Here is a 255,633-nt window from a genome sequence, read left to right as displayed (position 1 = left end):
ACGCAGTGGGACTGCTAACCAATCACAATACATTTGGTTTTTCGGAAGGTGGACCTTCATCAAACCTGGAACTAATCGAGCCATTTGTGCCAGCCTGTGGAGAAAGCTATTGTAATAATGTAAATTATGTGAAAAATAATGTGTTTTTCGAACCACCAAACATTAGAGCCTATTCTAGTACACCCCAAAACAAAATAAAGACTTTGTAAAAGAGCATAATAGGACCCCTTTAATGACTTGGAGAGTATCTGCTAAGAGGAGTGGGACAAAATCCCTCCTAAAATGTATGCAAACCTGGTGACCAACTACAAGAAACGTCTAACCTCTGTGACTGCCACCAAGTACTAAGTCATGTTTTGCGAAGGGGTCAAATACTTATTTCACTCATTAAAATGCAAATCAATTTACAACTTTTTTTGAATGCATTTTTCTAGATTTTTTGTTGTTATTCTGTCTCTCGCTGTACAAATAATCCTACCATTGAAATTAGAGAATGATCATTTTTTGTCAGTGGGCAAACATACGAAAAACATCCCTCACTGTATATGTACACCTATATATCTAGCAAACTATTGTACTGTAATAAAAGAAAAAAAAAGATAAAATAAAAAAAAGCTACAATTAATAATAGAAATATATATTACAGTAATGAGAATTTTGGAGGTCTTTTAGCAAGTTTCTTGTTCTCTTTTTTGATTTTGTAACTAAATATACTTTGTTTTGTGTGATTTTGCTGTCTGTGTGTTTCTCTGAACGTGTCAGGTCAGTTTAGCATACGCTTACGAGACGAAAGAGGCTCTGTGCCTGGTGCTGACGCTGATGAACGGAGGAGACCTGAGGTTTCATATCTACAACATGGGCACAGAGGGGCTCAACAAAGAGAGAGTACAGTTTTATGCTGCTGAGATCCTGTGCGGCTTAAGCCATCTCCATGAAAAGTCCATCGTTTATAGGTAGGTCATAAAACAAAAGAGGTGTCGTGCCACTCTTAATGGGCTGGACACAGTTGACATAGTTTCCACAAAACTACCTGTGAGAAAAAGGCAAGCCGGTCTCATAATTGCGTGTTGTGTTTCATTTCTATCAGGGATTTAAAGCCAGAAAACATTCTGCTGGATGATAATGGTACGTGAAACTTCCCCATAGAAACAAAAGACGTTAACTGCCCTTACAAGCTTTGTAACATTCCCTTTAGGATCTAAAATTTCCCTGAACTTTCTATTTTTGGCATAATCAACCAGGAAACATTTCTCCAAAATGACTTTCATTATCACAAATGAGGAAATTAAAGTCCTTCAGGGCATGTCAGTGTCAACGTGTGGTGCGTTTGACGAAATTATGCTCTTACATTAAAGTTACAAATATAAAAAATGTTGTTGCATGTGATCAAGTGTGTGTTTCTGTGATTAAATGCTGAAGGATCTTTGTCAAATGTTTTGTCAAAAGTCTGTTATATATATAACACTGTACAAAAAAACTTAAAATATTAAGTTGTACTATAATTTTAAGTTCAGTCAACTTAAAATATTAAGTTGTACTGAGTGTTAGTTGAATTGATTCAAATAAAAAAAAAAATTTATTCTGCTGACTTAAAATTTTAAGTTGAATCAATTCAACTAACACTCAGTACAACTTAATATTTTAAGTTGACTGAACTTAAAATTATAAGGCAGCCAGGTAACCAATTATATAAATATATATATAGTTTTTGTTTGTTTGTTTGTTTGTTTGCAAGAAATGTGTCTGATGAATCCAAATACATTTTAGGGCCACTCTATTCAATTTTCTTACATTTGAAGGTTTAGAAAAGAAGGTACAAATGCTGTGACTGGGGTAGTATCTTTACAAAAGATAACCTTTGTACCTCATTTACCTCTAAGGTGCATATTATTACCTTAATGGAACATATTATCTAAATGCTACATACAATTGTACTCAAAAGCTTACATACACCTCGCAGAATCTGCAAAATGTTAATTATTTGACCAGAATAAGAGGGATCATTCAAAATGCAAGGTATTTTTTATTTAGTACTGGCCTGAATAAGATATTTCACATAAAATATGTTTACATATAGTCCACAAGAGAAAATATTAGGTGAATTCATAAAAATGACCCTGTTCAAAAGTACACACACTTGATTCTTAATACTGTGTTGTTACCTGAATGATCCACAGCTGCGTTTTTTTTTTTTTTTTTTGTTTAGTGAAAGAGTCCCTTGTTTATCCTGAAAAGTTTAAATGGCCCGCTGTTCTTCAGAAAAATATTTTTCCAGCATTTTTGTGTATTTGAACCCCTTCCAACAATGACTGTATGATTCTGAGATCCATCTTTTCACACTGAGGACAACTGAGGGACTCATATGCAACTATTACAGAAGGTGCAAACACTCACTGATGCTCCAGAAGGAAACATGATGCATTAAGAGCCGGGGGTGAAAACTTTTGAACGGATTGGAGATATGTACATTTTTCTTATTTTGCCTAAATATCATCTTTTTTTCATTTAGAACTGCCCTTCAGAGGCTACAGAAGATACTTGTTTCCCAGAAGACAAAATAAGTTAAATTAAGGCTCTTAATGCATGTTTTTTTCTTCTGGAGCATCAGTGAGTGTTTGAACCTTCTGTAATAGTTGCGTATGGGTCCCTCAGTTGTCCTCAGTGTGAAAAGATGGATCTCAAAATCATACAGTCATTGTTAGAAAGGGTTCAAATACACACAAAAGCTGGAAAACTAAAGAATTTGTGGGACCTGAAGGATTTTTCTGAAGAACAGCAGGCAGTTTAACTGTTCAGGACAAACAAGAGACCACTAAACTAAAAAAAACACAGCTGTGGATCATTCAGGTAACACAGTATTAAGAATCAAGTGTGTGTAAACTTTTGAACAGGGTCATTTTTATACATTTAACTATTATTTTCTCTTGTGGACTATATGTAAACGTCAGGTCAGTACTAAATAAAAAATAACCTAGATTTTGTATGATCCCTCTTATTTTGGTCAAATAATTAACATTTGTAAGTAAACTTTTGAGTTCAACTGCCCCAGTGAAGGTTTTAGTACCTTCTGAGAGCATATAAAAAGCTGTTTCCTTACAGGTATTCAGTACAGAAGCCTGGATCAGCTAAACAGTTCTCAGCCTGAAATCGTTCCTCTTACTTTTTCTGTTAGATGATGTGATGCAAATCATAATTTTGCCGTCGGTCCCTGTTTTCTGACAGGTCACATTCGGATCTCTGATTTGGGACTAGCCGTGATTTTGCCAGAAGAAGGATCTGTAAAGGGCCGAGTGGGAACAGTGGGTTATATGGGTAAGACAATGATTATAGTAAATAGCATTTTGCATTTATTTGATAAAAATACAGTAAAAACGGTAAAATTGTGATTTCTATTAAACTTTCAAATAGCTGTTTTCTGTGTGAATATATTTTAAAATGTAATTTATTTCTGTGATCAAAGCTGAATTTTCAGCATCATTACTCCAGTCTTCAGTGTCACCTGATCCTTCAGAAATCATTCTAATATGCTGATTTGCTGCTCAAGAAACATTTCTGATTATTATCAATATTATAAAGTTGTGCTGCCCAATATATTTGTGGATATAAATAAAAATATACATTTCTATAGTTGCCCAAATAAAGAAAAAAAAAAACAACAAATTATAACTTTTAAATGGTATAGCGTATAATGTTACAAAAGCTTTTTATTTTAGATAAATGCTGATCTTTCAATCTTTCTGTTCATCAAAGAATCAAATATTGATAATATATGTTTCTTGAGCAGCAAATCTGAATATTAGACACTGAAGACTGGAGTAATGATGCTGAAAATTCAGCTTTGATCATAGGAATACATTACATTTTACAGTGTATTCAAATAGAAAGCAGTTATTTTAAATAGTAAAAATATTTCAAAATTTGACAGATTTTACTGTTTGAAAACGATGCATTTTTTTCACATACTTAGCACCAGAAGTGATCACAAACACCTACTATAGTGTAAGTGCGGACTGGTGGGGACTCGGTTGTCTAATCTACGAAATGACGGATGGAAATCCTCCTTTCCGCAATCACAAGGAGCGACTGCCGAGGCAGGAGACCGAAAGAAGAGTTCTGGAGATGATCGAGAATTATGGGAAGAAGTTCGACGAGGACACCAAATCCATCTGCAAAAGCGTAAGTCTGCATTTTATGCACGGTTGAATCAGCACAATTGTCCTCCACTGATACGATCTAATCACTAGGTCTGATTACGCCTTACTTTATATTTAAAAACAATACTATAAATATTTCAAATTGTTTTATGGTTTAGCTCCTGGCTAAAAACCCAAAGGAGAGACTGGGCTGCAAATTCAAACGCGGATCAGAGGTCATTAAAGCTCACCCGTTCTTTGAGGACATCAACTTTACGAGACTTGAGGCAGGAGTGCTGAAGCCACCCTTTGTTCCTGATGTGAGTGAGGTTTCTGATTCATATTTTCTGTGCTGCTTCACATTTTTGTTGAAATTGTGATACATTTTATTTTTCAGGATTCTTTGATGAATGAAAAGTTCAAAAGAACATCGTTTATTTGAAGTAGAAATCTTTTGTAACATTATAAATATCTTCACTGTCACTTTTTTTTATCAATATAATGCATCCTCTGTAAATAAAAGTATTATTTTATCTCGAACAGCAGTGTATATATGTGACCCTGGACCACAAAACCAGTCTTAAGTCGCTGGGTTATATTTGTAGCAATAGCCAAAAATACATTGCATGGGTCAAAATTATTGATTTTTCTTTTATGCCAAAAATCATTAGGAAATTAAGTAAAGATCATGTTCCATGAAGATTTTTTGTAAAATTCCTACTGTAAACATATCAAAATGTAATTTTTGATTAGTAATATGCATTGTTAAGAACCTAATTTGGACAACTTTAAAGGTGATTTTCTCAGTATTTAGATTTTTTTGCACCCTCAGATTCCAGATTTTCAAATAGATGTATCTCGGCCAAATATTGTCCTATCCTAACAAACCATACATCAATGGAAAGCTTATTTATTGAGCTTTCATGTGATGTATATATCTCAGTTTTGTAAAATTTAACCTTATGACTGGTTTTGTGGTCCAGGGTCACATATATTAAAGAAAATTATGCCTATTTTAGAGCTAATAAAATGTGACCCTGGACCACAAAACCAGTCATAAGGTTAAATGTTACAAAACTGAGATATATACATAAATAAACTTTCTATTGATGTATGGTTTGTTAGGATAGGACAATATTTGGCTGAGATACATCTATTTGAAAATCTGGAATCTAAGGGTGCAAAAAATCTAAATACTGAGAAAATCACCTGTAAAGTTGTCCAAATTAGGTTCTTAGCAATGCATATTACTAATCAGAAATTACATTTTGATAGGTTTACAGTAGGAATTTTACAAAAAATCTTCATGGAACATGATCTTTACTTAATTTCCTAATGATTTTTGACATAAAAGAAAAATCAATAATTTTGACCCATACAATGTATTTTTGGCTATTGCTACAAATATACCCCAGCGACTTAAGACTGGTTTTGTGGTCCAGGGTCACAAATTAACCACCATGTTGTGTTTTAAGGATTGTCTTTTTTCCCCAAAATGATATTTAATGTGTTAACATTTTTTTATCAGCGTGTTTTCTTTCAATTAGCACAGGTTTTTATTTCAGGGTTTGTACAGATATTAAAATTCCAGGACTTTCAAGGACTTTTCAAGCACTACTTTTTGATTTTTAAGGACTTCAAATCAGATCTCTCTTATCAAACAATGGCTTCTCTTTTAAATGCTAAAAAAGATAAGTAGATAAATATAAATTTGAAGTGTGAAAATAAAGTGAAGCACATGCAAAGAATGCAATGATGTGAACTTTAAGAACAAAAAGAGAAAGAGAAATAACATTAGCACATAACATTTAAAATGGACAGTTAACAGACATACATTTAATTGTTTGACCAAAAATATTGCTACAGGGACAATTTAGTAGTCATTGGATATCGGTAGGGATGTCATAGTGTCTCTATTAAATTCAATGCCCAATATGAAAAGTTTAAATTACAGATTTTTTTTTTTTTTACATAACTGCACTGCCCTAATGGATTTTTTTTCTACTGTTTAATAAAAAAAAATAGAAAAAAAGATTTGCGAAACCGCTTGAAAATCCTGATCTGAGTCAAATGATTCGCAATCCTCATTTCAAAGTCCAGATCTGAATTTGCGAACCATCATTTCAGATCAGGTCTTGAAACACGGATCATGAATCATTCAATTTGCGAAATGATTCACAAACCCGCTTCAAAGTTCCGATCAAATGATTCTTAATTTGCACTCCAAAGTCCAGATCTAAATGATTCGTGAACCATCATTTCAGATCAGGAATTGAATCGCGAATCATTCAGTTCACGAAATGATTCACAAATGCACTCCGAAGTTCCGATCAAATGATTCGCGAACCATCATTTTACATCAGGATTTGAATCGCGAATCATTCAGTTCCCGAAATGATTCACAAATGCGCTCCGAAGTTCCGATCAAATGATTCTTAATTTGCGCTTCAAAGTCCAGAACTAAATGATTCGTGAACCATCTTTTCAGATCAGGATTTGAATCGCGAATCATTCAGTTCACGAAATGATTCACAAATGCACTCCGAAGTTCCGATCAAATGATTCGCGAACCATCATTTTACATCAGGATTTGAATCGCGAATCATTCAGTTCCCGAAATGATTCACAAATGCGCTCCGAAGTTCCGATCAAATGATTCTTAATTTGCGCTTCAAAGTCCAGAACTAAATGATTCGTGAACCATCTTTTCAGATCAGGATTTGAATCGCGAATCATTCAGTTCACGAAATGATTCACAAATGCACTCCGAAGTTCCGATCAAATGATTCGCGAACCATCATTTTACATCAGGATTTGAATCGCGAATCATTCAGTTCCCGAAATGATTCACAAATGCGCTCCGAAGTTCCGATCAAATGATTCTTAATTTGCGCTTCAAAGTCCAGATCTAAATGATTCGTGAACCATCATTTCAGATCAGGAATTGAATCGCGAATCATTCAGTTCACGAAATGATTCACAAATGCACTCCGAAGTTCCGATCAAATGATTCGTGAACCATCATTTCAGATCAGGATTTGAATCGCGAATCATTCAGTTCCCGAAATGATTCACAAATGCGCTCCGAAGTTCCGATCAAATGATTCTTAATTTGCGCTCCAAAGTCCAGATCTAAATGATTCGCGAACCATCATTTTACATCAGAATTTGAATCGCGAATCATTCAGTTCCCGAAATGATTCACAAATGCGCTCCGAAGTTCCGATCAAATGATTCTTAATTTGCGCTTCAAAGTCCAGAACTAAATGATTCGTGAACCATCTTTTCAGATCAGGATTTGAATCGCGAATCATTCAGTTCACGAAATGATTCACAAATGCGCTCCGAAGTTCCGATCAAATGATTCTTAATTTGCGCTTCAAAGTCCAGAACTAAATGATTCGTGAACCATCTTTTCAGATCAGGATTTGAATCGCGAATCATTCAGTTCACGAAATGATTCACAAATGCACTCCGAAGTTCCGATCAAATGATTCGCGAACCATCATTTTACATCAAGATTTGAATCGCGAATCATTCAGTTCACGAAATGATTCACAAATGCGCTCCGAAGTTCCGATCAAATGATTCTTAATTTGCGCTCCAAAGTCCAGAACTAAATGATTCGTGAACCATCTTTTCAGATCAGGATTTGAATCGCGAATCATTCAGTTCACGAAATGATTCACAAATGCGCTCCGAAGTTCCGATCAAATGATTCTTAATTTGCGCTCCAAAGTCCAGATCTAAATGATTCGCGAACCATCATTTCACATCAGGATTTGAATCGCGAATCATTCAGTTCACGAAATGATTCACAAATGCGCTCCGAAGTTCCGATCAAATGATTCTTAATTTGCGCTCCAAAGTCCAGAACTAAATGATTCGTGAACCATCTTTTCAGATCAGGATTTGAATCGCGAATCATTCAGTTCATGAAATGATTCACAAATGCGCTCCGAAGTTCCGATCAAATGATTCTTAATTTGCGCTCCAAAGTCCAGATCTAAATGATTCGCGAACCATCATTTTACATCAGGATTTGAATCGCGAATCATTCAGTTCCCGAAATGATTCACAAATGCGCTCCGAAGTTCCGATCAAATGATTCTTAATTTGCGCTTCAAAGTCCAGAACTAAATGATTCGTGAACCATCTTTTCAGATCAGGATTTGAATCGCGAATCATTCAGTTCACGAAATGATTCACAAACCCGCTTCAAAGTTCCGATCAAATGATTCTTAATTTGCGCTTCAAAGTCCAGAACTAAATGATTCGTGAACCATCTTTTCAGATCAGGATTTGAATCGCGAATCATTCAGTTCACGAAATGATTCACAAACCCGCTTCAAAGTTCCGATCAAATGATTCTTAATTTGCGCCCCCAAGTCCAGATCTAAATGCTTCGCGAACCATCATTTCAGATCAGGATTTGAATCGCGAATCATTCAGTTCACGAAATGATTTACAAATGCGCTTCGAAGTTCCGATCAAATGATTTGCGAACCATCATTTCACATCAGAATTTGAATCGCGAATCACTCAGTTCACGAAATGATTCACAAATGTGCTCCAAAGTTCCGATCAAATGATTCTTAATTTGCGCTCCAAAGTCCAGATCTAAATGCTTCGCGAACCATTATTTCAGATCAGGATTTGAATCGCATGAAATGATTCACAAACATGCTCTGAATTTCCGATTTGCGATTTTAAGTCCCAACCTAAATGATTTGTGAACCCGCACAGAAGTCCGGATCTGAATCAAAGATTCGCGATCCGCCCTCCGAAATCCCGATCTGAATAATGATTTGCGAACCATCATTTCAGATCAGGTCTCGAAACACGGATCGAGAATCATTCAATTTGCGAAATGATTCACAAACCCGCTTCAAAGTTCCGATCAAATGATTCTGAATTTGCGCTCCAAATCAGATCAGAATTTGAATCGCGAATCATTCAGTTCACGAACCCCCCCACTGAAGTCCAGATCTGCAACAAATGATTCGCGATCCGCCCGCCAAAGTCCCGATCTGAATAATGATTCGCGAACCATCATATCAGATCAGGACTCGAAATTTGATTTGAAGTCCCGATCTGAAACAAATGATTGGTGAAACCGCACTGAAGTCTAAACTGAATCAAATTATTCAGAATTATCATTTCAGATCAGGACTCAAAAGCAGATCACGAATCATTCAGTTCGCGAAACGATTCACGAAACCATTCCGAAGTTCATATTAAATGATTTGCGAAACTAATTTTTAAAATACGGATCTGAATAATGATTTGCGAACCATCATTTCAGATCAAGACTCGAAACACAGATTGTGAATCATTCAATTTGTGAAATAATTCGCAATCCTCCTCCGAAGTTCCTATCAAATGACTCGCGAACTAAATCTGAAATCTGTTTAATTTGTTAATCTGTTTTTTTTCGTTTTGTTTTTGCTAGCTCAGATCAATCAATGTGGCCTAGGATCAAATCAATTCCCAAATAAAAAATTGAAGTAAAAAATACAAAATACCAAACCTGTGCTAATTGAAAGAAAACTAGTTAACAAAAAGATGGAATCCAAGATTTGGTGATAATACATTTTATTGGTTTGACGCTGGCACCTTTTCCTTCTGATGTGAATGCTGTTTTTTCACCTGAAAAACAATCCTGTGATGTTCTTCTCTCCACCAGCCAAGAGCCGTTTACTGCGCGGACGTCCTGGACATCGATCAGTTCTCTACGGTCAAAGGAGTGGACCTCGATCAGAGCGATGTACATTTCTACGGCAAGTTTAACACGGGAAGCGTGCCTGTGCCCTGGCAGAATGAGGTAAGAAAGAAACAAAGTAAGAAGAACAATTTATGCTGCGTTATATTAATATATGCATTTATAAAATTCATTTAGATGATTGAGACAGAGTGTTTCAAGGACCTGAATGTGTTCGGGCCGCAAGGAACAAGAACACCGGATCTGGACCGCAGCATTTTCATCCCGCAGAGCCAGACTCAGGTCATCAGTCGGAGTCCTACTGAATTCGGCCGGCACCGGCTGCTGAACCGATTCTTCAAGAGACGAGTAAGGAGCTTTATTACACACAAACTAGCTATTTTGCAGATTCTGAAAGAGGAATGTAAACTTTTGACCTCAACTGTAAACTCACAACAGCAAAAAAATGACACAATTGTAAGATATAAACTCTCAATTGCAAGAAAAAAAGGCAGAAAAGATGCGATTAATGAAAATTGTGTAACAGTGCTTTGATTATATAGAATATTCAAGGTAATTTACAAATTAATGACACAATTCTGACTTTTTTTCCTCACAATTACAAGTTTATAACTTGCAATTTGAATTATGAGGGAAAAAAACCTGAACTGTGAGATAAAAAGTCAATGCATTAAGAGCACACATGCACACAAATGTTTGGTTAGTAATCAGGTTAAAAAGACTTCATGTAAACACCTTAATTTGTCCGACTAAACAAAATTTTGATCAGATTGAAAGGAAAAACTGTTGAACAAATTTCATTAATTGCAACTTTTCAGCTTTTTTTCCCTTGCAATTGAGAGTTTATATCTTACAGTTCTGTCTTTTTTGCAGTTGCGTGTTTACAGTTGAGGTCAAACGTTTACATCCACCTTTCAGAATCTGCAAAATGTTAATTATTTGACCAAAATACAAAATGCATGTTATTGTTTATTTAGTACTGACCTGAATCAGATATTTCACATCAAAGATGTTTACATATAGTCCACAAGAGAAAATAATAGTTGAATTTATTAAATCTTTCAGGTCCCACAAATTCTTTGGTTTTCCAGCTTTTTTGTGCATTTGAACCCTTTCCAACAATGACTGTATGATTTTGAGATCCATCTTTTCACACTGAGGACAACTGAGGGACTCATATGCAACTATTACAGAAGGTGCAAACTCTCACTGATGCTCCAGAAGGAAAAACAATGCATTAAGAGCCGGGGGTGAAAACTTTAAAAAAAAATCGAAGATCAGGGTAAATTTAACTTATTTTGTCTTCTTAAAAACATGTATCTTTTGTAGCTTCTAAAGCACAGTACCAAATGAAAGAATATATAGATTTACGAAAAATAAGAAAAATGTACACATTTCCATTCTGTTCAAAAGTTTTCACCCCCAGCTCTGCATTATTTTTCCTTCTGGAGCATCAGTGAGTGTTTGAACCTTCTGTAATAGTTGCATATGAGTCCCTCAGTTGTCCTCAGTGTGAAAAGATGGATCTCAAAATCATACAGTCATTGTTGGAAAGGGTTCAAATACACACAAAAGCTGAAAAACCAAAGAATTTGTGGCACCTGAAAGATTTAAAAAAAAAATTCAATCTTTCAATCAAATTATTTTCTCTTGTGGACTATATGTCAACATCTTTTATGTAAAATATCTTATTCAGGTCATTACTAAATAAACAATAACATGCATTTTCTATGATCCCTCTCATTTTGCTAAAATAATTACCATTTTGCAGATTCTGAAAGAGGAATGTAAACTTTTGACCTCAACTGTAAACTCACAACAGCAAAAAAAATGACACAATTGTAAGATATAAACTCTCAATTGCAAGAAAAAAAGGCAGAAAAGATGCGATTAATGAAAATTGTGTAACAGTGCTTTGATTATATAGAATATTCAAGGTAATTTACAAATTAATGACACAATTCTGACTTTTTTTCCTCACAATTACAAGTTTATATCTTGCAATTTGAATTATGAGAAAAAAAACCTGAACTGTGAGATAAAAAGTCACAAGTTAGAATAATGTAATATAAAATCACAATTGTGAGAAAAAGTCAAAATTTGTAAGATAAAAAGCTGCTACATTTTTTAAAATTAATTCTAAGATTAAATTCTGAGTTGATATCTTACAATTCTGACTTTGCAAGAAATTGTAAGATAAAAAGTCACAATTAATGAAAATGAATGCTTTGATTAACCGAATATTCTAGGTTATTTACAATTTAATGATTAATTTAATTGTTTTTTTAATTTAAAATGATATTTATAACTCCACAGATAGCTCTTAAAATGAATGACACGGCAAATGTTGAAGATTCGCAGCTATGCTGTTGATTTATGTGCCGTATTTTATCCACATTACACGTATTTAAGCTTGTAAGCTTGATTAAAAGAATAGTTTATCCAAAAATCTAAATTCTATCATCATTTACTAACCATCAAGTTGTTCCAAACCTGACTTTGTTTCTTCTACTGAATGCAAAAGGTGAAATTTTGAAGTATGTGGTTAACCAAACAGTTTTTGGTCCGCACTTTTTTTCTTTTGACATAGTATTTTTGTTACAGATTATTTCCTGTTTATAGATCAGTGCTGGTGATCCACATTCTTATTTAGGAAACTCATACAGGTTTGGAACAACTTGAGGGTCAACTTCAGCAAGCTTTCATTTTCCATTCAACTATTCCTTTAAGGCCCAGAGCTCTGACTGTTTACATGTGCTATGAACTGAATTCATTGAGGAACTTCATATTTTACCGTCGATTAAGTACTGAAATGTAAATACATTCCTAAATATCCGACATTCATCATTTTGACAGTACTTTAAATAACCAGTGATGTGCCAACAACCGCCAAAATACTCCATTTCAGTTTTGTTTTTTGTTATAAGTGTGTCTGTGTTAATGCCAACTGAATAAATTTTGGCTCAGGTGTTTATTTTTATTGAAATTTTAATATTTCACCCTCATTTTCTTCAAAAAAAAAATAAAAATAAAATTGTACCCTCCGTACAAAAATACTAATACTCAGGACCTTAAGAACAAAAATGTAATTTTTAACCCAGGGCCATTTGACTATAAAATGAAGCAGTATTCGCTAATAGGCATTTATTCTATCAGCAAGGCTTCAAATTTTACATTTTTACCATTTTTCACTAGATTGTGCCATTTTTTTAAATTTGGCATATAAATTTTTTTTAATCTAATACTACATAACAAATATAAATGGCTCAAAATGAATGTTTTTGTTCTTCACTGACACCCAAGAATGTAATAAGCAAAGAAAAAAATAATCTGCTTATCATTTAGTATATGGAAATTACTGCTATTTGTCATTTTTTCATAAAAAAAAAACACTTGAGGCATTATGTAAACAAACCAGCATTTAAAGGGTTACAATTCTGAAAATTAATGAACGTTTGGTATCTATGGATAGAACAGATGCTGGTTAAAAAAATCAACTTCAGTGAAAGTGGGAAAAAAATATTAATAAATCATATTTTTTAAGACATGGACATTTGTTTTGTTTATTTTGCACCTATGTGTAACTTATTTTTTTGAACGCACAAAAGTTAAACGTGTATTATCAACGGTCTACAGTACTTACAAAAGATCCTCCTATGATCAGATTTCTGTTTCTAAACGCGGTGAATCGTGAAAAGTTGCAGAAAAAAATCGCCCTGAAGCGAAATTCTCCAATCGCGTCGATTTCGATCTACACAAGTTGATTTCGCCCGCGAAAATTTGCCTAAGCTTCTCCAAAAAACACAAAAGGAGTCCGCGAGTTGAATTTGAGATCAATTCGATTCGCGAATGAATCTTGTGAACCGAATCGAGCGATTCATTTGAAAGATCCGATTCAAAAGGAACGGTTTATTTACGAATCAAATCAAATCTCGCTACTTACCTCACAAATGCGCCAGGAAAGGCAATAAATGTCAATTTGAGTTATTACTGTGGAATTTTAATGTCATTTACAGATATAATTCACAAAGTAAATAATAACAAAGGAACGGTTTATTTACAAATCTAATCGAATCTGGCTACCTCACAAACGAGCCAAAGAGAGCAATCAATCAATGTCATATTTAGTTTTAAACCTGGAATATTAATGTCATTTACAGATATAATTCACAAAGTAAATAATAATAAAGGAATGGTTTATTTACGAATCAAATCAAATCTCGTTACTTTCATCAGAAATGCCAGGGAGAGCAATACATGTCATTTTTAGTTATTAATATGAAATAATAATGTCATTTACAGATAAAATTCGTAAATTATAATAAAGGAACGGTTTATTTACGGATTGAATCTTGCTACTTTCCTCACAAATGCGCCAGGGAGAGCAATGGGTATTTTCAGTTATTATTATTTATTATTAACGTAATTTACAGATAAAATTCACAAAGTAAATGATAATAAAGGAATGGTTTATTTACAAGTCGAATCGAATCTTGCTACTTACCTCACAAATGTGCCTGGGAGAGAAAAGAATGTCATTTTTAGTTAATAACGTAGAATATTCATGTCATTAAAATCACATAAAATTCATAAATTAAATAATAATAAAGGAACAGTTTATTAGTAATGGAATGGAATCTTGCTACGTAACTCACAAACGCGCCAGGAAGAGAAATAAATGTCATTTTCAGTTATTAATGTGGAATATTAAAGTCATTTACAGATTAAATTCACAAAGTAAAAAATTAATAAAGGAATGGTTTATTTACAAATCTAATCGAATCTCGTTACTTACCTCACAAACGCGCCTGGGAGAGGAAAAAATGTAATTTTCAGTTATTAACGTGGAATATTCATGTCATTTATAGATAAAATTCACAAAATAAATAATAACAAAGGAACTGTTTATTTACAAATCAAATCGAATCTGGCTACTTAGCTAACTTACCTCACAAACGAGCCAAAGAGAGCAATGAATGTCATATTTAGTTTTAAACCTGGAATATTAATGTCATTTACAGATAAAATGCATAAAGTAAATAATAATAAAGGAACAGTTTATTTACGAATGGAATCGAATCTACTTAACTCACAAACGCGCCAGGAATAGAAATAAATGTCATTTTTCAGTTATTAATGTGGAATGTTAATGTCATTTACAGATTAAATTCACAAGGTAAAAATTGAATAAAGGAATGGTTTATTTATTAATCAAATCGAATCTGGCTACTTACCTCACAAACGCACCAGAAGCAATAAATAATAATGTTATTTACAGATTAAATTAACAAAGGAATGATAATAAAGGAATGCTTTATTTACAGATCGAATCGAATCTTGCTATACCTCACAAACGCGCCTGGGAGAGCAACGGATGTCATTTTCAGTTATTAGTAGGCTATCGAATATCAATGTCATTTACAGATTTAATTCACAAAGTAAATAATACTTTTCTTTTGTATCTCAACTGTTGTAGCACAGAGGATCGTCAGCTGAACCCATATGTCGCTCCTCATCTGGTCAAGGTTCTGACTGACTTCTGCAGAAGAGGAGTTGGACTAAAAACACTTCCACCACTTTTTTATCCTTATGATTTTGGATTGATGTACAAGACACGATGGATTCCGCACTGGAGAGGTTGTTTAAAGTGGCAGTTTTTTTTTTTTTATTGTATTACAATCCCTTTATGCTTTCATGTTACAAAAAAAAAAAAAAAAAAAAAAAAAACGTTTTATATGTTCAATTTGTAAATAAAAAACAAAATCAGTGTGCATTATGGTGTCTTTTCATGCTTTCAAATTGTAAAAACAAATTTGTGATGTTTATATGTTCGGTTTCTACATAAAACAGTGTGGAAATTTTTTTGAAATTAATTGCACATATAATATTTAATAACGATTTGGTAAAGCGGATCGCGAATCATTAATTTGGCTAAATGATTCACGAACCAGCTCCGAAGCTCCGGCCAAATGATTCAAATTCCCCATCTGAACCAAATAATTCACGATCCGCACTCTAAAGGCCCGATCTGAATAATAATTTGCAAACCATCATTTCAGATTAGGACTCGAAACACAGACGGTGAATCATTCAATTGGCAAAATGATTCACGAACCCGCTCCGAAGTTCCGATCAATTCGCGATCTGTGGTCAAAAGTCCAGATCTGAATCAAATGATTCGCGATTCGATTGGCAAAATGATTAACAAACCAGCTCCGAAGTTCCGACTAAATGATTCGTGATACGCTATTTTAATTTATCTGAATCAAATGATTCGCAAACCCGCAACGAAGTCTGATCTGAATCCAATGATTTGCGATTCGATTGGCAAAATGATTCACGAACCATCTCTGAAGTTCCGACCAAATGATTTGCAATACGCAATTTAAATTCCCCATCTGAATCAAATGATTCGTGATACCAAACACGGTCCGAAGCCTCAATCTATATCAAATGATTCGCAAAACCGCACTGAAATCTGAATCTGAATCAAATGATTTGTGATCCGCGCTCTAAAGTCCCAATCTTTCCCAAAAGAAACCATGGTTGCAAGTTCCGTCGTTACCAATAGAGTTCAATGGAACTACCGATCATAGTTAGCTAACGATGCTTTTGGGAAACGTACCCCTGAATGATGATTTGTGAACCATCATTTCAGATTTGGACTGGAAATGCGGATCGCGAATCATTCAATTGGGAAAATGATTCACGAACAAGCTCCGAAGTACCGATAAAAATATTCGCGAAATTTGAAATTCCCTATTCGCGAATTTGATCAAATGATTCGCAATACCAAACCCAAATGAATTGAATTGCACATATAATATGTAATAATGATTTGCAAACCATCATTTCAGATTAGGACTGGTAAAGTGGATCGCAAATCATTAATTTGGCAAAATGATTCATGAACCAGCTCCGAAGCTCTGATCAAATGATTCAAATTCCCCATCTGAACCAAATGATTCACGAATCCGCACTCGAAACGCAATTGAAATCATTCAATTGGCGAAATGATTCACAAACCCACTCCAAAGTTCCAATCAATTCGCAATCCGTGGTCCGAAGTCCAGATCTGAATCAAATTATTTGCGATTCGATTGGCAAAATGATTCACGAACCATCTCTGAAGTTCCGACCAAATGATTTGCAATACGCAATTTAAATTCCCCATCTGAATCAAATGATTTGCGATACCAAACGCGGTCCAAAGTCTTGATCTGAATCAAATGATTTGTGATTCCAAACGTGGTCCGAAATCTCGATCTGTATCAAATGATTCGCAAAATCGCACTGAAGTCTGAATCTGAATCAAATGATTCACGATCCGCACTCTAAAGTCCCGATCTGAAAAATAATTTGCAAACCATCATTTCAAATTAGGACTCGAAACACGGACGGTGAATCATTCTATTGGCAAAATGATTCACGAACCCGCTCCGAAGTTCCGCTCAATTCGCGATCCGAAGTCCAGATCTGAATCAAATAATTTGTGATAACAAACGCTGTCCGAAGTCTTGATCTGAATCAAATGATTAACAAACCAGCTCTGAAGTTCCGACCAAATGATTCACGATACGCAATTTGAATTCCCCATCTGAATCAAATGATTCGTGAACCCACACCGAAGTCTGACCTGAATCAAATGATTTGTGATACCAAACGTGGTCCGAAGTCTCGATCTATATCAAATGATTCACAAAACCGCACTGAAGTCTGAATCAAATGATTTGTGATCCACGCTCTAAAGTCCCAATCTGAATAATGATTTGTGAACCATCATTTCAGATTAGGACTGGTAATGTGGATCGCGAATCATTAATTTGGCAAAATGATTCATGAACCAGCTCCGAAGCTCTGACCAAATGATTCAAATTCCCCATCTGAACCAAATGATTCACGAATCCGCACCAAAGTCCGCAACTGAATCAAATGATTCGCGATCCGCACCAAAGTTCGCAACTGAATCAAATGATTCGCGATCTGCACTCTAAAGTCCCGATCTGAATAATAATTTGCAAACCATCACTTCAGATTAGGACTTGAAACGCGCATCGTGAATCATTCAATTGGCGAAATGATTCACAAACCCGCTCCGAAGTTCTGATCAATTTGTGATCTGCAGTCCGAAGTCCAGATCTGAATCAAATGATTCACAAACATTCTCTGAAGTTCCGACCAAATGATTTGTGATACGCAATATGAATTCTCCATTTGAATCAAATGATTTGGAACCCGCACCAAAATCTGATCTGAATCAAATGATTTGCGATACCAAACGCAGTCCGAAGTCTTGATCTGAATCAAATGATTCGCGATACCAAACGCAGTCCGAAGTCTTGATCTGAATCAAATGATTCGCGATACCAAACGCAGTCCGAAGTCTTGATCTCAATCAAATGATTCGCGATACCAAACGCAGTCCGAAGTCTTGATCTGAATCAAATGATTCGCGATACCAAACGCAGTCCGAAGTCTTGATCTGAATCAAATGATTCACGATACCAAACGCAGTCCGAAGTCTTGATCTGAATCAAATGATTCGCGATACCAAACGCAGTCCGAAGTCTTGATCTGAATCAAATGATTCACGATACCAAACGCAGTCCGAAGTCTTGATCTGAATCAAATGATTCGCGATACCAAACGCAGTCCGAAGTCTTGATCTGAATCAAATGATTCGCGATACCAAACGCAGTCCGAAGTCTTGATCTCAATCAAATGATTCGCGATACCAAACGCAGTCCGAAGTCTTGATCTGAATCAAATGATTCGCGATACCAAACGCAGTCCGAAGTCTTGATCTGAATCAAATGATTCACGATACCAAACGCAGTCCGAAGTCTTGATCTGAATCAAATGATTCGCGATACCAAACGCAGTCCGAAGTCTTGATCTGAATCAAATGATTCGCGATACCAAACGCAGTCCGAAGTCTTGATCTGAATCAAATGATTCGCGATACCAAACGCAGTCCGAAGTCTTGATCTGAATCAAATGATTCGCGATACCAAACGCAGTCCGAAGTCTTGATCTGAATCAAATGACTCGCGATACCAAACGCAGTCCCAAGTCTTGATCTGAATCAAATGATTCGCGATACCAAACGCAGTCCCAAGTCTTGATCTGAATCAAATGATTCGCGATACCAAACGCAGTCCCAAGTCTTGATCTGAATCAAATGATTCGCGATACCAAACGCAGTCCCAAGTCTTGATCTGAATCAAATGATTCGCGATACCAAACGCAGTTCGAAGTCTTGATCTGAATCAAATGATTCGCGATACCAAACGGAGTCCGAAGTCTTGATCTGAATCAAATGATTCGCGATACCAAACGCAGTCCGAAGTCTTGATCTGAATCAAATGATTCGCGATACCAAACGCAGTCCGAAGTCTTGATCTGAATCAAATGATTCGCGATACCAAACGCAGTTCGAAGTCTTGATCTGAATCAAATGATTCGCGATACCAAACGCAGTCCCAAGTCTTGATCTGAATCAAATGATTCGCGATACCAAACGCAGTCCCAAGTCTTGATCTGAATCAAATGATTCGCGATACCAAACGCAGTCCGAAGTCTTGATCTGAATCAAATGATTCGCGATACCAAACGCAGTCCGAAGTCTTGATCTGAATCAAATGATTCGCGATACCAAACGCAGTCCCAAGTCTTGATTTGAATCAAATGATTCGCGATACCAAACGCAGTTCGAAGTCTTGATCTGAATCAAATGATTCGCGATACCAAACGGAGTCCGAAGTCTTGATCTGAATCAAATGATTCGCGATACCAAACGCAGTTCGAAGTCTTGATCTGAATCAAATGATTCGCGATACCAAACGCAGTTCGAAGTCTTGATCTGAATCAAATGATTCGCGATACCAAACGCAGTTCGAAGTCTTGATCTGAATCAAATGATTCGCGATACCAAACGCAGTTCGAAGTCTTGATCTGAATCAAATGATTCGCGATACCAAACGCAGTCCGAAGTCTTGATCTGAATCAAATGATTCGCGATAACAAACGCAGTCCGAAGTCTTGATCTGAATCAAATGATTCGTGATCTGAATAACGATTTGTAAAGGACTTTAGGACGCGAAATGTGGACGGCGAACATTCAATTGGCAAAATGATTCACAAACTTGCTCCGAAGTTCCAATCAAATGATTTGCGATTTGAAGTCCCGATCTGAATCAAATGATTCGCGATATGCGATTCAATTGGAGCGATTCGAACCAGTGCAGACTCAGTTTCACCCATCACTAAGTGCTTTTTAAAACAGTTACAAGCGATGTCGACACTTGAAACTGAATGGCTATTTTCCTTTAATGTGTTTTTTTTTTTTTTTGCAAGTGAAACGCTTGAAATTAATGATTGAAGCCACGAGTTTGAATCAATTGGAGCGGTTCCAGCATAAACGACTCACACATTTGATTTGGTTAATCTGTTCCTCTTTTTGCATCTTCAGCCATGTTGCTGGTTTTATGACATTACCTGAAATTAGATAAAAAGTATGATGTTTTTGTTTTAAATTGCATGAATTGTGTGTGAAAAGATATTAAAGATACACAAAAAAATTCTGCACTTACTTTTCAAGTACCTCTTCAGGTATATTGCTATTTCAAGGGTTTTCCAGGCCTTAAATTTCAAAAAGTCAAACCCAAGTACTTTAAACATCTTGTACAAACTCTGATAGCAACATTGCAGAAATCACTAAACATACATGCATGCATATAAAAACAAAAACTGCATTTATAGTCCTTTAGATTACTTTATTAAAACAAGTTTGTGTATAAAACATGGTTTACAAAAAAAAGATCATATTTTACATCTATCCGAGTGACTACAAACCAATTAACAAATAAACAACTGATAAAAACCATGAAGGGAAACGCACACCACATCACACACAACTGAACATCAGACTTGAACTGGTTAACATCCAGTCGAATCAAACAGGACTTGAGCACTTACAAAGATTCGCCGTATGAAGGAAATTATTAAATCGTATGACTGATACTAAAATGAACCTGCAGTATGAGGAAATGTAATGTGATACCATTAATATGAGCTTACATAAAAGATAAACCATCCCAAACCTGAAATCCAAAATTTTTCTAGACGGATTCATCCATTGACATCACTATCTAAAATGAGAAGTGAAATATGAGAAATGCAAGCTGACTCCTGCATGGAAAACAAGGGCAGAATAAAACTGTAACCAAATGATTTAATAACATATAACAAAAAATGCTGTGTGCTGTTGAGAGTGGGACATGGAAAGCATGTTTTCAGCCGTATGGGTGGTGGATTTGGCATGGATTTTTAACCCTCCCACGGTGGGCTCCGTCGGCCATCTACTTCTGTCTCCACGTGGTACAGCATATCGGCCAGCGTGTGTTCAATCACAGCACCCCAACCCATGTCACTCATCTGATAATATTCGACAAAAATATGAATTATGAAATACTAAAATACTAAAAATATTTCACTTTTTTTCTGTTTTTGTTGTAATTTGGATCATATAAACGCTTGCCTGGTGAGTAGAACTTTTAGACTTCTTTAAAAAAATATATTAAAAATCAAACTTTTGACAGTAGTGTGGATAAAATATGATATTTCAAAATGAAATTGAAAAAAGGTATGTATTTGTACTCAAATGGCCTATAAAGGGTGACACTTTTTAAATTCAACAGTCATTGCGGCCTAATAAATCTAAAATTTGAAGAAAAAGAAAGTACAAATTTAGTTTATAATATCAATGCATATTTTCCTACACTACTTTTCAATAAATAAACAAAATGCAAAATCACATTTAATTATTTTCATTTAAATGCACATTTATACAGGGTTATCATAGTTAACAAAAACTAAAACCATTTAAAAAAAAAGAAAAATTAAATAAATTACATCATTTTGTTTTAGGTAGTTGCCAAAGCAACATTTCTTATTTTCATTTAGTTTAACTTGATTTATTAAAATTAATGAAACTTAAATGAAAGTGAATTAAAATGTATATAGCAATTTAAATGACAAATAACAAGTATATATAAAAAAAAACATTTTAGGTAAATGCCAAAGCGACACTACTAATTTAAATTTAGTTTAGCTTTATTTACTAAACTAACAAAAACTAAAATTAAAAATTAATTAGTATTTTAAAAATTACATTATTTTATTTCAGCAACATTTCTCATTTTCATTTAGTTTAACTTGATTTACTAAAATTACAATCTTAATAAACTAAATAAAATAAACTATATAGATATTTAAAAAAAAACAAATTCAACAACTAATAATTTCAAAAAACAAATTCAGTTTTACATAGTTTTAATTACTTTTTAGCGTTTTATTTAGATTTTTTTTTTAATTTCATGATTATTTTTCAGGTTTTACATTTTCTTATTGAATTACTTAAAGGTGTTTTATTTAGATTTATTTTAAAATTATTTTTCAGTTTTACACTTTTATGGTTTAATTGCTTCTTATAAAAACAAGTTATTATAAAAGTTTAGCATTTCTATGGTTTAATTATTAGTGTTGTGTGTATATAACAAATTACTTTTTTTTTAATAAAATAAAACAGAAAACACAAAAGTAAAAACTAATTCTAGATTTAAAAAATATTTAAATCTCAATGACTGCATATATCATGACAAATAGTAATCCACAGCATTTTATTCTTTTACAAAAAGATTTAAGCAAACCAAACCAAGGCCCTTCCCAGACTGTTCCAATAAAGTCTGAAGCCCTAAACTCTAAAATCTCATTGTATGCATTAATACTACGTCACACACAGCATTAACATCTGTCTCCTCTGTGATTAAAGGGCCAAGCCAAAGCTGTTAATAATAAGGTGGAGTACAGGTAATTTTCCTTTCTGCCTTAGTATAAAATAAAGCATCCAAGTGTAAAAAAAAAAAATACTCACTGGCTGAAACTTGATGTCTTTTGGCGGGTATTTAAAGTGTGGTCCAAAATTAACAGACACCTAGAGACAGGAAACAAGTGATGATTTCAGCTCAAATGTGTCATCATACTGAGCCATCTAGTGTATACACAGAGTAATTGATTAAAAGTGACAGTAAATATATTTATAATGTAACAAAAGACTAAAATTCTGTTCTTTTGAACTTTCTATTCATCTGTGAATCACTCAAATATGAAGCAGCAAAACTGACAATATATAGAAAGGTTTCTTAAGCAGCAAATCGGCATATTAGAATGATTTCTGAAGCATCGTGTCACACTAAAGACTGGAGCAATGATGCTGAAAATTCAGCTTTTCGTCAGTTACATCTGTTTAAATATTTGGTTTGCCTAGAATTACTACCACAACAGAGAAAATTAAACTTTACGGCAGTTTTGACGTACCGTGCAGCTCTTGTAGAGGGAAATGGCGGGGTAGTACATGCCCTCGAACAAATCTTCATAGGCCACACCTTGATTCACTCCGTTCTTGTAAAATATCATCTGATACAAAAATAATCACACAATAGTGATGCCATTACACTCATAACCAAATGTGACCCTGGACCACAAAACCAGTCATAAGGGTCAGTGACAGCGGGTTGATCCAAAATGAGCGGTTACCTGCGGTTACGAGTCATCCAAAAATATTTTTAATGATATTCGGGTCGCGGTTGGTCGGGTCGTTTGAAATAAAGATGCCAATTAAACCTTTGTAATTTATAAAGTACTAGACAATTTTCTATGAAATGCACAGACCTACATTTTATTGGCTGAATAATATTTACCTTTTGAATGTTAAGTGTTATTAAAGGAGAACTCCGGTGTGATATTGACCTAAAGTGTATTGAATCATGATACCGAGTGTGAACGTACCTTGCATATCTCATCTCGGTTTGTGTCCAGCTGTCCGAAATCTGGGGTCAGTTAGCCGATGCTCACAACAGGCTGTCTATGAGAGTGAACAGGGCATCGGAAAAGCCATGTAAATAAATCACTGTTTTACGCCATTTACGAGGCACAAAGTAGCTCCACACTTCATCGGTAGACTTCCTAGGGCCCTGACATTTAAAACGAGACATTGAGAACTCAGAAAAAGCACCGGTAGTTTATTTACAAGAAGATTTATACAGACAGTACCTGGGAAAGAAAATCCGGTAGCCGCCATCCTGAACTTAGTCACGATAAGTCGAGTGTCGAGCCCCAATGAATTTATCAGGTTATCAACGTATCAGGTTGTAGTTTCCTTCGTGCTCGACACTCGACTTATCGTGACTACATTTAAGATGGCGGCCACCGCTCTGTTCCTGGTGGAAGATGTCTGTAGAAATCTTCTTGTAAATAAACTACCGGTGCTTTTTCTGAGTTCTCAGTGTCGCGTTTTAAATGTCAGGGCCCTAGGAAGTCTACCGATGAAGTGTGGAGCTACTTTGTGCCTCGTAAATGGCGTAAAACAGTGATTTATTTACATGGCTTTTCCGATGCCCTGTTCACTCTCATAGACAGCCTGTCGTGAGCATCGGCTAACTGACCCCAGATTTCGGACAGCTGGACACAAACCGAGATGAAATATGCAAGGTACGTTCACACTCGGTATCATGATTCAATACACTTTAGGTCAATATCACACCGGAGTTCTCCTTTAACTGTTGAATAAATGCTGATGGGACAAAATGCCTGATTTCCCAACATGCTGAACTGAGCAATGCCATCGTACCATTTTAATAGGCTACTTCTAAACGCATATAGCTCAGTAATGTCAGTTTTATGTATTTCCTGAGAGGGGGTGGGATTTTTGTTGGGAAAGTCGCACACTTCGATTAGACTGGATAAACACATGCAGCATCTTCATTGTTAAGAAAATGGTATTCCTAATAAATGTCTCAAATATTATGATTATATCCAATGCTTCTCTTTCTTTTTGGAATTATTAGACACATTTTACTATGTCTTTTCAAATGCCGAAGTCTGTCTAATTTCCTTAATTATAACATTTCTAGCACTGTTTTTAAATGTTTATTCAAGCAATACAGTGTTGTTTTTGACAACCATCTTAGATTTAGTCTTAGTCTTTTGGACTAAAATGCTTATTAGTTTTAGTCAAATTTTAGTCACTTCTATATGTGATAGTTTTAGTCCAATTTTAGTCGACGAAAAGTCAAAAAGGTTTTAGTCTAGTTTTAGTCAAAAAAGGGGAAAAAGTAGTCTTTTAACAAATTAATGTAGGTCAGTAAGTATTTTGCTGTTGGGTAGTGTCACTTAAGTTCTGAAAATAGCAGATCTATAGTTCAACAATGTGAGCTTCCGGATCAACTATTTTCACCAATAATTACAATAATGAAGGAATGTTTTAAAACATAAAACACAAACAAGGATGGAATGCTAAAACGGCTTGCCATACAATAATGGCAAAGAGTATTTAATGCTAAAACGGCTTGCCATAGCGGCAGATACGTTTTAGGTTTTAATTGGCATGCACAATAAGCAGAAATGTCATGCATTTTAAACGTCTGACGGACCACCCACTAACATTTTCGTCTATTCTCGTCTCGTCAACGAAAACTCACACACGTCTCGTCATGTTTTAGTCATCAACGAGCCATTTTTATCTCGTCATCGTCTCGTTATCACATGAAAAAAAGTGGCGTCAACGAAATGCTTTCGTCATCGTCATCGTTGACGAAAACAACACTGAAGCAATAATATATAAATGATCGCATGTATATGCTTGTTTAAAACCAGGGATTAAAAACAAATTCCAAGTCAAAACAGTATTTTTTCTTTACATTTCCAGAGAGCAAAACGAACGAAATTAAACATTACTCAATAAATTCAAGGCACTAGAATTTCATTATTCATTTGATACAACTATTATAGCTATACAATTCAGGGCTCGAAATTGCGACCATTTTGGTCACATATGCTCCCAAAATTTAATCTGCGCGACCTCAAATTATATTTGGGAGCATTTGTGCCAGTGTGAGTAACTGAGTAGCTGATGCAGTGACAGGTTCACCATTCTCTCCTTTGATTGTGGACAATTAGAAGGTCTCCACAATCTGTGGGCTATAATAAGCTGTATTGTGTCTATAGTTCTGTATCAGAAAAATTTGGTCATTTGCACTTTGAATATTGAAAGAGTGGCCTAGTTTGATCATGCCTGCATTTATTATCTACACGACTAATGGTGCGTTCACACCGCACACTTTGTCTGCGTCAGGCAACGCACCTAACGCATCTAGTTTGACGCATGTACGTTGAAGCTGGCAACGCTTGCTTTTTGGTGCGTTCACACCGCACACGTCAGGCAACGCTCCCAACGCATCTAGTTTTCTGCACACTTCCCCTGAATAAACCATGGCAAACTATTGGGACTGGACATTTTGGAATCCTCTCATGAACATGTTTCGCTAGCTAACGAAATGGGAAATAATTACGTTGAGAAAAGATTTGACAACCCGATCTCTTCAGCGATCTTCATCCAAGCAAGTTCCTTTACATTCCTGTCTTTATACAACAACGAGGACGGATCATACAATTCTCTGCGATTGCAGACGGCTAGAATAAGTTTGTAGCCGTCTTCAATCGCAGAGAATTGTATGTTGTTGTTTTTTCTGCTCCCGCTTCATTCAAAATACGTGTGGTGACGTCGCTACAGTGAGACACTCTGATTGGTTGACGCACTGCGTCAAGTGCGTTAAGTCCGTCAAAAGTTCAACTAGCTGAACTTCTGCGTTGCTTGCGTTGGCTGCGTTGACGCTTGAAACGCAGGTAACGCTTGAAAAGTTGACGGATCCAACGGACACAACGCAACGCAGAGCCTCTGACGGACCTCTGACGGACTCAACCATTGACTTTACATGTAATCTTGCCGCAACTGACGCATGACGGTTTGGGCGGTGTGAACGCAGCATTAGAAAGAAGTGTCGTTTATTTTTTGTTGTTTATACTGTAGATTGTTTAAAAATGCAGTGGTTGCCTCTAAATGGCTTTAACTCTTTATCTTTAACCTCTTTAAATGGCTGTAACTATAATAGAGAAAATAAACCTTCTTCATGTACTCATATTTTCATTCGTTCTTGTCCCTTGCTTAAGGCGTAAAATAAATATATATAAAAAAGGCTTTCAGAATCAGCCCATTTGCTCGTAAAACATCTGCTTTAAAAATTGACCATGAAGAATCAAGATCGGCGCATTACTAAAACGAAATTAGGTGCTCCTAAAAATTGTTTTGGTGCTCCTAACTTTTTGAAGTTGGGAGCACCAGTGCTACCAAGTAAAAAAAGTTAATTTCGAGCCCTGCAATTAATATAATATTATTTTGTCATATTTTTGATTCCTGAATTTATATATGAAAACTTCGTTTTGAAGTGCATACGTTATGTTTGTATAAGAAAATTCGTTAATCTAGCCTATTAAGTTGATTTAATATTCTTGATAATTTTTAGAAGAAGTTAAAAGTTAAGAAAAAAGGAATAGCTTGTAGTCCATATACATTTAAGGCTATAGGCTAATATTTTTCTTAACTTTTATTCCACTGTAGATCGAAATAAAATTATTCTTGATCATATATATAAATATCAGAGAATCACTGACAGAGTACTTCGAAAACGAAACTATTTAAATCTGTATAAAGGAAAGACAAAATAAATCACAACAAGAACAATCTGTATTTTTCTTGTAATCAAGAACATTTCTTTTGACAAAATTATCTAATTAATGCCGAACGATGTTTGACAGTGAACGCATCTCCACCGCATATAATCGCCGGTGTCAGTCGCAAATATTAAACATGCGGGTCAGGAAGCGGGTCGGGTACAATATATATATATATATATATATATTTTTTTTTTTTTCACTGATAAGGGTCAGTTTTTTAACACTGAGATTTATAAATTATCTGAAAGCTGAATAAATAAGCTTTCCATTGATGTATGGTTTGTTAGGATGACAATATTTGACCGAGACACAACTATTTGAAAATGTGGAATCTGAGGGTGCAAAAAAATCTAAATATTGAGAAAATCACCTTTAAAGGGGTCATCCGATGCCCATTTTCCACAAGTGAATGATGCTTTAGGGTCCTAATGAAAAGTTTTTAATACAGTTTGATTAAAAATTGTCTATGGTAGTGTAAAAAAAACACTAATTTTACCTGGTAAAAAATGCCTCTGTTCTCAGAAAGCGATAGACAAGACAAGCATTTGAGGTTAAAAAGTATATAAATTGTCTTTTTTTTTTTTAAATAACCGATTGTTTCGCTAGATAAGACCCTTCTTCCTCTGCTGGGATCGTTTAGAGCCCTTTGAAGCTGCATTTAAACTGTGTTTTGGAAGTTGGGGGCACCATATATATCTATTATATGGAGAAAAATCATCTAAGATGTCAATCTTGGTTTTTCTTTCTCCAGTCGTAAAGAAATCGTTTTTTGAAATTTTGAATATTGAAATTTCTTTACGACTGGAGAAAGAAAAACCAAGATTGACATCTTAGATGACAAGGGGGTGAGTACATTATCTGTACATTTTTGTTCTGGATGTGAACTACTCCTTTAAGACTCTTTTAAGCTTTTCTAGTCCAGGGTCACAAATACCACATGAACACATGAATATTATGTAGTGAAACACTCACTCTGCTGGAACTGGTGGGTTTTAAACTCTTCTCAGCTTTGTCCACGTAATCTTTCTCTTCGAAGTATAAGTAGCTTTTGAATTTGATCAGCGCCTTCAGAAAAAAATGTTATGTTTCCAATTACATATTCATGTTTCTACTCTAATTTTCTGTTGAAATATAAACATTTAAATGGTGTTGTAATAAAATAAACTCATTGTGTTAGACGTACACTGCCAGTCAAAAGTTTTCAAACAGTAAGGTCTTTTATGTTTTTTTAAAGGCGTGTCTTCTGCTCACCAAACCTGCATTTATTTGATCCAAAGTACAGCAAAAACAGTAACATTTTGAAATATTTTATTCAACTGTTTGAATATATTTCAACATGTAATTTATTCCTGGGATCAAAGCTAAATTTTCAGCATCATTACTCTAGTCTTCAGTGCCACAAGATCCTTCAGAAATGATTCCAATGTGCTGATTTGCTGTTCAAGAAACATTTATTATTATCAATACTTAAAGCAGTTGAGTACCTTTTTTTCTTAGGATTCTTCGATGAATAGAAAAATCCAAAGATTAGCATTCATGTGAAATAAAAAGCTTTTGTAACATTATACACTATACCATTCAAAAGCTTGGAGTCAGTATAATTATTATTTTACATTTTTGTGGAAAGACATTATAGAAATTAATTATTTTATTTAGCAAGGATGCTTTAAAATGGATCAAAAGTGATGATAAAAGACATTTATAATGTCACAAAAAATGTCAATTTCAGATAAATGCTGTTCATCAAAGAAACCTGAGCTGTTTTCAACAAAAATAATTCATGTTTTTTGAGCAGCAAATCAGAATATTAGAATGATTTCTGAAGGTTAATGTAACTGGAGTAATAATGCTAAGAATTCAGTTTTAAAATCATAGGAATAAATGACTTTTAAAAATATATTCAAATAGTAAACAGGTATTTTAAAAAGTAAAAATATTTCAGCATTTTACTGTTTTTGCTGTACTTTGGTTCAAATAAATACAGGCTTGGTGAGCAGAAGAGACTTCTTTAAAACATTAAAAATGTTACTTTTCAAAAACTTTTGATGACTAGTGTAGATGTGTTTCTTCATCAGATTTGTAGGAATATGTCATTCCATCACTTGCTCACCAATGGATCCGCTGCAGTGAATGGGTGCCGTCAGAGTCTAAACAGCTGATTAAAACACAATCCACAAGTAATCTTGAGAAGCCAAAAGCTGCGTGTATGTAGGAAACAAATCCATCAAAGACATTTATATCTTCAAACCACCATTTCAGGCTAAAATATGAGTCCATAATCCATAAGTCCATCTCCTGTTGTCTCTCACATCAAAATCCACCCACATATTTGTTTTTGACTGTTTTGGCTTGTAAACAGTGTTTGATTTGTGCAGATTTCGCACCACTTTTTCACTGGCTAAATCAATATTACGGATAGAGGAATAGTATTTTAGCTGGAAGAAACAGTAAAAATGTCTTAAAGATGCATTCACTTCTTACAAACACTCAGCTTTTGGCTTCTCAAGATGTTAACTGGTGCACTGGAGTGGTGTGGATTACTGTGATGCTTTTATCAGCTGTTTGGACTCTCATTCTGACGGCACCCATTCACTGCAGAGGATGAAATGCAACATTTCTTCAAATCTGCTGAAGAAACAAACTCATCTACATCTCAAGTGAATGTCAAATAAATAACAAGCTATTTCATATCGTCATACTTTGTCCTTGTATGTGTCAGGCAGAGCCTTGGCGGTTTCGGTCTCGTCTGGAAGCTCGATGTAGAAGCCCAAAATATCGCCCTGCCCGTATCCGTCAGAGTAATGCTTTCCTATGGACTGATGGAAGCGTGTTCCTTTCTTACTGCGCCACGAGTAGCTGAACTTATCGTAACCCAGAGGAGCTTGTAGGTTTCCTGAGACGAAAGACACATGATAGACACTGTAAATACACGGACGCTGTATCTGTTAGCAGTGCTGTTACAGTAATAATGGCACACCTAATGGCTGCGACCAGCCTAGTCGAGCCGCGGTGTCCGGTGGCATCTCATCCACAGTCACCTCAAAATACCACGCGCCCTTTCTGATCCCATGAGACGCCCGGACCATCGAGTAGCCCTTCTCTCCAGTCACCGTCAGACGATCATCTGAAATCTTTAGCTGGGGAGCTGAAATAGAGGTAAATGATAATAAGCAATTGAGCAGGAGGTTTATTTTGGACTAATGTTGTGGATGACACGTGTACCTCTGTCATGCAGCGCCAGCAGCACTCTCTCATACAGACAAGCGCGGTACAGGTCTCCAGGGATGGGCTTCCCAGCCCAGCAGTCCAGCTCCAGTTTTTCTGGGTCGGGAGCGTGGGGATCCGGCTCGGCGAGGATGTAACGGTAACCGTCTTTGTTAAAGGGGTGCTCGAGAGGGTAACCATGAGGCGGCAAGCGCTGCGCTGAGAACAGCGGGTCACTAAAACAAAGAGTTAAACACAATCAGATCTGTGACCCTGGACCACAAAACCAGGGTTTCTGCAGATATGAACAAGTGAAATTTAAGACTTTTTAAGACCTTTTTAATACCACCTTATATGAAATTTAAGACCTAAACCTGTAATGGAAATAGATATTATATTACATGCATACATGTAATATTTAATGTGTTTAATGTAAAAAGTAAAAAAAAAATTCATGGCTGTCATAAATTAAATTTATTACTACGATATACAGTGAACTTTTCATATCAGCAGATACTATTCCACACAAAATATCCCCATAAAAGTACCACTAGAAATATCTGATGTAAAAAAAAAAAAAAAAAAAAAAAAAAAAATGCGATCCTTGTTTGCAACTATTTTCGTTGGTGAAACAGAACAAAACAGTGGAAATATTTTGTCTAATATGTAAGTAACTACTTGACTAACTACTTGTTTATTGAGCTAAAATTAATGTAACATTTGTAATTGTGAGAATTTTCAGCAAAAAGCTCACTTGGTAAATTACTGAACTATATCATGTTATAAATAAACTATACATTTTAAATTTTTACCTCATTTTGTTTCTCACAAATAGACCAGAAATACACTATCCATTATCAATTTCTGTTTACGTTGAATGTATTAAAATAGGAATCTTTCTTGCCTTTCGATGCTTCGCTAGTTGTTTTTGTCACTTCAGTTTTAATCAGGCGGTTTGTTCGGTCGGGCAAGAAAAAAAAAAAACATTTTAAAAGTATCTCGAAGGCTGGCGGTCAGCTAGCTCGACCTATATTTATTATTATTATTGAGAACATTATATACAGAAAAAGGTAGTTTGACCTGTATTCTGCTACTGCGATTCTGTCTGAAGACGCAGTAACTTCCACAGAGAAAAAAAATCTACAGTTGTTAGCAACTGGCCTTAGCCAAGCCCTATATTCATTTTTTTTTCAAGCCAAGTATCGCTAAACTTGCATTCCTCATAGCTAAAAAGTTAAATCCATTTTACTTCTGCGGTACAATCCGAGAGAGACTCGCGCCAATAACAGAAAGCTGATTGGCTATTGCATGTTGGTCTCATTTGTAGTTTAAATACAGCAAATTATATTTGGAATAGTGAAATAAAGAACTACAACACCACGGAAACAACAAAAAGAGAATTTAAATGAGCATTAGAGGTAGCGTTACATGGACATCGGAAAAATAAGACCTGTGTAAAATTATTTAAGACCTAGAACAGCGAATTTAAGACTTTTTAAGGCCTTAAATTGTGATTTTTAAATTTTAGACTTTTTAAGACCCCGCGGGAACCCTGAAAACCAGTCATAAGGGTTGATTTTTTTTTCTTTCTCAAAAATCTGGAATCTGAAGGTGCAAAAAAATCTAAATATTGAGAGAATCGCCTTTAAAGTTGTCCAAATGAAGTTCTCAGCGATGCATATTACTAATCAAAAATGAGGTTTTAATGTACAGTGCCATCCACTAATATTGACAATTGGTAAATATGAGCAAAGGAGGCTGTGAAAATATATCTGCATCATTTATCCTTTTGATCTTTCATTCCAAAAAAAAAAAAAAAAAAAAAAAAAAATTCTAACCTGTCATTGAAGTAAAACAATAGAAACTAGGGGGGGGGGGGGGGGGGGAAATCTTAGGGCTGGGCGATAAAACGATAACGATATATATCGCGATAGACAAGAGATCGATATCAATAAAAAATGTGTTCGATAAAACGTTCGATATTTTGTATACTTCGTCGGCCTGCCCAGCCCCCCTTTAACGTTCAGTTCATAGCGCCAGATCACAATAGAAGGTTAAGGTTATCTTTCCTACAGAACGGGTCCATGTTGTTGTATTAAACAAACCAAATAGCCTTATGTTATTTATCTTATTTACACGACGGCATGTGATTTCTGTCTCTACATGATCGCGCGTTTACAATGTCTCCTCACAGACGGGATCGCGGACTTCATTCATAAAAACGGACTTTACTATAGGGCGGAATGCCGCGGAATTCGTCGATTTTTGGACCAATAAATCAAAAGTTGGTCTGTTAATTAATTCCGATCGCGATATGGACTAGTGTCTGTGAAAACTGAAATGCAAAAAGACCGTTTCAATAAGAATCCTGCATGTTCCGTTTGTATGAATGGAGGAGACGCGTTTTATTTTCACTACACGCATACTGCACACGTGACGCTCCCGCTAATGTTTGGCCTTTGCATCTCACATGAACAGACAAACTCCAATAAATACATCTCCAAAGCTGCTGTGAGTGTCACTTTTTGTCAATTTTACCGTTTCATTAGTGAAACTAGCATCATTCATACTGTATACACACTGAAACTTCACAGCAACCTGTCAAAATAAAAGTAAGGTTTAACATGTAACAGAACAATATTAGTCTTGTATTACTGTACAGTATAATGTAGGTGTTTATATGTTCAAATTTAAATAATTTACATAAAACAATATATATGATAAAAAAATAAAATAAAGAGTCACCACTTAATTGTTGAAAAAATACTATTATTATTAAACCTTTTTTTAACTGAATATAATTTTTCTTCTATGTATTAATTTTAACAGTAAAGCTCCGTTTATTTTTATTTTTAAAAATAAATCAGTGATTTTGCTTTCATTTGATTATCAGAAAAATTAAAACAAGAATTTCTGGAAAAAAAAAAAAAAAAGATTGTAAGGCCCTATTGTTCAAAATGTTGAAAGTTTTGGACTTATTTTTTCACTTAAATAAATATTTTTGTTATTACACAAAGTATAGGCTAAAGTACCAGGAAAGAAGTAATGTTGGCTACTGGCAACCAGCAATCTGTGCAGAAATAAATATTATCAGCCAAGTACTTTGCAAAAGCCTCTGACCTGTGGTCAAGCCGTACTTCTGGGCCATACATTAGCTTGACCATTCACTTCATCGACAATGAATGGGGTTTGAATTGAGGATTAAGAGATAATTAAGTGTATATTGTGACTTTAGACTTATGTTTACTTTTTAATTATTTGAGTTTTCCATGGTTGTTGACATTTCTGTCTTAATAACGGAGGGGATTATGATCAGAGGAAGGTTAAGTTTAAAATAAAAATGCTTTAGTGTAATATATTTTTCTCCTGGTCCTTATTTTAAATGGGTCATAAAAATATCAATAATTATCGATATCGACCGATATGAAACACTGATATCGTGATATAGTTTTCAGCCATATCGCCCAGCCCTAGGGAATCTCATTATAAAATTTTTTTTTTCTCTAGTTCAGGTTGGCCACTATTATTGGTACCCAATTATTGCAAAGTCCTTTTCCCAAGATAACCGTTCTGAGTTTTCTCCAACAATGTCTAATAAGTTTGGAGAACACATGACAAGAGATCAGAGGCCATTCCTTCAGACAGAATCTCTCTAGATTCTCCAGAATCTCTCTCTTCCCAGCTTCATGTTGGTGCTTCTTCTCTTCAGTTTCTATACAGGGTTCAGGTCAGGGAACTGAGACGGCAATGGTAGAAGCTTCATTCTGTGCTCAGTGACACAATTTTGTGTTGATTTTGATGTTTGTTTTGGATCATCGTCCTGCTGGAAGATGCAACTATAAAGCCATGTATCTAAACAAGATGTCCAGGACCTCCAGCAGAAAAATAGGTCCACAACATTAAAGACCCAGCAGATATTTTAACCGTGGGTATGGGGTACTTTTTTTTACCCTGTTTGCACCAAAACCATCTGGAGGGTTGCCAAAAAGCTCATTTTTAGTTTCATCTGAACATAGAAGCCAGTCCTGTTTGAAGTTCTGATCATGTCTGACAAGTGAATATGCTGGAGTTTGTTTTTGTGTGAGCCAGGAGGATTTTTCTTGAAACCCTCTGGAACAACATGTGGTGATGTAGGGGCTGCTTGATCATTTTATTTTAGGCTTTCTGACCCCAAGACTCATCTAATCTCTGCAATTCTCCAGCTGTGAGTCTTTGGCCACTCAAACTCTCCTTATCATGCATTAGGACGATATAAACACACGTCATCTTCCAAGCAGATTTTTAACATTTTTAGTTGATTGGAACTTCTTAATTATTGCCCTGATGGTGGGAATGGGGATTTTCAATGCGTCAGCTCTTTTCTTACAGCCAATTTTATTTTGTGAAGCTCAACAAACTTGTTCTGCACATCAGAACTACATTCTTTGGTTTTACTCCTTGTGATGGAGATGATTAAGGGGATTTGGCCTTTGTATTAACATACTAAACCTTAATGTTAAGTGTTACCATAATAAAAAGTAATAATAATAATTCTGATTATAAAATATTTACTAATTTACACAAAAATCCTAATTTGCATGTTGTCACAAAATATATGTACATTTTTAAAATGCTTTAAAAAAGGCTTTAAATATTTGTACAATATTTTAAATACTTCAATAAAATATTATTAACAGATACATCTTTGATTTCAACAACGTATAAATGTCGAAATTAATATCACCTAATATTAATAAAAATATTTTTCATTTTCAACTTATGTTAACTAATAAATTAACTAATGTTAACATATGAAACTTTAATGTTAAGTGTTACCATAATAAAAAAAAACTAATCTGATCATATTATAGAAGAATGCTTTAAAAAAGGCTTTAAATATTAAAAAATTTTATTACAATATTTTAAAGTTTTTAAATACTTAATTTGATACTTTTTTTCAATCTAATAACCTTTTAATTAGCAGGTCAGCATTTATTAAATATTTTTAACATTTAAAAAATTAATGTATATATTTAATGTATTTTTATTTTTTTAAGTTCTACCTATTTAATAAGTTTTTACATTCTAGAAAAATTTAATTACTATGTTAGCATGTAAAAAAAAAATATATATATATTTTAAAATGCTTTAAAAAAGGCTTTAAATATTTGAGCGATATTTTAAATACTTGAACGATATTTTAAATACTTCAATAAAATATTATTAACAGATAACGTATAAATGTCGAAATTAATATCACCTAATATTAATAAAAATATTTTTCATTTTCATCTTATGTTAACTAATAAATTAACTAATGTTAACATATGAAACTTTAATGTTAAGTGTTACCATAATAAAAAACAAAAAACAAACCTGATCATATTATAGAACAATGCTTTAAAAAAGGCTTTAAATATTAAAAATTTTTATTACAATATTTTAAAGTTTTGAAATACTTAATTTGATACTTTTTTCAATCTAATAACCTTTTAATTAGCAGGTCAGCATTTATTAAATATTTTAACATTTAAAAAAATTAATGTATATATTTAATGTATTTTTATTTTTTTAAATTCTACCAATTTAATAAGTTTTTACATTCTAGAAAAATTTAATTACTATGTTAGCATGTAAAAAAAAAGAAAAAAATATTTTAAAATGCTTTAAAAAAGGCTTTAAATATTTGTACAATTTTATTTTTACGTTTTTAAATACTTAATTCGATACTTCTTTTCACATTCTAATAAGATATTAATTAGCAGGTCATCATGTAAAACAATGAGTAAAACAAAATCAGATTTTCATTTCATGTCAACTTTAAGATGTGTGTTTTGTCGTACCTGCGTGTCCTCTTGGCCGCTCCAGCCGCGGCTCCGTCCTGTTGCTGCTGTTGTTTGCGCTTGGCTCCTCTGCCTTTTCCTGTCGCAGCTGGAGGAAGCCCACCTGTGACAGAAACACAGTCTCAGACACAAATTCAACCTCAACTCTGATCATCCAACATAAACTTAAGGCCCAAACGCTTGCAGCAGAGCAGCCCAGGGATCGAGTTCAATCTAAACGCCACAGGATTTGACAAACACAACGATTAAGCGGGAAAGCAATATGCTTCAGTCCATTCATATTTGCCAAAAGCCATGACGGTTAGATTTCAGTGTCCGAAAGGGAAGAGAGGGGGCGTAAGCACACAGAAACATGAATTAGTGCCGCAGATCGAGGAGACGAACCCAAGCAAGTCAATCAAGAGATCAATGCAAAGCGAAAGCAGATAAAACGCTCCATATTCACCTGAAAAAGTCGATCCACCTGGAATACAACGCACAGCTTTAAAGAAACTCCCTCAGCACTGATCATTAAATATGCAACTTTAATTATTTCTAGAGCTTAGATGTGAGGTTTTACCGTTCAATCCTCCAGCACCCGTGACGGACGTCATCTGCTTCTGGTTGTCATACGACGGTCCAATAGTGGCCAGATCCTGAGTGAAAACACGCACAGAACATACATATATATATATATATATATATATATATATATATATATATAAGTTGTTAAACTATGTTACTTATAAAATCATCAGAGTTTGTCAGCCAATCAGCCAATTCAGATTTAATTATTTTACTAATAAAATTCCATTTCAATCTTTTTATTTTATAATTTCACATTTAATTAAATGTATTTATTGCAAACCAGTGTTAATTTTGAAAGCAAATTTTGACTAAAGTCTTCTGACTAAAATACCATTTAGTTTTAGTCATATTTTACTCATCTGAATTGGTTTAGTTTTAGTGTAGTAAATTTAAATCTACAGCAGATTTAGTCATCTAATATCTAATGGGTTTAGTTAAGAGTGTAATGCATGTTAAGCATTTCTCTAAAATGACCAAACTCATTGTACAGGTTTAATATTAAGGTTTTATCACGATAGACACAGATTTAACAGCTGTGACACGCAATATGCTTTTATATTGTATTAATTAAATGAAACCACTTCTCATTAAGAAACAAGAACATTGTCTTCTTTTCAATGAAATGCCAGTGGTTATATAGGCTAATTATGCATTCTTGATAACAACTTTACTACATTCTTCATTCTCTCAAGCCAACATATTTAATTTTATGAATAAATTTAGATTAAAAATTATTAGGGCTACTAAAGTGATTCAGTCAAAAGCAGTGAGTGTCTTTTCTGTCTTTCTTTTGTTGCTTGATTAACATCAATTCCACAGACAATAGCAACTAAATTAGGCTTTAAAAGAGTGCGTTTATGTGAATAAACTGACAATTCCACCTTATTTTGTGTATATTTCTCAGTTCATGAGATGTAAAAGAGTACTAGTGTGCTGCGTGAGAGGCACTGCTTTTGTATTTGCGTTTAGAAAACCAGACCGCTTTAAATTATCTTTTACGTTGTCAAATCTATCCATGTCTGCTCTCCTCTTACTCCCAGATAATGACATTTTTTTTACCTTTTATGACAGGGGTCTTCAACGTTTTTCCGGTCAAGGACCCCTTTGGTAATAGAGACATGGGGCAGGGACCCCCTGATATAAAATGTGTGAAACAAAGCCTCTGATATTAATTATATTATGCTAGTTATATTATTTTAAGACAGAACTTTGTTGTTGTTGTACATGCCTCATTGTCTACAGTTTATTAAGTTGTTCACAGTTGTCTTAATTATTTATAATTTCATGCATTTTCCCTATACAGTTAGGAGGACTATTATACAATTACATGAATTTCAGCTGTAATTAAGTCAGGTGGACAATTATACATTTACATGAACTTCAGCCTTAATTTTAATAGAACTTTTCATTTAATATTACTGTGAGGTAGAGCTGCACGATTCTGAATAAAATGAGAATGTCGATTTTTTTGCTTAGAATAAAGATCACGATTCTGCAGAACTTTTTTATTTTAAAGATTTACCCCTGAACATTATATCAAACAGCAGTAAAAAAGCAGTAAAATAAGACATAATGCACTTTGCTTTAAATTTAAATAAATGTACACTGCAAAAAATGTTTTTTTTTTAACAAGTCAAAATTAAGTGTGTTTTTGCTTGAAACAAGCAAAATAATCTGCCAATGGGTAAGAAAAATAATGTTGTTTTCTGTTTGACATAAGACTTTTTTTCTTACCCCATTGGCAGATTATTAAACTTGTTCTAATCAAAAATAACTTAATTTTGGTCTGTTTTTTCTGAAAACAAGAAAATAATTTTTACTCGTCTGGAAAATCCTTCTAGATTTAAGAATTTTACATATTTTGGCTGGAAACAAGACAAAAATTTAAGTAAGAAAAACATTTTTGCAGTGTAATGAAAATGGAAATAATGTAATATGTTTGCATGAGTTTTTTAAATCCGTCTTTTGCAACAGTGGTCACGGGAAACACGATTGCGTCCGTTATTTCTTCGTGTCTCAGGGAGGTTGTTGAGAACTGTGTGGCATTGAAAAATGTTGCTCAAACTGACGTTTGCTTTGTCTGGCTGCAAGTACTTTCTACAGAATTAATAACAAAAAATAAATGACATAGTTCTTTCTTAGTCGTGTAGAGAAAAAAATGCAGACATGATCAAAGTAGGCTACTCTTTCAAAATTCAAAGTGCAATTCAAAGATACAGAGCTATAGACATCTGCACAACTTATTATAGCCCACATAATAATAACAGCCTAGCTATTTTATGTAGCCTAATCATAACTGACGAGAATGCCAGAATGTAGAACGTACGTTGATGTATTTTAAATCTACGTGAATGCACATGGATGCAAGGGTTTTATTAAAACTGTTAATGTAATAATTATAATAATTTAAATTTTTTATATTTTATCTTTGATGTTTTTACTTTTTTTAACAAACAATTATTTTTACTAAAAATTATTAATGATCCAACATTAATTAGCGGACCCCTGCAGTACCGCCGCGGACCCCCGGTTGAAGACCCATGTTTTATGAGATGTGCAGCAAATGTAGACTAAAATACATTGGTCAACCCCTAATGAGTAGATTCCTAAGTGAACTTAAACCAGCACAGTTTAATAAATTATGCAGAGTAATGTATAATAGCGGTCGACCGATTATCGGCACCGATATTAAGCACATTTATGGTTAGTGGTCATTTTCAAAACAGATTTTGCTATATATCAATTCAAAATATCGGTTATCGGTCTACTTGATATGTAATTATCGTATCAGGCCTGAAAAATGCATCAGTCAACCCCTAATGAATAGTTTCCTAAGTAAACTTAAACCTGCACAATTTAATAAAATATGTGTAATGAGTAATGTATAATAGGGGTTGACCGATTATCGGCACGGACATTAAGCATATTTATGGTTATTGGTCATTTTCAAAACTGATTAGCAGATAAAATAATTTCAAAACATTTAAAGAAAGTGTTTGTCAGAGCCCTTGTTATTTACATTAATTTTCATTTTTACACCAGACATACAGTATATATCGGCTCAAAATATCTGTTATCGGTCTACTTGATATTTAATTATTGGCATTGGCTCTGAAAAATACATATCGGTCAAACCCTAATGAATCATTTTCTAAGTGAACTTAAACCAGCACAATTTAATAAAATACTCAGAGTAATCTATTAAAGGGGTCGCCCAATTATCGGCACCGATATTAAGCTTTTTTTATGCTCACCGGTATCGGTCATTTTCAAAACAGATTTGGAAATTAAATAATTTAAAAGCATTTTAAAAAGCTTTCGTCAGAGCCATTATTATTCTTAATTTTGACATTCATTTTATTTTTACACCAGGCATATATAGTAACTCAAAATATGTGACCCTGGACCACAAAACCAGTCTTAAGTCGCTGGGGTATATTTGTAGCAATAGCCAAAAATACATTGTATGGGTCAAAATTATTGATTTTTCTTTTATGTCAAAAATCATTAGGAAATTAAGTAAAGATCATGTTCCATGAAGATTTTTTGTAAAATTCCTACTGTAAACCTATCAAAATGTAATTTTTGATTAGTAATATGCATTGTTAAGAACTTAATCTGGACAACTTTAAAGGTGATTTTCTCAGTATTTAGATTTTTTGCACCCTCAGATTCCAGATTTTCAAATAGATGTATCTCGGCCAAATATTGTCCTATCCTAACAAACCATACATCAATAGAAAGCTTATTTATTGAGCTTCCATGTGATGTATATATCTCAGTTTTGTAAAATTTAACCTTATGACTGGTTTTGTGGTCCAGGGTCACATATTGGTTATTGGTCTACTTGATACAGAGCTCTTGTTATTTTTAATTCTAACATTCATTTTCATTTTAACACCAAGCATATAAATTAGTTTAAAATTTCAGTTATCGGTATACTTTAGTCTAATTATCGGTATTAGCCCTGAAAAACACATATCGTTCAATCCCTAATGAAACATTTCTTAAGTGAACTAAAACCAGCACAATTCAATAAAATATGCAGAGTAATGTATAAAAGGGGTTGTCCAATTATCGGCCAATTATTATCAGCAATTTTATGGTTATCGGTATTGGTCAATAAAATAATTTAAAAGCATTTTTAAAAAGTTTTTGTCAGAGCCCTTGTTATTCTTAATTTTGACATTTATTTATTTTAATTTTTACACCAGCCATATATATCACTTCAAAATATTAGTTATCAGTCTACTTTGGTCTAATTATCGGTATTATCTGTACAATTTAATAAAATATGTTTAAGGGATAGTGGACTTTAGCATGATAAGCATTTCAGTGAATCTTAATTGGACAGTAAGAACTTGTGTGTGGTCCTAAAGTGCCCTATTCTGCATTGTGTTTATATGATCTGATGTCTATAAAGTCGCACCTGATCCAGCAAGCCAAACTTGGGATAGTCCTCTTCAGGGTCTTTACTGCCGGGGTCAGGATGTTCTTTCACCAGGAAAACATCCCGCTCTTTACTCTGAGTCCAAACAACACAAGTCAGCCTTTATAAAGCTCAAAGTGGAGAATCAAATGATTTTACATCTGTCAAACATCTCAATTACCTACCATAGTCTTGACAATATTATTTGGCCATGTGAGTTTGCCGGGCCTCTGACGAGTCGTCATGCACTCCCAGTATTTGTCAATAAAAGGTATGATGTCCTTCACAAGAGACCAAATGACATCACTGAAACCATAACATGAAACACATGGCACTGTATTCACTTAACTACAGCTGAAAGCGTACCTTATCTTTAGAGAACATTGTCTTGGGATGCTCCTCTTGAGTTCTGGACCTCCACGTCAGATTTGCCAAAGCGGTGAGACACATCTCCTTGAGATCTGTGGGTAAAACCATTAAATGATTAAGAATCAATGCACTGAATGTAATAAGGATGTATTTTTTAATGCATGGTGGAGCTGTACGATCTAAATAAAACTGAAATCGTTTAATGCAAAAAATAAATAAATGAATAAAAATTAAATGCAAAAGTAGTATTTCTTATGTTTTTAATTAGTAATTTTTATATTTAAGAACCTACAACTATAATCAATAATAATAATAATGGTTTGGTTTAACGAAAATAAAGAAATTAAGATGGATGGAAATATTAGTGTTGTACTTTTACAGTTTTAAAACAAACTAAAATTACTGCAGGTAGTAATGTCAATATTTAAGTAATTATAACAATCATAATAATAACCATTAAATTTAATTAAGAAATAATAAAAAAATATTAATAGTACAACTGTTCAGTTGTAATGTTAACTAAAATTATTGTATTTTGTATCGTAAAAGTTAAATTTCTTTTTTTTTTTTTTTTTATAATTTTCAAATTTCATTAAGTATTATAATAACAATATTAATAATATTTATTATTATTATTAAATATTATTTATTATTAATATTATTAAATTTAATTATTAATTAAATACATAATTTTACAGCTGTAATGTAAACTAAAATAAATATTATTTGAATTATACGGTTTTAGCGCAAAAGTAATATTTATTTTGTTGTTCAGTTATTTTTACATTTTACAAATTATAACAATGTTACTACAGATATAAATTTTACAGTTAGTATTACTATTATTAGTTGTAATTATAATGTAATCATAATAATTATTATTAATATTTAATGTGTTGTTTATTGTTTAAAAAATGAAAAAATTAAGACATAAATATTAGTAGTGTAACTGTTCAGTTATGTTACCTAAAGTTATTATATTTTTAATTTTATATTATTATATTTTTTATCTTTATTTTGAATTTCTTTAATTACTATTTTTAATTAAACATTTTTTATTAATATTATTTACCATTAGTATTATTAATTATTTAATACAAATTTAATGTTTAAAAAAATAAAGAAATTAGGACAGATTTAAATGTCAATTCTAATTTTACAGTTGTAATGTATTTGTAAAATTAATGTTATCATTACATAGTTTTTTATTGCAAAGTAATATTTATTTTGTCGTTCAGTCATTTTTGCATTTCACTCAGTAATTCGAACATTATTAGTACAGATATAAATATTAGTATTTAAATTTTACAGCTCTAATGTTAACTAAAATGATATTATGTTATTTTATCATATTATGTTACGTCATAAAAAATATTTGTTTTTGTTTTTATTTAGTATTTAATTATATTTTTATGAATTACAATGATATTAACATTATCATATTTTTATACAGCCATATAGGCATATAATCAGTTTAATTCATTTTTTTTTAATTAAAAAAAAAGGACTGCAATTAGATTTTTTTTTTCCTCCAAATTGTGCAGCCCTAGTATATAATGTACAATACCTACATAATGATTCAAACAGCAGCATGCAAAAGTGTTCACTAATTCATCAAGTGAAACTGATCCACTCACTTGCTTGTTTCCTCAAAAAGTATGTGTTTCCGCTGTGGTGACACACATTGCAGTGAAACACATAATTGGTCATGAACGGCAGGCAGGTTCTGCAGGTACAAGGAAACAGACAGCATAAGTACATGCATGTGAGACACCCATCTATCTGCATCAGAAGACAAACGTACGCTGTGTCAATGCTGAACGTGTCCGCCGTAAACCACTTCATGCACAGCGCACACTGCAGCTCTACTTCCCCCAGCTGACGGCCGTTCTCATCGTCTCCAGATCCTGTCTGTGCGTCCGCCGCCTCAGAACTGTCACCTGCTGTGTCCTAAGAAACAATGTTATATTACACTGAAAGTCAACACCAAACAGTATATTCTCAAGCCATTCGACTGTAATGAGACATACAGTACAGACCAAAAGTTTGGACACACTTTCTCATTCAGGTGTGTCCAAACTTTTGGTCTGTACTGTAGATATGAATTCAACTGAAAATATCTTTCAGGTGGTCAAATAGCAAATAGTGGAGCTCTGCAGCCACCTACTGGTAAAAGTTATTTGTAGTGTTTTTTTTTTTTAACTTTTAAAACTGGATTTTCCAAAAAGATGGGCAAAAATCTTACACTAAACCATGTGAAATTATCCATGTTATCCCCATGAATTAAAGTTGGGTCTTTTATAAAGTGAATTTTACATAAAAAGCCGTTTTTGTATAAAAATCCATTTAAAAAATATTTATTTATTAATTTATATATATTTAAAAAATATCACTAACCCACTGAAAACTGCACAAATGTAGAGTAAAAACTTTAATAAACAGAAAAAATATACAGTACAGACCAAAAATTTGGACACACCATCTCATTCGTTCATTTGAATGAGAAGGTGTGTCCAAACTTTTGGTCTGTACTGTATTTCCAAGTGATGCAGGATATTCAATAGAAAATATTAGGACTTTCTATCCACAAAATGTTATTGAACAGTAAGTCTCTTCTGCTCACCAAGCCTGCATTTATTTGATCCAAAGTACAGCAAAAACGGTACAATTCTGAAACATTTTTAATATTTAAAATAGCTGTTTTCTATTTGAATATATTTTAAAAAGTAATTTATTCCTGTGATTTAAAAGCAGAATTTATTGCATCATTACTCCAGTCACATGATGCTTCAGAAATCATTCTAATATTTTGATTTGCTGCTAAAAAAACATTTATTATTATTATAATGTTGAAAACTGTTTCTCTGATGAATAGAAAGTTCAGAAAAACAGAATTTATGTGAAACAGAAATTTTTTGTAACATTACAAATGTCTTAAGCACCTTTGCTAAATAAAAGATAAAAGCATTCATTTCTAGAATATCCTTCTCCCCAAAAAATATAAATATACTGTTATAGTGTATAATATTCTAAAAGCTTTTTAATTCAGATAAACGCTGAACTTTGGATCTTTCTGTTCATCGAAGACTCCTGAAAAACATTTAATCAACCGTTTTAAATATTGATAACAAATTACAATAATAAAAATGTTTCTTAAACAGCAAATCAGCACATTAGAATGATTTCTGAAGGATCATGAGACACTAAAGACTGGAGCAATGATGCTGAAAATTTTGCTTTGATCACACGAATAAATTACATTTGAAAATATATTCAAATAAGAAACAGCTATTATAAATAGTAAAAATATTTCCAAATTTGGATCAAATAAATGCAGGCTTGGTGAGCAGAAAATAATTCTTACTGTTCAAAAACTTTAGACTGGTAGTGTATATACAGGGAATTGATTTTGATAAAAGATTAAGAAGCAGCATTGTTATAACTAAAAACAAACTAAATAAAACTATTTAATTAACTGAAAAAGTGATTAAACAAAATAAAATAAATATTAGATAAAAAAAAGACCTTTTGCTTTGGTAACTAATTGAAATGTGTTTAAATATGTTACATTTGTTTAAGTTAACCACTAAAATTATTAATAATAAAACTGAAATGAAACTCATAGTCATAGAGGAAAAAAAAAAAGAAAAAAAAAGGCTAATTTGACAAATATTACTTATTATCATAATTATACTAAATCATTATATTATTGTTATATAATAATGATTTAATATGTAGTTACCATAATTTATTTTAATAACATTTTATTATTATACAACAAGCAGTAGAGTGATTATATTACATATAAATAAAATAAATCCTTCGGAATAATGCCCACTTATAAATCACTTACAATAAGAGCAGTAATGTTTGTTAATAAAGTAAACCAGATATTTTGACTTTGATGTGTCTAATGTCATACCATTGTCTCTTTTCCACTGGACGACTCAGTTTCCATATTTGTGGTCAGATCTCCAAATGATGCATCTCTGCAAAAACACACGTGACAATATGAGACATAATGATCAGTATATATATGTGACCCTGGACAACAAATCAAATAAATAAATAATAAATAAGCTTTCCATTGATGAATGGTTTGTTAGGATAGGGCAATATTTGGCTGTGATTCAACCACTAGAAAATCCGAGGGTGCAAAAAAAATCAAAATATTAAGAAAATCGCCTTTTGATATATTCACAGTAGGAAATGTACAACATACCTTCATGGAACATGATCTTATGTCTTTATGTATTTTTGGCAATTGCTACAAACATACCGGTGCTACTTAAGTATACATATACACACATATACATACTTGTACAAAATTATGAACACAAATATGGCACTTTTATACTTAAATCATTATGAAACCAAGCACACAACCATAAAGAGAGCAGAATGAAATGTAACTCATATTCAGACTAAGGAATTGTTTTTGTTTTGTCAAGGTAAATAAGGTAACCATGTTCAAATACATTAAACAATCTCAGTATGTTCAGTGTATAAACATCAAATCAAGCAGCACATAAATAAGAGAGTAACGTTAAACAGACAGAGATCGTGCAAACAACAGCACTTCATTCTAACATTGGACATGATTGTGGCGTTGTGTTTATGCGCTAAATAACGCTATTAATATCACAGATGTGCGATGTAGATCTGATCATATCTCTATCACTTAAGGTTAGTGTTTTCATTGATTAAAGCGTGTTTTTATTGATTCTCACCCTTCTGCTGTGTCTCTCTCAGGTGCAGATCCCGCCTCTGCCGCCATCTTTGAAATAACGACAACGCAACGGTTGAAATCTCGCGATGACACGGCGGCTTCCGTGATTGACACAGTGCTCAGACACACTGACATCTACCGGAAAACTGTGTGTTTATTTTTTATTTATTTAATTTATTCATTCATTTTTTTTACGTTTACTTTCCTTTTTCTTGATTAATACATATTTAAACTACAAAACGTACTTTTTCAATGTTAATAATAGTTTGTCGTACACAAAACCATCACTGCAGCAGCCCTCAACCATTTCAGATTTATTTGTTTATTTATTTGTTAGTTTGCTTGTTTACTGTCAAACCTATTTGTTTTAAAACAAACACTTAATAATTTTAATATTTTTTTAGTTCACAAATATTAACACAAGACCATAACTTTGAGAGTTTATTTATTCATTTTTTTAATTAATTGATTTTTTTTATGTTTTGTTTTATTTTTTATAATTTTATTAAGCAAAATTTTGAAGTGTAAATTAAAAACATAGGCCTATATATATATATATATATATATATATAATATTTATATATTATTTTTTTTCACTGCAGCAGCCTTCATTTCAGATTGATTTATTTATTAGTTTGTTTGTTTACTGCAGGCAACCCTATTTGTTTTAAAACAAACACTTAATATAATAAGCAAAGTTTTGTAGTGTAAATTAAAAACATAGGCCTATTTATATAATATATTAATATTTTTTTTTTTCACTGCAGCCGACTTCATTTCAGATTGATTTATTTATTTATTTGTTTACTGCAGGCAACCCTATTTGTTTTAAAATAAACACACTTAATAATTTTAACAATTTTTTTAGTTCACTAGTAAGACCATCACTTTAAGAGGTATTCATTTATTTATTATTTAATTAATTTTTTTTTACGTTTAGTTTCATTTTTATTATTTTATTAAGCAAAGTTTTGTAGTTTAAATTAACAACATAGGCCTATATTTTTTATCTGCTAAGAATTAAGAATTTAATCATACGTTGTTTGTTATCACTAATAATTTCAATAATAATTTGTCTTACACAAGGAACCTTTCAACCATTTCAGATTTGTTTTTTTGTTTTTGTTTTTTACTGCAGGCAACCCTATTTGTTTTAAAACAAACAAACTTAATATTTTAAATAATTTTTTAGTTCACTAATAATAATTGACACAAAACCATCACTTTGAGAGGTATTTATTTATTTATACGTTGTTTATCTTTAATAGTTTTATTAAGCAAAGTTTTGTAGTGTAAATTAAAAACATAGGCCTATATATATATATATATATATATATATATATATATATATATATATATATATATATATATATACACACATACATATATATATTTTTTTTCACTGCAGCAGCCTTCAACCATTTCAGATTTATTTATTTATTTATTTATTTATTAGTTTGTTTGTTTACTGCAGGCAACCCTATTTGTTTTAAAACAAACACTTAATAATTTTAATATTTTTTTTTAGTTCACAAAAATTAACACAAGACCATAACTTTAAGTTTTTTTTATTTATTCATTTAAATGTTAATAAAAAATGATTTTTTTAATGTTTTTAATTTTTTTAGAATTTTATTAAGCAAAGCTTTTTAGTGTAAATTAAAAACATAGGCCTATATATTTTTATTTTATTTTTTTCACTGCAGCAGCCTTCAACCATTTTAGATTGATTTATTTATTTGTTTGTTTGTTTACTGCAGGCAACCCTATTTGTTTTAAAATAAACACACTTAATAATTTTAACATTTTTTTTAGTTCACTAATAATAATTGTCAAGACCATCACTTTGAGAGGTATTTATTTATTTACGCAATTTTTATTTTTAATAATTTTATTAAGCAAAGTTTTGTAGTGTAAATTAAAAACATAGGCCTATATTTATATATATATATATATATATATATATATATATATATATATATATATATATATATATATATATATATTAGTGGTGGGCCGTTATCGGCGTTAACGTGCTGCGTTAACGTGAAACTCTTATCGCGCGATAAAAAAAATATCGCCGTTAATCTATTCTCAAATTTGGGTTGGGAGCTGGGTCTAAACTACGCAAGCTATGATGACTTTCACCTTGATAGTTTAACGCGGATGTATACCGAAGACTGTAGAATATATGATCGCGCGTTTAAGTCTCCTCCGCCAAAACACAGACGGGATCGCGTCGTCCTCCATTCATAAAAACCGAATCTACTATAGCGAAATGCCACGTAAATTCGTCGTTTTTTGGATTCATAAATCAAATGTTGGTCAGTCACTTAATTCAAATCGCGATATGGACTAGTGTATGTGTTTTTGGATTCATAAATCAAATGTTGGTCAGTCACTTAATTCAAATCGCGATATGGACTAGTGTATGTGAAAACTGAAATGCATAAAGACCGTTTTAATATGAATCCGGTATGTTCCGTTTGCCTAGCTGTATGTATGCATTGCGGAGACGAGCTTTTACTACACGCATACTGAAACACACGTGACGCTCCCGGTAATTTTTGGCATTTGCATCTCACATGAACAGATAAACTCAATCTCCCAAACTGCTGTGAGTGTCACTTTTACCGTTTCATTTGAGAAAACTAGCATCATATCATACTGTATGACACAGAAACTTCACGGCAACCTGTCAAAATAAAAGTACGGTGTAACATGTAATGGGTTGGGTAGGTGTTGACGTTAAAAAAACACAATCTAATAGGTAGAAAAAATAATTTCATTGTTAGTTAGTTAGTAAACACAAGTACATCTAATTGAACATTAATTTATTTTCATCAACAAATTATCATAGAACAGCTTTATGAGCTTTATGATCCATTCTCAAAGACTTTAATTCATTATTTGGGTAGCACACATATTCTGAATGCCTTCAGCAGAATTCAAATTAGCCATTTTAATCTAGATTAATCTAGATTAATTCCAAGATTTAATCTAGATTAATCTAGATTAAAAAAATTAATCTATGCCCACCCCTAATATATATATATATATATATATATATACCTATATGTTTTATAGTTTTTACATTATTTATTTATTTTAAATGTGTATTTAACTATCTAGATGTTTTTTTATATCTGAAACATGTAGTTGTAATTGATAAAACGAAAATAAATAAATAGATAAAAGAACCTCACTTTCAAACTGGTGTATTAAATTGTTTATAGAGTTATGATGGGATTCATATTGCATCAGTTTGAAGGGTAAAAAATGTAAGGAAAAGCAAAAATCTCCAGCAGGCGGTGATATGCATGTGTGTCACCAATACATTTAAACTAACGAAGAAGAAGGAGAACCGGAAGTAGAACGGGTCAGACAGACAAAGCGCAAGTAAAGATGTCTCCGCCGTCTCACTTCGACTTCATTGAAGCCAGGGATAAATTTACGGTAAATTATCGTTCCAACCATTTACTGATACACGTGTTTTGGCATTAGCAGACGGTTTTAAGATGAAAGTGTTTTAAGTCGCTTGTTTTCCAAATCTCTCCTCCAAAGTAATATGTAGCGGTGGATATTATTATCATAATAAATATTTATCATCCAGTAGACCTATTAAACTAGACATGTGTGCAGAATAATTTGTTAATGAATGCATTAAAATAGATTAATGGTGTTTGTGGAGGACACAATGTTGAACTGTGATGGAATCACATGCTAATATCGTGTTATTAAATGAAAAATATAACATTACTATGCTACATGAGCAGAAATAACAATTTCTAACTGTATTCTGGTGTTATTATGTCTGGAAAACACGTAATATCATATTACGTTTAGTGTTTTAATCATAAATGCTCTAACCACTATACTTCATTTATTCAACTTATGTCAATCTAACTTTTTGTTTGCAGACTGCCACTAAAAGTGCTGTAGATATCAAGAACTGTAAACCTCTGACCAACGCTTTCAGCCACCTGCCTGGAAAGTAATCATTGCTTTTTATTAAGATTTTTAATGGTTTTAGAGTCATTTTTATTTGAATGGATAAATGTATTGCTGTTGAGATTATATCATGTATTTCTTCACAGTGAAACTGAGAAGAAAGCCACTCTTGATCAAGCCCTGCGTGGAGTTCTTGAAGAGCAGATCGTGAGTCCATGGCTTCTTCTTTGACCATTGTTTAATATTATGTTTATATTAGAGCACTTCTAGAACTAAAGACATTCTTGTAATTAGTTTGCATATGAGTTATTATAGTGTGTGATTATTTTATTTTATTTTGCAGGTTAAGCAGATAGTGAACGTTGAAGATTTCCTTTCTTTGATTTACATCAGTATAGACGGCGTGACTGAAGGTATGTGTGCCGTACCAGCTTTTTACATACATATTATAGTATAAAATGTATGTTTTTCATTGATTTATGATGTTTTCCTGAAGGCATCTGCTCTGCTACCACTCCTTTTCTTCTGCTGGGAGATGTTCTTGACTGTCTTCCTCTGGACCAGTGTGACAAAATCTTCACCTTTGTTGAAGAAAATGTCTCCACATGGAAATCTGTAAGTTTGGAACTTGTAGTTTGTAGTGTTCAGTTGTAGTTATGAATTGAATAAATATGAAGGACCAGAGGAGTGTAGGCAATGTATTGTAATCGTTTTTGTTCTTACTATTTTACTTTCATCTTTGAAGTCTATGGCAACACAAAGTTATGAAATCACCAACAGCTCAAATTTTCACAAATACCAGTCAAACGTTTTGAGATTATAATGTTTTTAAACAAGTCTCTTCTGCTTACCAAGCCTGCATTTATTTGATAAAAAAAGATTACAGCAAAAACAGAAAGTTTTCTATTTGAATATTTTAAAATGTAATTTGTTCCTGTGATTTCAAAGCTGATTTTTTTAGCATCATTATTCCAGTCACATGAACCTTCAGAAATCATTCTGATTTGCTGCTCAAAATAATTTTTATTATTGATGTTATGTTGAAAACAGCATTGTCACCATCTGAGTAGAATTTTTCAGGTTTCTTAAATAAATAGAAATCTTTTATCTGAAATAGAAATCTTTTGTACCATTATAAATTACTTTTATCATCACTTTTGATCAATTTTAAGCATCATTGCTGAATAAGTGTTAATGTCCATCATTTTTTCCCCCTCCCCAAAAAATTATATTTATTCTATGCTTTTTTTTTAGTAGATAAATGCTGATCTTTAGATCTTTCTAATTATCAACGAATCCTGAAATACATATATATATATTGATAATTATTATAAAAAATGTTTCTTGAACAGTAAATCAGCATATTAGACTGATTTCCGAAGGATCGTGTGACATTGAAGACTGGAGTAATGATGCTGAAAATTTAGATTTAAATAGTAAAAATATTTCAAAATTGTAATGTTTTGCTGTACTTTGAATCAAATAAATGCAGACTTGGTGAACAGAAGAGAATTATTTAAAACAAAAAAATCTTACTGTTCAAACACTTTTGACTGGTAGTGTATTTTTGCTAATAATTTAAGAACACAGTTGTTTGTCTCTGATTCTGTTTCTAGCAGTGTTGCTGAGTGAAAAACATATTATTGTTATGCTTCATGAATCATGACCAAAATAACATTTCCACTGTAAATATTAAAAAATGGTACTACTTTGGTGTTATTATTGTCTAGACACCATTTAATATTGTGCTACATTTAGTGTTTGAAGTTTCCATAAAAACCTACTTTTTCAAACTTGTTCTAGACAGTTCAGGCTGTCTTTACAATATACGTTTTTAAATGGATATAGCTATGATAAACAGAATGAGATATTTACAACATGTTTAACATTTCATTTAATTAATGGATTTTAAATCAGCTGTCTAAAATCATCATCAAAATCCAGAATGGTTTGTTCGATCAGCTTTGTTAACATTAGTGTGTTTGAACCCTTGAAGTGCTGTTTGCAGCTGTATTCTTAAAGTTTGCTTTTTTTTTACAGAACACATTTTACTCTGCTGGAAAGAATTACTTGTTACGAATGTGCAATGGTGAGTTTCAAGTTATGTATGTCTTTTCTGTTGGATTTATCTTAAAATGCTACAATATGTAATCTGTATATTAAATTATTGTTTATTGCAAAAGTGCTGGAGTTGCATAACATTACCACTGTATTTTCTTACAGACCTACTCAGGAGACTCTCTAAGTCTCAGAACACAGTGTTTTGTGGACGAATCCAGCTGTTTTTAGCACGTCTCTTTCCATTGTCAGAAAAATCAGGTATGCTTTTTAACATTTCTTGTTTTGCTTGGTTCTTTGTTCGGTGGTTACTTTTTACCTTGTTGCTGATGTTTTGCATCATATTACAGGCTTAAACTTACAGAGTCAATTCAACCTTGATAACATCACAGTGTTCAATAAAAATGAGCAGGACAGCACACTTGGACTGCAGGTAAAGTCATGCTGACAAATGTTGGGTTTGATTTACTTAGTTTTATTCACAAATTCTGCTTACATGACTGATTTTATGGATTTTACGTTAGATGACAGACATGTTTCATTTTTTCCCCAAGCACACAGAGGTTAAGGAGGACGGGATGGAGGTGGAGGAGGGAGAGATGGGCGATGAAGATGCACCTGCTCCCTGGTAACACACATTTGTATTTTCACAACCTCTAAGTTACAAATCAGTGTCTTTCTTTTGCTATATATAGTCTGTTAGTAAACACTGATTTATTGGCATCTAATTCAGAGAGCTTTTGTTTTGTAGCTCCATTCCTATTGACTACAACTTGTACAGAAAATTCTGGACCCTGCAGGACTATTTCAGAAACCCTGTACAGTGCTACGACAAGTTCTCATGGATGACTTTTCTAAAGGTATTTGATCATTTAACTGATGGATGGATCTGATGGATTTATCCAGATCAAAATCTTCCTCCAAGGCAGTCCTTTTGGATCCATTTGAGGTTAAATATATTTATTAAGGGCAAACCTGTGGTGGTTCATGAATCAACCCTTAAAGATTTTTCACTTTTTAGTTACCAGCCCAGATATTAAAAAGTAAGAAGTAAAAAGTAGGGATGCACCCAATGTTCGGCAACCGAAATTATATACAGAATAACAAAAAGGCTGTATAAATTATAGCGAACAATGACGTGATGCGATCAAATAGAGGTGCGCACTAATGCAGCAAACATGTCTGCAGTGTGGAAGCATTTAAAACTATCCGAGAAAGACAAGAAATGGCCTTAAACCATTACTAAATAAACTACAGAACGTTATTTTGTGTAATACAAGCACAAATTGCATTTATTCAGACAGCGCTGCACAAGCTCCGTAGCCAGGGTTCAAAGTCCAAATCGCGAGGGAAATCTGCCTGATGAGACTCATTCATAAATCTGCTGCTGTCAGCAAAAAGTAGTACTAAGGTCGTCTTGTGTGTTTCCGCCAAAATAAAAGTCAGCATTCATAAATGTTGTAAATGTAATTTTACTGTTGTTCTTTACAATAAAATAAAAAAGTAAGACAAAAATAGTGATGATAATCATTATAACAGCTATATAAATTTATTATACTTTCCACTTTGCTCAGCAAGGCTGCATTTATTTGTACATTAAAAACACATGTCTGATTCAAGAAGGGGGTGTTAAAAATGGCCAAAGAATATTATATTACTAACTTAATAATTTTAAGTTAAAGGATAACTATTGCCAAAATGCAACCTGGGCTGTTTTTTTTACTGTAAACGAGACAAACTTATATCTAAAAGCATAATTACGACACTTCTTGACTGGCAAGACGGCCGCGAGCGGAAACTCAAACAGTGAAAGTGAGTTGTTCAAAACCTTTCTTTTTAGTAAACTCTGTGTACACAATGTTCTCAATGCTGGAGTTCATGTGTAGAGACCCAGGCGATACTTTGAGCAAAGTTTCATGGTGTGTCGAGCCTTCTTAGTGTTGTAAAAATATCGATATTGATGCGCTCAAAGTTATGCCCTTAGTATTCCCATTCACCGGCCATTGACCACAAAACGAAATCATGGTCAATCTCAAAAACGGCTCGTTTGTCGTAATTATGCTTTTAGGTATAAGTTTGTCTCGTTTACAGTAAAAAAAAAAAAAAAAAAAGAGCCCAGGTTGCATTTTGGCAACAGTTATCCTTTAAATTGTGCTTTGTTGGTAGGCTATAATGTACTAGAATGATACAAATGTTCAGTGTTAAGTATTTTTAAAATTGTTGTTGCAATTGATTTTTGTTCTTTGAAAAGCAAGACAAACATGTAAAAAGCAAATATTTGCTATTTAATTTGTGCAATGATGGGAAAAAATGGCAAAAAAAACAATGGGGAAAATCACGAAAAACCATGTTTGGTAATCGGCCTTCGTCCCAATTTTTTTGGTCCATCCCTAGTGAAAAGCATTTAATCAAGCTTCTTATATAAAAAGTAACTACAAGTACAGTTTAAGTCTTAAATGATAAAAATTACTCTAAATGTAGGCAAAGTATATGCACACTTTGTGGTTGACCATAGTTTACATGTGATGAACTACAGATGGCCGCCTGTGTGAACTAGAAAAGATCCGACTAGAATTAAAAAGTAAAACTGACATGATTGGTCCACCTGTATCTTGTTATAATGTCCCTTCAATTGTGTTCCCTGTGCAGTATTCAGATGAAACACTAGCTGTGTTCAAGAGCTTCAAACTGGATGACATGCAGGCGTCGAAGAGAAAGCTGGAGGAGATGAGGACTGCTGCTGGAGACCATGTCTACTTCGCCAAGTTCCTCACCAGTGAGAAGGTTCTTCCAGTCTTTTTTAACCAACTTCAATAAAACACGCTAGCCATTACTACTACACTTTAATTGTTGATCTGTTAACACAAGGCACATTTCCCATCTTTCTGCAGTTGATGGACCTTCAGTTGAGTGACAGCAATTTCAGACGACACATTCTGCTTCAATATCTCATCCTCTTCCAGTATCTCAAGGGCCAGGTCAAATTCAAGAGGTCAGGGGAAACAGCAAGCATATTTAGCATCCTTTTAGTCATAATGCAGACTTCTCAAGCTGTTTTTGTCAAATATATTTAACTGCAATTTCTCTAACCTTGGCAGTTCTAGCTGTGTTTTGAACGACGATCAGTCTTTGTGGATTGAGGACACAACCAAACTAGTCTATCAGGTTTGTTTTAATCTTAATTACTGATTGGAGGTGTGTGGTATATATTCATTATACTGTTATCTCATGTTTTATTACCTTTCTTACATTTAAGTTACTGAGAGAAACCCCTCCAGATGGGGACAAGTTTGCATCTATGGTTGAGGTAAGTCGTATCCCCAAAGCATACACTCATATGGGTGAATGGATTTTAGCTTTCTCTCTCATCTTGTGATGAATATATAATGAAACTGCAGCCTAGTGCTCCCAAAGCATTGTTTCATCTTAATTTATTCATTGTCTCTCCAACAGCACATCCTGAACACAGAAGAAAACTGGAACTCTTGGAAAAATGAAGGCTGTCCAAGCTTTGTGAAAGAAAGGTAATAAATATGAACTGCACAAGAATCTGTATTTACATAAATTGGTATTAAAACATTTAGTAATGTAGTTGTAATGAACTGATTCTGAAGAAGCATGCACAGTTTAGAGAAGAATACACATGTAGATGTGTAAACACATATACTTAACCAAATACACTCAAGTGTTGTAGAATCTATTGTTCTTTATGTATTTTATGGTGCTAATAAGGTTTTAAACAATTCACATCTTAACTATGCATAATATATATGCTTATTACATAATATATGTGACCCTGGACCACAAAACCATTCATGAGTATCTTTTTTGTTTTTATATGAGATGTATACATATTCTAAAAACATTGGTGTATGGTTTGTTAGGAGAGGACAATATTTGGCTGAGATAGTATTATTTGAAAAATATTGAGAAAATCACCTTTGAAGTTGTCCAAATTATGTTCTTAGCATGCATATTACTAATCAAAAATTAAGTTTTGATGTATTTATGGTAGAAAATGTACTAAATATCTTCATGGAACATGATCTTTACTTAATATCCTAATGATTTTTGACATAATAGAAAAATCAATGATTTTCACATTTTTACAATGTATTGTTGGCTATTGCTACAAATGTACCAGTGCTACTGGTTTTGTGGTCCAGGGTCACATATAATGATTTAAATTTATAATTATTATGGTTTATAATCATTAAATTTATAATTATTATACTCTCGAATCTGGCACAGCTTGAAAGTGCTGGAAACATGCTTGAATTTCACTCTTAAAAAATCAGTATGAGCCTGCAAATAACATCTTTTTAAGAAAAGCTACTGAAATTTATCATTTTGGACTGCATTGATCCAAAAAGTCAATGTGTCATTTGCAAAATCAGAACCAAGCCAGTGTAGAAACTGGTGTAGAGGCTCCAAATCTGTAATAATCAAACAAATAATATATATACATTTCATGATGGTACATCAAAACATTAAAAATGGACAAAACCACTTGACATGAATATCTATAACTGTATAAACAAACATTTCACTCTGAAAAATCTGCAAATTTCATCTTAGTTTTTGAGAAAAGCTACTGTTTGCATATTGGGCTGCGTTAAACCAAAATGCTTAATTCGTCTAAATTAATTTCTAACATTTTCATTTCAAGTTTATGAATGGATATGTGAATAAAATGTTGTTTCTCTCAGACCAGCAGAGACTAAACCCATCCGTCCCAGTAGAAAGAGACAAGCACCAGAGGACTTTTTGGGGAAGGGACCTGATCGCAAGATCCTCATGGGAAAGTAAGATGATAATTGATTACCTTGTATAACAAAGCTTAAGTCTTCGATTCAGATCTGATTTTGCATTTCTGACCATCAACAGTGATGAACTCACGAGGCTCTGGAATCTAAACCCTGACAATATGGAGGCCTGCAAGTCAGACAACAGGTTTGTGTTTGCTAAACTTTTTTTTTTTATACTTACCTTACCTTGAGAAATGTTGCATTAACACATGTCTCTGTTTAAAGGGAGTTCATGCCATTGCTGGAGGAGTTTTTTGAAGAAGCTATCGAACAGGCTGATCCTACAAACATGGTTGAAGACGAATACAAGTACAGAGATTTACTAATTCAGTCTCACAACTGAACAGATGATGCATCAAATACATCGGAATTAATTATTGGAGTAAATGAGTCCTTTGTTGTCTTCCTTCAGAGTTGTGCGTAACTCCAACTATGGCTGGCGAGCCTTGCGATTACTCTCCAGAAGGAGTCCTCACTTCTTCCAGCCCACCAACCAGCAGTTCAAGAGTCTGGCAGACTATCTGGAAAACATGGTCATCAAACTGGCCAAAGAGCTTCCTGTGAGTGGACATACACACTGTCAAACACTAGAGAGTTTCCTAGTATGTACATAACATTCAAACTAGTGCTTCACCAGTATAGGCTTTTCAGTGGCTGATATATACAGTGCTGTCAACAAATATTGGCATGTTTGGTAAATATAAGCAGAACAGGCAATCGAAAAACTCTTTTGGTCTTTCAATGAAAATATTCACAAAAATCTAATTATTAAAATAACTGAAGTGTATTGTTTTTTCTGAAATGTATCCATTCCACAGTTACTGGCACCACACTCTTAAAAATAAAGGTTGCAAAAGGGGCTTGCAACGATGCAGTAGAACCCTTTTGGGTTCCACAAGGAACCTTTAAGTTCTTGAAAGAGCCATTTTGTTTAAAGAACTAAAGAACTGCAGAGAACTAATTGTGTAATGGAAAAGTTCCATGGATGTTACAGGTTCTTCATGAAACCATAGATGCCAATACTGCCCTCCAAAGGCACAGTGCAGTAACTACGCCAACACTGAAACTGAGAAAAATGGCGTTAAAAGTTTTTACGCCAGCTAGTCAAACATGTTGACACTCTTGTTTCTCTGAAACACTCTCGTTTCTCTGGGACAAAATTAAACCAGGAGACTTTGCCACAAGACAAAACAGTTGTCACAAAGTCCATTTTAAGCCTTAACTCACTTTTGACCAAATGCGTAGTTACTGCGCTTTGCCTTTGGAGGGCAGAATAAAGAGCTGTTATTTTTAAGAGTGCATGAGTGTCAGGCATGCTCAAGTATATGTAGTAGACAAAATGTGGAATAACAAAGTTTACCAATATTGTAAAAAAAAAAAATAATAATAATAAATATGGATATTAATTTATCAGCCAATCCTAGTTTAAACAGAGAGCTGATAGTAGAGAGCATAATACATGAATCCTTTAGTGAGCAAGTCAGAAGCGACTGTGGCAATAAACCAAAAGCTGCTTTTTTTTTTTTTTTTTTTACTTTAACCTTTAGCATTTGTAACTGTGCCAATCATTTTGCCGCATATTTTGGAGAAAAACATAATGTATTCCCCTTTTTGTGTGTAATTTAGATTTATTTTACTTTGAATGAAAAAGGGGAAAACAACAAAACGGTTGTTCATAATCCATTTTGCTCACATTTAGCAAGGGTGGCAATATTAGTGGAGAATAGTGTACAATATCATTTAAAGTTCACCTAAAAATGAAAATTCTGTCATTAATTACTCACTCTCATGTCTTCTAAACACAAGTGAAGATATTTTTGATGAAATCCAAGAGCTTTTCCATAGACGGGAAGGGTTCTTCCAGGTTCAAGGCCAGTGGTTCTCGTAGCTTCATAAAATTATGGTTGAACCACTAATGTCACATGGACTATTTTCTGGGCTTTGAACGTGGAAGAACCCTTGCTGTCTTTCGAGGGTCAGAGAGCTTTCGGATTTCATCAAAAAGAAGATGAACAAAGGTCTTATGGGTTTAGAATGACATAAGGGTGAGTAATTAATGACAGAATTTTCATTTTTGGGTGAACTAACGCTTTAAATGACAATTCGCTCAAATATTCTGCTCATTATTTTACTCAAATTTTCAATATTGTAGGTTTAAAATCTCTCTTTAAAAAAAGTCTTTTTTTTTTCCTTTTTTTTTACAGAAAGACCTTCCTTCTGAGGAGATAAAAACAGGAGAGGATGATGATGAGAATGGAGATAACCTGTTAAAAGACAGCAATGACAGTGAGTTTATCTTTTTTTTTTTTTCAAACGCTGTTTTTATTATTGTTGTCCGTTCACACTGTATTTTTTTTGGATCAGAATGGCAGTATGTTTGCCTCAAAGTGGCTGCAGTTGTTATGAAACGGCTCCTTGGGAGTTGTGTTGCTCGCCTCACTTTGCACTTTTGCTTTTGTTTCCAAAGCGCCATCTCAGAATTGCACCTTCATCTATCTGCCATCAATCTAGAATAAAAGTTTTGAGGCGAGCAGGGCAAATGAGGGGAAAAAAGTACCACAGTGTAGAGCAGCTGCAGCCACATAGCACATACAGAGGTAGTCCGTAGTGGATGGTAACTATTTTGGGACATGTTGTTAGAGAGCTAGACAAAACAAGGGATTTAAGCCAAATTAAATGTTTCCCAACCTTTTGTATGTCTCTCTAATCAAAGACGCTTGATTCAGCTCATGTAGCATGAAGACCTGAAGTGAGTGTGTCAATTAAAGGGATAGTTCACTCAAAGGTGAAAATTACTCCATGATTTACTCAACCTCAAGACATCCTAGGTGACTTTCTTCTTTCAGTTGAATACAATTAAGAGTTATATTAAAAAATGTCCTGGCTTTTCCAAGCTACGTGATAGCAGTGAATGGGTGCTGAGATTTCGAAGTCTAATAAAGTGCATAAATCCATCATAAAGCTCCAGGGTTATAATAAAGGCCTTCTGAAGTGAATCAGTGCTTTTGTGTAAGAAAAATATCCATATTTACAACTTCATAAACGGTAGTCTCTATCCTCTAAGTGTTGTACACGCAATCATGAGAGAGTGGTGTTCCAAGCTCGTTTTGCAATAACCAAGTTTTGTTTACAGCAAAGGAAAACTAGTCTCCTCTTGGCTTATATGAAAGTCCTCCAACATTCTTTACAAATCCTCATTTTGTACTTAATTTGTGACCGTTCGTCAATTCTGTGTTTGTCTACTGCGTTTCGCCTACATCTTACGTCATCCACTGGAACACCACTCTTTTGTGACAGTTAGCAGAAGCTAGAGATTAGAGTTTATAAAGTTTTAAATATGGATATTTTTCTCACACAAATGTATCGCTTCAGAAGTTCTTTATTAACCCTCCAGAGCCATGTGGAGTACTTTTTATGATGGTTGGATGCACTTTATTGGACTTCAACATCTCAACATCCATTCGCTGCCATTATAAAGCTTGGAAAAGCCAGGACATCTTTTAATATAACTCCAATTGTTTTAGTTTGATAGAAGAAAGACATATACACCTAGGATGGCTTGAGGGTGAATAAATTATAATTGTTATTTTGGGCTGCTCGATTATAGCAGAAATCATTGTCACGGTTATTTTGGTCAACATTGTAATGGCGATTATTTAACACGATTATGAGTGGGTCCGAAACTGTATATGATTGATTAAAGTTAGCAATACAATAAAAAAAAAGATACAAATGAAACAGTTTTCACTTTAAGAATTACACATGCTTTGTTTCTTAAAAACTACAAAAGTCCCTTCATCAAGAGCAGTGAGTGATTTTGTCGTTGTCTTTTGTCGTTTGGTTAACATTTAACATTACAGAGACGGCAGAAGGAATTTTACTTGTGGCCACTTTAAGAGTGGCATGGATCCAATATACTGACACCTATTTTCATTCTCAGCTGTTTGTTCATTTGAGACACAACCGTCGAAGGTTTACACGAATAATCACCAAACGCCGCATTTTGACATGACGAAAAGCACATACACAGAACTCGTGCTTTTAAAAACTTAATTAACATTGATAAATCAAGCACGTCCCATTTTATGCATGTCACGTTACATGATTTTACTGCTTTGCATCTGAATTTGGGCTTTTATAGAGTAACGAAAGCACACAAAGGGGGCGGAATCGGAAGTAATAATCGTTTTATCTCGATTGTATTTTCATAATCGTTCAAAGCCGAAATCAAACCTGAATTTCGATTAATTGCACAGCCCTATTGTCATTTTTTTGTTGAACTATCCTTCAGACATGGGCTGCATCTGAAATCTCAAAAAACATTAAGAACGATGTGTAAGCTTGTGGTGTCCCTGATGTCCATTTGGGCTGAGGACTTCTTTCAGTAGATTGTGATGAAATCCAATTACAACTGGTCACAGGAGATGCATGTTGAAGAAGTTCACTTCCAGAACAAAAATTTACGAATGACCATGTCCATGTCTGTCTTCAGTCGTAAAGAAATTTAAAAAAAAAACAATTGACAATTTAAATACTTTTTAACGTCAAATGCTTATCTTGTCAAGCTCTGCGATGCATGTGTACTCCAGTTCAATACAGTTAGGGTATGTCAAAAAAACTCCCATCTCATTTTCTTCAACTTCAAAATCATACTACATCGCTGCAGAAGTACCGATCAAGTGTTTACAAAGTGAATGTGCAAAATAGGTCAAACGCCCAAACAGCGATGTAGGGCATTTTGGAGTTGGAGGAGAAAATGAGATGGGAGTTTTTCGACATACCCTGTCTTGAACCAGAGTTCAAGCATGTGCATCGCAGAGCTAGACGAGTATTTACTGTTAAAAAGTATATAAATTGACCTTCCCTTTTTTTTTTTTTTTTTTTTTTTTTTTGTAGAAAATAACTGATCGTTTCGCTAAATAAGACCCTTCTTCCTTGGCTGGGGTTGTTTAGAGTCCTTTGAAGCTGCATTTTAACTGTTTAACTGAAGTTCAAACTGGCGGGCACCATAGAAGTCCACTGTATGGAGAGAAATTCTGAAATGTTTTCCTCAAACTAGGGCATTCAATTTTGATTTCGATTTCGATTTCGGCTTCAAACGATCATGAAAATACAGTAATCGAGAAAACGATTATTGAAAAATCATTAATTGCTCTTGAATGAAGGACTTACAGTGCATTCAATTTCTGTAGTATTGTTAGACTACTTTAGACTTGTATAAAAGTATTCAGTATCTTTTTTCTGTTGTATTGCTATCTTTAAATTAATCACTAATATAAAGTTTTGGATCCAGTCATAAACGTGTTAAATAATCGCAATTACAATATTGACCGAAATAATCGTGATTATGATTTTTGCCAAAATCGAGCTGCCCTACCTCAAACATAATTTCTTTATGACTGAAAAAAGACATGAACGTTTTGGATGATATATGTAAGGGGGTGAGGAAATTTGAATTTTTTTGTTTTGGAAGTGAACTAATCCAGTATTGGGTGCCTTACAATTGTCAATGTTTGCAACACTGGATTTTAGATCTGAGCGTGTCAAAGCTTGTTTGATGACTAAATGCGAACTCTCTTTTCCCAGGTCCCAGCATTCAGAGCAAGGCAGTGACCAACAGTCAGATGGACGAGATCGCAGCCAAGCTCGGGTCCAAGTGGAAGACGCTGGCGGACCATCTGGAGATGAGCGACAAGGAGATCCGTGTGATAGAGTCTGACAGCGAGGATGCAGAACTACAGGCCAAGATGTTGCTGGTGGCCTGGCAGGACCGAGAAGGCACTCAAGCTACAATGGAGAGCCTGGTCGCGGCTCTGAACTCGGCTGGTTTCAGTAACATCTCAGAAGGTCTCAGCGAAACATAACTCCACATCAGCAAAACTTTGGTTTTAAATTTTTGACTGTATATCAATGAAATGCATTCTTTACATTTTTGAAATAAATGTTCACTTGAAATGGATCCGATAGACACGAGAGTGTCAATGGCATGTTTATTTCACCGTTTATGAAAAGCCAGTAGTCAATAACTTATTACAGAGCTCAAGTTCTCTTACTCTGATTGTATTTGAGTATTAAGGACAGATGAGTTTACAGTGGCATTTGTTGCATGGTAGCTAAAGACAGAAGCAGTAATTGAGCATAAAGACATCCTTTCAAAGTGCTTTGATATGAAATCCACCTTTGATAAGTTTCAGTTCACTCACACACACATTAACATCCTTGTAAACTATTTGCATTTTTTGGGGGTGAGATCCCAGTATCATACAACCTCTTCTTGATGCATTTGTAAGTCTGAAACTTGTGGCCAAGAACATCTTTATAAACCAAGTCACTACTTCTCCTGCGGCGGGATGCTGTCTATTGAACGTGAACACCTTTTCACAGGCTTAAAAAAAAAATATTCAATGCATATAGAAAACATTTATAAAACCATTGCTCCAAGTCCAAACAAGGATCGGGTCCAGCAATCTATCATCCAAAAAAGGAGAGGAAAAAAAAAAACACCCTCAAACATGCCGCTTGTGTTGATGCATGAAGAGTTCAGGAAATATTAAGGTCATGTTTTGTAAAGACACAAATTTATTTGCACATCTATACAGACAGTGCTCTGAAATGGCAATTATGGTTTAAGTTTCCTGTGTGAACCGCTGTTACTCCAGTATCTCCAGACGTCGAGGGCCGTACAGAAGGACGTATGCTATATGCCAATCACCGCCACCAGACAGCTTCAAGATGTCCTCAGGGGTCACAACACTGACCTTGTCGTCATCAAACTTCACCCATTCATCTGTTCAGAGAAAGAGAGAAAAAATAAATACCTGCTAGGACATTAAAGCACTTTATAGCAGGGGTGTCCAATCCTACTTAACAGTTCAGCTCCAATCCTAAATAAAACATAAAAGAGCTAAGGTCTGCAGGATTAGTAGAAACTTCCACATCGTTTGCATCCAAACTGTTCAAAAGTACTGGCTTACTAACCAAATACCGCTATAAGTTTGATTAAAACATTTACCCCCGGTTTCACAGACATGGTCCTAAACTAAATTGTAAGTTTGAGCGGTTTCAACTGAAAGAAACTTGCACTGATCTTAAAATATATCAGTGCCTTTGTTTTGTCTCAAGATGCACACCAGTGATGTTTTTTTCTAAGGCAAGTTTAGAAAAATTACTTAAATGTCTTAATTGAACTATGGCTTAAACCCTGTCTATGAAACCAGGCCATAATCACTGCCGTTAATAGCATTAACCGTTTGTTTGAATACATTCCATTAACTAACTGCATTTTTACTGATAAGCTCCTCCGAAATATAATGTAGAAACTTTAATTTTCTGTAAAGCTGTTTTGCTATACAAATCAACTTTGATTTGAATTGAACAAAAACCCATCGTGATACCAGGTATAGACCGGGTCTAAAAGAGTGCGAGAGAGCCACGGCCAGCTGAGAAGAATGCAAAAGTTACAAATGCTTAGTGATGCATTGCTTCTAAAATTAATGCTACTGTAATGTCACCAGTAAAAATCCCACATTACTCATCCAAGCATGCAATCAAGATGCATTTATAGCAACAAATGCAAAAAAAAAAAACTATGCATTTTACAAATGATCAGTCTTGGGCTAATTACTCAAAGAATGTAATATAATACACATTACTAGTTACTACTTTCAAAAGTAATATTGTTACTTTAATTATTATCAGTCTTGGGGAGTTACTTTTAAAAGTAATGCATTACAATATTGAGTTACTCCCTAAAAAAGTAACTAATTATGTTACTTAGTTACTTTTTATGGAAAGTAATGCGTTTTAAATCTGGGCAGGGCTTGCTTGTTTTTTGTTTTATATAAAAAGTTCTATTTTTTTGCAACTGTAAAAGCCTTTTCACACCAAAAGCCTCAGGCTTAGAGAAAGGTAAATTGACGTCTGTACAGTAGACCGCTGAAGAAAAAAATGTCAACTCTTTAGCAGTAAAAAAAGAAAAAAAATTTGATTATCTTGTGTAATTTTTGCTTATTAGTTATGGATGAATTGGATCACGGAAGGTCGGCAGCAAAGACATCGGTTACTAAAATGAAATAAATACATAAAGGATATTTGTATTATTTAACATTTAATTGCAGGTTTGGATTGAATTTCAGTTTTTATTCATTTTGAGGAACATTGTATCAGTTTTAGTGAGTGAGATGAATTAATGCATGTTCACATTTATTCTAGAACAAAGGTAACATCTTACGATTTCTCTCAACATGGGGAGAGCTTTTAATCAATAAATGACTGGCGTTACTTCTTTGAAAAAGTAACTCACATATTTTCTTGTCAATTAAAAAGTAATGTGTTACTTTACTAGTTACTTGGAAAAAGTAATATTATTACGTAACTTGCGTTACTTGTAACGCATTACCCCCAACTCTGCTTATTACTTTCTGGCAACAGTAATTAATTACACTACTAGTTACATTACGTTTTCTTCACGCCCCACAGAAGTTGTAACTGTGTATCTTCAACATAAAATTATTCTAGAATGTTACTAGCAACATATTTCTACTTCATCATTTGACCAAAATCCACACTGGATCTCAGTCAGAAGTTATTAGAAACACTCAATAGTGATTAATAGTGACATTCAAGCAGAAGTGTTGTATTATTCTCTTTAATTGTCATGTGTAGCTTGAAGTAATTTCTCCGTTACCCATATACGATTATATTTTGTTGTATTTTATCGAGTCACGTACATTTGTAAGAAACTAATTTTCCAAGCAGATTTTTAATCTAATGTGCTACAACATGCTGATCAGAGGGATCTGGGTGAGATGTAATGCCAAAGTAAAGCCACAACTTACACAACAGCGTTTAGATCAGGAGCGCTCAAACCTGTTCCTGGAGATCTACCTTCCTGCAGAGTTCAGCTCCAACCCTGATCAAATACACCTGAACCAACTAATTAGGATCTGAAGGAGCACTTGATAATTACAGACAAGTGTGTTTGATCAGGGTTGGAACTAAACTCAGCATGAAAGTAGATCTCCAGAAACAGGGTTGGGCACCCCTGGTCTAGACCATCTTTTCTGCTGACAAAATCAATATAATGCAATATTTCTATCTGCTGAATGCAAGCTGCACTGGGGACATCACATGCATGTGCGAGTCGTAAAAATTATGAAAATAAAGAATTATTTGATTGTTGGATTTAAAATCAGCGGTTTTGAGGCATCAAAAGTAACTAAGTGACTAAGCTGTTTTATGGATGGTTACTGTAAAATTATTACTGAAATCTTATTAGTAATTAATTACTGCAAAAAGTAGAATTATTACAGTAACTAAGTTACTAGTAACTAGTTACCGCAAATGATGCATGCAAAAACTTGCTCTTATTTAATGCATGAGGTCTATGAACTAGGGATGCTCATAGAGCTGGGCGATGTGGCAAAAAAAAAAAAAAAAAAAAATCACGGTCGATATCGATAATTATCACGATAAATGTCAAATCTTTATAATCATATCTATCAATTTCAAAGGCAGATTTTTACTCTGGACAGTTAATTGTTATTTATGGTTTATTGTCAGAACAGGACAAATACTTTCCTAACAATAATCAATTGAGGTAGAATATATAAAACGTTTTTATAAAAAAATAAGACCTGTAAAATGATACAACACTTGTAACATGGCTCTGACTGTAAATGCAGAGTTAAAGTGATTTTTAAGTATATTTATCATTCAACAAAAATAAGAATAGACAAATCTTTTCAGCCTGCCAATCCCTTTGTGCAGCTGATATAACACATTTTGCAAAATGTTTTAGCTGTCTGACAATATAAATAAAAAATTATAATAATGGCTCAGGGCTCTACACTTACTTTTCTTGCTAGGAGCACTTGTGTTCCTAACTTAAATTTAAGAACAGTCAAAATTTTAGGAGCACATTCTAAAGAATAATTGAAACTCTTATTAAAAAATTAGCCTTCCAATTACGAGGTGATATTTGACTCTTCAATGTAATTTACAGGGGAATTTTGTTTTTTACCTTTTCATGTGTTTAATGAAGCTCAGAGGTGAGTGCAATCAAAATCATAAATTCATGTTGAGATTAATGTAAAAGCTATAATATAAACTTTAAAAACAGAAATATTAAAGATTTAAATAACTGAACAGATCTGCCAGCAGGTGGCGGCAAGACACTGATTTAATTACTGAATCATATCAGTCATCTGATTCGTTTGAACGGATGGTTCATTCGGGAATAAAGCGAATGACTGTCTTTATGAATGGGAAATTGAATCATTTCACTAGATTGGTTTAAAAACGCACGTTCATTCATAAACGAAACACGCTGTGTTTGAATGGAGATGCGCGCAGTTGTGACTTGTTTCAGATTACTTTTGACGACCAAATAGAACAAAATCAGGAATAGTGTTGTAGTCGGTCAATGTAAGTCACTTAATAATAACTTGTTTATTTAACTGCTGTATTAGATCAATCTCTCATTTACAAACCACCTTAAAATTATTCAAAGCTGTCACTCATCGTAGTTTGCGATATCACAAAGCTCTATTATAAACAACGACGCTTTCTTTACTGTACAATCAGTCTCTTATTTGCACTCCCTCTATACTTTATGAAAGGATTTGTGAGATCTGTCTGTGATACATTACTCAATGTTGCAAAAACACATAGAAACCTTTAAATCTCCGCTGAGCGCAAACACAAATATGCTGAACGGTTCAGTCGCACATGGTGCTCATAAATATTTTTTTACAGTCGCACGTACTAACTTTTAGTCGCAAATGCGAGTGAAATGGTTGTACTAGAGCCATGTGGCTGTAAACTAAATACTGCGTGCGGCATCCGAAAGCGCAGGCTGCAAAATGCGTAAACATTATCGAGAACTTATCAAACTGTCATTATAGTTTTATCGAAACTAAAAAAGTATATCGTGATAATTATCGTTATCGAATTATCGCCCAGTCCTAGATGCTCATAATGACCGTTTAACCATTAACCGACAGTAAGAATTTTAACCGATTATTACCGTCAGTTAAACGGTTTAAAAGGGTTTTTTCTTTTATTTTTACGTTTGCTGCATGGGGAAAGAAAAAATAAAATGCTATATCTAAGTCATCTGTTTACCCACTGGCGCGTGTCGACGTGCAGTGTGGCTGTACAGACATATTTCGCTTCACCTTCACTTAGTTAACTGATGTAGTATATGCAACACAATGGCAAGTGGCGATATTGGGTTGTCAGAGAGTGAATCCGTGAGTGAATGTATTCAAATTCTGAATGGTTTATAGTCTAGAAAGTGTGCAATAGGCGCTCCCGTTACAATCACTGGAAAGCTGTCACTCATCTTACAGTAGTTCATGGCAATCTCACAAGTTATTTAAAAAAAAATAATAATAAAATAACCTTTACACTGCACAATTAGTCTCTTATTTATATCATGCTTACACTTTCTTTGTTTTAATGAGAGAGTTCGCGAAAGTGTAAAAATCAGCAAAACTGAAACCGGCACTTTGCGTGGTGAGTGGATTGTAACATAGCCGCATCCGATTGGCCACTGAGATAATGAAATCATCAAATATGTCTGTGATTGGCTATTGCTGAACGCTGTAAAAACACGCGCTTCTCCACACGCATATGACAGTGGATGAAAAGTCCCGAACCGCAAATTGAAAGGGTTTTTGTGATGGTGTTTTTGTTAGCAGGCAGCGTTCCAGTCTATCCGTACAGCATTAGGAGACATGTTAAAAACTAGGCACACTGAGGTATAGGCTGGCCTGCTATATATTTTATGTCCGACGGGAAGAACAAGACCGCTACCGTTCTTCAAAGCGCAAAGGATTCAGTGTGTTTTAGTTTTGTCATCTTAATTAGATAGTTATGTTATTTATATATATTTAGTGTTGGCCTATTTATTCTTTTTTATTTTATTCTGATTTTCTCTTTTCTCAGAAGCGCTGCTGATGCGTTATAATTTGAGTATATGTGACCCTGGACCACAAAACCAGTCTTAAGTCGCTGGGGTATATTTGTAGCAATAGCCAAAAATACACTGTATGGGTCAAAATTATTGATTTTTCTTTTATGTCAAAAATCATTAGGAAATTAAGTAAAGATCATGTTCCATGAAGATTTTTTGCAAAATTCCTACTGTAAACCTATCCAAATGTAATTTTTGATTAGTAATATGCATTGCTAAGAACTTAATTTGGACAACTTTAAAGGTGATTTTCTCAGTATTTTGATTTTTTGCACCCTTAGATTTCAGATTTTCAAATAGATGTATCTCGGCCAAATATTGTCCTATCCTAACAAACCATACATCAATAGAAAGCTTATTTATTATTTATTATATGTATATATCTCAGTTTTGTAAAATTTAACCTTATGACTGGTTTTGTGGTCCAGGGTCACATATGTGAATACAGTTTTTGTTGTTGCTCTTTTGCTCTTTATGCTGCTGTTTGCACGTTAAAATTAAACATTTGCTTGTATTTTTTAATGTATCATCACTGATACTTGTGCATTCTATTTTTATTTTAAACTAATTTATTATTCAAATTGTATCAGTTAACGGTTAATGTTCGGACAACGAGCAGCGGTTGTCGGTCAGGAAAATTACCCGAAATGAGCATCCCTACTATGAACATCGCTTTGGTGTTTGAGAGACAGTAACAATACTTGACCTTCTTTCCTTTTAACCCAGGCGACATAGTGGCCAGATGAGCTGGATCGACCCTGATGCGTCAGAACCGCTTGCAGGTCGTAGTAACCACTGTTGTTGGAGCCCAAATCTACAGAGAGGAAAAAAGAAATGAGTTTGTAATCCACCTGCAGAGTAAAGCTTAAGAACCATGTCAAATTGGAAAAGATCTTTGCAGTGAGTACTTACCTTCAGAAAAACTGAAAGGTTCGTATTTTGTGTCCTTTGGAGCCACAATCTTCTGATTCTCCTAATAAATAAATAAAAATTAAGGGAAAAACTACATTTTACAAAAAGCTTTTCTAAATGCATGATGCATTCTCAGTTCGACATCAAAGGGCACTTGCTTTCGGCTTCTGCTGCATCTCCAGTTTTTTGTCTTCAACCTCCTTAAACTGTGACCTCAAAGGAACCATCTTCTCCTGCAGTTCAGCAGTGCACAACTCATAGACGTCCAGCATAAGAGGAAATTTGACATCCTAAAAGGAAGGAAAATTAAAATGCACGCCAAATAACAAATCAACACACCAATATTTTATATATGCCGACTCACTCCAGAGCAAATGACCTACCTTAAGGACTTTGGCATTCACAGACTCTTTTTCTTTGTAAAAGAACCGGACCATCTGAATCGTGAGGTATGCCGGGAGACGGCTGATTTTGGACTTAAATGCAAAAACATAATGAGAGACTGTTTAATTCTTCATTGCATTGAAGAGAAAACACTCTTTTGCTCAAGTCAGAAGATAAAGCATACCGATTTGATATAGAGGGCATTTCTTTGTAAGGATGGTGAGAATTTGGTGATGTCCTCCTGTAGCCTCTAGATACAATGAGGAAAAGGAAAAGATTAACAAGTACTCTGAGCACTGGTGCCACATCCAACTGTATGTACAGGACGTCCCACTCACCAATCTGAGTCCAGTGGCGAGATATTTGACTTCCTGATTGATGAAGCAGCTAAGCTGCAGCTGGCTCTCTGTGCCTTTAGTCGGATCCTCATCCTCTGACTCAGTACACTTCATACTGGACACATACAGGTTAAGGACCTTAAAATATTACACATTTTCATATGTATGAAATCCACCCTTCATTTGAGTTCGATTGACAGGCGATCTGACCAATCATAATGCAGAATCTGCCATTTTGTCCATCAGACAGGGGTAGATTAACATTTGTGGATTTAAACTTGAAAAATAGTGTGTACTGACATCTTTCCGTGGTTGAAACAAGATTCCTTCTGATGTTCATTTATGTTTATTTTGTGCTATAGCTACTAAAGAGGAAGTGATGATCCGTTCAGAGAAGCTACAGCGATCTGTCCTGACACATTAAAGAGCAACAACACTATATTTATTGTTTGAATTTTCTAAAAAAAAAGCTTCAAATGATCATGGAAATATAGTTATTGAGATTAAACTATTATTGCGCCCAATTCCGCCCCCTTTCCAGTGGTGCGCTTTCACTCCTCTATAAAAGCCTAATTTTACATGCAAATCAGCAAAAAAAAATGAAACATGACTTCCACAAAACGGGACGTGCTTAATTTATTAATGTTTCTTTGATGTTGTGTTTTTAAAAGCGAGAAAGAGAACTGATATGGTCTAAAGAGAGAAGAATTAATGACTATTTTTGTTTGAAGACTATAAAATAACTACCAAAATAAATGTTGGTAACTGCAATTTAGGGCTGGGCGATAAATCGAAAGCGATTCTAAGGCGCGTTTAGTGAATGAAGCCGGTACTTTGATTAGTAGTAAATCTCCATCACGTGCGTTCAGCTGCGTTCAGCTGGAGTGTTCAGAGGCGTAAATCACTGACAAGCTACGCCAAATCGAGCTCAAAATCGAATCGAATCGAATGCGATTTTTAGCGCGATTTGGCGTAGCTTGTCAGTGATTTACGCCTCTGAACACTCCAGCTGAACGCAGCCGAACGCACGTGATGGAGATTTACTACTAATCAAAGTACCGGCTTCATTCACTAAACGCGCCTTAGAATCGCTTTCGATTTATCGCCCAGCCCTACTGCAATTTGACTAAACTTAATAACTAAAAGTTGACAAGTGCAATGTCTTTTTCTCGACTAAAACTATGAAAGACTCAAATGACTAAAATGTGACTAAGACTATTAAGTAGGGATGCACCGAAATAAAAATTCTTGGCCGAAGCCGAACAAAATTGCACACTGCGCCGAAGGCCAATTACCGAACACGTTTTTTTGTGATTTCCCCCTATGTATTTTGCCATTTTTTTTCACCATTGCATAAATTAAATAGCCAATATTTGCTTTTTGCAGTTTAGTCTTGCTTTTCAAAAAAATAAAAAAAATAAAAATAAAAAATAAAATTACAAAACAACTTAAAAATATTTACTTAACACTGAACATTTAAACATTCTAGTAGACATTATAGCCTACCAACAAAGCATTAATAGAGCTGTTGTAATGACTGTTATCATTATTTTTCTTTTACTTTTTTATTTTACAGAACAACAGTAAAATTACAATAACAACATTTATGAATGCTGACTTTTATTTTGGCAGAAACACACAAGAAGACCTCAGTACTACTTTATGACAGCAGTAGATTTATGAATGATTCTCATCAGGCAGATTTTCCACATGCTTTGGACTTTGGCTAAGGAGCTTGTCCAGCGCTGTCAGAATAAATACAATTTGTGCGTGTATTAGACAACATAACGTTCTGTAGTTTATTTACTAATGGTTTAAGGCCATTTGGTGATTTCAGTCATCGTTCAGTAACCAGCAACAATCAGCCCTTTCTCTTCTCATGGAAGACATGTGATGCAATACTAAACAGTCTCATGCAGTCGGTGCTTGTAATGATTTTTGAGTCTTTCTCTGACAGTTTTAAATGCTTCCACACTGCGGATATGTTTGCTGCATTAGTGCGCGCCTCCATTTGATCGCATCTCATCATTGTTCGGTGTAATTTATTCCGTATTTTCTCTTATTCGGCCAAACACATGAAAGAGCTTCTTTTTTTTGCTATTTTCAGCCAAGTAATTTTGGTTGCCGAACATTCGGTGCATACCTACTATTAAGCATTTTCATCTCAAGATAAAGACTAAGACTACATCAAAACTGCCTGTCAAAATTAACACTGATTTCTCAAAAGAAAGAGTAGACTCTGAACCACCTTAACAAGACCAGGCATATTTTCGAATCTTCTGCCCATTACGATATACGTCACTAGAAAACACATTAGCATAGGGCTGGGCCGATAAACGATATCATATCGAATCACGATAAAAATTATGTTAATAACGAGGATAAGCTATAGACATTTTTTGCTCGATATGTATTAATGTATTAAGAGCCAATCACACAGCAGAAATATGTGACAGCGGCCAATCAGCGTGCAGCGTGCGTGTGCACGTCAAAGTACAAAGTTAATTTTCTACAGCACTTTGCGAAGCAACCTTACACCAGGACGACAAAAAAAAGAGAGTGGAAGCAGCGACGAAAGAGAAACTAACCTCGAGTTATTATCCAAAGATGTTGAAGTTGTCGACAAAAAAGGTAGCACGAATTCCGTAAGTGGTTTGGCTATCTGAAAAGTGACTCTCAGTTCAGCTGAGAGTTTGGTGCGATTGTTAAAACTGAAACCGAAAGCAAAAAACACACGCGCATTCAAAAGCAATTTTAATCCCCCTTGTTTACAGAGTGACTCCGCAATGCGCGCAAATTAGGCTACATGACATATCTAGGCTGTTATCAGTATGTAGACTATAATAGGTTGTGTATGTCTATAGCTCTGTATCATGCTGGAAATATTCCGTCTCTATTTGCACTTTGAATAATGAGAGAGTAACCTACTTTGATTATGGCTGAATTGTCTGCACTTAATACGATTAAGAAAGAGCTGTGTCGTAATTTTTTGATATTTATACTGTAGATTGTTTCAAAATGCAGTGGTTGCCTCTAATTTAAATAGCTCAACCTATAATAGAGAAAATAAACAATTGTGTTTATAATAATAAATAAGAAATAAATGTGTTACAAATGATGTTTTTACAATAATTTTATGTTCACATTTTGTACATTTACTCTCATTTACCATACTCTGTCACAACTTTTTTTTTTTTTTTTTTCATTTATTTTAGTAAGTTATTTTAATTTTTAAGGCCAAATCTGTAATCTGCTTTTGTTAATAAACTATACTTAATTTAATTTAATGAATCCTTTCATTTTTGTGGCTTTAGTCATTGTTGGGATACTATTTTAAAGCTGGCAACATCAACAGCTTATATCGAAATATATATCGTCATCGTTCAATATGGGAAAAAATTATCGAGATTACATTTTTGCCATATCGCCCAGCCCTACATTAGCATAATCCCCACCTGGCCACGAAATCTGAACAATCTGACCTGCCCACAAACACACAGGAGAACAACCTGAGAGAGTGCATGCTGGTATAGATTTGCACAAGAAAGGATACGTAGTTTCAAATTCAACACCAAAATACTGATCAATGAAATTCTTCTTTTTTGAGGCAGCCGCAGCTCCACTATCACCGTCAGCCTGTTAACCAAATCAAAAACATGCACAAAGAAGAAAATTACAATTATTTATGTAAAAAGAAACAAGGTTTTCTATTTTCTGCCTTTTTACAATGAAATTGTTAAAATATTTAATGATATTCTTGCCTCCATTGGGGTTTCTGATTCTTGAGTTTCTAATTTCTGCTGAAGAACCCGCATAATCTGAACCCAGCACTCATTGGCATCCTGGGTAAATAAAAAATAAATAAAAAAATGCATATTTTATAGTTTTTCCATTTTAACAGAAAATATTGTGATTATTAAAAATATGTGGCCAAAAATATTATTTGCTGACCTGCTGGAGGTATTGGCCTTGGTCTCCTTTTTCAGCAAACTGTGGGAAGGCCATGTGCAGGAACTGCAGCAGAATGATTGGTGGAATGCTTGACGAGGTCTTATCCATGGACTCGTACAAATCACGCATAGCTAAGTGAAAAATTCACTCGATCAAACATGCCGTTCACAAAAAGACTTTATGATTTAATACGACTACACAGCTCTTTCATCTTTCATGCATTAAGCTAATCTTGGATCTAAGTAACAAAACAGCAGAAATATTGTAAGCTCAAAACTAAAATGCAATGAAAGTTCTTCACCTGCTGTGATGTACTGGGAAGGTGCATTAGCTCCAGAAGACCGCAAGGCACCAGAGTACCTACAGATAAAGGAAAATAATCACAAAAAGACATTGGTGCATTATGCAAAATAAAATCTCTCAATTTGATATGAAGGACATGCCTAAATTGTACCTCCTGAGAGCGCCTTTGAGCTCAGGCACAGAGCGTAGACACTGCACTGTTGCGTTCATGTAGCATGTGTTGCCCAGATTTGTCAATCCGCATGGCAACTCCATCTGAACACGACGGAGATGACAGAAATGAGTTCACAGCTGTTAAATCGTGAAGGCTTGGTTCTGTGATTCCAAGAATTGTGTTGGCTGAAAACGTACCGCAGATGCAAGCTGCTCCTCCGTCATGTCCTCTACAAACATGGGTCGCACTACAGGCTCCTCAGGAAGAGCGTCAGCAGAGCCCATCATCAGAAGAGTCATCCCCTACATGAATCAAGAACTCACATTTAGAGTCACCATGAAACAGCATTTGTAACCCACTGATATTTGATAGTGTGACGCATCACTTAAGGAGGAAAATGGGTTGAACTTGATTTTAACCATCTAGAGTTTATTGGATTATGAAAAATGGGTGTCCCATAAGAGAATGAAGCCAGACCTGAGTTTGCAAGAGGATTTTTAAGGACTGAAATGCTGATGACACACTTTTAAGGAGGTTTTTTGATCAGGATATAGAGGATAAAGGTCAAGTTCACAGTTTAGTGTGAAAGCTTTTCAAAGCGTATTACATACACAACAAAAATGTTTTTCTAACTTAGATTTTTTTGTCTCTTTCCAACCAAAATATCTCAAAAAAATTTAAATCAAGAAGGATTTTCTAGAAGAGTAAAAAATGTTCTTGCTTCAAGCAAACACTCACTTAATTAAAATCCTTCTTGATTTAAGAATTTTTAGATATTTTGGCTAGAAACAAGACAAAAAATCTAAGTAAGAAAAGCATTTTTTGCAGTCTAGGCCACAAGTGCAACAAAAACATGTCAAGTGCATACAACTTAGTGAATGTTTGAGCACTCAAATCAATTAATATGATGCCATTTTTAACTATTTTTAACTTTTTTTTAACTATGATTAACAAAAGTGTTTTAATGTTGTTTTGCAGAGACCTTGTTATTCTGCTTTATTGCTTAAGTTTTGGTTTTCTTTTCTTTGTTTGGGTATATTTTCTAGTCCAGAATTTTTCAATGGTGGTGATACCCACCAGTGAAATCAATATTTGTGGTGTTGAGGTTTGGTGTCAGTTGGCTGCTATTGTTGTCAACAATGCATAAAATAGACCAATTCAGTGTTTCGTATGTGGTGACAGAAAATTACAGTTTTCAAGTGTTAAAAGTATAAAAAAGGTCAATTTAAGTTAATATTTAAAAACTAAAAAACTCAGACATTATTCTCGCAATACCGAGATTATATCTCACAATTCTGCCAAGAAAAATCAGTTCTTCGGTCTCTCTTTTCAGTTTATATCCCACACTTCTGGCTTTTTTCCCCCCTTAGAATGAACAAACTGTTCATTGTTGAGTTAAAAGGAGCTACAAAGTCTGAAATACGACATACAAACTTGCATTTGTGGGGAAAAAAGTTAGAATTGTGAGATAAAATTGGTAAATGTAAAAAGGTTTAAACAGTATTTCATGCTGTAACTGTAGGGCTAATATAATATGTTCCCTAAGAACTGCATATGTGAATATTATGTAGACAAGTGATTTAAATCAAATTTATGCTTTAAAAATAGATTAATCATAGCAGGTTTCATACATTAGTCTGTCCGTTTAAACGTCTGCGTTTCGCTTTAAATTGTGTTTTATTTTATAAAAATGATTTGCATTCCAATTCTGACATCCAAAGGCACAACAATACATTTCATCCGTTATTCCATGGATTTGTCCCATTTCACTCCACTTGTTACCAGTGTTTTTCTGGAAATTGGTCTATAAGACCAGGAACATGTATTAAAGGAGATGTTCACAATTTACCCACCCCCTTTTTATCCAAGATGTTCATGTCTTTCTTTTTCTCAGTCGTAAAGATTTTTTATTTTATTTTTTTTTTTTGAGGAAAACAGTAAAGGATTTCTTTCTATATAGTGGACCTTCTATAGTGCCAATGAGTTTGAACTTCCAAAACGCAGTTTAAATGGGCTCTAAAGAAAGGGTCTAAACTTATACTTTTTTTTTGTTTTTCTAAAACAAAATATACACTGCAAATGCTCGTCTTGGCCTAGCTCTGCGTGAACTGTGTATTCCTGTTCAAGACAGTTAGGGTATGTCTAAAAACTCCCATCTCATTTTATTTTCCAACATCAAAATCGTCCTACATCGCTGTTTTACATTTTGTTGTAAATGGTATTTGATCTCCTTTGCACGTTCACTTTGTAAACACTGGGTTGGCACTTCTGCAGCAATGTAGGGCAATTTTGAAGTTTGAGGAGAAAAAGAGTTGGGAGTTTTTCGACATGCCTTAACTGTTTTAAGGTGCATGCAGAGCTAGAGAAGATGAGCTGGGATCGGCTGGGATCGTTTAGAGCCCTTTAAAGCTGCATTTAAACTGCATTTTGGAAGTTCAAACTCATGAGCACCATAGAAGTCCACTTTAAGGAAAGAAATCCTGAAATGTTTTCCTCAAAAATATTTTTTTATGACTGAAGACAGACAGACATGAAAGGGGTAAATCATCTGCAAATTTTTATTCTGGACGCAAACTTCTCCTTAAATAAACAAAATAACAAACAACACTGATTTTAAGGTGTACTACTGGATAAACTCGTTTGGATCACGTCCTTTCAAGTTTGACTAATAAATGCTGAATTCTGATTACAGGACAAAACTTAATTTTCGTACATAAAATAGATTTAGCCACACACTTACATTTTTCAACTTGATGTTGCCCCACTCGTCATCCTGGTGAACAAAAGTAAAACAAGTCACACACCTGCAAACACAAGGGGAAAGCAAATACTAACATTCTCAATTACAGTTCACAGACAGTACCTTCAGCGTTCCGCCTTTCACCATGACTTTCTGTCTCTCCGGCTGAACCCCCGTCAGAGCGAAAAGCTGGGCTTTGAACACCATGGGTGGCTCCTCTGTATTCAGCTCCACCGCATCAAACTTCTCCTTCCCCCATTTCACATTCACTAATATTCCAAAAACAAATGAAGACAGATCAATGATATGGCTAAATCATTCAGAGACACAAATTTCTATTCTATGGAGTCTCCACAGGACTGTGCATTTTGGACGTCTGCCTCGAATGAACTCATCAGTTCAGTACTGCATAACCTGAGCTGGGTGCGTCCAGTCGACCCTTTTCACCAACACTGATTTTCAGAATTATCAACAAAGTTATTAATCATTAACTTGTGCTGGCGTTAAGCTAACTAGTTAACACTAATGAGAGGCTGTTTCTAATACAAGGTCAACGATAAATTGTGAAAATGTAATCATAGATATTTATTTTGCTGTTGGAGTGAAAAAAACATTTGCCACAGTGAAGTCTCATTCATCGTGATACTAGTTTACCAATCTCTGACGACTTTGCTTTAGAAAATGCAGAAATGTGTAAAAGGTCCATAAAGGAAAGGTGAAGCTCCAGGACGAGATTTGAAAACACCAGAGAAAATAATCCATAATCTTCCATTCACCTTCACGTCTTTTAAACATTAAGATTTTTATTTCTCCTTGTTTGGGAATTAAATATCCCTAGCACAATAGCCTAAAACTGCATGTGCATCATTATATGTCATGTGGGACTGTACTGACATGTCATCAAAACATGAAAGCCAGAAAGAAAAGAAAAGAAAATTGTGTGGTGTTCCTCACATAAAACTAATTTATACACAAGTGGATTACCTTTATGAAGCATTTTCCCAATTTCTGCAGATTTGTTTTCAAATAAAAAGCTTTAACATTTTGCAAAACATCTCCTTTTTTGTTCTATGTAAGAATTTTAGTTTTGGAATAAGTAGTAAATAATGACAAGTTGACATTTTAGATGTACTATTCCTTTAAATGTTTGTTTGAAACCACATAAACAAAAACTGTCCAATGTAGTCTACAAGCAAAGTGTAGAAATAAACATAGCTTTAACATATCTATCGCTAGAATTACATTAAAATGAACTAGTAACTCTATCATGTAGTACACTAGACAAGCTAGCCATGATGCATCAAATTTAAAACTTACAGTCAATTCTTCATAAATGTAGGCGTAATGTCTGTACATACTGTTCAATAACACTGTATGTTAATTGAAAAGTGTTAGAAGTTTTAAAAGCACATTTTAGTAAAGTGTGATCCGCCTAGCCGGCATGATAACATGCTGCATCACTACTAAGTCTGAACACTATATTTCAGAGCACAAACATTTATATAAAACAAACACCTAAATAAAAGACACACAAGAACGCTTGTGGTAGTATTTCTGCTTCTTGTTTAGCTTTCCCCCGGTTTTAAAACAGAAACTATCAATTCGAGGCCTGAAGCTAATGTCTAATGCTAACGGCGCTGCTTCTTGTCACGCATCTCTTATCGTTTAAAGACTAACTATGATTTATGTAAAATCATGTTGTAGACAGACCTGTAAATACGGGCATCTTTCTGTGTACTTGTCCTTTATTCAGCTCAACTCCAAAGGCCGGGTTTAAGTTGGGGTGCGGAAGATTTGAGTGTCTTCTAACTTCATTCAAACAGCAGCCCACAATGACGCTGCAACTGCATGATGACTAGATCGATGAGCTCGACGAGCGACTAAGTAAACTTCATAGGAAATTACTATGGCGAGGGATTGGGTTATAAATATTAATAAGGTCTCTAAGACCTTTTTCACTAATACTGATTATATAATGTTGACTTAGTTACCTTCCAATGGTCAAGGTGTGGCTAATGAATATTAAAAATTAAGCAATTCCATTTAAGATGCTGCTTTGCCACTGGAGGGAGACTATTCGCCTAAATAGAGCCAGTCAAGGTGGAGCTATAAAATTAATCACACCATAAACTTATGCAATTATACTTTATTAATATTGTGGTTGCTACACTTTGAAAAACATAAATAATACACACCCTGACATTTCCATCAGCAGCGCCATTAGCTCCTTTGTTAGCTCGAATAAACTGTAGAGAGAAACATATTGCTATATGTTCATAATAACACAGCTGCTTAAAAATGATATAATTTGAAAGCTAAGACTTGCCCTCTTATTAACTCAGTACAACTAAAAATGTCTTTCTGTGTCAACGCAAATTTTCTGGGTTCATGAAAGCATTTGTAATTCATGTTTATAATCAATTTTATTTGGGTGTTAACTTTTTCTTAACATAAGAGTGGGCGGCGCGCAGCCATTTGTAAATTTTATGGGTGTGGCTTCCGGTCTCATCCACTTCCAGCTATTTTTAACTGTACAAAACAGCTTGTTTTGCTGCTTGATATAGCATATTGGTGTTTTACCATATTGTTATACCATATTATTTTAATTATGAGCACACTGGTTTGTTGTGCAAACAGTATTACTGTTTACTGCACGTTTTTATTGTTGTTGCAATTTCCCTTTAGCAGATAATGAACCAGAAGTCTCACCTGTAGGCTTACTTCCGCATTGAGGAGAAAGTTGGATTATATCTAAAAAATATAGCAATTGAATTTAATAGTTTAGCCTCTGTTGTTAATTTATCCTTTAATATTATACCAATGTACTCTCACTGCGTACACTGCTATAAGTTTAAGGTTTAAATTAATTATTAAACTGGCTTTTATTTGTTTATATAGATTGCCATTAAAATTAAAAATGACGTACATTAAATATTTTGAAATAAATTGATATTGAAGCAAATCAAGAGCTTGTGAAACAGAATCTAATCAAATTTGTGAAATATGGTGCATCAGTCAAGTCACTCAACCCCAGTCCTTTGCCTAAACCCTAATTACATCCAATTTCAAGGGGCAATCGTGGCCTAATGGTTGGCGAGTCAGACTTATAACCCAAAGGTCATGGGTTTAAGTCCCGGTACCGGCAGGGATAGTAAGTGGGGGGAGTAAATGACCAGCACTCTCTTCCACCCTCAATGTAGAAGGTACCGAACCCACAACTGCTCCCCGTGTGCTGCAGCGAAAATGGCTGCCCACTGCTCCGTGTGTGTGTGTGTGTGTGTGTGTGTGTGTGTGTGTGTGTGTGTGTGTTGTTTGTTCACTGCTGTTAAATGGGACACCATACTTGGCCACATGTCACATCACTTTTACATTTTGACTCACATTCTCAGGACACCATAGCCCCTGTAATGGTGCCCTTATTTTCAAGTTCCAGCCATGTTTTCCATTCTACAGTCGTCAGCGAGGCCCGCAGCCTCTTTACTCTTCATTTGTTGAGAAAATCAGATTGGTACTTAACCATCTACTTGAAGGAGCTCGAAGGAAGACGAATTTATTGTAGTAGAGTATGTCGTTCAGTCCCACACCATCACAGCAGCAAGTGGCTAGGATAGGTCATCCAGGATGAGCTTGCCACCAAAAAACCCTCCTACAAGGTTTTCATAGATGTGGCCATCTGAAATGGACAGAGATTGGATATATAAGTTTGTGATCCTCAAGAAACCCCTGAACCTATGCAGCTGGGAAGTACCAGGATTCCCCCTTCTGAACGGACAAACACATGAGGAAGTTGTACTGCCTTTCGAGTCACCTTTCCAGAGCTTTCATGAAAAGCCCTGTCCTCCGGGATCTCCAAACTTGGTCCTGCAGGGCCAGTGTCCTGCAGAGTTTAGATCCACCACGAATTAAATACAACTGAACCAGCTAATCAAGGTCTTACTGAGGATGCTAGAAACTTCCAGACATTGTGTTGAGACAAGTTGGAGCTAAACTCTGCAGGACACTGGCCCTCAAGGACTGAATTTGAAGACCACTGCCCTAATGGCTACCCTTAACCAATTTAGGATTATTCCTTCAATCAATACCATTTTTTGCAGGCCTGGGTAGCTTGAGGTGTGCCTGGAAATTTTGTGGGCTGTTCCTTATCCAAAAAGCTCAGTATTCTCTCCTCCTTGTTACTGCCCTGGACGGATGACCTTTGGGTGATAGAGAGAACCCCCTCAAAATTCCATTGGGCTAGTTTTGGGCTAATTTTGAGTAGCAATTGTTTTGTTGTGAAAAGCTGGCAACCCTGCTGTCATGCCACTTTTGTCGCATTTTGTCAGAGATCCCCAGAGGATGTCCCAAGACCTCTCTCGAATTACCCTTGTGAATTATTGTAAATAATCTTTTTTTCCCCTTCTGACTGAGTGACCATGGACTGCTACATCTTTGAATTCCTTATTGCAGGATTCATCTGAGCCTCCACCTCATGCTGATCCAGGGTTTTTTTTTTTGATGGGCACAAAAGATGGTGGTCTTCATTCATGTATTTATTGCAGAGGCCTCAATAAGATAACTGTCCAGAACACAACACCTTACCTCTCAGGTCAACTGTATTCAAGTTGCTTCAAGCAGTCTTGATGTACTTAAAACTCAACAACAAATTTGCTTTGCAAGTGGAATCCCGCAAACTGGCCTAGTGATATATAGGCCCATTCCATTATGCATGGAAAGTAAACCCTGCTACCTACTTTGTATACCTACAGTCTGTAGGACCACTCCTTGGTTTCTTCTGAGGCATCCTGAAACCCAGAGGTTTCAGTTGAAATGGGAGTTTCTTGCCATTCGCTCTAATCATTCTGGAAGGAGCCATTCTGGATTTATTAAAGAGACATTTTAGATGTACTTCCTGAATGTGCTCTCGTTATCGCACCTGGGTTCTCCACCTTTGCCTGTGTTCAGCTTTCATGGCATGATGAAAAGGTTTACATTATAATAAAAAAGTACAATTAAAATATGTAGTTGGCTGTCGGCACTGATAGCCTTGTGGTCAAGGCACTGACATATAGCGCAACTGTGCTCAGAGGGACCCAAATTTAAATCCCGCCTTGAGGACCTTTGTCAATCCTGCTTCTTTATCTGTACCACTTCTGTCTACGGTAGAGTTACATGGAGCAATGCTATTTTTAGGACCTAGATGTTGAAGGTTTTAGACAGATCTGTGTTTGGAAAAGAGGCTTCATGACATTGAAGAAGAACAAACAACACAGCTGACCAAAGTTTTCTGTCTCTATTGTGCTGGTCAAGGGAATATCACTTCCGCTCGTTAGTAAATAGGGTAGTCCTGGCACTTTGAATATTTGGTGCTTACATTCAACCTGTCCAATGCCCCAGCCATCTTCCAGGTGCTTGTGGGAGTGGTGCTGCCTTTACTGTGGCTTATCTGGGCACTTTCAAGTTGCCTGGCCCGAGCTTTTGGAAAAGCCCTGTCCTCTGTCTGTGGTAAAGTTACAAGGCACGATGCATTTTTAAGACCATCAAGGTCTTAGAGATATCTGTGTTTGGAAAAGAGGCTTCATGATCGTGAAGGACAAACAACACAGCTCACTTAATTTTTTTGTCTCTACTGTGCAGGCCAAAAGTATGTCGCTTCCAGCAGTTAAAGCTTGCCTTCATTAGTGAATCCTCCATGGCACTTTGAATATTTAGTGCTTACATTCGAACTGTCCAATGCCCCGGCCGTCTTCCGGGTGCTTGTGTTGCTGATGTGCTGAGAGACATAATAAATTTGTCTTTGTGTCTTGGTGGTTTAGAGGATGGAGGGAGTGGCTATTTCATTTGTGGTATGGACTGACCACAGGAACCTGAGTATATACAGTTGGATAAAAAGCTGAACTCCAAGCAGGCTCAGTGATCCTCTCCGTAGTAGACTCCAGGGTGGTTCATGCCCCTGTCCAAACTCCCCTATTCCAAGGAGACAGGAGATCTTGGACCATGTCTTGCAGATTCATGGTCTTCCTAGGAAAGTGGTCTCTGAAAGGGCCCCTTTTCATTTATTATTTCTGGAGCGAATTCTGACAGTAGATTGGCACTACCACCAGTCTGTCGTCAGGATTCCATTCAACAAGTAGACAAACCAGGGTCTCAAGAGGATTGCTGATAAGCCACTTGCTCATCATGGAATTCCATTGTTGCCGGACTACTCAACCACCTGGCTGGGTTTAGGTTCTTTTCTCATCCTTTCTTTTTTCTTGGTTTGTTTTTCTTTTCCTTTTCAACATGGCAGCCACTCACAACTGATCATGCTCTGCAGATTTTTTCTTTATTAATTCTTTTTTACTCGATTTTGATCTGCTTTCTGCCTATCTGGTTATGATAATTTCCCTACCCTGACTTCACTCCTACTCACTTTTTTGCACACTCCATTAACTTGATTGTAAATCAGCAACCCAGCCTTTCAGGTAAAAATCCACCCACTGATTTTTTTTCTATAATCCCAATAAATCATAAACAGTCTGTCTGTACACACGATTCTGTTTTTCTCTATACATTGACGTAATTGTAGGGAGAAATCCCGCCCGATCTCTTCCCTATTAGCACAGACACAGCCCTGAGTGAGAAGCAGCAGTTCACCATTACCATTGTTTTCTTGCTGTAGCTGCTGGAGATATACAATGTCAGCGCCAAAGAGGAATTACTAGTGTTGTGTTTTGGGATGCACCAAGAACACAGAAGTCTCCAAAGACTCCCTCCATCTGATCCACTGAGGATACTGTGGTTAAAATTGATTTTTTGAAGGAAATATCCAGGAAAAAAATCAGTAAAGTCCTCAGTGTTTGTGCCAATCATTTTATGCTGGACTGCCTCACAAACAAGGGTCAGTTTAACACTGGGTTTTCACAAAGGTTGATTCTAAAAGAGTAATTAATACCAACACTTCACGCATGAACATCAGCTCCAGTGTGTCATGTGTCTTATTTTGTTTTCCAAATTGCCTTTCTGAAAGAGCTTCTTGGCACTCTTTAAGACTAATGTTGTTAAAGCTTTGTCTCTGTGTGTTTTGATTGATTCTGCCTTCATGTGCTAACAGAATGACCATAAATAGGAATGTGGTAGTTTAATTTCATTTAAAAGCAATGTGAAGACAGCCGCTTGAATTTGTCAAGCTTAAAATCACAAGTGGGACTTATAAAGTTTGTGATTGCATGCAAAGGCACTATGAGACCAGCCATGTTGTTATTTTTTTGAAAGCGCCGTGCTCCCGTCTGTGCAATTCGCGTTTTAGCTCATACCTTAAAAATGGCAATTTTAACAAGCTATAAAAAATTTATTTGTCAGGTATTTTAAGCTAAAACCTACACACACTCTGGGGACTTAAGAGACTTATTTAAAAAGGGGCCATAATAGGTCACCTTCAAGCTAAACTGTTATAAATGTACAACGTACATACAGTGTCCATGCTTACAGCATCCCAGACAAAAAGATGAATCACTGTCTGGCCATCTGGGCTTTCAGTATGGAGATAAAGGATATAATTATATTTTTTTGATAGTATTCCATCACATTGTGAGCGTATATAAGCACTGTTTGTTCTTTTCTTGTGGCATGAGATTGGGCCTGGAAGCTGAAACCAGTCTAAGCTAGTTGGCTGGTTTTTAGCTGCTCTTCCAACCTGGTCATAGTTGGTTTTAAGGCTGGTTTTAGAGAGGGTTTGACCACTTCTTTAGCTGGTCAGGCTGGGCATAGCTGGGCAGCTAAAACTAATTTTGCATAGCCAGACCTTCAGACTGATGGCAAAAGGTCTGGGAACCGTGGCTGCTTTGAATTGCCAAGGCCCGCCCAAGAGCCCAAATGACTGACAGGTAAAACAATCAATCACGTTTTGTTTTGTGCCACATCTTGTTTAGGGGCGTGAAAATGTCCCTAAAATAACAGACTGGTGTGTAAAACTCTTGGACATATGTGACCCTGGACCATAAAACCAGTCATAAGTGTAAATTTGTCTTAAGTCTTCTGAAAGCTGAGTAAATAAGCTTTCCATTGATATATTGTTTGTTAAAAAAGGACAATGTTTGTCTGAGATAAAACTATTTAAAAACCTGGAATCTGAGGGTTCAAAAAAATCAAAATATTGAGAAAATTGCCTTAAAAGTTGTCCAAATGAAGTTAATAGCAATGCATATTACTAATCAAAAATCAAGTTTTTATATATCTATGGTAGAAAATGTACAAAATATCTTCATGGAACATAATCTTTACTTAATATGCTAATGATTTTTGGCATAAAAGAAAAATCGATAATTTTGACCCATACAATGTATTTTTGGCGATTGCTACAAATATATGTGGTCCAGGGTCACATATTTTAAAGATTCTGTGCCACAAAAATGTATTATCACATTATATTATTAATATACTCCAGCATTTAGTTGATCTGATAAGTGTTCATTGTCAGAGTTGTAAACATGACGGCTTGTTCTTCCATGACAGGTTTTGGCATCACGGCATCTTTGTTTCCAGGGGGAACATTCAAGGGAACCCTGGGTATTAAGACTTGTATAGCTTAATATAACGTAAATAATGTATTTTACTGAAATATGTAATAGAAAACCCATAAAATCCACATTGTTATATACATATTTTGGAATATGGGGGGCACCATTATTTTGATTACATCTAATGGTTGCACTCATTGAGCTACTGTCACTATGTGTTACTATTTTTACCGCAACACAATAACTCGGAAAATAAAATACTCATACAATGAAGACAGATACTGAAAGAGCTTACAGGTGACGATGGATATAAGCCAAAATACCATTCGATTTTCCCCACAAAGACTCAGACCCAGATATTGAGTGAACTCCACACTGAGAAACTCATTTAGTGGCCACGGCGTCATGACAAGCTTTGGCATGTTTACATCATTTGTAAGCTTTTTCAGTAGCTATAGTCTACTAAAAGCCTCAAAGGCATCAGTGGAGAGAACACAGACATGGGTCTTTAGAAAGTTTTATTTGTCCACAGGCATCTTCCCATTCTTTTCTCCTCTTCTTATCGCTAAACAGTGAAGACTCTCAATGAAAATCACAATCAAAAGCTGCACAATGTGGCATTGTTTCTCTTTTTTATTTTACAAGGTGTGTATTCTGAGTTGTGTTGTGGTAAAAATAGCAACAGACAGTTTCAGTAGCTCACAGAGTGCAACCGTTCTATGTAAATCAAAATAATGGCACCCCCATAGTCCAAAATATGTATAAACTGATGTGGATTTTTTAAATAACATAAATCTTTCATAGGTTTTCTACCACATTATTTAGTAAGAGATATCATTTACGTTATAATAAGCCATAGCCTACTACAAGTCTTAATACCCAGGGTTCCTTTTAAAGACAGTGGCACACCCCTCTCCTGGCAATCCTGTATAATTCATCCACTCCGATGACGACTTCGAAACTCCTGAAGTGTTTCCAATTTTGTGTGCCATATGCATCAGACGTTGAGCCAACGGTCCGTGGGCGTGGCGTCTGAGGTTGAGACTAAGCTAAAACCAGCTAAAAATCAGCTTGGCCAGGCTGGGAGGCCAGACTAAAAAACAAAACTAAACACTAAAAATATCCCTGCTGAAAAAACTAAAACCAGCCTAAGATGTAAGTAGTAGCTGGTTTTAGGTATTTTTTTCCAGCAGGGATATTTTCAGTCTTTAGTTTTACAGAACAGAGACTGTTTATTTTGAATTGCATGTGATTAAATTCAGTATATTTGACATTGAACGCCTATTATCTGTGTTTTTAAGTACAACATGAACATGAAGGAAATGTTATAACAGTACAATCAAATGGGAAGCACTTTGGGCTATACACTGGTTAAAATGAATGCCAGTACACACTGCTTATAGCATTTACTAGTACTAAAACCTTAAATTGTCATTAGTCCAAGCTATATGAACATGAAACATGAGTACATATTTAAAAAAACAGCCTGCTCTACTGTCTTTAAACTGCTGGCGCTGCGGTTCTGCAGGCGGATATTGAAACACGTTAGTTTGCGACCCGCCATTGAGAGCGAGAGAGAGAGAGAGCAAGCGCATGCGAGTGAGTGAGAGAGTTTCAGCGCATGCGCAGTTGGAGAGGTTTCGAAGTTGATTCTCCGGGGTGTTTCAACAGGAAGGCGGACATGTTGGTCAGGCAGTGGGAGAAAATCGGGCACCCAGTATTTTTTTTTTTTTTTTTGAATAGTAGCATCGTTAAAGCTTGATTTATCCGCATTCCCCGCGCATCGTGGATTACATACTTGTTGGAAAAGTGAAAGCCGGCATGCGGACTAAGAGAGATTTATCACGGGAGGATTTGTAAAGGATCGTTTTAACCAGGATCTTGTTTTAACTCATCGAAATTTGTAAGGCGAAGTTTTTTTGTCGCCACTTCTCACTTTGCAGCTGTCAGACTCGTTTGGCCTGGCAAGCTTTTATGGACAGAGGCCTGGAGAAATTTAATTTCGTGTGGCCGCATGCTAACTCTGCAGCATTTGTTTTTTATCGCTTCTTTTTGCGTGAATGTGATCGGTTTGTATGTTTTAAGCGAGCCCGTTCCCTTCATATCTCCTGAAGCTAAATTAGCTTAGCGCAGTATAATCTGTTGCTGCTGCTTTTTGTGTTTGCCAAGTTGTCATGGACTAATCCGACACCTCGTCCTGTTGTTGTTTTGTCTCGAAAATGTGGCTTTTCGTCCTCTCTCGGTGTTGTTTACGATTCAACAAGAGTGATATTAAGGCAGTAAGGCACAAAACGTTGCTTTGATCAAACTAGTGCTTATTGCTTTGCGAGGGCAGAGGAAGTTAGCGAGTTAATTTGCTAATCTTAGCCAGTAACTCGCATCTCCTTCACACTTCTGAATCAAATTCGTCTGATCAGCCCCAAACATGTCTGCTGGAGAAAGTTTGACAGCTCGATTCGAGAAGATCGATGCCATGCTGAAGGATCCCAAATCAGAGGTCAACACAGACTGTCTGCTGGTAAGTCTGTCTGCTTTATTGTGGAGATATCATTGTGTTTTTGTAAATTGTATCCACTGAGGTGAGCACAAACTAATATAAAACGTGACAATAGTGCAATATATTCTGTATTTCTGCGTAACAGTGGAGGAATGATGCTTCGTGACTTTGGCTGTGCATTGTGCAATGCATGCCAGTTTGTAATCACTTGAGTACAAGTCAAACTTAAATAAGTTGTCAAGATTCTTACTGATGTCTAGGATTTTGCTTGTAATAGTGATATTTTGGGCTAATAAATAATTAATAATCACTATTTTAAAAAGCCTTTTACTTTGCAATGCACTCATTACAGGATCATACAGAATGGTGATAGTTCATTGCAGGGATGAACCTACAACCATTTGGTAACCAGCAGGGTCTTTAAGTTTTAACCACTAGGCCACACCACCCATATTGCATGCTCAACGAACTTAATTTTGATCTGCATTTGTACCTTGTGTGTGTGTGTTTACCTGGAGTTTGTAAAATTTAGTATATTAATTATTTCATCTTATTTCATTATACATTTGAGGTTTTTTTCTTTAAAAGACTTTGAGTTGATTGTTGCATACACAAGCACACAGATTGTGTGTTTTTTACTGTTAAATATCACTTTGCTTTAGTTATTAATAGTGGCATCTTCCTGTAAAGACTGTATCTAGTCTTCAGTCTATAGTAAGTACAGGTCACAGGATTTCACAGTAATGCATTAATTAGTCAGTATGTGTGTATGCAGTGCATATAGTGACCCTAGACCACAAAACTAGTCATAAGGGTCAATATTTGGAAATTGAGATGTATATGTATATCTGAAAGCTGAATAAATAAGCTTTCCATTGATGTATGTTTGTTAAGATAGGACAGTATTTGGCAGAGATACAACTTTGAAAATCTAGAATCTGAGCATGCAAAAATATCAAAATATTGAGAAAATTGCCTTTAAAGTTGTCCAAGTGAAGTTCTTAGTTATGCAAACTTATGTTTTAATATATTTACACTAGAAAATTTACAAAATATTTGAATAGAACGTGATCTTAATATCCTAATGATTTTTGACATAAAAGAAAAATTGATAATTTTGACCCCTACAATGTATTGTTGGCTGTTGCTACAAATAAACCCGTGCTACTTTTGACTGTTTTTGTGGTCCAGGGTCACATTTATGGCTATGACCATTCATAACCCCATTTGGTTTTCTCTATGTAACTATAAAATAGATAGTTCTGGTCCTTTTGATTTGTCAACAATACAGCGTTCCAGCTCTGCGAAAATCTACAGTAATTATCTTTACATCTTTATTTACATTTATGCATTCACAGACACTTTTGGCAACTTTGTTGTGTTTAGTTGTACATATCAGTTCAGGTATAAAAAGGTATAAAAGCTGTCACTGGGGCGGTTTCTAAAAGTACTAATATACCATTTAGATACCAGCATGCACCCTTTATGGGTAAATAAGGTACAAAGGTGCCTTTTGAACAGGTGCCGCCCCAGTGACAGCTTTTGTACCTTTTTATTCTTAGAGTGTGTGAATTATCCAGTGTCCCACCTGTGTACACCTGGATTTTCATACTACTGAAGGTATTTAAGTCATATAGCTACACCAACAACCTGGACAGATCCATGGACTAAAATTCAGTAAAGTCAAACAAAAGTTGGGGATTTAAAGTATCTTTAAATATCTTTGGTTTGATTGGAAAAACAAGAGGCTACTTGCATGCATTAAATAAGACACACCATGGAGCCGAATAATAACATAATAGCAACATGCAGTAACATGAAATGAACATTTTACATTTATATTAGTTCCGATCCATTCATGTATCTGTAAAGTGTGGGAAATGCATTTTTAAATACTCTCTCATCAAAATACATAACACTTTTAAATGATTTTTTTCAAGATGCATACATATGGAATATACTTAGAAATCATAGCAACTAAACGTTTATGACCCAGCAGTCAGTAAAGCTTTGTTAAAACAGTGGCTCCTAAAAAATTAGAGCTAAAATGTTGTTGCAACCATATATGACTAATAATGCATATTTTCATATTAAAGTGAACTTAGTATGGCTTGCAGGTGGTGCTTGAGACTTTATTGGGCATTTTATGTAGACTAACAACAATCAAGTTGATGATTACAAACATAAAATGTTTTAACAACTTTTCCACTTCCACATTGTGAAATATAAAGAATTCAGCTAAAAAGAGCGCTGTAAAGCAAAGTTTTTCATTTACTCGTGCAGAACTCATTTCTCAATGATTCATTCATAAAATAAACTAATCTAGTGTTGTAAAAAGTATCTGTGCTTTGCTACCAAGTTGAAACTTTTGGTTTTAAAGTGATTCCTGCCAATCACAAACATGTTTGTTGAGCATGTGAACGCTGTGGACAATCAGAGACTTTTATGTCAGGATTCACCAGAGTTTGTTCAGCACACTTGCAAATCATTTTGTTATGTGCGATGTTATTAAAAGATTCATTGGCAATACAGATTATTTTATTATTATAACAGGAGTTTTCACCCAGTCAGTGAACATTTACTATAAAAAGAGCACTGTTTGCTCACTTTCTGTATAACCCGTTCTTAGTTTGAATAAAATGTTAATGGTTCATGTATGGTTATCATTATTGTAATAATCGTCCCAACGGACAAGACAAAAAATCTGATAGGCCAAAATAGATCTGTGCTTTGAGTGTACCTGTAATGAGTTTTTTTATTTTTTGTATTATTACTAACTTTTCAAATAATACTCATTGAAATAAAATTAAGGGCTGCATTAAGCAGTTCTGCTCAAGCTAGTATCGCCATATTTCCACAATAGTTTGCATACCACAAAAATTTGTGTATTGATTTATGTCTAGCTTTGCATTTCCCGCTAGTAGAGATGCACCAAAATTATTTGTATTTATTTTCACCAAAACCAAAAACAAAGGTTAATTAATAATAGGGGTGTGCGATTATATATTGTCTGTGATAATATCATAAGTGTTGTTTTAGCGATGTGTGATTTGACATTTTCGAGTATTTCGCAAAGTGCAAACAAAACACGCATACATTACGTGATGAAGGTTAAACTAGTGCGACTTCGCATTTAGAGTTCATTATTTCGCCGCATGATTCAGTCTATTTAAATGCATTTTGAATGATCGCATAATTCAAGATTTGGCGGCAGTATACATTTATATCATTTTATATAGTAAATCAATATCACACGAAGAATGCCATTTTTTTTTCTTCAAAAGTCAGCATGGTTACAAATGCAATATTGAGTTCAATAAACAAGAGGTTAATATTAAAAGACTTATGTTTTAGTCCCCGTATTTTCAGTTTTTGCTCAATTTCACCAACAAAAATAATTCCAAACACAGCAACACCACTTTTTGTGTCTCTGAGCAACATTGACAGTGTTTCGTTCCTGATTGAATCAACCGTTTAAATGATTCGGTTCGCCTACTGATAGTTTTCATTTCACATTTAAGGTATCTTTTCATTTTTAAATAATTTAAAATATCAATATGCGATGTTATCAAAACATTACGTATATGTAACTGCAGGTTAAAGCATTCCATGTCCTTCTACGCTGCATTAAACAGTGTGTAAATACATCTAAATGCCACTTCAAATATAGCGTCTTTGTTTCCTCTGCATTACAAAGATGAATTTTGTTTGGTAACAGCCCAAATGTAAGAATTTGACTCAAAAGATGATGCACACTTTTAAAAAAGGTGGATTTATAAAGTTAAAAATGCCCATAAAAGGTAAAAATCAATTCAATCTTATTGAAAAAGATTCATTTCTATCACTGACCACACAGAATATGACGAATATCAAAAAATTCAGGAGACAGCTGTCCACAGAAGTACTTAAGAGACCAGCACAATAACAAACTCAACAAAATGTCATTTAATTATCGTTATCGATAAAGGAAAGAAAATATCGAGTCAATATCGCACAAAATAATAATCAACACTCTTATAAAAATGGCTTCTCTTTAGAGTTATGTTTTATAAGTAGCTATAGAGCTTTATGAATTGCTTTTAGGATGTAAATGTGACGTTATTTGACAATTTAATTGTTTTTATTGCTGTCTTTCTGCAGTTGAAGCACTTATTGATTACATGAGACATAATACATTTGCATACAAGTTGTACTGTATCTTTCAGCATACTTTCTGATGTTTATTTTTGTGCTATAACTTGTAGTGAATAGGAAGAGATGTTCAGTTCACATGCGGTCCAAAGACACAATAGCATAACGTCGTTATGAATGGCTATGAACGTTATTAACAGCTCTGTGATACAAACTAAATTCTATTGGCTATTTTAAAAAAGAGGGCGGAGCTCTCCCGCCCAGTCTAATGTCCCTCCCTGTCTTCCTGTTTTATCTGAAATTATAGGCACTTCAAGGCACTTCAGTAGATCTTTAAAACATTGATAAATACTATTAAATGCATACCAGGCTTCATTTTTGGAGACATGAGATATTCACATGTCCGAGATACAATATTCACATGACTCTTACATCTGTAATACCACCTAATCTTGAGCAAATATTACACCTCTGGCAAACCATGTGATCAGGATATTATTAAAACAATTGAATATAATTTGTTTGGTCACATGGAATCATTCTGCAAGCATTCTTAGGCATCCATTTTTGAGAAATCTAAAGAACACATCAAACTCTTGTTAATTTATTCAGGCCAGCTTGGCAGAGGCTCAGATTTAGACTAAATTGGCGCAGCTCTGTCCTCTGCACTTATTTTGTTAACAAATAATATTTCGTTCTTCAGATGAGTCTGACAGATGGGCTCACTGAAAAAAAGGAAGGGCGATGAATTCCTCTACAGGAGAGTCTTGGAAAGAAAATGAAATGCTCCCAGGCAAGATGTGGCCTATGCCACACTCATTGGAGCTCATTATGTTGTTGTGCTGTAATGTGGTGTATAAAGTTGTTACATAATCTATGTATGTTTTGCTCAGTAGGTTTATCTTATCTGCAAACAAGGCAAATCATTTTCTACTCTATTTCTGCGTTGACAGTCATTGTTACAGCTGTATGGGCGTCTAGAGTCCTTCAAATTTCTCAAGCTCCCAGTAAACGAACACCACGCATGATGAGAGTCAACATGATAATGATTCCAAGGGCTTTTAAGATGTCCCTCCACCAACACACATAACTATGCATTCAGCATTGCAGATTCACAGATCCTAGGGAGTTCCTGGTTTCTATATAAAATGCTAGTGGTGTACCAAAATGAAAATTCAGGATGTAAAAAAATTATTTTTAATAATCAATTAACCTTTTTTTAATGAATTTTCATTTCGGTGCATCGCTAGCATTGTTAAATCTGAGTTTAAATTGTTCATACTTCAGTTTGAAGTCTTTGAAATATAAACTTTTAAACGGTGGCTGTAATAACTTTTTTTTATGACGGTTCAGGCATACATTAAATAAAGAACAGGTAAAGTAAAAAAAAATTATAAATATGCAATATAGTTGCATGTATTTATTATTATGCTCCTCTCTAACTGTTGAATTTAACATTGCGTGACATTTTTTAGCCATTTCATTGACATCTTTCAACACTGATTGAGCAATTATATAAGACATGAGACATGTCAGTAAGTTTTACTGTTTCTTTCAGCACACTTTCTGATGTCCATTCATGTTTTTTTGGTATGAATACTAGTGAAGATGAAGAGATCAGTTCAAATGCAGCTGGAATTGATGTGGCTATCTGTCACATTTGTGACCCTGGACCACAAAACCAGTCATAAGGTTAAATTTTACAAAACTGAGATGTATACATCATATGAATACTCAATAAATAAGCTTTCTATTGATGTATGGTTTGTTATGATAGGACAATATTTGGTCGAGATACATCTATTTGAAAATCTGGAATCTGAAGGTGCAAAAAAATCAAAATACTGAGAAAATCACCTTTAAAGTTGTCCAAATTAGGTTCTTAACAATGCATATTACTAATCAAAAATCACATTTTGATATATTTACAGTAGGAATTTCACAAAGAATCATCATGGAACATGATCTTTACTTAATTTCCTAATGATTTTTGGCATAAAAGAAAAATCTAAAATTTTGACCCATTTTTGGCCATTGCTACAAATATACCCCAGCGACTTAAGACTGGTTTTGTGGTCCAGGGTCACATTTAACAGTGTAAAATAAACATGTATTTTTTGTTTCATGATAAGATTTGAAGAGTTTTGAAAGTTGAGACTTTGTTTCAAATTAAAAGTAAGAAAGCATGAAGATAATTGTAATTATTGGCTGTCATGTGTGCAACTAATATTTGCTTAAACACATTCACAGCATGACAAGACTGATCTTGAGATATAAGAATTAGGAGTAAAAATGAGAAATCAATATTGTTAATTCAGCACTATACACTCTTAAAAAGAAAGGTGCTTTTAAAGGTTCTTCACAGCGATGCCAAAGAACCATTTCTATGTTTCCACAAAGAATTCAATTCAAATCAAAACTATCTCTTTCTTTCCATTTTATATTCTGAAGAACCTTCTTTCGCCACAAAGAACCATTTGTGAAACAGAGAGGTTCTCAGATGTTAAACGTTCTTTATGGAACCATCTAGACAAAAAAGGTTCTTCTATGGCATCATGGAGCACCCTTATTTTAAAGAGTGTTGTGTCCACAAAGCTGACATGTTTACCTGTTGTAAATTATCATAGCTGTGTGAACGAAAGTCAAAATGAGTCATCGGAATTAAATGTCAGGGATTTCATTCCCTGCTAAACAGTTTCGACTGAAAATTGCTTCCAAAATTTTGGTGCATCACTAAAAAATACAAAGTATAACATTAACTTAATTAAAGGGATGGGAAACAAACTATAGAAGTCAGTGGCTACCAACAACTGTTTGGTTACCAACATTCTTCAAAATATCTTCAATAGAAGAAAGAAACTCTTACATGTTTGGAATGACTTGGGTTGGTTCACCCAAAAATATAAATGAGCCCACAATTTGCTCACCCTCCAGGCATCCTAGGTGTATATGACTTCTTTCTTTCAGACAAATCCAATCGGAGTTATATTAAAATATCTTGGCATTTCCAAGCTTTAAAAGGGCATAGGCAGGTGTTTCTCTTCATCAGTCCAAAACAAGTCCAATAAAGTGCATCCATCCTTAATAAAAAAGTGCCTGTACTGTAAGTGAGACACTTTTTATTATGGATGGGCGCACTTTATTGGACTTGTTTTAGACTGATGAAGAGAAACACCCACCTATACCATTCTAAAGCTTGAAAGCGCCAGGGTAGTTTTTTAATATAACTCTGATTGGATTCCTCTGAAAGAAGGAAGTCATATACACCTTGGATGACTAGAGGGTGAGCAAATCATAGGCTAATTTTCATTTTTGGGTGAACTAAACCTTTAAGATTGAGTAAATGATGACTTTTGGGTTTACTGTCTCTCATGTGTAGTGTTATGTATAGTATTCCAACCACAAACTTCTAAGTAGTGAATAAATGGTAATGCAGTCTTATAGCTTGTCTGTGAATTAAATGACACAAGTTATAGATGCAATTAAATGCCTTTCAGTTGCACACAGCATTTGTAAAGGCCTGAGCTTTGTGTTTGCTCTCACAAAGAGCAAATAGAAAGAGTAGAGGTACTTTTGTTTTATTCATCTGAAGCTTTCACCTCTGGCCTGTTCTTACCCGTCTTTTCCATGTGTATCGCCTCACCTGTCCCCGTATCCGCCTCTAATACTTCCCATTACAGCGATAGTTCGAGATATGACATGTCTAATGAAGCTACAGCGTTTCAGAGAGTCTAGAACTGCGTGCACCTCAGGGCAACTGGCCGATCGAACCCACTTTGCGCTTGGGAAGCTCTGCTGGGTTTGATTCTTTCCCCTGGCCGGCCGCCTCTGCCATGAGGCTGCTCTAGGCTCTGAGCGGCATCAGTATTTCCAGCTTATGTTATATTTTCCTCTGACTTTACATTCCTGGAGGAACGTGTCAGAAATTACATTTTCAACAACATTTCTCACCGCACACTGACCTAATTCTGATTTTGTGGCACCGAAGCTACTTTTGAAAATGTGATTTCAGATGTTGGTGAATTTAAACCTATTTCAGAGAATTGGACCTATATGAGTCATGCTATGATTTAGGGTACATTTTACATCAGGAAAGAAGTGTAAAAACATTGTTTTCGCACTAACACAACTATTGATTTAGTTGATAGATTTTATCTTAATCATTAAAAACACATGTTTTTCCTGGTTCTGAGTTTTTCAACTGTTATGGACAAACTGTATGTGTTTACAGGTAACATAATTGACAATTTCATCATTTTGACTCATAATTTTAATGGAAGGCCTTGTCTGGACAACCAAATGTTTTCTCAATCAGTTAACCGTAAATTAAATTTTTTATTTTGAAAAAATCATAAAAATATTAGGGATGCACCGAAATGAAAAATCTTGGCCGGAGTTGAACAAAATTACATATCGAAAACGGTTGCCTTTTTTTCCCACCATTGCATCAATTAAACAGCCAATATTAGCTTTTTATAATTTTGTCTTGCTTTTCAAAGAAAAAATAAATTACAAAACAATTAAAAAAATTTTTTATTTCACACTGAACTTTTTTTTTTAAACATTCCAGTAGAGATTATAGCCTACCAACAAAGCACAATTTAACTTAAAATGAACAAATTAGTAAAATAATATTCTTTGGCCATTTTTAAGACCCCCTTGTTGAATCAGGCATGTGTTTTTAATGTACAAATAAATGCAGCCTTGCTGAGCAAATGAGAATGTTATAATAAATATATTAATAGAGCTGTTGTAATGATTATCATTTTTTTGTTACTTTTTTATTTTTCAGGACAACAGTAAAATTACAATAGTAACATTTATAAATGTTGACTTTTATTTTGGCAAAAACCCGCAAGAAGACCTCAGTACCACTTTTTTTATGAATGATTCTCATCATGCAGATTTCCCTCTCTTTTTTTGCTGCATTAGTGCATGCCTCTATTTGATCGCGTCACGTATTTGTTCTGTATAATTTATTTAGCCTTTTTTACTTATTCGAAAGAGCTTTTTTACTATTTTCGGCCGAACAATTTAGGTTGACGAAACATTCGGTGCATCCCTAAAAAATATTGCAAACCATTATTATACTCCTTGACGACAGGTCATTTGACATTAAATATAGAAAAAAATTACCATAATGTGTTTAAAATGTCAACCACAGAAGAGAAAGACATCACAGGATGCTGGTCACATGGTTTTATGAAAAAACATTTTTTTTTAGTTTTCAGGGGATGTTTACCCAGTTTACAGAATGTTTATGGATATGAGTAAAATGAAATATTTTCTTATTTGAAAGAAAATTAAATTTGAACTGAACATGTTTTTCAAATTGTAGACAATTTTAGATTGTAGAAGTACATTTAATATAGATAGTCTCTAATATAGCTAGATTTTTTTATTCATTAATTGAACTCAATTAAAAAATAGCAAAAAGAGAAAATTGAAAAATAGAAAAAAAAAAAAAAGAAAATTGTTAGAAAATATAATTGTCATGAATGGACATGAAATGCACCCTAAATTATAGAATGACTTTCAAAAATCAGGCCTTTGTGAATATGTTAATGAGGGCAGGCTTGTACTTAAGTCTCTAGAACAGTGTTTCTCAACTCCAGTCCTCGGGACCCACTGCTCTGCACATTTTGTATGTTTCTGAGTCTGACACACTCAGTTCAGTTCATGAATCTTTCTACTAATGAGCTGATGATCAAAATCAGGTGCCTTAAATGAGGAAGACATACAAAATGTGCAGAGCATTGGGTCCCGAGGACTGGAGTTGAGAAACACTGCTCTAGAACACTCTTCTTCTATAGATGAGTATTTGATGTACCGTAAGCTCTAGTGTGTAAATGCCAGACTCACCGTCACTTGGATGAGAGTTATTTGAGACGGTCATACTGCTTTTAGACGTTTCTTTCTTTCTTTCTTTTTTTAAATACTAATATATATAATAATGCAGTAGTGCTTTTTTGTCATAATTGTTCAACAATAGGCATAATGGCTGATTTATGAAACCACTTAATGATGTAGATGAAAATATTGCACAAATCTGCCATAAATATTTGTAATGAGAACTTTATGAAAACCTAAATTCTGTCCTTGCCCGTGTTTTAGCGCACTGTTATGAAAGCGCATCACGGTGGGAGCTCGCTCACTCTCTCTCTAGCTCGTAACTTAAAAGTTCACTGGCATTTGCATCCTTTTGTGCAGATACAAGTTGTTATGTTACTAAGTTATTTGATTAATATCATAGGATGTGTCATAGAATGGGCTTCAGTTTATTGGCGTAAAGTCACTCTTCACCTTCACAGCTATTCTTCTTTACTATTAACATTGCTGCATCATAATCATAATCTAACAGTGTCCTATTCATACTTTCATAGACAGGTTTTCATGTCATATTTTTATTTTTAACATTCGTTTTTATAACAGTCTTCAGATTGTTCAATAATCGAAATGTGAAATTTCCCCAAATGCCCATGGCTATTCTGCCCTCCAAAGGCAAAGTGCAGTAACTACGCCAACACTGAAACTGAGAAAAATGCCTTTAAATTTTTTACGCCAGCTAGTCAAACATGTTGACACTTTTGTTTCTCTGAATCGGGACAAAATTGAACCAGGAGACTTTGCCACAAGACAAAACCGTTGTCACAAAATCCATTTTAAGCCTTAACTCAATTTTGACCAAATGTGTAGTTACTGCGCTTTGCCTTTGTAGGGCAGTATTGTAGGGGTGGATTTTTTTCTCACAAAAAGTGAAAAATGTTAGCTAGAATCAGAAAGAGCTTTATTCCACCAAGGAATTTGTTGTGGTTTAAATACATACTTATAAATAACCATATACAATTTTGCTGGTTAGCTTTGCAGCCGATGCTTTTTATAAATAAAACGTTTTTATTGTTGTAATCTGAAGATTAAATTTAAGATGAAAGACTGCTGATTTTCAACACTTTTTTTTTTAACATGACTGAAAGGATGAAAAATCACAATGAATTATAGAGTTACTTCACTCAGTCATTGATGTACTTTATAACAGTAAATAAATATCAGTTCTACCATCAGTTTGTTCACAGGATCTTAAAACGGATGGAAAATTGACAGGCATGGTTGTTTTGACCGGTGCCAATCACGTGACTTAAACTCTGAATGAATTATCAGGCATCCGATTTTCACCCAATTGTTTAGATCTGTTCTTTGCATTCTTAGAGCTACAGGTGTTGAACAATATCTACCAAGCATGCGATGCGATAACAGGGCCCTTTTCTAACACATGCTTAGTTTGAGGATGAATAGTAATGATCTTTGGAGACAAGCTCCCGGGCCTCTGAACACGAGAGTGTTGTTTTTGCCCTTCAGAAGCTGTCGCTGATCAATGAATGGAGTCCTTTGCTCACCCCTCCCTTTGGCATCCTGCGGCCACACAACCCAACTCTTAATAAAACCCCCCGCTAATCAAAAAACCTCTTGTCTGGACCCACAGAGGGCCCTGAGTGTGTGTGTGTTACAGTGCAGTGCTTTATGGCCCATGTATATTCTTGTGATTTGAGGGGGCAGATATTCAGCTTGGAAAAAAGTATTTTGGAAAAATAAACGTAGTATGTCACACTAACTAAATGGACCATGTATTGGATGGATTATCTTTTGACAGTTTATGCACTAGCCTTGCAATCCCATATGAAATTTAAATTATGAAAATGAATTATTACATGGAAATATCCAAGAAATTAACAGTTTGTTAAAAAAAAGTACTATGACCCTAGTACTAAAAAGTACTATGACTATCACAACTGATGTGGATTAGAACAGTGACTGTGAATAAACACACACCCTTTTTATTGTTGTTCTATTGTGGAGGACTTGTGCTCACTAGTGATATTATAAGGTCATGTATTGTCTTCAAACATTTTGAAGTACTCCGCAGTTGATTTAATACAAGGACTTCTTTCCTGAAGCATAAATGATGAACTTCTGCACCAGTACTAAACTATCTATTTTTGTGTGTTATAGTACCTCTCTGTTTAAATGCTTTACAATTTGAATAATACAATACAGTAACTAAATTTGAGGAGTAGTAACAGACATCTAATCACAGTATAATTTGACAAGGTGTTTCCATTATTTACTCGTATTTTACATTAGGTCTATTTTTGAATGTAATATTAAAATGTGACTTAAACACAACTTATAATCTTTTTACCCCTCAAAAATGCATTTTGTACAGTCAAGCACGAAATTATTCATACTCCTGGCAAATTCTGACTTAAGGTTACTTTTATTCAACCAGCAAGTTTTTTTTTTTTGACCGTAAATGACACAGGCTTCTCCCAAAAGATAATAAGATGATGTACAAGAGGCATCATTGTGGAAAAAAATATCACTCATCTTTTATTTACATTTGTACAAAAAAGTCCAAAATTATTCATACCTTTCTCAATAATCAATAGAAAAGCCTTTATTGGCTATTACATTTGAACAAAAAGTGGCACCCCACAACTAGGTAATCTTCAGTAGCTCAACAAGTCCTTATACTCCTTAGACCAGGCCTATCCCACACAACAGATCTGGATTAGTGGTTTAGTCATGTGGTGTCACTTCTGAAAAAGACTTTGTTAAAGCCTTATATGGTAATTTCATTTTGTTTTATTTCATGATTCATATAAACACTCCACTTTGTACTGTAATATCCAGTTAATAATTAGGTTGTAATACTAATCGAAAGCAGTTTGTTTTATTGAAACTGGTCGAAATGACAAAGTGCGGCACTTCCTTTACACCTGACTAGCAGATTTGTTTCCTCGCCCTGAGGTTGTGTTAACTGAATAAAGACTTCCGGGCTTTCTCATGCTTTATGTCACGTAATTACTAGAGAAACTCCCTTCTGTGGTTTTGTCGGATCTTGCTCAAAGAGTAGGTGATTGAGAGGTGAGTAAGGCAGTTTCTTAGTTCCAGGAAAGCAAAGAACGGTCTTGGATTCTCGTGGAGAACGATCTTGCTAGACTATACCATAAAAGCATGAACTCCGAGGTTCTATCAAGTCTGTATTTAATGCATCATCCGGTGAATTTCACATGTCCTCTGTCGTTGCGTTCTTGAGTATTGTAACTAAACCTCTGTGGATGGTGATGACGTTGAATGAGTACACAAGGATGCAAGATTGCATAAGAGTGCATGTTGAGAACGGTGCACGTCTCAGCTGTGATGCTGTCACCAGCACGTGTGCAGCGAAGCACAGCTAATGCATGCAATGCATCTGAGACTGTTGAAGTGGTTTAGGCGTGATTTTTATGGCAGGTAGGTGAAGCGAAATAGCTTCTTTCTACTCTCATAGAAAGATTGTTTTCTAAGTCTTTTATCATCCACTTTAAAACTAGGTTTTCTTGTGCTTGTCAATAAGAAACTGCCTGTTTCTGTTCCATTGTGTTTAGCTTCCTGTGTGAACGTCCCCTAATTTAGCGTTACTATAAAATGCATTGGTGTTATACTGTGCTAATACTGTGCTATTGTGGCACTGGTAACTGGTATTAACTTGTGGGTGGTTGTCAGGGCTTTGCTCTCGTTAATAACTGGTCTCAGTTCCTTCCTTCAATGTTTTTGTGTTCCTCATCTGCTTGGACATGCAGGATCTCCTCTGGCAGACCGTCACAACAGAGTTTTCTGCCTTAAAGGCCATGAAAGCCCTTATTTCAGCACCGATTTGTTCTCCGATTTGAAAACTGTCATGGTAAGCTGTAGGGATGCACCGAAATGTAAATTCTTGGCAGAAGCCAGACTAAATTAAACACTGGGCCAAAGGTTGATTACCGAACATGTTTTTTCGTGTTTTGCCTTTTTTTTTTTTTTTTTCACCATTGCAAAAATTAAATAGCCATAATGTGCTTTTTACAGTTTTGTCTTGTGTTTAAAAAAATAAAGAATAATAAATTACAAAACAACAATTTAAAAATATTTACTTAACACTGAACATTTGTAACATTCTAGTAGACATACAAACAAAGCACAATTTAACTTAAAATGAATAAGTTTGTAAAATAATATTCTTTGGTAATTTGTTAAAACCCCCTTCTTGAATCAGGCATGTGCTTTTTAATGCACAAATAAATGCAGCCAGGAGAATGTTAAAATAAATGTATTAATAGAGCTGTTGTAATGATTATCATTATTTTTGTCTTTTTTATTTTATTTTACAGAACAACAGTAAAATTACAATGCTAACATTTATGAATGTTGACTTTTATTTTGGCGGAAACCTGCAAGAAGACCTCAGTACTACTTTTTACTGACAGCAGCAGATTTATGAATGATTCTCATCACAGATTTTTCTCACGCTTTGGACTTTGAACCCTGGCTAAAGGAGCTCGTGCAGAGCTGTCAGAATACATACAATTAGTGCATGTATTAGAAAAACATAACGTTCTGTAGTTTATTGACTAATGGTTTGTTCATTTGGTGATTTCAGTCATCATACTGTAACCAGCAACAACCAGCCCTTTTTCTTCTTCTTGAAGACATGCGATGCGGTACTAAACAGTCTCTCACTGTCGGTGCTTGTAATGATTTTTGTGTCTTTCTCTGACAGTTTTAAATGCTTCCACACTGCCCACGTGTTTGATACATTAGTGCGCGCCTCTATTTGATTGCGTCACGTTATTGTTTGGTATAATTTATTCTGCCTTATTTAATCCACACTGTATTGTTATTTCTGTTACAAACTTTTACATTACCACAGAAGTCCTTGGATAAAAGTTTATAGTTAACATATAAACACTGATGTCTACAGTAGCAATCGAAATCACCTTTTAAATAGAGACTTGATTCATTAAATAAAGATTGTAATGATTACATCGTTTTGCCAGTAGGTAGCGACAAATGACTGTTAAAAAATGTATTTGTCATTGAATTATCCTTCGAAGAGATTTGTTCACAAATGCTGATTCATCCATTAATAAAGCAAGTGAAGTTTTTCAGTGAGTTACTGAATCATTCATTTAAGCAATTTGTTCAAAATGCTGATTCATCAAGTAATAAAGCATGTCAAGTCTTTTATATGGAAGCCTGTTGCTGCTACTGAAAGTTATTGCGACTTTTTCCTCACAATTCAGACTTTTTTGCAGAACTGTATGATTCTGAGAAATGAAGTCAGAATTGTGAGATAAAAACGCAAGATTTTTTTTTCTTGCAAATTCGAGTTTGTATCTTGCGATCTTGCAAAAAAAATTTCTCTCGCAATTCTGACTTTTATTCTCAGAATTATCAAAAAGATAATAAATTGTTCAGATAAACACAATTGCGAGTTATAAAGTCCATTTTTGAATAAAGTCCAATTTTGGGAGGAAAAAAAATGTTATCAGAAGTGCGAGTTTGCATTTCTGGCTTATCATGCAATTCTGAAAAAAAAGTCACAATTGGGGGAAACTTAAAATAAATCAGAATTGCAATTTTATTTCTCAAACTCTTTTTAACTTTAACTCGCAATTGCAAGAAATTCTGAGAAATGAGTTTGCCTCACAATTCTGACTTTAACTCGCAATTTATCATGCAATTCTGAAAAAAAAGTCAGAATTACAAGATGTAAACTCGTAATTACAAGAGAATTTTTTTTGTTAAGTGGCGGAAATGGGCTTCTATACTTTTCTGAGTGAGTCAAACTCATTTTATTAACATTTTTGTCAGAACCTCTAGTAATTTATTATTATTTTGTGTAGTTGCCTATTCCAAACCTTTAACCTCTACAGAATAGTGCAGAATAGTATTATCAGCCTTGTGGCTTTTATTAGAAGTTTCAAGCAGTCACGCTTTGTTACATTTATTCCCATTGTATGCAAAGCTACCAGGAATATCTTCTTTCTCATCCTGGGGGAGGGTGAAAGTGGACCATTCTCAGCTCTTGTGGTCTGTGTAGATACAAACCATAGCTGTATTTTCAGTAACTACACAGAGGTAGAACTTAACCTTTAGTGACTAGATGTTGTGGTCACTTGTGGTTATGCATTAAGTCAGTTTCCTTACCTAAAGCTAACGCTAAGTCTTTAAAATAAGCTTCATATTTTTGTCAGTGATAAAACAGAGAATCCATTGACGGAGATCCCACTTCTGTTTCTCTCAGACAGTTTTCTCACTGTTTCTCACTCTCCCTTTTGAGAGTTGAATTTGGTTTCTTTTGGGTGTGAGGTGGCAGTAGGAAATGAGAGGCACTTCCCTCAGGACACTGACGCTTCACTGCAGAGACATTATGCGGTTGATGGCTGGAAAATGCTTCTACAGATTTTCCCCTTAAGGTTAAAAAAAAGTATTATTATTACCATGTTGTCATGATTATTAAGTGGTCTAATGGAGGTTACTTGACCATTTTTGCTTTTTTTTTTTTAGGAAAATGTTAAATATGGCATTGAGTTGGTTATAGAACTGTACTCAACAAACATGGTCTGTTCCTTATTTTTACCTGTAGTCACTAAGAGGAGTAGTATTTTTTTTAATGCTCCTCCCTAGGAAGTTCACCACATTCACTTCTATACAAAATCAAAAATGGCTGACTTCCTGTTGACTGGAGCCTTTAACTGTGAGCTTGAAATATATTCAGCTCAATGAAAACCCTTTTCTGGGCATGCAAGTCAGGTCACCTGTATTTATAGAACACTTTATGCAATACATATTCTTAGTGATAAACAAGAATATTAAAGAATCAGTGATGCAAACATCATTAAAGGTCCACTGAAGTGCGTTATTCTGTGTTGACATAATTTCAACAGAAATGGGAAGACAGGGCATTACAAACTTTGCACTGCATAAAGCAGCAATTATACTCTTTTAATGCTGATGTTGTTAGCTTGGAACCTGGAGCGGAGCGATTATTAAATGCACAGAGCGCGGAGGGGAAATTGTTGCCGCTCCACTCCGCTCACATACTCTGGTCCCAAGTGAGAGGGTTTTTTCTGTTGCAGGGGACATTGTAAATGCCCAGAGATCCCAGCTTTTAACAGATAATGTTAATATGCTAATTTTCCTTAAAAAAAAAACCTGTCTCTGTCTGAATAAGTGAGTGTGTGAGTGAATGAGGTGATTGTTCTCAAATACTTATTCAGCACATGGGCCAGCTGCAATAAGTAGGCTGCTATTTTTATTTTTTCTGATTTTTCAAGAATACTAAATTGAAACTTTTTTTACATGGTTTAATTTTTTGTTATTAAAATTTAGGGGTGTAAATATTAATCGATTCGTATCGATGCATCGATTATGCAGCCGCCGATTCAATGCATCGATTCGTCCGCAAGAGTATCGATTAATGTGTTTATTTTGCCGCCTGTTTGTTCACTTGTCTATTTTTAGAATCCGTTCCGACCTTTCTTTTACTGTCTATGGCTCCGACGTAAGCGTACTACCTACTCCTAAGCTGCGGGTGGCGCCGCTAACCTCATTATTTTCTTCTACTTCACACGCTTTACTTTCGTTTCACAGTCCATCTATGATGTTGTTCATGTTCACAGACCTCACGTTGTTGTCTGACTTTCAAGAGCGATGATTTTAACTGATTTTGTGGAGTAGTATTCTAATTGCAGTTCATCTACTGCAGAGGATGTGTGACCATTACCTCTTAATAAGATGCAAATTGTATTTTCAAAATGTAACCAATTTTGTATAAATGAAACTTTTTAAAACAGTGAATAGGCTAATTGGCCATAGTAAACCTGCACTATAAGCATTAGCCTTTTTTTTTCTTATTACAATTTATCTGATTGCACTTTGTAGATGCAGTAACTTATATTTGCTGTTCTATTTGCAGTGCATTGAGCACAACTGCTTTAGTGTAACACATTATGTGAATAGAATACTGTTTCTGTATTCTCAATAAAAGGCAAATTATTTACAATTTTTGTTGATTTATTTGAAACTTAATAGATATCATGTAAAAATATCTAGTATTGAATCGAATCGGATCGAATCGCATCGTATCACAGGGAATTCTGAAGTATTGAAAATAATCGAATCGTTGGCTTAAGAAATTGGTATCGTATCGAATCGTCTTGAAGGCTCCGATTTACACCCCTATTAAAATTGAAGTTCCTGTTTCAAAGTGATAGATGGCTAATTTGTATGCCATTGATATGTTCAGTGTTCATATAAACTGTTTAATAAGCACTTCTGGCACTTTTTTCGAGTCTCTTCATTAGTTTTGTTTTTTCTGTAAACGATTCAATAAATACCGTACCGTTATAGTCATATCGAGGTATTACCGTACCGTGAAGTTGTGATATCGTTACATCCCTATTATATAAGTAAATTAGGAGTAATTAGCATGTGAATCCTCAGGATTCACAGAGCTCGAAATTGTGACCGTTTTGGTCGCATATGCTCCCAAAATTATATTTGGTAGCATTTGTGCGAGCACGAGAAATTGTTGTGTTGCGACTTGGTTTCATTTCTTTACAAAACTTTCGCTAGCCTAACTACTGCACAGACTGCTGTGAGCTGATACAGTGACAGCTTTGCCGTTCTCTCTTTTGATTGTGGACAATTAAAAGGTCTCCACAATCTGCTTTTGAAGAAATCTACTATATTTCGTGCTACAGCATTCTGTCAGATACAGTTCTGCCGCCTCTGTCTCAATATACTGTACAACGCGGCATACATTCACATCAGATGATAACTCAGCGGCAGAGTTCCACTCACGCAGGGGTGTAATATATATATATATATATATATATATATATATATATATATATATATATAAGACTTTCAGAATCAGCCCATTTGCTTGTAAAACATCGGCCATCAGAATCAGCCATGAAGAATCAAGATCGGCGCATTACTAAAAAGAAATTAGTGCTCCTAAATTTTTTTTGGTGCTCCTAACTTTTTGAAGTTGGGAGCACCAGTGCTACCAAGTAAAAAAGTAAATTTCGAACCCTGATTCACAAATGCATCGTAAACCTTATATTAGATAGTTAAGTGTGTATGTGTTAATGTTAAATGGGTCATCGGATGCCCATTTTCCACAAGTTCATATGATTCTTTAGGGTCTTAATGAAAAGTCTCTAATATATTTTGATTAAGAATTCTCAATAGTAGTGTAAAAAACACCTTTTGGCCTTGTCAAAATCAGCTCTGCAAAATATCAGCTCATTTTACGCATGGGCCCTTTAAATGCAAATGAGCTCTGCTCGCCCCGCCCCTCTCTGCTGAGGGATTACGAGCTGTAATGTTTACTTTTGCTGCATTTAGCCATGTTTATCGGCGAAACTTGCCAACAAGCACATTATTAAGAAAGGCAATTTGCAAAGATGCATAAAAAACCCTTATAACTCACTTCTGCTGTGGGTGAAGCTGCTTCACACGAACATAGACGCATATATAGATCGTGATCTGCGCTTTCCTTTTAAAAAACGAAAGTAACATTAATCCATTTAAAGATTAAAAAAAAAATACCACTGGGTGGACTTTTATCATTGTAGGGTGGTTGTGTACACAAACTGCCAACACACATTATAGTTCAAACAACATGGAAAAGTTAGTTTAGCATCCTATGACCCCTTTAATGTTACATTAATGTTAAATTACAGTCATTCCTAAATGCTATTTTGTTAGGAGTAAAATAGGGCTGTAACGATTCCTCAATTCTAAGTGGCGCATTTAAAAAGATAAAGTTCACAAACGCTACGATTCAATTGAATATATATATGTGCAAGGCAGATTTAAAATATGCGCTTTAATTAATTACATGCGTGTAGGTTATTTATGCGTGTCTCAGATCGGTTCTGTTCACAGTAAATGTTGCTAAACAAGAAGTATTACAATTTACATGTGTGGAGCGTCTCAAACTCTATCTCTGCATGTGATTGTGAGTTTTGGTTTATAATAATGTTTATCTGGGAACCCAACGCGTGCTATTTCATCAGGTTTGTAAGGTATATCATTTATAACCCTTCGCAAACACAGGAGAATACATCAGTACATTTCAAAATAAAAGTTAAACCCTCGTCCTGATTTTACACGTTTTGATGTTCACATATTCAACAAATAACAGTGCCTGCAGCATTTCTGTCATAAAGTAATGGCCAAAAATTAAAGATTAAGTGGACATTTGAATTAAATGTTTGTTGAGTCAATATTAATCAAAGATTAAACAAATATTGAAGTTTAAAATGCCCTCTGTAGGCATTTGTTATAATGCATAATGTACATTAGCTTTACTGTTTATAGTACATTATGTATTTGAAAAGTTTTTTCAATAAAACCATATGACTACTTGCTTTTGATACTTTATTTGAACTAATTATTATTGCCTTGTTGCTATTATATAAGTATTTAAGTCATTTTGAAGGCTATTGTTAACTTAGGTCTATGTTATTATTAAAAAAATTATTATAATTATCCAATTAGAATAGAATAATTGACAGATTACTCGATTACCAAAATAATCGATAGTGACAGCCCTAGAGTGAAACCATCTAATTATTTAATGAACCGCCAGAGCACATAAGCAGCGCGGACAGGAAGCCAAATAAGTTTAACCTCAGTATCTTAAAGATAGACTAGCTGTTTGGGCAAATTAACATTAAATATTACTACATGTAGTGTTACCAAAATTCAGGGTCATCAGATTGCCTGAAAGAAAACAAAATGCTCAGATGTTTTATAATCCATGTACAAGTGGTTGCGAGCAGGTGTAAAAAAAAAAATGTTTGTGTACCAACGTTATTATCTCAAAATGTACGTCGGAACAACTTTATGAGCAATTTACACAAAATTATTCTGCTCATGTAATTTCAGTTCAGTAAGTGTAAAGTTCAAGTATGCAAGTAGAAACTTGCATGCAAGTATGATGATTTATGTATATTTTCGGTGTTCAAGTAGGCACTGTAGACTTTCGGTGCTTGGACCATAAATTTTATTGGGTACTACAACATTATATAAACAAAACTTTAATAACACTTAATGGCAACCATGCTGGGAGCTACAGACCCACTGCCTGGTTAGTTATGTCAACAAAAATCATTCATGTATGCATTCAAAATGGTTACATTTGTACAAAAATAATTGATTGAAAATGCATTTTGGTTAAGAAAAGTATTGAAGATTTGTGTTGCTTTAGCTCATTTTAACAAAGTTATTTGAACAAGCTGCAGAATCTTTAAGTGTGATTCAGTACAACTCTCTCTCTCTCTCTCTCTCTCTCTCTCTCTCTCTCTCTCTCTCTCTCTCTCTCTCTCTCTCTGTATCATTAAGCTTTTTGTGAAGGAAGTGCATTCTCGCATGTGTCTAAACATAAACCAATGGGTACAGGTTAAATAAACTTTCACTGTTCAAATGGCGTCACACAGTGTCTGCGCTACCGGTGAGCTGCAGAGCATTTGTTTGTGTGTGTATTGAGTGAAGCTGCTGGAGCGCTGTAGTTTTGGCCCACTGCTCACACTAAAAACACTTCACTCCATAATACAACACAACAGCGCTTGTAAAAAGGTGTCCAATTAGGGCTGTGCAATTAATCGAAATTTGGTTTCGATTTTGATTTCTCCTTCAAACGATCATGAAAATGCAGTAATCGAAATTAAACGATTATTGCGCCCCATTCCGCCCCCTTTCCAGTGGTGCGCTTTTGCTCCTCCATAAAAGCCGAATTTCACATGCAAATCAGCAAAATCATGTAACGTGACTTTCATAAAACGGGACGTGCTTGATTTATTAATGTTTCTTTGATGTGTTTTTAATAGCGCGTAGGAAAATTTGCGCTGTTCTGTGTTTGCGCTCAGAGTCGGAGCAGAACACGGACTTGTAAAGTTATCTTTTAACTCAAGGTGCACCTAAATGCTCAAATACACACAAAAATATTTCAATATGAGGCGCTTGGTGATTATTCATGTGTGATCTTAAATGACCATAAACAGTTGAGAATGAAAATACGCGCGTAATAGTACAGTCGTGGCCAAAAGTTTTGAGAATTGCATAAATATTGGAAATTGGAAAAGTTGCTGCCTAAGTTTTTATAATAGCAATTTGCATATACTCCAGAATGTTATGAAGAGTGATCAGATGAATTGCATAGTCCTTCTTTGCCATGAAAATTAACTTAATCCCGAAAAAAAAATAAAAACTTTCCACTGCATTGTTAAGAAGGCTTCAGGGCGTCCAAGAAAGTCCAGCAAGCGCCAGGATCGTCTCCTAAAGAGGATTGAGCTGCGGGATCGGAGTGCCACCAGTGCAGAGCTTGCTCAGGAATGGCAGCAGGCAGGTGTGAGCGCATCTGCACGCACAGTGAGGCCAAGACTTTTGGAAGATGGCCTGGTGTCAAGAAGGGCAGCAAAGAAGCCACTTCTCTCCAAAAAAAACATCAGGGACAGATTGATCTTCTGCAAAAAGTATGACGAATGTACTGCTGAGGACTGGGGCAAAGTCATATTCTCCGATGAAGCCTCTTTCCGATTGATTGGGGCATTTGGAAAAAGGCTTGTCCGGAGAAGAAAAGGTGAGCGCTACCATCAGTCCTGTGTCATGCCAACAGTAAAGCATCCTGAGACCATTCATGTGTGGGGTTGCTTCTCATCCAAGGGAGTGGGCTCACTCACAATTTTGCCCAAAAACACAGCCATGAATAAAGAATGGTACCAAAACACCCCCCAACAGCAACTTCTTCCAACAATCCAACAACAGTTTGGTGAAGAACAATGCATTTCCCAGCACGATGGAGCACCGTGCCATAAGGCAAAAGTGATAACTAAGTGGCTCGGGGACCAAAACGTTGAAATGTTGGGTCCATGGCCTGGAAACTCCCCAGATCTTAATCCCATTGAGAACTTGTGGTCAATCCTCAAGAGGCGGGTGGACAAACAAAAACCCACTAATTCTGACAAACTCCAAGAAGTGATTATGAAAGAATGGGTTGCTATCAGTCAGGATTTGGCCCAGAAGTTGATTGAGAGCATGCCCAGTCGAATAGCAGAGGTCCTGAAAAAGAAGGGCCAACACTGCAAATACTGACTCTTTGCATAAATGTCATGTAATTGTCAATAAAAGCCTTTGAAACGTATGAAGTGCTTGTAATTATATTTCAGTACATCACAGAAACAACTGAAACAAAGATCTAAAAGCAATTTAGCAGCAAACTGTGTGAAAACTAATATTTGTGTCATTCTCAAAACTTTTGGCCACGACTGTATATTGGATCTGTGTGGTTAAGCGCAACACATAAGATTCCTTCTGCCATCTCTGTGCCAAAAATGAATAAAACTTAAAAATACAAAGACAAAAATCACTCACTGCTTTTGAATGAAGGACGTTTGTAGTTTTAATAAGAAACAAAGCATGTTTAACTATTACAGTGAAGGCGCTATTTTATTTTACAATCAAATAATTACATGTAATTTCTGTAGTATTGTTAGACTACTTTAGACTTGCATAATGTTTTATTTTCATTTGTATCTTTTTTCTCACTGTATTACTATCTTTAAATTAATCACTATTTAAAGTTTTGGACCCTGTCATAATCGTTTAAATAATCGTGATTGCAATATTGACCAAAATAATCGTGATAATGATTTTTGCCAAAATCGAGCAGCCCAATGTCAAATGCTCAGAGATCAAAAGGGATAACTAAGAAGGCCTACATCATTGTCACCTATATCACCTAATACTGCACCGATTACATTTCTAATTTCTGTTTCTGATGAATTTGATCTCTAACTGCATGCATACACACATTTGACTTCTTTTTATGCATTTTGTTAAAATTTAATAAGACACATAGGATGTTGATTCCAATTTTGCTGAAAGGTAAGCGTTGAAACTCTCTTTAATGCGCTAGTAGTTCCAGTCAGTTCAGACACAGTCACATTTACAAAGACACTCACACACAGAAAATATACAGGAACACATAACAAAACCACCAAAGTATTCTACAAAAAATTAGGAATTGCCAATTTTGATTTCATGGTGACTTGAATTATGCATGTCAATCATGCAGTGTCACAGTCCGTTTATTTGTGAGGATGACACAACACACAACACATGAGAACAGTTTATAGTCTGTGTTTTTATTAGAGGGCATGTTTCACCTTTTAATTAATTATATTATTTATTGTAGTGGAAAAATAGCATTTGAATTAATAGTCCACTATCATTTACTCACCCTCATGTAGGGCCCTATGAATTTTGTTTAATTTTTTCCTAAATTCCGTGTTTTTTTTGTTTTGTTTTTTTTTACCAAAAGGCTTGTCTAATTAATTGAAATCATGAAATTTGCATAATTTAACAAAAAAATTAATTTCTAAGGCCCTATAAAATATTTTCTTTTTTTCCCCTCAAGTTTGGTTTTATTTTTTACACTGAATTCCATGGATTTTTATTTTATTTTATTTTATGGATTCAGGGCTCCCATGGGTCATGGAATTTCTGGAATATCATGGAATTTGAAACGAATTCCATTTTTATTTTGTCCAAGTCATGAAATATCAGCGGTTTTTGTTTGTTGCTTTAAATGTTTTGTTTCCATTTATCAAAATGCAGTTTTTCTAAATGTCTTTGTATTGCTTTGTTTCACATGTTTTTCCTATTGTTATGGTTAGGTTATGCTTACGAAAGCATAAAAGTTAATAAGTTATAAGTTAATAAATTAAAAAGTTAATTTCTGAAGAAATAGTACAGAAAAATACCAAAGTGCGTTTAATGGGTAAAAGCAAAAAAAAAAGAGTGTATATGTGTGCTTTGTACTGAAAACGTCTGTAAAAAATAAATAAAGCTTGCAGTTGGATGAATCTGTTCATTATAGGTAATGGAAATTCCGATTTTGTTCAGCATTTGACATTTGGGAACCCTGTGGATTGCATTTTAATATTCATTAAATTTAAATAATCATATAATTAATCTTAATTAAATAGTTTTGTGTATTTACATTTTTGCACTAAATAAATTCAGGTTATTTTTTCTTTGTTAACAATCCTTAAATCATTTGTATTAATAAGTGTATTATTAGTAGTAGTACATTAAATAACATATTTCAGTTACAGTTTCTTCAAGTTAAACCAAACGTTTATTATAATGTGTTGCTGTGAAGGTTTCTGTTCATATATGTGACCCTGGACCACAAAACCAGTCTTAAGTCGCTGGGGTATATTTGTAGCAATAGCAAAAAATACATTGCATGGGTCAAAATTTTGGATTTTTCTTTTATGCCAAAAATCATTAGGAAATTAAGTAAAGATCATGTTCCATGAAGATTTTTTGTAAAATTCCTACTATAAATAATTCAAAATGTAATTTTTGATTAGTAATATACATTATTAAGAACCTAATTTGGACAACTTTAAACGTGATTTTCTCAGTATTTTGACTTTTTTGCACCCTCAGATTCCTGATTTTCAAATAGATGTATCTCGACCAAATATTGTCCAATCATAACAAACCATATATCAGTAGAAAGCTTATCTATTGAGCGTTCATATGATGTATATATCTCAGTTTTGTAAAATTTAACCTTATGACTAGTTTTGTGGTCCAGGGTCACATATGATGTATATGTCAAAAGAAATGATAAAATGCTGATGAAGTGACTCTAAGAGCAGTTCTGGAGATTGTGTTTTTGACTCATATATATTGAGGCAGCAGAGGCTGAAAACACAGTGAGCGCTTCAGTATGTGTGTAGTAAACGAAACACTGGACCATTCATTCACACAGAGACATAGAGACGGATTCATATTTAAGTAGTCTTTTTTGCTGCTTAATATTTACAGACATGTTTCTGTATCTCCTTTTGATTTCAGTTTACTGACCTACTTTTAATTTATCCATCCAAAATCTGCAAATTGACTTTTATTTTGGCGAAAACCCACATGAAGACCTCAGTACTACTTTTTGCTGACAGCAGCAGATTTATGAATAATTCTCATTAAGCTGTTTCAGCGCTTTGGACTTTGAACCCTGGCTAAGGAGCTTGTCCAGCGCTGTCTGAATAAATGCAATTTGTGCGTGTATTAGACAAAATAACGTTCTGTAGTTTATTAACTAATGGTTTAAGGCTATTTCGCCATTTCAGTCATCATACAGTAAGCGGCAACAACCAGCCCTTTCTGGTCTCATTGAAAACATGCGATGCCGTCTTTCTCAAACAGTTTTAAATGCTTCCACACTGCCGAGATGTTTGCTGCATTATTGCGCGCCACTATTTGATCGCGTCACGTCATTGTTCGGTATAATTTATTCAGCCTTTTCGCTTAATGAACATTCAGCGCTTCGGTGCTGAACGATCGGTTTCTGAGATCGGCCTTCAAACATCCCAGAGCGATCAATTGGAGCACCCATAACTTTATTCATTTTATTAAAAATAGCTGCACTGTGTGTTTTTGCGGTGAGCTCATAGTTCCGCACTTTTGCAAAAACTTCCATTCTAATCAATGCAACAATTATCTCTTATTCACATTCTGTCTGCATTTTATCGTTTATAAAGCAAGCAGGATGCGTGAAAGTGTGATTCAATCAGGGAGCTCATGCTGAACAAAACCATTTTGAGCAGATTTCTTCTGCTCACTGACTCATTTAAACGTCTCTTAAAAGGCCATCGTGTGCTCAAGGCTGTATTGAAAGCGACGGGAGTAAATACAAATAAATATGATGCTGTAATCAGCACTTTTTGAGATTAGGCAATCTTGGTTACGGGTACACATGGGACACTTTAAAAACAAACACTTTTAATTGAGTACCGAATTGAGTTGTATTACCGGTATACTGTATCGCAATGCCAGTATTTTGGTCATTTTGACAACACTAGTCAAATCTATAATTGCTAAGGTTACTAGAGACATGTAAAAATGGAAACTAGGTCTGTTTGTTTTTGCTCTCTGTATTATGGCCTTGGATTTTGGCCTGTTTTTAGAAACTCTTCTCAGTCTTCATGTTTTCCTTCTGACATGCTCTGCCTTTTCTGTTCCTTTTTTCAGACTTTAAATGACGTCTCAATGGCTCCTGAAGGGTGTTAATTAGAAATAAGGTCTTCTTCACTTTCTGACTGTGGTCTTGGCTGTTTTTTCCTCCACTTTGTTGGGAGCTTGTTTGGCCACATTCTTAAAATAGCTCTCTGACGTGTACAGTCCTGCTGCGGAATGCGACTGTGGCCGTCCAGAATTCTCTGTGGCAGGATGTTATGCAAACATACATTACTGAATGGGGAGGTTTGTTATTATCGCAGAGTTCGTACAGAGTTTGGAAAATAATTGATTTTAACGGTTACATTTTCAAAATTGAAAATGCGTTTACATTTGAATGATTTTTGATTTTGTTTCTCACGTCTAGTGAAAAGAAAAAATATTTTATTAACAAAAAATAACCTTCATCAAAAATCAAATGGTAGATCCCCTGCATTTTGCGAATCTCATTGCATTATCATGCAAGCACATGCATCTCTAAAAAATTTCTTAAATAATGTTTTCCTGATAAAATTTCTTAAAAAGGTCTTAATGTCTTAAATTCAGATTTGATGGGTGTTACATATTTTAGGTCACATTACCGCAAAATTATTTTCAGTCTGACGGACCTAATGACTGTTTATAATCAGATTTTGTTCTGTACAGTTTAGTACTATTTCACTAACGAAAGCAACAATCGGTGGTGTTTTGCTACTAAATGATGCAGAGTTTTGAACAAATCAGTTGAATAAATGATTCAATGACTCACTCATTAAGGAACTTACCACCTACTGGTATGTTTAAAAGTATGCATCCCCACAACAATTTCTTATTTGTATCTTATTTAATCTGACTGGTAACAGCCCTATAGAATTTATTAATAAATTTACAAATAATTTGACATGAAAGGTGATGCATACATTTCAAAAGTAAAAACAAAATGGGCCTTTATAAAGGTAAAAAAAAATGCAGATTTAAGTATGTAAAAGCTGATGAAAAATTGCTTCAGAAAAAAATTGTTTAGACCACCAAAAATCTTGTTGATGTGGTACTTTAGTGGGGATATTTTGTTTTCTTTTTACATTTGAAATTAGTTTTCTTTAAATTAAAAACAATAAATATTACATTTGTGTATGTAATATAATGTGTATTTCCATTACCGGTTTAGGTCTTAAATTTCACATAAGGTGGTATTAAAAAGGTCTTAAGTCTTAAATTTCACTTGTTTACATCTGTAGAAACACGTGATACTTTTTAAAAAAATCGCATCTGCACGTCCTGTTTTTATCAGCAGTTTAAATGAAGTGTTGAATTGTTCATGTCACTGTTTTAATGACGGCTAATAAGAGAAGCTTCATAAACTATTGTGGTGTCAAGAAGGAACAACATTAAATCTAAGGCTTAGAATGCACAAAAAAGAGGGATTGCACAATTAGACAAAATAAAACCGAAATCACAATATGGCTTTAGTGTGATTATCAAATGTATTTAATTAAATAAATATATGCACTGTATGTTTTGGAGTGAAGCACGGCACTGTGTTGTGGCAGTTTGAAAATGAAGAAATTAAGCCATAAATAGTGTATGTTTGAATATTATTTTATTTATTTGTTTTTATTTAGTAATTTTTAATTTTATTTTACTAACTTAATAGTAGGATCATTCCGTGTCAACTCAACCAGAGGTCCCTGCCTCAAATGTTTGATTTAGCTAATATTTTTGGTGAAGGAAGATAGACATATATAGTGATGAAAACCAAAATATTAAATGTCATGGATGAGCCACATGGGGCCTTAAAATAAAGATTCTAAATGAAAGGTTTATTAAGAACTAGAATCTAAAATCGTTTTAAAAATGGCTTTAATCCTTCTTGAGTTAAATTAATATTTATGGCACTTAGACAGGCATGTTCAATGCAGTTGTTTTGACGGAAGGAACTGAGATACATTTCTAGTTTCAAATATTTTTTGTTCCTCAGATATTTCTCTTTAAAAGAAAATAAGATTTTCACATTTGGTTTTTGACCATTGAAAATGTGTACATTTTAACAATTAACTCTGCAGCCATCTCGAGAACCAAAGAAAGCAAAGTTTGTTAAGACAATATCTAAAAGGCCATTAAGATATCTTTAATACTTCTTGAGATACAGGCATGCAGACTTTGGGGAGAAAAATTTAAAAAGTGCTGTTTCCCAATTTTTGAATGCTCAACATTGGCACATAATTGGCAAAAGCTTGCTAAAGTCAACAGATTTTACTAACAGACCTACTAATCTCTGTGTAAAAATAACATTATGTTGCTGCCATCTTTCTGGAGTCGTTTTTACCCCCTTGTAATTTGGCTCTAAATCTCAGATGAAAATCGCCGTTTTGACCCCCCTCTACAAAATAGTGGATTACTCAGAAAATATTCATCCATGATATTTAATATTTTGGCTTTCGTCACTATACATGTTTATCTTTCTTCAGAAAAAATATTAGCAAAATCAAGAAGTTTTTTTTTTAAATTCGGTTGATTTGAAATGGAATGACACAGTAATAAAAGGTTATTCTTTATTATTATTTTGTTGTATCTGAATAGCTTTATAAATATATAATTGCAAAATTTTGGTCAAATTGTTTAGCCCTACAAACAAGCACAGCAACCTAGAATTCAATTTTTTTTTTTTTTTTTTTTTTTTTTTTACAGAAAATCACTACATTGATGTTTCTGCTTTCAGCGTTTACCAGCCAGAGTTAATTTTATTACAATGATTTCTGAAGGTTAATGTGACACTGGAGTAATGATGCTAAAAATCTGATTCTGAAGGAAGTTTAAATTGTAATAATATTTAACAGTCTTACTGTTTATACTGTATTTTTGGAATAAATAAAAGCAGCATTAGTGAGTAGAAAAGGTTTCTTTCAAAAAACAGAATCATAATGATCAGACTTTTGACTGGTAGTGTATAAACGCCCATGGTTAAGAAACTGCAGACCGATCTAACCAGGTTAGCAGTGGCATAAGTGACATCAACAGGCTTAATCTTAATCTAATGTAATCCTGGATGTCTAAGTCAAGCGTGCCGTGTGGTCAGCCTCAATTCAGACCAACCTGACTCAGGCTTCAGCATTATTTTAAATATGTTCCTTCAGGTTCATTTACAATGTTAGTGAAGTCACTAGTGATTGGTTTGTCTTTTACAAAGCAAGTGACACACTCATTGTCAGCTTGTGCATTGTTGAAACAATGATAAACCAGGAAAGAGAAGTCAGTTTGCTTCTCCCACACTGACAGGCAGCTTTCTGTTCACGTGCACATTTCAGTTCTTTCTTTTTAATACAATTGCATTTGCAATTGATCACAAATCTGTTTTTGCTGTGGCACTGTTTTCACTATTATGTGAAAAATAATCGATAAGGCGATAAGGCAAAAATAATTTTTTTTTTTTTTTTTTTTTTCAAAAATATCATGATTTTATCAAGATTCTTTGTCATGTTGGTTTTACTATTTGTGACCCTGGACCACAAAACCAGTCATAAGGTTAAATTTGACAAAACTGAGATACATCTATTTGAAATCAGAAATCTGAGGGTGCAAAAAAATCAAAAAGACTGAGAAAATCACCTTTAAAGTTGTCCAAATTAGGTTCTTAACAATGCATATTACAAATCAAAAATTACATTTTGATATGTTTACAGTAGGAATTTTACAAAAAATCTTTATGGAACATGAACTTTACTTAATTTCTTAATGATTTTTGGCATAAAAGAAAAATCAAAAATTTTGACCCATGCAATGTATTTTTGGCTATTGCTACAAATATACCCCAGCGACTTAAGACTGGTTTTGTGGTCCAGGGTCACATTTTGCAAGTTGTCTGAGCAGCACAGCCAAACTAATTTCCCTAGTTTAAAACCAAAGCCTTACAAGGTAACAAAATATAAAATAAAAAGAATGGCAAATGTTTAGGCTAAATTGGGCGAATATGAAAATATTTGTCATTTTTTTCATCTTTGTTAAGAATTGTGTTACAAATACCCATAATATACAAATAAAACAAACTTTATTTTTGATGTACCAGGGCTCTAGACTAACTTTTTGCACTGGTTGCACTGGTGCGCCCAACACGAAAGTTAGGTGCACCCAAATTTTCGACCGAATCGCATTTAACACCTCAGTTTTACAAGTTCCCTTTTTTTTAAACACTGTCCATATAGGCAACATTGACTTGTAAATGATTAACTAACAATCTGGTCAACATAAAGTTCTTTATTTCAAGCACAATTTTACAAGAACCAAACACTGAGCTGAAATTTAAACTTAAAATTTCTCTGGCTCTGGCTTGACTGACTCGATCGTATGTGGCTCGTTGTCTAATGCCGTCTCCGGACCAGGGCTTGACATAACCTGGGTGGTTGATGGCTCCGTGTCAGAGCGTTAGGAGCACTTAAAAAATTTAGGAGCACAGTCAAAATTTCAGGAGCACATTTTAAACAATAATCAAAAAATCTGGTAAAAAAATTAGCCTTCCCATTACGAGGTGATATTTGATTCCTTAAAGTGATTTACAGGTGATTTTATTTTTGTTTTTACCTTTTCATGTTTAATGAGGCTCAGAGGTGGCATCAGTGCAATCAAATTCAGAAATTCGTGTTGAGATTAATGTTTTAAATATAAAATTTTAAATACAGAAAAATTAAATGGTTTAAATAACTGAAAAGATCTGCCAGCAGGTGGCGTCAAGACACTGATTTAATTACTTAATCATATCATTCATTTGATTCGTTCGAAAGGCTGGTTCATTTAGAATAAAGCAAGTGTCTGTCTTTATAAATGGGAAATTAAATAATTTCACTAGATTTGTTTAAAAACGCACATTCATTCATAAACGAAACGCCGCTGTGTTTGAATGGAGATGCACAGTGGTTCAGTTGTGACTCGTTTCAGACTAATTTTGACGACGAAATAGAGCAAAATAAGGCAATTGTGTTATAATCAAACAATTTAAGTCACTTAATATTTACTTCTTGTTTATTGAACTGTTGTATTAAATCAATATCTCATTTACAAACTCCCTTATTAAAAAATGATTAAAGCTGTCACTCATCTTAGTTTGCAATCAACGTTACTCCATACTGCACAAGCAATCTCTTATTTACGCTCTCTTTACACTTTGTTTATGAAAGGATTCGTGAGAAATGTCTGAGATACGTTACTCAACGTTGCAAAAACACGTAGAAACCATTGAAGCTCCCCTGAGCGCAAACACAAATATGCTGATCGGGTCAGTCTCACATGGTGCTCCTAAGTATTTTTTCATTGTTGCATGTAGTCGTTTTTTTTTGTCGCCCTCGAACGGCTGGTTGCACTAGTGCAAACTTCTTTTTTTTTTTAGTCGCACCATTGAGAGGTCAGGTTGTTGTATTTAATAGAGGTTTGGGGCACCATCTGAGTAATTTTTTGGTGAATTGTCCCTTTAATGACAATCAGCAGCATGTGTAGTTCTGTCACTTTAAGAGCTGCATGCATCTAAGCTGTTTACTTTCACTTAAGACATAACCAACTGCGTTTATATCAGTGTTGTTTTTGACAACCATCTTAGATTTAGTCTTAGTCTTAGTCTTTTGGACTAAAATGGTTATTAGTTTTAGGCAAATTTTAGTCACTTCTATATGTGATAGTTTTAGTCCAATTTTAGTCGACGAAAAGTCAAAAAGGTTTTAGTCAAAAAAAGGGGAAAAAGTAGTCTTTTAACAAATTAATGTAGGTCAGTAAGTATTTTGCTGTTGGGTAGTGTCACTTATAAGTAGAGGTCGACCGATGTATCGGTTTTGCCGATTAATCGGCACCGATAGTTGATTGGCTGAACTATCGGTTATCGGCAAAAATCCATGCCGATAGTTTTTCCGGATTGCGTTCTTTGCTGAAGCGGCTCACGCTCCGCTGTCATAGAGTATGAGAGGTTAAGTCAGATTGTTACCATATATTTGCATTGATTTATATCCAGTTGGTCATATTGGTAGCCAGCAAAATTGCAGATTTAAAGACTTGATGTGAGAAAGCAAACCGTGTTCATTCAGCCTACAGAATCCTGCTGCGCCACAGCGCGCCATTCACCGTTTTACATTACATATCTGTCCCAAATTGTTGTTAATGTTTATAAAGGCTTGACCCTGCTGGAAGATTGTGCATTTAAGTTATAAATTCGTATTTCTGTAGCTCTAATAAAGTCTGTATGCTTCATATAGAGCTATAATTTATGTTTTAGCCTTTTCTTCAGGCCGCGGAAGCATGGTAGGTTTGCTTCTTGTTACGCACTTTATTTCACAATGCAATTTTCCTTGTTCTTACTTGATTTTAATAACTGACCAACAAAAATATGTATTCAAAATTAAGATAAAAATTATACAAAACGAAATTCGTTTAAAAAGGGATTTTCCACAAATAAAAAGGTGGAAGTGGTCAACAATTGTGTCTGACCCTCTCCAATTCTCCCGGTGTATTGCCGTCTAATTCATACCACGTCCTTTATGACATTTACAAATTACACACACTTCTTTCGTAATTAACAGATTAAACTGAAACAAAACACAAACAAATAATATTTAAACATAAATATAAAACAGATAACACATTTTCTTAAATGGCTACAACAATATAGATCGTACTTTCTCTTTCCGTTTGATCTGTTGTTTAAACTAATCTTTGCAGCTTTTTTGATCATTCTTGAAGTAAACATTTGCCCATTTGGTGATTAAATAAACTGTTTTAGATTTCTGCTTGAACTACACGACGCATCCTGTGTGTGTTAGATACCTGCGAGTTGTCCGCGCAACGCAGCGCTGCATCCAATGCATCACAACCCTCTCTTCAAGGAGCTTGTGGTTTTCCCCGCATATGGCACGCGTGAGCGCCTGAAATGCGGCTGGCTTCATTGCACAGAATTTGCACTGTGAGACTCGTGTGCATTGCTTGACAGTGCGTGCTTCCACCCGCAGTTTTTTACTTTACATGTGCCTTCATTTCTGCCGTTTGTAATGCAGTATATTAGATGCACAAAACTCGCGCACTGACAGACTTTCACTTGCAATTTGTGTTTGTTCGTCCTAAAAAGCTTGATTGCAGATGCGGTTAAATGCACTTGCCATTTCGAATACTTTTATACGAAACTGATGTACATACAGTCAGTTATGTTTTCAGAGCAGGGCATCTGATGTATCGAAATAGATCTGTGCATTCGTTTGAATGCAGCCTGTTAAAGCGGCCACTGTCAATGATCTCATCAGTAATAATCAAACGAATGGAAAAAATAACTACTGTCTGTTAACTTTTGGATACTTAAAGAACACTTATTTTAAATAAGTAATTGGTTTAAAAGTAGCCTGCTTATATAATAAAAAAATAAAGTAAATTTTGCTCAAAATAAATTATATAAAATGTATATGAAAATGTAGCCATGTGCAGTAATATTGAAAACTGAGAATGTGATGCATGGTTATATTTAGTTGTTATTGAAAATCGTAATTAAATTGAATCTTAATTTTAATAAGGGAGTACTAACATACAGAGATTCCAAATATAAACAAAAAGCATAGAAACTGCAATTTTAAATATTGTTAAAATGTAAAGATTCCCACCCCTACTGTTAATATGAAATAACACTTTACAATGAGCCCATTTGTAACATCAACTAAGATTGATGAAAGCTGTAGAATAGAAGTGTTGTTCCTTGTTAGGGTGTTATTTTGTTAACATTAATGAACTATGAAATAACTTTAATGATCAATATATAATTAAAATTAATATTTTTATTAATTTACAAAGTATGGTTTATTACTTTTTTAAAACTAGCAGAGCAGTATTTTAGTTGCCGTTCAGTATCTATTTTCAAAAACTATCGGTTAATTAATCGGTATCGGCCAGTGTGGTCCAACCTAGCTATCGGTAAAAACCAATATCGGTCGACCTCTACTTATAAGTTCTGAAAATAGCAGATCTATAGTTCAACACAATGTGAAAATCGACTATTTAACGGATCGACTATTTTTTACCAATAATTACAATAATGAAGGAATGTTTTAAAACATAAAAGACAAACAAGGATGGAATGCTAAAACGGCTTGCCATACTAGTATGGCAAAGAGCATTCAATGCTGAAACGGCTTGCCATAGCGGCAGGTACTTTTTTCGGTTTTAATTGGCATGCACAATAAGCAGAAATGTCATGCATTTTAAACGTCTGACGGACCACCCACTAACATTTTCGTCTATTCTCGTCTCGTCAACGAAAACTCACACACGTCTCATGTTTTAGTCATCAACGAGCCATTTTTATCTCGTCATCGTCTCGTTTTCGTCATGGAAAAAAGTGGCGTCAACGAAATGATTTCGTCATCGTCATCGTTGACGAAAACAACACTGGTTTATATGTAATCCTTGTGTGTTTTTGACAGTTTTAGCGAACCAGACACGAAAAATATCTTAGTCCAGTAACCAGGCACAGTTTGACAGGCTTTTAGCACGCAGTCGAAATAAAGTTGTTTAACCGACAAGGCTATAAAACATATACAAATAATGAAGTTTTGTGATTGCGAATAAATGCATTGTCTCGTTAAGCCTATATTAAGAAGGAGGCATGCTGTAGCATGATACTATGATATTTTTTCAAAAGCAGATTTTGGAGACATTATAATCGTTCACTATCAAAAATCGTCTTATATATTTGAAGCATTTCATTGTGAAGCTCCAACTTAAAGTGATCTTTTGATCTTTAATACTTTAAGTGGTTGTGCTTTGAACATGATGAATTAGAGTTTTGAATATGCTTACAATATGCTATGCTTTGGTATGTTCAGTATCTACCCTGGATTTTATGAGATGACTCTGCAAATTCATTCATTTTAGTTTGGATGCTTGCTGTGAAGTTGTACATTTCTGGCTGATCCTGCAAGAATATTGTTTCATAGTGTGTAAAAATGATGACTAATGATCAGAAGACGCAGATTTCACGTTTCATTGAAGTAATACTTCTGTTTTTTTCTTATTTTCCAGGACAGTTTGGATGCTCTGGTTTATGACCTTGATTTTCCAGCCCTGAGGAAAAACAAAAGCATCGATAACTTCTTGAATAGATGTAAGTATTTTGTCTGGAGCTCGTCGTCCATAGATTTTCAAAGTGATTGCTGTGAATGGGAATTGGTTTTGGGTCAGTACTTCCAGTCAGACACTATTTTGTTTGTCCAAGTATTCAGTTAACAAAAGGGCTTTCGGCACTGCGTGGTGGAGATGCACGTCATATTCTCTCTCAATGGAATGATTTTCACACAGTGCAGATTTTATTACTCTAAGTAGTAAACTGTTTATGCTGTGCTATTAACTCTGCTGTTACTATTAGAAGGGAACTGGCTGATAATAAAACATGCTAAATTTACCATAGACTCAAACTGAAGTAGGGAGTATTCTAGATCCTAAACCATTTCTGGGATCTGGAGTAATAGAGAATTGGGAGGGTTTTTTGGACTCGGGCCAACTCGCCGGAAAAACATAGCTACTACAATGAACCCTTTTGACATTTCCAATTTGGAATGTGGAAGTAACCATACAAGGGTCACCGTCCATAGAGAAAAATGGAAGACCATAAGAAATAATTTTTGCATTCCCATTTGCTCCAACTGCAAAAGGAAAGACTAATTGCAATATTATTGCAATTTAAAATAGTGCTTTTCTATTTTAATATGCTTTAACATAGAATTTATTCCTGTGATGCAAAGCTTTCAGCATTTAAGAGAGAGAGCATTTAATTTATTTTTTCTTCCTTGCTTTGCAGTTTGCAAGTGTGAGGGCATTAAAAGAGTAAGCAAACAATCTTAGAGTTGTTACATTTGATTTTTGTGAATCAGTAAATCAAAATGTCTGTGTCCAATATTTTTTTAAAAAACAGCAATTTAGGAAACATACCTTTTTATATACTAAAAATGAATGTTAAAAAGGTGTTATTGAATTTAAGTAATTTTAAGTAATTTCATTCATCTTGATTATGAAAGTACATTACATTCAAAGCATTTTTCAAACTGCAAATTTAAACATTAAAAATATACTCTATAAAGTCAATTTTAAACTAACTAAATGATTAAAAAACAGAGTAAATTGTCATTAATAATGCTAGTGCTTTCAGTATCCAAGTTTGCTTTAAGTATCCCAAAGGTTTCCAGAAAGAGAAGTGAGCAGTATTTTTCCCTAGACAGCAGCAGGTCAAGGTTTCATGCACATGCATAGATCTATTTTGACTTAGGAGATATTTTCTCCCGTCTGTTTACACTCCATAACTAATTGTTTACATGAATTTTGCAAATGCATTTAATCGCAGTCACGCACAGCTGCACACACGTGCAACCCTGCAGATGCCCTGTTCACTTTAACTTTTGATCTAATCTTTAAAAAAGAATCATGATGCATCTGTCAATCAATTTTGTTAGGCTTGTGCAAACGATGGTTCCTCTGACTGATTTGCTGCTTGGCATCAGTGTAGTTCTCCATGACATGCAACTGTTTTCTTTCCCCCGAAATGTTTTGCTTACTGTCCAGCATGGCAAATATCCATAAATCCTTCTCTAATGTTTCTGCGGATAGTGTGGGATTTCTTCTATCCCTTCTCATAACTACGAATCACTTCAGATGCTGGCTTCTCTTTACCAAATGAATATGATCCAAATAATATTGTTTCTCTGCTGTATTTATAAATCTGTTGCACTCGGTTGCCCTTTGGCAGTCTGTTCATACTTGCGACAAGCGTGACTCATTTAAGTAAGAAAAGAAACCCTGTTGCTCAGCAAAGACCAAATCTAATTGAATGTTATCTGTTCCTTAGGGAAACAGAGCTGTATGTCAACCATATTCTGCTGCTGTGTGAACATGCCCCAATAGATTTTTAACAATTTATATACACTATGGGTAATATTTTGCATATGCTTTTGTTTCTAGATAAGGACACAATCAGCAAAATTCGGGAGCTGCGTATGAAAGCAGAGGACTATGAAGTGGTAAAGGTCATAGGACGAGGGGCATTTGGAGAAGTGCAGCTGGTAAGCGTATTGAGGATTGTCATAATTCATGCTGCTGTTACTTCCACTTTTGTAATATGTACCATCACCTAGATTTTTTTTAGTCACACTTTAGTGTGGGAACCAATTCTTACTATTAACTGACTCATTTTAACATCCGTGAAGCTCCTGATTTGTTGCTTATTAATAGTTATTAAGGTTATGTTTAGGGATGGGGTGGATTAAAGCATCTAAAATATAGTCATGCAGAATGAGGCATTTATACGTGCTTTATAAGTACTAATAAAGAGCAATTATACTAGTAATATGCATGCTAATAAGCAACTAGTTAATAAGTTTTGCTTATGATGTGCATTTTTTTTAAAATAGCAATATAATAGATGCGTAGCTAAAACTACGTTACACTGGACACTGAGGGACGCTATTACCAAAACATTATTATTTATGTAGCTTTGATATTTGCCCACTATTTTTATCTTAAAACATGTCACAGTGCAAAACTAGTCAGCAAAAGTAGAATGGGTATATTTGTACCAATGGCCAATAAAACATTGTATAGGTCAAAATGATCTTTTTTTTATGCCAAAAATCATTAGGATATTAAGTAAAGATCATGTTTCATGAAGGTATTCCTATCGTAAATATATCAAAACTTAATTTTTGATTAGTAATATGCATTGCTAAGAAATTAATTTAGACAACTTTAAAGGCGATTTTCTCAATATTTAGATTTTTTTGCACCCTCAGATTTTCAAATACCTGTATCTTGACCAAATATTGCCCTATCCTAACAAACCATACATGAATGGAAAGCTTATTTATTCTGCTTCCAGATGTATAATGATGATGTATAAATCTCAATTTAAAAAACTGACCCTTTTGGCTGGTTTTGTGGTCTAGTGTCACATTTGTTCATTTCTGTCAGGAGTGCAAAATCATTTGGTAGTTAATGATATTTTAAATAGAGCAATAAGATGCGTGCGTATTTAGTCACATATGCTTGGGTTTATTTGTGACAGGGCTTTACTAGACTTTACTAGACTAGATGAATAAATCATTAAAAACAATATACGCTATTGTCAGTAAAAAAAAAAACATTTGTTTCTTTCCTTGACTTACATTGCTAGAAGAGATTTTTATTTTGAATAAATTCTGCTCTTTTTAATTTTTTAGTTATCAAAGAAGCCACAAAAAAGTATCAGAGGTTCCAAAAAAAAAATTTAAGCAGCACAACTGTTTCCAACACTAATAATAATCAGCATATTAAAATGATTTCTGAACTATCGTGTGACACTGAAGACTGGAGTAATGACTGATGAAAATTAAGAAAAGTAGTGGTTTTCTATTGTAATATACTTTAAAATAGAATTTATTCCTGTGGTGCAAAGCTGAATTTTCAGCAAAAAATCTTCAAAAATCAGTCTGATATACTGATTTATTATAAAATAGAAATCTTTTGTAATAATATACACTACCTTTAGTAAACCTTTTCCTCCTTTGTTTCTTTCTTTGAAAGAAATTAATACCGCAAGAATGTGTTAAACTGATAAAGAGTGATAGTAAAGACTTACATTGTTAAAAGAGATTTCTACTTTGAATAAATGCTGCTCTTTTTAACCTTTTATTCAAACAATCCAGAAAAAAATCTAATGAAAATTAAGAAATACATTTTTTTTAAATTGCAATAATATTTCATAATATTACTTTTTGCTTCCTGTGTTTTTGATCAAATAAATGAAACTGATAAGCACATAAGACTTATTCAGAAACATTAAAAATATTTCTTTAGACGAATCATCATTTCTATTCAGTTTCTACTAGATTATGCGCAGCCTGTCTTAGTGTGCCAACATACAGTAGTAGTATATCCTATACTGTTTACTTTATTTCAGTGTCATAGTTCAGTGACGGTAAAGTAAATAACAAGCCCTGTTCATGTTTCCTCTCTCTGTGTTCGGTAGGTGAGGCACAAAGCCACAAGGAAAGTGTACGCCATGAAGCTGCTCAGCAAGTTTGAGATGATCAAGAGGTCGGACTCTGCTTTCTTCTGGGAAGAGAGGGATATCATGGCCTTCGCCAACAGTAACTGGGTAGTACAGGTATGAATCAACTTACTCTCATTCCTTCTAAAGCTTTACAGCTACAGCCACCAAACTCAGCTCAGACCTTCAGACTGTCCTTAAAGGATTAGTTCACTTCCAAATTAAAAATTTACAGATAATGTACTCACCCCCCTTGTCATCCGAGATGTTCTTTTTTGCTTCAGTCGTAAAGAAATTATGTGTTTTGATAAACATTTCAGGATTTCTCTCCATATAGTGGACTTCTATGGTGCCCCCGAGTTTGAACTTCCAAAATACAGTTTAAATGCAGCTTCAAAGGGCTGTAAGCGATCCCAGCCGAGGAAGAAGGGTCTGATCTAGCAAAACGATTGGTTATTTTCTAAACAAATCGATAATTTATATACTTTTTAACCTCAAATGTTCGTCTCGTCTCGTCTCTGCGATGCAGAGTTAGGGTATGTTGAAAAAGTCCCATCTTCTTCCCCACCTTCAAAATCATCCTACGTCGCTGCAGAAGTACCGACCCAGTGTTTACAAAGTGAACATGCACAGAAGATCAAACGCCCTTTACGAAAAAAGGTAAAACAGCAACTATTTTGAAGACATATCCTAACTGCATTGCACATTGCAGAGACGATACAAGACGAGTATTTGAGGTTTAAAAAGTAGTGCTGTTCAAATTTTGGCAAAAATCATAATCACGATTATTTTGGTCAATATTGTAATCATGATTATTTAACATGATTATGTCCAGGTCCCAAACGCTATATGTGACCCTGGACCACAAAACTAGTCTTAAGTCGCTGGGGTATATGTGTAGCAATAGCCAAAAATATGTGGTATGGGTCAAAATTATTGATTTTTCTTTTATGCCAAAAATCATTAGGAAATTAAGTAAAGATCATGTTCCATGAAGATTTTTTGTAAAATTCCTACTGTAAATATATCAAAATGTAATTTTTGATTAGTAATATGCATTGTTAAGAACTTAATTTGGACAACTTTAAAGGTGATTTTCTCTGTATTTGGATTTTTTTGCACCCTCAGGTTTTAGATTTTCAAATAGATGTATCTCGGCCAAATATTGTCCTATCCTAACAAACCATACATCAATAGAAAGCTTATTTATTGATATATGGTATACATCTCAGTTTTGTAAAATTTAACCTTATGACTGGTTTTGTGGTCCAGGGTCACATATTAGTAATTAATTTAAAGATAGCAATACAGCAGAAAAGATACAAATAAAATAAAATAAAAAATACTGAATACTTTTATGCAAGTCTAAAGTAGTCTAACAGCCTACTACAGAAATTGAATGGAATTATTTGAATGTAAAATAAAACAGCGTCTTCAGTGTATTACTTAAACATGCTTTGTTTCTTATTAAAACTACAAAAGTCCTTCATTCAAGAGCAGTGAGTGATTTTTCTCTTTGTATTTTTACGTTTTATTAATATTAAGCACAGAGACGGAAGAAGGAATATTATTTGTTGTCGCTTTAAGAGCCACACGGATCCAATATACTGTTACACACGTATTTTTATTCTCAACGGTTTATGATCATTTAAGACATAACTGACAAGGGTTTACATGAATAATCACCAAGCGCCTCCTTTTGAAATATTGTTGCGTGTATTTGACCGTTTAGGTGCGCACCTTGAGCTAAAAGATACTTTTACATGTTCGTGTTCTGCTCCGTCTCTGAGCGCATACACAGAACAGCACAAGCTATTAAAACCACCAAATCAAAGAAACATTAACAAATCAAGCACGTCCCGTTTTACGAAAGTCACGTTACATGATTTTGCTGATTTGCATGTGAAATTAGGCTTTTATGGAGAATCAAAAGCGTACTGGTAAGGGGGCGGAATGGGGCACAATAATCCTTTTTGCTTCAAAAATAACCGATCGTTTCGCTAGATAAGACCATTCTTTCTTGGCTAGGATCGTTTAGAGCCCTTTGAAGCTGTGTTTCAGCTACATTTTCGAAGTTCAAACTCGGGGACACCATAGAAATCCACTTTATAGAGAGAAATCCTAAAATGTTTTATTCTCGAAAAAACTATTTCTTTACGACTGAAGACAGAAAGACATGAACATCTTGGATGACAAGGGGGTGAGTACATTATCTGTACATTTTTGTTCTGGAAGTGAACTAATCCTTCGAGGCTGGATTGCACTACTTTTCAGGTTAGAAACTAAAGGCATAAAAAAAAGGAAAATTTAATTCTATTTGCCCTTTAAGTTAATTTTTATGAAATATATTTTCGCAAAACATTTAGCTGTATTCATGAGTATAATGAATTTTTTTTTTTTTTTTTTTGTGGTCCAGCTGTTTTATGCATTCCAGGACGACCGCTACCTCTACATGGTGATGGAGTATATGCCAGGTGGAGACTTGGTCAACCTAATGAGCAACTATGATGTGCCTGAGAAGTGGGCTCGTTTCTACACTGCTGAGGTTGTGCTGGCACTGGACTGCATCCACTCCATGGGCTTCATTCACAGGTCTCATTCATACATTAAATAGCCCTTTTATTGTTTTTGCTGGTGTGCTTGCTTGCTTCAAAATTTTAAAATAACCTCTGTGTGTATTTTTGCTTATCATTTGTCTCAGGGACGTGAAGCCTGACAACATGTTGCTAGACAAGGCAGGCCACTTGAAGTTGGCAGACTTTGGGACCTGCATGAAAATGAACAAGGTACTGGGGCTGTGCAAAACTACACAACTTCAGTGGCTTTAATTGATCAAAAGTGATGATAAAGACATTTATAATGTTACAAAAGATTCTCTTTCAGATAAATGCTGAAATATATATATATATATATATATATATATATATATATATATATATATATTCAAAAAGAAAACAGTTATTTTAAAATAGTAAAATATTTCACTATATTATTGTTTTTGCTTTACTTTGGATTAAATAAATGCAGGCTTGGTGAGCAGAAGAGACTTTTTTTAAAAAACATGACAAATCTTGACTTTTTTCCAGTGACAGACGCTACAAAAGTTTGCATTCAGTCAAATGATTAGAATTTACCAGAAAAAGTTTCATGCCTAATACAGGACTTTTAATTATAAACAAGCCTGAATTACACTGGAGATCTTATTTTGAAATATTTTTGCCTTTCTATAGCCAGCCGCTCATTCCAAAAGACATGGGCAATCAAATGTGCGCTCTCACATCCATCTAAAACAGTAAAATAAAAACACAATTGACATTCATAATGCATCAACAGTAGTTCATATGCATGTGCTTGACATGAATACACAGTATTCATTGACAGTGAACTTTTCTGAAAGCACAAACTGTAGAATGTGCAAAAACAAAACGGTTTATTCAACTCAATCAATGCCTTTTGATGTTTAATAATCACATAGAATACATAATGATTCCTTAAAGAATACTTAAAGGGATGGTTCGGAGTAGAATTGACTTCATTGCTATGCACTCCGAAGCCCATGTAAATACCCCATCCGAAGTTTTTTTTACCATAGTCAAACATTTATGGAGATATTAGAGTTTTCGAATTGCTTGTTACAGGAGTGAATGGTACATGTGATGTATCTCGTAAATTGCACCACTAAACGTGCAAGTAATCTTACCAAACTTGTACAGTAGTGTAAATAGGTTATGTACTCACAAAACGCTGCATCAGAACATTTGTAAGTCCACCATGAGTGTTTTAAAAACACGTTTTAGCCGATCCCTACTAGTCTCAAAAACTACAAATGGCGACACGTCGACGTCACTTCCCTGGTTTGAAAAAAGCACGTAAAAGTCCTCCTACAAGTTGACATGCACACAGATGTAGTAGGAGGACTTTTACGTGCTTTTTTCAAACCAGGGAAGTGATGTCGACTTGTAGTTTTTGAGACTAGTAGTTCTCGGGTAAAACGTGTTTTTAAAACACTCATGGTGGACTTACAAATGTTCTGATGCAGCGTTTTGTGAGTACATAACCTATTTACACTACTGTACAAGTTTGGTAAGATTACTTGCACGTTTAGTGGTGCAATTTACGAGATACATCACATGTACCATTCACTCCTGTAACAAGCAATTCGAAAAACTCTAATATCTCCATAAATGTTCGACTAAGGTAAAAAAAACTTCGGATGGGGTATTTAGATGGGCTTCGGAGTGCATAGCAATGAAGTCAATTCTACTGTATTTTAACTTTAAATTTTATAAAACTGATTTTTTGGACTTTTAATTATTTTATTTTACACACATATTTTTAGTATTTTTAGATGTGAGAAACACTTGCACTGTTGAACCTTGTGAATGACAAGTAAAAATAAACCTGAAGCATTTCTTCAGTCACATTAAGTGTTTTTTCAGTTCTGCTTTAGACTCTTTTGTTTTTCTGCTCTCAGGATGGAATGGTACGATGTGACACGGCAGTAGGAACTCCAGACTATATTTCTCCAGAGGTACTGAAGTCGCAGGGAGGAGACGGTTACTACGGCCGAGAGTGTGACTGGTGGTCTGTGGGGGTCTTTCTGTATGAAATGCTTGTCGGTGAGTTTCAGCATCAGCGACCACAACACTTTCTGTTCCTTTTTTCATACAGTCCGAAGTTTACCAGTAAATCACCACTGTGTTTTGTTGTTGACACTTTCAGTGAGTTCATGCACAGAAAAAAATCATCAATGCAAATCAATGCACAAGGACAACTCATTAGAAAATCATGTTGTCTTGGCATTATTTTGTTATGTGCCTTATGTGTCTTTTGTCCTCACATTTCAACCCCCCTGAGTGCTCATGTCTATTAAAAGCTACACTTCTGAGCATGGATCCCTATGACCAGAAGGGATGTCCCAGCACAGTAACTCTGCATTTTGGCTCCACTTTAAATTCTCAGAAAATAAACTGCATAAAAGCAAAGACAAATTTCTAAGAATGTGAGCTTTCCCAACAGATAGTGAGATCACAGAGCTAGGAATAGAGGAGGCATTCAGAAGAATAAGGGTCTGTGTTGTTTAACGTATCCTCAGGTGACACGCCGTTCTACGCTGACTCTCTGGTGGGCACCTACAGCAAAATCATGAATCACAAGAATGCCCTGACCTTCCCTGATGACAGCGACATCTCAAAGGATGCAAAAAGCCTCATCTGTGCTTTCCTCACGGACAGGTTTGCATGCAAAAAAGACTTTTAAACTGCAGAAGATTAGTGGAAACAAAAGAACAAAAATGTACAGATGATGCACTCATGTCTTTCTTTCTTTAGTCGTAAAGAATTTGTTTTTTGAGGAAAACATTTCAGCGTTTTTCTCCATATAGTGGACTTCTGTGGTGGCTGTGAGTTTGAACTTCCTTAATTCATCTTCAAAGGGCTCTAAACGTTCCCAGCCGAGGAAGAAGGGTCTTATCTAGCAAAACAATCGGTCATTTTCGAAACAAACTGACAATTTATATGCTTTTAAACCTCAAACGCTTGTCTATGTCTGCGTGAACTGTTTTTTCCGGTTCAAGACAGTTAGGGTATTTTGAAAAACAATTTAATTTTCTTACTCAAGTTCAAAATCACCCTACATTGCTTTTTTTTTTTTTTTTTTAACCTTTTTTTTTACCTTTTCTGTAAAGGGTGTTTTATCTTCTTTGCATGTTCACTTTGCAAACACTGATTTTTGAAGTTGAGGGAGAAAATGAGATGAGATTTTTTCAACCTACCCTAACTGTTTTGAACCAGAGATGCACAGAGACTGCTCATGCACATCCCAGGGAGACAAGATGAGCATTTGAGGTTAAAAAGTATATAAACTATATATTTAACAAACATAACCAGTCGTTTCGCTAGATAAGACCCTTCTTCCTCGGCTGGTATCGTTTACAGACTCATTTGGGATTGTTTGAAGTCGCATTTAAATCTGCATTTTGAAAGTTCAAACTCGGGACACCATTGAAGTCCACTATAGAGAAAAATCTTAAAATGTTTTCCTCAAAAAACCTAATTTCTTTACGACTGAAGAAAAAAAGACATGAACATCTTGGATGACAAGGGTGTGAGTACATTATCTGTGAATTTCTGTTCTGGAAGTGAACTTATTTAATATATCCACCACTGAAAGCAAAAATTGTGTACTATTGACACAGCTATCATAATTATCACTGCTACTGTTGTTTAAAATAGAGGTTAGGGATTTAAACAAATGCATTACTTTTATCTCTTGGTTCAGTTTCATTACCTTGTAATTTCACGACTAATTTCTGCATTTGACTCAATTTAAGAAATATGAATAGCTACAAAACCTTGAATTGAGTAGGGTTAAGCATTAAGATTAAAATTATTATCAACCATCATATCCATCTGAAACATTAAATGATCATTTGACAAGATGTTGATAAATGACATCTCTCTGTCACTGATGCTTTTTTTTTGGAGCTTGTGAGTTAAAACTCACCCTGGATCTGTTTGCATCAGTACATATTTTCATTACTGTTCTGTTGCATATCAAGAAGTGAACAAAAGCTTGTTTAATCAAAATGCATTGTGATAATCTCATCTCATCTCTCACTAGGGATGTGCGGTTAGGACGCAATGGAGTCGACGAAATCAAACGACATAATTTTTTCAAGAATGACCAGTGGGCATGGGAGACCATCAGAGATAGTGAGTAGAGCTGCTAAACCTCAAATCTGCCAGCTTAGTTATCTTTTTAATTTATTTTAAAATTAATCCGTCGCAAACATTCTTTGAATCGAATTCTCATTTATAAATGTACAAGTAAATACAAAGTGATCTAATCCTGAGTAGAGACACCAGTTTACTGTCAGCAGCTGAATTGTAATCAGCCTTGATGTTTTTGTGCTTGTTGCATTTTTTGTTTGCTGTTGTTAAAATATGCTACTGTGTTGTTGCATGTAGCTGCTGCCCCAGTGGTGCCGGAGTTAAGCAGTGACGTAGACACAAGCAATTTTGACGACATTGAGGAGGATCGAGGGGAGGAGGAGACATTCCCCATTCCTAAAGCCTTTGTAGGCAACCAGCTTCCGTTTGTAGGCTTTACCTACTACCAGTGAGTATTGAGATGCACAACAGGCGGTTGGTGCTTATAGTCTAGATGTTTGTGCTAAATTAATCAATTATTGACTTTCTGTCAGGTTTCCTCGGGAACCAGCTATAAAGGCAAGTGACAAACGCAGCTCGACGAAGGAAGATAAGAGTCATGTAAGAAACTCCAGACAGAGACTTATAAAGAGTTTTATAGCATTATAATAATAAGTCTATCTCTTAAACTGTATGACTGATTTTGTTTCTCTTATTTCTTAGTTGGAGAATCTTCAGAAGAGAATTTATCAGCTAGAAGAACAACTTCACAGCGAGATGCAGCTGAGAGATGAGATGGAGCAGAAGTGCAGGTGTTTATCTGTCTATTTGCCCATCGCTTTATCTAACCATTTATCTGTCCTTCTAAACCAATCAAACCCCTCATCCATTCAGATCAATACCAAACACCTCAACCATTCATTCACAACCAGTCAAACATCTCATCCATCCATTAATCCACCACCAGACACCTTACTAACCCAATCCATCCAAAATCAATCAAATATTTCATCAATCCATCAACAAATACCCTATCCAACACCTCATCCGACCATCCATCCATCCATCCATCCAAAACCAATCAAACACCTTATCCATCTATCGGTCCATCACCAAACACCCGATTCACACCAAACAAACACCTGATCCATCCATCCGTCCAAAACCAATCAAATACTTCATCCATTCATCCAAAACTAGTTAAACACCTCATCCATCCATCGATCATCGGTCCATCACCAAAAACCTTATTCAAACCAATCAAATGCTGCACACTTCCAACCAAAACCAAACCAAACACTTCATCCATCCATCCATCCATCCATCCATCCAAAATCAGTCAAACACCTCATCCCTCTATCGGTCCATCACCAAACACCCTATTCAAACCAATCAAACACCTCATCCATCCATCCATCCATCCATCCAAAATCAGTCAAACACCTCATCCCTCTATCGGTCCATCACCAAACACCCTATTCAAACCAATCAAACACCTCATCCATCTATCCAAAACCAATCAAACACCTTATCCATCTATCGGTCTGTCACCAAACACCCTATCCAAACCAACAAAACACCCTATCCAAAACCACTTAAACACCTCATCCATCCAAAACAATCAATGACCTCATCCATCCATCCAAAACCAATCAAACACCTTACCCATCTATCGGTCCAGTACCAAAAAAAACCCTATTCAAACTAATCAAACTCCTGATCCATCCATCCAAATCCAATCAAATACTTCATCCATCCATCGATCCATTATCAAACATAAGATCCTAACCATGTAACCATCTATTCATCCATCCAAAACCAATCAAAACACCTTATCCATCCATCCATCCAAAACCAATCAAACACCTCATCCGTTGATCCATTCATTCATCCAAAACCAATCAAGCATCTCATCTATCCATCCAAAATCAATCAAACACCTCATCCATCTGTCCAAAACCAGTTAAACACCTAATCCATCCATCGATCATCGGTCCATCACCAAAAACCTTCAAACCAATCAAATGCCTCACCCTTCCATCCAAAACCAATTTAACACCTCATTCATCAGTTCATCACCAAAACAACTGATCCAAACCATGTAAACAGCACATCCATCTATCCAAAACCAACCAAACACCTCATCCATCTATGCAAAACCATTTATATAATTCATCCATCCATAAATCCATTATTAAACACAAGATCCTGACCATGTAAACTCCACATCCATCCATCCATCCATTCATCCATCCAAAACCAACCAAACACCTCATCTGTCCACCGGTCCATCACCAACCACCCTATCCAAAACAACCAAACAACTCATCCATCCAATCAAACACCTGATCCATCTATACAAAACCAATCAATCACCTGATCCATCTATCCAAAACCATTTATATACTTCATCCATCCATAAATCCATTAACAAACACAAGATCCTGACCATGTAAACTCTACATCCATCCATTCATCCATCCAAAACCAATTAAACACCTCATCTATCCATCCAAAACCAATCAAACACCTCATCCATCCATCTAAATCGAGTTAAACCCCTCATCCATCCATCGATCACTGGTCCATCCCCAAAAACCTTATTCAAACCAATCAAAGCCTCACCTTTCCAACCAAAACCAAACCAAACACTTCACCCATCCATTCATTCATCCATCCAACACCAATCAAACACCTCATCCCTCCATCGGTCCATCACCAAACACCCTATCTAAACCAATTAAACACCTCATCCATCCATCCATTCAATACCAATCAAACACCTTATCCATCTATCGGTACGTGACCAAAAACCCTATTCAAACCAAACAAACACCTGATCCATCCATCCTTCCAAAACCAATCAAATACTTCATCCATCCATCCAAAACTAGTTAAACACCTCATCCAGGGCTCGACATTAAGGCTTGTCCGCTTGTCCGGGACAAGTGGATTTTTTGTAGGACAAGTGGAAGAGAAAATTGGTTGTCCGACTGGACAAGTTAAATTTCAAACAAAATAAAATGCCATGTTAATTAACGTTATATGCCGTTAACGACAGAGCAGAACGTGCAGCGCAAACACCGAGCGTAATATTGAACAGAGAGCGCAGCGCGCCGACACACACACGGAACGGAAAAGACCTGCTCGTGGAGTTACTGTACGTTCACACCGCCGCCGAGCTGCTAAGAGGCTCTGGCCGCCCCGTCAAGAACTCTTGTCAAAAAGTACGAGGAAGCTTGTTGACGCTTTTGCCGCTCTGACGCAGCAGCATTCTATGTTCGATCATGGGAGAGTGCGCACGCGCGGCTCTCTCTCACACGCGTCTCTCTCTCTCTCTTTCCTTCTCGAAATTGCGATAAATTAATCTGTGCGACCTCAAATTATATTTGGAAGCATTTGTGCGAGTGAGAGAAATGAGAGTGGTGCGACTCGGTTTCAAAACTGTCGCTAGCCTAACTGCTGACTAGTAGTACAAGACTAAAAGTCTTGATTAACGTATAAGTTTAAGAGACGGGGAGACGATCGCGATAGGTTTGGATAAATCTTCAAAAAGGCAATGATGTCATTGAATAAATATGCACGCTGTACGTTTCAAAGTCAAAACGCTACATGGATGTCTTCATATGAATGTATCTGAAGGGAACAGACTGTCCTCAGAAACATGTCGTTTGCATTGTCATTTCATGTCTGATAAAGTAGCGTTAGTGCTGGTTTGTGTATAGCTGTTACTATGGAAACCGTAGTATTTCAGCGCTCCTAAAGCGCCCCCTCGTGACAAACAAATTAATTTTTATTTTCAAAACATTTTTTCAGCTGTTTCTGGTCAAATTCTTGGAATTATCGATCCATGTGTAAGTGTGAAATAATTGAATTTGCCTTTTAAAAATCTAAACAATTAAGTAATACTAATGTTATATATCTTATATAAATATAAGAAAATATATACTTGATTTATCCCTTTTAATGGTATAAAGGTTGAAATGCCATTGTATTAGATATTTTGTTTTTTGTGTCTGTATCTGAATTTTAAATCATGTAATTTTGTGGCTTAATATTCTACCGTACATTGTCCAACCCCACTCATACTGTTCATTTAACTTGTGCAGCTCTTAAAAAAAAGGGTCATAAATTGCCTTAAATTGATATTTTAAAATTCTGCAGCTACACTAAATGGTGAAATAAAATTCTTTCCTTGATATTTGTTTATATTTGTGTATTGAAAACATTTTTGATTGACAATTTAGACTCTTATCTGATTTTCTATATTTTTAAAAAATGCCTTTTTTTAATTTGGGCTAGTTAAATTAATTTTTGGGCTACCAAATTCTGATGAGTACCTGCCCGAAGGGCTACCAGAGATTTTGACATTTTGCGATGTCAAATTTCGATTTTACAAAACTGAGATATATACATCATATGAAAGCTCAATAAATAAGCTTTCTATTGATGTATGGTTTGTTAGGATAGGACAATATTTGGCCGAGATACATCTATTTGAAAATCTGGAATCTGAGGGTGCAAAAAATCAAAATACTGAGAAAATCACCTTTAAAGTTGTCCAAATTAAGTTCTTAACAATGCATATTACTAATCAAAAATTACATTTGGATAGGTTTACAGTAGGAATTTTACAAAAAATCTTCATGGAACATGATCTTTACTTAATTTCCTAATGATTTTTGACATAAAAGAAAAATCAATAATTTTGACCCATACAATGTATTTTTGGCTATTGCTACAAATAAATACCAGCGACTTTAGACTGGTTTTGTGGTCCAGGGTCACATATTTCGTGCTACAGTGCACATTCTGTCAGATACAATTCTGCCGCCTCTGTGTCAATATACTATACAACGCGGCTCAGATAGCACATGTACGTCTGCAAGATGTCTGATAAAGATCTCTTGATCTGGAAAGCATCTGATGTGTACAAACATCTGGCAGGCGTCTGTCAGATGTCAGTTAATCAGAATCGGCCATGAAGAATCAAGATCGGTGCTCCTACATTTTTTGGGATGCTCCTAACTTTTTAAAGTTGGGAGCACCAGTGCTACCAAGTAAAAAAGTTAATTTCGAGCCCTGCCTTACACCAACAGTACCATATGAGTTCAAACGGGAACGAAAATTTGTAACCAAATGGAAAGATGAATTCGGCTGGGTTATTTATGAAGACGGAGAAATGTTCTGTGGCGTCTGTCGGATAGATAGTTTTATTTTTTTTCACCAAGAGTCACTACTACCTCTGGTGATACACTGTGCACATCAGCGTGCAAAGTATTACTTTGTATTATACTATGGTTCTGGAGATCCTTCTACTGTTCCTTTCTACTTCTACTTTTACGTTCCTTTCTACTGTTTCAACTGAATTGTATTAATATTGATAGTGTTTGAATGCTTTCAATGAATTCTGCATTAGCAAAAAAAATAAAAAATAATAATAATTAATATTATAAATCTTTACCCGGACAAGTGACTTTTGTGCATGGACAAGTGAAACATAAATTTACTTGTCCGAAGGACAAGTGCCTCAAAAAGTTAATGTCAAGCCCTGCCATCCATCCATCGATCATCGGTCCATCACCAAAAACCTTATTCAAACCAATCAAATGCCTCACCCTTCCAACCAAAACCAAACATTTCATCCATCCATCAATTTATCCATCCAAAATCAGTCAAAAACTTCATTCCTCCATCGGCCCATTACCCTATTAAAAACAGTCCAACACCTCATCCATCCATCAGTCCATCACTACTGATCCAAACCATGTAACTACTGATCCAAACCATGTAAACAGCACATCCATCTATCCAAAACCAGTCAAACACCTCATTCAATCAGATCTAAAGCAAACACCTCAAGCATTCATCCAAAACCAAACCCCATCTATCCACCCATCCATCACCAAACACCCTATTCAACATCTCATCCATATATCTGTCTAAAACAACCCCTCACCCATCTAGCCACAGTCTAAATCAAACTCTTCATTCAGCCATCCACATGTAGATCCCTCCATCCTCAATCCATCCACCTTTTCTCATTTAAGCTCCACATCCCTAAGTCCAAAAAAAATCAGGCTTTTGAAATCTGTTCTTTGATTCATTTCCTCCTCAGGACATCCAATACAAAGCTAGACAAGATAATGAAAGAATTAGACGAGGAGGTGAGTGAAATGATTTCATCTCTAAAGCAAGAATGTAAATAATTACAGAGGGGTATGTATTTTGTATACAAGTCTTGAATAGATCTGTTTAAACTTGGGTTTCTTGTTATTCTGTTGTCCTGCCATGATTCAGAGTAACCTAAGGAAGAGTGTGGAGGCTAACATGTCCTTACTGGAGAAAGACAAGATCATGATCCAGCACAGAGCAACAGAACATCAGAGGAAGGCTGAACAGGAGGCTGAGAAGCGAAGAAATCTGGAGAATGAGGGTGAGGATTCAGTGTCTAATACCATGGGGTATTCCAGAAAGCAGGTTATGAAATTTAAGGTCTTTAGGTTGTTTATGCATTTTTTAGCATGTTATGAGGAAAGAGAAAGCATCCCCCCATATTAAATCTAAATATTTCTAAAAATTTAAATTTCCTTTTTCTAGTGTCTACTTTGAAGGAGCAGCTGGAAGACTTGAGGAAAATGAGTCAAAACAATGAAAAGGTCGCCCAGCTGCAGAACCAAGTAAGCTTATCAAGAACACTTTGGGAATTATAAATATTATAAGAGTTAGACGAGGAGGTGATGTATAGTTAATATATACAATATACATATGTACTCAAAAACTCACATGTATATTATATGTTATTATATTATGTATGAGAATGTGTGTGTATGTACATAAATGAAAGTACTGTGGCTTGTCAATTAACAAACACCGTCTCACACAACCTTGTCCTCATAGCTAAGGGAAGCCAACGACCTTCTGCGGGCTGAGTCTGACACTGTGGTGCGTTTGAGAAAGAGCCACACAGAGATGGGGAAGTCCATGAGCCAGCTGGAGAGTGTGAATCGTGAGCTGCAGGAGAAGAGCCGTGCCGCAGAGAGCGTTAAACAACAGCTAGAAAAAGAGCTGCTTCTGGTGCAGACCACGCTAGACACAGAGAGACGAACCTGCAGCCAGGGCTCAGAGGAGATCAGAGAACTGCAAGGTAAGAGTGGGCTTTGAGCAGAAGCTTCCATGTGGCCACACTGCCATTAAGCCAGATCAGTGAAGAGTTGAAGTTCTAGCTGTCCTGAAAGGTTCTTCTATCTCCATCGATGATTATCTGTTTTTTGCTTACCTTTCCTCCCAAGGCCATTCTCCCCTGATTACTCAGTTTGGCTGAAGAAATGGGATGCACTTGAGCTAAAATAAAAAAAAAAGCATAAAGGATAAAACATAACATAAATGTGATATTTGATGTCTGCAAAGTTGTCAGAATCAGTTTTTGCGATGGAGTGTAGATTGAGGTTTAAAAAAGAATAAAGGGTTGTTTTGTTTAAAAATGTGAGATGCAGTGCTCAGGAATTATTTTTTTTAAAAGTGCAGCACAAAATGCCGCCTAGCTGTGCCAACTTGCTACTGTAAATAAGCGCTTGCCCCGCTTCTGGGGTCTTCTGATTGGTCCACTGACATTGATGAGCGGCGGTTAGTGTAAAAGTTGAAATTCTTTTAACTTAACACGCCATCTTTAAAAAAAACGCTGCTCGTACAAGATGATGCAAAAGAAGTTAGTCACAGGATTTTAAAATTTTCGTTTTTAATTTCTTTCATTTTTTTTTTTTTTTTTTTTACAATTGCATATATGTGACCCTGGACCACAAAACCAGTCATAAGGTTAAATTTTATAAAACTGAGATGTATATAGAATATGAAAGCTCAGTAAATAAGCTTTCTACTGATGTATGGTTTGTTATGATAGGACAATATTTGGCCGAGATACAACTATTTGAAAATCTGAGGGTGCAAAAAAATCAAAATCCTGAGAAAATCACCTTTAAAGTTGTCCAAATTAGGTTCTTAACAATGCATATTACTAATCAAAAATTACATTTTGATACCTTTACAGTAGTAATTTTACAAAAAATCTTCATGGAACATGATCTTTACTTAATTTCCTAATGATTTTTGGCATAAAAGAAAAATCAATAATTTTGACCCATGCAATGTATTTTTGGCTATTGCTACAAACATACCCCAGCGACTTAAGACTGGTTTTGTGGTCCAGGGTCATATATTGCATATGGTGTGCCAGTAGGAAATACTAAATTTAAAAATTCTAAACATTCCCATTTCAAATCTTTTCATAATCCAAAGTGATGTAATTCTGTTCTTTGTCTCTTTGAAGCTCGTATCACGGGTCTGCAGGAGGACAACAAGAACTTGAAGCACAGTCTGTCTAAAATGGAGCTGGAGAGGAAACAAGTGCAGGACAGATGTAACGTTCTTGAGAAGGTGCTGTTATTTTTATTATCGTGTAGATTTTACATAAAAAAATCGCAGCCTATTAGGGGCCTCTTTTGACTGTTTTGTACCAATTTTTATCGCCATAAGTTACACTACCAATATTTACAGTTGAGATCAAAAGTTTGCATACACCTTGCAGAATCTGCAAAATGTTAATTATTTTACCAAAATAAGTGGGGTCATACAAAATGCATGTTTTTTGTTTTTTGTTTGGTACAGACCTGAATAAGATATTTCACATAAAAGACATTTACATCTAGTCCACAAGAGAAAATAATAACTGAATTTATAAAAATGACCCTGTTCAAAAGTTTATATACATTCAGTGCTTAATACTGTGTTGTTACCTGAATGATCCACAGCTGTGTTTTTTTGCTTAGTGATAGTTGTTCATGACTCCCCTGTTTGTCCTGAACAGTTAAACTGCCTGCTGTTTTTTTTTTTTTTTTTTTTTTTTTTTTTTTTTTTTTTTTAAATCCTTCAGGTCCCACAAATTCATTGGTTTTTCATTTTGTGTATTTGAACCCTTTCCAACTGTGATGATTTTGAGATCCATCTTTTCACTCTGAGAACAGCTGAGGGACTCTATATGCAACTATTAGAGAAGGTTCAAACACTCACTGATGCTCCAGAAGGAAAAAAAAAATGATGTGTTAAGAGCCGGGAGTAAAAACTTTTGAACAACGAAGATGGGTACAATTTTCTTATTTTGCGTAAATATAATTTTTTTGTCATTTAGTACTGCCCTTCAGAAGCTTCAGAAGCTATAGATGATGCTTACATGTTTCCCAGAAGAGAAAATAAGTTAATTTTTACCCTGATCTTCAAATTTAAAAAGTTTGCATCATGTTTCTTTCTGAAGCATCAGTGAGCGTTTGAACCTTCTGTAATAGTTGCATCTGAGTCCTTCAGTCGTCCTCAGTGTGGAAAGATGGAAATGCATAGTCATTGTTGGAAAGAGTTGGAAAAACCAAAGAATTTGTGAGACCTGAAGGATTTTTCTGAAGAACAGCGGGCAGTTTAACTCTTCAGGACAAACAAGGGACTCATGAACTATCACTAGACAAAAAAAAAAACACCGCTGTGGATCATTCAGGTAACAACACAGTATTAAGAATCAAGCGAATGTAAATGTTTCAACAGGGTCATTTTTATAAATTCAATTTTGTTATTCAGGTCAGTATTAAATAAAAAATAACATGCATTTTGTATGATCCCTCTTATTTTGTTCAAATAATTAAGGTTTTGCAGATGCAAGGTGTGTGTAAACTTTGACCTCAATTGTGAGTGTAGACAAGGTATAAAGTTGAGACAATGTAAAAAAATTTTTTATAGTTTATGAAAATGAATGTAATTAAAAAAAAGGCACATATCAATTTGCACCTTCTAGAGTTTCATGACTGAACTAGTCATTCACTAATGCACACTGAATGGAAAATGTGAGGATTTAGCTGTTTGCGACTGTCTCACTGTTAAAATGACTCATAATACTCAAATAGGGTAGAATGAAACTATTTTCAAAATGTTATGTAATTACTTACTGACCTGATCTGAGCAAAGTTTTATTCTTTGTGTTCACTGTGTTTTAAAGTGATCGTGTTGGCTGTGTACAGTTATTGTGTAACCAGTGTTTCTATGTGCTCTGCGTTTGTAGGAGAAGAACAGTCTAGAAATCGATCTGAACTACAAGCTGAAGACTCTACAGCAGCGGCTGGATCAGGAAATGACAGAACATCGCATCACGAAAGCTCAACTCACAGACAAATACGAGTCTATCGAGGAGACCAAGTCAGCTGCTATGAACGGTATGTGTGCGTGCGAGACGTGCTGCGACCATCTTACTGCGTGTCTAGACACCGCACAGCGTCTCGTTTAACTGCGTGCCCAGACACCACCTCCAGGATTTCACACTTATGCATATGGAACAGCAGAATTTCTTTTAATAGCATCTTATTAGACATTATGAGACTATCAAATAGGTCTGAAGAAAGTTCTCCCTGTGGTACATTTAATTTTGATGAAACTGAAGCATCCCTCTTTCTCTAAAAATACCAAACGTCTCTCCTCTGTGCAGCGGTGGAGCAGAAGGTGTCAGAAGAAAACACGCTGCGAATGCGAGCCGAGAGCAGAGTGGTGGAGGTGGAGAAGCAGTGCTCCATGCTGGAGTTTGACCTCAAGCAGTCTGTACAGAAGATGGAGCAGCTGATGAAGCAGAAGGAGAGGCTGGAGGAAGAGGTGAGCAAGAATGTAGGCCAAAAACCTTGATTTGACAAGATTGCAGACTTCTGAAGGTGTTACAAATTCAACATCTTTCCTCATTTCTTCACTCTACCAGGTGAAGGAGCTGCGGGTGCAGTTGGAGCAGGAGTCTGGGAAGCGTGCGGTGTCCCAGAACGAGCTGAAAAACTGGACGATGGAGGCCGAACGCCTGAAAGGATCAGAGAAGCAGCTCAAACAGGAGATCAATGCGGCCCTCGAGAACAAACGCTCCGTTGAGTTCCAGCTGGCGCAGCTCACCAAGTATGTTGTTTTCTCTCTCCTGCCCTCAAAAGGGCCCTGAATATACACCATGAATAGGGTACATATTTATCTCCCATTACTTATTATAAAACAAGACAAAAAATTTATGTTCTTTGGAGTGGAACAAATCAATAGTTAAAATAGCTGGTTTCTGAACAGGTTGCCAAATGATAACCTCAATTAATTCTGGGTGAGAAATTCATGAGGTTAATTTAAAATCATTAATGTGTTAAATGAGAAAAGCATTGAATTTTCAACATTCATTTCATTCAACATTTTATAAATTATTATAATAAATAGTATTAATTTTTTTAACATTAAACCTGGTAAAGATCTGTTAATTAATTTAATATTGAAATATTGTTGCGCAATATCGTAATACCTTGCTTTTAAAAGTGGTACGATTCCACAATTTACAATATATGCAATTGTAAAAAAAAATTAAAAAAATTAAAATGAAATTAAAAACAAAAATTTTAAAATCCTGTGTCTAACGTCTTTTGCATCATCTTGTACAAGCAGCGTTTTTTTTTAAGATGCCGTGTTAAGTTAAAAGAATGTCAACTTTTACACTAAGCGCCGCTCATCATTTTAAGAATGCATTTTGATGAGCTGTACTTCCTGAGTAAAACAGTTTATATATGGCCCTATATAATTACACACAATACGCAGTATTTCTGAGAAAAAAAAAAAATCTTTATAAAATATAAATAAATTAATTGGACTTGCTTTTGATAGAAAAAAATTATGAAACTATTACAATGTAATCCAGAAAATTTCATAGGGCCTTAATTTAATTTTTGTTCAATTTTAATAAATTGCTAAATTGTTTCATGGTTTATTAGACAGACACTTTTTGATTCATAAGTTTTAATATAACCATTAAGATAGACTCTTGAAAAATTCAAACGGAATCCAGAAAAATTCAAACAGAAAAAAAAACAATTTTGAAAAAATAAAGTGGAATTTGTGAAGAAATAAAACAGATTTCATAGGGCCTGTTTATTTCATTTGTGCCTTTGTTTTATCATAGTTGTCCTTTAGTTTCTTACTTGCGTTTATGTTCTTATTAATAAAAAAAGATAAAATATAAAATAATTACTATATCATGATTTAAATTGTCATTGTGAAATAAAGTTTCTATATCATGAAATAAGGTTTGGCTTTTTCCTTTAAGCTAATTTACCAATGTTGCAAAGATCTCTACATACCTGTAGGCTTTTTTTAAAAGCAGGATGAAATGCTTTTTTTATCTTTTGGATCATCTGTTATTCAGTTATTTTTCCAGTTCTATGTTTTTGTCGTAGTATCGGTTCAGTTGTAGGATCAAAATATTTTAGTCAGGGATTTTATAGAAGTCCAAAATTTGGTCTAGTGACAACGCTATATTTAAATATGAAGTTTAAGTAAAAAAAAAATTACATGATACTCTAAAAGTAAAACTAAAACTGCCAGTAGTTGGTGACAAATTCACTGTCTTAATGAGAGAGTCATTGAGTCATTCATTCAACCGATTCCTTCAAACAGCTGATTCATTCAGTAACAAAGCAAGTGACAATCTTTTTAAATGAAAAAACTTAATTCATTTAGTAACGAAACACTGTGTTTTGCTGAAACATGCATAACGGTTCTGCTGTGGATTTGATCAGAACTATTTCCGATGGTAAAACTAAACAAAACAGACAATTTTGACAAAACTCTGTCTAAAATGTAACAATATCTTGTTTTTTGAACTATTTTATACATCAGCATCATTTGAAATCATGCAGATATTCAGGAAAAAATAGCACGTTCGCTTGTATGATATTGCTAAACTATAATCGTGATATAAATAAAAGACAAAAACCCATACATGGGCATTTTTTGGCCTCATATCTTGAATATTTGGGGCATATTACTGCGTTCTCATAAGCTGCATCACAGTCTGTTATCCTGCATCATAATAGTCAGCAACTTCATCAATGTAACATGACGTACAATGCATTTGCAATTTAACAAATAGTTATTTTCATAATTAATTGCACCAAAGTAATATTTTCTACTATAAGCATATTTGTTCAGTTGGACCCCAGTTGTAACACTGACCTTATAACATCATTCTGTTGGCTCTGAACCTTACTCACAAAAGCTATTACATCACTAAATATCGGTAATGCTTTTCTATTGTAGAAATAGCTATTAATGCAGATTATGAGTAAACCAGTCCAAAACTGTTGCCTGCCAATATTTACACGAGTGGATTAAGGATTAGCCTCCGTCTGACCACAGCCGGTTAATCCTTCACCTTTCCTCCTTTTGGACTTTCAACAAAATGTCAGCTTTGTGTTCTTTAAAGTCAAAGTGAAAGCATTAGTCTATTTATTTTATGCAGGTTCCTGACCGTATTGTGAGCAATGCATCAGTTCACATAAAAAAAAAAGAAGTAATTATTCAATCCATCACTTTAATGTCTGTTGCTTGGAACAACTTGCTATACTTTTACAGTGGGTCTAGAAAGTGGGCCTTCAAGTTGAAAATAAACTGTTTTATTGTTTGTTTGTGCATCGTGAAGTTTAAATAAATATTGCTTGTGAATCAGAAGTGACTGTTACTGATTGAAATGTATTTTATCAGGCAATACAGAGGAAATGAGGGTCAGATGAGGGAACTTCAGGACCAGCTGGAGGCTGAGCAGTATTTCTCAGTGAGTATCACACACTGCTGGTCATATTTGTGTTTTTTACTTTTCTCCTTAAAGGGATGGTTCGGAGTAGAATTGACTTCATTGCTATGCACTCCGAAGCCCATCTAAATACCCCATCCGAAGTTTTTTTTACCTTAGTCGAACATTTATGGAGATATTAGAGTTTTTCGAATTGCTTGTTACAGGAGTGAATGGTACATGTGATGTATCTCGTAAATTGCACCACTAAACGTGCAAGTAATCTTACCAAACTTGTACAGTAGTGTAAATAGGTTATGTACTCACAAAACGCTGCATCGTAACATTTGTAAGTCCACCATGAGTGTTTTAAAAACACGTTTTACCCGAGAACTACTAGTCTCAAAAACTACAAGTCGACGTCACTTCCCTGGTTTGAAAAAAGCACGTAAAAGTCCTCCTACTACATCTGTGTGCATGTCAACTTGTAGGAGGACTTTTACGTGCTTTTTTCAAACCAGGGAAGTGACGTCGACGTGTCGCCATTTGTAGTTTCTGAGACTAGTAGGGATCGGCTAAAACGTGTTTTTAAAACACTCATGGTGGACTTACAAATTTTCCGATGCAGCGTTTTGTGAGTACATAACCTATTTACACTACTGTACAAGTTTGGTAAGATTACTTGCACGTTTAGTGGTGCAATTTACGAGATACATCACATGTACCATTCACTCCTGTAACAAGCAATTCGAAAAACTCTAATATCTCCATAAATGTTTGACTAAGGTAAAAAAAACTTCGGATGGGGTATTTAGATGGGCTTCGGAGTGCATAGCAATGAAGTCAATTCTACTCCGAACCATCCCTTTAATGTGATCATCTTCCATAACCTGTTTGCTACAGTATTTACCTACAGCATATGTGACCCTGAACCACAAAACCAGTCTTAAGTAGCACAGGTATATTTTTAGCAATATCCAAAAATATATCGTATGGATCAAAATTATTGATTTTTTTCTATTATGCCAAAAATCATTAGGATATTAAGTAAAGATCATGTTTCATGAAGATATTTATTACATTTCCTACCGTAAATATATCAAGACTTAATTTCTCAAAATTCAACCACAAGAACACTCAAGTCTTTAGCAATGCTTTTCTGTTAAGGTATAATGCATCAAATCCTGTAAAAGTTAAAGGTCGGATTCACTGGAGACTTGAAAAAGACAGCTGGCACAGAAACTTGTTTCCCTTAGAATCTACTGTAATTGTAAATTCAGTAGAAGATGTGGCTTCTTTCTTTAATGTAATAAATTACTTGCAGCTTAGAGCAAGCAGACAAACCACAGTTTGCAAACAGTCAGAGTCAGATGCCTTATGTTTTGGGAATGATTTAGCTGACTTTTCAGCATTTCTTAATGACTAGATTGATATTCGATGCTATGCAAAGAGATTTTCTTCCTTTCTTCTGAGCAAATCATTTAGTTACTGTTTTGATATGCAATAAAAATGCATTAATTTCTATGCAGTGTCACAAAATTAGCATAATATGTTGATGAAAGTGCAGCTAGTGGCTGATCTCTCTTGTAAAGTACAAATTTGTCAGTAACCGCACTTGGTATGTTTTTATTTAATGATGAAATCACTTCCAATCTCATCGCCTTAATTAAAACCACCTAACTTCAAACACACAGAGGTTAATTTACTATAATTTAGTTGTCCCGAGTCATTCCTGTCTTACCACAGCTACCAGATGTACATGTCAAATCATTTTCAGGTTTTTGTCTTAAAAAACACTTCTGTGTTTAGAACTATTTTGTTACGCTTTTGATTAAACAGTCCAAGCCATGTTACAAGATGTTCGAATCTTGTCTCGAATTCGTGATTTTTGTCTTTGTATTTTTACATTTTAGTAATATTAAGCACAGAGACGGCAGAAGGAATATTATTTGTTGCTGCTTTAAGAGCCACACGGATCTGATATACTGTTACACACGTATTTTCATTCTCAACTGTTTATGATCATTTAAGCCATAATTTTTTGAAATATGTTTGTGTGTATTTGATCGTTTAGGTGCTACTTGAGCTAAAAGATAACTGCTCCATCTCTGAGCGCATACACAGAACAGCGCAAGTTATCTCACGTGCTATTAAAAACACAACATCAAAGTAACATTAATAAATCAAGCACGTCCCGTTTTATGAAAGTCACGTTACGATTTTGCTGATTTGCATGTGAAGTGAGGCTTTTATGGAGTGGGCAGAAAGGGGTGCAATAATCGTTTCATCTCAATTACTGCATTTTCGTAATCGTTTGAAGCCTAAATCGGAATCAAAACCGAATTACGATTAATTGCACAGCCCTAAAAAGCAGTGATATTTTGATAATAAAAGAACACTTCTTAAACCAGAGAAGGTGAACGTGTTAGTTTTCTCAGCAAAAAAAAAAAGAAAAAAAAAAGCAAACGCTGTCAACAGCAAATTTACTTATAAGGCTTTTGCTGTACACCAGAACCACTAATTGAAAAGCAAAATTGAAAGCATCCAAAGCCCCTCTCAGGGTTTCCAGTAATACCAGTTTTGTCGCAAGTTTATATACTCATATGAACATTTCCTCATCGTGTGACGTCCCATCATATATTCTCAAGCTGTGTTTTCCTGTTTTCAGACACTTTATAAAACTCAGGTGAAGGAGCTGAAGGAGGAGATCGAGGAGAAGAATCGTCAAACTCAAGAGGCTCTCAGAAAAGTCCAGGACATGCACTCAGAGAAGTAAAAGTCCTTTTCATCAAAAAGCAGCATTTGCAAATAGGCTGCTTTAAAAAAATGACAATAGAACAGTGTCTTGTGACTTTGAAATGCTGTCTAGCATTTAAATTGAATGTCATCTTGTAAACGGCTTCTCCTGTTTTTGTAGGGAGTCGCTGTCGGCTCAGTTGGACCTGACCGTGACGAAGGCGGAGTCGGAGCAGTTGGCCCGCGCGCTACAGGAGGAGCAGTATTTCGAACTCTCTCAGGAGCACAAGAAAGCTGCCTCACGGTACAAACAGGAGATCTCAGAGAAGGACTTGACCATCGCACAGGTCTGTACCGCTATTAGTGAAGGACAGGCATTCTTCTCTGTAGTGTCAAGTTTGTCAGGCATTTTTGATTTAGTCTTAGTCTTTATCTTGAGACGAAAATGCGTAATAATCACATTTTAGTCATTTGAGTCTTTCATAGTTTTAGTTGACAAAGTCATTGCATTTTTGTCAACTTTTAGTCATCACTTAATCAAACTGCAGTTACTAGCAATTGTTTTGGTAGTTATTTTATAGTCCTCTTACAGAAATAGCTTTTATTTTTTCTTAGGAAAGATAGACATGTATATTAATGAAAGCCAATATATTAAATATCATGGATGAAAATTTACTGAGTAATCCAGTATTTGAAGAGGCAATTTTCACCTAAGATTTAGAGTCAAGTTACAGGGGGGTTAAAATGACTTCAGAAAGATGGCAGCATCATTATCTTATTTTTACACAGAGATTAGTAGTTCTATTAGTAAAATCTGTTGACTTTAGCCATCTTTGTTGCATTATGTGCCAATGGTTCCTATTTAAAAAATGGGGGAAACAGCACTTTTCAAGCTTTTCTCTGAAGTTTGCATGCCTGTAACTCAAGAAGTATTAAAGATATTTTAATTCCCTTTTAGATGTTGGGTCTTAACAAACTTACCTTTTTGCATCTTTATTTATAGTGCTCTGTGAGATTCAGTTCCAGAAATATTGGGAATTTAATATGGCTTCAGGAGTAAATCATTAAAGTGTACACATTTTCAGTGGTCAAAAACCAAATGTGGGTCAGTTTGGGTCATGATACTACTTTAGTTTTAAAAAGGAATGTCTGAAGAACAAATAATTATATTAAAACTAGAGATGTATCTTGTTTCTTTCTGTCAGGATAACTGCATTAAACAACCAGGGCTGCGTTTCCCAAAAGCATCGTAAGCTTAAGTACATCGTAGACCCATTGAAACCAATGGAGCTACGATCAACTTAAGCTTACGATGCTTTTGGGAAACGCAGCCCAGTCTGAGTGCCATTAATATTCCTTTTCCAAAGTTTTCATGTCTATAACTCAAGAAGTATTAAAGATATCACAACATCACATTTGATTAAAATGTCCAGACCTATTTTTAAATTCATTCATTCAAAATTTGTTGAATTCCGTGACATTCTGCATTATACTGAAAATAATTTTTTTATGACTTAATTCTGTGATTCCATCCACGTTTTCCACAGAAATAATAGGACCCTAACGATATTTCATTTGTGGCCCATTACATTTTCAGTATTAGATTTCAATTTACTGTCCAAGCCATCTATTGTTTTAGCTCTTGTTAATTCTGTGGTTATATCAGTGGCTTTTAATTTGATCATAATGCATTTTCACTTAGCTTGAGGAATCCAATAAAACCCTTACCAAAGATGCAGAGATCCTCAGTAAGGAGAAGACAGAATTGAACGAGAGACTCCAAGCTCAAGAACAAGGTAATATTATTTCCAGTTGATTAACCTGTAATATATCTTTGTTTTATCTTACCATTTCCAATGTCTTCCTGTAGAGTTTGCAGCAGAAAAGGAAGACCTGGCAAACACAATAAAGGCGAATTATGAAAAGGCTCTTAATATAGAAAGAACTCTGAAGACTCAGGTATAACCACCATACAGCATTAAACGCAACTTTGCACACACAATAATGCATGTGAAAAAGTGAAAAATCGAATGTGATAGTCGTAGATTTGAATGTGTTAATAGATATATAGGCATTTTTTAATAGTGAAATACAAACGTATACTAAATGTACAGCTTGTTTTGATACCTTGGGCAGCATCACATGTATCTTTTACTGATTTTACTTTTATGCTTTCATTTTAATTTAAGTTAAGAGATTTAGTAACTTATTTTGGTGCCTAGCAAACTAGCTGTAACAAAAAAAAGTTTAAGCTTAGATATTTTATTTTTATTACCATTTATTTTATAAGTGATGGAAATGTTTTTAATGGTTTTAGTTTATCAATATAACCATGTGACAAGCCAGGTTTAGAAAAAAAGTGTAATCGACCATATAGATTTTTTTTAGAACCGATACCGGATATTTGCAAGTTTATGTGCCCGATAACCGATATGCAGAACCGATATTTATTTACTGTTATAAAGTAAAAATGGCAATGGTGATCCTGCACCCAATTCTCAAAACACCCACAAGAGGCAGTGTTTATCAGTGATTCCGATATTACAAAACCGATATCCAATTATGGTAAAATGCTTACATATCGGTAAAATATTGGCAAATCTATGTATCGGTTGATCTCTAAAAAATACAGATTTTTTTTGTTGTTGTTTAATCTATACAGTTTTACCTACTATTTACTGTATATGCTATTTATGTATTTTCATGTTTATTACAATATCCTACTGTTAACATATTAGCAGCAAAATCAGTTATGGGTTTTGTGTCATTTTTGAGTAACACTATTTGTGTTGCCTATTAAGACCAAAGCGTTGCATAAAAATATGTTCCACAAAGTATGAAAAGAAAAACACCCTTTACTCTGTAATAATTTTTTTTGTAATTTTGCATTCTAACATTTGCAGGCGGTGAATAAGCTGGCTGAGATCATGAACCGGAAGGACATGAAGTTGGACCAGAAGAAGAGAGGCAGCACCACTGACCTGCGCAAGAAAGAAAAGGAGAACCGCAAACTACAGCTGGAGCTCAACCAGGAGAAGGAGAAGTTCAACCACATGGCCATCAAGTACCAGAAGGAGCTGAACGAGATGCAAGCGGCAAGTTAATGTTCATTAACCGTTTTTATCATTGATGCCAATCAGTGGAGTCTGATGATCATCAAATTTAGTTCCAGCAAGAATATTCCAGTCCTGCTATGGTTAAGGATTATTTCTTCAAAAGTTATATTTCATATCATACATATTTCAGTCATTTTAGCCCAAAGTTGATTTTGTCTTTCCTGAAAATGCTAGAGAATGTTATCACATTTACTGGCTTTGCTCACACAGGGCACACAGGAACAACTTTACCCCAAAAACAGACAATTTCTGTCCTTTTTTTTCTCCCCAACTTGTTGTCTTCTGGTTATGCTATATTAATACCAAATTTTGGGGAATACATTTTTTTGATGTTTATCTGGCTACCCCCTGGGCATCCAAGATGTGGGTGACTTTGTTTCTTCAGTAGAACACAAACAAAGATTTTTAACTCAAACCTGTCCTGAGTGTGTTCACAACAGCCGGAGCGTGACGAAGAGCAAGCAACCATAACTTCAGTCAATCAGGCATCGAAAGTTGGGAGTCGGTGAAAAGTCAACACTCCTTGATGAGTTTGTGCAAGCAAACGTAATCATATAGTTTTTAATTGGTTGCAACAATCAAGATAAGCACAAGTAATTACCATTTTGAGTAGCCATTGTACCCATAATCTCTCTGTGTAAACAATGAGTGATTGAGCTTCCGTACATGCAAGTTTCTGGCACAGACCGATTAGTGTTTAGTGTGTTGACACCTCAGTGTATCGTCACGAGCCACAGGATTTAATTTGGTTTTGTCTGTGCATGTTTTTTTGACTTTCAAAGCCATGGGTCACATTGACCGCCATTATATGACTGACAGACTGCAACGGTTTGAGTTAAAAATCTTAAAATCTTGTTTGTGTTCTACTAGGGCTGCAACGATTCGTCGACGTTGTCGACAAAAATCGATAATAGAAATAGTCGACAATGAATTTCATTGTCGATGTTGTCGCCAGACAACCGAGTGAGGCATCTTTCTGCCGAGAGTCGCACATACGCAGCTTCTATGCTGAGCGATAACATACAGAAATGGCGGCGTCCAACGCAGCAGCTGCGCGTACCAAAACACGCCCGTTTCACACATACTCCGTCTGCAGTGCGTTTTTTTTCCCACACCCATGTTAACGGATTAGAACGTTCACAATGTACGGACTGCAAACGCGTTCTGTGTGAAAGCAAAACGAGTCTGTGCTTCTTCTGCACCGCATACGTAACGCATACGTAACGCACACGGACTGTAGACGCACTGCAGACTGAGTATGTATGAAACAGGAGTAAAGTTTGGGAGCATTTTAGCCTGCTACGGCGAATTAAAATATTACCTGCATGGTTTGTAAAGCAGTCCTTGCGCATCACGGCAGCACCTCTGTGATGCACGAACATTTAAAGCGAAAGCACGTCGGACAGTTGAATGAAAGGGAGTTTGGCTGGCCTCGGTAAGATTTAAATAACATGGAAGCCAATACGTTTTGTTTTGGATATACATTTTTGTTTACTGTTTTATTGCTGCTGATGGTTTACAGGAAGAAAATGTTTACTTGATTTTAATTTATTTTTTCTTATAAAACAAATGTGCCTGTCCATTAAAAAAATTATAGAGTTTCTTAATTTATGCATTTATGTCTGTACTGACCGAGCACTGTGCCTAGTTGGTTTTAGACAGGGCATTTTTATTTACTTTTGGTATGAATTGGCCTATCAGCAGCAAAATATGCATTTTTTATTGAAGTACCCCCTTCTTTCTTGTGTTTACTATAATTTTCCACATAATTAAAGCAATCTCATGCTAAATTTGAGAAAAATTGAATAATTATCCGATTAGTCGACTAATCGTTTCAATAGTCGGTGACTAGTCGACTATTAAAATAGTCGTTAGTTGCAGCCCTATGTTCTACTGAAGAAACAAAGTCACCTACATCTTGGATGCCCTGGGGGTAAGCAGACAAACATAAAATTTTTATTTTTGGGTGACTATCCCTTTAATCAACTTTTGCTACACTGCAAAAAATGCTTTTCTTACTTAGATTTTTTTGCCTTGTTTCCAACCAAAATATAAAAAATTCTTAAACCAAGAAGTAAAAGTTATTTTCAGAAAAACAAATCCAAATGTAGTGAGTTTTTGCTTAGAACAAGCAAAATAATCTGCCAGTGGGGTAAGCAAAAAAAAAATCTTATTTCAAACAGGAACAAGATTATTTTTCTTACCCCACTGGCAGATTATTTTGCTTGTTCCAGACAAAAATGAATTTAATTAAAAAAAAATCTGAAAACAGGACAATCATTTTTACTCATCTAGAAAATCCTTCTTGATTTAAGAATTTTTTGATATTTTGGCTGGAAAAAAGACAAAAAATCTATAAAAGAAAAGCATTTTTTGCAGTGTATAGTCGGCGCAATTTTTGCATGTGTTTTAGGCCTCATTGATGTGAGCTTATGCATCTTATCTTTTGAGTGAAATTTGTCAAAATGATCCCAACATGCTATTTTTACTTGTAAATTAAAGTGCAAAATTAAAGATCAGTGAGGCCTACAATCAGTCTGTTCCAATAAGAAATACTAAACCTGTGCTAATTAAAAAAAGAGAGAGTTATACAACCAATTAAAAAAATTCTGGTCATTTTTTATTAGAAACACCAAGATTTGTAATTCTGGCCTAGTTAATGTTGTTGTCTGTGTTTGCAGCAATTGGCAGAGGAGTGCACGTATCGCAACGAGTTGCAGATGCAACTAGACAGTAAAGAGAGTGACATTGAGCAGCTCAGAGAGAAACTGAACGACTTGCAGCTCCGTGTGGACAGCTCCAGCGTCACCAGCCTGCAGCCAGACGAGACGGACAGCAACATCGCTGGTAAGGACACGCTCACAAAATATCAACACTTCTGTTATAGAAATCTCAGATAAATTAAGAAATAGAGAGGTTTAATTAACCAATGGATAGTTCGATTCAAGTGTGTTTGTAAAGCACTTTTTACGATAGCAGCTTTACAGAAAATTAAAGTTTCTACAATATATTTAGTAGTAGCTCCCCAGCAAGCAATAGTCGTCATTTCACCGTCTGGGTTAACTATAAACCCGATATAGTCCGGCTATGTGTAACCCACTTCCAGCCCAAATAATCTTGAATTTGGTTGCATGCCATTTTTTGGCAGAATAACTAGTTAGATGTATGATATTCCATCCTGTAAGGTTTTATTGTTTAATTTTTGTAATTTTAATTTGTCATTTTTAAATTGATGACTAGTCTAATACTGGGATATTTGTAGACGTCTATTAAATTTTCACTGACAGCCCAAATACAAACTTGTTTCAGCCTAGACGTCTGGGCTGTGTTTTCACGGCTAATAGACGTCTTTTAGACCAAAAAATGCTTGCTGGGTTACTAGTGTCAAGTATGGCAGGGTCAGACACTTAAGTCTGAATCTGTATTGGTTAGATTTTATAGAGATTGGAAAGCCCACAATAGCAGATAATCTTGAAGCTTTGGCCACATATGTCTGGTTATCATCCCTATTGGAATGAAAGTACAGCTGTGCTGAGAGGATTTAAAATCATTTCATTACAAAAAACATGCAGAGCAAACAAAATACAGAAAATAAGAAGCTTTAATTTTTCAGCAGTTTATCTGTGTATCTGTTTTAGCTGATTTATCAAATCAGCATCCAACATGGTCAAAAATGTTAGTTCATGTTAGCTCAGGTTCATTTAATAATATTAACAGATAAGTTTTGAAAAGTGTATTTTTAGAAAAGATTTTTTTTACGTATGCATTGCTGAAATTAGTATAATGCTTAATTAATGCTGTAGAAAAATTGTTCATTGTTAGTTCATGTTAACGAAGGAAGTTTATTGTAAAGTGTTAACTAAACACTTTATAATAACTACACACTATGAACTATTAGTTAAGCATTAGTAAATAGTCAATTCATCATTTATGAAGCATTTTGCCCACATTAATAGGCAGTAGTAAGCAGTGTATAGATGCAGCTGTAAATGTTTTGTTCCTAATTTAAAAGCATGTCTATAATTTTATAAAACATTTAGTACTTGTCAGTTATCCATTTTTGTGAGCTCATCAAGTGAAGACTATTTATGCCTCATAACTTTTACAAAGTTTTTTTTAAAGTGATATAGAACATAGAAATATTTATTTCAAGATGCAAAAAAAAAACTGTACAATGTCAAAAAATTAACAATTCCTAAATTTCAAAATATCTTCATATTTCATTTTTTTTGTTGCTTATTTTGTTGGCGTATATTCGTTTTGTTGCTTTTTTTAATCTGTATTTACTTGTTGCAGAGATTTATTTTTTCATTATTATAAAAAGTGTACAGTTGTACAGTTTCATTTTTTTGCATCTTCAGATATATTTGTGTGTGTGTGTGTGTGTGTGTGTTCTGTGTTACTCTGTGATGTTTGTTTTCCTCTTTCTCTTTAAATCTCCTTTGTAAAAGCTTTACGAGGTATAGTCTTCACTTTAGATGAGATCACAAAAACCGTTAAGTGACAACTACTAAATGTTTTATAAGTTCTTGAATTGATAATTCATTACAGTAGTAATAAAGCATTTATTAACACACTATTACTATATTTCTAAATAATATGTAGAATTGTACATAGTTCATTAATCATTTACTTAAACTTTCTAAATGATCTTATTAGGGCTGTCCCCGAACAGTCGAAGATTCAATGCATCGATATGCGGAGCCTGATTCGACCACCGATCTCACAGTCGAATCTTCGCGGGTGAAACGAGCATCATACCATTTTGGCAATATGGGGGTGCTCAATGTCTAATTGCACACAGAACCACTGGTTTTGTACGGTTATATTAAGTTATATACAGCCTTAGATTATGGTAATGCAGTAAAAACAAAAGTGAAAAGAAAGAAGCGTTCAATAAATATTTTTAACGTGTTTGTGAATAAATCCAACCACCCCTGTGACAGATTTAATTTTCACTTTCCCTGATCCATGACGAGATGAGGACCATCTTGACGGCAGGGATTAGGCGGCGATCACACCGAACGCGTTTTTGCAGTTGGAGGCGCCTCTTTGGAATGGTTTTCTGTTGGCAGTGAGCGTTCTGCCCGCTGTTTATGCGCCCCCGGTGCCTCGCGTTTTCGCCGCCTGCTGCGCCTCGCGTTTTTGCAGGAGCGCTCTGAGCGCCTGAAGTTGAAAAAAATCAACTCTGAGCGGAAAAACGCCCAACGTCATTCGCGTTCTTTTCCATTGTCCAATCGAATGAATGGAGAGGCGGGCCTTCTGTTGTGATGACGAAAGTTTACCGTTGCTTAAAAAGTCCGGAGACTGCAGGAAATGGTGGAGAAACCTTTGGTGTCTATCGTGGGTAACCCGGAGCTGTATTATTTAGGGTTTCTGCTAATATGACAGTTTACATAACAGCAAAAAACTAAGATTTTAGAGCGCTCGCGCTATAATCCTTTGATTTGACTGACAGGACAGCTGTTTTGGTCGTTGCTTAGCAACATAAAAAAACCGCAGCACAGAGCACACTGCTCTTTTATTAAAGTCACCAAAAAAGGCAGTGCTGTGCGCCTCGCGTTTTTAGAACTAAAAGACGCGTTCGGTGTTTTTATTTAAACCTAAATAAGTTCGTTTGTCAGTTGGCAGGCAGTTTTGGTCGCTTCATTAAAAGTTGTTGCTGTGTGCAGTGTGTAAAATAAAATAAAAATAGTTTTACCCTCCTGCTGACTATAGTGTCGTGCCCCTCCCAACCCATTCACACACACAGGCCTAGATGATTCGACTATCGGTCGACTATAGAAAGATTCGAAAATTCTGATTCGACTATGAAAATTCATAGTCGGGGACAGCCCTAGATCTTATGAACCATTGGTGACAACTAAATAACTGATTTGTAAATAATGTAACTCTTAATTTAGAAATTATATATTGATCATCAATAAAGTATGAAAATACTGTTATTGGATACAAAGCCTTTATAGCTGCATTTATAAAGTGCTTACTACTGTCTATTAATGTAGAGATAATGATTTATAAATGATGAATTGACTATTCACTAATGCTTAAATAGTTCATAGTGTGTAGTTATTATAAATATCTAAATATTTATATTTCCGGGAACACATATTCACTGTTAACGAAGACTTCTCCCTCAGCGAGCTCCTAATTTGCTGTTTATTGATAGTTGTTGTAGTAGTTATGTTTAGAATCTTAAAATGCATGCTAATGAGCAACTTGTTAATCGTAGATAGTGTTCTCTAATCCAACGTGTTACCAGATTTTCTTTATCAGCGCATAAATTGGCCTCATTACCAATGCTGTGATGATAGGATGTTTCATGCTGCGAGTGGTGAACATGCTCCTCGACTGCCATTGTGTGTGTTTAAAGTCCTCTCTCATCTCTCGTTCTCCCTCATGTGTAGTTGGTTCATCTTCCTCTCCTTATCTTTCTATCTCCTATTCTTTTTCCTCTGTGAGTAACTTTAAGATTGGGTTCCTGTTATGCCTGGATTGTGCTCTTGGGTGGCATTTTGTTGCTTCTTATTTATTTTTTTATTTTATTGAACACATTTTACTTGTGTTTTGGTGGTGCCTCCGAAATAAGCTACTCAGAGTGTTTATAATCATAAAGAGCAATGCTGAATGAGTTCAGATTCAGTATCAAACTACTAAAATGAATGAAAAACATACATTTTATACTAACCCTACTCTGAGCACCTTGTAGAGGTGTTTTATATAAAGTCACACTCTTTTAATGTGTGTGTGTGGTGTTACTCTTTGTGTTTTCCTTTTGGCCTGGGTTGAAATATTGATATGTGAATTTGATAAAGATTCTGGTTCTTCAAATGGCAAATTATGCATTGGGGCTGCAACAACAAATTGATCAAATTGATTATAATTGATAAAAATGCTTGAATGAATCTGATAATCTGAATAATTTATATTATCGCTTCAAACAAACAAACTAAGCAAGCATAAAGTTTGATGCAGTTTGTCATGTCAGATACGTGTGCTGCTTAAAGCATTTGAGATGTGTTTTTCCTTCAAGCATAACTTACATTTAACAGTTGCGTCCTGTTTTGTTAGAAAGTCACATGATTATTTCCATTTAGCAATACAGACTAGTTTTGAAAGTCTCTGTTGACTTCACAGACTTCAGTGAACAAGATGAAGCGCTCAATAATTCTGACTGAATACATTTTGCAAAGACATGTTAAACAATTCTTCATGTAATGCAAGTTAATTTTTTTTTTATGCAGAGCAGAATCAAAATGCTCTCTAGATGCAGCCCTGTTATACACTATAGTAATCAGAGTTGAAGGATCATGTAATAATTCTTATAAAAGTTTATTCATTTAGCACAAGTGTTTTCAATCTGGGTTGTTCCTGGGACTGTTAAATGTTAAAAAACCTAAATTAACCCCTAAATTAGCAGACACTTTTATACAAAGAGAAAAAAAGTAAAAAATTGAATTAGGAAATTAGTGTTAGTGCCCAGCCCTGAAAGACTAATTCACCATGGGTTCCCTTCAGATTTTCCTGTACTAAAATAAGGTCTGTGGTGAATATAAATTGATGATACTGCCATGTTTTGCTCTACTCTGAAGTAGTTATGCTTATTTTTAGGTGTATGTTTGTAGTAAGTAACATGGGCTCTGAGTGTGTGCTGTCAGGTAGAGGTCTGCGCAGGACTGCTTTTCTAGTCCCGCTCCCACGAGGTTTTATTCCGCACCCACACGCTCCCGCTATATATTCACGCTTTGTTCACCCGCTGCCCTCTTAGAATAATTTTCTTCCCGACCCGACCGTTCCCACTAAATTTAGTTCTCGTTTCCAGAATCTCACATTTAACTATTAGAAAACAATACCGGGTATATAAAACTTTTTTCACAATACATCCATTATATTTCCATGTTCCACTTTTAAGACGTACCTATTATAGCCCTGCATTTCAGCCAGTCATAGATCAAATGTGGGCTAAAATTATATTTTAGACATTCAATGGTGATAAAAAATGCAGTGCTGGTGGAAACACGAGACCAGGCTACCATGAACATGATCAAGAGCGAAGTTAACGATCCTCCTCATCCATCTCTTCATTGGACGCGTCTTTAGAGAAAAATGCATCTTTACGGATTAGATGCATAATAAAAGATTTTTTGTTTTCGATTTGTTTTATGTCGTTTAGTACTAATTTAAAGCTTTCTACATATATATTTATCATGTCTGACAAAAAAAAAAATAACGGTTAAATAGTTTCCACTGAAAAAAATGTAACTGATTGCGCTTGTGCCTCCATGACCTAAACGCATTTTAGTTTCCACTCTCCGCAAAAACTATTGGACATGCGCCTAATAGCGAACATTTATATATTATTATCATTTCTATATATTATTTAAATCTATAGATTTTATTTTAGCCAATTCCTGATTTGAGAAGGCAAAGTCAAACATGGAGTAGGTCAACTTACTGTCTGCCGCCGGCCGCTTGAGTTACTTCAAGAAACAAAAAGCTTACGTTTAACGAACAAATAATGCTCCAAACGTTTTTTTTTGTTTTTTTTTTCTAAATTAATTTAATAAAAAAGAAACTAAATTATAACCACTTTGTCATTTCGTGCAAAACTGAACTATTTTAATTGCTAAAACAACTTATACTACTGTTTTGACAAAGAGGAAAAAAGACGGGCTCGGGTCCGGAGTTAACAACCACACTGTTTACGAAAAATCAGTCAGCATAACCTTATGAAGATTTTGGCACTCCAAACGTGGCTTTGCGCTCTGTAGTAACGCTGATAAACTGATAAACAGTTGCCCACAGAAAAAACACCAGTAGTAGCCCTACTTTCCGCGCCTATGAGACATTGCCAGTAAAATGCATGACTCTGAAAGCACTGGTCCATGAGTGCAGCGAGTGCATAACAGTTTTGAGCGCAGGCTGTAGCCGACAGGTGCTCGATAAGAATGAGTAAAGCGCAGATTAGCTGTTCAGAAAAGACGTCGGGAACGGGATATTGTTACCGCCCGCTCCCGTTCAAATTACACCAGAGTTACCGACCGCAACCGCTTTTATTTGGAAATTTATTCCCGCGCCGCAAGAAATCTGGTCGGGTCGAGAGCCGCGGGAATGCAGACCTCTACTGTCAGGGTTCGTACAAAGTGAAGTACTTGAATTTGACATTTTGAAAATGAAGGCCCAGAAAACCCTTGAAAATGGCAATATTCCTGAAGAGGTACTTGACTATCAGTGCTTGATTATCTATTCACACAAAAAACATTAAATTTTTTTTTTAGCTTATTCCAGTTAATGTCATCAAACCAGCGAGCTAAGCCAGTTGGTACTGACAGTGTCATGTAAATACGGCTGAAGATGCGAAAAGAGAAGTGAGTCATTTATGCTGGATGAGTGATTAAACTAGCAAAAAAAAAAAAAAAACAGATCAAATTAAAACAGCCATTCATTTTCAAATTTCGACATCGCTTGTGATGGTTGAATTCTTCCAAACTCTGAAACCATTGTGTTGCAAAATGATTCACTGCTTCGAAGCACTCCAATCGGATTGCGCATTGCGAATCACAAATCATTTGATTCAGATTGGGACTTCAGACAAAGACTATAGAATACCCAAGACATGTCACTCGTATAGTTTTGAATGGGGAAAAATGCAACGTTCATTATGGCCGCGAAGCCCCGCCTTCTCATTGAAAGAGCCAATCGTTGATTAGTAAAGTCAACGCGTCACTGCAGCTGCCGTTAAAAGTCCCGGTTGCTATAGAAACAATCGGCGCTTTAAGACGTGCGCTCAGTACTGCACATGCGCACTGGCTCATTGAGCCGGAAAAAATAGGGTTTTAAACGTTTTTAGAGCTCAAGGAACCATATTTATGAGGCAGTACATGTTGGATCTCTTTGGAGATTTAAAATATGAAATTTAATCGTAGCGTCTGAAAAAACTGTAATTGGACCTTTTTGTGAATCATTTGATTCAGATCAAAACTTCAGAGTGGGTTTGTGAAACATTTGATTCAGATTGGGACTTATTTCATGTTGCAATTCATTTTATCATTTTATATTGAATTTCTAATTTGAACAAGAAGACATTGTTTGATTAGTGATTAAAGTCCTTGAAAATCAAAAAAGTAATGCTTGAAAAGTACTTAAGTTCTGGAATTTTATTTACAGTATTTGTATGATCCCTGGTGCAGTTCATTGTTGTATAACAACAATCCAAGTATCATCAGTTTATATTTATCACAGACCTCATTTTTCTTATAAATTGAAAAAACACCTTTATTTTGACATGGGCACTTGTGTTTGTTGACTGTATGTACAGTTTGTTTATCTGTTGCACCAGCAGCATGTTCACTACAGAGTGAAGGACATTAGCAGTCACAGTTGTAGTCACACAGTTTATGCATGATTCTTTAAACAGTTCTTTTGTCACCTACCTGTATTTTCCACAAAATTTGTTTTTAAACCAGTAACATTTTAATGAATTGCATTGTAGTTTGGTTGAAGGGCAGATATACAGGCTTGTCTTGTCATTTTAACTTTTGAGGCAACATTGCATTGAGCAATTGAACTAAGACTGGTGATACATGATAGGCATTCATAGTTTCACTGAAATGTACTAAATTGTTTTGCCACTAAAACAACTTAAGGCTAACATCCCCTATTAGACTATTCATTCATGTTAATCAAGTTGTGGGACATCCTGTTTTCATCATCCAATTAATTCTTGATCAACAAAATAAAGGCCTGTTTTGCTTGTTAGTTTCACTAAGGAGCATCATGGAAGTTAAAATATGTGAATGCTACAACCCTGTGGTGTGAGGCAGTTGTTTTAAAGTGTACCTGGTTTATGCATGTTAGAAAAAGCTTTTTGGTTTTTATGGATTGTGTCACAACCTTGGTTTGCTTTCCCAGATGTCCTGCATGACTCTGTCTATTCTTTGTTTAAATTCTGGCTTGGATTTAATTAATTTTATTTGTCTGCAGAATCAAGGCTTGAAGGCTGGCTTGCGATACCTAATAGGGCTAATATAAAACGATACGGCTGGAAAAAGCAGGTAAGACTTGCATGAAGAATTGTTTGTCAAACTGTTACGTTTCTGTGCATTTGGGCATGCATGACCTACTTTTTTCTAAAAAAATGTTTTTGTTTCCCTCAGTATGTTGTGGTGAGCAGTAAGAAAATTCTGTTTTACAACGATGAGCAAGACAAGGAGCAGTCCAACCCCTGTATGGTACTAGATATCGAGTAAGTTTTTAGTTTAATAACTATCCATGGATCAAACTGGCCAATTCTTTCATTCGTGTACAGTTGAGGTTGAAAGTTCACATGCACCGTGCAGAATCTGCCAAATGTGATTTATTTTACCCAAATAAGGAGGGCGAAAACTTTTGAATCTGAGGATCAGGGTAAATTGGGAAACATGTAAGTATCTTGTGTAGCTTCTTCATTCTGTTCAAAAGTTTTAACCCCCAGCTCTTAATGCATTGTTTCTCCTTCTGGAGCATCAGTGAGCATTTGTAATGCTTTCTGTAATAGTTGTATATGAGTCCCTTAGTTTTCCTCAGTGTGAAAAAATGCATCTCAAAATCATACAGTCATTGATGGAAAGGGTTCAAAAACACAGAACTACTATCAACTATTGTTTTCTCTTGTGGATTATATGTAAATGTCTTTTATGTCAAATATCATAATATAATTCAGGTCAGTTCTAAATAAAAAACAACATGCATTTTGTATGATCCCTCTAATTTTGGTCAAATAAATAACATTTTGCAGATTCTGACCTCAGCTTTATATAAAATTGAATGATTTTCCTAACTGCCACTTTAAAACTTTTTCTCACAACAGCAAGCTTTTCCATGTGCGTCCTGTTACACAAGGTGACGTTTATCGAGCTGAAGCCGACGAAATTCCAAGAATATTCCAGGTCAGTTATTTCATTTCTTTGCTCAGCAAATCTATTTAATGCAGGTAGTGAAATGCCCCATAATGGTAAAGGATAAATCACAAGCTATGTTTCCATCCACCTGTTTTTATACACATTTTGGGATATTGCAAAAACAAAAACAACATTGGATGAAAATGCCAAGATGCTCAGAAATTGTAAAAATCTACCCTTTTTTACGTTAAATTGAGGCAGATGTGAAGAAATAAAAGATGCCAAAAAATAAAATGGCCATGTGTAAAAAAAACTATTTTACATTTCTATTATTTAATTATCTTTTCATTAAACACAAACTCCCTGCAGTTCCTTCATGAACTCCAGTTTGGGAAATTTTGACGAAATTATAATGTTTATTGCACTTTGTTGTTTATAACAACAAATGGAAAATATTTTCTTTCTGTTTGTATTTTTATATCAATATGGTGCACGATTATCCTATTTAAACGTTAGGTCAAAAGCATTAACCATTAACTAGATATAAAAGTTTGTCAAGACAAACTTTGAAGTTTGCTTAAGAAAGCTGGACCAGAAAGTTTGAAAAAGTTTAAAATGTTTTAAGTTTGAGGGTTTTCAGTCTGAAATAGTTTGAAGTTTAAAGTCGTTTTAAAAGCGTAATTTTTGATAGCTACAGTAGATAGACAGGCAGACAGACAGTCAACATTTGAAGTGGATCAAAAAGTTCATTAAAGTTGTCCCAGGTTAAAAAATGGGTATTATTTTTGTTTTAGGATAACTTTGATGCAGTGTTGTTTTCGTCAACGATGACGATGACGAAATAATTTCGTTGACGCCACTTTTTTTCATGACGATAACGAGACGATGACGAGATAAAAATGGCTCGTTGATGACTAAAACATGACGAGACGTGTGTGAGTTTTCGTTGACGAGACGAGAATAGACGAAAATGTTAGTGGGTGGTCCGTCAGACGTTTAAAATGCATGACATTTCCGCTTATTGTGCATGCCAATTAAAACTTAAAAAGTATTTGATGCTATGGCAAGCCATTTTAGCATTAAATACTCTTTGCTATACTAGTATGGCAAGCCGTTTTAGCATTCCATCCTTGTTTGTCTTTTATGTTCTAAAACATTCCTTCAATATTGTAATTATTGGTGAAAATAGTCGATCCGGAAGCTCACATTGTGTTGAAACATAGATCTGCTATTTTCAGAACTTATAAGTGACACTACCCAACAGCAAAATACTTACTGACCTACATTAATTTGTTAAAAGACTACTTTTTTCCCTTTTTTTGACTAAAACTAAACTAAAACCTTTTTGACTTTTCGTCGACTAAAATTGGACTAAAACTATCACATATAGAAGTGACTAAAATTTGACTAAAATTAAGAAGCATTTTAGTCCAAAAGACTAAGACTAAATCTAAGATGGTTGTCAAAAACAACACTGCTTTGATGAAAGGTTTTTATCCACTTCAAATGTTGGCTACTGTAGATAGTTAGCATGTTTCTAGCATGAATTCGAGAGAAAAAAAAAGTGATATCATGCATTATGTGAATGTATTAAGATCATGACCTTTTGCCGTTTACTCAGATTTCCCATTAGACCAATATGTTTTTGTTCTTCAGATCCTTTATGCGAATGAAGGTGAGTGCAGGAAGGAAGCGGACATGGAGAGTGTTCCTCAGGGTGATAAGAACTGTTTGGCCCACAAAGGCCACGAGTTCATCCCCACCCTTTATCATTTCCCTTCAAACTGCGAGGCTTGCTCCAAACCTCTGTGGCACGTCTTCAAGCCTCCCCCAGCCCTAGAGTGCCGCCGATGCCACGTCAAGTGCCACAAGGACCATCTGGACAAAAAGGAGGATGTTATCGCCCCTTGCAAAGGTAAAGCACCAGCAGAGAATAATCAAAATTCTGTAGAGAATAAAATCAAAGTGCATTTAACAGGTAAAAGCAAAAATAAAAAGTAGTGTGTTTTGTACTAAAAATGTCTGTAAACAAGTAAATAAAGCTTGCAAATGGATTGGTCCATTCATTATAGGTCATGGAAATTCAGCTTTTTAGTATCGATAGTTTTGGTATCAATATCGATGATACTGGCCTTAGTAGTAAAAAGTATCGGTATCATTTCGAAAAACAAAATAAGTGGTATCGCCCATCTCTAATGTGCATTTGTGTATTTTTGTGCAAATTATGAACCAAAAATACTTCTAAATAATTGATTTAGGTGGTTACAGGCTTGCAAAATAATGTATTTTTTTTCATATGTGACCCTGGAGCACAAAACCTTAAGTTTTAAGTCTTAAGTCGCTGGGGTATATTTGTAGCAATAGCCAAAAACACATAGTATGGGTCAAAATTATTGATTTTCCTTTTATGCCAAAAATCATTAGGAAATTAAGTAAAGATTATGTTCCATGATAATTTTTTGTAAAATTCCTACTGTAAATATATCAAAATGTAATTTTTGATTAGTAAAATGCATTGTTAAGAACTTAATTTGGACAACTTTAAAGGTGATTTTCTCAGTATTTTGATTTTTTTGCACCCTCAGATTCCAGATTTTCAAATAGATGTATCTCGGCCAAATATTGTCCTATCCTAACAAACTATACATCAATAGAAAGCTTATTTATTGAGCTTTCATATGATGTATACATCTCAGTTTTGTAATATTTAACCTTATGACTGGTTTTGTGGTCCAGGGTCACATATGTGCTTAAATGCCTTAAAGTGCTTGAACCCCGCTGTATTTTAATTAAGTACAATATTTAAGTAAAAAATTCATCTAGTTATTTTATTGTTTTGTCTTTAGAATAGTAAACATACTATTTTTCTCTCACAGTATAAATGAGTCTAACAATTTGACTTCAGTGTTATTTTACGCGTACATGTGCATATGTGTATTTTTGTGCAAATAATGGACCAAAAATGCTTTTTCTAAATCATTGATTTAAGTGGTTACAGGCTTACTAAATAATATAATTTTTCATATGTGCTTAAATGCCTTAAAGCGCTTGAACCCAGATAATTGCTGCTTGCAGCTATATTATTTTAATTAGTTTAGTACAATATTAAAGTAAAAAAATCCAGTTATTTTAAGATTTTTGTCTTTAGAATGGCTATTTTTCACTATTTCACTATTCACTAATTCACGGTTTTTCTCTCACAGTATAAATGAGTCTTACAATTTGACTCCAGTGATATTGAATGAATATGTGTGCATTTGCATATTTATGGACCAAAAATGCTTTTTCTAAAGCATTGATTTAGGTTGTTACAGGCTTGCTAAATTATGTATTTTTTTCATTTGTGCTTAAATGCCTTAAATTACTTGAACCCTGATAATCTCAGCTTGCAGCTGTATTATTTTAATTATTTTAGTACAATGTTAAAGTAAAAAATTAATACAGTTATTTTTATCGTTTTATCTTTAGAATGGTAAGCATACTATTTTTCTCTCACAGTATAAATGAGTCTAACAATTTTACTCCAGTGTTATTGTATGCATACATGTGCATTTGTGTATTTTTGTGCAAATTATGGACCAAAAATGCTTTTTCTAAATCATTGATTTAGGTTGTTACAGGCTTACTAAATAATGGAATTTTTCATATGTGCTTAAATGCCTTAAAGCGCTTGAAACCTTGCTGCTTGCAGCTATATTTTAATTATTTTAGTACAATATTTAGGTAAAAAAAATCATCCAGTTATTTTTATCGTTTTGTCTTTAGAATGGTAAACATACTATTTTTCTCTGACAGTATAAATGGGTCTTATAATTTGACTTCAGTGTTATTTTATGCATACATGTGCATATGTGACCCTGGACCACAAAACCAGTCATAAGGTTAAATTTTACAAAACTGAGATGTATATGTCATATGAAAGCTCAATAAATAAGCTTTCTATTGATATATGGTTTGTTAGGATAGGACAATATTTGGCCGAGATACATCTATTTGAAAACCAGAAATCTGAGGGTGCAAAAAAATCAAAAGACTTTGATTACAAAAACCAAATTAAGCTCTTAACAATGCATATTACTAATCAAAAATTACATTTTGATAGGTTTACAGTAGGAATTTTACAAAAAATCTTCATGGAACATGATCTTTACTTAATTTCCTAATGATTTTTGGCATAAAAGAAAAATTGATAATTTTGACCCATACTATGTATTTTTGGCTATTGCTACAAATATACCCCAGCGACTTAAGACTGGTTTTGTGCTCCAGGGTCACATATGTGTATTTTTGTGCAAATAATGGACCTTAAATGCTTTTTCTAAATCATTGATTTAAGTGGTTACAGGCTTACTAAATAATATAATTTTTCATATGTGCTTAAATGCCTTAAAGCGCTTAAACCCAGATAATTGCTGCTTGCAGCTATATTATTTTAATTAGTTTAGTACAATATTAAAGTAAAAAATTCATCCAGTTATTTTAAGCATACGTGTGCATATGTGTATTTTTGTGCAAATTGAGTCTTTCCATCTCTCAAAAAATCTCCAGCAAAACTGCGTGTGTGAAAATGTCAATACTCACAAAATATTTTGTTCTCATCCCTCAGTAAATTACGACGTGACATCAGCCAGAGACATGCTGCTCCTGGCCTTGTCCCAAGACGAGCAGAAGAAATGGATCGGTCACCTGGGCAAGAAGATTCCCAAGACCCCTCCTTCTACCTTCACAAGGTCGTCTCCACGCACCGTGTCCACTCGCTCCGTAGCAAACCAGTCCTTCCGCAGGAACCCCAAAAACATGTCGGGCAAGCCAAGGTAACCACAGCCACACTGTGTCACAATAAACCCAAAGCACATCATGCATTTAGAGCAGAGAGGGTGTGGGAAGTGCTTGATTGTCATAAAAAACAATGTCTCTGTGAGGCTGAAAATAAGTTTCTTAATGCAAAGTAGAAGTTTTGATATCTGGGATGAAATGTGAACGGGACATGTTTTTTTATGAGATTCAACCTTTAACATAGATAGATAGAAAAAGCTGTTATTGTGATACTGAAGGCCACACGTTTGTGGCTGTAGAAGCAGGGTGGTCTCGTGACGGGCTGTTTATTTGCTGTTGTCTCATAGCAGGGCGCAGTCCTTTCTCCAAGCGGCAGACACAACGTCCAGTACATGCTGACAGCATCACCTCTCCAGACCTTAAAATTTCGAACGGTGTAGTCGACTACTCCGTGTTTTTACGCTTGAGCTTAACTGTGGTGACGTGTTCTTTGGAGGGGTGTGCTTTTCTGTTTACTGTGGGGTTTTGTTTGCTAGAACGGCAGGTTCTTTCCTTTACAAACTTAACCAGTTCTGGGCAATTAAAAGGGAATTTCCTTTAGCTGGGGAGCTTGGCTTCATTTCCCCTCCTGTTAGAGCTCCCCTGCTAATAAACTGGCATTCAATGCAAATGCTCAAAAATATTTATATTTGCACTCACGTTAGCAAAAATAACACTTGAAGGGCCAGATTTACTAATAACTGCAAATGAGCTTGAGAGTGCAATCCCATTAAAGTGCCATTGAGAGTGGAAAAGTGTGCAAAACATAAGAACACAGACGAAAACAGATCATTCCTGTAATGACAATATGACTATTTACTGAGAAAAGCACATTTGAACTAACAACACAGAGTGAAGTGGGTTAAGACGAGACACTGCAGGTGAATAGGGTAAAAAAAATGAACTAATAGTTATCGCCTTACTTACAGTTTTTGTATTACAAGTTTTCTAAAATGAGGATTTATTTAATGAAATCTGTGCTGATTTGCATACATTTCTAGTGCAAAAATCTAAACACTGCATGAAGTCAGTTTCAGAATTCTTGCTTCATTTTTTGACATATTAGAGTCAAAAGTTTTTACAGAGGGGATTTTGGGCATCTCATTTCGTCACAACATAAGAAAAAACTTAGAACAGACAGAAAACACTACATTTTTAAAACAATTATGACGAATAAAATGTTGTATAAAATAAAGCAAATTATATATGAACAAATCCCTCTGTAAAAATCTATAGACAGGAATAAAAATGTAGTTTGGTGTGTGTAAGTGCTACTGAAGTGGAGATTTATGGCTCAAGTGTAGAAGAAAAAAACTCCTTTTGAGAAAACAGCCTTTAAGAATGTGCATTGTAATGGAAATCTATTGACACAATTAGATAAAGTGCTATAAAAGAAACACTTAACAGTGTTTTTCGGATGTTTTCTTTCCACTAGTCTGAAAAACCAAAAAGCCCAAAATCTCAAACTTGACAGGTGCATGAAAAAACAGCGTTTTTGCCTGCAGTGTCTCCCCTTAATGGAATAGTTTGCAAAAAGGTAGATTCTGTCATTGTTTACTCACCTTTGATACAAACCCGTAAGACCTTTGTTCATCTACGGAACACAAAATAACATTTTTTTTATGAAATCTGAAAGAGTCCTACCACATTCAAGAAAGGTAGTAAAGACATCGACAAAATAGTCCATGTGACATCAGTGGTTCGTCCGTAATTTTATGAAGCTACAACAGTAACACCACGCTACACTCTTAAAAATAAAGATGCTTCACGATGCCATAGAACTATTTTTGTCTAAATGGTTCCATAAAGAACCTTTAACATCTGAAGGACCTTTCGGTTTCACAAAAGGTTCTTTGTGGCGAAAGAAGGTTCTTCAGGTTATAAAAATGTAAGCTGAATGGTTCTTTGTGGAACCAATAATGGTTCTTCTATGGCATCGCTGTGAAGAACCTTTTAAAGCAGCTTTATTTTTAAGAGTGTTGCGCCATTTTTGACTGCGTACTTTCTTCTGTACATAAACAACGCTTGTGTGTGGACCCTGGCTGTCTATGGAGGGTCAGAAAGCTCTTGGATTTCATCAAAAATATCTTAATTTGTGTTCGAAAGATGAACGAAGATCTTACAGGTTTGGAACAACATGAGAGACTCTTCATTTTTTGATGAACTATCCCTTTAAGACATGCTTTTTTGGGGTTTTAATTAAAGGTAAAGATTAGAGTAAATTGACGTCTGTGAACCTTAGTAAAGTCATTCATTTAAATATTGTCCTCTGAAAAGGAAACTCCTACAAATGTAAATGCAATTAACTCAGTTTCATCACTCATTTTCCACTTCATGTCAGTTAGTAAATCTGGCCCTAATTCTGACAAAGAAATGCAAAAGATTTGACTCTTTCGCATTAGAATAATGCAAAATGTCAACACTTGGAGTGAAATATTAAGTAAAATATTTTTGACCCCTTTTTCTATTATGGTAAGAAAACAGGAATCACATGAAACCTGACAAAGGAAGGACGTGATTAAATTTTGCATGAAGGAAATGAAGCTTATTTTAAAGTTAAGTTTTTTTGTCACATACTTCTCATTGATGTCACCTGGAAAATGTTTTTTTGGGTAATTTTGCATGATTACCCCATTTGTACTCTCATACGGTTGAAGTCAAAAGTTTACATACATACACCTTGTAGAATCTGCAAAATGTTAATTATTGACCAAAATAGGAAAAAACTAAAAAGCTGTGGATCATTCAGGTAACAACACAGTATTAAGAATCAAGTGTCACTTTTATAAATTCAACTATTATTTTCTCTTGTGGGCTATATGTAAATATTTTTATCCGAAATATCTTATTCAGGTCAGTACTAAATAAAAATAAAAACAACATGCATTTTATACGATCAATCTTATTTGGTAAATAATTAACATTTTGCAGATTCTGCAAGGTGTATGTAAACTTTTGACCTCAACTGTGCAGTGTTCAATAACCAGAGTTATATCACATTCAGGTCATATTCAGTGTAAACGGCTATTTACAAATTACTAAAAAGTAATTCCAAGCATTTTGCTGTAATTTTAAGGCCTTTAACTGTCATGAAAGTTTCATGATGCATAAATATAAGGTTTATTAGTTAACTATATTAGTTTACATGAACTAAGAATTAAGTTACTTTCAGCATTCACTGATGCATTATTAACATTACAAGTTGTTTGTTAACATTAGTTAATGTACTATGAACAAACAATGAATGGCTGTATTTTTATGAACTAATATTAACAAGCATTAATAAATAGTGCAATAATTGTATTGTTCCTTGATGTTAGTTAATAAATTAACTAATGCTAACAAATGCTGCCTTAGTGTAAAATATAGTCTGACAGGCTTCATTTTCTTCATGTGAAATATGACTTTTAACCGTTACTACTGTTGTTCTCATTGTTTCCTGTAGTTTAATGTGTGCTGGACAAACCTTTGTTAGATTTACTCACATTACCACATAACCTCAGATGTGTGTGAAATTTGAATCATATTATGATGATTTATGATATTCTGTCTAACACGGACCCTCAAGTCAGAATATGATCCTAAATTAAAAATTTTTTTCTTACAAATACTGGACATTTTCTTTCTCTTCTTTCTTCCAGCTAACCATCTGAACCGAATTGGGATTTTGTACTTTCCTCTTCAAAAACCTCTGTAGAAAAATCTGTAACAACCTTGGGATTAACCTTTTTAAAGTTGCGTTTCACAATTGAATTCAAAAACAGACAGTAATTGGTGCTGAAGTTCAGGATTTTCCTATCACAAGGCATCATGGACGTTGTTTGGCCTCATCCTTCTTTCTCCCCGATTCCATTTATCCTCCTGCTGTCCAGAGGAAAGCATCTTTTCACAAGTTGGGAAGGAAACTATACGCTGTTCTCATGCCCATGTCTTTCTGTCTGGACTCTGGCATAGGGACACCATGGGAAAGGGGAAATCTGGGGAATTAACCAGGGTCTTAGAGACAATATTTTTTTTAGTTTGCAAACTATTACTTCAATGCCGCCTTCTGATGGACTCTGGTCGCCTTATTCAACCCCTCAAAGTCAAAATGGGTGTTGACAGTTTTTGAGGGGAGAATAATTACAATCTATGCATAATATTATCATAATTGTCTTTATCATTCTAATTTTTGTCTTTTTGGAGGCTCCAAGCCATAGGATATCTTCATCGTAATGGCGTCAGGAGACATAAAATGTCACTTTTTTTTTTTTGTCTGTGTGTGTTTATTGGGTACATTGTTTCTGTAATATTCTTTTGTTCATCTTTTTTTTGTAATGTGTTGCCTTACATTTGATTCATAGATAAATGTTTCAAAAAGGAAAACATTAAGTTAACAAATGTAACTGCACTGTTTGAAATTTGTAATTTATTTGTAGAAGACTAAACAGCTGTAGCGTTCGGCTCACCTAGTGCCTTTCGGATAACAATTTTACTGCCATATCTGTTTCTCTCCAACAAATCTTTACTATTATGATACTTTGAAAGCAAACATATCTATTACAGCGTGATTTTCTTTTCTTTTTTTATCGAAACCCAAACGGTTTCTAACAGAGCGGACCATCTATTGCATGTCTTAAATGTTGTCAACCAAAGTTCAAACGTTGTGCATGAAGCGCCATGATGAAGGCAACATGTCCTGCTATTTTCATAGTCTGTAACAGGACAGTTAACATTCCCACCGTAAAAGAGTTTTCGTTCAGTGTACATACTCAAATGAGACGAGATGATGAATACCTCCTCAATAATCCGACATGGTTTTTACAATGCGTGTTCAGTAAAAGAAGCACTGGAACTATGATCTGTTTTGTCGTGGATGTATTGCATGATAAATTGCATTGGAGGCCGCACTGATGGATATGTGTCAATAAACATATCTTTATCTATCACCTAACACTGTCCTCTGTGTGTCTTTTATGTTCTCTTTGCTATATGGCAAGCTGTTTTAACATTTAATCAATAAACCGTACTAGTATCCGTTTTCATGCTGCTAGTACTTATTTATCCATTAAGTTGAAGTACCATACCAATACCTATGAAAAGATACTAGTACTTATTCATTAGATACTAGTACTTCAAGTATTAGATCCTAGTACTTTCAAGAACACTATTTAAATACTAGTCACTACTGGAATAAGTACTAGTACCTAATAAATTAGAACTATCTAATGAATAAGTACTAGGAACTTTACAAAAGACACTAGTACCTAAACAATAGACACAAATATTTAAAAAATAAGCACTAGTAGCTAATGAATACGTACTAGTACTTAATGGAAAAGATTCCAGTACGGCTTATAGATTAAATGTTAAAAAGGCTTGCCATACTACTATATTTTCAAGTTTGTAAACATGAACTGAAGTCATCACATCTTGCTAGAATTGAATCATGAGTTTGTGTAAGTGTTTAAATCAAGACAACAACACAAGAATCATTTGGTTTCACTATCATTTAATTTGTTTTGAACTATTTTGGTCATTTATTTGCCTCATTACTTTGAAATTATGTATTTGATTTCGATCTACTCACAAATATGGTTTATAGCAGGTGCTGACAGTGATTAACAACTATTAATTGTGAAGGACGGGGTCGGGTGGGGTTGCTATAAACCATTTAAGTTCATTAGATAGTAGAGAATAACCACCCCGACCTTCTTTTGTCAATCACTGTGTCACACCCCCCACCACACACAACACACTACACCACACCGGTCATTTAGGACTCCATTCGGCCCCCCTGCACTCCCACAGACCACCACAGCCCGGCAGGGGGGCAAATACCACAGATTTCGAGTACTTTTACAGGTGACTGCAGGTAAACTTCAGAGAACCGCGAGGAGAACAGGAGCATCAGCCGCTGAACTTACCGAGACTCATTTGGAACGCTTGTATTCAGATCGCTGTATGACGTCATATGAAGTCGTCGCGGAAGGCCGATTTTTTTTTTAAAGGTGCAGTGTACAATTTGTACGAATTGCACGTAGAGTAAATTAATAAATTCTATTTACTTATTATCTTAATTATTTATTAAACTGATATGTTATTTGGAATGTTACTGTTACTTGTTCATTATTATGTCTGTTTTATTCGCAAGAACAACATTGTGGCGAAACGCGATCTGTAAGTTAGAACAGTTTGTCTGTTTAGGGCTAACGTTACTGTAGAAACATGGCGTAAAAACGTACATTTGATAGAAATAATCATTCTAAGGTAATAAAAAGGTCTTTGTACACCTCTGAAAACTAACATAGTTGCGTATATTATATTAGATTTCTGTCAGTACAGTGCCTTGCGAAATTATTCATACCCCTTCATTTTTTTTCACATTTTGTTATGTTGCTGCATTATGTTTAACTACTTTAAATTACTCTTTTCCCCACATCAATCTACACTTCCTACTCCATAATGGCAAAGCAAAAAATAAGTTTTAAACATTTGTGCAGATTTATTAAAACTAAAAAACTGAAAAGATCCCGTTGCATAAGTTATCATACCCTTTTCTGGGACCCTCGAAATTTATCTCAGGAGCATTCATATTGCTTCTAGATGTTACTACACTTCGAGTGGAGTTAAACTGCGGCAAATTCATTTGAATGAGTCTGATTTAGAAAGGCACACACCTCTCAGAAAAGGTCTAACAGCTGAAAATGCATATCAGAGCAAAAACCAAGTCCTGAGGTCAAGATAACTGCCTGTAGTCAGTGACAGACTTGCGTTAAGGCGATGATCTAGAGAAGAGTTCAGAAACAAATCTGCTGCATTGAAGGTTCACAGAAGCGTTATCCATAATGGAAGACGATTGGAACAACTAGGACTCTAGAAAATGTCTGCCAGCCCCCATCCAAGCTGACAGAGTTTGAGAGGTTAAAAAGTGAGGCAAAGAATGGCAGATAATTGCCAAATGCAGATGTGCAAAGCTTGTCACATCAGACCCAAAAAGACTTGAGGCTGTAAAGGTGCTTCAACTATGTACTGAGTTAAGGGTATGAATACTTATGCAATGTACTTATTTCAGTGTTTTATTTTTAATAAATTTGTCAAATTTGCAAATCTGGTTTTTGCTTTGTCATCATTATGGTGTATTGAGTGTACATTGATGTGGGGAAAACTAATTTAAAGCAGTTTAATATAATGCTGCAACAAAACAAAATGTGACAAAAAATGAAGGGGTATGAATACTTTTGCAAGGCAATGTAGATCCTCCTATAAATAACCCCTGGATATATGTTATAATAAAGTAAGGTTTTTTTAAATACATTGATGCTTATATTTATTTGAATACTTTTATCTAAGTAGTCCTTTCAACGTTGTATCAGTTTTTTTTTTTTATGCATAATAGTAACCTTAGAATGTGATCAAACAGTTTAAAATAGATATATAAACAATTTTATGACTGCAGAAATATGTTGATACACATAATATCACTGGTCACAATTGACTATAAAACACATTTTTTTTTACACACTTTTCCCCAAAAAATAATTATTATTTCAAAGAGTTATTAATGACAAATGATTTGGATATTTTCATGTCTTGGAATTGGGATTAAACGGATTAAGGGTGAATTTGCAGATAGAATGGCCAGAGAATTCAATTTAACACATTTAAATTACTGAATTTAAATGATACAATTTGTGTAACTAGCCTATAAAAAATGCTTAATGCTATTATTGGGTGGCTGGTGTGCTACAAAAAATGAATAGATATGAAAACTATTAGCCTATTTCCAAGAAATCATACTGTCAATAAATCATCTTGTGAATAATCATGTCATGTGATTTACCTCAGAAAACACAACATGAACGCTGGAGAGTTGGAAACATCTTGGAAAAAATATATATATTTGTATTAATGCAATTTGTATATCCAATTTGTGTATCCCAGATACACATTTCTAGTAATTGTGCAATTAAGTCTTGCTTGTAAATATATATATATATCAATAACTATTACAATTTTAACAATATTTAAAATTTATGTGATTTGTTATATTTAAACATCTAAGATTTGAAAACTTAAATGCTTTTTAAATGTGTTTGTGGATTGTGGGACAGCAGTTTGCACTAATTCTGTAGAATGGCCCATATATAAACATGAAAGAGAGAGGAATTGGGCTGGTCTAAATAGTAAGTAAACTGTTAATACCACAGTAGTTTTAAGGCATAATAGACTGCTTAAAACAGCATCCGATTAAGGGGAGACACTGCAGGCAAAACGCTGTTTTTTCAAGCACCTATCAAGTTTGAGATTTGGGCTTTTTCAGACTAGCTGAAAGAAAGCATCCAAAAAACACATAAGTGTTTCTCTTATAGCACTTTATCTATTTGTGTCAATAGGTTTCAGTTACAATACATATTTATAAAGGCTGTTTTCTTCTAAACTGAGCCATACTGCCCTCCAAAGGCAAAGCGCAGTAACTACACATTTGGTCAAAATTGAGTTAGGGCTTAAAATGGACTTTGTGACAACTGTTTGGACTTGTAGCAAAGTATCCTGGTTCAATTGTGTCCCCTTTCAGAGAAACGAGAGTTTCAACATGTTTGACTAGCTGGCGTAAAAAGGCATTTTTCTCAGTTTCGGTGTTGGCGTAGTTACTGCACTTTGCCTTTGGATCAGCATAAATCTCCACCTGAGTAACAAATACACACACCAAACATTTTTTTATTCCTGTCTATATCCTGAAGGTTTTTGTTTTGTTTTTGAAGGGATTCGTTCATATATAATTTGCTTGTTTGTATATTCATGTTATTCCCCCAAAAATTGTAAAAAAAAATTAAGTGTTTGTGTTCTAATTTTTTTCTGAATTATGGCATGACGAAATGAGATACCCAAAATTCCCTCTGTAAAAATTTTTGACTCTAATGTCAAAAAAATTTAACAAGAATTTTGAAACTGACTTCAACCAGTGTTTCGATTTTTGTACTGGAAATGTATGCAAATTAGTGCATATTTAATCAAATAATGCCTCATTTGCATATTAAAACCTAACATTTTAGAAAACTTGTAATACAAAAAATGTTTGCAATTATCAATGTAATCAATCAACTGAGTAAGGTGATAACTATTAGTTTTTTTTTTACCCTATTCACCTGCAGTGTCTCGCCTTAAAAGTGTAGTATGAGCTTTTTTCTTTTGTTCCAGTCTTTATTTTCTTTTGCACACTCCGTCACAGTAGGTGGCGGAAATACACCACATGTTTGTTCGACAACCGCTATAAATTCAGAAGAAGGAGCCTAGGCATCTGCACTAACCAATGTGACCTACAGAGGGCGCAGCCTTCGAAATGAGACGCAGCCAAGCTGGTAGAAGTAACAGATGTCACGTGACAGCGCCGTTTACAGCGCGAACAATAAGTTACAACTAAATATTGACATTGAACAACTGTAATAGAAATTAAATTGACGTTACGAAGTTAAGACTTTAACCTGGAGAATTCATATTTGAAACATTAAAACGTACTATTCGAGACAACTTCCGGGTCACTAAACCCGGTTTCACGCTTGTTGCAGTTGTATTGGGTTTCTGTGACACTGCGGACCCCGCTGACAAACATGGCAGGCAAAGCAGGGAAACAGAATCGCCCTAGAAAGGCGGATAAGGATGAAGAGGAGCAGCCGTTGCAGGCTGTTCTCGTTGCAGACAGTTTTAACCGCAGATTCTTCCCCATCACCAAAGACCAGCCGCGGGTGAGTGAAGCAAACATCATTGAGAAGCACATGTTAGTCTGGCTCTGGATACAGACACACACAGTCCTGCTAACGAGTCACTTGAATATTGAACAAAACATACAGCTTTATAGCTTTGTCATGTTTTCTGGACATGCTTTTTTTGTTCATTTGTCTGTTTTTAAACATAAAAATATAACCATGGCAACACCTGTACAGTAGGATCAGGACTTCTTTGTGATGACTATGCTCTAAAGTGCTATTCATCTCTTATGGACTGTTGTATAAGAGAAAAGACAAAACATAGGTTTCGTGTTTAAGTATTTAGGTACAAAATAATTGTGTATGCATATGGTATAACATCCAAGGTACACATTTCTAGTAACTGCATTTAAAGATGTACAGATAATGTACTCACCCCCTTGTCATGCAAGAGGTTCATGTTTTTCTTTCTTCAGTCGTGATGAAATTGTTTTTTTGAGGAAAACATTTCAGTATTTCTCTCCTTATAGTGGACTTCTATGGTGCCCCCGAGTTTGAACTTCCAAAATGCAGTTTAAATGCAGCTTCAAAGGACTCTAAATGATCCCAGCCGAGGAAGAAGGGTCTTATCTGGTGAAACGATTGGTTATTTTCTAAAAGTTTTTTACAATTTATATACTTTCGACTAGTGTTGTCAGGGTACCAATACCAGTGAAAATCCAAGGTTCTCGGTATCAATTTTGGTACCAAAGTGAAACACAATAAGATATTAGGTGAACAACACACTATTTTTTATTAATAAAGTTAAACCAAATTAAAATGTACAAAAACCAATGCCATTCTTTATACTCGTCAAATTTAGTTTCATGTTTTTCCACAAGTAATAAAAGTATTTCAAGGATTGTAAACATTTTAGTAATTAAATAACAGCTAAATAAATTACAGGCATTAAAAAAAATGTAAATAAGCTTCACCCAAATGTTGTCGTCATATTTCTGCTGCTGCTGAAAAACATTTGTAACTGTTGTCTGTTTTAGAGTTTGCTGGGTGTTTCATGATCTTCCTCAATCTGCACCTGGAAAAAGAAAATATAATATACTTAAAGGAGTAGTTCACTTTCGGAACAAAAATTTACAGATAATGTACTCACCCCCTTGTCATCCAAGATGTTCATGTCTTTCTTTCTTCAGTCGTAATGAAATTGTTTCAGTATTTCTCTCCATATAGTGGACTTCTATGGTGCCCCTGAGTTTGAACTTCCAAAATTTAGTTTAAATGCAGCTTCAAAGGACTCCATTATCCCAGCTGAGGAATAAGGGTCTAATCTAGTGAAATAATTGGTTATTTTCTAAATTCTTTTACAATTTATATACCTTAACCTCAAATGCTTGTCTTGTCTAGCTCTGTGTGAGCTCTCTGTATTCCGGTTCAAGAGAGTTAGGGTATGTCAAAAAACTCCCATCGCATTTTCAACTTTAAAATTGTCCCACATCGCTGCAAAAGTACCGACCCAATGTTTATAAAGTGAATGTGCAAAGAAGATCAAATGCCCTTTACAAAAACAGTTAATACAGCGATGTAGGATGGTTTTGAGGTTAAAGAAGAAAATGAGTTTTTCAATATACCCTAACTGTCTTGAACCAGAGTGGACAGAGTTTACACAGAGCTAGACAAAGAAGACCATTTGAGGTTAAAAAGTATAGAAATTGTCTTTTTTTTTTTTTTTTTTAGAAAATAACTGATCATTTCACTAAATAAGATCCTTATTCCTTGGCTGGGATCATTTAGAGCCCTTTGAAGCTGCATTTTGGAAGTTCAAAGTTGTGGTCACCATAGATGTCCACGATATGGAAATAAAAATCCTGAAATGTTTTCCTTTAAAAAAACATTTTTTTATGACTGAAGAAAAAAATAGATGAATATCTCGAATGACAAGTGGATGAGTAAATTATCTGTAAATTGCATGCAAATGCATGCAAAATTTGTGGAAAAAGACGTTTTCAACTCTAACTTCTCTGACAACTCTGTGTCAATTCTGTAGAATGGCCCATATATTGAAGTGCTGTAGTATTACCATCTGATGCTATTTTATTTGACCTTTTTTTTTTTTTTTTTGAATGTGGTACCAGTTATTTTAAAATACTTTGTTACCTGAGTATGGTAATTATTAATTAAAAAAAGAACTGTGCTATATTGGGGGCAAATGGCATTGCAATATTTTGTTTTTCTGCAATAAGTACAATAATTGAGCTTTATTTGAAAAGAATTAATCATTTAGATTGAGGTGATTTGGTTGGGAAGTGCATCTGCATAGAAAAATAAATATAATTTTACAAATGGAAAAAAAAATTACTTGTGCTACCAAAATGTTTACTAGCCCTGCCACAATAAAAAAATATGAATTAAATTGTAATAAAAAGTTACAGTTGTTGTTTTGACCCATGTTGATACCACAGCAAAAACTATTAACCTAACTAATGTAAAGTTCAGACTAGGAATATCACAAATAAATACAATACAACAAAGATACAAATGAAATAAACAGTGATTTAATTTTTTAGATAGATTTAACAGTAGTATTGAGGTACAGAAATGAAATAATCAAATGTAAAATAACACTGCATAGTTTAAATTAAATATAGATTTTTTTTTTTAAACCGGTAAGTTATTCATTCAAGAGCAGTGAGTGATTTTCTTTTTGTAATTTGCAGTTTTTGTAACATTTAATGACAGACAAGAGCAATTCACAAGCCCTAATGCACATATTTAATGTGTTGATAGGTTTGTGCAATGCCAAGATAAGTATTTTGTTATTATTTGTGTGTATTTGTCCATTTAAGCACAAGAAGACGCATAAGAGTACTGTACCGTGGGACTAGCATTTGATAATTTCTGACCAGATGTTCTCACCAGAGTGATTTTATATCTAAAGAGCTTAACTTGTTACCTGTTTATTTCCGAGTTCTACACTATTTATAGACTAACTTTTCCTTCTTGCATTTTCTCCACTAGGCTCTTCTTCCTCTGGCGAATGTCTCCATGATTGACTACACATTAGAGTTTCTGACATCTACTGGAGTGCAAGAGACGTTTGTCTTCTGCTGCTGGATGTCAAGCAAAATAAAGGAACACCTGCTGTGAGTTACACTCTGATGTTTTTAATGATACCGTTGAATGACTGTGACTCTGATGACTCAGCACTTTTCATCTTATTTCACAGAAAGTCAAAATGGTGTCGTCCCACATCTCCAAATGTGGTGCACGTCATCACCTCTGATCTGTACCGTTCCCTCGGGGATGTGTTGAGGGATGTGGACACCAAATCTCTAGTCCGCTCAGACTTTCTGCTGGTATACGGGGATGTGGTCTCCAACATTGATGTTTCCCAGGCTTTACAGGAACATAAGTGAGTGTTGTTCATCCACAGCGATGATGTACAGAACCTGTCTATTTACAGAATCTGCAAAATGTAAATTATTTTAGCAAAATAAAAGAGATCATAAAAAATGCATGTTTTTTTTATTTAGATTATTTAGTGCATTTATAAAAATGACCCTGTTCAGAAGTTTACATACACTTGATTCTTAATACTGTGTTGTTGCCTGAATGATCTACAGCTGTTTTGTTTAGTGATAGTTGTTTATGAGTCTCTTGTTTGTCCTGAAGAGTTAAACCGCCTGCTGATCTTCAGAAAAATCATTCAGGTCCTACAAATTCAGTGGGTTTTTTTTTTTTAGCATTTTTGTGTATTTGAACCCTTTCCAGCAATGACTGTATGATTTTGAGATCCTTCTTTTCACACTGAGGACAACCGAGGGACTCATATGCAACTATTACAGAAGGGTCAAATGCTCATATTTAGGCAAAATAAAAAAAATGTACACATCTTCATTCTGTTCAAAAGTTTTCATCCCCTTAATGCATTGTGTTTCCTTCTGAAGCATCAGTGAGTGTTTGAACCTTCTGTAATAGTTGCATATGAGTCCCTCAGTTGTCCTCAGTGTCAAAAGATGGATCTCAAAATCATACAGTCATTGTTGGAAAGGCTTGAAATAAACAAAAATTCTGAAAATCAAAAGAATTTGTGGGACCTGAAAGATTTTTCTGAAGAACAGCAGGCAGTTTAGTTGTTCAGCACAGACAAGGGACTCTTGAACAACTATCGCTAAACAAAAAAAACAAAAAACAAAAAAAAACAGCTGTGGATCATTCAGGTAACAACACAGTATTAAGAATCAAGTGAATGTAAACTTTTGAACAGGGTCATTTTTATGAATTCAGCTAGTATTTTCTCTTGTGGACTATATGTAAACATCTTTTTTATGAAATATCTTATTCAGGTCAGTACTAAATAAAAAAAAAACATGCATTTTGCATGATCCCTCTTTTGGTAAAATAATTAACATTTTGCAGATTCTGCTGTTGTTTGTAAACTTTTGACCTCAACTGTATGAAAGTATTTTTTACATAAACCTATTTTTACTTTACTGAAAGACAGCGGCGCAAAATGGACAAGAACGTCTCGGTGATGACCATGATCTTCAAAGAGTCGCCGCCCGGCCACAAGACTCGCTGTGAAGATGACGACATTATAGTAGCTATGGACAGCAAGAGCAAACGCATTCTTCATTACCAGAGAGCACAGGCCTTAAAGAAACTTCAGTTCCCAATGGTGAGATACTTTACTGTGATCAGTCAAGTACCGATTGTTGTAATCTTTCAATTTGCTAATTTCGTCTTTACTGTCACTTTTGATCAATTTAGTTTGCATAGAGAAATTGTAGCACTATTCCTCTTTTATGTTTGATGTTGTAACAATAATATTTAATAATGATCAATAGTTTCAAATGAACGTATTCTAGTCATGAAAATCAGAGAGAACAAGACCTTAAGATTTGTTCACTTCCAGAATGAAAAATCCTGATAATACTCACCCCCTTGTCATCCTAGATGTTCATGTCTTTCTTTATTCAGTCGAAAGTAATTAAGGTTTTTGAGGAAAACATGGCAGGGTTTTTTTTTCCATATAGCGGACTTCAATAGGAGCCAACGGGTTGAGTTTTAATGCAGCTTCAAAGGGCTCTGTACGATCCCAGCTGATGAATAAGGGTCTTATCTAGTGAAACAGGCTGAATTAATTATACAGAATAATGTGTAACGAAGCAAACATGTCTGCAGTGTGGAAGCATTTAAAACTATCCAAGAAAGACACAAAAATCATTACAAGCACCGACAATACTGCATCGCATGTCTTCAATGAGAAAAGAAATTGGTGGTTGTTGCTGGTTACTGTATGATGACTGAAATCACGAAATGGCTTTAAACCATTAGTAAATAAACTACAGAACATTGTTGTCTAATACACGCACAAATTGTATTTATGCCATTTATGTCCTTAGCCAGGGTTCAATGTCCAAAGCGCGAGAAATCTGCGTGATGAGAATCATTCATAAGTCAACATTCATAAATGTTAGCATTGTAGTTTTACTGTTGTTCTGTAAAATTAAGCAAAATTAGCAAAATACATGGGGGAAAACACAAAAAAACTTGTTCGGCCTTCATCACAGTGTTTAATTTTATTCTGCTTTGGCCAAGAATTTTCATTTCGGTGCATCCCTAAAAATTAAATTTATATACGTTTTAAACCACAAATGCTCATCTTGCACTACCTCTGCGTTGCACATGTGCATTTTCACTCTTCGTCTGTGTACTTCATTTCAAAAATGTAGGATAGGGTGAAAAACTGAAAACTAATGTTCTCCTCCAACGTCAAAATCATCCGACATCGTTGTTTTAAATGGCGCTTGACTTTCTTTGCACATTTGCTTTGTAAACACTGGGTTGGTACTTCCGCCTTTGTCACATGTGCGTACTTGTATAAGCTAGTGCAAGACAGCATTTTCTGGGTAAAAAGTTTTTTTTGTTTTTTTTTTAAATGACTGATCATTATGTTAGATAAGACCCTTATTCCTTGGCTGGGATTGTGCAGAGCCCTTTGAAGCTGCATTGAAACTGCAATTTGGACCTTAAACCCACTGGCTCCCATTGAAGTCCACTATATGGAGAAAAATCCTGGAATGTTTTCCCCAAAAACCTTATTTTCTTTTCAACTGAAGAAAGCCAGCTCAACAAAGCAAATAAAAATGATTGCATTTAGTGATTTATAACCGTTCCTTCTCTCCCACACAGAATATTTTCCATAGTGGAAGTGATGAGTTTGAAATTAGGTTTGATCTTTTGGATTGTCATATAAGCATCTGTTCACCACAGGTGAGTGCTTTTGTTTGTTTTGCATGTATGCTTGCTTGTTTAAATCACAAACATATTGTTCGATTAAAGTGAACGTTGTTTATCATAGGTTGCTGAGCTTTTCACAGATAACTTTGACTACCAGACAAAAAATGACTTTGTCCGTGGGCTTCTAGTCAATGAAGAGGTATGACATGCAGAGTCAAGTAGTTAAGACTTGATTATATATGAATTTGTATGTTATCTTACAAAGTGTTTCTTCCGCTAGATCCTGGGAAACCAGATCCATATGCATGTCACTAAAGATGGATATGGGGCTCGTGTGTCAAACCTCCTCATGTACGACACCGTCTCTTCCGACGTGATCCGCCGCTGGATCTATCCGATCACCCCCGAGGCCAACTTTGCAGACCAGGAAGGCCAGAGCTGTACTCACTCTCGGCATAATGTGTACCGTGAGCCGGGGGTCAGTCTGGGTCACGGCAGCCAGATGGAGGAAAACGTGCTTATTGGCCGAAATACAGTGATCGGAGCAAACTGCACCATATCAAACACTGTGATTGGGGCAAACTGTGTCATTGGTACAGTATTTATATTAAATTATTTCATTTTGGTTCATCAAACGATATCATGTGAAAATTGCATTCGTTTATATCGATTAATGACAATAAACCCTGAACATTTTTATTTGAGAAAAGAAAAATTCATTCACTTTTATTTGAGAAAAAACTGCCGTCAAACACACACTGAAACTCAGTTTTTCACAGAAACTCAGAGATCACCAAATTAAAAATCCAGTTTAACTTGAAGAAATTATGACAGGAATATATTACTAATGTATACTAAAATATACTTTGCAAATGAATATGTTGTTGAGGAATATCATGCAACAAAAATATTTTTTTTATCAATATTTTATGTATACAGTTCTGTTTTGCAGCATCTTAATTTGAGAAAAAATAAAAATGCAATATTTTGTTGTAAATAAAATTTAATTAATGAATGAATTGTCAGCAAAAAAAGTTGTTTACATCCATTCTCAAAGTCTAACAAACTTGTGGAAAGCATTTCTTTCCTCATTAATGGTAAATTAATGTTGTGATAAATATCAATATCATTTGATATCGAAATAAATATATTTATCCTGTATATTTTTTGTGCTGTTTTGCATGTGTAATCACACAGTCTATGCCTTCTAAAAATAATTTCAGTTATCATTCGTTACCTTTTTATAAATACAATGTGACCATGAAAATCTGTTTGTTTGACATCCTACTAACTGATGTTTTGTCTTCTTAGGAGACAATGTGACTCTGGACAGAGCTTACATATGGAACAAAGTCCACATAGCCAACGATGTGAAGGTGAAGCAGTCGGTTATCTGTGATAATGTGGAGGTGAAACACGGAGTCGTTTTGAATGAGCAGTGTGTGCTCGCCTACAATGTAAGAAACCAAAACACAGCCTTGAATTTAAAAGTCAATAGTTTGTATTTGACATTTTGCGGTCTCAACTAGAACTGCATGATTAATTGGCAAAAGATTGTGATCATTATTTAGATGCTCATTTGATTGTTACTGTATCAGTTACATCATACCATTTGTTCAAAAACATAGATTCATCCAATAATGTAGAATGTGAAGTCTTAATGAGTGAGTCATTCATTTAAGAGATTCTTTTTAAATCACTGATTCATCCAGTAATGACACAAATTACGTCTTTGAGTGAGTCATTAATTCAGTAATTCTATAGATTTGTTTAAAATCACTGATTCATCCAGTAATGAAACAAGTGGTCTTTGAGTGAGTCATTGAATCATTCATTTAAAAGATTCTTTTAAAAACACAGATTCATTCAGCAGTAAAGCAAATTACATCTTTGTGTGGGTCATTAAAACAAACTAATGATTTGTTTAAAATCAGTGATTCATCCAGTAATGAAACGAGTGAAGTCTTTGAGTGAGTCATTGAATCATTCATTCAAGACATTATTTAAAAAATGCTGATTCATTCAGTAATGAAGCAAGTAAAGTCTTTATTAGTGAGTCATTGAGTCATTCATTCAAGACATTATTTTAAAAATGTTGATTCATCCAGTAATGAAGCAAGTGTAGTCTTTATGAATGGGTGACTTAAATCATTCATTCAAGAGCCTCTTTTAAAGCACTGATTCATTCAGTAATAAAGCAAGTAAGATCTTTTTAGGTGAGTCATTGAATCATTAATTCTAGAGATTTGTTCAAAATCACTGACTCATCCGGTGATGAAACAAAAAATGCTGATTCATCCAGTAATAAGGCAAGTAAAGTCTTTCAGTGAGTCACTGAATCATTCATTCAAGAGATTCTTTTAAAAGTACTGATTCATTCAGTAATGAAGCAGGTGAAGTCTTTATACGTGAGTCATTGAATCATTCAAGAGATTATTTTAAAAATGCTGATTCATCCAGTAATGAAGCAAATTACATTTTTGAGTGAGTCATTGAATCATTAATTCTAGAGATTTGTTCAAAATCAATGATTCATCCAGTAATGAAGCAAGTGTAGTTATTATGAGTGAGTCATTGAGTCATTTATTCAATAGATTATTTAAAAAATGTTGATTCATCCAGTAATAAGGCGAGTAAAATCTTTCGGTGAGTCACTGAATCATTCATTCAAAGAGATTCTTTTAAAAGTACTGATTCATTCAGTAATGAAGCAGGTGAAGTCTTTATACGTGAGTCATTGAATCATTCAAGAGATTATTTTAAAAATGCTGATTCATCCAGTAATGAAGCAAATTACATTTTTGAGTGAGTCATTGAATCATTAATTCTAGAGATTTGTTCAAAATCAATGATTCATCCAGTAATGAAGCAAGTGTAGTTATTATGAGTGAGTCATTGAGTCATTTATTCAATAGATTATTTAAAAAATGTTGATTCATCCAGTAATAAGGCAAGTAAAATCTTTCAGTGAGTCACTGAATCATTCATTCAAGAGATTCTTTTAAAAGTACTGATTCATTCAGTAATGAAGCAGGTGAAGTCTTTATACGTGAGTCATTGAATCATTCAAGAGATTATTTTAAAAATGCTGATTCATCCAGTAATGAAGCAAATTACATTTTTGAGTGAGTCATTGAATCATTAATTCTAGAGATTTGTTCAAAATCAATGATTCATCCAGTAATGAAGCAAGTGTAGTTATTATGAGTGAATCATTGAGTCATTTATTCAATAGATTATTTAAAAAATGTTGATTCATCCAGAAATGGAAAAAGCGAAGTCTTTATTACTGAGTGATTAAATCATTCATTCAAGAGCTTCTTTTAAAAGCACTGATTCATTCAGTAATGAAGCAAGTAAGGTTTTATGGGCGAGTCATTGAAACATTAATTCTAGACATTTGTTTAAAATTACTGATTCATTCAGTAATGAAACAAGTAAAGTCTTTGAGTGAGTCATTGAGTAATTTATTTAAGAAATTATTTTTAAATGCTGATTCATCCAGTGATGAAGCAAGTAAAGTCTTTGTGTGAGTCACTGAATCATGCATTCAAGAGATTCTTTTTAAAGCACTGACTCATTCAGTAATGATGCAAGTGAGGTCTTTATTAGTGAGTCATTGAACCATTAACTTTGAGTGAGTCATTGAATAATTTAAGTTTTTTTTTTTAAACGCCGAATCATCCAGTGATAAAGCAAGTCTTTGAATCATTCGTTCAAGAGATTCTTTTAAAAGCACAAATTCATTCAGTAATGAAGCAAGTGAAGTCTTTATCATTGAATCATTGAATTATCAATTGAATAGATTATTTTAAAAACATTGATTCATCCAGTAATGGAACAAGTGAAGTCTTTTGTCATTGAATCATTCATTGGAACTGATTTTTTTCAGAAAGCAATTAACATTTTGTCAGAACGTCTAGTAAATTACATGTTATTTTGTTTAGTTGACTGTTCAGAATTGTAATCTCTATTTTAAACAAAAAATGTAATTCTCAGTTTCTCCAGATTCATGCAGCTCTAGTCTCGGCTAAACTGTTGCATCAGATATAATATTTTTAAAATATATATTAAAGACATGAAAGTTGTGACATGAAATTATAATTTGGTTCCTAAATGGTTGAGGATCCGAATAGAGGCTTAATGAGACGCTACTTTGTTTTACAAAGATTGAATATTCTTCATTGTGTGTCCAAATCACTTGCTAATTTCCTTGTTTTCTAACCAAATGTTAAAATGCAGGTTGTGGTGGGTCCAGACATTGCTCTTCCAGAAGGCACAGTTCTGTCCATGCACCATCCAGATGAAGAGGATGATGAAGATGATGACGAGTTCTTGAGCGATGACAATGATGTTGGCTATAGTAAAGACAAAACCAAACAGAAAGGTTCATGCTCCTTTTATTTTCATACATGGATATAACAGTAAGTTCTGTAAGAATCTAATAATGCTGACTGGGCTGTTCGCCGTGTTTACTGACTTACAGTTTTTTACAGACGCTAGGACACATTTCTCAATACTTAGGTCACTTTTGCAAAACTCTTCACACAATTCTCCTAACCGACTTTCAGCTTGGCAAAGCAGTTCATTTCACATTCAAAATGCACTACAACTACCAAAACACTTTATTCAGGTCTCAAATAAACTCATTCTTCCAGAACACTAGCAAAGGTTGACAGCCGACAAACACACTTTGTCACCCACAAAACAATGAGCTAAAAAACACTAACAACATGTAGCATTACACAGTGTTTTCTTGTGTAAAACAAGGACACATCTCTGTTTATAACTGCAATATATGTTACTAGAATGAATCAGACATGATGCAGAATTTGTCAATATTTTATGTTGTTTATTTATTTTTATTTTTTTGCACTAAGTAATTCCAAAATACAAGAATTTGTATACACACCATCCACTGATACAGCTACAATAGTAATGCTAATCTACTCACATTTTTAGATTTGAAATATGTTTCAATAAAATATTGCTGTTGAAATTGCTTTCTTATTCAGTTTTGCATTATGTTATTGTTTTGAACATAAGTTTAACAGTTTTGAAAACAGTATGTAAGCACGTGCAAAATGTCCTGTACGTACAAAGATTTTTGGCAGTTGTTGAGTCTGAGTGAGAAAAGAATTCATGAAATTTGAGAGATGCAGTCATTGAATGCATTTTGTGCCAAAACAATGATAATTGATCCTCAGTTTAGCCCACATAGACTTCTGTTGTGCTCACTGTGTCAAGAGTTTTGCAAAAGTGACCTAAGTATTGAGAAATGTGTCCTAGCGTCTGTAAAAATCTGTAATGATAATTTGTGAGTCATAGATTTTGAAAATCTGATGGGATTATATTTGGTAACACTTAAATGTGTCCTTGTCACATGTTTTTACATGCATTTACTATAGTAGTAGCAGTAAATAATGATATAATTACAAGCAGGTAACAAGAAAAAGTAGGTATGTGTAAATTAATATTAGTACGTGCTTGTGTAACAAGAACACATTTAAATTCCTGGTAGACAAAAGATGACAAAGAATTTTATTTGCCACTAAAAACTCAACATTTTGGTTGTTCATAGCTCTCTTTTATTTTGTCAGTGTTTAACCCAGCGGAGGTTGGTTCAGAGGGTAAAGGATACCGATGGAAGACCAGCAGTCTTGATGACACAGAGGAAGATGAGCTTGCTGAATGCATTTGGGGTGAGATGTCTGTCATAAAATACTCTATTCAAGTTATAGTCAAAATATTGCCCTCATTTATCCACCTGTATGTTGTTCCAAACCTGTACAACTTTTTCTATGTAAATGATTTTGACAAATTGTATTTTTTCCATGCATCTATACTGGTCTGGTCTATAAGCTAAACTGACTCAATACCATAACTACAGTTAACAGCTCTCTGTAGGTGGAGATTATCAGCAAACACCAACTTAGTTTAGTCATTTCCTCACAAAAAACTATTTTATGACTTCCGAAGTCTTGAAAAACTGCTTACATTACTGATCAACCAGCTTTTATTCCATTGAGGAAAGTCATATGACATAAGGATGAATGTATGACTCTTCAATTTTGGATGAACTAATACTTGAATTTAATCTAATCTCCATTCGAGTCAGTTTTATAGTTTTAGTTAAAAAATATAAAGTTATGGCTTTTTTAAATGTTTAATGTTTCAAATGTAAATGTATGTGTGTACATATTTTTAGTTTTTTAATGTGATTAAAGTGAAATAAACAGGCATTGATGGTAATATCATGTTTCCAGGCCTGGTGTTGAATGCCGACCCAGAGAGTGACAGTGAAAGTGAGGTCAGTGAAGGATCACATGATCTGGGTAGCCACCCTGCATCACCTGAGCTAGATGATGTCAAAGGTGAGAACTGTAAATGTCTTGCATCCACATATGTGACCCTGGAACACAAAACCACTCATAAGGGTCAATTTTGAATTTTTTTAAATTGAGATTTATACATTTCCATTGAGGTATGGTTTGTTAGGATTGGACAATATTTGGCCGAGATACAACTATTTGAAAATATGGAATCTGGGGGTGAAAAAAAAACTCTAAATATTGAGAAAATCGCCTTTAAAGTTGTCCAAATGAAGTTCTTAGCAATGAATATTACTAATCAAAAATTAAGTTTTGATATATTTATGGTAGGAAATTTACAAAATATCTTCATGGAACATGATCTTTACTTAAAGGTGCAGTGTGTAATATTTAAGATTATCTCTAGACAGAAATGCAATATCATATACATAACTATGTTTTCAGGGGTGAATAAAGACCTTACTTAATTAACCATTATGTTTTTATTACCTTACAATTACCAGTTTATATCTACATACACCGCGGGTCCCCCCACATGGAAGCCGCCGTTATGTTTCTACTGTAGCCCTGAACGGACAAACTGCTCTACAGATCGCGTTTCATCACTGCTGTTCTTGGGAAAAAACACTGACACAATGATGAACAAGTAACTGCAATATTCACAATAACATCGTTTTATTGACTTATCAAGTAAATATAATTCTCTTATTTACGTTTTAAAAGAAACTTCATTATTCTTTGCTGTCTGAAACGACGACATCTTAATCGCGTGTTGGTTGCCGTAGTTTCTGTAAAGGGAGGGGTGAGCGGTGGACGGAGCCGTTGGTTGCAATCAGGTTGCAATTCAAAACTTAACCGCTAGATGCCGCAAAAATCTACACACTGCACCTTTAATATCCTAATGATTTTTGGCATAAAAGATATTCATTTTGATAGTCATTTTGACCCATATAATGTATTTTTGTAGCCTGGAAAAATCCAGACCCTAATCTATTAAGATTTAGGGTCTGGCATCGAGCAATGAAAACTGCCTAACTCGAGGGGCGGCACCAAGCATGCATTTGTAACTCTAACTGCACGCAATTGGATAACGCCACGACCATTCACAACAATACACTCTTAGCTACCAGCAGAGCTAAATGATGTTTCATTAACAAAGTTCGGGAGAAGCGCGTCAGATGCGTAGCGTTAACATCACAAGTCAATCAGCGCCATAGGTTTAAATACAGCTGATTCACCTCAATTCACTCGATGGTTTATCAGTAAACCTCCACCACCCCATCTCATCACTCAGAGTTCTCGCTACTCCTATTGGGGGGTAACGTACTCTGGGTTCGGGCCACTCCCGAGCTCGGAGCCCTTCACCGGACAGGACAGCACGCCAAACATGCACTACTATTCTCCGGCTAATTATATGTAAGCGTGAACTGATTAAACTCTTGCCATATCCAGTCGGCAAAACAGCAAAAACGTACTTCTTGCAAAGGAACGATTCGAGTTTTCGTTTTTCTGTTCCTCTTTTATATGGAAAGCCAAGTCTAACTCGTTCATTGTAGCGGCCAAAGCCGTTTCAAACAACTTGTTGTTCATCTGTAGCGACAGCGATCTTTCAAAATTTACTACATGATTCGGACGTCGCAGTGCTGTCATCATCAGCTTAGCTCGCCTCTGGCCCGCCTACATCAGATACACCGATTTGATTGGTTCCCACAACTGCTTACGTAATGCAGTAACCTGCATCATTGCTCAATGCCAGAGTGTCTTGCAGAGACAATTCAAATTGTGCTCTCGCGAAACCTCTGGATTTCCAGGGTAGTATTTTTGGCTATTGCTGCAAATATACCTGTGCTACTTAAGACTGGTTTTGTGGTCCAGGGTCACGTAAGTTACTTAAATATTTAGCAGAGCTTCATTTACCCTTTCTATATCACTCAGATCTCCCAGGTTTATACTAACTTTTCTTTCCCCTCAGTGTTTCAGAATGAGGTTCATGGCACGTTACAGAGAGGGCTGGATGAGAACATCGGCTGTGACAATCTGGTTCTTGAAATCAACTCACTCAAGTAAGTTCAAATGACAAAGCACCAGTTATTTAAAGGAGACGTTTACTTCCGAAACAAAAGTTTGGAGATAATGTACTCACCCCCTTGTCATCCAAGATGTTCATATCTATCTTTCTTCAGATGTAAAGAAATAGTTTTTTGAGGAAAATATTTCAGGATTTCTCTCCATATAGTGGACTTCTATGGTGCCCCCGAGTTTGAACGTCCAAAATGCAGTTTAAATGCAGCTTCAAAGGACTCTTAACGATCCCAGCGGAGAAAGAAGGGTCTTATCTAGCAAAATGATTGGTTATTTTTATTTTTTTAATTACAGTTTATGTTTTTAACCTCAAACAGTCGTCTTGTCTTGCTCTGCCTGAACTCAGTTTTTTCCGATTCAAGGCAGTTAGGGTATGTCGAAAAACTCCCATCTCATTTTCTCCCTCAACTTCAAAATCATCCTACATCTGTTTTACTTTTTTTTGTTAAAGGGGTAGTTCACTTTCAGAATAAAAATTTACAGATAATGTACTCACTAGTGATGCACGGGTTGATCCAAAATGGTTACCCGCGGTTACGAGTCATCCAAAAATATTTTTAATGATATTCGGGTCGCAGTCGGTCAGGTCGTTTGAAATAAAGATGCCAATTAAACCTTTGTAATTTATGTAGTACTAGACACACTTTTCTATGAAATACATAGACCTACACTTTATTGGCTGAATAATATTTACCTTTTGAATGTTGAGCGTTATTAACTGTTGAATAAATGCTCAACATTCAAACAAAAAAACGGGACAAAATGCCCGATTTCCCAACACGTTGAACTGAGCAATGCCATTGTACCATTTTAATAGGCTACTTTAAACACATATAGCTCAGTAATGTCAGTTTTATGTGTTTTCTGAGAGGGGGTGGGATTTTTGTTGGGAAAGTTGGGGGAGAGACGCACACTTCGATTAGACTGGATAAACACATGCAGCATCTTAATTGTTAAGAAAATGGTATTCCTAATGTCTTGAATATTTTGATTATGTCCATATTTTTTCTTTATTTTTGGAATTATTAGATTTCACTGTCTTTTCAAATGCCTAGGTCTGTTTAATTTCCTTAATTATAAAATTTAGCACTATTTTTTTAACGTTTATTCAAGCAGTAATATATAAATTATCTCATGTATATGCTTGTTTAAAACCAGGGATTAAAAAACGAATTCCGAATAAAAACTTTATTTTTTTTCTTTACGTTTTCAGAGAAGGAAACGAACGAAATTAAGCATTAATTAATAAATTCAAGGCACTATAATTTCCTTATTCATTTGATACAACTATTATAATATAAAATATTATTTTGTCATATTCGTGATTCCTGATTTTATATATGAAAACTTCGTTTTGAAATGCATTCGTTATGTTTGTATAAGAAAAGTCGTTAACCTAGCCTATTAAGTTGATTTTAATATTCTTGATCATTTTTATAAGAATAAAAGTTAAGAAAAAAGGAATTAGCTTATAGTCTCTAATATTTAGGGCTATAGGCTACTCTTTTTCTTAACTTTTATTACACTGTAGATCAAAATAAAATAACTCTTGGTCATATTTAACATCGGAGAATGTCTTTTCTTCAGTCATAAAGAAATAGTTTTTTGAGAAAATTATTTCAGGATTTCTCTCCATATAGTGGACTTCTGTGGTGCCCCAAGTTAGAACGTCCAAAATGCAGTTTAAATGCAGCTTCAAAGGACACTAAACAATCCCAGCCGAGGAAGAAGGGTCTTATCTAGCGAAATGGTTGGTTATTTTCTAAAAACATTTACAACTTATATACTAGGCTCATCTTGCCTAGCTCTGCATGAACTCTGCATGTGTTTTCCGGTTCATGGCAGTTAGGGTATGTCGAATAACTTCCAACTTCAAAATCGCCCTTCACTGCTGCAGAAGTACCGACCCAGTGTTTGCAAAGTGAACATGCAAATAAGATCAAACACCCATTTATATTAAAAAAAAAAGGTAAAACAGCAATGTAGGACAATTTTGAAGTTGTAGGAGAACATGAGATGGGAGTTTTTTGACATACCCTAACACAGAGCTAGACAAGATGAGCATTTTATTTATTTTTTTAAGAAAATAACCAATTGTTTTGCTAGATAAGACCCTTCTTTCCTCAGCTGTGATCGTTTAGAGCCCTTTGAAGCATTTTGCATTTTGGAAGTTCAAACTCGGGGGTACCATAGAAGTCCACTATATAGAGAGAAATCCTGAAATGTTTTCCTTACGGCTGAAGAAAGAAAGACATGAACATCTTGGATGACAAGGGGGTGAGGACATCATCTGTAAACTTTTGTTCTGGAAGTGAACTTCTCCTTTAAACATTTGCTTCAGAAAACTTGTAAAAGTCACACTACTACTAGTAAGATATCATTTGAACAAAGTAGATGTAAATGCAGTTGTCTGTTCTCAGGTACGCCTATAACATTACTCTGAAGGAGGTTATGCAGATCCTGATTCGAGTTGTGCTCGAATTTCCTTTCCACCAACAGGGGGCTCAGATCAGCACAGCTCAGTATTCATCACACCTGCTGCCTGTGAGTAGGACTGCTTGACTTGTACAGTGATTGAAGCATAAAAACTCTCCATTGTTGAGTTTCCATAATTAATTCTGCTATTTGAAGCTGCTTTGACACAGTCTGTATTGTATAAAGCGTTCTATAAATAAAGTTTGACTGTTTGACTAGCTGAAGATACTGATAACAGTTTTTTTCCCTTATAGCTGTTGAAGAAGTGGGCACCAGTCTTTAAGAACTATGTCAAGAGACCTCAAGACCAAATGGACTGCCTTGCTTCCATGGAGGAGGTTTTCCTTGAACGTGAAACTCATTGGGCAGCTTTGGTCAAAGTGAGCCATCTATTTATCTGCAGTGAACTATAACACAGGTTCCTTGGCTGATTGTACGTGATGTCTGTCTGCTTTAGGTGCTGATGAGTATGTATCAGCTGGAGATCTTGGAGGAGGAAGGCATCATGCACTGGTTCAGTCAGAGCTCCACCACAGACAAGAGCCAACAGCTGCGCAAGAATCAAGGGGTGCGATTCTTTAAGCTTTAAATGGTGTAAAATCAAGCTTGTAGCTACATTTACACTGCTAGTCAAAAAGACAGTTTTTGGACAGATTTTAATGTTTTTTTTTTTTTTTTTAAATAAGTCTCTTCTGCTCACCAAGCCTGCATTTATATGATCCAAAAACAGTAAAAAAAAATTATTTATTTATCCTATTTGGATATATTTTAAAATGTAATTTATTCCTGTGATCAAAGCTAAATTTTTAGCATCATTCATACCTGCAAACTTGTCGCTTTTCGGCGATAATCGCCGTTTTCATTGTCAATTGGATCATTCACGTGAATCGTGTAGAACCGGAGAGTTTTTTTTAGGGACGGAGGGGGGGGGGGTTGGGCTTGACATCTGGGCCGATCGGAATCTCAACTGAGCTCGGGCCTGTCAAGAGAGGGAGGTGGGGGTGGGCTTGCGTGCCATCTAGGCCATTATTGGACAATTCTTATAAATTACATTTTTCCTGGACCAATCTCAGCGCTTGCTTCAGTATCTTGAAACACACTGCCATCTGTGTTCGCGCCTGTCAAGAGACACCTGACCTAATGTGGAAACTCTGATGGAAATTGAAATGATCGTATGCACGGAGCGTTCTTTAGAACTTCTGCATAAAGATAAGCAGCTCGTTTTATATGTGCTATATATTAGGTGAACACTCTTGAGACTCATCTACTGCCTCGTTCTTATCAGAAACTGAGAAAAATTATAATTGCAACATTATCAACAATGTTAGCGGCGTGAACATTCAGTTTACTATTATTTAACAACATATCATTTAAATGCGGAGCCTGGTAATCCCGTACTCTCCGTATCTGCATAGTTGTACATTTAAATACTGACAGCTAAACACTGTCATAACGTGTTTAGGCTAACGTTAGCTAGCAAGCCATATTTCTCTTCAAGGACATCTTAATCGTATTCTTGATAATCACTAACTTGCCTTCAAAGTCATGAACACATTTTTAAAATCTTATCACAATATTTTAAAGCCTTTATTTTCCAACTCTACAGTTGTGAAATAAAATGTACTTCAAGGACTCATTTTTCATTCATAAAAAACTGCATCGGACAAAATGACTTTTCGCAGAAAACGTCTTTTTTTTAAATAATATGGAATTACCCATATAACCAATAGATGGCAGCAGAGGATTATTTATTATGCAGCTGCCTTTTAAACTCCCTATATATTTCAAGACGGCTTTCTTTTGGATTTATTATACAATATCTAGTATAATAAATTGTAGTACTTTTACTGCCCTTAAGTGTGTGTGTGTGTGTGTGTGTGTGTGTGTGTGTGTGTGTGTGTGTGTGTATGTGTATGTATGTGTATATATATATATATATATATATATATATATATATATATATATATATATATATATATATATATATATTATAGCAAGTGCAGAAAGACATTAAGCTCACACACAAACAGCCTATAAGGGTGAATTATTTAAATACTTATATATAGTTCACTACAAACTACGTTAAATATTGATGGTATAAAAAATAAATAATGCACTCAATGTGAATCGATAATTCCTATATATTGAAATATTTAATATAATTTAAAAACTACATCTTTTAAGTTTTATCTTGAACTGTAAAATATATTAAATAGTTTGTGAATGTTTTTCAGTTTCCCTCCATGGCGTTTGCGTGCGTGTGTGTTTGTGAAACCCTTGTCCAGGCTAAGAAGGAAAAAAATAATGTTTTTCAGTATAATATAATTTGTGTTTTGGTTCTTTTGTTGTTTTTAGTTGTTCTTACTCGAGTTCAAGTCAGACCAAGTTACCCCCGTTCCCCCCGTTCCCCCCCTCCAGAGACTGTCACCTTTTTTTCTCTGATGAGTTTGCAGGTCTGATCATTACTCCAGTCTTCAGTGTCACATGATACTTCAGAAATCATTCTAATATGCTGATTTGCTGTTTAATATTTTTAATATTTTTTTTAAGGGGAGACTGTTTTTCATGCACCTGTCCAGTTTGAGATTTTGGGCTTTTTGGTTTTTCCTAGTGTTTTTTTCAGACTAGTGGAAAGAAAACATCCAAAAGACACTATTAAGTGTTTCTTTTATAGCGCTTTATCTATTTGTGTCAATAGATTTCAATTACAATGCATATTTTTAAAGGCCGTTTTCTCAAAATTTGTTTTTTTTTCTCCTACACTGAGCTATAAATCTCCACTTCAGTAGCTCTTACACACACCAAACTTGACATTTTTATTCCTGTCTATATCCTGAAGGTTTTTACAGAGGGATTTGATGATATATAATTAGCTTGATTTTATACATGATTTTATAATTTTCTGCCTGTTCTAAGTATTTTCTGAATTATGGAGTGACAAAATGAGATACACAAAATCCCCACTTAAAAACATTTGACTCTAATATGTCAAATAAATATTAGTCATCCAGTGTTTAGATATTTGTACTAGAAATGTATGCAAATTAGCATATTTCATTAAATAAGGCCTCTTTTGTATATTAAAACCTAACATTTTATAAAACTTGTAATACAGAAAATGCTTCCAATTATCAATATAAGGCGATAACTTATTAGTTTTTTTTTTTTTTTTACCCTAATCAGCTCTCGCTTTAATGTTGAAAATTTTTTTCAGGTTTCTTTGATGAATAGAAAGTTCAGAATAACAGCATTCATCTGAAATAGAAATCTTTTGTAACATTATTTATGCCTTTATCATCACTTTTGATCTATTTAGCATCCTTGCTAAATAAAAGTATCAATGTATATAATTTCTTCCTTCTTGTACTATAATGTTACAAAATCTTTTTATTTCAGATAAATGCTGATCTTTGGATCTTTCTGTTCATTAAAGAATCCTAAGTAAAGGACTCAGTACTCAACTGTTTTAAATCTTAATGATAATAATAATCAGAAATGTTCCTTGAGCAGCAAATCAGCATTTTAGAATGATTTCTGAAGGATCATGTGACACTGAATGCTGGAGTAATGATGCTAAAAATTCAGCTTTAATCACAGGATTAAATTACATTTTTAAATATTTTCAATTGAAAATGATTTTTTTTTAAATGGTAAAAAATATTTAAACATTTTACTGTTTTTTTCTGTACTTTGAATCAATTAAATGCAGTCTTGGTGAGCAGAAGAGACTTCTTTAAAAAAAACTTAAAATCTTACTCTCCAAAAATGTCTGGTAGTGTAATTTTAATTCTGAAGATTGTTTTCAAATTGCAGGCTGTCTTTACAGGACTGTCAGTTATGTGTAGGCATGATTCACAAAATAGGGCAAAGTTGAATTATCAAAGTAACTTTTCTGGCTAACGTTTCTAGGAAATGACTGGAATCTGTGTGAAAGAGGACTATGTTAACTTGCAGTTCTTATCTTGTCTCTCCACAGCTCTTGAAGTTCATTCAATGGCTAGAGGAGGCTGAGGAGTCTTCAGAAGGAGATGAATGAACATAAACCATCATGTGTGTTACTCAATTATTGGACGGTCATTTTACAAACCAGAAAAACACCATCATGGAATTTTTGATTCCTCACAATTTGCTAGGCCTGACAAAGGGCAAAGTATAAAGTTCTGGAAATGAATATTTATTCAGTTTTTTTTGTCTGTCTTGATATCTGTATGGCTTTAATGCTTGCTGAAAGCATTGTTCAAAACAAAAATGAACATTTACATAAAAGTGCAGTATGTCATTTTGAAAGCTACTGCAGTTCAAATTCAAAATATTGTAGAGGGTTGTTTCTGACGCTCAGGTGGGTTGCCAGATTGAGAATGCGCAACAGGAACCAGCACAACTGACAATGGAAGGTAATGAGCCTTACACTAGCTCTTTCCATCCTCTTATTTTTATGCACAATTTGGAATACTGCATAAAAAATGGTCAATGGAAATGCCAAGATGCACATAAATTCTGAAAATGCGCATAAAAACCTAAGCGCACAATTGAGTAGGATAAACTTTTACTCCGATAAGAAAGAATGTGCATAAACTATGATGGAAACGCATTTACTGAATAAATTCTACCATGCGCATACCATGTGACTTTGCGCTGTAAGATGCAATAACTTGAATAACAGTGGACCGGTGGTGTTCCACAGCATCTGAAATGTTGTTAGTCATTCAGAAATGCTTGAGCAAAGTCTGTCATCTAAGTATTTCTGTATAATTATCTTACAAGGCTGCGTTCCCAAACGAAACGTTTCTTAAATATCTGCAAACATGGTATTTTTATGCTTTGGTACAATCAAAAAATTACATATGGCACCTTTTATTTACCATCATGTTCCAAATATGCACTTATTTACGGAAAACAAAAATTATATTTTGAAGAACAAACAACATTGTACCCCATTTGCTTTAATTTCAGGGATATGGAAAATACTTGTTATAAAATAACATTCTATGAATATCAAAATATCCATACTTACAAAAGTAAAGTATGTCACTCATCTAAAACATTTTATTTTATGACATACAAACCCTTTTAATAATAAATCACTTATACAGGTTACTTGGTTATGACTGTCTGGAATATTTATTTTGAAATAGCATTTTAGTTTTTGTGTCTCAACAAAATTAGTGATTGAATTCAACACGAATGGCTTTTAAAATTGGTGATTAACCAAATAGAAAGGAGCTGATATTATTTGGATTGTTTATACTAGTTTTATCCTCATTTTGCCTTTTTTCAGCTTTTTAGAAATATACTACGGCTTTTTAGGTTGGGTAGAATCTGTGATCTCTGATTCAGTTTGTTAGCTTCCATAGCTATAATATGTTGTGTTTTCTGCAATCTGGCAACCCAGGTGTCAAATACTATTGGTTAAACTGAAAGTGGGTGGAGTCACAAACAAAAACAGACATTCTGATATGGAACATGCATTTCAAAGTAAATTAACTGTAGCTTTGTTTTTTCCGAAAACTAGTTTCCTAAATATCTTCAAACATGGTATTTTTATGTTTTGGTACAGTCAAAAAAAATTACATAAATCACTCTTTATTTACCATCATGTTCCAAATATGCACTTACCTACAGGAAAAATATATATATTTTGAAGAACAAACTATTTTAATTTTAGGGATATGGGAAATCCGTTATAAAATAACATTCTATGAATATGAAATATTCATATGTTACAACAGTAAAGCACAGGGAAAGACCTATTGCAACCCTTTAAACCTTTATTCTGTGTCACTTATCTAAAACATTTATACATTTAACTTATACAGGTTACCTGGTTTTGACTGTATGGAATATTAATTTTGAAATAGCATTTTAACACGCCTCTGTTCAGCTTTTTTAGAAATATACCAAGGCTGGGTGTCTGTGATCTCTGATCCAGTTTCCATAGCTATAGTATGTGTTTTCCGCAATCCGCCAACCCGAGGTGTCAAATGCTATTAGTTATAACTAAAAGTGGGCGGAGTCACAAACATAAACAGACATTCCGACATGGAACACGCATTTCAAAGGAAAACAACTCTGTAGCTTTGTTTTTTCAGAAAACTAAACATGTTTCCTAAATATCTGCAAAAATTTTATTTTTATGTTTTGGTACATACAGCACCTTTTAGTTACCATCATGTTCCAACTATGCACTTACCTACGGAAAACCAGTAATATTTTCAAGAACAAACAACATTGGACTACATTTGCTTTAATTTTAACGATATGGAAAAGACATGTTATACAATAACATTCCTATTGCGACCCTTCAAACCTTTATTCTTTGTCACTCATCTAAAACATTGTAATTTATGACATACACACAGGTTACTTGGTTCTGATGGTCTGAAATATTGATTTTTGAAATACCATCAGTGACCCTGGACCAAAAAAACAGTCATAAGGGTCAATTTTTCAGAACTGGGATTTATGCATTATCTGAATAAATAAGCTTTCAATTGATGTATGGTTTGTTAGGATAGGATTTGGCCAAGATACAACTATTTGAATATCTGTATATTATATATAAAATCAAAATATTGAGAAAATCACCTCTACAGTGGTCCAAATGAAGTTCTTAATGCGTATTACTAATGAAAAATTAGGTTTGGATATATATTAATGGTAGGAAATGTACAAAATATCTTCTAGGGAACATGATCTGTACATTTACAGATAAAATGTATAAGTTTGACCCATACAATGTATTTTTGGTGCTACTTAAGACTGGTTTTGTGGTCCAGGGTCACATTTTAGTGTCACAACAGAATCACAGTGATTAAAGTCAACATGAATGGCTCTTAATATTGGTTATTCAGCCAAACAGAAGGGAACTGATTATTTTGGATACATAAAAAGTGAAAAAGAAAAGTTAAAGGCAAAACCATGGTTTTAAATGAGCTTTACAGTAATCAAAAACTACAATGGCTCAATCATCTAGGTCTTTTTATCCTTATTAATAGCACCATGGATGAGGCCACCTATGAGCGCAAACCCTGTTATCCCAAACAGCGCCGTCAGCCCTTTCCACATGTTAGCGCTGTTCTCGTGCCGCTGGATGAAGCTCTTGTAATCACTGGGGATCAGGATGTAGCTGCGGCCGTCTTTGGGCGGCTGTAGCCTCATGATCTTATCCTGTTCCAGAACGAGCTCCCCGAATCCGGTGATGGATGATCCCACACGCAGCAGCTCCTCTTTTTCCTCTAGGGCCACAGGCCTCTCCCCGCTCAGCTCTCGCACAACAGCGTCCATCAGTCCCTCTTTGGCCTGTCTGAGCCGTTTGTGCACCTGCTCCAGGTAATCGCCGCGCGCCTCCAGAGGCGAATCCACACGGACCGAAACATCATTGATGTATGAGCCGGGCTGGATCAAGCTGAAGGGCACGGTGTTGGTGGTCTGCTGCTTGTTTACTTTTTTGGAAACCCTGTGTGGATGGTTTTTCATGCTTTAGTGATAATGAAGCATATAAAATAAATAGCTCTAGTGCTGGATGTTGATTGGTCAATACTATGCTAAATTGAGTATAAAGCACAACAGTTGGGTTCCAGAAGAACTCCAGACTTTTTCTCTATCCATCTTCTTCTTTAAAGGGGTCATCGGATGCAAAACTAACTTTTACATCTTGTTTGAAGATTAATGTGTGTTGGCACCACCCTACAATGATAAAAATCCACACAGTGGTATTTTTTTAATCTTTAAAAGTAATATCCCCTTTTTAAAATCAGGTCATTCTCAGCTTCTTGTCGTTGTGACGAAACACAGTTGATTGACATAAGCGTCTTACCTTAGACCCTGTCACCGAGCTGAAACAGTCCGAATACGATCGTCATTGTGTGACTCAGGTGCAGAGGAAGACTCTACTTGAGCGATTGAGGTGTTCTGTTGTTGGATGTAATAATGAACATAGCAGTAGTCATTTACTCCCGACATCTGAGCCGCTTAAGAGGCAAATGACAACGTTACTTTCGATTTTAAAGGAAAGCGCCGATCCCGATCTACATATGCGTCTATGTTCATGTGAATCAATCGTATTGCAGCTTCACCCACAGCAGAAGTGAGAAAAAGGGTTTTAATGCATCTTTGCAAATGGCCTTTCTTAATAATGTGCTTGTTGGCAAGTTTCACAGATAAACGCGGCTAAAATAAACATTACAGCTGGTAATCCCTCAGCAGAGAGGGGCGGGGCGAGCAGAGCTCATTTGCATTTAAAGGGCCCATGCAATAAAATGAGCTGATGTTTTGCAGAGCTGATTTTGACAAGGTCAAAGGGTGTTTTTTTACACTACTATTAAGAATTTTTAACCAAAGTATATTAGAGACTTTTCATTAAGACCCTAAAGAATCATATGAACTTGTGGAAAATGGGCATCCGATGACCCCTTTAACACAGAAGCAAGCCTATAGGTGAGACTTCCGGTTCATTAGCCGCTATAGGGAAATAAGGAGAAGAATAACAACGTGCAGTAAACGTAAAACTGCACTACAAACCAGTGTTTATAATTTAGATACATCACAATAATATGGTAAGACACATCAATTTGCAATATCAAGCCACAAAACGAGCCATTTAGTACTGCTAAAAATGGCTGGACTTAGATCAGGGTTTCTGCAGATATGAACAAGTGAAATTTAAGACTTTTTAAGACCTTTTTAATACCACCTTATATGAAATTTAAGACCTAAACCTGTAATGGAAATAGATATTATATTACATGCATACATGTAATATTTAATGTGTTTAATGTAAAAAGTAAACAAAATTTCATGGCTGTCATAAATTAAATGTATTACTATGATATACAGTGAACTTTTCATATCAGCAGATACTATTCCACACAAAATATCCCCATAAAAGTACCACTAGAAATATCTGATGTAAAAAAAAAAAATGCGATCCTTGTTTGGAACTATTTCCGTTGGTGAAACAGAAAAATATTTTGTCTAATATGTAAGTAACTACTTGACTAACTACTTGTTTATTGAGCTAAAATTAATGTAACATTTGTAATTGTGAGAATTTTCAGCAAAAAGCTCACTTGGTAAATTACTGAACTACATCATGTTATAAATAAACTATACATTTAAAAATTTTTACCTCAGTGTGTTTCTCACAAATAGACCAGAATTACACTATCCATTATCAATTTCTGTTTACGTTGAATGTATTAAAATAGGAATCTTTCTTGCCTTTCTATGCTTCGCTAGTTGTTTTTGTCACTTCAGTTTTAATCAGGCGGTTTGTTCGGTCGGGCAAGAAAAAAAAAAACATTTTAAAAGTATCTCGAAAGCTGGCAGTCAGCAGGCTCGACCTATATTTATTATTATTATTGATAACATTATATACAGAAAAGGGTAGTTTGACCGTTATTCAGCTACTGCAATTCTGTCTGAAGACGCAGTAACTTCCACAGAGAAAAAAAAATCTACAGTTGTTAGCAACTGGCCTTAGCCAAGCCCTATATTCATTTTTTTTTTTTTTCAAGCTAAGTATCGCTAAACTTGCACTTCCTCATAGCTAAAAAGTTAAATCCATTTTACTTCTGCGGTACAATCGGAGAGAGACTCGCGCCAATGACAGAAAGCTGATTAGCTATTGCATGCTGGTCTCATTTGTAGTTTAAATACAGCAAATTATATTTGGAATAGTGAAATAAAGAACTACAACACCACGGAAACAACTAAAAGAGAATTTAAATGAGAATTAGATGTAGCGTTACATGGACATCGGAAAAATAAGACCTGTGTAAAATAATTTAAGACCTAGAACAGCAAATTTAAGAGTTAAGGCCTTAAATTGTGATTTTTAAATTTTAGACTTTTTAAGACCCCGCGGGAACCCTGTAGATGAGACCGTAAATTATTTTTTTAACAATAACTGACCTGCTGTGAACTTTAATCAATGATACACTGTAAAAAGTTTTCACCAGATTCAGCTTAAAACTTAAGTTTAGCAGCTGCCTTAAAAATTTAAGTTAAATCAACTTAAGTCATTTCAACTCACTAGTTAAATCAACTCATTTAATTTTGAGTTCAAATGACTTGTAGTTTTAAGCTGATTCAACTTAAAATTTTAAGGCAGCTGCTGAACTTAAGTTTTTAAGTTGAATCTGGTGAAAACATTTTACAGTGTATATTTATTTGTTAAAACTATCTGTTCACATTAATTCAACTTATTTTTAAAATGGTGATGTTTAATAACAGAATTAGTGGTGAAAAACTACATTACCCCCCCAAAAAAATCCCACCAATCAGAGATTTGCAGAGTCTTTAGCTCCGCCCACTCACATGAAGCACAGTGAGTGATGTAATCGAGTTAGTCGATTACAGTACATAGTTTATAAAATATATAGTTTCTATAGATACAATCAACAACATTCAATGGATAATATTCAAGTTTGGAAATTTAAGTCTGGAAAAGTATGGAATTTTAAAATCGAAAACGTGCAGAAACCAGAGCACAGGTAAATAATGGGTTTATGTGAAATAGATCAAAAAAAGAATTGCCTGCGTTAACTCTGTATATTGACAGCACTAGTTAAATTTAAACAATGATAAAATTAGAAATTAAATTATATTCAATAACATGTTTTTTCCTATCCTATTGCTTACATGAGCAAAATGATTTGCAGTGAAGCATTTACCATGTTTTTAGAGCAGAGTTCCAGTATTTCCAGTGCTCATGCACAGTAATCTTTTGGATGACACCATGACACCGCGGTACGTACTGGCTGGAAATAGGCTCTCCATTGGCCTGCACCAGTCCTTCAATTGAGGGAAAATAATAATGCATCAATTAAGACTTTTAAAAGTATGAAGTGTAATGTAGCAGTTTATTTACCTTCCACAGCAACATAATGAAGTCTCTTGTTGGACGACGCATTCAGAATCCTGAGCAGGTGATGGTCTACTTGAAAGTTTGGTATCTCCTGTGAAGTGGAGGAAATGGCAAATTCACAGCAGCTCTTTGGATGTGCTTTTATATCTAATTTGGCATTTAATCAATCCCTTTATTTCACTTTCATTCAAAGTGACTTGCTGTAAACTTTCATACATGAGTCATTCAATATGTAGAGTACAGTCGTGGCCAAAAGTTTTGAGAATGACACAAATATTAGTTTTCACACAGTTTGCTGCTAAACTGCTTTTAGATCTTTGTTTCTGTGATGTACTGAATATAATTACAAGCACTTCATACGTTTCAAAGGCTTTTATCGACAATTACATGACATTTATGCAAAGAGTCAGTATTTGCAGTGTTGGCCCTTCTTTTTCAGGACCTCTGCAATTCTACTGGGCATGCTCTCAATCAACTTCTGAGCCAAATCCTGACTGATAGCAACCCATTCTTTCATAATCACTTCTTGGAGTTTGTCAGAATTAGTGGGTTTTTGTTTGTCCACCCGCCTCTTGAGGATTGACCACAAGTTCTCAATGGGATTAAGATCTGGGGAGTTTCCAGGCCATGGACCCAAAATGTCAACGTTTTGGTCCCCGAGCCACTTAGTTATCATTTTTGCCTTATGGCACGGTGCTCCATTGTACTGGAAAATGCATTGTTCTTCACCAAACTGTTGTTGGATTGTTGGAAGAAGTTTCTGTTGGAGAGTTTTGGTACCATTCTTTATTCATGGCTGTGTTTTTGGGCAAAATTGTGAGTGAGCCCACTCCCTTGGATGAGAAGCAACCCCACACATGAATGGTCTCAGGATGCTTTACTGTTGGCATGACACAGGACTGATGGTAGCGCTCACCTTTTCTTCTCCGGTCAACCCTTTTTCCAGATGCCCCAAACAATCGGAAAGAGGCTTCATCGGAGAATATGACTTTGCCCCAGTCCTCAGCAGTCCATTCGCCATACTTTTTGCAGAAGATCAATCTGTCCCTGATGTTTTTTTTGGAGAGAAGTGGCTTCTTTGCTGCCCTTCTTGACACCAGGCCATCTTCCAAAAGTCTTGGCCTCACTGTGTGTTCAGATGCGCTCACACCTGCCAGCTGCCTTTTGGCCACAACTGTACATTTCACCATCAGGAGAACAATAGTTCAATCTGATAGCTGCCAAACCTAATTATTAACTGTTTATTGTGAAATATATTTTAAAATGTAATTTATTCATGTGATCAAAGCTACATTTTCAGCATCATTACTGCAGTCTTCAGTGTCACATGATCCTTCAGAAATCATTCTAATATGCTGATGTTCAAGAAACATTTATTATCATTATTAATATTTAAAACAGTTGAGTACATTTCTTCAGGATTCTTTGATGAATAGAAAGATCCAAAGATCAGCATTTATCTGAAATAAAAAGTTTTTGTAACATTACACAGTGGGAGTATTCTATTCAAAAGCTTGAAATCTGTATATTTTGTTTCGGGAAAAGAAATTATAGAAGTTAATAGTTTTATTTAACAAGGATGCTTTAAATTGACCAAAAGTGATGATAAAGACATTTACAATGATTACAAAAGATTTATATTTTAGATAAATGCTGTTCTTCTGAATTTTCTATTCATCAAAGAAACCTGAAAAAAAATATTCTCAGCTGTTTTCAACATAATAACAGATTTTTGCAGCAAATCAAAATATTAGAATGATTTCTGAAGAATGTGTGACTAGAGTAAATAATGCTAAAAACTCAGCTTTGAAATCACAGGAATAAATTACGTTTTAAAAAACATTTAAATAGAAAACAGGTATATAAATAAATAATAAATGTAGGCTTGGTGAACAGAAAAGACTTCTTTAAAAAAAAAAACATTAAAAATCTTTGACAATTTTACCATTTTGACTGATAATTTTATTGACAGGCTTGTCTGGTAAACCAAATGTCATTTTCTTGATCAGGTTAACCTCAACTTGCAATATTTATTTGAGCTAAAGTCATAAAAATATTGCAAACTATAACAATGTATCTAACATAGTTAACAGGCAATGAATATACTCCCTGAAAAAAGCTCACTGGAGATCAAACATAAAAAAAAAAGAGGAAGTTTATAATAATGTGATCATAATGTGTCCACCGCAGAAGAGATTGACATCACATGATGCTGGTCACATGGTTTTGTCATAAACATTTTTAGTTTTCATGGGGTGTTTGGTTAGTCACATAGGTGACCATTTTTGTGGTTTGATCAGTAAAATAAAACAAATTAAATTCAAATCTATTTTTCTAAGATATTTACATTGTAGAAATCAATTTAATATAGATAATCTTGAGTTTAACATGTTTTATTCATTATTTTGAACTCGGTTTAAAAAAATGGACATTGCAAAAAACCCTCATTTAACCCTCTGAGCCTCTTGAGTCACACTTGGCTCCTTCGTGGTTAAAAGTGACAGAACCTTTAAAAAGTAACTTTTTTATGATACTATGCGATATTTATACAATTTTAATAAAAAAAAATTTTCCACTAGAATTTTTTTTATTTATAATTTTTCAATAAATGCAACATTTCACATTAAAATTGCTTGATTCCACTTTTTCTTCAGCACAGTGGCTGATTTGTAGCTTGTACCACCAAAAGATTATCTGAATTATTGCAGTTTTTTGTATTTCCTATTCATTTCCTATGTCGGTCATTTTTGACCGCAAAGTTGTTGTTTTTTTGTCCCTTTAACATATACGAATCATGTCAGTGATTTTTTTGTGTGTGCTCACATAGCAAATGCAACAAAAGTCACCAAATGTCATCTCATTCCGATGAAGCTACGTTTTTTACTATTTTAAAACATACAATTTTTCAGTCAAAAATTACCAAAGAGGCCCAGAGGGTTAAGGGACAGAAAGACAAAAAGATTATAGTAGGCCTATATATTCTCCTGACTGATAAAATATGAAGGTTTCCGAAGGATATTGTTAGAAATTTTTTTTTTAATTATCATCAATAGACATTAAATATACACTTAATTACAGAATGACCCATATCCAGCCTGGAGGTTAAGTGTCTTGATTAAAGACACAATGATGATACTACATTCAAGCCCAAAATTATTCATACCCCTGGCAAATTCAGACTTAAAGTTACATTTATTCAACCAGCAAGTTTTTTTTTTTGACCGGAAATGACACAGGCTTCTCCCAGAAGATAATAAGACAATGTACAAGAGGCATCATTGTGGAAAAAAAAACCAAAAAGTGTTATGTCCAAAATGATTCATACCCTTTGCAAACTGTTCTGGCAACATCTCAAGGCAAACAGTCCAACAGACACTGAACACCGCTGGGTTCCACGGACACAGACCAAGGAGGACACCACTTCTCCAGATAAGGCACACAAAAGCCCACTTGGCCTTTGCAAATGCTCATCTGGACAAAGAAGATGACTTCTGGTCTTCTGTTTTATGGTCAGATGAAACAAAAATTTAATTGTTTGGCCACAATGATGTAGCCTTCATTTGGCGTAAAAAAAGGAGAAGCCTTCAACCCTAAGAACACCATCCCCACTGTCAAACACGGTGGTGGGAACCTAATGTTTTGGGGGTGTTTTTCAGCCAGTGGACCAGGGAACCTAATCACAGTCAACGGCACCATGAAAAAGGAGCAATACATCAAAATTCTCAACAACAACATCAGGCAGTCTGCAGAGAAACTTGGCCTTGGGCACCAGTGGACATTTCAACACGACAACGACCCAAAACACACAGAAAAAGTGGGGTTAGCAGACAAAACATTAAGGTTTTGCAGTGGCCCAGCCAGAGTCCTGACTTAAATCCAATTGAGAATCTGTGGAGAGAGCTAAAGATCAGGGTGATGGCAAGGAGACCCTCCAACCTGAAAGAGTTGAAGCTCATCACTAAAGATGAATGGGCAAAAATACCAGTGGAGACATGCAAAAAGCTGATCAGCAATTATAGGAAGCGTTTGATTGCTGTAATAGCCAATAAAGGCTTTTCTATTGATTATTGAGAAGGGTATGAATAATTTTGGACATGCCACTTTTGTTCAAATGTTTTTTTTTTCCACAATGATGCCTCTTGTACATCGTCTTATTATCTTTTGGGAGATGCCTGTGTCATTTCTAATCAAAATATGTTGAATAAAAGTAACTTTAAGTCAGAATTTGCCAGGAGTGTGAATAATTTCGGGCTTGACTGTATATGAAGTATGAGTTGTGGGTTTGAACCTACAGCTAGTTCAGATCTATCCCACACTACACCAGGATCCAATTGTCCAGTTTCTTTGCTAGCAGTGATGTGGAGATCATTACAGTACCTTTAGCTTCCGTACTTCTTGTCTTTTATCTGAATATAGTTTATAAAACAGGCCAGAGAAGGCGAAGCAGGATCCTGCACATATGACGGTCAGTGGGTGAACGAGATTATCACTCATTTCTGCTCTGGAGAAAGAGAGAAACACAAAAAGCTTGTTAGAAATGTTTAAACATGGTAAACATGGTAAAACGTTACTTCCAACCTCAGCACAATAAATAGCAATGGGGCTGGCAAAAATGTGTTGATCAAAGTAGAAAGCTCTGTTTTTATGGTCATACAATTAAATAAAAAGTCTGTTGATGGTTATTTAAAATTCAAAGAAGTATTCAAACAAGGAAAGAAAATTCACATCCTGGTCCAGCTAGTTTAGTTTCGTTTAGTAAAACCTAGTTTTGTTTCTACTTCATTTTAACGTTACCTCTTTAGTTTCTGAACAGATATGGCAGTGAAACCATAGTATGTATACAACAAAATATCTATCTTACAAACTATCGTGAAAATGTCGTGAAACATACATTAGCAAGTAGCTACTTCAAAGGCAAAACAGCAGGTGAGGGCGGACAGATATAAACCTCAGCGAAAGTAAAACATGTCAGAACAGTTTAGGTTACGAACGATGAATCAGGAACTATCGCTATGACCACTAACGTTAGTTTAAGTATCCAACATTTATATTATGTATTATATTTATTACAGCTTTACAGTTAAATAGTTCTCGCCATTAGGATTCTATTTCTCACCTGAAGTTTATTATACACACAACCAATCCGCCATCATTTGAATTGCAGTGTGCATGTGTGTCCACAGGGGCTGTAATGAAGTGAAGACACTCCCACTAGCATGGTTTCCAACAGAGCCATAGAGCGCAAACCCCGCCCCTCCGCCGATTTCATTGGTCAATTCAATCTGTCACTCACAGTTTCGTTAGGAACGCCCCTACACATTTTCCCGTTTTTTATTTAATGCTTTTTAAAAACAAATTCATTACGTGTTTAATACATAAAACATTCTAGTGTCATGGCATTTAAAAAAAAAAAAAGCACTCTTGGAAGGGGTCAATTGCCAAATGCCAGTGAGCTACTTAAAGAGACAATTCCCAAAAAAGCACCAAGCATTTTTGTCTCACAAAATCTTGAATCTCAAAAGGATACGATGTACGTTGTGGCCATCTGGTGGCCATAAAAAAAATAAATAGCACCTACTGAACTGCTGTTGTCAGTTCCAGCCTCTGGTTTCACATCTGGTTCTGCAGCTAATACTTCATTCTGAGAAATAAAAGTTATTTTGTAAGTGGTTTGACTTACTAAAATAAGTAAAATAATACATCCATAATAAATCTGTTATCTGTCTATTTTACTAACTTGGTCCTTCAACTTATTTTACAGGCAAAGTTAATTGCATTCATATATAACCACTAAATATAATGACAATAAAAAGCATTACAATGTATTAAAGAAAACTTCACATTTGTTATTAATTTGCTGTTATGTTTTGGAAAGTTTTTTTATTCACAGGTGCAGATGGTTTAAATCTAAACCCTACTTTATTTAGTGGTGGAATGAAGTAAAACTCTTACACAATTTTTTAAAAAGAACAAGAAAGCTCTTAAATTGATTTATCTCTTGGAGCTGTATAATTTAATTTAAATACAACAAAGTTTTTTTGATGTATTTTACTTTTTTCTGGTTTATTTTAGCTCATTCTGGTGCTTTACTTTTTTGTTCTATTTATGGTTATGCTCAACCAAAGCTGAACAACAACAACATTGATGATTACGTACCTTGTTTGGTTGTAAAGTGATGCAATCAAAAAATAACAATAATAATTTCACTTGGTGGCCATCTTTGGGCAGCTATTTCAGGGGGAAACATCAAATTTTCCAAAGCTATTCACCAAGCTTACTGTTAAATGTAATTCTGCTGGAATATATATAAATATATGAAACTAACAGAGTGCATAACACAGAAGGTCTGTCAAATAAAGAACTGGATGGTTTTTTTAATGCTACTTTTACAAATAACAATTTCTGTATATTTTTCTTAAATATTCCTCTTAACAGGGTGGACATGTTGAAGTTGACCACATCAAACTAGAAAGATAAAATAAGTAAAAACAGACAATTAACAAAACACTTCCCCAGTTGTTTTCCCTTCAATAAAATTATGTCAGCCATTTAATATGATGAAATTTCCTTTTTCCAAGTTACATTTAAAGAGCCAGCAGTAAAATACAGTATAACAGGGTTGAAAGTATTTCAAAGGACAAGCTAAAAAAAAATATTTTTATAAACTATTACTGATATACCAAACAGTTAAAAAAAATGATATTGTATTCATCATCAAAATAGCAGACACAGGCCTGGGGACATAGGAAAATTAGTGATATTAATTGGTTTAAAATTATTTAAAAAATATATATTAGTTAAGATTGATGTGGTTTGGGATTGCTAAAACGTGCTTGGAAAAAAAATCTGACCAGAAAATCAACATGCCTAATAATTATGCATGCACTAAAATAATGTTGATTTTTTTTTTTTTTTTTTTGCAGAGCTGGGTACCAAACATGGGAGAAATGGGACATGCAAATACTTTCAGATCCAACATTGTCAAAAAAAAAAGTGGGCAGATAATGTGAGTTATTACCAGTGGTGTAATGTAACGAAGTAATAATACTTCGTTACAGTACTTAAGTATGTTTTGCTCGCAAATACGAGTTTGAGGAACTTCTTTTCAGGAAATTCTGGCTTTTTTTCCCCAGAATTGATAAACTCAATTCTGATTTTTTTTTTAGAACTGGGTCATATAAACTTGCAATTGTGTGAAATAAAATAAGAATTGCGAGAAATAAACTTAGAATTCTGACTTAAAAAAAAAAAAAAATTATATTAACTCAGACTTGTTTGAAATAATTTTCCTCTCAAATGTTAGTATCTCGCAATTCTGTTCTCTCACAATTGCGAGTATATATCTCACAAATCTGACTTTTTTCCTCACAAATGCAAGTTTATCTCGCAATATGATATAACTCACAATTGTGAGAAATAAAAGTCAGAATCGCGATATAAACTCTGGCTTTCAGGTACTTTATACGCCACTGGTTATTACAATATAAACAAAAATGAGACTATAATGCATATTATTGCATGGTACCAAAGTTTTCTAACCTATTTTTATTGCATGGGAATCACTGACTAAGCAAAAGCATTAGCAAACATAGGGGTAAAACAGAGACTAAAGACAAGAAGTGACAAACCAGAAGCCTGGACACGATCTAGTGTCGTCTTCCATTTTATTGTCCCTCCTCCTATGAATACAGAGTACATCGGCCATCACACTTGGAGGTCTCGCTATTTCACATACATTAGAAGCTGGTTCCAACTTTTCTTTCGCAGCACACTGTTGTCCCACCCTGAATTACACAATTTTTTTTTTTATTTTTTCAGAAAACGCAAGCAGTAGTGCCATCATAGTAATAATTAAAAATAAAAACACAGCAAAGATCACAGAAGGAATAAAAATAAACAAATGGTACTGATGCAAATAGACCACGTGCTTAGTAGCTATATTTCAAATGTCACCATAATCTAAGTGCAAGATATGTCAACAACCTCAGCTAGAGAAAAACTCACTAAAAAGTCAATAAAACTTCATGACTTGCCGAAACTTACCATCTAAGCTCAGGAAAATAAACTTATGGCAGATGACGAGTTTTTAAAAACAGGTTATCTCTCTCTCACACACGCATACACACAAACGCACACAAATCACCCATGTATACACTTCCGAAAGTGGTCCTAAGGTTTCTAAGAGATGAACTTGTATGACTTACAAGGACCAGCCTGGATCTACATTGAGCCCTGGGTGCTTCGAACAAGATGAGGAAATAATCTCTCTGAGGAACAAAGACATCTATGCGTACTAATATCACAGGTCCAGCAGAGGACGACAGAAAACACCAAAGCAAGATCAAGACGACGCATTTGCTTCTTGCTACCGGTCAAGGAAGAAGAGAAAAAAAAAAAAAAAAAAAAAAAAACAGGAGGGTAGCTTGACCTTAGAGCTTCTTTCAAAACATTTAAAATAGTCAATATACATTACTCATGTATATACGTTAATAGTAAAATCATCACTACAAGTCTTGTATTCTCACTTGGTTGAGAAAAAAATAATAATAAAAAAAAATAATAAAAACTAAACGTTCTGCTTTTGGTAGAGCCATTGAGAGAGTGTAATCGATTACACGCAGACACCGCGGTGTCCCGACTGAAGCGTTAAGCGTTCACAACACACTTCGAATTCTATCTTGAAAATGCATACATTCAAGCAGCAATAAAAAAATATTTATGGCGAATGCATAATCTCTGGAAAAAAGGGAAAAAATACTGTATGAACAATCCCTGCTATCATGTCCCTAAATACAAAACCTCTACCCATAATTTGCTTCAGTGTAACAAGAAGTCCTTTTCGTGTTTTTTTCCGCAGGTAAAAGTCAGTTCTCAGTGTATGTATGGATGACAGTCTCATGTATTTCTCTTTTCTGGTTTCTATGGTCGAACAATCCGTAAGCATGCAAGCGTCGAAGAGGAGGGGCGGGGGCCTGGACGAAGGTTCAGTGGCGGAGCTGAGGTTTAAGCCAGGGCTGGGAAAGCCTCGGGATCATCCACGTTGGGAACAGAAACACCTCCACCCTGTCAAAACCAGAAAAACAGACTTCAGGACTACACAGAAGCACAAAACAGGGTTTCTACAGATGTTAACAAGTTAAATTTAAGACTTAAGACTTAACACCTTTTTAATACCACCTAATATGAAATTTAAGACCTAAACCTGTTATGGAAATGAACTTTATATTACATACATAAATGTAATTTTTATTGTGTTTAATGTAAAAAGAAAACAAAATATATTTTTGGTGGACTAAACAATTTATTCTGAAGCAAAATTTTCATCAGCTTTTACATACTTATATCTGCATATTATTATTAACCTTTATATGTGACCCTGGACCACAAAACCAGTCTTAAGTCGCTGGGGTATATTTGTAGCAATAGCCAAAAATACATTGCATGGGTCAAAATTTTTGATTTTTCTATTATGCCAAAAATCATTAAGAAATTAAGTAAAGTTCATGTTCCATGAAGATTTTTTGTAAAATTACTACTGTAAACATATCAAAATGTAATTTTTGATTTGTAATATGCATTGTTAAGAACCTAATTTGGACAACTTTAAAGGTGATTTTCTCAGTCTTTTTGATTTTTTTGCATCCTCAGATTTCTGATTTCAAATAGATGTATCTCAGCCAAATATTGTCCTATCCTAACAAACCATACATCAATAGAAAACTTATTTATTGAGCTTTCATATGATGTATAAATCTCAGTTTTGTCAAATTTAACCTTATGACTGGTTTTGTCGTCCAGGGTCACATATTACCTTTCATTTCAAAATTATTACAATTTATTAATAAATTCTATAGGGCTGTTATCAGTCAGATTAAATAATAGGGGTGCACCGATCCGATATTAGGATCGGATATCGACCCCGATATTGAAAAAATAGCTGGATCGGGATCTGAAAAATTAACCGATCCACGGGGAGTTTTTTTTTTTTTTTTTTTTTCCCTTCCTCCATTTCTACTACTACATTTTATTTATTTAAATTTATTTTAAGTAGGGCTGGACCAGATTATTCGAATATTCGTTTAGTGGGTTGGCATTCGATTTTAAATTTCGAGATTACTAAAGTACAGTCAGGTTCACTTGAACGGTGAAAGCAAAACTAGGGCTGAGCTGTCGGTAATAACAACCGCGCCTCCGAGTTCAAATGCACGCAGTAGGCTAAAGCTGACCACAAAGCCCCAGCAAAAATAATTACCATGAATGTTTCGTGGGAAAAAAGGAGATATTCGAATTATTAATAAACTAGTATTTGACTCAAAGATGAAGTTGACGCTGGTACATGATAGTAGGACGCCATCTGCTCACTGGACGCGCCTTTAATGCCTTAATGCATCTTTATGGTTTATAGCTAATGAAAGAGTTTTGTTTTCGATTTGAATTATTTAAATTATTTCTTTACAGTTCCGGATGATAAGTCTTACCTTTATGAGTAAAAATTAAGTTTCACATCGCACCAGCGCTTTCATGTCCTTCAGCTTTACTCTCCGCACAAATGATTGGATATGCGCCTAATAGCACACATTTATCTAGGTTAAACGATTAAACTAATATACTGATATGCTTTAAGTTTTTAATATCTATGGATTTTAATTTAAATCGTGATGACTTAAGCCTAAATTGGTTTGCCGCTGGCCGCTTAGTCGTTACTTTAAAAAACAAAAACTTGAATTTAACAAATAAAAAGTGTTCCAAATATATTTCTAAATTTACTTTATAACCTAAATAAATGAAAATAAATGTAATCACATTGCTATTAAAAACAGCAGCTGTGTAATGGGGAAGAGAAAGAGAAACAAGACCGGTTTCAGTCGGACTCGGGCCAGTAATTCTGATCAGCTGTCGAGGTTGTTAGGAATTTTTGCAACGAATGTTTGTTGAATAGCCTATTTAACACTCTTATTTAGGTTAGTTTCATATTTAAATGTATTATTTCTTTGATTTATTTTAGCGTTTTGTAGGCTGCTTGTTCACTGACGGAAGTGCTCAAATAAACACGCACGTTTGTTAATAATGCTTGAGCCTAATTTATTTTGGGTTTCAAAATAATATACATGTGTTTTATATATAGGTTTATATACATATATATATTTATTTATAAATAGGCCTAATTGAGATATAAAATTATTTATATATAGCCTAAACAACGCACCATTTTTTTCGTTCTTCTTTTATTTAAATAGCCTACCCTTTACGGTGTCAGTAATTAATGTGCTGCTAATTTCTGATTTGGGAGTGATTTGTTTGTTTAAAAATGTTAGGCTATCTTATTAAAAGTATTGCTCTTAACAGACCTGTGTGTTTTGTATCACTAGCGCGGTGTCCGTTCTCAAAGCAAGCTCTGCCTGCGTGAGGCGCGCCGCTTCCAACTTGCAATGTTCTATTACCATTTATTAATTCTGAACGTGTTATGTGTCCATATTGTCCCAAAATGCAACACTGCACTCCTTTGGGTCCACAGCAAAAATCGATTGGATGAACTGTTCTCGACATAATAAAAATGCAAACAGAAAGACATTCCTGCCTTTATTTGAGGGAAGAATATGTTCAGCCCCTGCCTCCGAAGCTCAAAAAAATGGTATTCGGACCAGCCCTAATTTTAAGAGGTTTGATTACATTCTATTTCCATTTGAATGCAGAATTGTTCTTTGAATAACAAATAAATAGGTATGCAATACATTGCATCTGTTTTGTCTTAGTTAGGAAAGTTTGGTGCCTGTAGTTTCTTCTACATGGTGGAAGGAAGGTATAAGGTGGAAGGTATGCAGTTTATTATTAATTCAACAATGGTATCGGATCGGTATCGGGTATCGACAGATATACAAAGCCCAGGCATCGGTATCAGGACTGAAAAAGTCGGATCGGTGCATCCCTATTAAATACATTTATGAATGTGCAAATAAGAAATGCTGTGAGGAAAATGCATACTTTTAAACATACTAAACTACCAGTAGGTGGCGGTAAGTCCCTTAATGGGTAAGTCATTGAGTCATTCATTCAACCGATTTGTTCAAAACTCTGAATCATTTAGTAGCAAAACACCACCGAGTGTTGCTTGGAGAATGTGCTATGCTTCTGCTTTTCATTAGTGAAACAGAACTAAACTGTAGAGAACACAATCTGTCCAATGATTGTAAACAGTCATTAGGTCCGTCAGACTGAAGATATTTTGGCAGTAATGTGACCATAAATATTTAAGACCCATTGAATCTGAATTTAAGACATTTTAAGACTTTAAGGACCCGCGGAACACCCTGACAAAAGCAAACATTTGAAACAATCATTTATTAATATAAGTAAATATTGTTCATTTTCCTGTAGCTAATATTTAAACACCTACTAAATGCGTGAAATCGGAAAATGCATACACATGCATTACACAAGTATTTAGCCTCTTGTGCCATGAGTGTTTATAAGCACAGGTAACTATGGAAGTCTGTTTTTGTCAATGAATGAAAAATAAATTCAATTTTAACTCACTACTTTTCTTGAAATAGTGAAGTTACAGTTTGAAATTAATTTTTTCCCCCCATAGAATTGATATGTAAACTCACAACTGCATGCTATAAAGTCCGAATTGTGAGGAAAAAAGTCAGAACTGACCAAAAAAGTCTGAACTGTCAGATACAAACTTGTGAAAAAAGTAAAAATTGCAAGTTTATACCTCAAGTCAGAATTGTGAGATATAAACTTGCAATTGACTATTTTCTTTGCAAGAGGAAAGTTTATATTTCGCAATTCTGACTTTATTTCTCACATTTACAAGTTTATCTTACAATTTTGAAAAAAAAAAAAAAAAAAAAAAACTAAGACTAGTAAGAAAAAGGGAAAAAAAGAGGAAGAGAAAACAATTCACAATGACCTCTTTTGACTTTATTCAGTGGCAGAAACGGCCTTCCATAAACTGATATATTTATATTACTTGCTATTATAATATGTATTATAGCATTTTATAGCAAAAAATAATTAAAATATTTGAATGCAGTTAATGCACATATAACACAAAAATAGCTTTATATAATCTTTTATTGGTATTTTCAGTCAAATTTAATTTGTAATCAATTAGATGAATCGAAACATCACGTAATTTAGCTTAAAAATTTAAAAACGTCTGACAGCCCTAAATATAATGCATAGAGATATAACACACAACTCTAGGGCAGACTAGAGTTTTATTTGATGTAAGCGGTGTCTGCCACACATTTCCATAAACAAACATTAGGAGAACATGCCTGTATGTCATTTACCTTCTCAGATCTGCCTCCGCCTCGGCTTGGCCGTCCACCACCGCCGCCGCCGCCGCCACCACCACCACCACCACCACGACCGCCACGGCCTCCGCGAGAACCGCCACGACCGCGTCCTGGCCGACCCAAGTCTCCGAAGTTGATCTCCAGCTGGGAGGTGATGTCATTGGCGGGCTTACGGAAGTGGTGATCTCCACCCTCATCAGCCTTTAAGAAGAAATATTATGGGATCAGCTTCAGGAACTTGGAATAACTATCATTCCCAACTCCACATAACACTTTTTTTCTTGATGGGCTGTAAAGATTTTAGGTAGATTTCCATGACGTGGAAAACATGGACAAAATCATTTAATCCAACCATAAGAATGGAATTTATAGATTTCTTCACAAAATTTGGGTGAATAAAGCATAAGTATGCTGAACAATGAATCAAATCGGAAAACTTAACTTGAAATTGAAAGGTAAAGCAAAATGTACTTTTTATTTTTAAGGTGAACTTTAGTTGTACAGCACCTTGTTTGCAGTTTAAGAATTAAAAGAACAGTTACATTTTAATTTGATTTCATTGTAAAAGATTAAATAAAGTTAATTATTTTTGCCTTTGGTAATAAGAAGTTTGTATTAAAGGGATAGTTCACCCAAAAATGATAATTTGATGTTTATCTGCTTACCCCCAGGGCATCCAAGATGTAGGTGACTTTGTTTCCTCAGAAAAACACAAACGAAGATTTTTAACGAAAACCGGTGCAGTCTGCCAGCCAAATAATGGACGTGGATGGGCACCAGACTTTTAAAAGTAAACAAAAACATGCACAAACAAATCCAAATTACACCCTGCGGCTCGTGACGATACATTGATGTCCTAAGACACGAAACAATAGTTTTTTGCGAGAAGCTGAACAGTATTTATATCATTTTTTACCTTTGATACACAGCCACGTCCATCTGTCCTGGGCACGAGTTTAGCATCCGGCTCATGACATGTGAACGCGCTCTGACGTAGAATACGCAAACGCCGTAAGGGGAAATCGGTGAAAAGTCCCGGATGAGTTTGCGCAAACAAACGTAATCTTTTAGCTTTAAATTGGTTTGAACAATCAGGATAAGCGCAAGTAATTACCATTTTGAATAGCCACTATACCCACAATCTCTGTGCTCTGTGTAAACAATGAGTGTTGTATACATGCAACAGATCACTTCCGGTGTTTGCGTATTCTACACCAGAGCGCATTCACATGTCACGTGCCGGATGATGAGCTTGTGCTCAGGACAGATGGATGTGGCTGTGTATCAAAGGTAAAAAATGATATAAATACTGTTCAGTTTCTCACAAAAACCGTTCATTTCGTGTCTTAGGACATCAATGTATCGTCACGAGCCGCAGGGTGTAATTTGGATTTGTCTGTGCATGTTTTTGTTTACTTTTAAAGGTTTGGTGCCCATCCACTTCAATTATTTGGCTGGCAGACTGCACCGGTTTATATTAAAAATCTTCGTTTGTGTTTTTCTGAGGAAACAAAGTCACCTACATCTTGGATGCCCTGGGGGTAAGCAGATAAACATCAAATTTTCATTTTTGGGTGAACTATCCCTTTAAGGACACGGCAGGCAAAAACACTTTTATCATGCACCTGTCAAGTTTGAGATTTTGGGCTTTTTGTTTTTTCATGGGTTTTTTTCAGACTAGTAGAAAGAACTTCCAAAAGACACTATTAAGTGTTTCTTTTATAGCAATTTATCTATTTGTAAATACATTTCAATGACAATACATATTTTTAAAAACACATTTTTCTCAAAATGATTTTTTTCTCCTACACTGAGCCATAAATCTCCACTTCAGTAAAATAGTTATTTTCTGAATTATGGAGTGACAAAATGAGTTACCCCAAATTCCTTTTGTAAACAAATTTGACTCTAAATATGTATAAAAAAAAAAAAAGTAAACAAGAATTTTGAAATTGACTTCAGTGTTTAGATTTCTGTACTAGAAAAGTATGCATTTTAACACATATTTTATTAAATAATGCCTCATTTGCATATTTAAACCTAAAATTTGAAAAAAAAAAAAAAAAAAAACATAAAAAAAATGTACTACAAAAAAAATATTTTTGCAATCATTAAAGTAATCAATTAACTGGGTAAGTAAGGTGATAACTATTAGTTTTTTTTGTTTGTTTGTTTTTTAACCCCATTTACCTGCAGTGTCTCGCCTTAAATCACAAATCCAGAACAATTAAAACAGTAAACAACAAATTTCTGGGGGAAAAAAACAACTTTGTAGGGCCCTATTATTGTTTAAAAAGATGCAATAAATTATTCAATGGTTAAAGTTATTAAATTTATTGAATTAGAATTTTTAATCATAAAAACTGAATGCAGAAAAAGTAATACAATTTCAATGGGCCTCATTTATTTTGTCAAACTTCCTTCTAGAAGTTCCAGGATTTTAATGAGACATGCTTACAGATTACAAAATTGTGATTTAACCATTAAAACTTTAATTTTTATTGTTATATGTGACAGCATTAATTCAAGTTTCTTAATCCATAAAATCCATCTTAAGACGTAACTGACGGTTTAAATTAATTGTGCATCATAAAAGCATTATAAGATTTGAGAACTGCCCTACATCTCTGTGATTAATGCACGGCTCAGACAAACAGTACGTACTGTATGACTGTAACAAAATTTAGATAATTATTCAATCACAAATAAATCTCTTAATGATAAAATTGGTTTTGTATTATTATAGATGATGCAACATTAATCATTTACGAAATTATCATCTTTTAATTTGTCACTGTGCGCACACGGTAATAGATTCTTTTATAGCTTTTAACTAAATTTTAGTTGAGGTTAACTACAGGCCAACAATTTTAAAGGCTACCAAAAGGGTGACTGATAAATAAAAACCAAATTCAGACACAAACTGAGATGGATACCTTCTGGAATGAGTCCGGATCAACATCTCCAGCTTCAATCACAGATCCAGCATGCCGCTGAAAATGCAAAAGAGAGATCAGCGACATTAGTCTCGAAACCACAAACAAGTACAAGGCTGGAAAGTGGACTAGTGTAACTTACCGTGCCAACTTCCTCGCTCTTTGACTTGTGCAGTACGTAGCCCTTCTTCCACTGACCGTCATTGCCCTCGTTGGGTTTGCGGATGTTAAACTCAACTTTGGCCCGTTCTTTGTCTTGCATGGCCTTCCACTCATCCAGTGTCATCTCCTTAGGACCTTCATCCTTCACCTCCTCCACTTCATTCTCCCTACACAGACACAACCATCAGACAGCATGCTCTTTGTGCATCTAGTCAGAGATACTGACATTTTTTGATATTCTGAACAAATTTCTACACGACTTACTTGTTTTCGGAGTCGGCAGGGGCGTGATCTTCACCTTCGGGAGCAGGCTCCGGTGCTGCAGTCTGGTCAAGCTCACTGTCAAGTCAGGAAACATTATTAGATCAGAAGAACTCTGATGACACTAAACCTTTGAAGCAATGTTGCATATATCTAAAATGTCAAGTAGTGGTGTGCGATATGGCGATTTTTGATCGTGGATCATTAAAATGTCTCCACGATCTGCTTTTGAAAAAACATCGTAGTATCGTGCTACAGCATGCCTCCTTCTCAATATACTGTACAACACAACATACATTCATTCACAGGACACTGCACTTATTCGCAATTACAAAAGTACATTATTTGCACTTGCTTGTTGGTTATGTCTAAAGTGAAAGTAAACAGTTGAGAGAAAAACTAATGCGCGTCTGTAGACATTAGATGCGTGCAGCTCTTAAAGCGACAGAACTATACATGCTGCCGATTGTCATTAAAGGTCCACTGAAGTGCCTTGAAACAAGCAGCGTTATTCTACTTACTTTTAACTGATGTACTTTTAACTGAAACAAAAACATATCGCCCAGCCCCGCCCACTTCTTTTGAATAGCCAATAGTGTTCCATTTATATCTGCTTGGGCCAGAGCCATTGAGCTCGGTAAAGCCGCATTTGTAGCTTATGACAGCCGCAGACTAATAAATTACCCCATAGATTCAATATGAAACTCTTGCTAAAACAAAATAGTGATCATAATCATGCTGAGGCTGTGTAGTTTAATACACGCCGATCGCACATATGAGCGCATATGATCTGCTCCGTGTATTGCGTCTCTGTAGGGGGCGGAACAATACGGACTCTAGAGAGCATTTGATTGGACAGAACGTTTGATGAGAAACTGAAGTGCACGGTGATATCATCAAAATCGCTGATTCATATTGGCGGAAGTGACGAGACTATAAGTTTTGAATGCCCATATCTTGTAAATGCGAATTTTGTTGTTGTTTTGAAACACACTAGCTTATAGATAATCTTAAGGCTAATATATTCATACAAAAAGCCAAAAATCTATCATTTTGATTTCAGGGGGACTTTAAAGATACAGTTCACCAAAAAAATTACACAGTCACTTGTTGTCCCAAACCTCTATTCATTTTTTTCTTGTGCTAAACACAAAAAAAATAAAAAAATACTGGGGACCCAGTAACTGTTTGGTTACCCACATTCTTCAAAATAAGTTCAATGTTTCATGTTTAAAAAAAAAAAAATCCAGAGTGAGTAAATGACAGAATTGTAATTTTTGGGTGATGGTAGGCTAAAAAAAAAAAACACAAAGGAAAAACACTCACTGCTCTTGACTGAAGAACTTTAATAAGAGTTGCTTTAATAAGAGTCAATGTATAATTTATATATACAGTGTTTTATTTGTATGTGTTAATTAAATTTATTGAATGCTACTGTTAAATACACCTACTGTACCTGTACCTTAAAGTTTGTTTTATTTGTATATTGTGTGTATTTGTAACATGTAGCCTATCTTTGTTCTTATTTTTTAATAACAAATATTTTTTTAAAAATTACACAGATTTTTTATCTTCGCTCAATTTGGCCTAAACATCTGCTGTTCTTTTTATTTTATATTTTATCATGTAAGGCTTTGGTTTTAAAATAGGGAAATTTGTTTGGCTGTACTGCTCAGACAACTTGCAAAATGGTAATAACCAACATGACAAAGAATTGTGATAAAATTGTGATATGATAGTTTTGCCATATCGCCCCCCCTAACGTCAAGTAATGATAATTCTCCCTAACTAGGGGAAAATCTGATTGTTTGGAACCAGCCCACCATGTCATTAACTTTAGGTGTTATTCACATTCAGAGCACAAGACGTGTGGGACAAGACACGTCAAAATTTAATCCTTAGGTTGCACCAAGTATAAAGTGTTTAAAATTTTTTTTATTAAAAATAAGTGAATTCAAAAGTGTTTCAGATAATCTGCAATATTTCTGTATGACACATTCAGGGCTTCTGCAGGTTTTACGATGGTTAATTTTAGGGATGTCCCGATCCGATCACGTGGTTTCAGACTCGATTGGAATCGGACGTTACCTCCCGATCAGGACTCGGATATATATGTATATTTCATAGGTCGCGTTAACCGAAAATAGTCCGTCATTGACAGAATTTGTGTTGCAATGACGGAAAAATCTGAAGGCCGTCCGTCACTTTGACAGATTACACAGAGGGTGATCTAGTGTAATTATTAGCTGTAATTCCCACCCCTGTCCAGTTGGTGGTGAGTGCGCTCCAGTGTGGCAACAGAGCACTTGCTCCAGAACAAAAAAGAAAATGTTACTAATCTTTTGCCATGCGTTTGATTAGGCAAAGGCGCAGTAGTACTAAGAAGCTACAACGATCTATCATGCCACATTAAGGAGCGCCAAAACGGTATTTATTGCTTGAATTTCCTAATCAAATTGAATTTGAAATTTGAGACTTTGTTTCAATGCGATTTATTGAATGGGAGGCGCACTGTATACTTGTTTGACAGCATAGACCAAAAGATCGTCTGGGATTTACTGGTCAATATCGCTCACTAAATTGAGAATATATTAAAATCGATGTCACTGCGGGGTATGGTGTTGAACATGAAAAGTTAAGCAGTCTCATCTGTTCTCTTCAACATTAAAAATTAAAATGTGAACAAAAATAAATGCAATTTAATGTGTTATAATTAAAATATGAAAATTAAAATGACGGGTAATAATGAATTATGGTGGAATTTTTACGACCCTGTCCGTCAAAATGACTGGCAATGTAACAGTCTAACGCAACCTCTGGTGTGTGTGTGTGTGTGTGTGTATATATATATATATATATATATATATATATACACATACAGGGTGTCTACAGGTTTGACCAAGTTAAATTTAAGACATTTTAAGACTTTTTAATACCATTTTCAAACAAAATTTAAGACCAAATTGAAAGTCCCGCAAAAGTCTAGCACAAAACTATGAAGATATTTTAAATTATTATTTTATTTAACTGATTATTCTTGGGAATATTCAACAGAAAACACTATTCCAGAAGAAGAAATTATTTTCTATTCCATGACAAAGTCAAGGCTCTCACACACTTTGAAGCCAATGTAACAGTGTAACAAACACGGATTTTGAGTCATGGATCGGATCATTTTTCGGATCAGCAAAAAAAAAAAAAAAAAAAAAAAAGTTTGTTTTTTCCTAATTACTGAATGCTTACTTTAGGTAGGCTACTTCTCATCCACAGCAAGCAAAAACTACTATCTGAACTAAAGTTCAGTAACAAAACAAGAACAATTACACAAATGACAAGTGTAAATGAATACAACATAAAGTTAGTAATAAAATCAATAACACTAGTATTCAGGAGGGGAAATTTAATAATTAATTGTAAAATAACTAGTGTTTCTCACTGCAGGTATTTATAGGACGCTGTCTCTTTAAGGCCAAATGCCCAAACCGAATACTGGCACGCATCTCTTTCTCAGCTGTTTCGGTTCACTGAAGACATAAACGACTGTTAAACAGAATACCAAAACGGGTATTAAGACATGACTTGGTATGTACGTTTCCGTTCAAATAGCAGTTAAAGAGGAATCAATCTGTGTGAATCGCGCCGCGCGCCTCTCTCTCTCTGCGCGTGCTCGCGCCAGTTGTGTGCGGCAACGTAAAAACATGTGCTAATTATAAACTTTTACTCTATGATGGTTAAATTTAACAGCTAATCTGCGATTCAAATGCGTGTAGTTGGGCGGAAACCCGCTAAATCTGGCAACACTGAGGCGTTGTCAAGCAAGCGCGTGTCTAGCAACAGAACAGATTTAGAACCTGCGCAGGAGATTCTCCTCAAAACGATAAACTTTTCCTTTTCAAAGTGTAAAAAATTTAAGACCCTTGGATTTAGATTTAAGACAAATTAAGACATTTAAAGGCCTTATTTTAGGACAACGGAATTTAAGACTTTTTAAGACTTAAGGATCCGCGGCCACCCTGATATATATATATATATATATATATATATATATACTCATTATTTAACACATCTATAGTTATGCGGTGGCACAGAGTTAGACCTCTTGACTCCACACCGAAACACAGCAAACACAGTGGCACTTTTATTTTTTATTTGTTGTACTGTATTTTAAGTTGAGGTGCTATTTGTTTTTATATTAGACTTTTTTTTATATTTACTGTTGCACTGAAGTCGAGCAGTGAAGTATTTATATAATTAATTACTTGATTGTTCAAGCTACCTCACAGAAGTGTTCTGTTTGTTAACAGAGCTGTTGAATGTTAAAATAAGGTGAATTAAATAAAAAATAAGGAACATCCTGGATCTGTTTCTGCGCACTTCTTTATTCTTTTTTTATGTATTATAGAAATATCGGATCGGGACTCTGATCAAAATCAAATGACTCTGACTCGAGGGCAAAAAAACCTGATCGGAACATCCCTGGTTAATTTAAAGCTTTTTAAAGATCTTTTTAAGACAAAGTAAAGAAATTTTAAGGAATAGATTGAAGGGAACACAATACATCAATGTGTTCTCTAAATGTAAATATCTAGGAGTACAATGAGTTGCAGTTTGAAAACAGCTTTCCATTAGTTTCCAATTCATGTAACAAAAAAACAGCTTAAAGCTTGAGTGGAAATAACATTTACTGTACCTACCTTCTGATCACAATGCAAAAACTACAGTTCTTCTACATATTTTTGTCTTGTTTTCCAGTGCAAATGTCTAAAAATTATTAAATCAAGATATATTTATTTGAAAAGCACATTGACAAGACTTATGATTAAAAAAGATCAAATATCACTGGGCTTGGAAAAATCTACTTAATTCATAGGGAAAACAAGTTTTTATGGTCCACTGACAGATATGTTTGTTTTAAAAATAAACTCACTTTTGTTAAATTTCTCAGAAAATATTTTTGCATCTCAGGTAAATGTACATTCATTTAATGACGTTTAGATATTTGTACTGGAAAACATGCATTTTTAGCCATAACTTAAAAATGAATGTAAGACTTCCTGGTCTAAATTAAGACCATAATTTGTGGAACGGTGAATTTAGACTTTTAAGACCCGCGGAAACCCTTACTTGTGCAACATGTCAACCACCCTATCTCATACAACATCACAAGCCTCAAATATTTCACATTTCCTATCGTACCTGGTTTCTTCCTTCACATTGCCCCAGTTGTGCGAGCCACTCCCGCCACGCTTCTCCTCTCCTTTCTGCCGACTAAAGCATGAAGGACATTCCAGTGAGACTAGTAAACAGCACACTTAAAGGAGAAGTTCACTTCCAGAACAAAAATTTAGAGGTAACTTACTCACCCCCTTGTCATCCAAGATGTTCATGTCTTTCTTTCTGCAGTCATAAAGAAATTATGTTTTTTTGTGGAAAAACATTTCAAGATTTCTGTTTATATAGTGGACTTCTATGGCTTCCAAAATGCAGCTTCAAAGGGCTCTAAATGATCCGAGGAAGAAGAGTCTTATATAGCGAAAAGATCAGTTATTTTCTAAATTATTTTTATAATTTATAAATTGTTTATATACTTTTTAACCTCAAATGCTCATCTTGTCTAGCTCTGCATCAACTCATCGATGTGTATTCTGGTTCAAGACAGTTAAGGCGCGGTCACACTGCACTTTTCGTTCCATTGACTTCCATTCATACGCATGCGAACGCGTTAGACCGGAAACGCAAGCCCATGCGAAATATTTTCGCATTTCGCTGCGTCTGGAAGTTCAAACTTGGTGAACTGACCAACAAATTCGCATCACATGACTCTGTGTGACCAACAGGAGATCGATACGTCACAGCATGACCTCTAGCTGAATGAAAAGAACCTTAAATTTAAGCATTTAAAACTGCAGGACTGCGGTAAAGTGTAGTAGATTGTATGTTTTTACATTTAAATGTATTATTAGTGTCATGTGCTGAATTTCACTTTTAAAAAAGAAGCTGCAGAGCATGACGTCATATCACGACCGCTGCATCCAAAGGAATTTCGCATGCTCAAAGTCTAGTGTGACCGGGGCTTTAGGGTATGTTGAAAAACTCCCATCTCATTTTCTCCTCCAACTTCAAAATCACCCTACATTACTGTTTTACCTTTTCTTGTTTGACCCTTGTGCGTTCACTTTGAAAACACAGGGAAGTTGGAAGCTGGAGAAGTAAATAATAATAGAGTTTTCGACACACCCTCACTGTCATGAACTGGAATGCAGTTCACACAGAGCTAGACAAGACGACCATTTAAAGGTTAAAAAGTACATAAATCTTTTTTTTTTTTTTTAATAAAGCGGGTTTTCATTTAGAGGAATAGACGTGATTGACATTTGCTGGCTTTGGCTAGCCTCTAAGCTAATGCTTGCGATTTGCCTGTTATGCATCGCTCTAGTAGAGTTATTGTAAGCCAATTTGATATTACACCATTTACACAAAACTTTAAGTCCTTCAAATTCAAAATGAGGTCTCTATAAGGGCATGCAGGATCTAAGGTAAAAAAGTAGTTTTCGCACGGATACACTTTTAAAAATAATGTATTACTTTTCAGATATTTAATTTTAACAATTTTTAAATGTGACGTTAAAATTATGGCAATTTCAAAAATAAAATCATGTTGTTGTTTTTTTCGGTAGTGTAGTCTACTATTGTTTTCAGTGTCAACTAGTAGGAGCTGTACCGTTTAGTCGACTAGACCCGCACATCCCGAAAAATAACGGGTTGTTTCGCTAAATAAAATCTTCTAAAGTCCTTTGAAGCTGCATTTTGGAAACTCAAACTCACAGGCACTATAGAGGGCCACTATATGGAGAGAAATCTTAAAATGTTTTCCTCAAAAACAATTTCTTTACTACTAAAGACAGACATGAACATCTTGGATGATGAGGGGGGTGAGTAAATTATCTGTAAATTTTTGTTCTGGAGGTGAACTATTTGTTATTGCTGGCTTCACAACACACTTACGATTTGTCATTGCCGCTGTGTCTGTCAAAGTCACGTTTGCCCCTGGAATCAAAGCCCTCTCCGCGTCCCATGCCTCGTCCACGGCCACCTCTGGCCCCGCGGCCGCCTCCACGCCCTCTAGATGGCTTGTCCCCCATCGCCCTGAGGACAACAAAAGACAATGACAATCTGGAGCTACAAAAATCAATAAACGTTGCTCAGCTATTGATTAAATAGGAATTCAGGGGATTTATTATTACTGCTTAAGAATCACAATCAGCCCTGTAAAAATGTTTAGTTCTGTTTGCACATCAACTGAAAAATTTACTCTTTGGATTTAAAAATCGGTATTGGTTTCTCAAAATGAAGATGTTTTTAAAGCGATACTGTCAGCTACATTTTTTCTTATAATTCAAACACTCACTTGTCCACAGAGAACTCGCCACCCTCTGGCCTCTCGTCAGCTGGTTTATCAAAGCGCCGTTCACGAGGAGGTCGTCTGTCGGGTCGCCTGTCGCCGGGACGAGCGTCTCCTTGACCTCCCTGGTGTTGGGAACTGGCCTGACCCTGCTGCTCCGGCCTCCGGCCAACCCTCCTCATACCTGAAATAGATATTCACACACTCATTAAAACACAGGAGTCCAACACTGAGAACCTGGGAATTCAAGCTTTTTCATGTATAATTAAATGAGTTGTTTGACTTAATCACAGACATTTTAGAATTAGAGCAAAATTACAGCTTTTAGATCTGACTGATTCATGTGTCACTTCAAGGGCGATTTAATCAATCTGACAGACGGCTGATTCTGAGACATTTAGCAAATACTTCTAAGTCAGTACACTTATTATTACATATCAGGAAACATGGCTGTCATGCTAAAAAAAAAGCATTGAACAAAGTGTCAATACTACTCAAGCTCCATTTAAAACAGCACATACAAGATGTTTGAAACAGATTTTTAATGGTTTTTAAAGTCTCTTCTGCTCACCAAGCCTGCATATATTTGATCCATAGTACAGCAAAAGCAGTAAAATTGTAAAATATTTTTACTATTTAAAAGAACTGTTTTCTATTTTAATATGTTTGAAAATGTAATTTATTCATGTGATTAAACCCAGATTTTCAGCATCATTTACTCTAGTCTTCAATGTCACATGATCCTTCAGACATCATTCTAATATGCAGATTTTCTGCTCAAGAAACATTTTGTGATTTCTATTTGAATATATTTTAAAATGTAACTTCTCTCATTTCAAAGCTGAATTTTTAGCATCATTACTCCAGTCACAGTATTTTTTAAGAAATCATTCTAATATTCTGATTCGCCTCTCAAAAAACATTTATGTTGAAACAGCTGAGTAGATTTTTTTTAGGTTTCTTTGATAAAAATAAAGTTTAGAAAAACAGCATTTATCTAAAATAGAAATCTTTTAACATTATAAATGTCTTAATCATCACTTCTGATCAACTTAAAGCATCTTTGCTAACTAAAAGTATTAATTTATATAAATTTAAGAAAATATACTGACTCCAAGCTTTTGAATGGTATAGTTATAATGTTACAAAAGCATTTGAGCATTAAAAAAATCAGCATATCAGAATGATTTCTAAAGAATCATGTGACACTGAAGACTAGAATAAATGATGCTGAAAATCCAACATTGATCACTGAAATAAATTACATTTTAAAATATATTCCAATAGAAAGCAGATATTTTAAACAGTAAAAATATTTAACAATTTTACTGTTTGTGCTGTACTTTGGATCAAATAAATGCAGGTTTGGTGAGCAGAAGAGACTTCTTTAAAAACATGTACTATGATGGTGAGTTAATGATAGCATTTGGGTGAACTGATGTTAGTGTTTTGCCCAAGGTCACATTGTTCATGAATCTAGTGATGTCTAAAGATGCTTTTCAGATACTAGCTCAGATCTTAAAGCCCCAGGTTGCATTCATTTTATCATTTAAACAAAATAACAACCCATAGCAAAATTAAATATGACTATATTAAGAAATGACAAGTCAACCTGGTCATCGCTGGCCTACATTTGAGTTGCTCAATATATCTTCGGCACGCCTTGTGAAATAAAAGTGAAAGTGCTCTCAAGCACATTTGCATAACATCAAAACACACCAACGTTTCCTCCATGTGCAAATCCCTACAGCAAATGCTAAACACACAATATTCACATTCAGCGTCAGCTAACAGATTAGCATGTGGCTAATGCAGCTACGCAGTTATAAATAAAGACAAGTTGATCAAATCGTGATCGAATAGTGATGTGGACAGGTCAAATTGAGAAACCAGGTGAATAAAACGTCTCTAACGTTAGTTCATTTCGCTGACAGAATATTGTGTTAGCGAACATTAAACGTCGACAACAACAAGAGGATGAGCAGCAGCTGAGGCTGTTGTTGTCCATGTTGACTTCTCTGCTGTGTTTATATGCACACGAGCATTCACTCAACCAGCCCTGTCTCATACCCTACTGTGTTTCCTACCTAGACAGCATTTTGCACACCATATGCGCGTTTAAGAGGTTCGCGTCAGCGATTTTAACCCGCGTTTTCGACGTTATAACATGTCTGAAATGTCCAGATATGCGGTCTAGAGTCTCTATTTTTGAGACACGGTCGATATTTAGGATTGTAATTTCTACATACCCTCTTTCTTAAGTGGCACTGGAGCCTGGGTGTCTTCTTTCTTGTCCTGCGCTGTATTTTTTCGGTCTTTCTGGGACTCTTTCTTCGGCTGTTTAGCGGCTTGAGCTGCCGTCTTCGAGCCGCCTGACGCGGCCGCATCTTTCTTCTTGTTCTCGGCCGCCTTTAATATCTCGAACGGGTCGGATTCATCATCCAATAGCTGGTCGAACCGATTGGTAACGACGCAGCCGAAGCCTTCTTGCAGATGCCCCGGCATGATGGTGCCCCAACAACGGGATTCTCCTCCGATTCTTTGAGGCTTCGAGCGAACGGCTCACGGTGGACAACCACAAGATGGCCAAGGAAGACACCTGCTTCTCTTCCGGCGCTCTCAATATCCGGGACATTACAGCTTTCGCGCCATATGGGGGGTGTAGTTTTACAACGGTGCTATTCTATGTATGCAGTTCATTCAAAGTATCGACAAATGTCGAAAATATTTGTGCACTGGACGTTAATAATTATTTATAAAGAGTATTTTAAGATTATTAATTAGTAATTGTATTCATAATGAATCGTTTATAATGAATATTTGAACATTCTTTAATATTATTACTTGCCTATTAATAGCAAACAAATGCTACATTTACAAACGCAAAATGTATTTAAACTGTTTTTTTTTATTATTATATATATTAATATTATTTTAATGTGGTGTTTGTTCTTATGGACCACAAAAGTCATTAGAGTTGCCTTAATGTTTTTGAAATTGAGATTTATACGTCATCTAAAAGCTGAATAAATAAGCTTTTCATTGATTTAATATTTGGCCAACACACAACTATTTAAAAATCTGGAATTTGAGGGTGCAAAAAAATCTAAATATTGAGAAAATCACCTTTAAAGTTGTCCAAATGAAGTTCTTAGCAATGCATATCGCTAATCAAAAAATAAGTGTTGATATGTTTACAGGAAATTACAAGAAATTACAAAATATCTTTATGGAACATGATCTTTACTTAACATCCTAATGATTTTTGGCGAAAAATTTTGGTATTGTTGACTATATAAGGGTTTTGTGGTCCATGGTCACACACATGCTCATTTTCTAATGTTCTCTTCTCATTTCTTGTGAGTTTGGCAGTTTTATGAGTTATTAAAAGCCTAAGGACAACTTATTTCTTGATGGTTGTTTTAAAAGCAACATTTTTTATGACACACATTTATGACACCAAACATTGTTTACTGTAGGGATAGTACATTGCTTTTCATACACCAGATTTCATGTTGCATATTAATTCTGAAATTGTTGGCCTGGAACTGCAGGCCTGTTCATTGTAAATGGATGTATCTCATTATTTTAGTGCTTTGAGATGTCAGCATGAGTAATGCAATGTGGACTGAAAAGCCTCTACTGAAAACACCAGGTGAGTTTGCAGTAATAGAAGTGGACAGAAGGAAGACATTTTGGGAGTGTGGTTGGTGGCTGCTTTTGGCGACTGTGACTGACTGCAGCAGGTGCGATTACCAACATGAAACTTGGCCAAATAGTTCATCTCATTTCCAAGATCTCAAACCACCAAAACACATCAGCTCATTCTTTCTTACTCAGAGAGAATGCACGGTAAAAGTGCTGCTGAAACTATTCTCAAAATTGGGTTTTTGCATCATATCTTTGCACACAATTCATCAAATAAATAGTTGTGACAAATTCAATGATTTCTAAGTGATCAAATTAGATATATTTACAGTATGGGTGGTGTTTTAAACAGCAATGTTTTGCAAATGCAATGCAAAGACTGTTAGCTGAGAACTGGATTGTTTGTTCTCAAGTAGAATATTACTGCAGAATTTACAAAAAAAATTAATGTTTAACAGTTTTGACAGCAGTGTTAGAATTTGAAAATGGTTCTGTGTGTCAGGTGCAGAACCTGGCTTCAATAAAACAGATGCATGAGTGCTACCAGCATTTCTTTAAATTGCTTTAAAAGTTGCAGAAGTAGAAGGTCAGCTAGTCAATGCTCATACGCTGCACACCACAACAAGTCTGTTTGCATAGGCATCGTCCCAGAAGAAAGCCTCCTCTGAAGCTGGCTCACAAGAAACCCTGCAAACAGTTTGCTGAAGACAATATGTCCAAGAGCATGAATATTTTGATGAAATCTGAAAGCCTTCTGACCATGCATAGACAGCAACGCAACTGTCAAATCCCAAAAAGGCAGTAAGATAAATATTATTATTTTTATAAAGCTACGATAATAATTTTTGCGTGCAAAGAAAACAAAAATAATGACTTTATTAAACAATTTCTGCGCTTCCTTGTCCGTCTTCAATGCACGTTCACAAAAGTACTATGATGTACAGAGTGTCTCAAAAGTGAATACACCCCTCAGATTTCAGCAACCATTTTAGTATATCTTCTCAAGGGACAATACAATAGAAATTAAACATGGCTATATTTTAGAGTAGTCAATGTGCAGCTTGTATAGCAGCATAGATTTGTTGAAAGAAAAATCAGAAAATTACGCAATATACAGCCATTATTGTCAAAATAGCTGGCAACAAAATAAAGTGATAACAGCAGTATGTTGTTTAACCATGCAAAGCCACATGTCCTCTTCATCATGTTTATGTTTTTGTCTGCTTGACAGGACCATACAAAGTTGTGTATCTTGTATTAGATTAGTTTAAATTAGGTGCTTTTACGTACAATTCTCTCATACTGACCACTTGATGTTCAACATGGCATCTCATGGCAAAGAACTCTGAGGATTTGAGAATTAGAAATGTTGCTGTCCACAAAGATTGCCAAGACTATTAGAGGATCAGTAACACCCTGAAACCAAGTTACATTACACTGGTCAGGGTCATACAGAGATTTTCAAAGATGGGTTCTATTTGGAACAGGCCTTGCAAGTGTCGAACAATGAAGTTGAGCACTCGTTCTGTCCATCACTTGCAGAACCTGGCTTGAAAACACAGATGCATGAGTGCTGCCAGCATTGCTTTAAAGGTTGCAGAAGTAGAAGGTCAGCTTGTCAGTGCTCAGACCATACGCCACACACTGCAACAAGTTGGTTTGCATAGTCGTCGTCCCAAAAGGAAGCCTCATCTGACGCTGACTCACAATAAAGCCCACAAACAGTTTGCTGAAGACAACCTGTCCAAGAGCATGAATTACTGGAACCATGTCCTGTGGTCTGATGAGACTAGAAGATAAACTTGTTTGGCTCAGATGGTGTCCAGCATGTGTGGCGATGCCCTGGTGAGGAGTACCAAGAAAATTGTGTCTTGTCTACAGTCAAGCATGGTGGTGGTAGCATCATGGTCTGGGGCTGCATGAGTGCTGCTGGTTCTGGGGAGCTTCAGTTTATTGAGGGAAACATGGATTCCATTACGTACTGTACATTCTGAAGCAGAACATGATGCCTTCCCTCCAAAAAACTAGGCTGAACGGCAGTTTTCCAACATGATAATGATCCCAAACACAACACCTAGATGACAACTGCCTTGCTGAGGAAGCTGAAGCTGAAGGTGATCGGGTGGCCAAGTATGTCTCCAGACCTGAACTCTATTAAGCACATGTGGGGCATCCTCAAGCAAAAGGTGGAGAAGCACCATGTGTCTAACCTCCAGCAGCTCTGTGATGACAATATAGAGGAGTGGAAGAGGATCCCAGCAACAACCTGTGCAGCTCTGGTCAATTCCATGTCCAGGATGATTACGACAGTGCCAGATAACAATGGTGCTAACACAATCTATTGACACTTTGGACAAGTTCACTTAAGGTGTACTCACTTTTTTTGCCAGCTATTTTGACAATAATGGCTGTATGTTGAGTAATTTTCAGGAGACCATAACTGCTATACAAGTTACACATTGACTACTCTAAAATATATCCAAGTTTAATTTAGTATTACCTTGAGAAGATAGTTGCTGAAATGTGAGAGGTGTACTCTCACATTTGTGAGATACTGTAGCATATCATTGCTCTTCATCATAGAAACCTGGAAAAATCTACTCTGCTGTTTTTAACATAATAATAATAATAATAATAATAACAAATGTTTTTTAAACAACAAATCAGAATATTAAGAGTGATTTATGAAGGGTCATGTGACTGCATGATGCTTAAACAGGTGCAGTTGATTTTGATTCAATCTGCTAAATGACTAAATATTAATGTATTTAAAATAACTGTTTGCTATTTGAATATATTTTAAAATGTAAATTATTCCTGTAATTTCAAAGCTGAATTTAAGCATCATGCAGTCACATGACCCTTCATAAATCACTCTTAATATTCTGATTTGTTGTTTAAAAAACATTTGTTATTATTATTATTATGTTAAAAACAGCAGAGTAGATTAGTCAATGTTTCTATGATGAATAGAAAGTTCAGAAGAACCAAGCAGTTATTTTAAATAGTAAAAATGCTTCACAATTTTACTGTTTTTGCTGCACTTTGAACATTAAAAATCGTTAACTGGTAGTGTATTTTTAAATTCTTTTCGTAACTTTAACATTATATTTTGACCCAGCAGGTCACCGACTGTCCCACAACAATGAAAGAAAGAAGCGCAGCGCTCACTCTCTCTCTCTCTCTCTCTCTCTCTCTCTCTCTCTCTCTCTCACTCACTGAGGGGACATTTTCAGAGGGGCTTGTTTTCTCTGTGGAGGTTCTCTTTGCATCCATAATCCGCGAAGACTTAATGAAGCTCGCCGCCACAGCATGTGTCCCGGACCCCGCACAGATCCTGCTGGTGCTGTTGTTACACGTGGCGTCCTCGATCCCCCCGGGCTGCCCGGAGCGCTGTGTGTGTGATGACCAGCATGTCGTGCAGTGCGCTGAACAAGACCTCCGCAGATTCCCAACAGGGCTCCCGCTGACCACCCGCCAGCTCATCCTATCCAACAACCGCATCTCTGATCTACCCGCACTCGAGCTCAACTACCTGTCCGACCTCACCTATCTGGACTGCAGCAATAACTCCCTCACACACATCTCCGAATCCACATTTGGGAACCTGAGGAAGCTGGCGTATCTGGACCTGTCCTTCAATTTCTTCTGTAGGATAGAGGAGCAGACGTTCAGCGCGCTGGAGAGCCTGGTGATGCTGAGACTGACGGATAACCCCAGGCTCTCAGAGTTTCACCCTCTGGCTTTCTCGCATGCCAGTGCACTTCAAGTGCTGGATATCAGCAGGAACAACCTGAGCAGACTCAACGTGAGCTTCCTCGCGGCTCTAGAAGGGCTTCGGTCTCTCGGGCTGAGCGGAAACCCGTGGCTGTGCGCCTGCGACGCGGAGGAGCTCTGCTTATGGATGCACACGGACGCCTTTAAGTTTCAAGGTAGGCTGTATTTGGGGGCTAGGGTTTGTTGTTTTTGACTTTTAAGGCATATGAGGTAAAAGTATTAAATAACCTTTGATAACCTTTCTCTTGATTATATAGTTACCAATGCTGGAACAATTTTGTGTGTGTTATAACTGTAAACTAACGCACTAACACACTATAACTGTAAACTATACAGTTGGGGTCAAGTTTACGTCCCCCTTTCAGAATCATTAAAATGTATATTATTTTACCAAAATAAGAGGGATCATACAAAATGCATGTTATTGTTTATTTAGTAAGATATTTCACAAAGAAGACATTTACATATAGTCCACAAGAGAAACTAATAGTTAAATTTATAATGACCCGGTTCAAAAGTTTACATCCCCTTAATTAATACTGTGTTGTTACTTGAATGATCCACAGAATGGTCCCTTGTTTGTCCTGAACAGTTAAATTGCCCGCTGTTTTTCAGAAAAAATACTTCAGGGCCCACAAATTCTTTGGTTTTCTAGCATTTTTGTGTATTTGAACCCTTTCCAACAATGACTGTATGATTTTGAGATCCATCTTTTCACACTGAGGACAACTGAGGGACTCTGAAACTATCTGAGGGACTGATGCAACTATTACAGAAGGTTCAGATGCTCACTGATGCTTCAGAAGGAAAGACCACGCAATAAGAGCCGGGGGTGAAAACTTTTGAACAGAATGGAAATGTGTGAAATGTTCTTATTTTGCCTAAATATCATATTTTTTCCTAGTACTGCCTTTCAGAGGCTACAAGATACTTACATGTTTCCCAGAAGACAAAATGAGTGAAATTTACCCTGGTCTTCAAATTCAAAAAGTTTTCACCCCCGCCTCTTAATGCATGGTTTTTCTATCTGGAGCATCAGTGAGTGTTTGAACCGTCTGTAATAGTCCCTCAGTTGTCCTCAGTGTGAAAAGATGGATCTCAAAATCATACAGTCATTATTGGAAAGGGTTCAAATACACAAAAAACTGTAGAAAAAAACAAATAATTTGTGGGACTTTTTTTTAAAAAGCAGCGGGCAGTTTAACAAGGGACTTATGAACAACTATCACTAAACAAAAAACAGAGCTGTGGATCATTCAGGTAACAAAGCAGTATTAAGAATAAAGAGGATGTAAACTTTTGAACAGGGTCATTTTTATGAATTCAACTATTATTTTCTCTTGTGAACTGTATGTAAACATTTTTTTTTGTGTGAAATATCTGATGCAGGTCAGTAATAAACAATAGCATGCATTTTGTATGATCCCTCTTATTTTGGTAAAATAATTTACATTTGTATTAATCTGAAAGGGGGATGTAAACGTTTGACCTCAACTGTACTTTCTTGCATCAAAAATAATTACATTTTAGAGAGATGTATACTGTCAACTCATGAAAACAGTGGTAATTAGTTGATTTATAAAACTAATGATGTAAAAAATCAGCTGGGATTGAATTTCAATCATTTTAATAATTGCTGGGATTCTGCTGGTGCTGCTGGTAAAAAATCTTAATTTGCCCTTTCAAATATTTAATCCTAAAAAGTCTTCAATCAGAGAAGAAAGCATTAAATTCATAAAGGTATGGCATTCAGCTGTTGCATGTATATCTTCCTCAGTATTGTTTATTGTTTTCCAGTATACCAATATCTAAATATCCTTAAATCAAGATATATTTACTTCAGATACAAACTGAACATATAAAGTCTTGTTTTCTGAGAAATTGACCAAAATTATTTTGTATGCATAAACAACTTCTCTTATAAAATCTGGTATGAAAACTACAAAAAGTTGTTTTTTTCTGAGCCCATTAACAGATTTTTGTTATGTGTTAATCATAAACTCACTCAATTAACTTATTTTATGTAATTTTGCATCTTGATTTAAGGATCTTTAGACATTCCTTAGACATTTTGTGGTGTGATTATTCAGAGGCATTTATTTTGAAGCATTGGGAACAAAAGAGATTCACATTTAGAGACCATATTGTGTCTCATTCAATTTATTCCATAAACTTGGTCTTAAATTGACCTTCATAAAACCTGCAGAAAACCTGTATTGTTTGGACCACTAGAAAATATAAATTAAAGTCTCATGACATTTAAGTATTTGAATATACCTTACTTAATGATTTGTTAATCTGTTATTTAATGCATTTGTTAATGCTAGTAATTAAGTCTTGTTTGCTATTGGACACTATTTTAGATTTAGACCACAATAGCCATCTATTAACAATGAATGCATCAGCCAGTTCTGTTCAGTCATTGAGGGCTTAAAGGAAAAAATAGACTAACAGCTGCCATTGGATTTATAAAGGCCATCTGATTCATATGTGATAGATAGATAGATAGATAGATAGATAGATAGATAGATAGATAGATAGATAGATAGATAGATAGATAGATAGATAGATAGATAGATAGATAGATAGAAACATGCACAAATATACAAAAAGTGTATTTACATACATGCACACATTGTATAGCTGCAGATGATTGTTTAAGCTCATCTGTGACTTCATCTTTTTGGTATGTTCATAGAGTCCCATTATAACCAGTTATATTTAGGCTGCTGAGGGCCTCTTAGTGTACAAAAGCCAGACTAAATACTTACACACAGACACATCAAACAAAGGCGCACAGTGCAGGGGATAATCCAGACATCTTCTGTTTTAATTGGCCCAGATGTATTCCCTCAAGTGCCGCTAATTATTTTGCTCTACAAATTAACATGCAACCGTTCACACAACAGTGAAAGATCAAACGCAAAAAAGGTCTCATCCGCTGCTCTGAGCTGCTGTAGTCCCAGATGTGCTGGCCTATTTTTTACCTTTCACTGGCTATGTAGGGGTTTATTTGGACCCGCTGTAACATTAACTGCAGACAGAAGGAGAACACAGCTGTGAATCGCTCATGAATTACAGTGAATAATGTTTTTGCTTGCATTAAACACTTTCACATTTCAATAAATTATACTGCACATTTAAAAACACCTCTTTTTAAACAAAAGTGAATATTGGATTACAGATATATAACAATTTTAAAACTTACACAAATTATAATATTACCATGTTAAAGAGCTCATTGGGAAATAAAAAGTGATTTTTCTGAGCCCGTTGACAGATTTTTATTTTTTTATTCACTCACTTCTTTTTGATTAGTTTCTCATAAAAACAAGACATATTAAATGTATCTTGATTTAAGAATCTATAGGCATTTGTACTGGAAAACAACAAAAATACTGTTTTTTACAGTGTGATCAGAAGGTACAGTGAAAGTTAAGTTTTTATTTTAGTGGTAGGGAGCAGATAACTTCCTTCCTTCCAAATTTCCTTCCAAACTTTATTCCCTCCAAACTTCGTTTCTTCCAAACGTCTTTCTTGCCAAACTTCCTTTCTTCTAAACTTCCTTCCAAACATCTTTACTTCCAAACTTCTTACATTCCATATTTCCTTCCTTTTATTACACGGCTCTTTGGAATGCTTGATTCTGATTGGTCAGTTGAGACATTTGCAGGTTCGTTCTTTTCAAATAATCACCGCTCCAAAGTAATAACGCATAGACGGTACTACTTGTATGTTTAAAATCCCTCCGTGCCAACAAAGATTACCGTTTGGCGCCATCTTGTGACAAACACTGGACAACCACATTTAACAATGGAAAATTTCGACATTAATCTATTTAAATGGTCTTACTAACGTACATAGTTTGAATGTTAGTCACGTGGTACTATATCGTTTCGCGGAAGGATAAAAATGTTAATTTAAAACAAATATGCCAATAAAAGGTTTCAAATTCATATTCATGTCCAGTTTTATCCTTATGTGGCAAGTAGCCGTGTAATAAGCGGGATAATGTACAGGCAGCCGGTAGTTATCGCGAAATAAGCCCCTTCAGTGTGATACAAGACCCTCCGCTTCGCGTCGGGTCCTGATCACACTGTCGGGGCTTATTTCTGCGATAACTACCGGCTGCCTGTACATTATCCCTTACCTAAACTTCTTTCTTTCCAAACTTCATTCTAGACTTCCTTTCAAACTTCCTTTTAAACTTCCAAACTTTGTTCCAGACTTCCTTTCGAACTACCTTCCATCCAAACTTCCTTATGAACTTCCAAACTTCTTTCCAGACTTCCTTTCAAACTTCCTTCCTTCCTTCCAAACGTCCTTCTAAACTTCCAAACTTCATTCCAGACTTCCTTCTAAACTTCCAAACTTCATTCCAGACTTCCTTTCAAACGTCCTTCCTTCCAGACTTCCTTATGAACTTCCAAACTTCTTTCCAGACTTCCTTCTAAACTTCCAAACTTCATTCCAGACTTCCTTTCAAATTTCCTTCCTTCCAAACTTCCTTATTAACTTCCAAACTTCTTTCCAGACTTCCTTCTAAACTTCCAAACTTCATTCCAGACTTCCTTTCAAATTTCCTTTCTTCCAATCGTCCTTATAAACTTCCAAACTTCGTTCCAGACTTCCTTTCAAATTTCCTTTCTTCCAATTGTCCTTATTAACTTCCAAACTTCTTTCCAGACTTCCTTCTAAACTTCCAAACTTCATTCCAGACTTCCTTTCAAACTTCCTTCCTTCCTTCCAAACGTCCTTCTAAACTTCCAAACTTCTTTCCAGACTTCCTTCTAAACTTCCAAACTTCATTCCAGACTTCCTTTCAAACGTCCTTCCTTCCAGACTTCCTTATGAACTTCCAAACTTTTTTCCAGACTTCCTTCTAAACTTCCAAACTTCATTCCAGACTTCCTTTCAAACTTCCTTCCTTCCTTCCAGACTTCCTTATGAACTTCCAAACTTCTTTCCAGACTTCCTTCTAAACTTCCAAACTTCATTCCAGACTTCCTTTCAAATTTCCTTTCTTCCAATCGTCCTTATAAACTTCCAAACTTCGATTCAGACTTCCTTTCAAATTTCCTTCCTTCCAGACTTCCTTATGAACTTCCAAACTTCTTTCCAGACTTCCTTCTAAACTTCCAAACTTCATTCCAGACTTCCTTTCAAATTTCCTTTCTTCCAATCGTCCTTATAAACTTCCAAACTTCGTTCCAGACTTCCTTTCAAATTTCCTTTCTTCCAATCGTCCTTATTAACTTCCAAACTTCTTTCCAGACTTCCTTCTAAACTTCCAAACTTCATTCCAGACTTCCTTTCAAACTTCCTTCCTTCCTTCCAAACGTCCTTCTAAACTTCCAAACTTCTTTCCAGACTTCCTTCTAAACTTCCAAACTTCATTCCAGACTTCCTTTCAAACGTCCTTCCTTCCAGACTTCCTTATGAACTTCCAAACTTCTTTCCAGACTTCCTTCTAAACTTCCAAACTTCATTCCAGACTTCCTTTCAAACGTCCTTCCTTCCAGACTTCCTTATGAACTTCCAAACTTCTTTCCAGACTTCCTTCTAAACTTCCAAACTTCATTCCAGACTTCCTTTCAAACTTCCTTCCTTCCTTCCAGACTTCCTTATGAACTTCCAAACTTCTTTCCAGACTTCCTTCTAAACTTCCAAACTTCATTCCAGACTTCCTTTCAAATTTCCTTTCTTCCAATCGTCCTTATAAACTTCCAAACTTCGATTCAGACTTCCTTTCAAATTTCCTTCCTTCCAGACTTCCTTATGAACTTCCAAACTTCTTTCCAGACTTCCTTCTAAACTTCCAAACTTCATTCCAGACTTCCTTTCAAATTTCCTTTCTTCCAATCGTCCTTATAAACTTCCAAACTTCTTTCCAGACTTCCCTTCAAACGTCTTTCCTTCCAAACGTCGTTCCAGACTTCCTTTCGAATTTCCTTCCTTCCAAACTTCCTTATTATCTTCCAAACTTCTTTCCAGACTTCCTTCTAAACTTCCAAACTTCGTTCCAGACTTCCTTTCAAACTTCCTTCCTTCCAAACTTCCTTATTAACTTCCAAACTTCTTTCCAGACTTCCTTCTAAACTTCCAAACTTCATTCCAGACTTCCTTTCAAACTTCCTTCCAAACTTCCTTATTAACTTCCAAACTTCTTTCCAAACTTCCTTATAAACTTCCAAACTTCATTCCAGACTTCCTTTCAAACGTCCTTCCTTCCAAACTTCCTTCCAGACTTTTTTTTTTTTCGAATTTACTTCCTTATGAACTTCCTTATGAACTTTCAAACTTCCTTCCAGACATCCTTCTAAACTTCCAAACTTCCTTCCAGACTTCCTTTCAAATTTCCTTTCTTTCAATCGTCCTTATAAACTTCCAAACTTCTTTCCAGACTTCCTTCCAAATGTCTTTCCTTCCGATCTTCCTTAATTCTAAACTTCCCTACCTTCTAAACTTCCTTCCAAACTTCTTTTCTTCCAAACTTCTTTGCTTCCAAACTTCTTACTATCCAAATTTCCTTCCTTCCAAACTTTATTCCAGACTTCCTTTCAAACTTCCTTCCTTCCTTCCTTCCTTCCTTTCTTCTTTTCAAACTTCATTCCAGACTTCCTTTCAAAATTCCTTCCTTTCTTCTTTTCAAACTTCATTCCAGACTTCCTTTCAAAACTTGCTTATGAAATTTTAAACTTCATTCTAGACCTCATTTCAAACGTCCTTCCTTCCTTTCTTCCTTCCTTCCAAACTTCATTCCAGACTTCCTTTCAAACGTCCTTCCTTCCAAACTTCGTTCCAGACTTCCTTTCAAACTTCCTTCCTTCCTTCATTCCTTCCAAACTTCCTTCCAGACTTCCTTCCTTTCTTCCAAACATTCTTATAAACCTCCAAACTTCCTTCCAAACTTCATTCCAGACTTCCTTTCAAACATCCTTCCTTCCAAACTTCATTCCAGACTTCCTTTCAAACTTTCTTCCTTCTAAACTTCCTTCTAAACTTCCAAACTTCGTTTCAGACTTCCTTTCAAACTTCCTTCCAATATTAAGTATGTGTCAATGTATAAGTGATTTTAAATGTCTAATTACATAAACATATCAATTATTTGTATATTTATTTTAATAAAGTGAATAGCTTTGAAACCATTTTCAGAGAACGAGGATGGAAAAAATGTGGCATACGTACAAAAGGTATTGGATGACAAAAAGATAAAGGAAGAGGCAGACCATACAAGCACTGCATGTCAGATGAGTTGTGGGTATTTAGTCACCACAACTATAGGGAGAAAGTAATTGGAGGAACAGAGACAGTGGGAAATGGAAAAAACTGTAAGGAGGTACATTAAACTCCTCATGGAAAACACATTTATTAGTGGTGTTTGTTACAAGAGAGCATCACTGTTCACTGTCACGTATCTCCTTAAAGAAGCATAAGTACAAAGACTCAATGACTGAGCCGGAGCAGAGGACAGTCGTGGCTGTGAATTATTCAGTGTGTAAAGTAACATTATATCTATGTATGAAAGGATGCCAAAGGGCACTGCTTTATTTTAGACCGCTTAATCAGCAAAGTCTTGAGTATAGTACAGGGAATTAACTGGTTGACAGAATTAACTCTCATAACGCATTCAGGTTCAGTTTGACCTGGAAGAGAAAAAATGCATAATTTTTTAGATAATTAAATAAATAAATGTTCAGGTCATTTTGGACCCATTAGGTGTCATAAATGCATGTTTCTCAGTAAATAACAAATAAATAAATAAATGTTCAGGTCATTTTGGACCCATTAGGTGTCATAAATGCATGTTTCTCAGTAAATAACAAATAAATAAATAAATGTTCAGGTCATTTTGGACCCATTAGGTGTCAAAAATGCATGTTTCTTAGTAAATAACAAATAAATAAATAAATGTTCAGGTCATTTTGGACCCATTAGGTGTCAAAAATGCATGTTTCTTAGTAAATAACAAATAAATAAATAAATGTTCAGGTCATTTTGGACCCATTAGGTGTCAAAAATGCATGTTTCTCAGTAAATAACAAATAAATAAATAAATGTTCAGGTCATTTTGGACCCATTAGGTGTCATAAATGCATGTTTCTTAGTAAATAACAAATAAATAAATAAATGTTCAGGTCATTTTGGACCCATTAGGTGTCAAAAATGCATGTTTTTTAGTAAATAACAATTAAATAAATAAATGTTCAGGTCATTTAAAACCCATTAGGAGTCAAAAATGCATGTTTTTAGTAAATAAATAAATAAACGTTCAGGTCATTTTGGACCCATTAGGTGTCACAAATACAAGGTTTTTAGTAAATAACAATTAAATAAATGTTCAGGTCATTTAAAACCCATTAGGAGTCAAAAATGTATGTTTTTTTTGTAAATAACAATTAAATAAATAAATGTTCAGGTCATTTTGGACCCGTAAGGTGTCACAAATACAAGGTTTTGTAGTTTTTAACTATTAAATAAATAAATGTTCAGGTCATTTAAAACCCATTAGGTGTCAAAAATGCATGTTTTTTTAGTAAATAACAAATAAATAAACGTTCAGGTCATTTTGGACCCATTAAGTGTCACAAATACAAGGTTTTTAGTAAATAACAATTAAATAAATGTTCAGGTCATTTAAAACCCATTAGGAGTCAAAAATGCATGTTTTTTAAGTAAATAACAATTAAATAAATAAATGTTCAGGTCATTTAAAACCCATTAGGTGTCAAAAATGCATGTTTTTTTTAGTAAATAACAAATAAATAAATGTTCAGGTCATTTAAAACCCATTAGGTGTCAAAAATGCATGTTTTTTTTAGTAAATAACAAATAAATAAATGTTCAGGTCATTTAAAACCCATTAGGTGTCAAAAATGCATGTTTTTTTAGTAAATAACAAATAAATAAATGTTCAGGTCATTTAAAACCCATTAGGTGTCAAAAATGCATGTTTTTTTAGTAAATAACAAATAAATAAATGTTCAGGTCATTTTGTACCCGTTAGATGTCAAGAATGCATGTTTTTTAGTAAATAACAATTAAATAAATAAATGTTCAGGTCATTTAAAACCCATTAGGTGTCAAAAATGCATGTTTTTTTAGTAAATAACAAATAAATAAATGTTCAGGTCATTTTGTACCCGTTAGATGTCAAGAATGCATGTTTTTTAGTAAATAACAATTAAATAAATAAATGTTCAGGTCATTTAAAACCCATTAGGTGTCAAAAATGCATGTTTTTTTTAGTAAATAACAAATAAATAAATGTTCAGGTCATTTAAAACCCATTAGGTGTCAAAAATGCATGTTTTTTTTAGTAAATAACAAATAAATAAATGTTCAGGTCATTTAAAACCCATTAGGTGTCAAAAATGCATGTTTTTTTAGTAAATAACAAATAAATAAATGTTCAGGTCATTTAAAACCCATTAGGTGTCAAAAATGCATGTTTTTTTAGTAAATAACAAATAAATAAATGTTCAGGTCATTTTGTACCCGTTAGATGTCAAGAATGCATGTTTTTTAGTAAATAACAATTAAATAAATAAACGTTCAGGTCATTTAAAACCCATTAGGAGTCAAAAATGCATGTTTTTTTAGTAAATAACAAATAAATAAATGTTCAGGTCATTTTGTACCCGTTAGATGTCAAGAATGCATGTTTTTTAGTAAATAACAATTAAATAAATAAACGTTCAGGTCATTTAAAACCCATTAGGTGTCAAAAATGCATGTTTTTTTAGTAAATAACAAATAAATAAATGTTCAGGTCATTTTGTACCCGTTAGATGTCAAGAATGCATGTTTTTTAGTAAATAACAATTAAATAAATAAACGTTCAGGTCATTTAAAACCCATTAGGTGTCAAAAATGCATGTTTTTTTAGTAAATAACAAATAAATAAATGTTCAGGTCATTTAAAACCCATTAGGTGTCAAAAATGCATGTTTTTTTAGTAAATAACAAATAAATAAATGTTCAGGTCATTTTGTACCCGTTAGATGTCAAGAATGCATGTTTTTTAGTAAATAACAATTAAATAAATAAACGTTCAGGTCATTTTGGACCCTTTAGGTGTTACAAATGCATGTCTTTTAGTAAATAATTAAATAAATAAATGTTTAGGACAATCAATCAGGGATCAAAAATGCATGTTTTTTAGTAAATAACAAATAATTAAATAAATATTCAGGTCACTTTGGACCCAATAGGTGTCAAAAGTATGATGCAATATATATACAGTATACAAGTTAAAAGCATACTGCATATGGCATAGAATATGACCTCTGTACTTTGTATGTGTAATTCAGCAAGAGGTTGGATCTGATATCTAAAATGTTTTCACATATGTTAAATTTCGTACTTGTAAAAAATCTTGTGCAATTTTATGTCTGTTTTTATTAATTGAGTTAATGCACTCTTTTTTCTTGTGTATTATGGGACTAGAAGAGGGACAGACTGTGTGTGACAGTCCTCCATCCTTACAGGGGCAGCGTCTCTCAGAGTTGGGCCTTTGGCTGAGAAGACAGTGCCATCCAGGACTGGCTCATCATGACTACCTGTTCTTTGTGGCCATTGGTTTTGTCATATTTGGAGTAGGTACGGTACTGGCATGGGCTGCTGGCATGGTAATGGTGCTCTGCCAGCGCTGCGTCAGATGGAGGAAGGACAGACCAAATTTTGACGTCACAGAAGAGGAAATTAAAACAGGACAAAATGGGTAATACTTGAGCATAAAGCTGAGTCCAGTCCTATAAGGAGTAATGACAGGGAGCTGCAACAGAAAGTGAAGTGACAATCATTTTGAGTGAGTGACAGAGGTAAAAAGTGACACGGCTGTGTCCGAAAGCTGAAAAATGCAGGCCTCCGCAGAATGTATGAAGGCAACAAGGCACATCCAGATCCAGTGATCGTGTCACATCCTGTCTATTGACTTTCATCTGATCTGATTGAGATCCTTTGCGGCCTACGATATTCCACAATCCCATGTGTGTGATTCTGTGACCGTTGAGCTAAAAAATAAAATGACACTTGAATGTTGCAGTGGTCAGTTTGTGTGTAAATGTCTGTTTTTGAACAACTTTTAAACCATTTCATTTTATTTCTAGCAAGAAATTAGTATTGTAGTGATTAAATGTGTGCTTAGATATCACCATTTTGTTTTAGATCATTAAAGTCTAATCAAAGTAAAATTAAGGAGGTACTTTCGTGCATAAACGCAGCTTGTGAGAGCAAGGCATGAGATGCAACAAGCACAGTGTGGATTCAAAAGGTTTGGTGGATTATTTGTGGTTTGTTGATACGCATCAAAACATTACAGGTAAGATGGCTTTACTTGGGGTGTAAAAGCACATTATGCTTTTGATAATGTAAATTCAATGCACTGATTAAATATTTTTTTAAAGGTTTAGTTCAAATGAAAGTTCTCTAATTATTTACCTATAATTATTTTTTAACCTCATGTTGTTACACAGCCTTATTTTAATATAAATATATAAATATAATATAAACAATTGTTAAATATACATTGTTTAAAAATGTTTAAATAATCATTTCAGTAATTATATTTACATTTTTATATATATACACTACCAGTCAAAAGTTTGTGAACAGTAAGATTTTTAATGTTTTTTTTAAGTCTCTTCTGCTTGCCTGCATTTATTTGATCCAAAGTACAGTGAAAAACAGTGATTATTTTTACTATTTAAAATAACTGTTTTTTTTATCTGAACATATTTTAAAATATAACTTATTCCTGTGATTTCAAAGCTTATTTTTTTCATCAAAATACACTTATTATATACAATTATTATGTTGAAAACAGCTGAGTAGATTTTTTCAGATTTCTTTGATGAACAGAAAGTTCAGAAGAACAGCATTTATCTGAAATAGAAACCTTTTGTAACATTATAAATGTCTTTATCATCACTTTTGATCAATTTAAAGCATCTTTGCTAAATAAAAGTATGAATTATTATAATAATTGATTAATTATAATTATAATTGATTTCTGAGCACAGGAATAAATTAGATTTTTAAATATATTTAAATAGAAAACAGTTATTTGAAATATTTAATATATATTAAAATATATTTTTATATTTAATATATCCCTGATTTATTTAAGTTGAGACAGTGCAGGTGAATAGGGAAAAAAAAAATTAACTAATAGTTATGACCTTACCCAGTTGATTGATTACATTGATAATTGCAAACATTTTTTGTATTACAAGTTTTCTAAAATGTTTTGTTTAAATATGCAAATGAGGCATTATTTAATTAAATATGCTCTAATTTGCATACATTTCTAGTACAAAAATCTAAACACTGGATATAGTCCGTTTCAAAATTCTTGTTGAATTTTTTTGACATATTAGAGTTAAAGTTTTTACAGAGGAAATTTTGGGTTATCTCATTTCATCACGCCATAATTCAGAAAAATCTTAGGAAACACTGTATTTTTTTTTATTTTTTTTTTACCATTTTTTGGGAAATAAAATGTATAAAATCAAGCAACAATATCTGAACAATATATATCTGAACAAATCCCTCTGTAAAAACCTTCAGGATATAGACAGGAATAAAAATGTAAAGTTTGGTGTGTGTAAGTGCTGCTGAAGTGGAGATTTATGGCTCAGTGTAGGAAAAAAAAACTTATTTTAAGAAAACAGCCTTTAAAAATACTCATTGTAATTGAAATCTATTGATACTAATAGATAAAGTGCTAAAAAAAACACACTTAACTGTGTTTTTTGGATGTTTTCTTTGCACTAGTCTGAAAAAACACCTTATGAAAAACCAAAAAGCCCCAAATCGTATACTTGATAGGTGCATGAAAAAACAGTGTTTTTGTCTGCAGTGTCTCCCCTTAAATATACAGTATTTTTCAAAATGTTGCTGTTTGCTGTACATTGGATCAAATAAATGCAGGCTTGGTGAGCAGAATAGAATTCTTTAAGAAACATTACAAATCTTACGGTTCAAAAACTTTTGACTGGTAGTGTACAATTATATAAACGTATAAAGTGCCATCTGATGGGGCAACTGAAAGAATTCAATGTCATTTTTCCAATATATGATACTTTTTTGAACAAGAAACAAGCATAGGCATCATTTACTAACGTTTGGATATGTCTCACTTGAGGCAACAGCAACTGTTGTCTATTTTGGAACTGCCCTCTTTATAAGGATGAAAGATCATATTACCATAGTAGACCACAGACCCATTATATTACATTAACATTAATGCCAATGGCTGTTTAAATAAAAGTAAGCATGGTTGATTGGCTTGTTGGTCACAACAGGATTAAAAAAAAATGTAATTTATTTTTATAACTTAGGAAACATTCATTTAATGATAACATATTTGAAATATGCACTTTACTTTAAAGTCTGTATGAAATTGTAATGGAGTAAAAAAACAGTTTTTTTTATTTATTTCTAGTAAATGTAATTAACTTGCCAATAAACAACAAGAAATTGTGCTTAAGTTCAGTTAAAGCCATATATGCTATATATTTGTTGTTTATTGGCAAATACCGAACCTAGAGCATACCACCATCTACTGGACTCTTGTGCGATTATTATTTTGTAATCTTATCCTTTTCTCTTTTCCCTTTTCTCCATGCCATACTCAACAAGGATTATATATATATCTGTAAAAGTGTTTGTGAAACCTATTTGAAAACAATCACCTTTTCACAGTTTAACAAATCACACACTTTCATAACAAACAGAAAATAAAATATTTCTCTAAGTTTAAGCAAAATAATTTTTTTTAATAAACCAGCAAAGTGCTTGCTCTCTTTTGTTGAATCTAAAATGTTCTGAAATGCCTCCGTATCAGCACACATAGTGGCACATCCCTTAATGAATCCAGTTTTTCTGTGACGTCAATGAAAATCCTCCACTAGAAAAAGCAAGAAGAAAATCAGTGTTCTGAAATTCTGAAAATACAGATATTTAAGAGTTATTGCTTATAGGTGCAGTATGTGATGTTGACAGCAGGTGGTTGAAAAGAGGGAGTTGTGTCCAGATGTTCCATGGGTTGCCAGATTGAGGATCGCACAACAGAAACAAGCGCAAATGATAATGGAAGGTGATGAGTTGATTTATCCACTTTTTAATTTTCCTCTGGTCATAGATCTTTTAGATGGATGCCAAGGCTTTTTTTTAGGTCAGGCACAATTTGCAATCTCTGAACCATTTGCTTCAATACGCTGTGTTTTCCACAATATGGCAACCCGGGGAGTCACATAAACCCCTCAAAAACAGACATTCCAACACCGAATGCACATTTTAAAGTAAAGTAACTGGCTGTAGCATTGTTTTTTGTGGAACAAGTATGATATTTAGCATGTTTACTAAATATCTTCAAACATATTGTGGTATTTTTATACTTCAGTGCAATCAAAAACATTACATACAGCTAGGGATGTAACGTATAATCAATATTGTGGTATCG

General features: G+C 34.8%; 10 protein-coding genes across 12 annotated transcripts in view; 5 read left to right on the top strand and 5 right to left on the bottom strand.

Annotated features, from left to right (window-relative positions):
* The window catches only part of LOC141344606 (G protein-coupled receptor kinase 5-like), a 12,293-nt gene extending 1,085 nt beyond the window's left edge, over positions 1-11,208 (top strand). The window contains exons 2-9 of the mRNA XM_073849479.1: positions 763-953; positions 1,088-1,125; positions 3,223-3,312; positions 3,968-4,176; positions 4,313-4,453; positions 9,820-9,957; positions 10,033-10,203; positions 11,185-11,208. Coding sequence (XP_073705580.1) covers positions 763-953; positions 1,088-1,125; positions 3,223-3,312; positions 3,968-4,176; positions 4,313-4,453; positions 9,820-9,957; positions 10,033-10,203; positions 11,185-11,208 — 1,002 coding nt within the window. The remainder of the gene's footprint in view (positions 1-762; positions 954-1,087; positions 1,126-3,222; positions 3,313-3,967; positions 4,177-4,312; positions 4,454-9,819; positions 9,958-10,032; positions 10,204-11,184) is intronic.
* A 9,401-nt stretch (positions 11,209-20,609) lies between these two features.
* On the bottom strand, positions 20,610-46,691 carry ash2l (ash2 like, histone lysine methyltransferase complex subunit). 3 transcript variants are annotated; one of them, XM_073849118.1, is made up of 17 exons: positions 46,608-46,691; positions 45,800-45,866; positions 43,682-43,827; positions 43,515-43,603; positions 41,875-41,969; positions 41,694-41,789; positions 41,509-41,604; positions 37,072-37,147; positions 36,958-36,993; positions 36,513-36,615; positions 30,709-30,926; positions 30,464-30,631; positions 30,186-30,379; positions 28,459-28,551; positions 23,233-23,331; positions 22,790-22,849; positions 20,610-21,291 (listed from the first exon to the last, which is right to left on the bottom strand). In XM_073849118.1, exons 1-17 carry the CDS (start codon positions 46,652-46,654, stop codon positions 21,184-21,186), a joined length of 1,791 nt encoding a protein of 596 aa, XP_073705219.1. In that variant the 5' UTR covers positions 46,655-46,691; the 3' UTR covers positions 20,610-21,183. The 3 variants fall into 3 exon arrangements, with proteins under 3 accessions (XP_073705219.1, XP_073705221.1, XP_073705222.1); XM_073849120.1 differs by having other exon boundaries at positions 36,958-36,975; XM_073849121.1 differs by lacking the exon at positions 36,958-36,993.
* Positions 46,692-49,976: 3,285 nt separating this feature from the next.
* Positions 49,977-63,382, top strand: thoc1 (THO complex 1). The gene is made up of 21 exons (XM_073849169.1): positions 49,977-50,062; positions 50,527-50,600; positions 50,704-50,764; positions 50,901-50,970; positions 51,054-51,172; positions 52,598-52,646; positions 52,781-52,876; positions 52,966-53,048; positions 53,170-53,243; positions 53,367-53,475; positions 55,265-55,399; positions 55,507-55,607; positions 55,714-55,780; positions 55,872-55,922; positions 56,069-56,139; positions 57,325-57,420; positions 57,503-57,568; positions 57,649-57,732; positions 57,836-57,983; positions 59,628-59,709; positions 63,010-63,382. The coding sequence occupies exons 1-21, from the start codon at positions 50,012-50,014 to the stop codon at positions 63,285-63,287; spliced, it is 1,965 nt and encodes a 654-aa protein (XP_073705270.1). The 5' UTR covers positions 49,977-50,011; the 3' UTR covers positions 63,288-63,382.
* On the bottom strand, positions 63,383-80,104 carry usp14 (ubiquitin specific peptidase 14 (tRNA-guanine transglycosylase)). Its single transcript, XM_073849170.1, has 16 exons — positions 79,893-80,104; positions 78,306-78,451; positions 78,183-78,215; positions 75,640-75,744; positions 75,440-75,543; positions 75,287-75,345; positions 74,986-75,116; positions 74,796-74,876; positions 74,588-74,670; positions 71,035-71,149; positions 70,881-70,946; positions 70,696-70,788; positions 70,471-70,602; positions 70,313-70,373; positions 70,107-70,214; positions 63,383-64,210 (listed from the first exon to the last, which is right to left on the bottom strand). Exons 1-16 carry the CDS (start codon positions 79,906-79,908, stop codon positions 64,074-64,076), a joined length of 1,470 nt encoding a protein of 489 aa, XP_073705271.1. The 5' UTR covers positions 79,909-80,104; the 3' UTR covers positions 63,383-64,073.
* An 8,299-nt stretch (positions 80,105-88,403) lies between these two features.
* Positions 88,404-176,927, top strand: rock1 (Rho-associated, coiled-coil containing protein kinase 1). Its single transcript, XM_073848328.1, has 33 exons — positions 88,404-89,174; positions 125,202-125,283; positions 127,131-127,231; positions 129,172-129,309; positions 131,609-131,784; positions 131,894-131,978; positions 133,667-133,811; positions 134,288-134,426; positions 135,814-135,905; positions 136,161-136,311; positions 136,397-136,463; positions 136,566-136,654; positions 141,961-142,009; positions 142,143-142,278; positions 142,443-142,522; positions 142,743-142,989; positions 144,169-144,275; positions 145,942-146,092; positions 146,362-146,522; positions 146,623-146,807; positions 149,421-149,490; positions 152,117-152,220; positions 152,366-152,531; positions 153,887-153,980; positions 154,055-154,143; positions 155,088-155,279; positions 157,982-158,147; positions 166,284-166,354; positions 166,457-166,545; positions 167,149-167,227; positions 168,836-169,094; positions 171,786-171,993; positions 175,636-176,927. The coding sequence occupies exons 1-33, from the start codon at positions 89,082-89,084 to the stop codon at positions 175,637-175,639; spliced, it is 4,065 nt and encodes a 1,354-aa protein (XP_073704429.1). The 5' UTR covers positions 88,404-89,081; the 3' UTR covers positions 175,640-176,927.
* A 4,513-nt stretch (positions 176,928-181,440) lies between these two features.
* Positions 181,441-202,977, top strand: eif2b5 (eukaryotic translation initiation factor 2B, subunit 5 epsilon). The gene is made up of 16 exons (XM_073849617.1): positions 181,441-181,719; positions 184,693-184,817; positions 184,901-185,086; positions 186,175-186,352; positions 187,870-187,950; positions 188,039-188,116; positions 188,198-188,510; positions 189,229-189,374; positions 192,160-192,304; positions 193,518-193,619; positions 194,184-194,291; positions 196,222-196,312; positions 198,752-198,875; positions 199,061-199,186; positions 199,264-199,374; positions 202,783-202,977. Exons 1-16 carry the CDS (start codon positions 181,585-181,587, stop codon positions 202,840-202,842), a joined length of 2,109 nt encoding a protein of 702 aa, XP_073705718.1. The 5' UTR covers positions 181,441-181,584; the 3' UTR covers positions 202,843-202,977.
* A 2,057-nt stretch (positions 202,978-205,034) lies between these two features.
* mul3 (mitochondrial E3 ubiquitin protein ligase 3) lies at positions 205,035-214,848 on the bottom strand. Its single transcript, XM_073849618.1, has 5 exons — positions 214,790-214,848; positions 214,051-214,174; positions 209,677-209,764; positions 209,480-209,600; positions 205,035-206,262 (listed from the first exon to the last, which is right to left on the bottom strand). Exons 2-5 carry the CDS (start codon positions 214,165-214,167, stop codon positions 205,776-205,778), a joined length of 813 nt encoding a protein of 270 aa, XP_073705719.1. The 5' UTR covers positions 214,168-214,174; positions 214,790-214,848; the 3' UTR covers positions 205,035-205,775.
* A 2,472-nt stretch (positions 214,849-217,320) lies between these two features.
* On the bottom strand, positions 217,321-236,349 carry serbp1b (SERPINE1 mRNA binding protein 1b). Its single transcript, XM_073848648.1, has 9 exons — positions 235,991-236,349; positions 233,748-233,925; positions 233,345-233,485; positions 231,536-231,607; positions 226,343-226,417; positions 226,059-226,245; positions 225,917-225,973; positions 222,975-223,181; positions 217,321-218,736 (listed from the first exon to the last, which is right to left on the bottom strand). Exons 1-9 carry the CDS (start codon positions 236,244-236,246, stop codon positions 218,677-218,679), a joined length of 1,233 nt encoding a protein of 410 aa, XP_073704749.1. The 5' UTR covers positions 236,247-236,349; the 3' UTR covers positions 217,321-218,676.
* Positions 236,350-240,681: 4,332 nt separating this feature from the next.
* On the top strand, positions 240,682-251,893 carry LOC141344605 (leucine-rich repeat-containing protein 52). The gene is made up of 2 exons (XM_073849478.1): positions 240,682-241,321; positions 251,616-251,893. The coding sequence occupies exons 1-2, from the start codon at positions 240,682-240,684 to the stop codon at positions 251,891-251,893; spliced, it is 918 nt and encodes a 305-aa protein (XP_073705579.1).
* Positions 251,894-254,514: 2,621 nt separating this feature from the next.
* Positions 254,515-255,633, bottom strand: part of zyg11l (zyg-11 family member, cell cycle regulator, like) — a 27,224-nt gene continuing 26,105 nt past the window's right edge. The window contains exon 15 of the mRNA XM_073849523.1: positions 254,515-255,078. Coding sequence (XP_073705624.1) covers positions 255,062-255,078 — 17 coding nt within the window. The 3' untranslated portion in view covers positions 254,515-255,061. The remainder of the gene's footprint in view (positions 255,079-255,633) is intronic.

Source organism: Garra rufa, chromosome 10 (genome assembly GCF_049309525.1).
Source record: "Garra rufa chromosome 10, GarRuf1.0, whole genome shotgun sequence".
Taxonomy (NCBI): domain Eukaryota; kingdom Metazoa; phylum Chordata; class Actinopteri; order Cypriniformes; family Cyprinidae; genus Garra; species Garra rufa.
This window is presented reverse-complemented; position numbering and strand designations above follow the sequence as displayed.

Excerpts from the sequence above, each read along its gene's own strand:
- ash2l (XM_073849118.1), bottom strand. The coding sequence starts at position 46,654 with ATGGCGGCAGAGGCGGGATCTGCACCTGAGAGAGACACAGCAGAAGG. Across the intron at positions 30,632-30,708 it reads GCTGGCGCTGCATGACAGAG|CTCCCCAGCTAAAGATTTCA; the intron begins GTACACGTGTCA and ends CCTCTATTTCAG. Across the intron at positions 23,332-28,458 it reads AACCCACCAGTTCCAGCAGA|ATGATATTTTACAAGAACGG; the intron begins GTGAGTGTTTCA and ends TTTTTGTATCAG.
- thoc1 (XM_073849169.1), top strand. The coding sequence starts at position 50,012 with ATGTCTCCGCCGTCTCACTTCGACTTCATTGAAGCCAGGGATAAATTT. Across the intron at positions 50,063-50,526 it reads AAGCCAGGGATAAATTTACG|ACTGCCACTAAAAGTGCTGT; the intron begins GTAAATTATCGT and ends TTTTGTTTGCAG. Across the intron at positions 55,923-56,068 it reads AGTTTGCATCTATGGTTGAG|CACATCCTGAACACAGAAGA; the intron begins GTAAGTCGTATC and ends TCTCTCCAACAG.
- usp14 (XM_073849170.1), bottom strand. Across the intron at positions 70,603-70,695 it reads TGAATGCCAAAGTCCTTAAG|GATGTCAAATTTCCTCTTAT; the intron begins GTAGGTCATTTG and ends CCTTCCTTTTAG. Across the intron at positions 70,215-70,312 it reads ACCTTTCAGTTTTTCTGAAG|ATTTGGGCTCCAACAACAGT; the intron begins GTAAGTACTCAC and ends TCCTCTCTGTAG.
- rock1 (XM_073848328.1), top strand. The coding sequence starts at position 89,082 with ATGTCTGCTGGAGAAAGTTTGACAGCTCGATTCGAGAAGATCGATGCC. Across the intron at positions 142,279-142,442 it reads AAGAAATCTGGAGAATGAGG|TGTCTACTTTGAAGGAGCAG; the intron begins GTGAGGATTCAG and ends TCCTTTTTCTAG. Across the intron at positions 158,148-166,283 it reads GACGGACAGCAACATCGCTG|AATCAAGGCTTGAAGGCTGG; the intron begins GTAAGGACACGC and ends ATTTGTCTGCAG.
- eif2b5 (XM_073849617.1), top strand. The coding sequence starts at position 181,585 with ATGGCAGGCAAAGCAGGGAAACAGAATCGCCCTAGAAAGGCGGATAAG. Across the intron at positions 181,720-184,692 it reads TCACCAAAGACCAGCCGCGG|GCTCTTCTTCCTCTGGCGAA; the intron begins GTGAGTGAAGCA and ends TTTCTCCACTAG. Across the intron at positions 184,818-184,900 it reads AAAATAAAGGAACACCTGCT|AAAGTCAAAATGGTGTCGTC; the intron begins GTGAGTTACACT and ends CTTATTTCACAG.
- mul3 (XM_073849618.1), bottom strand. The coding sequence starts at position 214,167 with ATGAGTGATAATCTCGTTCACCCACTGACCGTCATATGTGCAGGATCC. Across the intron at positions 209,601-209,676 it reads TCATTATGTTGCTGTGGAAG|GACTGGTGCAGGCCAATGGA; the intron begins GTAAATAAACTG and ends CCTCAATTGAAG. Across the intron at positions 206,263-209,479 it reads AACTCTGCTCTAAAAACATG|GGTTTCCAAAAAAGTAAACA; the intron begins GTAAATGCTTCA and ends CCATCCACACAG.
- serbp1b (XM_073848648.1), bottom strand. The coding sequence starts at position 236,246 with ATGCCGGGGCATCTGCAAGAAGGCTTCGGCTGCGTCGTTACCAATCGG. Across the intron at positions 233,486-233,747 it reads GGCGAGTTCTCTGTGGACAA|GGCGATGGGGGACAAGCCAT; the intron begins GTGAGTGTTTGA and ends TGTTGTCCTCAG. Across the intron at positions 218,737-222,974 it reads GCGGAGGCAGATCTGAGAAG|GGTGGAGGTGTTTCTGTTCC; the intron begins GTAAATGACATA and ends TGGTTTTGACAG.
- LOC141344605 (XM_073849478.1), top strand. The coding sequence starts at position 240,682 with ATGAAGCTCGCCGCCACAGCATGTGTCCCGGACCCCGCACAGATCCTG. Across the intron at positions 241,322-251,615 it reads GGACGCCTTTAAGTTTCAAG|AAGAGGGACAGACTGTGTGT; the intron begins GTAGGCTGTATT and ends TTATGGGACTAG.